The 288,358-nt window shown below is 42.4% G+C and overlaps 6 protein-coding genes across 12 annotated transcripts in view; 4 read left to right on the forward strand and 2 right to left on the reverse strand.

Annotated features, from left to right (window-relative positions):
* Positions 1–37,017: 37,017 nt before the first annotated feature.
* On the forward strand, positions 37,018–41,721 carry SFR1 (SWI5 dependent homologous recombination repair protein 1). Of its 3 annotated transcripts, none has more exons than XM_037159526.2 (4): positions 37,018–37,038; positions 38,303–38,424; positions 39,010–39,414; positions 40,425–41,721. In XM_037159526.2, exons 2-4 carry the CDS (start codon positions 38,329–38,331, stop codon positions 40,614–40,616), a joined length of 693 nt encoding a protein of 230 aa, XP_037015421.2. In that variant the 5' UTR covers positions 37,018–37,038; positions 38,303–38,328; the 3' UTR covers positions 40,617–41,721. The 3 variants fall into 3 exon arrangements, with proteins under 3 accessions (XP_037015421.2, XP_037015420.2, XP_053524588.1); XM_037159525.2 differs by lacking the exon at positions 37,018–37,038 and adding an exon at positions 37,465–37,524; XM_053668613.1 differs by lacking the exon at positions 37,018–37,038 and adding an exon at positions 37,531–38,025.
* A 3,389-nt stretch (positions 41,722–45,110) lies between these two features.
* CFAP43 (cilia and flagella associated protein 43) lies at positions 45,111–127,199 on the reverse strand. The gene is made up of 38 exons (XM_037159523.2): positions 127,027–127,199; positions 125,448–125,701; positions 120,781–120,877; positions 114,858–115,025; positions 112,600–112,750; positions 106,894–107,053; positions 103,910–103,977; positions 102,074–102,205; positions 99,465–99,581; positions 97,422–97,502; positions 94,052–94,200; positions 92,426–92,529; positions 88,694–88,834; positions 87,724–87,896; positions 86,470–86,619; positions 83,552–83,682; positions 81,634–81,775; positions 79,122–79,214; positions 78,299–78,376; positions 71,398–71,523; positions 69,293–69,397; positions 68,024–68,140; positions 66,883–67,107; positions 65,264–65,470; positions 63,529–63,618; positions 63,139–63,219; positions 62,428–62,553; positions 59,306–59,425; positions 56,169–56,276; positions 54,562–54,648; positions 53,792–53,880; positions 51,385–51,598; positions 50,145–50,257; positions 49,031–49,190; positions 48,348–48,512; positions 46,378–46,458; positions 45,578–45,731; positions 45,111–45,382 (listed from the first exon to the last, which is right to left on the reverse strand). The coding sequence occupies exons 1-38, from the start codon at positions 127,095–127,097 to the stop codon at positions 45,216–45,218; spliced, it is 4,995 nt and encodes a 1,664-aa protein (XP_037015418.2). The 5' UTR covers positions 127,098–127,199; the 3' UTR covers positions 45,111–45,215.
* A 4,869-nt stretch (positions 127,200–132,068) lies between these two features.
* On the forward strand, positions 132,069–144,383 carry GSTO1 (glutathione S-transferase omega 1). The gene is made up of 6 exons (XM_037159519.2): positions 132,069–132,178; positions 132,451–132,559; positions 136,467–136,689; positions 139,118–139,216; positions 141,000–141,106; positions 143,997–144,383. Exons 1-6 carry the CDS (start codon positions 132,145–132,147, stop codon positions 144,148–144,150), a joined length of 726 nt encoding a protein of 241 aa, XP_037015414.2. The 5' UTR covers positions 132,069–132,144; the 3' UTR covers positions 144,151–144,383.
* A 1,251-nt stretch (positions 144,384–145,634) lies between these two features.
* On the forward strand, positions 145,635–168,404 carry LOC119059627 (glutathione S-transferase omega-2). The gene is made up of 7 exons (XM_037159351.2): positions 145,635–145,701; positions 152,196–152,361; positions 152,582–152,690; positions 155,868–156,090; positions 157,022–157,123; positions 166,580–166,686; positions 168,132–168,404. The coding sequence occupies exons 2-7, from the start codon at positions 152,328–152,330 to the stop codon at positions 168,289–168,291; spliced, it is 735 nt and encodes a 244-aa protein (XP_037015246.2). The 5' UTR covers positions 145,635–145,701; positions 152,196–152,327; the 3' UTR covers positions 168,292–168,404.
* Positions 168,405–178,063: 9,659 nt separating this feature from the next.
* Positions 178,064–202,255, reverse strand: ITPRIP (inositol 1,4,5-trisphosphate receptor interacting protein). 5 transcript variants are annotated; one of them, XM_037159403.2, is made up of 3 exons: positions 198,156–198,726; positions 196,501–196,687; positions 178,064–180,233 (listed from the first exon to the last, which is right to left on the reverse strand). In XM_037159403.2, the coding sequence occupies exon 3, from the start codon at positions 180,218–180,220 to the stop codon at positions 178,568–178,570; it is 1,653 nt and encodes a 550-aa protein (XP_037015298.2). In that variant the 5' UTR covers positions 180,221–180,233; positions 196,501–196,687; positions 198,156–198,726; the 3' UTR covers positions 178,064–178,567. The 5 variants fall into 5 exon arrangements, with proteins under 5 accessions (XP_037015298.2, XP_037015297.2, XP_037015295.2 ...); XM_037159402.2 differs by lacking the exons at positions 196,501–196,687; positions 198,156–198,726 and adding an exon at positions 201,658–202,255; XM_037159400.2 differs by lacking the exons at positions 196,501–196,687; positions 198,156–198,726 and adding an exon at positions 196,132–196,349.
* A 3,468-nt stretch (positions 202,256–205,723) lies between these two features.
* The window catches only part of CFAP58 (cilia and flagella associated protein 58), a 109,332-nt gene continuing 26,697 nt past the window's right edge, over positions 205,724–288,358 (forward strand). Inside the window, exons 1-16 of the mRNA XM_053668660.1 lie at positions 205,724–205,748; positions 216,660–216,802; positions 222,665–222,946; positions 225,020–225,168; positions 227,706–227,862; positions 228,734–228,928; positions 231,409–231,546; positions 233,475–233,634; positions 237,136–237,218; positions 240,560–240,751; positions 256,285–256,446; positions 257,376–257,522; positions 262,105–262,245; positions 263,449–263,672; positions 266,216–266,327; positions 269,117–269,221. Of these exons, the coding sequence (XP_053524635.1) occupies positions 205,724–205,748; positions 216,660–216,802; positions 222,665–222,946; positions 225,020–225,168; positions 227,706–227,862; positions 228,734–228,928; positions 231,409–231,546; positions 233,475–233,634; positions 237,136–237,218; positions 240,560–240,751; positions 256,285–256,446; positions 257,376–257,522; positions 262,105–262,245; positions 263,449–263,672; positions 266,216–266,327; positions 269,117–269,221 (2,415 nt within the window). The remainder of the gene's footprint in view (positions 205,749–216,659; positions 216,803–222,664; positions 222,947–225,019; positions 225,169–227,705; positions 227,863–228,733; positions 228,929–231,408; positions 231,547–233,474; positions 233,635–237,135; positions 237,219–240,559; positions 240,752–256,284; positions 256,447–257,375; positions 257,523–262,104; positions 262,246–263,448; positions 263,673–266,215; positions 266,328–269,116; positions 269,222–288,358) is intronic.

The raw sequence follows: 288,358 nt of genomic DNA on the forward strand, positions 1-288,358 counted from the left end.
CAAGTGGTCTGAACTCTGGAAAAGTCGTGATTTTGCCCTCTTTCTCCCATTCTGACCCAAGCCAGGTCAAATCCACCTGGGGGGAACAGTGGGTGAACTAACTTCAGGGCAAGATCTTAATGACTGAAAATGTAGAGTAATTGTTGGGATAGGAAGTCGTTTTTTAAATGAGGTAACCAGGTATATTAATGCTGACTCCCAAAAGTGACATGTTAGTGACAGGATTTGAAGTCACCTAAAAAATGGAGCGAGACATTATTGGGGAGGGTTAAGAATCTTCCCGTCAGATCAGCAACCACAGGGTCTCTGCACACGTGTGTGGATTCCCAGGGGCCCTGTTACTCCAGGTGAGTCCATGGGACCATTGGATTTCCCTAGAAGGTCAATTTGCACCAATCTGGATAATTTTTATGAATACTTGGGAAACAACGGGCTTTCCAGGACCCCTAAAGACTAGCTGTGGGCTTCCAGTCAAGATAGCAATGTAGGCAGACATGGCCCGCCTCTTCACACAATCACATCAAAATTACAACGAAAATATGGAACAATCATCACTCAGGAACATCAGAGATCGAGTTGAATGGAAGTCTGACAGCTATAGAATTGAAGAAACTACATCCATCCAGATGGGTAGGAAGGGTGCAGATGCAGAACCAGCTGGCCCCAAATCCATGTGGATAAAAATTTGGGAAGGATATCTAGGAAGTGAGTTACAGATTCATACAGGGCCCCCCAGCCCAGTATTCCAGTGCCAAGAAATAAGTCCTGACAATTTCTGGCTGTGAAAAACCAGCAGGGATTGAGTCAGTGGAGGAGGCTGCTGGAGCCCTAAGCAGTCCCTTTTGGGGAACTCACCTACTCAGACTCACTCTCTTTGAGCTCCAGCACTGGGGAAGCAGCTTGAAAGGCACCAGTGGTATATAGGAAGAGGCTGAAGTGACTGGCATCAGGGCAAGCAGGGGTCATTGTCCCTTTGCTGAGACCTCCCTCCCATAGAGCTGGTAGGCTGGTGCCACATGAGACTGCATCAACCTGCCTAACAATGTGTGACCCACCTTGGAGATCCATGGAGGCTCTGCCCCACCCAATTTATGGGCCCACCCAAGCTGCTTTCCCATATAAATGGCTTGTCTTGGCTCCTAAATCCTATCAAACAAGCAACAGCTGGCTTCAGTGAGTCTTAGCAGTGGCCATATTAGAGTAATAACTTGGCTTCAGCTGGCAATCTCCAAACCCAGAATAAGTAGCAGCCATCTCAGGTTGCTTTATAGCTCAGACAGGGTGCCCCAGGCAAAACACAGATGAGGGCTGACCTTGGCCTACGCCCCCCGCCAGGAAACCCCAGGGCCAATACACTCAGGTAATAGCTATAGACCGCATCGGAGCACCACCCCCCTGCCCTACGCATGGAGGCTGATCCTCCACAAAGGGTGGAGGTTGGTGGTCAGTGATCAGAGCCTGTCCTTGCGCCTGACTGGCCTGGGTAATCCCTCCTATTGATCTGCCAACAACAACCAAGGATCAACTATAAGAGGAGGGTGTACTCAGCCTCCACAAAGGGCACACCTGGACTACCCAGCTTGGGTGATAGGGGATGTTTGTGCCATTGGACCCTACAGGGCACCTACTACACTAGGCCACACTACCAAGACACAGAGTCAAGGCAGCTCTACCTAATTCATATAAACAAACATAGGAAGGTTGCCAAAACAGGGAGACAGAGAAACATGGCTCAAATGAAAGAACAGATCAAAACTCCAGAAAAAGAGCTAAATGAAATGGAGATAAGCAATCTCTCAGAGGCAGAGTTCAAAACACTGGTTATAAGGATGCTCAAGGAATTTAGTGAGGACCTCAGCAGCATGAAAAAGACCCAGTCAGAAATGAAAGATGCACTAATTGAAATAAAGAACAATTTACAGGGAAACAACAGTAGAATGGATGAAGCCAACAATCAAACCAATGATTTGGATCATAAGGAAACAAAAAAACAACCATGCAGAACAAGAAGAAAAAAGAACCCAAAAAATAAAGATAGCATTAACAGCCTCTGGGACAACTTTAAGAAGTCCAACATTTGCCTCATAGAGGTGCCAGAAAGAGAACAGAAAGGGCAAGAAACTGGAATCTATTTGAAAAAACAGTGAAAAAAAACTTTCCTAATTTGGTGAAGGAAACAGACATGCAAATCCAGGAAATACAGAGAGTCCCAATTATGATGGATGCAAAGAGGCCCACTCTAAGACACATCTTTATTAAAAGGCCAAAGGTTAAAGATAGAGACTCTTAAAAGCAAGAGAAGTTAGTTACTGCAAGGTTGCCAGATAGGAGGGGAGAGGGGAAGAATGGGTGAAGAGGGAAGGGGATTAAGAAGTACAAATATGGACTTCCGCCAAGATGGAGGTATAGGTGGATGTGCCGTGCCTTCTCACACAACCAAGTTTAGGGACAACTAAATATTAGCATCAGAAAACATAACCAGAACACGGAAAATTGAACTTTTCGGAAGTCCGTTAACAACAAATTCTTCAGCCCGACCGGTAAGGGGCGAAACCGGCGTCTCGTGAGGGGTTGCACAGGAGGACTCCGGTCGGACAGACCCAGGCGCGGAATCCAGACGCGCGAATCCAGACGCACCGGGTTCCAAACGCAGGATTGGACCTAGTGAGCGACCGAGCAACCCACCGGGTGAGCGACTGCTGAGGAGACAGTGGGGAGGCGGTGCTGCGTGTTGACTGCGGTTGCCTATCTGCAGGCGAGCGGACAGGCGAGGGAGTGGGCGGTTGGACCGGGCCAGTGGTCCCCGTGGCATGCGGCAGTAGAGGGTGCCGCCATTTCCCCGCTCTGACCACGCCCCCACATACAGCGTCACAACCCAGCGACCTGGGAGTCCAAGGCGCCGCTTCTCACATTTAAAGGGCCAGAACAGACCAAAAATGTCGCAGGAAGACCTCAAAGCCCCAGAGATAAATCTAAGCGACGAAGAAATAGCAAAACTCTCAGACGCACAGTTTAAAACACTGGTCATCAGGATCCTCACAGATCTGGTTGATTATAGCCACAAATTAGAGAAACATATGAAGGCTAAACTAAGGGAAATGAATGGAATTCCACAGGAAACCCATAGAGATGAAAAGGAAACTGGGACTCAAATCAATGGAGTGGACCAGAAGAAAGCAAATAATGGCCAAACAGAAAAGAGTCAAGGAGCAAGAATTCAAAGAAATGAGGAGAGACTTAGGAAACTCCAGGACATCTTTAAACGCTCCAATATCCGAATTATAGGGGTACCAGAAGGGGGAAAGACACAACCACCAGTGGAAAAACTATTTGAACAAATAATAAAAGAAAATTTCCCCAATCTGGCAAAGGAAATAGACTTCCAAGAAATCCAAGAAGCCCAGAGAGTACCAAAAAAGTTGGACTCAAGAAGAAACACACCAAGGCATATCATAATTACATTAGCCAAAATTAAAATGAAGGAGAGAATCCTAGAAGCAGCAAGAGCTAAGGGGACAATCACCTACAAAGGAGTCCCCATCAGACTGTCAGCAGATTTCTCAAAAGAGACCTTACAGGCAAGAAGGGGCTGGAAAGAAATATTCCAAGTCATGAAATCTAAAGACCTACAACCAAGATTGCTCTATCCAGCAAAACTTTCATTTAGAATGGAAGGACAGATAAGGTGCTTCTCAGATAAGACCAAATTCAAGGAGTTCATCATCACCAAGCCCTTATTATATGAAATGTTAAAGGGACTTATCTAAGGAAAAGAAGTTAAAGAAACATGAACAGTGAAAGAACAACAAGCTCACAGTTATTAACAACCACACCTAAAACGAAAGCAAACTAAAAGAACAGCTAGATCAGGAGTGGAAACATAGAAATGAAGATCTCAAGGAGGGTTAGCAACAGGGGAGTGGGAGGAGGAGATGGGGGGAGAAGGTACGTAAAATAAGTAGCATAGACAGTAGATAGAAAATAGATGGGGGGGCAAGAATAGCATGGGAAATATAGAACCTAAAGGACTTGAGACACATGGACATAAACTAAAGGGGGGTAATGGTGGGGATGGGGGGGCAGGGTGGAGGGGAATGAAGGGGGGAATAGAACAACTGTAACAGCATAATCAATTTAAAAAAAAAAAAGAAGTACAAATATGTACTTACAGAATAGCCATGGGGATGTAAACTATAGTATAGGAAATGGAGTAGCCAAAGAACTTACACACAAGACCCATGGACAAGAATAATGGTGGGAAGATTGCCCTGAGGAGTAGGGGGCACTGGGTGGAGGGGGGCAAAGAGGCAAAGATCAGGACAACTGTAGTAGCATAATCAATAAAATATAATTAAAAAAAAACTAGCTTCAGACTCTTGGTGTAGGTATTGTGGGAAGTCTGAACTTAGAATTCACTCAGGTGGTTCTTTGGAGCCATTCTCAGCTTTGGATTCCCAGTGCCGAGGCATTATTCCAACACCCCGGAGGGAGCCATGGAGTTCCTCTAGGACAGCACCAATGTCTGCAAGTTGCTCTTGTGGGTACTCAAGTTGCATGGAAGGGTTTGAGCTGCAGCTATGGGGTTCTCATGCCAAAGCTCCTCATATTCTGCTTTGGGGTCACACTTTTCAGACCCTTTTACTGTCCTAGAATGTGATGTTGTTGGATTCTTGTTTTCTGGGATTCCTGCCTTCCCCAAATAAAAACTTATCAACATGTCTGCTGTCAGTCTCCTAGGAGAAGAGCATTGAAAAACCTGGAAGACAGATAGCATGAAATTGACACAAATGTGCATCATTCATTCACTCATTCAGTAATTCATAAATGAAACAAAGATATAGTAGCTCTTGCTTGGAGCCAGACATTGAACTATATGCTGAGAGTTTAGTGGTGAAATATAGACACATTCTCTGTCTCCTTAGGGAGTTCTTCTCAGTCTAGTGGAGTAAGATAGGCCCTGAACAATGTAATACTCTGCTAGGACCGCCATAACAAAGTTCTGGTGGCTTAAACAACAGAAGTTACTTTTCTCACAGTTCTGGAGGTTGGAAGTCCATGGTCAAGCTGTCAACAGGTTTCATTTCTCTCCAGGTCTCTCTCTTCGGCTTACAGATGGCTATTTCCTTACTGAATCCTCACATGGCTTCCCTTTCTTTCTTTCTTTCTTTCTTTCTTTCTTTCTTTCTTTCTTTCTTTCTTTCTTTCTTTCTTTCTTTCTTTCTTTCTTTCTCTCTTTCTGTATATTATTTATTTATTTACTTATTTTTAGAGAGAGGGGAAGGAAAGGAGAAAGAGGGGGACAGAAACATCAACGTTCTGGAACATCGATTGGTTGCCTCTCTCATGACCCCCTCTGGGGACCTGATCTGCAACCCAGGCATGTGCCTGACCAGGAATTGAACCAGTGACCTTCTGCTTTACAGAACAACAACACCCAACCAATTGAGCCATACCAGCCAGGGCCTCACCTGGCCTTTTCTGGTGTCTGTGTGCACCCCTGGTGTCTCTCTCTCTCTGCAAATCCTAATCTCCTCTTTTTATAAGGACACCAGTCAGATTGGATTAGGGCCCATTTTAGCAGCCTCACAGTAACTTAATTACTTCTTTAAGGGCCATATCTCCAAATACTGTCACATTCTAACATACTGGGGGTTGGGCTTCAACATTTGAATTTTAGAGGGGACACAATTTATAACAAATTATTTACACAATGAATAATTATGTATCAATATGCAATTAAGAATGTGATAGTATGAAGAATAAATTCTGGATACTATGAGAGAGCAGAAGAGGAGATAAATCTTGAGGAGGTATGTAAGGGAAAGTTCTGCTAAGAAAGTGACATTTAAAAAGGTGGATGAAGGTTGAATAGAGAGTACAAAGGTGAAAGGAGGGGTGGAGGGTATTCTAGAGTCTAGACAGGGAAGAGAATATTTGAGGAGGTTCTGAAGTGGAAGAAGCATGGTGAGTTTGAAGGACAGTGATGCCCATGCATTGAAGTGCACCAGAGAAGGGGGAGGTGTTGGAAGAAAAGCTGGTGATAGGCAGGGGCTGGACCACACAAGGTCTCATAGGCCATGGTAGGGAGGTGGTTTCTGGCACTTGGCAAATGTTCATAAATTAACATTTAGGAACAACTCTATATAGGCATTGCAGGAATGTTTGTATTATTAAAAAAAAAAGAAGAGAGACCGGAACTAAGGTTTTCTAAAATCTACAATGTGTCAGATATTTTACATAATACAATATCATATTTAATCCCCACAGAAGCTCTACGAGGTGTGCATTAACTTTATTTTATAACTGAGAAAAGTGGAATTCAGAGAAACTGAGTAACCAGGCCAAGATCTGACATCTAATAGGTGGCTCCAGAGAGGGGAGAGGGACTGGAAAGGGGTTAAATGATTGGTTATTCCTACACAACGAAGTCTCCATAAAAATCCCAACAGTATGTGATTCAGAGAGTTCCCAGGTTGGTAAACACACCCGCACACGGAGAGGGTGACACCCCCCCCACTCCACGAGGATGGAAGCTCTGCACTCCGGACCTCTATATCTTTCCTCTGGCTGTTCATCTGTATCCTTTATCATATATCCTTTAATAAATTGCTAAATGTAAGTAAGTGTTTTCCTGAGTTCTGTGAGCTGTTCCAGTAAATAGTTGAATCCAAGGGATAGAGGGTCATGGGCAGCTCTAATTTAGGGTCAAATTGGACAGAAGTTGTGGGTAACCTAGGGACCTACGGCTGTGATTGACCCCTGAAGTAGGGCAGAGGGCAGTCTCATGGGACTGAGCCCTAAATCTTTTGGATCTGACAAAATCTCTGGGTAGAGAGTGTCGGAATTAAGCTAAATTAAAGGACGCCTAGCTAGTGTCACAGAAAATTGCTTGGTGTCACACTGTGGAACCCCTCTCCCCCATATCTGGTGTCAGAATTGTTGTGAGTGTGGCAGTAGTGTGAAAGTAAAAAAAAGGACACGAGAGGAGGACCGGGGATGTTTTTCTATACAGTGCAGAGCCTACCTATATTCCACTTGACTCTTGAACCCTCGTTTGCCACTGCCTGTGTGTTGTTAAGATTTAAGTATGTCCATAGCTTTGAACTGAAATAGGCAATATTGAAATAGAACAGGATGAGGGCAAAGATAACTTAAATAAGAACAAAAACCATCTGAACAGTGGAGATATTTTCAGTCAACGGCATTATGGTATTGGTATAATTTATTGATGATTTTAAATAAAAATCCATATTAGGAGTTGGCAACCATATTATTCAATTTATACATCTACTACATAAAGCCAGGCATGCTAACCAACCATTGGACTCAGCATGGCTGGTCTTTTCCTCCTGTTAGGGTCCTGTAATAACAAGTATTCTCCAGAGACAATGGAAAACTCAGGCCCAAAGTAGATAAACCCTAAAGTGATTCATCCAGGATCCTCTAAGACAACTCAATAGCTAATAAGTCAGAGTGTGTGCACACTCCCACGTATTTCTATGTGTGCGTGAGTACTGTTTAAGTGTACTGTATTATTAGGCCTTTTGGGATGAATAAAATTAAAAGACTAAGAGTTTATATTCTAGTTACTCAAGGTGCATAGTTTATTGCCCTTGGCAAAATTATTTATAATAATGTGACTTGTCTTGGTACATGGAGTGAAAGAAACCTTGTGTTCATTCAACATTCATATGTTCATTTCTTACTATATCCTGGTACTAAGGGAATTGTCTTTTAAATGTTTCAAATCAGCCAGAAAGCAACAGAATTCTTGCTAAAATTAAGGAACAGTGTCAGATTTAGGAGATAGCAGTGACTAAGACACCGGAAAGGTGTTTTTTTGTTCCCTGCTCCATTTGGAGCTATGTTCAATGTTCAGTGAGTCACATTTAACCAATTTTTGATGAACCAGAAAGAAAATTTCCTTAAGTGGCAACCAGAGAAATACTCATCCTCTCAAAATCATCTACTGACTTTTAACCACTTTGGGGAGAAAAGGTGTCTCTTTATGTGTGGCCCAGACTGGCACCTGGTGACCAGACTCTCACTGCTTGCTGAGCAATGTGAACGAGTACAGGTGTACCCCGCTTTCTGTGGCTAATTTACATGTTACTCTGCAAAGTGATGTGTAAATCCAGTTTTGGGTGACTGGGGTGGATGTTGTAAACAAAGATTTTTCTGTATTTGCTTGGTTTAAAGGAATGTATCCTGAAGATGGATTTCTACCTATTCTGTGACCCTCCTACCACAGAGTAGAACATGATAGTGATATGTTTTTATCATATTTTCAACCAGGGATCCTAAAGCTTTGAGATACATTTGCTTTGCATTCTTAAGAGATGATAAGAAGTGAAGTTCACTAAAGGAGAAAAATAATGTTATATTTAGTGAGATAATTCCACCATTTGTAATCATTGACTCAGCTTCTTCATTGAACAGTAAATCCACTGATTTTTTTTTAGAAATTGAATTTGTATATATTAAAATAAAGACAATATGATTATTTGTTGTGGGTTGCTGCTACGTTTCTAAGACTAGAAGACCGTATTTTTGACTAGCTTTCTCTTTGGGTAGCATGTACTCCTGGATAATGAGATTTTCCTGCAAACAATTATGACAAAAGCAAATATCCCGGTTTATGGAGCATTTGTCCTTTGGAAGGCTGCAGTTGAGAAACAGTACCAAATCCTAAACTTCATACACAGGCTTCAGGTCTTCATCTACTTTTCTTGTCTGTAATGGTTCTTGAATTGTTCCTGCTGCCTTTATTATAATAACAAAGCACTCTGGTTTCCTTTCTTCCATTTCTACTTTCAAATCTATTCATTTATCCATTCAAAACTCATACATATTGGTTGAATGAGTAAACAAATACCTACTGAGGGCCTACCATGAACAAGGCACTGGATACACAGATACAAGTAAGGATGAGAAGTAAAAGTATGCCTTTAAGGAGTTAGCAGTGTAAAAAAAATGATACACGGGTTTATTCACCACATAAACAAATAATTATAATGTAAAGAAACATGTAAATCATTAGAGATTTAGGAACCATGGAGATCTACTTCCAGCCATGGGCATCGGCCAATGCTTCATGAAAGGAGTGTCATCTGAGCTGTACTTTGAAAGATGGGTGGTAGTAAGAAGCCAGGGGTGGAGCTGGACTTTGAAGCAGGGAGTCCAGCATGAGAGGCACAGATACAGGAAAAAGTAAGGCTCGGGTGGAGAAAGGAGAAGCACAGTGAGCATGAAGTAGATCAGGGGAGGCTGGAAGTGTCGAGTGTGCCAGTTGGACCATGGGAGTCGGAAATGCCAGCCTGACAAGTGTCTATGTCGCTCTGTGGGTGAGCGGAATTCATGGGAAGATGAAAAAAAGTGAAACGATGAGAGCTGGGCCAGACAAAGGTTAATTGGGTGACAATGGAAATGGCGGACCAGAAGACAAGAAATGAGAGAGTGAGACTGATCAGGATCCAATGACAATAGTTCTGGTACAAGATAATACAGGCCCAAGGTTCAGCAAGGCAAGAATGAAAAAGGAAAGGAATTGAGGGGGCAATATCAGTGAGGCTGGGCAGAGTCAAGGCATTCATTCTGTGGTTACTGTTCGGATGAGAGAGAGTGCAGGGCCGAGGATCACAGTGAGATTTTTCTGAGCCAGCCCCTGACTACAACTTCCTGCCTCTTTTCTGCCAAGTTAACTTCCTCAATGGTACACCTGTTAGAGCTTACATTTCTTTTTTTTTTAATTTTTATTTTATTGATTATGCCATTTAAAATATTTTTAAAAAATATTCTTTAGGAAAGTTTTGTAGTCTAAAAATAACTATAATTTTAGGTTATTTTAGGTATCTTATAGTTTGTTTTGCTTTTGTGAAAGGAATATTTTTCTATTACATTTTCTAATTGGTTACTACTGGTATATATGAATATCACTTATTTTATGTATGATCACCTTGCTGAATTCTCTTTTTAGTTCTACTATTTTATCAGTTGATTTTCTTGGATTGTCTAGGTACATTATTGTACCTTCTGAAAAATCACATTTCTCTTCCTTATCAATCTTTTTTTAAAATTTTTATTTTATTGATTATGCCATTACAGTTGTTCTGTTCCCCCCTTCATTCCCCTCCACCCTGCACCTCCCCACCCCTACCATTCCCCCTCTTTAGTTTATGACCATGTGTCTCAAGTTCTTTGGATTCTATATTTCCCATACTATTCTTGCCCTCCCCCTATCTATTTTCTACCTACTGTCTATGCTACTTATTTTCTGTACCTTCTCCCCCCTCCTCCTCCCATTCCCCTGTTGCTAACCCTCCATGAGATCTTCATTTCTATGGCTCTGCTCCTAATCTAGCTGTCCTTTTAGCTTGCTTTTGTTTTAGATGTGGTTGTTAATAACTGTGCATTTGCTGTCCTTTCACTGTTCATATTTTTTATCTCCTTTTTCTTAGATAAGTCCCTTTAACATTTCATATAGTAAGGGCTTGGTGATGATGAACTCCTTGAATTTGATCTTATCTGAGAAGCACTTTATCTGCCCTTCCATTCTAAATGAAAGCTTCGCTGGATAGAGCAATCTTGGTTGTAGGTCTTTGGATTTCATGACTTGGAATACCTCTTTCCAGCCCCTTCTTGCCTGTAAGGTCTCTTTTGAGAAATCAGCTGACAGTCCGATGGGAACTCCTTTGTATGTGACTGTCCCCTTGTCTCTTGCTGCTTCTAGGATTCTCTCTTTCATTTTAATCTTGGCTAATGTAATGATGATGTGCCTTGGTGTGTTCCTTCTTGGGTCCACCTTCTTTGGGACTCTCTGAGCTTCCTGGATTTCCTGGAAGCCTATTGCCTTTGCCAGATTGGGGAAATTCTCCTTTATTATTTGTTCAAATAAGTTTTCCACTTGTGGCTGTGCCTTTCCCCCTTCTGGTACCCCTATAATTCAGATGTTGGAGCGTTTAAAGATGTCCTGGAGGTTCCTAAGTCTCTCCTCATTTTTTTTGAATTCTTGTTTCTTCATTCTTTTCTCGTTGGTCATTTTTATTCTCCTTCTGGCCCACTTTTTTTATTTGAGTCCCAGTTTCCTTTCCATTACTATTGGTTTCCTGTGTATTTCCATTCATTTCAATTAGTTTAGCCTTCATATGTTCCTCTAATTTGTGACTAAAATCAACCAGTTCTGTGAGCATCCTGATCACCAATGTTTTGAACTGTGCATCTGAAAGTTTTGCTATTTCTTCGTCACTTAGATTTATGGGCGCTGGGGCTTTGAGATCTTCTTGAGCCATTTTTGGTCTGTTTGTGCCCATTAAGTATGAGGAGCGGAGCCTTAGAGGTGGGGCGGGGTCTCCAGGGCGGAGTTGCTGGTTTGTGAGCTGTATGTCGGGGCGGGGTCAGAGCTGGGAAATGGCGGCTGTCTCTGTTGCCTCCCGTCGCTGGGACTCTCTAGGTCCTGCCTCACTGCCCACTCCCTCACTGGTTTATCTGCGCAGGAATGCACCAGCACAGTCAACCCTCTGCCCTGCACCCTCACTGGGTACACCAGTCGCTCACTGGGTCACTCACTGGTCCACCTGTTGCAACCCCACGCCTGAGATCCGAGTGCCTGAGTCTGTCTGACCGAGTTTTCCTGTGCAACCCCGCTCCGCCAGCTGCTGGCTTCGCCCCTCTTACCGGTCAGGCTGAAGAATTCATTGTTATCGGACTTCTGAAAAGTTCAATTTTCTGTGTTCTGGCTGTGTTTTCTGTTGCTAATATTTTGTTGTCTCTAAACTTGGTTGTGTGAGAAAGCACGGCATCTCCACCTATGCCTCCATCTTGGCGGAAGTCTCTAGAGCTTACATTTCTGTGGAGGTTTAAATCCCCTTAGTTTGAACTCATCCCTGTGGTGGACAGACAAGCATGAGCAGAGCAGGACAATAGGTCAGGTATGTTGTATTATCAGGGAAGAAAGTCCAGGGCACCTAGCAACAGGCAGAACTGGGAGAGCAAGTATTGGAAATAAGTGTTGTAAGTTAGGACCTTGCCCCCCAGTTACGCCTTCCTCCTCTAGCTTGTCTCTGGTCATACAGGTCAGACCTTTCCTCGACTTTTCCTCCCCTGGTATGTAGCTAGTCAAGTGGTAGGCCCCTGACTGGAGAAGAAACAAGGGGCTGGAGAAAAGTCCCATATGATTTCCATACAAGGACAAGAGATGGCAGGACGGGTCCTGATAGATCATCTTGGAGAAGGGAGTAGTTAACAGAATCCAAGGGTTCAAAGTTACCCTTGCCAACACCTCCAGTAGCTCTCTGGGCTGCCTGCCTGAAATCTTCTTTTGCATGTACTTTCACTTTGTTAGCTGAATAAACTTTCTCTCTTCATTTGAATCTTGCCTCTGAATTTTTTCTTAGCTAGAACTCAAGTACCAAGGTTGCTGAACCAAGGTCTGGCCTGACTCCACCGGTCTAACACCTGGGACCATCTCACCACCAACATTCCCTACTCCCTTTTGTCCTGTTCTTTACCTAACATGCTACAAATGTGAGGTTTAAAGAATAGCTTATTTGATGTCTTGGAAAATTTAGACATGAAGACAATAGGACAATATTAGGATATATCATCTGTAGGTGATACATTTATTAGTTTAAAACCACTGTTTCCTAACTTGTGCCCTACTAAATGATCTGTAACTTATTTCTAACCATTTAACATTTATAGATTAGTTTTATGAAAAAACAGCAGTGAGCCACAGAATGATATGTGAAGTGTTTGTCTTACCAGTTTCTACGTTTTTATAATCAGAGAACAAATTTCCCTTGCATTCCAAAAGATTCTCCATTCATGGAAGACATACAAATTCTCCTGTCTGAGAAGGAGGTCACTTCTAGCCTCCTGTCTGGCAGTGTTTACCTGCCCACCCTGGCAGTGTCAGGCCTAAGAACTGGGGCGAGCCGAGTTATTTGCCCTTTATCTGCTCAGAAATGACAGGGGAAGGATGTCACAAGCATCAGAGATGAAAAGTTAAATACTGCTCATAGAAAAAAGATGTGCTCTCAAAAATGAATTATTTAATAGAAATAGACCAGTTGTTTAAAATGTGTTTAAAGCTTGGTCCTTACTGGGGAGCAAGGAAACAATTCAACCAAACAGTATGAAGCTGTATGACAGATGGTTTTCTTACGGGGTTTTAATGGTACTTAGCCCAAAGGTCTGAAAAGTCTGTGTCAGGTGATGAGCATTCTCCTGTACTGTAGGCCATGATTCAGAAGACAGGCTTGGTTCTCACAAAACATGTCCACACAAGGACTATCTTCGTTATGACGAAGACCGCACCCTATTACATGGCTTGTGGTTAGCACTGTTTTCCTCACAAGTACATCTCCAGTGCCCAGACTCATGCTGAAAATCAGGTCTTGTTGCCTGACATCCTCACTGACTCAACATTCCACCGAGGATATCTCACCTAAGAATCTCTCAATTTCTTTCTCATTGCTATGCCCGGACAGCCATTTGCCAGAATCACATGTAAATCAGATAGTATACAATCTGTAAAATTTGCTTTTTTAAGTGTGAGTTTTGACAAAGGCATATAATCAAGTCACCACCACCGCTCTCAAGATCTAGAACAATTCCGTCATATCCCCACATTCCCTCGGGCTCTACTATATCCCACCCCAAGTCCAGACCCTGGCAGCTACTCATGTTTTCAGTCCCTTTAGTTTTGCCTTCTCCTGAATGTCATATAATAGAATTTCACAGTAGATAGTCATTTGAATTTGGCTTCTCTGACTTAACATTTGAGGTTCTGCCATGTCACTATGTATATTATTGATTTGTCCCTTTTTATTACAAAGTAATGTTCCATTGTTTGGATATACAATTGTATGCATTAAGATGCTGATGAACATTTGGATTGTGCCCAGTTTTTGTCAATTTAGAATAAAGGTGCTATAAATATCATGTATATGATGTTGATTTTGTATGAACCTAAGTTTTTGTTTCTCTTGGGTGAATAGCTAGGAGTGGAATGCTGGCCTAGGTAAACATACATTTAACTAAATAAAATACTGGAAGACTATTTTTTAAATGTTCATACCATTTTGCATTCCCACCAACAATGTGTGAGAGTGCATTGTTCTGCATCTTCATCAGCTATTGGCATTGTCTGTTTGTCTGATTTTAGCCATTCTAGTAAGTGTGGAGTGGTATTACATTATGGCTTTAATTTGCATTTGTCTGTTGACTAATGAAGGAGATTATCTTTTCATGTATTTGACATTCACATATCTTCTTTGGTAAAGTGTCTGTTTAAATCTTTGCTCATTTACAAGTTGGATTGATTCTTACTATTGAATTTTCATTTTTTTTAATATCTCATATATTTTTTCTAAATATTTTATTATTTTTCAGCTTTACATTTATAACCATAAAAAGTTTTGAGTTAATTTTTATATGAGGTGAAAGGTATGAATTAAGTTTCCTTTTTTAACATAAAGATGCTCAGTTGTTCCAACACCATTTGTTGAAAAGATCATCCTTTCTTCATTGAATTAGCTTTGTAAGTATGTCAAAAATCAACTACTCATAAAAGTGTGGCTACATTTCTAAGCTCTGTTATGTTCCGTTGGTCTATGAGTTTGCATTTACTTATATGATCATGTGATTTTTCTGTTTTTTTTAGCCTAGTGATGTGATGGATTACATTAATGACTTTCAGTGTTGTGCCAGCCTTGCATACCCCCTGGGATAAATCCCACTTGGTCATCACGTTCAATTCTTTTTAGTGAACATTGTTGAATTTGATTTGCTAGTATTTGTTAAGGATTTTTGCATCTATGTTCATGAGAGATGTTGATCTGCTTTCCAAGTTTTGAGGAGTATATTGACATATCCTCTAGTTCAGACATTTTTTTTCTTCATCTGGGTCCATCAAAGGCATTCTTCATTTATGTTCCATTTGCCTTCTCTTTAGAATTTCTTTTTGGTTCTTTCTTAGGATTTTCATCTCTCTGCCTATATTGCCCACCTGTTCTTATATATTGTTTACTTTATCCATTAGAGTTGTTTTAAATTCTGTTCTTATATACTATACTTAGATACTTGTTTTAAATTCCCAGTTGAGAATACCAGTATCTCTGGTTCTGATGCTTGTCTGATTATTCAAACTGTGTTTTTGGCCTTTCAGTATGCACTGTAATTTCTTCTTGATAGTTGGACATGATTTCTTGGCGAAAAGGAACATCTGTCAGTAGGCCTTTAGTAATGTGGCAGTGAGATGTGGGTGGAGGGAAGCCTTCTCTAGTGCTGTGCTTACCTCTGGGTCTTCTAGTAAGCCTGTGCCTCTGCACTCGGAGTGTTAAAAATGCTTCTCCATTTTCTCTCCCCTCCGTAGCTGGGAAAGGATAGCTAGAATCGGGTATTTTCCTTCCCACAGGTTAGTTAGGCTCATAATAATGCTCCAGCTGGTTAGATTCTAGTCAACAAATTTTCCCTAAGTGCAGACCTTGTGAAGAGCAAAGTGCTCTATTGTATTTCAACAGACTCCTTTTCTCCTCCTCCTGCCAGAAGCAAGAGAGGATTTTTTCCCCAGTATTTTCTGTGGGAATGTGGTTAAACTCTTGGAGGTAAATCTCACAGTATTGTGGGGAGCCCTATGACTGGGTCAGCTGAAATTTTTAAGCCTCAGAATTGTCCCCCATGAGCCACCAGCAATTTGTCAGGTGCGGTTCAAGTTTTCATTCCCAGCACTAGCTCCTGTGCAGTTTCTGTTGGTGAGTCTGCTCCGTTAAGTCTTGGTTCCCCGTATTGGCATTGGCCTCTAGTCTTGGGGACAGTGGTTTGCCCTTTGTTCTCCACCGTCTGAGGGACCCCAGGAGAGCGATTGCCTTTTCATTCTGTTTATGTTTTTACTTGTTATGTTGGAGTGACAACTTCCACGCTTCTCACTTGTGGAACCAGAAGCCACTGTTGTTTTCATGTTTTCAATTTCCACGATTTCTGTTTTTTAACTTTATTATGTCCCCCTTCTGCTTGTTTCTAACTTAGCTTATTATTTCTTAAGATGGAAGCTTAGAAAATTGACTTTAAATCTTTCTCCCTTTCTAACATTTACTGCTGTAAATTTCTTCCTAAGCATCGCTTTAGCTGCATCCCATAAATTTTGATACGTTGTGTTTTAACTTTCATTTGATTTAAGATATCTTCTAATTTCCCTTGTGACTTCCTTCTTTGACACATAAAGTCAATAAGCAGCCCTTCCCTTTTCCCAAAATTAACAAGAAGCAGCTTTATTTTCAATATAAGTATTTCATAATAATTCTGTGTAACTTACAAGAGTATCAAAAGTAAGTTTCACGAAACGATTAGTTAATAACATATCATCATGATTTAAATAACATTTCAATAGGTAATTTTGGAAGGAAGTCAACAATCTGAATGGAAAACCTGGAAAAACAGACCCAGACATCACTGAGAAGAGATTCCCAAGTCGATGGCAGCCACACTGATTTACCATATATAGGCCCCCCCACCAGTGCCTGTTTCCTTAGCGGTGACTTGTGGCTAGACAGCAATGTTCTTGGCACAGGAAAAGCACAAAAAGAGACTTTTCCTTTAAAGAGATAAAAATATAGCAGGTATGTGACCTTAGGGTTTCCACTTTTGGTTTGTCTGGGTTAACTCAGGCATCTGAGAAAAGACTGGGAGAATTAAGTTGCTTATGTAAACCTTAACTTATTTAATCAGCCTACAAAGATTCTTTAGGTTAGGAGAGATAGACACGATGAGTGACTAATGAAAGAGTAGAGGGTTTTTCCTGTTGGTCACGCAAATGGGGTTGGGGGTAGGGTAGTGTGGGATGGGAGGGAATTTCCATTAGTTCTAAGATCTGTGAAGTAGATCACCAAAGGGATTTTATCACAAAAGCTGGGAAGGTTTCAGAAATAGTAAGCTAATTTCATCAGATCTCATAGACAGAGAAGTTCCAGGAAGTTCTTGCAGCCCATCAGACGGCAGGTTTATTAGTTGGTGCACTCATCCCGGAATACCCTGGGGCTTGTTCAAGGGCACAGGAAATACATTGGAAGAAATGTGAGAGATCACTTGCTGTTTTGAGATTCACCATAGTGTTAAGCCTAACAATAAAGCTGAAAAGTTCAGGCTTCTTGTAACAATTTGGGAAGAATCCTTTCCAGGTACCATAGATTTCCCTTCCTGTGGAGAGATGGAGACTGTTCTGGTGCTGGGAGATACGTATCAACTTAGAAACATCCCAGAGGTGAGAGTGGCTGGAACAATTCGGTATCAATAGAGCTTCAAGAGTCAACCCCAAATTTGATGCTTATGGAGACCACCCTGGCTGACCTGCTCAATGAAACTGAGGGCCTGACCACCCCATGACCCTATGTGGGATACATCTGAGCACTTGTTCTTTGCATCTCCTCAGCACCTGCCAGTTCTGTTACCTCTGTGCCTCTAACCCTTGAATACAATTTTTTGTGTTCTTAAAGTCCTTGGAGAAATGGGCTGGATTTTATCTTTTCACCATATGCCCAACACCAAACACAGTGCCTCTAGTAAAAGATGTATTCAGTAAAATGTCCTCTCTCCCGAGATCTTGACTGGTATTTCCATCTATTACATTTACTCCCTTAGACACCCTGCTGGCACTTCAAACTCAACATAGTAAAAACCAGGCTCGTTCCTCTCCTCCCCTTTCCCTGCTCCTCATCCATGTTCCTGGTGTTGTAACCATCTGCATGTCTGCAGGGCCTGGTCTATATCAGGCTCATAGCAAGTATTCAGAAAATATTCACTCAAAGTGGAATGAGAAGTGAGGAAAAGAGAACAGAAAAGAGGTAAAATATGAGAAAAATAGTAAAATAAAGAAGGGACTTATTAGGCAAGAAAGAGAAAAGAAGGAAGAGGAGAGGAGGAGAGTGGATAGGAGGGTGAGAAAGATGTTTAAGTTGTTTTTTCTCAACTCAGGGGACATAGAGTGCAGATAGAGCCCTTGAAAGAAGAGCTAGAACACTTTCCCATGTTCTTCCCTTCCCTTCCAAGTGTTTTCTTAACGGCTTCCAGTTTGGGCTGGACTCTCAATGTTTATGAGTGTGATGAAAGAAGGGACTTGAGGGCATGTCTCCACCTCTGCCGCCATTCCTGCATACGCAGGCATCAGAAGCCGGGCTACTTTCCACTATGGAGCATGTTTATATGTAACAGTTGGCAAACATTAACAGTGTGATTAGACTCCTCACTTTTAAACCCCATAGTTCTCAGGATGAACTACGTGAAATGAAGATGTGGGGTTGAGGTTCATTTGTTTTCCTCATGGGGAATGATTCCCTATTTTGCCTTAAGTAGATAAAGGGACAAGATCTTGCTTGCTCTCCTGGTCCTGGAGGTTTTACAGTCTTGTAACTTATTGTCTATTTTCTTTTTGGGTTCTGTTGCCAGATTATTTTAAGTCAGGTGCACTAATCTCTTTAAGTGATGGCATGTCATAACTGTAACCCCAAGACATTTTCAGGTAAAGGCAAGATACGGACACACCTTGATTTTATTTGTGGGAGGTACATTATAGCCCACAGGGAAATGTGTAAGATACATTCCGTCATTTTAAGGAAATTGATAAAATCATGCTGACATCTGGAAGTTTTCAAGGGTGCTTAGATCTATGAAAAGAGCATTTTCTAGATATATTGCTTTTTCAACACTTATTCCAAAAAAGAAGCTTAAAGGACTCTTGTGCTTTTTTTTTTAAACAGGTAAAAAGCACCTCCTATTCCAAAGGCATCTGTCCTCACATACTGAGTATAAATCTATGCACCCCAGATTCCTGTCATCCTTGAGAAAGGGTTTCCTATTGGAATGGAGAATTGTCCTGAAATTTAAATGGACAGGAGTGTGTGAACTAACTGCTTCAGTCAGCATATGAGGCGGGATGTGAAAACCAAAAACAGGAGGTCTCTTCCTGCTGAAGTCCCTGACCTAGAGATTTGAAGCATATTCTTTTTTTGGCCAACTTTTAAATAAAACAGTACCAATACTCATAGATATAAATTATTTACATGGTACAAACTCCATGAAGAGTTTTTTGTAGGTTTGTAATGTAAATGAATGTTGAAAACACAAGTCAGCCTGTTGTCTTCAGGCATGGTGCTCACCAGGAAATTGGGCAACAGTATAGATTAGGGCTCAGAACAACCCCCATACAACTCAAATGGTTGTCCTAAACAGTTGGAGTTAGTGGGCAAGAATAATTTTCATGTAAGAATAACAGCACATTCATTCTTGGTAAGGCAAATGACACCCACCACACAGCAAATGAAATGAGCGCAGCTCATTTTCGATGGGTCCCAATATTCCACAGGGAAATGTGTAAGATACATTCCGTCATTTTAAGGAAATTGATAAAATCATGCTGACATCTGGAAGTTTTCAAGGGTGTTAAATATTAACACCCTGTTTCAAGGGTTTCAATATTAAAACTTCCCTGGAAGTTTTAATATTTACCAAGGTTACTGAACCTTGGATGAACTCTGCATTCTGCCACCACTATTCATATTTGTGCAGGTATGTTTACCTAGACACATCTGAGAACCTTGTGCTCTCAGGAAGCAGCTAATGGCATTTGTCAGAGGACAGACTTGGCCTCACAATGAGGACGCCTATTAGTATCTCAGAGAGCTTTCTAGGTGCACCAGTACCACAGGTCACGATGTTTCTTTGGGTAAGAATGTTATCAGAAAAAAAGTCTATATATTTGTTATTTGTAAACAAGATTTATGAAAATTGAATTAACAACAAAGATGGGTGGTAAAGAAAATATAATTCAGGCTAGTTTGGGAATTTTCATAGTCCTCATGCAAAGGAGTATGATATAGGAGAAATCCTGAATGAATGAATGTAATGAGTTCACGTCTCACTTTGTAGTAACTCAAAGTCAGGTCACACACTGCTTTGTTGTAACTGTTGAAAGCACTGTTTCATTGACTAGGTAAATATTGTCATGATTGGAGGTACACAAATAGATATTAAAGTTTTAACAACTTAGAGTTCTAAATAATTGCCCCAAATATTATTAATATTTTTCATGAAGAATAAGTTCATTAAGCCTAGGGTCATTTGATGTCAATCTAATCCTTCTCAATGTTTTGATTTAGTAAAATTAGTATTATTATTATTATTTTTTGATTTAGTAAAATTAGTATTATAATGAGACTTTATTAGTGGTAATATTGATATTATCTGACTTAACATGTTGGTAAACCCATCCTGACTCATGAAAACTTTAAGCTGCCTTTGATGTGATTCTTAACTTTGGAGTCATTAGTTCTCTTTATGGGTTGTGTTTATAAAACAATTTTGGGGGTTGTTTTTGAACACATTTGAGTATATCTGCTTTATCTTCATATGCATATATGTGAATATATATATGGATGTATATGAATTAATATACATATATTCATTCAACACTCCCAGAATGTTGTTCTTTCCAATGACTAAAAAGTGGATTTATCTTTAATCCAGTGCTCAAAATTACAAATCTAACAGAATTAGAGACTAAGACTCAAATGCAGTTAGATTTTTCCTGTCAGTCCTGAGTCCTTATAGGTGCCTCCACTACCTGCTTGCTCTTCGTAAACTAAGGCAGGTGAGCACAGTTACCTTCCCATCCTGTCATGAGGTTAGTCATTTCTGAGATGCTGGCTGAGGAATGCCAAGGGAGGCACTGAAAAGAAATCTGTTGTCCAGACTCTCCTCCGGGCTGAGTGTGGTCCACATTCACGTTTTAAGGTATATTGAGTCTTTTGCCATGACTGCACCAGGAGTAAGAGCTCCCGCATCCTGTCCTGAGTCTTGTGTTGATTCAGAGCGTGACTCAGCAAATCGTCAGTGTTGCTGCTGAGGGTAGAATGGCCCATGGCAAGTCCTTCCTGAAACACTATAATAGAATCTTTTACCAGAATGTTGACACATCTTCTAACCACCAAATGTAGGCTAACCCTGACATTTTAGGCCTGGAGAGCCAATTCTTTTACCCTGACACTTGGCACATTGACCCTAAATCCTTAACTTGATAGTATTTAACTTAAACCATTGACTAATGGCACAAAAATAAATTTACATCCTCTCTGGGAAACACCTATAGTTATAAAGAAGACAAAATCAATCAGCAATAGGAAATAGTAATTTTTATGGAAACTGTATGAAGCTAAGAGATCAAATATGTACCAACTCTAATGTAAACTGTGGACTTTAGTTAATGATAATGTATCAATATCGGCTCACCAATTGGGACACACTAATGGAGGAAACTGGTTGGTGGAGGGAGGAAGTGAGAGGGTATATGGGAACTCTTTGTACTTTCTGTTCAATTTTTATGTAAACTACGAACGCTATAAAAGTTCTGTTAATAAAAAGATTTTAAAAATTCAGTAATGTAGCTAATATGTAGAAATGCTTGATGCTGCCTCAAAACTCCTGAACTCAAAAATGGAGCAAAACTTGAAACATGTAGAAAAAGTTCTTGATTCATGGGATGCTTGTCTTTTATTTTTATTGCTTTTTGAAAAAAATACACACACAGAAAGTACACCAATCATAAATATACAGCTTAATAAATAACCACAAAGTGAACATGCCCACATAACCAACGTCTAGGGCAGGAAATAGAACATCACCAGCACCTCAGAAACTCCACTTTTCAGGAGCTCTTAGTACCATAAATTAATTTTGTTTGCTTTTGAAACTAATAAAATGGAATTATAAATTATGTGATCTTTTGTGCCTGGCTTCTTTTGTTCAACATTATGCTTATTAAATTTATACTTATTGTGTGTAATTCATTTTTATTACTATACAGTTTTCCATTGTATGAATATATTACATGTTATTTATGTGTGTTTGTTGGCATTTCAATATTTTCAGACTTTGCCTATTATAAAAAATGCTGTTACAAACATTCTTGCATATGTCTGTTGTTGAACATGTGCACAAAATTCCTGCTGGATTTGTACCTAGGAGTGTACTTTCTGGATAACAGGTATGTACACATTTAGCTTTAGTAACTAATGCCAGATATTCTATAGGAGTTATACAAATTTACATTTTCATTAGCAGTTTATAAGCCCTATATCCACACTAACATTTGGGATGGTCAGTCTTTTTCACTTTTACCAGTTTGGTGGGTCTGTATTGGTATCTCATGGTGGCTTTAATTTGTATCTTCCTTATCTAATGAGGTTTTCTACCTTTTTAATATTAATGGCCATTTGGATATACCCTTTGGGAAATATTTGTTCAAGTTTCATGATCACTTTAAAATTAGGATTGTGATTGAAGGTGGGAGGTGGGGGTGGGTGGGGTGGGTGGAAGTGGTGGTGGGAAAATGGAGGAAAAAAAGTAGAAAAAAATAAAATAAATTAGGATTGTTTTTCTTTTCTTTATTCATTTCCCTTGTTAGTTGTATATGTTGTAAATACCTTCTCTCAGTCTGTGGCACCCTTTTCAACTCTCTTAAATGTGTTTTATAAACAAAACATTTACTCTTTTCCTTAATAGTCAGTGTGTTTTATGTCTTATCTGGGAAACCTTTCCATTTCCCAAGGTCATGAAGACATTCTCTCCTATAAGTCTCCTAAATTGTCATTTTTTAAACTTTCACATTTGGCTCTTCATCTTCAAACTGATTTTTGTGGGTGGTTTGAGTTAGGGGTTGTTTCATTTTTTCCCCATTTGGCTACCCAACTGATCAAGTACCACTTAGTAAAAAGATAATTCTTTCTACCATTTCTCTGTAGTGACATTTTTGTCATAAGTCAAGCCTTCATCTTTGCATGGGTATTTGTTGGGCTCTGTTCCACTGGTATTTATCTATCCTTTTCCCAATTCTGCACTACCTAGATATCAAGATATTTAATGAAGAAAGTTGTTCTTTTTTGGTTCTTCTTTTCCCAAAACATCTTGGTGGTTCTTGGAGCTTTACATTTCCTGGAAAACTGCAGAATCAGCCTGTCAAACACAACACACACACACACAAACCCAGAATTTTTTAAAAATTGAAATTGAAACAAAATCCACATACCAATTTGAGGGAAATCAACACCTTTAAAATGTAGTTTTCCAATTCATGAGCCCTGTCTATGCCTCCATGTATTTAGGTCTGTAATTTCTTGGAATGTTTTATAGTTGCATGTATTTTATAGTTTATATGCTTTATAAACATACTGCTGTTATGCTTTAATGTTTATACTTTATATGCTTTTATGTTTAACAAACACATGGTTTATGTGTCCCATATTTTTATAGTTTATATATTTCTTAGTTTTCTGTGTAGAGGTTTTATGTCTCTCCTAGGTTTTTTATTCCATTGGAAGTGTCTTCTAAAATTTCATTTTCTAATGGGAGTTTAATAAATTATTTCTATATATTGACCTTATGGGTATTTATCTTGCTATATTCACATGCCATTTTGAATAATTTATTTGTATATTCTTTTGGATTTTCTGCACACACAATCATATCATCTGCACATAATGTTTTATTTTTTCTTTCCAATCCTTATACATTTTCTCTTTTTTGCCTTATTACACTTTATAACAAGAATTACATCATCATTAAGTACAAAAATGATTTGAAGTGATAATAGCAGGCAGCCATTTTAAAGAAAAAGTTTTCAACATTTCACCTTGTATTTATTACAGTTTTAAAAATTAAATCCTCTATTAGGTAAAGCAGTTTCTTTTTAACTAGTGATTTACTTTTTTAGTATTAATCCATGTTGAACTTTATCAAATGCTTCTAGCAGTGTAGAAAAGAGTTTATGGAGGTAAGGATTCGTTTATGGTATATTTAGCAATATCATGGATCACATAGCTATAAAAAGAAAGAGTTTCCCAGGAAACTGTTCCAAGAGTGTTTTGAATTTCCCTTCTTTAAAACTAAAGCTAACCATCAACATTTCCTTATAAATGCAACTATGGTATGGATTTATAAAGTCTTAGTATGAGAGATTGTTATTCCTAATTTTTGTTAACCGGTTAGATTCACTTCAGAGCAATAAAGCCAACACTCGAGACAAGCAATTAACAAAAATACATATAATTAAATGTATGATTATGGTAGGTCTTTGAATGTGAAGCATTGGTTGCAAAAATCAAACTTGGCTCAAACAGAAATGTTCATCCAGCCCTCAGTAGTCTGGTACCACCTGGAAAAGCTGGACTTGAGTCTCCAAAATCAAGCCATGTTCTTTGAGTCAGTTTTTTTGTGTCTGGGTAAGGTGGTTTCCGAATCCTTTTCTACCATGCCACCAAATAAACATAGAAGGCCGACTAGAATAAACATGGACTAAGTAATACTGAGCCACACTGTGAGCCTAAAGCTATTCAGCAGGTTGGCTTCTTGCAGTCCTCAGGGATCAGTTGTGCCAGTCCACATCTAGAAATTTGCTAGACTCATCTACTTATCAAGAACAAGCAATGACTGGTGTTGAGCATGGGCTAAGCAGGACATATTTGCCATGTCTTCTAACTCCCACTCTTTGGGATATCCTCATATACAGTAACTCCAGGGGGTACGGATGTACTAATTTATTCAAAGTATGTACCATAAAGAACAAGTATGTAGCAATCAAGATTTTGGCTTTAAAAAAATTCTGTATTTGTAAGGCAGTCCTCTTCTGATGTAAAAGTGGATTAGGAACCCTGGCTGGTGTAGCTCAGTGGATTGAGCACCGGCCTACCAACCAGAGGATTGTGGTTCAATTCCCAGTCAGGGCACATGCCTTAGTTGCAGGCCAGTTCCCAGAGGGGGACGCATGAGAGGCAACCATACATTGATTTCTCTCCCTCTCTCCTTCCCTTCCCCTCTTAAAATCTTTAAAAAAATTTTTAAGTGGATTAGGAGATGAATGGTTGGAGACTTATGAATATTTCAGTGAAGTCTTAAAGGGGCCCTTATAACTAGAACTCTGAAGCTTCAGACAGTAGGATGCTGGCAGTAACAGACTATGTGCTTCTGCATGTGGTTGAGCATGGGTAGTGACCTGGTGCTTTTTGTAGAACAGCATGAAATCAAGCCATATTTAATTTTATCATATGAACTAGGAACAATAATACTAGCAAAGAAGTGACCAACTACATGTTTGCAAGTCTTTACCAAAAATATCCCTTTTAATAAAAGCAAATTATTGTTAAATATTGAATAAACATTTAAATTCATCAGTTTGCTGATGTTTTCTCATAATATTCATTTGCTACCTATTCATTCCACCTGTCATCCATTAAGATACTTTTAAGAAGAGTAAGTATATAGGAAAAAATTATAATTGAAAACATTCTACCTATTTTATTTTTTTCTATGAATTTGGAAAAGAGTACCCTAATTTTAATTTTCCCTGTGAAACACCTTAGACCAGCTCACAGAACACCATTGTTCTACTGGAGCAAAATTTGAGAAAATATGGCTCAATGAAGAAAATATTTGAGGAAATATGGCAAAATGAAAGATACGAGTAAAGTCCCCTCATCAAGCAGTTTTGTTATTCTGTCCCTGCCACCTGCTTCCATCCTTGGCTTTAAGTCATCAGCACCAGCATCACCCTCTTCACTCCCACTCTGCCAAGTGTGACTATCTGCCAAATTCCACAGCAAACACTTGATTCGTGTTGTCACATTCAAGGGCAATGTTCCATTCATGGGACATTGTATTATTGTCCCATTTTACATATGTGAAAACTTAGTACAATTGTCATTAATGTAGCTTAGAAGGGCAGAGTTGGGATTTAAATCCTGGTATATCTGACTCCACTGTCCATTCTCCTAGCTGTTGCCTTATACTTCCTTCTTCTTTATGACTCAATGCACAGCAACAAGACTGGAAAATAACAACTCATGTTTTGGAAGTCTGTCAAGGAGCCCCTTTAATCAGGTGTTTAAAAACTTCTCAATCATAAATTTATCACTAAATTACTCATAGACTACCTGTCTCCTGTAGTCAGAATATTTTTTTATGAAATTAGCTGTTGATTGAAAAGCAAGAAAGAAGATTCTATCAAGATTGTTGGAAAGACAATAAAATATGGCTCAAACACCACTGCTTTTCTCCCATAAAATTTTCCTCGTCTTAACCTTCTCAGAACTTCCTTAGTACTTTCCTTAGCTTGTTACCTCTGACTGAACCCTCTGAAAATCTGCTAAGCCTTTTGTGTGGTTGCTGGGAATACAAAGATCAAAGACCCAGTCCTTGCTCTCAAATAGCTCCAGGTGGTACGTACAGGGTGCTTTGGAAAAGGAGAGGCATCTAACTCTAGCTATATAAGACCTAGGGGGAAAGGAGTATGGGGACCAGTGGGGTGAGGGAGTGGGGATTTTGACCCTCAATCCTAGCCTGAGGCTTGGAGCAGGATTTACGCAGATGGAGAAGGTGTGTATGTGTGTTAATGTGTGTGCACAAGCACCGGCGCATTTTTGTAGGCAAAAGCCACGAGCAAGATGATAAGGAGAGGAGCCTGGCCTGTCATGGGAACTGAAAGTACATAATGTGAAAAGGCTTGTATGTGGGGTGTGGGCTGAGAAATGGCACAAGATGAAGCTGGGAAGGTATTATGAGTGATTTGGTGAAGAGTTTGGATTTTATCCTGACAAGGATCGGGTGTCACTGAAAGATCTTAAAATCTTTAGAAAGATCATTCTGGCAGCCATGTGGAGAGCGGAAGGGTGTGGGAAATGAGACAGCACAGGGAAAGTGATGTGCAAGTCCAGAAGCCAAGAGACCAGTCAGGAAGCTCCTGCAGGCAGGCAGCTAGGCCAGACCTGAGCTCAGGCAGCAGCAGTGCTGTTGAAGAGGAGTGAGAGACAAGACACATGTAGGCAAATAAAATGAATGAATGGGGCAAAATAAAACATTGATCTTGGCTTTTCAGATAAATGCAACTTATTTACCTTTTTATATTATTCCTGAAAAGATTCTCATTTCTCTATCTTTTCCTGAGTTTGTACTACTGATTTATAGCACAGTTAGCAGTATTAATTGAATTAGCATTATTTGCATGAAGCCCAATGTATATTTACTTCTCGATGCACCGTCTTCTTTGTTTTCCTCAAACTGAAGTCATGGTTGATTTTCATGAACTGGCCTTGCTTTTACTCCCTTCCCTGGCTACACAGACTGCAAATCATGCTGCCTCTTACAAGAGGACTGGGTAAGGGGCAGAAAAGATAAACCTGTTAAAACTCATACCATTGTGAACAAAGCGACTTAAAAGGCACCACTTCTAGGAGAGCTGATCGCATCATCCAGAAAGGAAGCATATCTTTCATGAATATTCCTATGATTCCTTGGTCCAGTCACAGAAGCAACCATAAGGTAAGACATACAGCTGAAAGGTTTAGATTAGATTTGAGGAACAGTTTTCCCCTTAGAGAAGCTGCTCAGTATTCATATCAGTTATGCCAAACTGAGATTTTTTTTGAGATGTTGTTGGTAGTATCTCAACCATTTTAAGTATACATTTCTGGAGCACTAAGTAATCAGTCTGGCACCATCCAACTCCAGAATGTTTTTATCACCCCAAGCCAAAAATCTGCCCATTAAGCAAAAACTCTCTAGTCTCCTCTTTCCCTGGCACCTGGTAACCACTATTCTATTTTGTTTCTATTAATTTAACTACTCTAAGTACCTCATATAAGTGGAGTCAGACAATATTTATATCCTATTGTGCCTAGTTCACTTATTTCACTAACTGTAATGTTTTCAAGATTCATTCATATTGTAAAATATATCAGAATTTACACCTTTTAAGGATGAATAACATTCCATTATATATATGTTACAACATTTTGTTTCTCTATTAATCTGTAGATGGATATTTGGGTTGTTTCCACCTTTTGGTTATGTAAATAATGTTGCTATGAGCTTTTGAGTCCCTGATTTCAGTTATTTTGGGTGTATACTAAAAAGTGGAATTGCTGGGTCATGTGTATTAGGAAAAGAAACACTTTTTCCTCCTGTGTGTCTCTCCTTTACTTTCACACTACTTCTGACACTTTTGGTCACCAAATGTATGCATTTTTCCCCACACCAGGCAATTCTCTGTGACATCAGCTGGCTGTCCTACATTTTAACTCAATTCTGACATCGTCTACCTAGGTAGCATCAGATCTGACAGGTTAAGGCCCACTCCCATGAGACTGGCCTCTGCTTCAGATGCCAATCACAAGCAGTAGGCCCCTAGGTTACCCACAACTTCTGTCCAATTTGGCTGCAAATTGGAGGTCCCCATGACCCTCTTCCCCTTGGATTTATTTGCTAGAGCAGCTCACAGAACTCCGAGAAACATGTTTACCAGTTTATCAAAGGATATGAAAGACACAGATGATCAGCCAGTTGAAGGGATACAGAGGGTGAGGTCTGGGAGGGTCCTGAGCCCAAGAGCTTCTGTCCCCACGGGGATGAAACAAATCACCCTCCCAGTCCGTGCACGTGGTCACCGTCCTGGAAGCTATCCAGTTACCATACTGTTAGGGTTTTTATGGAGGTTTCCTCAGGTAGGCATTTTCAATTATTTACTGTATTTTCAGCCCTTCTCCAGAGAAGCAGGGGTGGTAAGAGTGTGGCTGAAAATTCCAAGCTTGGTTTTTCTGCTGAGCAGTCCCCATCCAGGAGGCACCTCATTAGAAGGAAAGACACTCTTATCACCCAGAAAATTCCAAGGGATTTATTTAGGAGCCTTGTGTCAAACACTAGGATCAAAGATGGAAATTTAAACTGAGAATGGTCCTAGTGCTCTTATCAGCTAGGAACTTACAAAGGATTTCAGGAGCACTGTTCCAGGAACTGGACGGGTGGGAGAAGGCAGAGACAAATGTACTCGTGTGTGTGTATACATATATACACACACATACATATATACACATATACATGTATATATGTGTATAGTTTATTGTCTCACAATATGGTAATTTTGTTTAGTTTTTTTGGGAGAAGCATCATACTGTTTTCTTGTACTATTTTAGAGGCTATAGTATTTTATACTCCCAACAGCAACGCAAGAGATTTTTAAAAACAGGATTTTGCCTGGAGGGAGTGGGGGTTAGAACTGCTCTCCCAAAATTCACTCTTTATTCACCATGCCATTAAATTCACTAGACTATTTGCTTGTATTGACTACATTTAGTTTATGTTTATTATTTATTTTTTATTTAAAGATGGATAAAGTGGGTGATTTATCAGTAATTTGAAGGGCACAATGAAACGTCTAGCTGCCATTAATATTCCCCCTGTTTCTTCCTCTATTAGACTGCTACACTCTCCCTCTCTCTTCTCACCTCTTTGGAATTCTCACCTTTTGAGTTAGTGATTAAGTAACTAATTCGTTCATTCTTACATTTATGCATTCAAAACACATTCATTGAGCCCTGTGGTAAGCATCAGATGTTAAAACGAACAAAGGCATGGGTTCCAGAAGGTGACAGTAAAAGTGACCATAGCCGGAATAACCAGGAGCATTTCCTGTAATGGCAAGTGCTGGGTGATGGGACTTAGCCTCAAGCCCTGGGCTTGGGACACTGGGCTCAGATGTTGTGGGAGGGCCCCTAAAGAGGAAGAAAAAAAATCATCTATAAGCCCTGGCTGGCGTAGCTCAGTGGATTGAGTGTGGGCCTGTGAACCAGAGTATCGTGGTTCGATTCCCAGTCAGGGCACATGCCTGGGTTGCAGGCCAGTTCCCAGCAGGGAATGCACGAGAGGCAACCACACATTGATGTTTCTCTCCTACTCTTTCTACTTCCCTTCCCCTCTCTCTAAAAATAAATAAATAAAATATTTTTAAAAAATCGTCTATATAATGAATTATTCCCCCAGGGCTGGTGCTGATTGAATCTATGTGATAAAAAAATACCCTTTCCATCTTCAGCACCTAAAGCATCTTCCATAATGTACTTCCATAACCATCATAACGGTTGTTTCTATAGGGAGTTTTATCTGTAACTTTATGTCTCTGTGAACTAGGTAATAGTGGAAACTGGTAATTTCAGGTTTTCCAAAATACACCGAAACTAAAATCTCATAAACCCAGAGCTGGGAAAGATCAGCTTTCTTTCTACAACTCATAGGTGAGAAAACTGAGGCCACAGAACTTCACTGAATCTGCCAAAGTCACATAGCTAGTTAGCTGTTAGCGGCAGGGTCGGTAAAGAACGCAGCTGTTCCGATTTGGTCCTAACCCCTGCTGCGGCCACATTTCCATCAGAGTGAATGAATCAGAGAAAAAGCGTTGTAAACATTAGTTGCGTCAGTTGTATTCACCAAAACTTGTATTCAAACCCAAATCCCAAGTGGCTTCCCAGTTTTCCCCAATTTAAACGGAAAACCCATGATTATGTCATATTTAGTACAATTTTAAGGAACCTCACCTTCCCAGTTTGTGACCACAGCCCATTTCATCCCCAATTCACTGCACCCAGCAACAAAAATCAACAAAGAGAATTTTTAGAATGCAAAAGAAGACGCGAGTAAGTAAGGTCTGTGGCTTACAGCCTTACTCATTTAAAATTTCACCTACTGCAAAATGTGGTTTATGTAATTTACAATAATCTGGTTTAACCTGACTATTATAATATGCCATCAGTACTATGAAAGCACGTGTATATCTATAATACATGTTTACATATTTATTAATTATAAAACCTTGCACTTCCATAATTTTTTTATTCAATTTTATCAAAAGTCCTTGAACTGAGAAAGCAAACAAAAAGTATGCTTTCTTAGTTCACAGAATTTGGCCCCAGTTAAATATGCCCAGGTTTTGAGGTGTTTGATCTACTATTTGGACCTTAAAACCTAGGTTAGATCTACAGAATAATTTATAGTATGAAGTAAACAAGCCTAGTAATCAGTAGTCTTTTATAACAAATAGTGTTTTAAACAAAAGTTTTGATCTGGTTAAGGACAAGAAATAATGTAGTAAAGACGTCTCCCTCCCCTTCCCTCCCTTTTCCTCCCTCTTTTGTACCCTCCCTCCCTTTTCCCTTCCTTTACTCTCCTCCTACAAAATTCTTCGCATTGAATTCTGAACTCTTGAGGACAACTTCCATTATGAATGCAGTGGTCCAGGAAAGCTTCTCATAGTCTTAGCTTAAGTAGTTATCGATTGGAAGGCGATGGGTTTGTAAAGCTAGCCTTGAGAGCTACTAACTAGTATTCAAATGTTCAATTTCAGCGTCCTAAATACTCTTATTAGTCCACTTATCTGTTATCTTTCAAACTTGTGATAACATGTTATTTTCACTCCTTAAAGTCAAGTCATTTCAGGCACTGACTCACTGCATCTACTATTTGATATCCGTGAATTTATTTTTCTGAATAAATTTCCTTCCTAGAGTTTTACTCCCATTCTGAGCACAAAAGAGTTCTATCTAGGTTGAAGGGAGCAGTAAGTCTGGTTCTTTCAGACTATAAAAATGGAAAGCTTTCGTAGCAGACGGGGTGTATTGGTGGCGAAAAGTAGTTGATTGAGTCATCCTGGTAACTAGCGACTGAAAATAAATCACTGTCTCTCTGGACAATTATTGGAATGAAAGTAAGCTTTAAATACCTTCCAAACTTGAGGAAAACAGCTCTGAGGGAAAATAATATGCACTGACAAAACTGCTTTTTTAAAAAGAGGAACATCTTGCCAAAGACTCAAACTCATTCGTCTCAGAGCAGCTCGATTGCACAAGCTTTATGCTAATTATTGTTATACTAAAGATTTGGGAGCTTCACAAAAATCTTAAACTTGTATGTACAGGTTCAAAATACCTTATTTCAGTGGCTCAGAGTTAGGCTAGGAGAGCATTTCAGGCAAGATAATTACCTGTAGTAATGCTTGTTATTTCTTCTTCTTCTTTTTTTTAAAACCTACGGGCAGCTTATAATCTATAGTTCAAAAGAATTTGCTCAGTAAATTTAGTCCTGATTAGTTACCTGCCCTCCAAAACCCAAACCTTTGTACTTTGGTATCACGGGATGGTATCTGCCAAATGACAGGCTTTAAAAACTCTGAGACCATCTTTGCTGGTGGGTGTTATTCCTGCATTTGATATGAATTTCACTCACGGCAGATCTTTGAATTTTCAATATCCAACATTCATGAAAGGCATAGATTCACAAGTTATAACAGGGTGTAAGGAAGAGAATAAACAATTCATTGGAGGCATCATTCCCATGTACTATGGAGTATTGGAAAGGCATCATTTCCATGTACTATGGAGTATTGGAAAACAATTAAGTAACTTCACAATTAAAAAAATGAGAAAAGTAAGAAAAGGATAATATGACTCAGGGCCACTTATATCAAGTAATAGCTGCTATGATAATAACCTGAGTGGCACACGAGGGAGATTTGTGGAGGTGGGAGGGTTGGGAAGAGTTTGACTTGAAGGTATGCACTGTTGAAGGAAAAGTATTATCTGTCTTAATCTTGCGTTAATATTAAGACAGGCTAAATAGCTGGGTAAACTCTTGGAGGACCATGTCAGGGTGAATGTAGCTGAATTCTATGTTTCTTTTCCAAGATCTTATCTGTGAAAAGGATATATTTTCACTATAAAAATAGTAATATTGTTTGTCAATTGAGGGTCACCAGCATTATTATTAAACTTCACAGATTTTTTTTGTAGCTATAAAGGTAGATCTCTGGGTATGTTGACGTCACTGATGAACTGTTTGGTTTAAACATGACATGGGGGACACAGGCACTAGGCACAACCTTGAAGGTGGAAGGGAGAGGATCAAGGAAGAGATGCCTTTGCTCATGCCATCTCCCCCATCTTCGTTGCCTCTCCCAGAATACTCTCTGGTGCTTCAGACCTGCTGGTCAGGGCCTCTGCATTCAGTGTGTTTGGTACTGTTCATAAAGGTCCATGATGAAAATCAAAGACATTTTATGTTACCTTTGGGAGTGGTGGAAAGGGATCAAGTTTCAGTCTAACTCCCGGTCTAACTCTGATCCAATTTTCTGAATTGGATCCGAAAATTCCTGGCTCTGGCTAATTCACAGATTTTCTCTACTACTATACTTATCATCAAAGTTTGCTAAGGGGAGGAAAAGCAGAAGCAAAAATATCAAAAGGGTCATAAAATATGGTAGAATCGTCTCCTAATTCCTTCTTTTCCTGCTACCATTGATCCTCTTGCTCCCCATCTAAAAAACATTACTGCGAAGAAACCTTTTATTCGCAAGACTGGAACAAAAATGAGAGGCCAGGGTAGAAAACTGAGTTGACTTCTTTGCTGGCACTTCAAATAGATTTCAATACTGTGAAATTATCTTGAGAGTTACCCCTCAAACTCCAGGTAGTTAGAAATGATTAAAAGACATGCTCTGTTGCTTAAGCATTAACTGACATCTCATTCCATTTTTTTCTTCAAACAAATGCAATAGTAACATTTCTGAGTTAATAAAGGATATGAGAAAGACACAGCCCCAAGCAATACTGTTATTAACATTACTTTTCCACATTCTAACTCCTCTGCCACGACCCTCCCACCCACATACAGCCTACCCCCTTCCTCACTGTTATTAATCTACCTTGAATCACTCTATTCTTCTCCAAGAGAACACACCCCAGTAATAGCAGTGAATCATAGGCACTGCTTCTCTGGTCTTTAAAGGACTTGGCAAAATGCCATACCTGAGAGAATAAAAGGAAAGGAACTTCAGGTGAAAGGAGCTCTTTAGGTTCTTGTTCAGTGTTACCCTCAATATTATTTACCAGGTGAATTTTCTAGTTGCCTGGTGGTGGACAGCTTTTGATTTAAAAAAAATAATAATACAGTTGACCATCCCTATATTTCCATGCTCTCAGTAGACATTCGACTCAGTGAAGCAACATCTCAGGCATGCCTATAGCTAAGTCAAAGCCTCTTTCATCTTTTCGTTCTTAACTTGGCCAAAGAATATTAAATATTTTTGCCCACAAGACTTTGATAACAAAATCCTCAACGGTTTCTACAAGTGAATCATTATACATTATAAAAGTTCATATGAGGTCTTTAGGTAACAGAAAAGAAATAGAAATAGTTTGTCAAATATTCTCAAAGGGAAATTTATGACATGATAGTGTGCTAAATAAAACACTCTTCTTTGCCATGGATAGGTCTAATAAGATGATACTCAAATTCATGGCAAGAGAAATCTAGAGGAGAGTTTTTTAGGGCAATTTTCAAGTTATATACAAACAAACATTGTCATAATAAATATTGAAATCCAATTGAGAGAATTTAGTATATTTTCTTGTGTTATAAAATCTGTATTACATTTAGTTTGTTTAATGGGCATTATAAATCAGCTCTATCATGTGTATTCTGCATAATTCTTCAACTGAGTGTATTTAAATCTGGTTTTAAAAATGTATATTTATGTTTTTAATTGTTTAAAAAATACCTATGAATGCTGGCTATGTCTACATGACATATTTTTTTTTGTCAACAGAGAAAAGTCAATGGAATGAAATTTAACTCATCCTGAGATTACTATTAGGATTTTAAAAATAATGCTAAAGCAAAACACTTTTTAAATTTACATACTGAAATGAAACTTTAAATTGTGGCTTAAAAAGTGTGTGTGTGTGTTTGCATAGAGAAAAAGAAAGAGTAGGGGGAGAGGGAGACACTATTCACTATTCTCTTCTTGCTATTAAAACAGAATAGAAAACCTCATAAAGATGTTTTAGGTCTATGTCATCATCCCACCAACAATAATCACAGAGAAGAACAGAAGACACTTTTTACCACTCCTTGATGAATAACAAAGTGACTTACAGTAGCCTTGGGTATTGAGGAAATGTAAATAAGAAAGGCTGCCTTAGGTTGGTATTAATTACTATAATCATCAAATTTCACTGCTCAAAATGTTTTCTGTGGTAGAATAAGGAGTCTTTGCCTTCTGGCTCCCTGGGGTAGTATTTTCCCCTGCCTGAAAATTTAATAGGAAAAGTCAAACTTCTTAAAGGTCAATAGATTTCAGGGTCCCACAGACATGAAAATGTTTGCTAGACTTTATCTATAAAGGTACAGTAAAACTATAGGGGCTATATCTCAGATCCCTTACACTAAATTGACAGTGCATTGTATGTTTCCATTTTGGTATGAGATGGGAGTAAGTACAATAAAATACAAACATATATGGGGAGATCATTCAATTCTAACAACACACGTAAGTCAGAGATGTAGGTCAACAAATGCGCATTTCTGAAAAACAGGTTTTTCTGAGTACTTATTCTGGAGTTCCTTAAAAGTCTGGCCCAAAACAATTCCATTTCAATATACCAGTTCACATAATAAGCAAGTCAGAACATTTGCAAGGCAAGATGTTTTCCTTCATGCAGCCAGTAAAAACAGCTCTAAGCTTAGGTTGTAATGATAAAAGGATTTTGAGCAGCCGATTTTAGGGATCATAAAAACAACCCAACCTTATGCCCCAAAGTGTAAAGAATATGCTGAGTCTGCATTGTACGTCTAGTTTCAGAACAAATCATTCTGCTTTTTTTTTCTGTGTAGGTAACTGATGCCAATGGGTGAGTAAAGGGAGAAATAAAAGTACAGACTTAGACCTGTGGCTTAGGTGGATAACACCCATACCACAAAATCATGAGTTCACTCTTTCATTTTGTAAATTCCTTGAGGTTAATTTATATAATTTTTGAAAAACTTACAGAGAGTGGAATACATTTTAATAATTGGGGGGCTCCGAGTTTTCTGCTATTTATGGCTTAAATTGTGAGAGATCTCACAGATCACAGCCTCGTTTAAAAACAAACAAACAAACAAACAAACAAACCCTGTGGCCTTTTTTTGGAACGGTAAGTGAAAGGATGAAAGAATTACGACACATTTCTTTAAATCAATTGGAATGGTGAATATAGTTGGCATATAAAATAACAACTATTGAGTGCTTTCTAGATATTGCCTGTAATGAATTCTCATTTAGTCTTCCAATTCCTAGGAGGTCGATATTATAATCCCATTTTACCCACCATGAAACCCAGGCACAGAGACAGTACATTACAAAGCACATAAAGTAATGGTGCCAGGATTCGAACCTATACCATTTGACTCCCACATTTAAGTCTTTCGTCACTGTGATAGGTTGTCTTCAGGTTCTGCTTTATTTTATTTTTATCCTCACCCAAGGAAATTTTTTTTCATGAGAGAGAGAGACAGACAGACAGACACACGGATCGTTGGCGTTCCATACACGCGGTGACCAGAATCACATCCGCGACCCTTTGGTGCACGAGACAACCAAGATCCCACCGACCGAGCTGCACGGGCCAGGGCTTCAACTTCTGGATTTACATTTATATCGGACTGCTCTGGGCAGAGTTAAACCCTCCTGAGTCTCGGCTACTTCTAAGCCAAGGTCATAAAGATTTTAGTAAAGAGAGTCAACGTTTAAAATGGCCATTCACTAGCACTGAAAACACTGGACCCTTCACATTCCCACCTTCCTCGTGACTCAGAAATTGTTCATACTGTCTTGCCCTAAACGCAGCGCTCCACCCAATTTAGCTAACTTCGTTGCTGCACGGCAACAGGACATCGCCGCACAGGAAACCAAGGGGGCATTTTAGACTAAGGATGTCGCTGCCCGGTATTCTGCAAGGGCCACGCCTGCTTCGAACGTCTGCATTCGGGAACATAATCTTCTTCGGGGATTGTTCTGCTTCCCGTATAGCCCCACAGCCAATTTCCCGGGTCTACGTTTCCTCTCAGACTTGAAGCCACGCTGAGGAAATCTCAACTTGGCGGTAAATACGGTAGAACACCTGCGCCCGGGCCGCCGCCGTCGCGGCAGCCAAGGCTGGAAATTAGCTCAATTGCATTCGCCGGGACTCTTCGGGAGATCGCTACCAAGCTGGATCCTCAACAGGCCATTTAACTCAGCGCGGCTCTTTTGTGGCCGCTGCCTCTGGAGAGTTTACAAGCTGTAACTTTATCACACAGACACTGCACACAGCGACTCCTGCCGCTATCAGTTCTGAGGAAAGTCCTTAGCTGTGAGGAGAGGTGAGCAGACGCCTGCCACGAGAATGGGAGGGGCATTCTCAGACACACTTCGTCAACACAAAAACAAAGAAGCAGGGAGAAAGGTTTCGCAAGGAAAGAGGAGGGAGGGGAAGCCGTAAAGAAGAGCGCGCTCCCCTGGAATCAAGCTCTGGGAAGATCAGCCAGACCGCACGGGCGTCTGCGGAGGTTCGAGGCCGCGCACGCTAAGCTCTTGAGCGCCCGGCGCCCCAGACACGCGCGCGTCACTCAATCTGGCCAATCACACGTCTCTATCGTCTCCTACGTTGCCCCGCCCCGCCCGCGGTCGCTCCCGGAGGCACGAGGCCGCGCGCGCGCACTCCCGCCGCTTTGGGGCGCGGGGTGAAGCTAGCTCCCCGCGTCAGTCAATTCAGCCAATCGCGAGCTTCTTCCGTCTCTCCAGGAGCTCAGCCCCTGGAAAGGGAGCGGCGGGGCGGGGTTTCTGCGCTCTGGGGATGGCGGAGGGAGGTAGTGTACGGGCTGGCGACTGGATGTGGGAGAGCTGAAGTGCCTCGGGGTCTGCGGTGCAGTTGAATAGCGCCCCCTTTCCGTGGTCAGGGGGCCTCTCAACTGCCCCGCAGGCCTGGGGTCTCCAGGGCGAGTGCGGTTTTCTGCAGTGGTGGGAGGGGAGGGAGGGCTTCTCCCCCCACCCGGGAAAGTTGATGCCTTTGTTTCAGGAAACAAACTTGAGTGGACTCTGCTTTTCAGGGTGTTTTAGCTACTTAAAAGAAAACGATACGGACAGACTAACATTTACCGCAGTTGTGTTCCTTATCCCTCAGGCCTGGAGGGTCATTGGTTCTAATCACCCAGCCTTGACGTTTAGGGTAGTGGGGAAAAGGTCTGATCATATCCTACGCGTTAAGATTTCAGTTATAGTTCCTCTCATTATGAAGCTGGCGAAACGAAAGCATTCTTAACTATCCAACGTTTTTCTTCTCCTCGACCCCCCTACGGCAGGTTTTGAAGGTATTTTGATGAAAACAAATGGAGGGTCTTTGAGAGAGGCCAGCTGATCTGCCATGGAAAAACTAGTAGTTACCACGTGGACCAATACAACCTTATTTAGGAGGGTAAATGGGAAACGACAGCAAAAAGCAAGAATGAATCACAGCTAAATGAAAGAGGAAGATGCTGGCTTACTTGTTGACGTTACCTGCAATAAAACTCCTTGATAAAAACTGAGGGATATATAGGGGTGTGGGTTAATTCGACTTCCATGTTGTGATTATATTTTGTTTTTTAGAGGTAAACCAAGACTTCATATTCAAGATGGAAAGTCGTGCAGACTCAGCTGTGATTTTACCTGGCACTCCACAAGGCTGTGCCCACGTGCCATCTCCCCACACAAGCAGTAGTTCAAGAAAAGTATGGAAATCTTAGTTCTTTCAATGGGTCAATTTTGTATTTCTGGCTATTGTAGCAGTGGTGGTTTTAAATCTATTGAAGATTGTTAATGAACATAATGTGTAGTAGTAATAAATATATTGAATAATTTTAGGTCTTTCTCCTATGATGATATATCTGACTTTTCCCCACCCCCCAAATTTCATTGTGTATCAATTTATTTAGTTTCACATCAGGGATTTATAACATTGCAAATGGAAGAAGTTTGAATCTGCAGTGTTGTGAAGGTCTTTGGTGGCAGGGTCTAGGTTTTTTCCAAAATTTGTAACAAGCACCTAGAGCTGCGTCAGGCACGTGCTAAGTTGCTGAACAAATGTTTGTGATTACTGGGGTGAGTGTCTCAGCACTGCTGTAGAGAGTGCTGATGTTGCTAAAATAAAAGGAAACTAATGGAGCTTCTAGGAATTGAAGACATTTTGCAATGGCTACTTAAGATATATGGAGACAGAAAGCCATCTAGTGGTGTGTATCTTTATTTCCAGTAGGTTTATTTGCATCAAGAACGTTTTTCTTGATTAACATTATTAATGTTTATGCCTTTTACAGCCTATGAGTGCAACACTTAGAGAACGGTTAAGGAAAACTAGATCTTCATTTAGTTCCTGCTACAGTGTGGTAAAACGTCTTAAAGTAGAGACTGAGGAAAACGAGCAGACCTTTTCAGAGAAACCATCTTCAACAGAAGAAAGCTGTTTGGAATTTCAAGATAATTTTAAACACATAGACAGTGAATTTGAAGAAAGTTCATATTTGAAAAATACCTTCAAGAATATCAATGCATGTGAATCTAAGTCACTTGATACTGGATCTTGCAGTGATCTGCAAAATGATTTTGATGAGAATCTTCCCCAAAAAGGATTAAATGAAGAAAAGGCAAAATTGGTGAGGCAGATTCGGGAGAAAGAAGACCTTCTTCGGAGGCTAAAACTAGTTAAAATGTATAGATCAAAGGTGAGAATAATTCCAGAATTACTGCATCATTTTTTAAATTGTTTATTTTTAATTTTTAGATAACTGATAGGAAAATCATTGAAAAAGAGAAAATTATTTTTAGCAAAATAAGCAATAAACCCAGTATCCAGAAACCTGGTCCAACAACTTTTTAACTCAAATATGTCAGATTGAGAGTGGAGTAGAATAAGCCTCAAATATCAGATTCAACTTTTTAAGAAAGTCCCAGCTCTTGTTTAATGTGTCTTTGAAGCTGCATGTTAGCAGTATTAGAAGTATGAAATGTTAGATGCAGGTACAATGAAAACAGAAGTGACAGCTGACTGGATGATTAAAAAAGTTAAACATGGCCACAGAGTATAATAAAAAGTATTTTCAGTAGTGATCTAAAAATCCAAATTATTAAAATGTCCAGGCATTTTATTTGAAAAAAACAACAAATATATATTAGGTTTTATATTTCAACCCAGATAGATGGAATTAAAAAGAACGCGGGCACACTGAAGAAGATAACCTTTATTTCCCTGGATCATTCGCATATATGCCATTGCTCCTTCCCTAACAATGTGGAATAAATGATGGAATAGCATATCTTGCTCTCTTGAATTTTTAGGATTTTTAAAAAATATATGTTTTATAAGATAGTGAATGATGAAAAATATTTCAAATTTGAATATTCTTATTTTTAAAAGTATAGCTGTAATAGAAAAAGTAGATTTTTATAAACCTATATTGTTGCTTCTCTACATTACCCTATTTAATAATTTTATTTTTTTCCTGAGGGTAAGGAAGACCCAGCGCTCATACCAAACAAAATAGTCATAAAATTCAATTTCGGTGTCATTGTAGAAACCACCTATCCTTTTTCTTGGGTGGAAGGTTCATTCGTGCCCAGTTATGTTGGTACCCTTTAAGCCTCCCCTTGACTGACTGAACAACTTTCATTAAGTAAGTTAAAATAGGATGCCTATCTAGTTATTAACATACACTTATGTTTTTTTCTGTTGCAGAATGACCTGGCTCAGTTACAGCTGTTAATAAAGAAGTGGAGAAGTTGTAGCCAACTGTTGCTTTATGAGTTGCAGTCAGCTATGTCTGAGGAGAACAAGAAACTCAGCCTTACTCAGTTGATAGAACACTATGGGTTGGATGATAAATTGCTACACTATAACAGAAATGAAGAAGAATTTATACATGTTTAATTCATAATTTCTTCTCCAGAATATCTTTGACACTTACATCTTAAAAAATACACATTTTAAAGAGAAGATATGAACCATTAGGGCTTAAAGAAAGGTATTTGGTGAACATTAATTTAGGGCACTCTGTTAGATAAAATATAAGTTTTAAAATGAAGATTTAGTATTGGATAAATTTGCCAAAGAAAATTTGACATTTAAAGAAATGTGAAAAAATTTTACTCATATTTTAAAACATAATTTGGGTAGTTCTGGAAGTCAGTTAGTTGTAATATATTATTATGTTTATTATGGTAAAAGAAGTTTTTTTATTAAATGTTAAAAAAAAGTGAATCAGGTGAATGTCTAAACCTAAAATGGTCTAAAAATGCCTGCCTTTCTCCTAAGTTTATGAACTTTGTTTCCACCCATTTACCACGTATTTCTATCTGGATGGTCTTTTGGGTAATTAAACTCATAGGTCCAAACTTACATTCTTCCTGTCTCTTTACATTTGTTTCTTGTATTCCTCATCTCATTTGGTGAAATGACTGTCTTTCTCTTAGAAAACTGCATATTCTCTTTTCCTACTCCAAGACATCGTGGCCTACAAGGTCTTTCATATCCATCTACCGTTCTAGCTTCATCTGTGAAATAATTAGGCGTAGAGTGTTGACTTAGTTCAGTGTTACTTCTCAGCCAGAAACCGACCTTCATTCAATTGTGTTTCTGGCTGCCCTGTTGTACAATGTTACCTGTCCTGGCCACATACAGAAGTGTGACCAAAGCTGGCCCAGTCTTTGAGAATTTGGAATTGTGTTCAGGGAGAGGAAAGCCCATCTCTTTTTGTGGCTGAAACTGTTGTATGTAAACTTGGAAGCAGAAGAGCTGGTGTACTTCCAGAAATCCTTCCTGAGGGCTTTCTGGATTTCTGCTTTTAGATTCTTTTAAGGGGGAAAACAGCTTTACTTAGTTTTTCTTTTAAAAAAGCAAACAAAAAAGTACCTTTCTACTCATAGGCCCTCTCCTCCAAGTGTATCCCGCTTTCAGCCCACTTCCCTCCCCATGATCTAACAAACTAAATATTTGGTATAGCAGCCCTGGCTGGTGTGGCTTTGTGGGATGAGTGCAGGCCAGCAAACTGAAAGGTTGCTGGGTTGATTCCCAGTGAAAGCACATGCCTGGATTGTGGGCCAGGTCCTTTGTTGGGGACGTGGGAGAGGCAACTGATCGATGTTTCTCTCTCACACCAATGTTTCTTTCCCTCTCTCCCCTTCTCTCTTAAAAAGATCAATAAGTAAAAATATTTGGCATAGCAAGAAACCCAAAGACTCAACTCTTGGCATCCATTGTAATTATTAGTGACATCCATTCTAATTGTTAGTGGTCATGACAGTAAACTGTCACCTACCTACCCCACCACCCACAGTCGCTGCCACACGCAAATTCCTGCCTTTTAGACATTGCCATTGTGATTGGCTTCTGTGAACCCAAGAGGACTGGCCTCACATGGGCCTCCCCTGGGCATGGGATTCCTACGTGGGGTCCCCTGTGAGACTGCTATTTTGTGCCTACCAGCCTTCATCAACTACCGCTCAGCCAGAGGGTCTAAATACAGCAAGGGAAGTGGTTTAGATGCTGAGGGTGCAGGTTGGCTGCAGCTGCCCAATGCTGACTTAATATCCCCTGGAGTCACCCTTACATTATTTCTTGGGGGGAACTATAGTATCAGTGGGAGTCTGGTTCTGGGCCAGCTGATGAGAGCAGAGGGGGTCACAGGAATGTCTGGGTGCTGAGAGCTCCAATAGCATAGTGGGTACTCCAGCAACAGGAGGTAAGGTCATGGAATGTGGATCAAGCTTATGGGAGAGTGGGGCATAGGAATGCCCATGAGGTGGTCCCCTAAAAAAATTTCTGTTGAGTTGTACCTCCATTTAATAGGATAGATTTACAGGTATACCTCAGAGGTATTGCAAAGAGTTCAGTTCCAGAACACTGCGATAGGGGAGTCACATGAACTTTTTGGTTTCCCAGTGCAACTTAGCTAATTTTAGTCCAAGAGGCCTAGTTTTGGGCCCATCTCAGTTTTTGATGTGCCTTTCTTGCTAAACTCAATCATTTCTAGCTTTTGACTTAAAGTGAGAGTTTTGTGACTTCACTTAACACCACTTAGAGGCCACTGTAGGGTTATAAGTTGGTTTGCTTTAAATTCCCCATTTTAAATTCCCCGAGACACAGCCTTAAATGCTGTGTCTCAGGGAATAGGGAGGCCCAAGGAGAGGAACGGCGAAGGGTGGAGCACTTAGAACACACACAACATTTACTCATTAAGTTCATCATCTTGTATAGGCATGGTTTGTGGCACCCCCAGATAATTACAATAGTATCATGAAAGATCACTGATCACATATAACAAGTATATTATAATGAAAAAGTTTGAAATATGAGAATTACCAAAATGCGATACAGAGACGTGAACTGAGCAAATGCTGTTGGACACATGGCGCCTATAGACTTGCTAGAAGCAGTGTTGCCACAAACCTTTACTCTGTGAAAAACAGTGTCTGAAGCACAATAAAGCAAAGTGCAATAAAATAAGGTGTGTTGCATCAAAAACCGTAGAATAAAGTTTTTATTCTTAAAAATGAAAGCTACCACTTAGCACTTGCTTTGTGCTTCAAAAGTATGTTAACTCATTTGAGTATTACAATTATCAACATCACAATTTTCAAGATGAGAAAACTTGAGATAAAGTAGTTATGTAAAAACTAGACTTCCAGTCAAGATGGAACCAGGCACCCCAGCTTCAGAGCCCTACTCTTAAGCCCAATGCTTGAAGATATGCTATGTTTGACTCAGTTAATTATATTACTTTTAAGTAATACAGATAATATTTTAAAGGGGTATGTAATACGAATGTACTTGCTGTTAGTTCAGCAGAAGGTGAGAGCAATCGGTACCATGGACAGTATCAAAAGTAGGGTGCATGATCCATGTGTCCTTCCACAGCCAACCCTCAAACCAGAGGATACCTCCTGTTGAGAAGTGCAATTAGAATATGGTCTAGGGACAAGGGGGTCCTGCTAACCTCCACTCTATACATGTCTCGAAGCTGTGACGTTCAAGCAAGAAGCATTGCCAGTCACCCAGGGTGGCTAATAAGAGGTAAAAATCACACAGGCTGTTTGATTTGTTGAGACTTGGAAATCCACAGAGCATGGCCAGTGAAATTTATGGCACTGACTACTAGCAGAAGGAGCCTCCATGCAGCTAATTTAGGTGACATGGAATTTGTATCACCAGAGGGGAAAGCCCCATATTCATGGTTGACTCCATCTGACAGGACAGAGAAATTCTGACGATCTCATCTAACATATAAAGTATTTGTACTCTTCACATGTTGTCTACCTTTGGGTCCATCCTCCCAGCCCACCACAATCCCCTTGTGAGATAATTTTGAAGGACCTTAGATGTAGGAACTGTTACCGTTGGGCACTTCCCTGCTGAATCAGAAAAACTGAGTACTTCAGGAGTCATTCTAGCACTAAGGAGGGAAAGCTTCAAAAGTGTTGGTCCTATTATTTCTCTTACTATTCCCATTCATACACTGGTATGGGTGACCAGTAATGGTATTATCCCAGCAATTTCTAAATAGATTTGAAATCTGAAGATTTTTTCTCAATAGGTTTTATAATAGCTCTCTTGCTTTACCTACATCCGTGTACATTGAACATGATGTTGCAGATTAAACTTGACAATTAATTCATAAATTGCAGAACAATGAGACAATGACATCACTTGAAGACTGTAGTCAGTGATCCCAGTGGTGTCACCTTGAAATGCAGTGCTCTGTCCACCGGCTATTGAAGGGCAAAGCAGTTTTCTGACCAGTTAACTTCATGATTTAATCCTCACCTGCATGAATACAGCAATAAACTTTCCATGGAAGTCAGAAAACACTTTTCTCTCCTGTTTGCTAAACCTTCCTGGTTAGGACACAAAATTGAGTTCTGTTACAATGACTATGACATGTAGAGGATTATGTTATGTTTGTGTTGAAGAAAAAACGTCATAATTTATAAATGATTTGGGGCTTAGCAAGAGTAAAGAGTTCACCATATTCTCATTGCTAGAACAAGGAATATTCTTAAATGTTCTGGTAATTTTTTTCCTGATTATACAATAGAATAAATGTTTATTGAAGAAAACTTAGGAAATAAAGAAAAGTATAAAAATCATCCATTGTCTCATAACTTCAAGTAATTTATAAAATTGGAAATGGCACTTGAGGTGAAAAATAATTTCTCTTTGTCTTTAACTTTCTATACTATTACTGTGGAAATACTTTTTGATCAAATTGAGATGAAATAAAATAGATTTTCAATACTTTCTGAGTTAAAGTCTTGTTCATTCTTGAAAACAACAATTCATGATATTTTATACACTTATTTATACAGGATAAACATTGTTATAATTACAAAGCTAAAATGAAATAATTTGTTATTAAAATATGCAACTGAGAAGTAGTTCTACTTAAATTTCCTTATATGAAAAACCAAAAAATCATTTTAATCAAATTGTTTTTTAAAAGATCGATTGGCTTTGGGTTTCCCACCAGTGTTTTTACAAGGGAACAAGAGCAGGAAATGTTTTCATCTTTAATCTCTCAACTTCGGCCTCCAGGACTGAAATCTGTTTGGCTTGTTCCTTTGAAGTATTTCTTAACTTTTGCTGTTGCATCATGTTCTCATATCGTTCTTTCGCAATTTTTTCACAAGTCAATATAGACCCTATCCCAAAAATGAAGAATTAAAGGAATTACTTGGGTTATTTTCTACACGTTTCAATGTAGAAATAGCATTCAGAACAAATGAAACATGGGCATGGCATGCTGGTAGCTTTATAACAACTGCGCAGATTTCAGGAATACTGAAATTTAAAGAATTTAAAGAACCTACAGTTGAGTAAAGGGAAAAAAAGCTTACCCATGGCATTACAGATGTCTTTTCTCTCTGAGACAGCCACCAACTCTTCTCGTAAATTGCAGCTTAGAGTATAATTTGCCACATCTTTTTGATTGCTGACCTTTTCCAGTTTTTTAAGTAGTTTTTTGCAGTTTTCCACATTCTTTTTGTGGGTCTGAAATGTTTGTTCCCATGACAACCCACAAAAATAATTTAAAAAATATATTTTATAAAGATATTATTCTTAAAATGTAAATTTATTATCATCATTAAGAAATCATGTAATCACCATATCCCTAGTGCCTAGCATAATGCCTGCACATAGTAGGTACCTAAATTATTTATTAAAAGATGGAATAGTATGATAATACCACATTTCAGAAAAACATCTTGTATATTCTTAAACATGGGAGAATAATAAAACACATAGCCTTGAGATTACTTTGTTTTCACTTTACATATACTACACAATCAGATCTGAGCATTTGTTAAGCAGTTATAAAAAATAAAAAACCTTTACAAGTCAAGGAAAGACTATCAATATTTTGAATGTACAAATTACAACCTAATGTGAAACAGGAAATTCACATACACTCAGATGTCTCCCAAGGGGTTAATCTTAATAGTCAAAGAAGTGCTCCAGGTTACCAGACTTGTTATGGTGGCAAACACTATTCAGGGACCTCTAATTACATCCTGAAGATCAATAAAGGATCTCAACTTTGTTAGGTTCTGGTCGAGTTCGTGATTTGGAACACCATTACTTTGTATAAATGATCACAACTGTTGGCATTATAATGGTCAATATCTATGAGGCCTACCTTATCTAAAACAGCGATGGTTTGCTCCATTATTCCAATCTGAATAGCAATCAGAGTCTCATAGTTTGGTTCATTTAGAAACTTTGAGAGAAGAAAAAAAGATTCAATATATATAAGAACATCTTCTCTATTACTTTCGATAGAAAACTTTATAAAGATTATCTTAGTTTTGAAAGATCCTATTTTCATAAAAACTATACATCTAGGTTAAGATTCCTCTGACTTTTGTGCTATATTGTATTTAGCCACTAAAATGCTCACCTATATGCTAATAATTACAAGTTCCTAGAGATTATTTTCCCATTCACTCAAATCACCAAATATTTCCCGTCCCATGCGAGTCCCATGTTAACAGTGTGCCAGTTACAGACACTGAAGAAGACACAAAGATAAGTCACATGATCCGCTGTCAAAAAAAAGAGAACATGTAGAATTGATTAGTTGCCAGAAAATATGTAAAATGACATGCAGCTTCAAAGGTTGAGATGGGATGTGGTTTCTCTGGATTGGGGGAAATCAAAAAGTTTATGTAGGAGATGGCATTTTAGCTAGATTTTGAAAAATAGATTTGGGATGTGAAAAAAAATGAGGAAAGATATTTTAGGAAGAAGAACTCTTGGTGAGCAAAGGCACAGAGAGAGAATCCGAGATAATAGTAGTCAGCTGGGTTTGAGAATACTTATGTGGGGGCAGAGGAACAGAGGGACAGTGGGAATGAACTTGAAAAATAAGCTTGAGGAACACTGAACACCCACTTAAGGATTTCATAATTCATTTGCCAGGTAAGAAGCGGAAGTTTAAAATGTCTGAGCAGAGTAGTAATGCTATTAAAGCTGAATGTGAATATTAATTTGACAATAGTATATGGTATAGCTAGATAAGAGAAAGAGCCAAAGTCAAGAGACCAGTTAGGAGATTATTATAAAATAGTCTAAATCATTGGAAAGGAAGTCCTGAGTGAGAGTAAAGGCAGTGGGAATAGAGAACCAGGGAATGCAGAGATAAACGAGGCAAGACATGGAAGGCAAGACAGAGAGGGTACTCACAGACAACCACACCTTTAAGACTGGGTGTGTGGCTGAAAATATCAGAAATAAGCAAATTAAGAAGATTTGCTATTGGCATGTGGAGAATATAGAAATAGGGCTCTGGAGGTCAGGGCCAGAGAGCTTGGAATGGAATTAAAATTCAATTGGAATCCAGAGAGCTTGGATTAGTCTTTTAAAAGAGATCATTGGAGTTAGAAAAATAGAGATGATAAAAGGAGAGGGCATGGAAAGAAACACAAGCAGAGTTAAGGGCAGAGTCTCAAAAAATAGGTATATTTAAGAATTAGAAGCAAAAGAGAAATCAGTAATAGAGGCAGAGTGGTATGACATGTTGGAAAAAAATAAGGAGAAAACAGGGATGTAAAAGCTAAAGCCACACCGGCCCTGGCTGGTGTGGCTCAGTGGATTGGGTGCTGGCCTGTGAACCAAAGGGTCACTGGTTCAATTCCCAGTCAGGGCACAGGCCTGGGTTACAGGCCTGGGTTGCAGGCCAGGTCCCCAGGTAGGGGCTTCCAAGAAGCAACCACACATTGATGTTTCCCTCTTTGTCCATTTCCCCTTCTTTCTAAAAATAAATAAATAAAATCTTTTTAAAAAAAGCTAAAGGATTGGGCAGTTAAGATGGTCAAATGCCACACAGAGTTGAAGGATGGTGATGACCGAGAAAGTGACTACTGGATCTGACAATTAGGAAATCCTTAGTGAACTGCAAAACAGAACTATAGAACTGAATGGGTCACAAAGAATCCAAGGCAGCAAATGTAAACTACTAGAAGAAAAAGAGTTCATAGACACACTATGAAATACTACTGGCTTAGAATATGCTTGATATCACAGAGGCTTCTTATTAAATACTGGTGAAATAAATAAATGCACTAATGAATAAAATTAAAATTATATAGTAGGGCAGGGAGAACTTACTTTCTGACGTTCTCTTGAAAAAAACAGCATCTGAATATCCCAAGCCTTTTGATTTAGATCTTCCATTTCCATCTCCATTTTCTTATGTTCCCATTCAATCTGAAATATTCCTTTGTGGATATCTTTAGTTTCCATCATGCTAGCAACTTTCTTTTGTCCTTGAGCCTTAAAAAATAAGGTACATTCTGATATTTCTATAATATGATTCTGAACAAAGAACAGAGAATATCTGAAGCTGTATCCTGTAATTAGAAAACACTTAGATCACAGAGATAAGTTTTTTTGTGTAAGAATATAGCAAATATTTTAAAATTACTTCTTGGGCAAAATCTGATCACTATAAAGCACAATAGTTGCTGAACAGAAGGAATTATAAGACAAAGGTGAATGGCATAGCCAGTGGACCTGCCAATGATTAGGCAGACCAATCCCCCATCTTCCAATCTGTGTGCATTTGCAGCCTGCTTCCCGGTGCTCTAGAGAAACTTTAACCAAAACCTCAAAGGCAGACACATTACATTAAAGGGAATAAAGGTTTTTAAGAAAATGCAGTGGCCATCATATCAGAAACTCTGTAAGCCAGAAGAAAATGGACAACTTTGTCATGAAAATGAAAGAGTAAAAAATATTTGATACAGCAAGTAATACGTGGTTGTTTTTTCTCTTTAAAAAGTGATAATTACCCGAATCACAGAATTCAGGTCTTCAATGATGTTCCTGTTGATGAGAATTGCATCAGAATAATCCAGCAATAACTGGAAATTTTCCACTTCTACTTGTCCTTGTTTAAGGAGAACTTGGATTGTCAAATTCAGTTGGAATTTCACTTTCTCTTCCTGCAACCTAAATTGAAAAAGACCTCCAAGTCAGTAGTGGCAATATACTTATATTTTAAATTTCACCTGTTATCTGAGAATATAAATCCAAACTTAAATTTCTTTTAGTAGAAGGAAAAGTTGCTGGAAATTAGTGTGGAAAATATTTTCCCAATGATGAGCTTTCCCAGAGATCTCCATGATGCCTCTTCTTATTGGGCTGCTCAAAGAATGAAAGGGACAGAAATACATTTGCAAACTTTCTCTCTATGATTTAAAAATATTAATAATATAACTGTGATCATTAAGTAGAAGAAAATAAAGATGCTACCAAAAAACAAATTTATCGAAGTCCTGTGTATTGACTTTTGACATTATATTAACAATATTTGATATGCTACTTATCAAATCTATTTCTGGGTAATTCATATATCTCTGAATAGCCTAGATCTGAAAATGATGTATAATGTTGAGTTTGGAAACATCAGGAAAATATTTTTCAATGTGGCGACAAATATAGCCCAAAGTAAAGCAAGGACAAAACAGGATCCCCATCAGCCAGCAAAATACAACAAGCCCCCCTAAAGAAAAAGATATTGGCTGGTTATGTATCTAAATGGAAATTTCTTGGATACTTGCTTAATTTTTCACACAGTTGTTCATATGGCTTGAGCACAAAAGTACTCAGTAGCAGAAACAAATTCTCTATATAGAATAGTTTTATGTGGAAGAAGCAGATGAAAAAATACTAAGATTTTTCCAAAAGTTACCTATTTCCTATAATAGCAATGGAACATGTAGGCACGTTCCATTTGGAAATAAGGTATTCTGTAACAAGGGGCACTTGGAAGTCCGAAGAGATAGATAGGTCTCTGGTAGCTGTAGGTTGGTGTGTAGGCATTCCTCCCCCATGGTAATATAAGCTAACCTAGCCTTTGCTTAGACTTTGAATAAATGAATGTGAATGAAAGGTTTGATTTACAGAATAAGTTCACGGGACACTCTTTCAATTTCCTGTTGCACCTTCTCATCCTCGTCACCTCTCCTCCGGTGAAAAGCCACCACTTCCATTAAGCCAGCTGCTTTCTGCTTTACCTGAGGAGACCAAACCACAGACATCTCAGAGCATATGGAGCTATAGAAATAAAAGCAAACTCATTTTAAAAAAACTTTAGAAAACACACTTTTCTTAACTTTGCTAGAAAACCCTAACAACCTCATCTTTCTAAGAGATTAATACAAATTTAAATCCCTGCCATTATGTAATAAACAAGATATCTAAAACTTATATGTTATCTCCCATAATTTGAAAAGTATCAAATTTTCTTCTTGCTGAAAATCAAATATGCAAACAACTAGAATTTTTCTTATATCGTATTTTAAAATTTGTTCTCTTCACATTAAATTATAAAATCATTTATACCTTATCAAAAATATGCAAACCTAATGTCTGTGGCACTGAATTTTGGGAATTTGGGGGAGAGGAGGTAGGGGTGGTCAAGAAGCAATAAGAGGAAGGATTCTCTTTCTAATTAAACACACTCTCAACTTGTTATCCTTTGCTACATTTAAAAAATATTATAGCAAAACTATAAAGATGTTTCTGGTGAAACATAATTCTAATCTATGCAAAAGGAGATGAAGACTACTCAAGGCCAAGGCAGAGAGGAAAGGGAAGTTATGTGTACAACCAAGAGAAATGTAATGTGAGCCATAAATGGAAGCCACGTATGTGACTTGAAATTTTGTAGTAGCCACATTATAAAAAGTGCAATTAAACAGGTGAATTAATTTTACTAATGTATTTTATTTAACACAATGCATCTAAAACACTACCATTCCAACTTGTAATAAATATAAAAATATTGAGACATTTTCTATTATTTTTTTATTATTTCTGAAGTCTTCTCAATCTTGTGTATTTTCCCTTACAGCATGTCTCCATTAGGACTAGCCATACTTCTTTCAGGTGAGCAATAATTCATGTAGTGAGTGACCACCCTTTTGGACACTGTGGGTCTACACAAGCAGAGACCTACACTTAGACCTCAGTAGCACTAATGTTAATATTTTATTTCATCACTATTCTTAATATTACTAAATCTTACTCTAGCAGGAAACTGTATATATTTAGATTTTCTGTAAGTATTGACCACCATAAACCATATATTTTATATTAGTACATTAGATGAAATTAAATGAAATAAAATGTTATGACATACTTTTTGTTCGTTTTCCACTTTCACTCGTCTGGTCGTACAGAAATGATTCCAGACCAAGGGGTTCAAGCCTTCTGGCATGTTGTTAATGTTGTCCAGGTCATCCATGGCTTTCATTAACTGGGCAAAGGCATCGGCATTCAATTTCCCAGACCCTGGCCGCTCTCCAAAAGGCACGATACTAGTCATATCTGAGTGCGGTTTCTGTTTGTGGATCCTGGTATTATCAATAACAGCCTATCAACATTTCGTATTCTCATACACACACAAAAATCAATGTTAAATAATATCACCCTTACCATAGGTATGACATTGTGTAACACTTTCCTTGGGCACTTGAGGGCACTTGAGGGCACTTGAGAGAAGAGCAGCTACTCTGACCTGTTTCTACAGCCTCTGGACCCCCAGATGTGACCTTGGCTGGACTAGAAGATGTCCCTAACTATTGTCAGCACTGACAGATCTACCTGGATTAGAAAATGTCTCCCTTCTTAAAGGAGAAATAAAGAGTTTCCCGGATGAGCAAAACAAAAACAAAAACAAAACCAAACCACAGGAGTTCATCACCATTAAACCAGCTTTACAAGAAATGTTAAAAAATCTTCTTTAAGCAGTAAAGGAAAGGCCATGACCAGAAATAAGGAAATATAAGAATTAAAAAATGCACCCTTCTGTGTATTTTAAGGTAGCAAGTACATGACGAAGACAAGAGTGATGCTTCCTTGTTCTGTCCCACATCCTTGCTGGTACCCTTTTAGCAGGTGAGTGGCTTTGACTATATTCTGATACATACATAACCTGAGGAAGTGCCTCTTTTATCTGCATTAATACATCAGGTTTGTTTCCCTAGGTTACAGCTGGGAAGAGAATTCACTGTCAAATGCTTTACAATACACTGTGAAGGGACTTTGTTATCCTCTTTCTGTAGGTGAGGAAAGTGAGGCTCTGAGAGAAGCTATTATTGGTCCAGGTCACAGATCTGATGGTGAAGTTAGGATTTAGGGCTAACTATGTTTGACAGTAAAACTTACCCCTTTTCCACTGCTGCCTCCCAATATATGAGAGGTCTTGGTACTTTCTTAACAAGGCTTATTATAACTCATTACATTAAAAATAGGGAAATCAAGATATGAGGTATGTTCTAAGTTGAGTTTTCAGGTTGCATGTAACCTCTCAAAGGTGAGAGAATGAATTTGTATCTCAGACACAAATGAGCCTATACCTTTGTGACATTTCTAGATTACATTTAAAAATTATGGAAATATGAATTTATAAAAATTTGGGAATATGCAGGAATGTGATTCTAATACTACTCTCAGTATAAAAATCAGATATTTTAGAACATTTTTAAAATCCTCACCTGAGTACATCTTTTCATTGCTTTTAGAGAGAAAGCAAGGGAGACAGAGAGACAGGGAGGGAAAGAGAGAGAGAGGGGGATGTCAGTGTGAGACAGAAACACTGATCATTGCCTCCTGCATGCTCTCTGACTGGGGACTGAAACTGCAACCTAGGTGTGCCCTGACCAGGGATCGAACATGTAACCTTCTGGTGTACAGGACCAGCAGGGAGAGAACTCTTCTGATAACAGTTATTTTCAAGCATTTATACTGGCATTTTTCAGACTCTGTCTTGAACACAGTCACATGAGATGCTCTGAGAAAAAGTGATTTGTGGTCAAACAAGTTTGGAAAATGCCGTGCACTCTATTTCTTGCACTTGGAGACCCAAAGACTAGAAATAAGTTCTGAGAAGTTCTTGTAAAGGAAACTGCTTAACTTTTTTTTTTAACCTGGTGTTTCCCCAAACTTATTTTGTCTTGGAAGCCTTACATAATCCCAATTCACACCACAAAGGACTAAATTTTCCTGGGACGCCTCTTAGGAAAGCCTATTTATAAATCTGTATACCATCTGTGACTTAAGAGGAACTATTTTCTCATATAAAATGGAACCTACAATTTTACTATGCTTACCTACTTAACAATTTTTTAAGATTTTATTTATTTATCTTTAGAGGGTAAGTGAAGGAGAGAGGGAGAGAAATATCAATGTATGGTTGTCTCTCGTGTGTCCCCTGCTGGGAACTGGCCTGCAACCCAGGCATATGCCCTGAATGGGAATTGAACTGTGATCCTTTGGTTTGCAGGCACACGCTCAATCCACTGAGCTACACCAGCCAGACCAACAATTCTTAAATAATTAAAAGAAATGATTATTCTTCATTGCCTACCTTAAGATATAAGAATAATATCAAAAAACAGAGTTCTAATGAAGACATGAACATTTTCACATAAACCATATTAGACTGAATATTTCCATCTAATTAGGAGAAGAACCTGGAATCTAGTAACATTCCTGTCCATTTACAAACTACTCCTCAGAAACGTGATAGCGAAGTAGAAACAAACCTTGGTCGGCGTTTAAAAAGTCTGTACAGTATATCCACCTGATGACTGGGAATTTCAGAAAACTCCTTTTTAAAGCTGCGATCCAGAACCTAAGCACAAACAGATCATTGCCAGAATTGCAATTTTTCGGAAATGTTTTATTTGTTGACAATACCCTTTAAAATATAGGGTTCTGTGACTTTGATTTTTAAAATCCATGCAAACCTGGATTATAAAGTAGGCTTGGTAGGGAGTGACTACTCACTGAGCAAGGATTTCTTAAATATTTACTTTGAATAGGAAGCACATCAGTGAATTAAAAATATTATTTCACATAAGAGGTTTTAGAAATCATTCAGAACTGAAATTTCACAAAATGATATTTACCCATAAAACATTCAAGGTACTCTAATCTATTCTTATTCTATTCTATTCCATTCCATTCTTCTATATACACTTTTATTTTTCATTATAAAACTGCTGATCATAGTCTACCAAAGTGACAGCATGACTGCCTCATGGTGCCCATGACCTGAAGTTTGAAAAGCCCTAAAGTGCAGATGATCCTTCTCATTTTTGACAAGCTTAAACCAGAGATATTTACAAAAATTTATTTTACACAGTGATTCTTAGAAATCTACAATGGCATAGAATGAAGTTCACCCATAACTGAGAATTATAGTAGGAGAAAAATCTATGAGGAAATTAAATTATATTCCTTCTAATCTCCCCTTAACTCCTGGCAGCCGCGCTTTACGGCACTGGCGAGTGGGTAAGACAGTGGCTCTCACCTTGTCTTCCGCCAGTAAGTTGTCATAGTGTTCCTTGTACATGTCGAGGTCTTCTTTAGATTTCCGGACAGCCTCTGAAGTCTGGCTCTGTAATAACATTGGGAATGGCCAGTTGTAACTGTGTATTTTTTCAGGAGAAACAAAAATATTGGAAGGTACTAAAAAGAACAAGGAATTTCCTACTACAAGATAAATGTGTCAGTGAAATATTCATTGCAAGCAACATTTATAGAGGAAAATAAACCAGCTGAGACTTTGAAAGAATGAACATTCAATCACCTGTGTCTGAGTAGAGCTAGCTCTGTGTGTGAGTGTGGAAGTCACTGCAGAACTAGCTATGCTTGGCAGGGCATATGGATGATAAAATCTCACAGGCTTGGGGGTCGCCTGGACCTGGTTCTGAGAGACAGAATAGGTAAAAGGACAATGGCCAGACCGCATGTGAAAATAGAACTCTGACTCACAACCTGTGCAGCAATTGGCCCCAAACTGCCAAGACTCAGAAAATAACATTCAGATTTCTTAATTTTTGCCACAATTTCCAATTTGGAATGAACTAGAGAAAGTCAATATACTCCCCAAACTAATTACACAGGTTGCCAGATTCCTAATTAACTTGCCCCCAGATTCCTCCTCATGCCAAATACTTCAGATCAGAGGGCACCTGAAGGCCTCTCTTTTACTCATTATAAGGCTTTCCCATCCCTCTGCCTGTCTTTGAGTGTCTGCCAAAAACAAATGATGGTGGCTGATTCCGTCTATCCCAAGCTCTGTATATAGAGTTCACACATTCTCACTGGGGTGGTCTTCGTTTGTTTCCACAGTTCCAGCTCCCGCTATATTGCGTACTACTGGGTGACTTAGGCATGTTGCCAGTCTCTCCGAGACGGGCTCCAAAACCCCCGGGTGTGGTGAGTAGGGCTGTATTTAGAAGGGGCCTTGCATATGCTGCTTGACAGACTCTGAGCAGAAAGTAAGTACATATACCACATATGACAATTTATTCATTCATAAATGTCTTTTATTAACATTATCAGTAAAAGCTGACATTTTGAAAATTATGGGACAAGCATTTTTCTTTCATTGTCTCTTTAAAGAAACATATCTATTTGTGTTTCTATTAACTCGATAGAGGTTTTCAGACTATGACATCTTTTTATTCTGTAAGATAATCCATTGCTTACATGATTAGTAAAACTTAGGATGTCAAATGGTGCAGGCAGAACAATATTCCCTAGTGAAGAGCTTGCAAATAGCTTAAAAGGCTAAAAGTCTTGCCCAAGGCCCCATAGCCAGCCAGTGGTTAAAAGCAGCTCTTTTCAACCATGAAGATACATGACCTCATTTAGAAACAGTATGTCATATAAAAAAGTACATGCTTCCTTTGACTAAATGATGGCAAATGCAGAATCACATAACTTTACTAACAAGTCGGAACGCACGCTTTTACCAACCCTGGAGCAAAGTCCCAGACGAGGAGCCGGGGAACGCACACAGTGGAATTAGGAACATAGAAGGAAGGAAGGGTCTGGGTGTGTGTGTGCTCTTGTTAGCAGGGACCATGTCTATCAAAAATGCTGCACTTGGATACCCTATCCCATACTTACTCTCTCTTCCTGCTTTCTTCTAAGATAGTTGTTCAGGAACATTTCTCTGGAGCTTATTTCTTCATCCAACAGCAGAGAAAAAACAAGGTTATTTATTTTCAATTCTTCCTGTAGAAATATTTAAAAGGGGAGTGATGGTCAATACTTCTACCCAAGAAAGGATTTTCTACTGAGTGTCAGAGACTTGGCACTTATCCAGCAAGTTCATGACATACAAGTAAGAGAAATGCCTTTTAAAAAAATGGGAATATAAACTGCTACAATACCGACTCATTTGCTTTGCACTTTTCATCATTTCTCTGTAAGATAAAACATATATACAGAAGAACACATAAAACAAATGTGGAGTTTGACAAGTTATTAGAAAGGCAGAAGCTCCTGTAGTCACCACCCAGGCCCAGAAACAGAACTTCGCCACTGCCCAGAGCCCCTTCTGTGTGTCCCCTGCATAATCTCAATCCCAGTGACCACTGTCCCAATTTAGAGTAATCCCTTTCCTGTGTGTCCTTTTAGTTCTTTATTGCTCAAGTATGTATTTCCAAGTACTAGAGTAAAACTTGTTCATTTGCAAAATTGTCACTTTTTTTTAATTGTCACCTTTTTAAAGTCTCTTATACCCTACAGGTTCCCTTCCATGCCTTTCTTTTCCTTACATTTAGTGGTAGTTATCTGCAGTTTCACCTAGTCTGGGTTCAACAACTGCATATTTATGTGAACTTATCAGGGTCCTTCATCCCATGTATTTCCTGAAACTCGGCAGCTGGATCAGAGGCCTGCTGAGACCCACGTCTGGTCCCATTGGCAAGACAGCAGAGGACACTGTGTCTGACCAGGAGAGATACCTGCAGTATCGGGTTGTCTTTCTTTTCACAAGGTTAGTGGCTATGAGTGCTCAATGCCCAGGCCCATTCAGAGTTGCAAAGTGGTACTAGTCTACTTCTGTTATTCCTTTTTTACTTACTAGTTGAAGTTATTTTATAAAGAGATGTTCCTCCTTATCTACTTTTTCCATTACTTAATGGTATAGTTCACATAGAAAGGCAGAACAAATACTTGATACTTTCTCTTTACCAATTTTTATATAATGAATTAGCTGTTATCCTCTGAAAGTGAACAATTAGCATTTTTAAAAAATATCACAAACTCATAACTTTAAACAAATTTGATGGGTTTTGGTTAATTGCAATTATTATTATTGTTGAGTCATAAATTTTTCCATTTATGGGAAATTTTATCTTATATTAATTTTTATTTACTGATTCTAAAGAAAGATAGAGAAAGGGATCAATTTATTGTTCCACTTACCTATCCATTCATCAGCTGTTTCTTGTATGTGCCCTGACTAGGGATCAAACTTGCAACCTTGGTGTATTGGGATGGTGTTCTAACCAACTGAGCTACTTGGCCAGATCCATTTAGGGGGGATTTTAAAGTTGGCTCCTGAGTCCTCTTGATATTGCCTAGTAGTCTTTGATAGTTTCTTCATTATCATCTATGAAAGATGTTCTAAATATATCTTTTACAAAATTACAGCTTTTAAAAGATATGCTTCCCAATCCATACAATTCACTTATTTAAAGTGTATAATCCCATAGTATTTTGTATATTCATGGAGTTGTACAACCATCACCACAATCATTTTTGAATATTTCATCACTCTGAAAAGAAATCCTTTAGCAGTCATTTCCCTTTTCTTTCCACTGCTCATCCCCGAGAGGCCTCCCTGCCCAGCCCCAAGGGAACCATAGTTAACTTTCTGTCTCTACGGATTTGCCTATTCTGGACATTTCCTATCAGTTGAATTATTCGATATGTGGCCTTGGGTGTCTAACTTCTTTCACTTGGCTGGTTTTCAAGGTTCATCCATGTTGTAGCATGTACTATTTTTATTGCTGAATAGTATTCTATTACATGGCTAAGGCATATTTTATTTACCCAGTCATAATTGCTGGGCATTCAGATTATTTTTACTTTTTTGGTCATTATGACTAATGCTACTCTATGACTAATGCTGCAGTATTCACTTCTGGTCTTCCCCCACCTAACCACCATATACATGCACTCCCTTCCTGCTGGGAAGTCACTGTGCTCTGTCTACGGCTATGACTGCTAAGGAGCGGCCCTCTCCCAGGCCTACAGGTCTTGCTGGGTCCTGGTCATAGCTGCCTTCCCTTGCCTCTCTAGCTCTAGAGATGATAATGGTTTCCAGTTTTTCTAGTCTCTGTGTGTTTCACCATCCCTTGCTGTTCCCCTTAACCCTGTCTAAACCTCAGTAAAGAATCCCTGAATTAAACTCTCTTAAAGGAAGTCCTTTCAGTATCCCATTTTGTTGGGATGCTGAGGCTACAGACATCCTCCTGAAGGTTCCTTTAACTACCCTCATCTTTTTTGGTTGGTCCCTTTGCTTTGGTGAGACACATCTTTCAATTTCTCCCTCAGAATAGATGCATATAAATTTTTGAGACCTTGTACTTCTTAAAATCTTCTTCTTTTCTTGCACATGAATCCAATGTCAGGAATAATTTTCCCTCAAAACTTGAAGGTTTCACTCATTCATCTTCTTGCTTCTAGTTACACACTTCACTGATATTGTTACTACTGAATTGAATTTAGCCAGATTCTCCACCTGATCTTTTGGGCATGTGGAATATTTATTCATTTAGCATATAGATGAGCCTAGCCCTTTGCTAGTTGATGGAGATACAGGGATGGGCAAAAAAGACTCAGACACTACCCTCATGGAGATGACAGTCTTGGGAACATTAAAAAGTAATCTCACATAAATTGAAACTCAGTTGTATAACAAGTGATAGAATGTAAAAGAACAAAGTATATAACAGAATAGCTTACATAGTTTGAGGAACTGGCCTTTATGCTGGGATCTGACAGATGAATAGATGTAGGCCAGGATGCAAAACAGCTGGCAGAGCTGGGGGGAAGGACACGGTGGTGTGTTCACGACACCGGAGGAGAGAGTGTGAGGGAGTGTGAGGGATGCCAGTGAGGGGGAGGATGGCACAGGTGAGGCCAGAGCCTGCTAGACACTGGTCCCAGAAAGGGCGTTGGTCTTTATCCCAAGAACACTGAGAGGACCTGGCAGCTCCTTAAAAAAGAAAGTTATATAAGGAAACTTTTACCTGGTTGACAACCATCTCTGCTTTCACTCTCCTTTCAAAGAGTCTTTTCAAAAGCTCATCAAAATTCTGTGTGCTTTCTTGAATTGAGTTCTGAAGTTTCTTCAATTCTGCTTCTAGGGACTGAAAGGAAGTCAACAGCAGGTTAACGTTCAGGAACATCAAATGCTCCTACAAGCGGTGTTCACATTTTGCCACAGGGAAGGGCAGGTGGTGGGCAGGTCCTGTGAAGTGTTGTGGCCCTCAGGCCCCCTTCGGTCAGAGCTGTTCCACCTGGATTTACTCAATTATTGTGAGTCTGATATTTTTGCTTAAAAAAGATTACACTGAAAAAAAAAGGTGAAATTACTGATTGTTACTAATGAAGCAGGTGGCAGTAGGCCTAGTGAAACAAACCGCAGCAAATCTTTCCAGAAAATTCCGACTATATGGGACAGAAATTGCCAGGCATACAATTAGGCTTGGAAAAAAATCTTGACTTTTCAAAAAGCTGTAAATACTTCTTCATGTAATCTTTTAGATTTTAAAGAAATAAGTATGTGTGTGTGTGTGTGTGTGTGTGTGTGTGTGTGTGTGTATGCACATTCTTTCTTGGCTTTGTTTTGTTTTGTATGCTAGCCTTATCAGGAGAAAAAATTTCCACCTGTTTTTTTGTAAAAAATTCCACCAGGATAGAGAGCTAAGCACACAGTAGGTAAGTGAATAGCTATAAATTTACATTTGCAAAGAAAACAACTTCTGCAGATCAATTCTAGACATATTTACAAATAATTTTTATCTTTAAAATTTTTGTAGCTTTTAAGTTTTGATATGACTTCAAATTTACAGAAGAGTTACAAGAATAATACAAGCAATTCTCATAAACTTTTAATCAATTTAATCATATAACACTCTGCCTCATTTACTTTATCACTTGCTCAATATCTATTCCCCTCTCCTCCTCCCTCCCCCTCTTTTTAAAGATTGAGGAGAGAGAGATTGGACTGAACACAGATTGCTTCTGGAGTTTTTTCAGGAGACACTGCTTAGTGGATCGAGAAGAAAGTGGGATTAAGGGAATTTTTTTCAACTCTTTATTTTGAAATTAATTTCAGACTAATATAAAAGTAACAAGAATAGTAGAGAGAACTCCAGAATCCCCTTCAAGGGAATCCTGTTTTTCTTTTATATAAGATGAGAGATGTATACAAGGTAAAAGATTGCACCACATGTGTGTTTGTGGGAAAAATCCAGTAGAGAGGGAAAAACTGATGCTGCAGGAAAATGGGGGCAAATTGCCATAGTAACGATGCTGAGTGGGTGAGACGGGATGGTATTAGTGCTCAAGTGGAGGACCGGGCTCCAGCGGATGCAAGGACATTCCATTCATAAGAAACAGCAAGGCGGGGAGATTCTATGGATTCAGTGTAGGGCTCCGGACATAGTGGTGATAGAAGAGTAAGAAATTTTTTTAGTTGCTTCTCTTCTCCAAGAGAAACAGAAAATAAGGTGATGGGGGTTTGGCGTTGGAAGCTTGAGGACAGAGAACGTGAAGTGGTCCTCTAGGACCTGGTTACTCCAAGTGGAGTCGGCGCACTAGCATCAGCTGCACCACCTGGTCGCTTGTTAGAAATCTGAGGATGCTTCCATCTCCTCAGAATGATGGAATCCAAATCCGAATGTTTAGCAAGATCCCCAAGGTGCTGAAGACTAAGCTAGCTGCGAAATTGAATAGTATCTCTGAGCAGCTCTCAGGACCTAATAAAGATTAAAGGGAGGTGGAGAAGGTACGGGGTGGGGGGGAAGAGGGGTAAGTGGTGATGGAAGGAGACTTGGTGGGGAACACACAATCCAGTGTGCAGACAATGTGTTGTGGAATTGCGCACCTGAAACCTGCATAATTTTGTTAACCAGCATAACCCCAATATATTCAATAAAAATAACTAATGAAAACATAGAAAAAAAAAGATTAAGGCCGTGAGAGTAAAGCCAGTCAGTGTTTTTCTTCTTTACCCACTGCAGGTGCGTGGGCAGAGAAGGCCAGGTACTGACTGGGCTTACACAAGGCGGGGTTTACCAGGCAAGTGCGGCCCAGGAGCAGAGCGGCGAGGACGCGGGTTCCGCACTACCTCAGAGGGCAAGGCCACGGAGCAAACGCCGCCCCTTATGTAAGTCCCCCAACTCCCTGAAATCTTTACTGCATATGAAACTCTTCATTTTGGCTTTCAGGTAAGTACTGTCTTAGGATGAAACGCACGGACACTGTTGGAGGGAGGCAGTGGATGAAACAGGCCAGGTTAACCAGAGGTTCCCGCACCTGTTCGAGAGATGCGGCTGCTATAAAGCTGACCCACTGTCCTGCTGCAAGTGATGTTATGACTTTACTTTCATCACTGAGGAATAAACATTATTTATTTGGTTGTATACTATCCGTTTTTATATCTCCATCATAGTTGTATAATGTGGCAATGTTTCTTTTTCTTAAAAAGATTTTATTTTTAGAGAGAAGGAAGGTTGGGAGAAAGAGGGGGAGAGAAACATCAATATGTGGCTGCCTCTCATGTGCGCCCCACTGGGGATCTGGCCCGCAACACAGGCATGTGTGCCCTGACTGGGAATCGAACCGGTGACCCCTTAGTTTGCAGCCCACGCTCAATCCACTGAGCTACACCAGCCAGGGAGGTGGGAATGTTTCTTTGTGATGAAAGAAGATGACGGTAGGAGAAGTGCTTTGCAAACACTCAGATTAGAACCGCAGTGCCTGTGCCACACTGCCTGTGTTCTCTCAAGCCCCTTCCTTGTGACGGAGAACACATCGCACAAAGCACTGCCGAACTCGAGTGGGCGCAGACGACGCAGAGCAGCGCCGTGCGCACCCAGGACCGCTGCTCACCAGACCTCGCGGCGACGTGGGAAGCGCTGAGATCTGTAAGAACTCTAAGAGATGTCAAATACATTCTTTAAATATTATTCTAGCTTTTTAACTTTATCTCCACTCACTTTCCCAAATTCTGTTGAACATTTCATTTGAAACACTATCCTTAAACTACTAAAGACAATGAGAAAATCGAGAACACTTAATTTGAAAATATATTGAAACAAAACCTTGGATATGGTAGGGTATATTAATTCCTTGCTCTTCTGACCTTTCTGTACTTATCTCTTTCTTCATTTAACTCCTTGACTTTTTTCTCGTAGTCTCTGAATTGTTTCTTCTCCTCTTCAGTCCACACGGCGTCAGGTTTTGCCACGAAAGCAGGCGGAGGGATCACCTGAGGATATAAAGCAAAGCGTATACGTACACTGCAGCTCAAACCTACATGTAGCCGAACGATAAAAGCTCAGCGCTCCCATTACAGTTAAAAACAAGAGCCCTTTAACCCGAGTCCTTCACATGGGCAAGACTGGCCTGACACTTTGACCAACATACAAGAAAAAAATGTAACAGCCGCTCTTCTGTAACTTCAGTGGCATTGGGCAGTCTGGGATGTACCCAAACTTGAGTGACAGGTTTGGAGTTTTGTGCTGATATCTTCACAGCTAGAGCTACACATGGCTCTGGGGACACCTGTGTCAGGTATTGAAGGGAATGTTTCTCGGGAGAATAACGGGTGCAGCGGTATCAGTGCTTTCGGTAGAGACCAAAACCACTGTTGTTGCTTGTTTTTGTTTGGAAGGCATGTCTGGGGTTTCCAAGTACTTATTTGCCTTATGTGGTATGTTTATAAGGTACTGGAGGTTGTGTTTTTGTTGCTGTAGAGTTTCTGAAACTCAAATTCACAAAGTCAAAAAAGGTCAGATTTAAGTAGTTCTTTTCACCCCATTCCACCTTCCATAAGGATGTCCGGAAATCTCACCATCCTCAAAATGTCTTCCTTCTTGACCTCCAGCACTCCTCCCATCATGTCCATCAGGGCGCGGTGTCTGGTTTCAGAGGCCTGGGAAAGAGTGGGGGTCAGTGAGGGCAGCTGACTCAGACACAGGGTGCTCTGGTGGCACGGGGTGGGGGGGCGGGGGCAGCCTCCCACTCAGTGTAAGAAGGACTGCACTTAGGACTGGGGAGGGTGAACAGTGGCCTGCTCCGGGGGAGGGGGGAGAGAGACCACCGAGATTCCAGTGACCTCTGACCATGACTAATGTGCTGATGTGTTTCCGTGGTGGAGTCCAAGTACAAGACTGTTAAGCCACGTTAGGAACAGGTATCCCTAAAGGAAAGAGAGCCTTAGGTACTGCGCAAAACTGCATACCTGTAATTGAAGCCATTGCTCCCTTTTCTGGGTCGTAATCAATTCTGTTTTGGCTTTTTGCCATGGTTTAATATGTTTCTGAGCTGTAATCTGAAAGAAAATACATAGTTTCCTGCTGTTATTCTTACAAAATTCAACCAACCTTCCCTTTCACATGCCAAGAAAAGGTTAGAAGGTATCAGGGGGATAAAGGGTACGGCCAGATTTTAGTTTCCTATTTTTCAAATGAGAAGGTTGGAAAAAATAGATTATTTCTCTATTAGCTCTCTAAATCCATCTGTCCCTAAAGAAATTGTAACAGAGGACCCACTTTATATTGGAAGGGAAAGGGCCCAAAGGGGTGTCACCTAAGCCAAGTCCTGCAGGATGGAGGCCTGAGAGGTCGAAGTTTGTGACATTCAAGGAATTGTGAGAACGTCAGCGTGGCCACAACAGAGCAAGGCTGGGACAGTAGCCGGGATGAAGGGGGCCCGGGGCAGGGAGTCAGAAAGGGACTTTGGGTATTACCCAGAGTGAAATGAGCAGTCACTGCAGGGGTTAAGCAGGAGAAGGACAAAATGTTTGGTTTCTAAGATCACTCCCTGAAATGGATTAGCAGATGAGAGGCAGTGAGTGGATGGAGTTAATTACACACGCAAACTGACTCTATGCCCACAGAGGGGGGGCCTGGGTAAGAGCAGCGGAGTGGGGTCCTTGAGTCTTAAGTCCTATGGCAAGAGTCTGGTTCTGGAAGAAACAACTTCCTTAAACAAAGACGGCAGAGTGTGGAGGTTAAGAGGAAGTACTCTGAAGTATAATGACTGCATTCAGACCCAACTCTGTTACTTACTAGCTTGGAAACTGTGGTCAAGCTACTTAACCTCTCTGTGCCTTAGTTTCCTCTTCTGTAAAATGGAGGTAACATTGGTACCTATGTTATAAGGTCTTACAATGACAGATTAGTCTCAATCTGTCTAGGACACTTAGAAAGGTGCCTGGCTTTCAACCAGGACTGTGTTTGTTAGTACTTTTAAGCAGCACTGTTACCTCCCCGCTCCAGGCCCCCTGCCACCCCCTCAGTAATCCAGCTGGTTTCCTGTGAGCAAGGGGTTTTCTTTCAGTATTCTGTAGCAGTTTTTACTTTTTAGGAATGAAATATGGTTATATTTTTATTGTTTTCTTTAAGCATTCATTTTCTTGTAACCGCCTCTGTGCTAAACACCTTGTAAGAAGGCCGCCCACCAAGCCCCCTTTCTCTGCGACCCACGCTGCCCTCACGACCTAGATAATCACTGGGGCTCTGTCAGCCTCCCTCCCACGGCGTGACCCAGCCTCCCTGTGTGCAGGCACTGGAGTGGCGCTACGCTAAGGAGCCCCTTCCCTTGGGGAATTGGGACAAAGATTCTAGTTCAGACCAACTGTTCTCTTGAGTATAGGAGATACAAAGTCGAAAGTGCTGGAGGAAGCTGAAATGTGGAGACAAGTGAGCTAAGAGGTGAAGGACAACTTCTAGGCTCCCCACAAGGCTCCAGTCTGACGATCTGCTTCTTTCTAGGCTTGGTATCCAAACCTTCCCTGAACTCCTTGGGATTCATAAAAGAAAGTCTTGTTATTGTTGAGGGTATGTCAACGGTTTTTGATACTTGTAACTGAGAATGCTACCAAATACGGTCACTTCCAGCAGTACAAACAAGATGAGTGAAAAAGAGGTTGGGAAAATGCCATGAGAAACGAGGGTGATGTTGCTCGCCCGTACCTCACTGTCTTCCACCACAAGGGTTTTCTCTGGCTTCTCACAGTCCTCAAATTCTGGTTGCCAGACTGATTCTTCCAATTCCAGATCTAAAATAATTTCTTGAATTCTTACATTTCTTTCCTTCACACGTGCAATTTCAAATTCTTTTTGTTTATAGGCAGCATCAAACTCATTATTGAAAACAATTTTTACCTTGTAAATGATATCCTGAAATATTAATATGTTATGGAATACACAACACATATCTTTGCTGGCAACATGATCCCACAGTTTTACTTTCCCTCCAAAACCATTTTACAAGATTCAGTAAATTAATCTAAAATACTGTTTATATGAAGCCACTTCTTGGGTCTGTAACCTCCAGCGCCATCCCGCCACATGTAGGAATAAGGCAACAACTGTTACATCGTGACCTACTTCCCCAAATGAAAGTTACAACTCAGCAAGCAGTTACGTTGGTAAATGCTGAAGTGGGTGATGAACAGTGGCTTTTAGAGATTGTTTGGAGAATCTACCAGAAGCTACAACCACACACAATATTGTTCCTATATCCAGTCGTTACTCCCAGGTAGGAAGAGGGTGCAAGCTGGCTGATTACTAAGGTGGCAGTGGGTCGGAATGGATTGTCCCCATCTCTGCTGGGGACGGTGGGTCAATTCTAAGTGGCCTTTACTTTACCACCAGAGTTCAGTCGATTTATCTGTCCTACTGAAGATGAAACCATTAAAGCAGGGCAGGATAATGCCCTTAACTACAGGCACCAGAATTTCTTGGGCTGAAATTACCTTTTTGCAGGAAGATGGGTTAATAAAGCAGCAGGCAAGTGAGACCTTGAAGGCATAGTTCAGCAGAAGCTGAGCAACAAAGGAGGTAACTGAACAGTTCTTAGTGTACATGCACAGGAGTTTCAGGGGTTGGAGGAGAATAAGAGAAAAAGAGAGGAAGAGAGAGCAGAGCAATGTGGCAGGAGGTTAGCTCTCCAGGTGCAGACATGGCCGGAGGACGCTCAGGACCAGGGATGACCAACAGGAAACTCGGACCGTTCACACCGGTGTAGTCTGTGTCACTGCGCTTTCAAAGACCTTCAGCAGGCACAGGCACGCACAGATGTGTTCTGAGAGAGGCTTGTGTGGTGGAAAATGAGTACGAGCTTAGAGCCTGGGGGTGCTGCCCTGTACCCCTGAGCCTCAGAAGTTACACAGATCTTAGAGAGGAAAGTGTATTTCCCTGGGTTAAGGGCATGGACAAGCAATCACGCCTTCATTGTGCACAGAGGTCCTAACTGACATTTTGAGTTTCCTGAGAGATGGCATCCGACAGTTTCTTTTATTGTTGAGCTCACTGAAGATCCAAGCAGAAGAACGGTTTGTTTGGGGCGTCAGCAGTGCAGGGTGTTTAGAAAGCCTGTGATGACAGAGCCGATCCAAACGGACGAAGGCAACCCTTGTCAACCCCTGTACACAGCTCTACTTAAACAACAGGGATGCTAGCCATCTGAGTATTTTTCTGTGTACTACAAAGGCATTGTTTCATCGGCATGAGATTCAATTTGAGCCTTTGTAACACACCTCATGAGGATTTTTAGAGATTTTCAGGGGTAAAGAAAAAAATTCACCTACTTTCAGTAATATTATTTGGTTGATTTTCTCCTCTCTGGAATGAAGTTCCAATTGGCTTGACAACAAGGAGGTGGGTACCCCAAAATCAGTACTCAGACTGCCAAGCAGGTAATTGGGCAACTTGGTGTCTCTTACTGCCACATCTTCCTCCTCTTCCTCTTCCTCTTCATGGTGCTTTTTAACCAAGGTAATAGCAGACTGAACCTCTATAATTTCTTTCCGTAGCTAAATACAGAAAAAGATGACATGGAAGTTATGCGATAATAAGAATTCTCTAAAGGGTGATTTTGTGACAACTTAATTATTTCAAAAATCACTTTAAAGTGATAAACTGTCTTGTCAACAACAGAATTCAAAGGGATGAATAAATCTTGAAACTGCTGCAGAAGAGATTAAAACCTCGGAAACCGATAAAATGTGGGTAAGTCAGAAGGGTAAACATCGCCCTGGTTAGTACTTTGCTGTCAGGATGACAGCTGTTGGTAAATATGTTGGGTCTTTGTTGCAACCTAAGCATTAAAAAAACACACCTTGTCTCCATATTTTACAAAGAAACTTGTTCATATCGGACCGGTGGGTGTAGGTTAAAAAGGATAAAGTGTGCCTGCATGGCATGTTTCAGAAAAAGAATGGATGCAGGGTTCTGGCCACAGCAAAACCACACCCGTGGGGCAATGTTTTTTTCAGCGGTTTGAGAGAGATTGCTGCTTTTAAAAAAGCTGGAATTTCTTTAGGAAATTCCATCAAAGAGTAATTGCATCAAAACAGATACTACTTTATCTTTGGTCAATTATCTTAAAAATACAATCTCTCAGGAGTTAAGAGAGGATAAAAAGAGTATCAGTGGATGAAGACAACTTCTGAGTAGGACAAGAACAAAACTCCAGAACTCATTTTTTAAAGCACATCCTCGTAGTTAAAGGCTAGTGACTGCTGTGCAGGGCATGGGCTCCTTGACTGTGCGGGTATGGTTTCCATGTTCGTTAGGGTATGTCCTGAAGATTAACAAGCAATGAAAATGTAGATACAAACAATATCTAAAGTTGTCCTTAATTGTATCTCAACTCAAATCTGTGTCAAGGAGACCCTGAAATAAAGCACATCACTTTATATAAACTCTGTTTCAAATTTAAAATTGTACCTTCAAACATTCTGTTTCGATCTTCTTTTGCTGCAAAACTCTATTCACTTCTTTCAGCTCTTCATCCGTGCGTTCTTTCAGTGGGAAGTTCTCAACCACATAGGGGATGTGAAAGCCCTTGTTGGAAAAAACACAAAATAGGTGCATTTTTAGTACAAGTGTGTGTATCTGGAATGAGGTGGGGGATATTTTTCCTGATTACAATGAATTCATAGGTTATCATGAATGAGTCAAATTGACCATGGAATCTTTCTTTAAAATAAAAGAGTGTATTCCGTTAGCACTGGTGTAAACTTTGCACAAAAATGCTGTGCTTTTGTGAAGGATTTACTTCTAGAGCAGTGGGTCTCAACTAGGAGTGATGTTGCTTGCCCTCCCCCTTGCCCCCACCCCAGGTCCTCAGGGACATTTGGCAATGCCTGGATATATTTTTTATTTTACTAATGGGGATATTGGATGCAACTGGTGTCTAGTAGATAGAGGCCAGGGATATTGCAGAACATCCTACACTCTATGGGGCAGCCCCCACAACAAAGAATTATCCACCCCCAAACATGCCACCCTTAAAAATCTCTGATTTTAAGCAATACGCAATCCCATAAATGCACTTTATTAACCAAATGGGGTAGGGGGCATATTTATAAGTGAAGAGGGTGCTCTTAGTAGTTACTCTAGAAGCACAGGTATAAACTGGGACTTCTGGTCACCCTACACAAAGAGGGAAATGGTGTTGGGAGGAATCTCAATGAAAAAGCATGAAAAACAGTCCTTTAGAAGATGTGAAGGCAGGCACAGGGTAGAAATGTGAAGAATATTATGTTTAGTTTTCAATCTGTGTGGATGGTGAGCGGCCTTGTGAAATAGATATTAAGACCTGAATGCAGGCGGTATCATAGGGGAAAGAGGCGTTAAGACAAATCTTAAGAGATGCTAGATTAGGAGGACACAGGGACTGAAAAGAGAGGGAAGGATGAGACAAGAAAAAGTGATACATCCAGGCAGAATTCAGCATAGGAAGGGGCAAGGCATGCTTTGAAGGCCTTTTTGTATATATATATATTTTTTTTTAAATATTTTATTTATTTAGTTTTAGAGAGAGGGGAAGGGAAGGAGAAAGTAAAACTTAATCCTCTTCCCCAGCTCACTCACCGCAGGGCTATATTTTTTCTTTAAAATATTAAAACAAAATTTTTGCCATGAGACTTAAAATGAAAAGTGGAAAGTTGAAGTTCAGGTGTGGTGCCTTACATCAGGAGTTGTATCTGTTACCTTAAGAGATCGTCCTTTCACAACCATTGAATTCCAGCATTCTTCTTTAATAACTGCAGTCAAATAAGCCTTGGCTAGGTTATGCATCTCCACGTCTTTCCTTATCTTAAAGAACATAGATGAAGGGAAAAATGAAAATGAAAATGTGCCCTCTTAAAAAGATCTCATTTCTAAACTCCCTAACCAGTCTGCATGTTTAGCGGTACGAGTCGGATCTTCCCCAACACACAGTGCTGCTCTGCACTGAGATGCACTTTGGTGGGGATAGTTCCCCGTCTTGGAGAATCTCTCCTGAAATTCAGCCTGGAGGAGGCCTAGGACTCCCTTCCTTGAGGACAAAGGTGTTGACGCAACACCTCGGAAGGGAAGCAGGCCCTACATGAGCCCAGATGGGTGTGCGGACAGTCGTACAGCTGTGGTGGGTTGAATAGCTCACATGGATGTTGTCACAGAATCTGGCCAGTTGGTGCAGGGTGGGGAAGCAAACGCACTGTGTAAAGTCTCCCTGATTTATTAGAAAAGTGTGAGCCCTGGCTGGTATGGCTCAGTGGGTTGAGTGTTGGCCTGTGAACCAAAAGGTTGCTGGTTCAATTCCCAGTCAGGGCACACACCTGAGTTGCAGGCCAGGTCTCCAGTGCAGGGTGCATGAGAGGTAACCACACATTGGTGTTTTGCTCCCTCTCTTTCTCCCTCCCTTCACTTCTGTCTAAGAATAAAGAATCTTTAAAAAAAGTATGAAATTTGTAATGTTATGAAACTACCAGATTCCTAAATGTTGGTTAAATTTTTGTCAATGCATATTTAAAGTGCTAGTTTGTGACCTCTGTCTCAGGGGTCTTTACTGCATTTAATTCTTCTACCATTTAACTCTCCTATTCTTGGGGATTATGTAATTTACCTTTCCTGTTTAAAAACATATGTGTTACCTCAATTAGTTTTATCTGCTTTAAGTAATCCTATTAGTTAATATTTAAGTGATTACTCTAATTTTAATAGAATTCCCCAAAAGAGCTGGACAGTCTTCAGTCCTTAGTATTCTCTTCAGAGCCTCTTGTGTATTTCACCTTGTTGGCAGAATTATTAGCAAACTAGCTAAAATTAATACTTCTCTCCCACTGCCAGATTAGAAAATGTCTTATTTATTCATTCACTTATTCATTTATTTATGTTCAACTTATTCACTGTCTGAACAAATACTTCACTTAATTTTCATTTTACTTTTTAATTTTTATCCATCGATAATAGCTCATACTGTTTTAGATTATTTTAAGTGATAAGTTTCCAATAAACAGCTGTTTTTGCATATCCACCGTCAAAACCTGCCTGATTCCCAGCCGTCCCCTCTCCACTGCCGAGGCTCCTGGACCTACCCCTCCAGACTCTGTCCCCAATACTGTGTTAGGTTGTCCACTGCCTGGGCTTTGGTACTTCCCATGTTGTTGAGATCATGGCCTAGGAAGGCTAGTAGTCTGGTCCCTTTAGGACTGGGATCCCAGACTCGTAGGTGCCACTAACTCTTCCTGTAGACCAGTATTCTGCTCCGAAATGTGCTAACAGCCAGCTGGGTTTATGGTGCCATCTGCTAGCACTGTTCTGTGCTGAGCCATCTGGTTCTGTTCTCACATCCATTTTGGGGTTGATAATCTCTTCAAAAACCCATCGCTCAGGAGAAAGAAACAACATGAGGGGAACGAGCATGTGGAGAGCCTGGCTGCACCACAGCCTGCCCTAGAGGATCAGGAGGCTTCATGAGAGATGTGCAGGACTTTGATAGTCAGCAAGGGTGTATTAAACCAGAGTGTCCCCAGTTGACATGAGGTGGCGAGGGGATTTCTAAAAGTGTTTAAACGCGTGGTGGGAGATGTTTGGTACGAACGTCGTGCAGGAAAGATGAACATCAGAGGTCTGGCTGGCCTGGATGCTCTTCTTTCCTTGAACCCCTGACTCAGCCATTCTCTGACTCATTCCACTCATACACACTGGCTTTGCTTGGTTCACATTGTGCTGGAAAAGTTTTGGTTTTATTTGCACAATTCTGGAAAAGTTTCCCTTCCTATTTCCTCTTCACTTCTTCATTATGGTGCTTAAATCAGACTTTTCCACACCTTTGTCACTTCCTCCTGACTTTCACTTTGAAGCCTCTCCAGTTCCTCAAGGTCCAGGCCGAACTCCCGCTGCTCTAGTTTTGCGATGTTATCTACTGTTTCGTTTTCTGCCATCATATTCAGAACCTGAATTTTTAAATAGGAAAGGATGCTCACATATGAAGACTTAAACTTTAAAGACATAGTTTTCCAACTCTTGGATAGAAATCAATAAAAAAAGAATGTGTTTATTTAAATATACACAATAAAGAATTAGGTTATGTGCTTATAGTGATTACTTAAGTTTTAAGGCTTACTCCTTAAAAGTTCATTCATCTATAAACAATAACAAAATGCATAAATTCATCACTTCATGGAATGATATAGAGTAATTATTGATATTTAGGTGTATAAGATATTCTTTACAAACACACATGGAAGTCACCAAAATTGATTAGACTCAAGACAACATCAACAAGCTTATGAGAAAAGCAATAATGAGAAAACTGCATATCAGAATCAATGCAATGTAGTCAAAGTGGTACCCAGAGGAATATTTATGGCCTGCCATGTCTAATAAAAAACAATAGGAAATAAACCAAGTTTTCAATAAAAAATAACAAAATGAGGACAAATAAACCTGAACAATGTAGGAAAAAAATGAATAAAATTCCAAATTGGTAAAATCCAATTTGGATTAATTAAATGTACTAAATTAATTAAATGTATAAGTATAAATTATACATAATGTTCTTATACTATTAGAGTCAAATAAATAAAAAACATACAATATTAATAAAATAGAAATGCTATTAAAAAGTATGATCGAGAAAAACATAAAAGGCATACATATACAACATTGGGAAAAGAGAAAGCTATAACAAAAATTAGGAGACTTGAAATTAGATTATATAATTTTATGTCATATTTAGAAATCTAGATAAGGTGGATACTTTTCTAAGAAAATATAATTGATAAAATCTATACTTGAAAAAAAAACAAATAGAAAACCTAGTAAGACTAATGACCACAGAAGAACTTAAAACTGTAGAAAAGAATCAACTCCTGTATAGATATTAGGCCCAGATGGTTTTATATGTGTGTAGGGGGTATGGGTTGTTTATTTTTTAACCAAATATAAAAGAAAGCAGAATGCTTGTTTTACACACACTGTACCAGAGAATGGGGAAAAATGTAGAAAACTACTCAAATCACTAGATAAGGCTATTATAATCCTGATACCATAATTAGACAAAGAAAGTATAAGGAAATTAGACCAATATTACTTATAAATAGAGATACAAAAATCCTAAATAAAATATTAGCAAATGGTATCTGGTGTACTGCTTAAAATGACAAATGTCTATCTAAGGAATACAAGGCATCTGACCAATTTCAAAATAAAATTCACAATAAAAACTCTTAAGTCACAAGGGACAGATGCTGCAGCAAACATCACACTTAACAGTTAGTAGCATTTCTGTGAAAATTAGAAAAAGACAAACATGGCCACTGCCACAACCACTATTATTTTAGAAGCCCTTGCCATATGACAAGAAAAAGAAATGAAGTATAAAGATTGATAAAGAAGAGAGGACTTTCGCCAAGATGGAAGCATAGGTGGAGATACCTTACTTTCTCACACAACCAAGTTTAGAGACAATAAAATATTAGCAACAGAAAACATAGCCAGAACACAGAAAATTGAACTTTTCAGAAGTTCGATAACAACGAATTCTTCAGCCTAACCAGTAAGAGGGGTGAAACCAGCAGCTGGTGGAGCGACGTTGATCAAGAAAACTCGATCAGACAGACTCAGGTGCGCGGATCGCAGGCGTGGGGTTGCAAAGGGCTGACCCAGTGAGCGACCAGCAGATCCGGCGAGGGTAAAGGGCAGTGGGTTGACCGTGCTGGCGCATTCCTGCACAGATAGACCCGCGAGGGAGTGGGCAGTGAGACAGGACCCAACGGGTCCCAGCGACGGGAGGCAGCAGAAACAGCCGCCATTTCCCAGCTCTGACCCCGCCCCCACATACAGCGTCACAACACAGCGACCCCACCCCACCCCTAAGACTCCACTCCTCATACTTAATGGGCGTGAACAGACAAAAAATGGCTCAAGAAGATCTCAAAGCCCCAGAGCCCATAAATCTAAGTGATGAAGAAATAGCAAAACTTTCAGATGCACAGTTCAAAACACTGGTGATTAGGATGCTCACAGAACTGGTTGATTTTAGTCACAAATTAGAGGAACATATGAAGGCTAAACTAATTGAAATGAATGGCAATGCACAGGAAACCAATAGTAATGGAAAGGAAACTAGGACACAAATCAAAGAAGTGGACCATAAGGAGGATAAAAATAACCAACCAGAAAAGAATGAAGAAACAAGAATTCAACAAAGTGAGGAGAGGCTTAGGAACCTCCAGGACATCTTTAAATGCTCCAACATCAGAATTATAGGGGTACCAGAAGGGGGAAAGGAACTGCCATGAGTGGAAACCTTATTTGAACAAATAATAAGGGAGAATTTCCCCAATCTGGCAAAGGAAATAGACTTCCAGGAAATCCAGGAAGCTCAGGGAGTCCCAAAGAAGTTGGACCCAAGAAGAAATACACCAAGGCACACCATAATTACATTAGCCAAGATTAAAATGAAAGAGAGAATCCTAGAAGCAGCAAGAGCCAAGGGGACAATCACCTACAAAGGAGTTCCCAATCAGACAGACAGCTGATTTCTCAAAAGAGACCTTACAGGCAAGAAGGGGCTGGAAAGAGGTATTCCAAGTCATGAAATCCAAAGACCTACAACCAAGATTGCTCTATCCAGCAAAGCTTTCATTTAGAATGGAAGGGCAGATAAAGTGCTTCTCAGATAAGACCAAATTCAAGGAGTTCATCATCACCAAGCCCTTATTATATGAAATGTTAAAGGGACTTATCTAAGAAAAAGGAGATAAAAAATATGAACAGTGAAAGGACAGCAAATGCACAGTTATTAACAACCACATCTAAAACAAAAGCAAGCTAAAAGGACAGCTAGATCAGGAGCAGAACCATAGAAATGAAGATCACATGGAAGGTTAGCATCAGGGGAGTGGGAGGAGAAGGGGGGAGAAGGTACAGAAAATAAGTAGCATAGACAGTAGGTAGAAAATAGATAGGGGGAGGGCAAGAATAGTATGGGAAATATAGAATCCAAAGAACTTGAGACACATGGTCATAAACTAAAGGGGGGGAATGGTAGGGGTGGGGGGGTGCAGGGTGGAGGGGAATGAAGGGGGGAATAGAACAACTGTAATGGCATAATCAATAAAGTAAAAATTTAAAAAAAAGATTGATAAGGAAGAGAAATGTGATTTTTCAGAAGGTACAATAGTGTACCTAGACAATCCAAGAAAATCAACTGATAAAATAGTAGAACTAAAAAGAGAATTCAGCAAGGTGATCATATATAAAATAAGTGATATTAATATATACCAGTAGTAACCAATTAGAAAATGTAATAGAAAAATATTCCTTTCACAAAAGCAAAACAAACTATAAGATAACTAAACTAACCTAAAATTATAGTTACTTTTAGACTACAAAACTTTCCTAAAGAATATTTTTTAAAAAATAAAGATATATGTTTACATAGTTATATAATGCTGTTGTATAAAATTTATATTATAAATGTATATATTAAGTGTATAAATATACATTATATAAATTCATCCCCAAATCATTTATAAACAATATATTCTCAATTAGACTCAAATCAGAGTTTTTCATGGAGCATGACAAGCCGATGTTAAAATTCAAATGAAAAATCCATGCATAAAAATCCAACTTTTTTTGAAAAAGAAGAGAGAAGAGAGAACTAGTTTCAAGATACAAAAATCTTTTATAAAGCTACAACAATCAAAATAGTTTGGAATTAGCTCAGGAGAAGATCAATACTCAATTTCACAGCAGAAAGTACAGAAACAATCTGTATACGTGGGATTCCAGGGGCTGACAGAGGAGGAGCTGCAAATCAGTGGACAAAGGATGATGTATTCAATAGAAAGTACTGACAAAATGGGCCATTTATTTGAAAAAAATGACATTAGATCCACACCTCATACCATTCATGAAAATAAATTACAGGTAAAATAAAGGAGTATTAGAAAAATATGCAAGACTTTGGGAGCTCTTTTAAAATCAGACACAAAAACAAAAGCTATAAATAAAATGATCAATACACTTGGGTCGTAAGTGTTAAAGTCTGCATTTAAAAAGGCACATTATGAAAGCTGTGAGAAGACAGAAAATATTTCTAGTATATTAGGCTGAACCATATAAAACAGCAATTTCATGTGATTCAATCAAGTGATAAGGGCCACCTCTAGGTTTGTCTGAAGCACCCCTCCCTGCTCTTCTCCTCTTCCAGTTGCCTGGGACGAGATAAGCAACAGGACCTCAGCAGCCACGTGGGAAGTTAGCACAGTTGCCAGCAGCCGAGGTCTCTGACTGACCGCATGGAACGGTGCAGCTGCTGACTTGAACATCCACCCAGGACTGTTTATTGAGAAAAAAAATAAATTTCTCATCTCTACACCATTATGTTTTTTGGAGTTTAGTTATTATCGCAGCTTAGCTAACCCTAATTATCAAAAGTCAATATGTTAATAATGAAAATAAAGAACTCCTACAATAAAAAATAAAAGGACTAACAACACAACAGGAAAAATAGGCAGAGGATATGAACAGGGACTTCACAGAAAAGGAAATATAAATAGCCTTTAGAGTTATAAAAAGATGTTCAACTTCATTAATGAGCAGAAAAATAAAACAAAGGGGAGGAAATTAACAAAGAAAAATTTATGAACAACCAGAACTGAAAGACAGATTTCTTAATGAAAGTGCTCACCAATGCCCAACCCATAAAAGAGGAAAAAAACCCAAACATACAAACAAAGGTCCTTGGCCTGGCTGGGTAGCTTGGTTGCCTAGAGTGTTGCCCTGATATACCAAGTTGCAGGTTCAATCCCCATTCAGGACACATACAAGAAGCAACCTATAAAGCATAAATAACTAAAACAACAAATTGATATTTCTCTGTATCTCAAAATAAACAATTTTTTAAGAATTAGGGTCCTGGTAGGAAACAGACAGCATACTCAAACGGGGTAACTGGGGAGAGAGATTTCAAAGAAGATTTGGCAGGGTAAGGGAACTGCAAGGCCTGGTGAAGCATCTCAGGCTTGCAAGCGCAGGAAACTGACACCACTCCCAGGTCTGAAGGGCAAGGGTGGGGAGCGGCCACCGAAACCTGAAGAGGTCTGTAGCTATAGGAGAGGGCTGGCAGCCACTGCAAACTCACAACACCACAGAGAGAACTTGAAGGAATAAAAACCCTGTCGCTACTCGGCTCCTGCCTTCCGATCACCTCTGATATCACTCAGTGGCTAAATCCAAACAGAAGCCAGAGGCAAGAGAGGACAACGATGCCACCCACAAAGGCCGGGCTCAGAACTGGGGGAAAAGGGTGGAGAGCATGTCTGTACCAGCAAACCAAGAATATCCATCAGACATGTAAAGGTGCATGACTGTGAAATTCTGGAACAGTAGGAATTAAGAAAGGATCCTGTAAGTTTCCAGAGAGAAAAATCTGGTTATCTACAAGGAACTGGGAACCAGAAAGTACTACATTCTTTAAAGCAAATACTGAAAGCTAGAAAGCATTGGAGTAAACTCTCAAATGAGTGTGTGAGTGGGGCAAAGACATTTTAAGAAAAACCAAGTCTCAAAAACTGCAGCTCCTGTGTACTCTTTCTCAAGAACCAAAGCAATGTACAACTCTAGGGGGCAGGTGCCATTCACATTGTATTACCTTTAAATGGTAGGCCGGAAGCACGGCCAAGTGATAAATGATGTTCCCAAACATGGGACAGCACAACAGTCCTTCTTAGGGAGCTACTGGAAATACACACCAAGAAAACAGAGGAAAATCCATGAGACCCCCAAAACAGGAGTTCCAGCTCAGGAGGCAGGTGAGAAGATTTCCTGGAAGGATGGACAAGAGGAGTCCCTAGGACAGCAACGGTGTGCCTGGGCTAGAGAGTGGGTGCTTAGACTGGAGCTGGAAGGTGGAAAATTTTTAAAGGGAGGTCACAAAATAAAATTTTTTAAAAAGTTCTGACAGTCTGATTTCCTCAGATATTTGTATTGAGAAGGTTTTTGTTTTTTTTTTTTTAAGTATTTTCAGAGTTTGGGCAATCCAAAACAAAGGTAATCATTAATTCCAGGAAAAATAAAATGGTAAAAATGGAAATGGAGTGATAATATACCATGTGACTCATCTTTGAAGAATATTTCGATAACTACAGTAAGTGCGTATTAAGTATGAATTTACGTGTGTGCTGTAGTGATGGGGTGGGCGTGTCAAAGAACCTAAATACGCATCTTCAGTAGTTGGAAGCCCATCGTTAGTGTCAAAAGAGAAATATCAAGAGATAGCAGTATCAAGAAAACTATTTAGAAAGGTGGAAGTAAGTGGCCAGACAGAAAAACTAAAAGAATTGAAAACAGTTACCTTCAGAGTACGGGAATCATAATGAAAAAAAAGTAGGGGAGGTGCTGCTTTAAAACATTATTTTTAATTATGTAACTCATTATTTAATTTGTAAAACTGTAAACATATAACTTTAATTAAAATAATTATTAAAAAAATAAGACAGTATTTGGAGAAGACACAGAGAAGAAAAATGGCTGGTTTATACAGAGTGTGATGTGGTAACAATTCTACCTCGTTGAAGAAACCCAGAAAACCGGGCTGACATACTGGCAGGCGAAAAATGGGTATAGCTCCTCATGCTATATTGAACAAAGTAAAGTTCAAAAAGTAATTTTAAATGTAGGGTCAAGTGTATTAGTATATGAAATCATAACACTTACGGTTTTAGCAAGTGCTTTGATTTCTCTTTTTATCTCTTTCCTTTTGTTGGAAAACAGTTTAACCTCCTTTTTGATGGCCTGAAATGGGACAAATGTTTCATTTAAACAGGCTAGAGAAATGATAGAGAGGCCTATGACAGACACACACATACCTATATTCATACATGCACATAGACACATAGACAGATCCATAATATAAAGTGCTTCTCTAGAAACAAAGTTTTCTAACACCACTGCAATACCTCACTTAATTGCTATTAGGTTGACTGAAGCAACATAGTAGTTTTAGTCTAGTATAAGGCCAGTGGAATGAAAATAACTAAGTAGTAAAAAATTAAATAGAGATAGTTGACAAGGGAAAATCAGTCTGCTGTTTTACTGGGGACTTGAGTGAGACCGCATGAGCAGGCTAAATCCAGACACGAGCTACTACAATACTACCTTTGTCACCTTTCTACACACCAGAAGCCAGGATGTCCCTTCTCCTGGCCCACCTTTTCTTCCATCAACTGCAGCCCCTCCCAAACTCCCTCCAACACGAGGTATCACAATTCATTCTTTGCTTTAGTTTATGTGAACAGCTTTGTTGGGTTTCATATTAGCTTAAGTATAGTTCTTGAAGCTCATATAACTTAATCTAAAAGATGGGGCTATATTTAGGGTGTTTGTTTGCTTTCAGGAAAATTACACTTGTACAATGGAATGCTCTGCCAAGTAGTATCTCGTTCTACTTTCTAACTTTCCAGCAGGTTTCACAGGAAACTAATCTATTTGGCACACCTCCAAAGCCTTATTTCAAACCTCTCCCATGTTTTATAAATACCTCTTGGCTTTTTTGTTGTATCCAGGGAATTTCCTTCATATTATTAGCTTGGACTAGTTCCTCTTGCGATGAGTCAATGCTTAACCTCATATTCTCATTTATCTTAGAAAAAGACAGATATTTCTTAAGTTTAAAATTCATCAGGTTTCTCTCCCATGCTACTTTACATAATTGTTTTGAATCCCTTTGAACTTCTTTTTTTTTAAAAATACCAAATATTTTGCCTGTCCAAGATGTAGTATTTTATTAACTTAATTTCTACCAGTCTGTCCTTACATTAACTACACTTTTCACTAAGAAAAAAATGATCAGATGGGTCGTGTGTTCACCACATCACTCTCTGCCTTCTTCCTGTTCCTATAGATCAAAAACTCCTGCCTATCAAGGCCTGTACTTAGGATCTTAATTTTTTCGACCTTCTCACGGCCTTTACACTTAAAAAAAAATCCCATTGCCTTTCTGCATCATCCATTTCTCCCTTCTACCCAATCTTTCCCAAATGTGTGCTGGTACCTGCTGTCCTAGGAAAGCGGCTCTCCACTGACTACTGCATCTCCTTACCTACTACCCCTTTTCTGTTCCCTCTTTGCAGCAAGATGTCTTGAGAATTTGGGATGTCACATTCTCCTGGCCCCCCCATAGCCTCATGGACCATCCCTTCTCAGTCTCCTCTGCCTCCCCAAATTCTTCTCCTGGATCTCTAGAAGATGCTCTGTCCTGGTCTCCTCTCTTTCTTGCCGCTCACTTTTCCATGATGACTTCACCTGGTTTTATGGCCATAAACTCCATTCACATGCTCTGACTCTCAAATCAGCATTTCCAGTCCTGGCCTCTCCCAGAAATCAAGGCTCATCTATCCAGTGGCCTACCTGGTTCCTTCTCTTGGCTTCTCAAGGTTGGCATGAGTAACCAATTTCAGGTTCTCTTCTTTCTCCCCACAGTGGCTCCCCAGCCCAGTCTTCCCCATCTTCACGAATACTATCATCTCCTGCACAGTCGTTCAAGTAAAAACTCTAGAAGTCCCTCTCTGTAATCCACCAGTGAGTTCTGCTAACTCTAACTGGAAAACCTACCTGGGGTCTACCACCTCCTCTCTGCAACACTCCTCCACCTCCACCCTTGCTGCCTGGACCTCTGCCATAGCCTCGTGACTAATCTCCCTGCTTCTGCTCTTATCCCCTACAGAAGCATTCTCCTTGCACCAGGAATAATCGTTTCAAACATGTAAATAAGATCTTGTAAATTCCCTCTTCACAACACTTTAATAGGTTCTCATTAAATGTAAAATCAAGTCTAAACTCTTCCCAGATTACAAAGCTTTCTCCCACCTTGAGGACCTCATCTCCTCCTACTACTCTCTCTCGTTTCTTTTCACTGCACAAGCCTTTTTTAGGTCCTGAGCCATGTGAAGCTCTTTTCTCCCTCTGCCCTGAGTACCTCTGCCCCATGATGCATGTTGGCACCCTCTTTTAATTCAGGTCTCAGCTTAAACATCATCTCCTTGGAGAGGCTACTCCAGACATACACTATCAAACCACGCATTTTTATTCACTAAATAGATCTTGTTACTCTCTATTTTTCTTATTTATTTGCTTATTTAGCTCTCTCTCTGCTCACTGCCAGCCCTCAATTAGAATGCAAGTCTCATGAAAGCAGAAACTTTTTCTATCTTGTTCATTTCTATACTCCCCACAGCCTAGCATTTTGTAGGTGCTTGATGAATGTTTGTTAAATGATTGAATGAATGAATGCTGCTCTCTGGCTAGGCACTTCCTAAATAGTGTATGTGACATAAAAGTATAGAAGAGAGACTACTTTGACCAAGCACCACAATTGGTAGTAAGATTTTTTTCCATGCAAGCCTGAATCTTGTATTATGGTTCATGTAAGATCTGAGGTATAATATGTGCCATTGCTCAGAGTAAGGCTGAATATCTTCTCTCAGATGTAGCTCATGCTCTTTTTGGAGAAATAAAGAGAAAAATTATTGAATATCCACTTAAAGAAAACTGCAAACTGATAGCTGATTCAAAAATAAAAAAAGGAAGTGGGATAAAAACAGGGATTCTGTGGACAGTAACCTCACAGGGTGACGTGATCATACATTCCTAAACGGGCAGGTTATGTGGGCAGTCATGCCCCAGGCATGCAACTTTCTCAGTAAAAAAAATTATCTTTGTCTTAAGCAAGCCCTGTTCATAGTTTTTGTGAGTCTGGGTCAACACACTTTTGGAATACGAGTAACCACCCTCAACAGAGCACACAGTCTGGTCAGCTATCCTATAATCCACTCCCTGCCTTGCTCTCTCTTACTATCATGCAGCCTCCCTTAGTTCCCTCCCTCACTCACAACACATGCAATTAACTGTGAAAGTGTCATCGGTGGAGTGTTTGAGATCAAGCTTCCTGGCAATTGTCAGTTTGGCTCAAATGAATTCTAATAAAAATTCTTTACAGATTTGGATATTTCTTATGTCGACATAAGGAGAAGAAAACTATATTGGAACTCAACTGTGTGTTCAGGTTCTGATCCTGAGAACCTGCTTTGTCTCATTCTTAAAGAATCATTCTCCTCCTCCATGGTGTTGCTCAGAGAAGTTAGAAGTTGCTGGCTATATTCAAGAATGTCACTGGCTAAGCTTCCTCCAAACTTCCTGTATTAAAAAAGAAAACACACAGGCTATAGAACCACAATTTTAAGACGTCACATTTAGTGGTATTATTTCCAGATATGCAACCGCTTCTACAGAAAGAAATGTGTGGACCATTCTCTGCACTGCCCTGTAGTTACGAGGGCCCTGCTTCTTAGAGGAGAGCCGTTCATGGGATCCAGGGCACCACAAGCCCCTTCACCTATTTGGGTGACCCTGTCCCCATGCTGCCCCCATACCCTCACCCTACACATGCTCCACACCTGCCTTGGCCACGGCACAGGAGAGCCACTACTCTGGTTGAGCCCTTCAAGTGTCCTAGGTGTGCACTGCTTCACATACATATCCCGCTCGTACATTATCCCATTCAACCCTCGTAGTCCCCATCTGCACTCAATACACCGGGACATCTCAGGACTCTGGGAACGTCTGATGAACCTCACCCACAGGGACTCTGATTCAGAAAGTCGGGTGGGGCCCAAGAACACGCCTGCCTCACGAACTCACAGGTGCTGCAGGCCGCACCTTGAACAATCTGTTATAGAGGATTTGGGAGGGTTGTCATGGGCCGGAGGGTGCAAGCTGGTAAGTCCTGGACTCAGGTTATAAGTCAACTTTGTTTGGAGTCACAAGTCCACGTGATTAACTGTTATGGGTGAAAAAGTCTTTACTTCCCAAAACAGGGCTTCACCACTTGTTTGTTGTTACTTAGGATGCTGTTTGTTCACTATGAAGAACATGTGAAGACATATATGAAGTACAAGTTAAGAGTTCATGTATAAAATGGGCACGATGGTGCAGTCTTCAAAGAGTCTTTGAACTAAATGGCTACCAAAATTGTTACGATATAAAATCTCTGCAATATTTAACATATTCAAATGTTGCTGAGAAAGGCCATGTTTTATGATGCTTTTGACTCCGACACCGAACATTGTGAGATACTGTTTTTGTGGTAATGAACTGCACATTAAACCAGTGATGTCCACTGGCAGATCAGAGAAAGGACATTTAAAGTCCCGATTGTCACCTTCATGCTCTCTTCCCCCGGTCATCATCTGTATGTTCAGTAGTATTTGTCTATCTAGAATTTTACTTTTGGTATAAGCAAAGTCTAAATAAATTAATATCATCTAAGCAAAGTCTAATTAGGCGAGTCAGTCTGTATGCATACACACATACATACATTTCTGCGTAAGGATTTTTAGGGACAAACAGGAGTTTTTAAAGATATCTGTTACTCAGAATTGTCCTCATTTCTTGTACTTCTCCTACAGGAGTTATGAACAAGAGGACTGACCATCTCATATGTATTAAATATGTCTTTTCTGTTTTCGTATTTTTGATGCTTTGACATGTGCGGTCATGCTCACGCTGGAGGGACTCCTCTCCCAGGGCTAGCCAATCCCTAGAAACAGTAAACGATGCACTTTGGAGATCACCTTTTAAATGCGCACCAACTAATCCAGAACCTGTGCCCCCATTTCCTCCACTGGGCTTAAACCAGCCAGTTCTAAACCTGCCTGCTCCTTTGCATGGAAACCAAAATGAAGGCTCCTGCCCATGGTCTTCCTGCCCCCTCTGCCTCTTTACCCGCCCTGCCTCTTCCCCATGTGGCCCCCAGAGGCAGGGCATGCGCCCTTCTCTTGGGATCCGTGAGTATAACAACCTTCTCAATGACAGTTGTCTCCTGTTATGTTGGCCTTACTGTGCCTGAAATAACAAAATCTTTATTTTAAAACACCATACCGTGTGAGGCTGCTTACTTTTCACTATACACACCTCCACTTTAGGCAGACGAGGGTGCCATCATCCTTCCCATTCACCAGGATGTCTTGTCCATCCACCGAAATGCTCACCGACTGGATTCCGTGCCCCTGATGAGAATGACTCCGACACCGAACAAACGTTTCCTCAATAGTTTTAGGAACAAAGTGCAAAAATTACAAACACAATTCTGTCACATGGTTTTTCTAAGGGGGATACATACACTTCACTTGTTGATGTCTTTTTCTATTTGCCAACAGCATTTTAGTTGGTATGGAAGTAGCCTCTGGGTAATACGGAGCACCGAAAATCCTTAGCTCAAACCACTGCACCCACACTGATTCGTTCCCCCGTCTGCGGCAGTGTGGAGGGAGCGGGGTTATCATCATCAGTCTGTAACAGGAATACCAGACAGAGAGAGGCGAAGGAACTTGCTGAAGGCTCCGAGGTTAGGTGAGGGGCCTTGGACAAGCAGAGGGGGCAAGTTCAGATGACCTCAAGAGGCAGGCAGGTTCCACCTATGGGCGATGAGGCTGAGGGTGATGAGAGGGTGACAGGCGTTGTGAAGAAAGAAGAATGTGCCCCACATGGAGAATGTTACTTAAAGCCATTTAATTGGAACCCAAATAAAACCACTAATTTGGTACACAGGGTGATTTGGTGCACAGGGTGATAGTTTCTGCCCCTTAACTAAACACTGGGATTTCTGTGGTACACCGGTTCTCCACCTTGATACCTTAAATTTTTAAAAACCTGGAATAGGTAATACATTTAAATGGTTCAAAATTTAAAAAACTATAGAAATGAATGCAGTGAGATCTCCTTATTACCATTCCCCAACCACCTCCCAATATCCTTCAATGTCCTTTCAGACATTTTTATGCATATAAATAAACATTCACCCAAATTTCAACATACATTGTAGTATAGTAATAATACTGGTATTATGCACCTTGCTTTTCCTCCATAACAATGTCTTGGGGTTCTCTCCATATTGCTGCATGAAGGTTTCCTCATTCTGCATTGCAGCTGCACAACATTCGGTATTTTACTTATATATATTTTATGTACCGTTATTTATTTATCCAGCCCTCTGTTGATGGACAACAGCTTGCTTTACAAACAGTGCTGCCATGGACAACTACATTAGGTGTTTTGCATAGAATAACTCCGCCCCCCAAACTTTGACGTCTTGCCATACCACACTGCTATCAGTTGTAGAGTACACTAAAATCATTTAAATAAGAGGCAGTGTAACAGAGTTTACAAATTGTTCACTCACAAAAAAAATCTCTCAGGGATTTAGGGTTTTTTTTTGTATAATAATAATAATACCACTTTTGCCCAACTGTGTTCCAAATATGCTTTCTTACAGATGTGGGCAAGGAGAGCTGGATGGGCAGAAACAGGGCCCAGCTGACGCAGACCTGCAGGCACGTGTCATGTGGGTCATTGTGAAGATTCAGATGTGGGGGATCTGAACGCTGGGTAAGAATCACTGACCGCATGAAATTATACTGATGACCAGTACGACTTGGGTCCAGCATCACATGAAGAGTCAGGTGGGGGCAGCAGCAACCAGCCCAGAGGCCCCTCAGGCCAGGCAGATGGCAACAGTAATCCCTAGGCTTGCACAGCGGTTCACTATTTCCAAAGCAGTTTTGCATCTACCCTCTTGTTGGCTCTTGCCAGAATCCTACAGGATGAGAGCAAGCAGGGTTTCCCAAATATTCCAGGGGAGCATCTGAAGCCCAGTGCGTTTCCGAGGCACACACGTAAGTGGTGGAAGAGCTGGGCTGCAGCTCACCAATGGCAGCTCTGCCCAGGCTTTTTCTCTGCAGATCTCTGTCCCTGTTTCCTCCCTCAGGGACTCAAATCTCTGAGGCACATAAATACACCTAATGCTAAAGTCAATGACACCATCAGTGGTAAATAAGTTACGACTCAATTTACCTAACAGAGAATTCCAATTCCTTTCCTAAATGCTTTTGCTCCTTAAATGAAATCAAGATATACACTGTTGTAGACCACTCTGCCTGATTTTAGGAATTGTATCTCGACTGCATTAAATTATACTGATGACCAGTACAACCCTTGGGGCTAAGGGCAAGAGACAACTTTTGGAATGCCAGCCGCAGGAGACAAAGCTTGTCTCTGGTAGCAAATGCTGCCTCAGTTCCTCTCCCTGCCCCCAGAGCTTGGTCGGAAGTTAATGACAAGTCAATGACAGGTAAGACCCCTCACAGCGGGGGGCAACCTAAGCCAGACTTGATCACTTGGGAGGCCTTCATGGAAGGGCTCAGAGGGCTGCGACAAAGAGCAATGGACTCCCCCCCCACACACACCTCCCTGGGCTTTGACAAAGCCTGAGTCCCCATGTCTTCTGGGAGAAGTGCTTCCTGGCTCTAATCCCCTTAAGCCTGAATACCTGATGGGGAGAGGTGCAGCTCCTTGCCTGGCCAGAGCGTGTCCAGGGGAAAAATCTGGCATCACAAAGATTTGCTGATAAACACATGAAATCTGCTCTGCTAAGAGTGCTTTCATTCATATGATAAGGGTCCGAGAGGAAATGAGTATGTCTCCCAAAGTTTCTGCAACTCTCTTCCTGACAGACACTGACTCAGACTGAAACCCTCAGACCTCTTTGAAATGTTATCTACTGTTTGATCCTTGCCACCCTGTATTCCTGTGTATTACAACCCAATAAAAGGCTATGGAAAAAGGCGCTCAAGGCCTTTTTCTCCTTGGAGAAACTGGCCGCTGCTGACCTTTGTCTCCCCAGAGAAACTGGCCACAGCCCACGCCTCCTCCCCAAGCAGATCCAGCATCTCTCGGCCATATTTACTCATTCACGCATGTCCGTGGCACTGCGGGGGACTCGCGGAGAAGTCTCCCCCACAATACACCCCATAATTTTTTTAAAAATAGTTTACCAAAGTGTGAACATCTCGTATACACACAGTTCCACATTTAGCTTTTGTGATGAGCCACAGTCCATGCGGAGACAGGGAGAGCACTCCAGGTCCATACTGTTTGCTCTGCACTTTGTGGTAGGGCTGAAGAACGCAAACACCGTCATGTTCCTGCCAACCAAAGAAAATGACTGCATCACAGAGAAGATCGGGGAGCAGCATCTTAGGGTTTGCTGTCGTGCATACACAGTCAGACTCCAGTCTGCAAACTGTCACTGGAAATAAACCAATACATGATAAAGTGGGCACCTACATTGGTGTCACATTGTTTCATCTTTGTTTGAAAATAAAAGTCTTTTTGGCTAACTAAAGAAAAGTCTTTATATGCTCGTTATCATTAAAGGCCCCAGACTATACTGACAATCTTCCTCGCTAATCATTTTCATACATCCCCATGCTCAAGTCCAAGTAAATCACTCAACATGTCCCTGTGTGCTTCATGCACTTCTACCTCCAAGTTCCTGCACATGCTATGACTTTTGTCTGGAATGCCCTCCCCCTCCTCATCCCCACCAGTCCGGCTTCCTCCCTACCTCAGCAACCCCACCCCCACCAAGATCGTCTACAAAATTTCTCCATGTCTTAATCTAACCTATTCTTCAAAGTTCAGTTCAAATGTTACTTTCTCCATGAAGATTTTCGGAATCCTCCTTATCACTCGCCATTTCTTCCTTCTCTGAATTTCTTGGTCTCATACTTCGCTGACATTGGCTACTGGGGGAGAGAAGGGCTTTGACTGAAAGGTTTAGGGAGGGAGGGTGGTACACAATCTGGGTCAGAGTGTGTGTCTGGAGGTGATACAACATGGGAGAAATTTGAAGAGTATAATGAAAGGATGCCAGAAACATAGTTTAACTACTTTGTGCAATTTTGCTTAGGGTTTAGGTGCAAATTTCCACTGAAAATCATCAGCCCTGTAGCTATTCACACCTATGGGATAGATTTCTAGTGTTAAATTGTTTTTTCAGAGCACTAAGCTAATATTGTGTCATCTGCATGTTCATCTGACAATCGTGATAGATGTAGCACCAGTGTGAGGTTCCTCAAACACAGTATGATGGATTAACATATATCTAATTCAAGGAAATCATGTTACAACAGTAAAACCATCTGTTAATTGGGCTGCAATGTTAAAGAATGGATCACGTCTAATTAATACAATGTGTCAATCTTCATTGCTAAGATAAATGACAGCAAGCTTAAGCTTTGGCCTACATTTGCGGGAAGAAGATAGCTGCAGATGTACGGCATCTCGTTACAGAAGCCGTATATTCGGTCACTCTGGAAGCTCAGCACCGCAGAGGATAGGCTGTGCTCCACCTCGTACAGGAACTTATGGATGAATTCGTTTCTCAGCCTCCCTCTTTCATCGGCAAAGGTTGCAGAAACTGTGAGATTTCGGGGAGAAGAGAAATCACTTGCACCATACATTGATTATATTTTTTAATTGCTATGAACAACTATGAAAAGTGAAATAAAAATTTTAAATGCTCTATTAATAATGCAGAGGCTAGTATGTGATAAAAATGACTTAAAAACAACTGGGCTCCATTGGAATTACTTTAATATTAAATAATTGACACCAAATAAAATCTTTTATAAGGCCTTGGTTAATTACATCAATTAAATAGAGACATAGTAAAATAAACTCACGATGGCCTTTAATTAAAACATGGTTAATAAAATATAAAAGTACTTTGAGGCTTTGGCTATCTTATACTCTACAATGATATACTTGCAAAATAGCTACCCAGATATTAGTTACCTAAAACAGAGTGTGTATTTTATCAGACCTCTAGCCAGAAAGCTTTCTTCAGAATTTTACCAGTGAAAGTAACTACATAGTAATCTATATGAGTTTGACTATGTATATCTAAAAGTACAAAAACAGGCATCACAGAATGACAAATCAATTTGACAAGAGTGCTAGTCGATCCTGTTTCTTCCCTCTGGTAGGTGGACAGATTCTCATGAATGACAAGGCCTATAAGAAAGTTCACTAGGTTCACATTATTTAGCAGCCTCATTAAGTTTCAGTTTGTAACACATACAAAAGATGGCCATTTTACCTCTTCATGTGTTAAGAGAAAGAAACATGCTATCACCAGGGGAAAAAAAAAGTTATAGCAACTAATTGTCTGAGCCCAGGACAGAATTGTTTGCTTGTCTTTTTTTTTTTTTTTACCTTGAGGTAGTATTATAGGCAGAGTGAATATTTCCAGACTGCTTCTTCCTGTTTCTGGAAGTGAGGAAAGCACCATCACTTCCACTATGTCTGTTTCCAAAAGAGACACCGTGGATATCTGTAAAATGCCTTTGTGCACCTCTGAAAGAAAACATAAATCAACACCACATCATTAGTGGTCATGGATAAGTTTAAAGAATCTTTTATCTCCCTAAGCAAGATACCACATTATAGAATGGCCTTCACTAAATCTTTAGATCCAAATTTATTGACTAGATAATTAAAGGGACCTTTCAACATAAGTGACAGGGACATTTTTGATACACAGATAAAGGAGTCTCCTGGTAAGATGCCTGTTGGTCTTTTCAATGCAGCTTGGAGGGACCCGGGTCTCTTTCCCACGTGGGGAGGCCTCCGTGCCCCTCCCTCTCAGCATCGCCGGCCTGCTCTGGCCCCTTGAATATCCACTCAAGCTGGTTTGCCCATTCCTAATATTGGGCAAACTCAGCCCTTAGTGTTTTTTGCACCCGTAGTCGAGGTATTGGGGGTGTGGTGAAATATGCAGGAGTTGAGTTTGTCTTCCAAGAAGCTAAGAAATCTGACCCCTGCGAGATTACGCCTGGGACCCACCATGGGTTCTCTCCAGATTCACTGCTCTTAGTGTCCACAGGGGCTGTTTGGCATGTGCCCACTTTCTCAGGCCCCCAACATCTGCCCCTCCCCTCAGGTGTTCAGGGGATGACCTTTCCTCTTAGTGAGGAAGACTGAGAACATTTGATACAAACTTGACCTCAACTTTCTTACCAAATTTTACATTGTTCCCATCTTCCTGACATTTTTGTAGGAACAAAATGTGAACCCCTTCCATCTGTGATCTTGAGCTCATGCCTCCAATGTCCTGTTAGACCGTGTGCTATCAGTTACTTCTTTTTGTTTTCTTGTGTCTTTTAGGATTTCTTCTACTCAGCCCTCGAGAAGCCCCTATTTTCAAAGCAGGGCCTTCCTTCAACCCTGTTTCCCCACCACAGTTACCATCCAATTCTCTTTTCTCTATTGCAAACTTCTTTAAAAATTTTTTAAAGATTTTTTTCATTAACTTATCTTTAGAGAGAGAGAGGAAGGGAGGGAGAAAGACAGGGAGATGTGTGAGAGATACACTGATTGGTTGCTTCTCAAACACCGCCCCCCAGGGGGACCTAGCCAGAAACCCAGACATGTGCCCTGACTGGGAATCAAACTGGTGACCTTTCAGTTTGCAGGCTGGTACTCAATCCACTGAACCAAACCAGCCAGGGCCAAACTTCTTAAAATAAGAGTTGCCACTTACTGACTTCATTTTCCAACCTCTCATCCCTCCCTGACCACTTTGCCTCTCCACCGCCCCAAAATAACTCTCCCAGGGGTCTCTCCTGATTGGAAAATATATGAGGGCCTCCTCCCAGGACTCACCCCACTCATGCTTCTGCCGCAGTATAACCCCTCATCCAGCCCTGTCTCCTCCAAGCTCTTTCTAGGGCAGGCAACTCCCAGTTTTCTTCTTACTCTGGTCTGTCCTCAGGTTTCTTCACTGCCTTGTCTTCTCTGTTCATACTTCAATGGAAATAGTTTCTCCCATCCCATACTCTGACTGACCAGATAGGTTAAAAAATGGAATATTTAGACAGAACCTGCATCCACTCTGAGGTTAGCCATAGGTCCTATCACATTCTATGTAATCTAATTTACATATTAAGGTTACCTGTTTGGTCTTAGGAAACGATTGGGTTTGCATCCACTCTGTCTTCTCAAGCCTTCTCAATAGCTCCCATGATTTCAAGATCAGAATTCTATCCTTAAGACAGATCTGTGTCTCCAAAGTTATACTGAAGAGCTTATTGGCTTCAAATTCACCAAGCTCCTCAGCTTACCCTATTCCTCAACCTTCATAACTTCCTTTTTTCTTGAGTTTTTACTTCAATTGGTGAGCTCAAAAACTTCCACCACCCAGGCTAGAAATGTTAGTCATTCCTGCTTTCCTATACCGAATCCTACCAATTCTGTCACTCACGACTGTTCCCTCCCTTTTCCCTCCGTGACTGCTGCAGGAGCCTGAGCCAGGCGTGCTGAGCCCGAGCCCCACCCTGGCCTGTAGCTGCACGACTCAGCAGGACTTAGCCTCACTCTGCCTGCACTGCCTCATCTGTGAGTGTAACAGCAGTCCCCACCTCATAAGAGTTGTCAGTAGGAATTAAATAAATTGCCCAGACTGGTGTGGCTCAGATGGTTGGGTGTTGTCCTGCAAAGTGAAAGGTCCCTGGTTAGGGCACATGCCTGGATTATGGGTTTGGTCCCCAGTTATGGTGCCTGGGAAAAGCAAATTGATGCTTCTCTCTCATATTAATGTTTTTTCCCTCTCTTTCTTGCCCCCCTTCCCCTTTTCTAAAAATAAATAAATAAAATCTTGAAAATTAACACAGGCCAGTGCTTAAGAACATCGAAATCCCTCAATAAATGTTAGCTTTTGTCATGATTAATATCGCCTTATGCCTGGACTACTAGAATAGTTCCCTCACTCATCTCTTTTATTCCATTCTCTTGCCTCTCTTCCCATCCTTCACACTTGTGCCAGAGTCATCCTCAGAAAAACCAAGTGCAATCACACTAGTCTGATCTGAAAACCTGAGGATTTGCTTTAACCACAGAACCAAGTCTGGGCTCCTTGGAATGATACTCCAGACCCTTTATCTTCCTCCAGACTTCATCACCATAATCGTCATCTAGTGAACCCTCTGTTTACCTGTTGCACCAGACTTCTTACCATTCCAAGGGCTTTTGCTCCGACTTTTATCTCAAGATGAAATACTAACATGGCCCATCCTCCATTGCTTTAAATCCTCAGAAAACTCTTCTCTATCCTCTGCACCCCTCCATGAATGCCCCTTTTACCTCCACTCCCTTCCTCACACCTGGCAGGATTAATTGCTTCTTCCTTTGGGCCTACACAGCACTCTGCTGATTCCTCCTGCACTCAACTGTGTCCTTGACCTCTCCATGCCCCACAGGGCCTAGACTTAGCATTTTACACCTAGGAGGTACTCAGTAACTTTTAGAAATCAATAATGGATTTTAAAATATATATATTTGGGGTAAATAGACACACACATTTAGTACTTACAGTCAGAGAAATGTGTTAGTTCTTACTATTTACCATAAAAGTGCCATCTCACCCACCAAATCTACAGTTTACCTGGGCATTTAAGTAAACAGTACTGAAAAGCTAGATATCATTTTGTTGAAAGAGGAAAGATTCAGATCACAAAACTTTCTTTAGATAAGTTTAAATAGAGATCAAATATTACTTTTAAAAATATCTCAGGGATAAACAGCCCAACTTCTCTTTGTGATAATATTAGGTCTATTTAGCCACTTGTTGATTCATTCATGACTGACTTGAGAAAATGTATTAGTATCAGCTATGCACCAAGCAGATGCACCAAAAACTTCTAAATATGATATGGGAATCCTCTTTTTTTTAAAAAAAAATATTTTATTGATAAGGCTATTTTACCTTCTTCGCCTAGCTCTCCCCAGTATGGGAATTCTCCAAAGCAACTGTTGAGTTATTTACATGTTTCTCTTTTAGAAAATATGCCACAAAAGTGATCGAACTTATTATTTCCCCACTTTTATCACCTTAAACTCTTTGGAATAAAGTGACCAATATTTGAAATTAATAAGCATTTTGTGTAGTACCTACGAATCCAAGAACCTCAAATGAGCTTGAGGGTTTGGCGTTGATAACAAAGACGTATCCTTCAGGGGTTCCAGCTAACAGATAGATCCCTCGCTGGTCGTAACTGGAAAAGAAGTCTGGATTTACTCGTTGCACTGATAGAATGGGAAACATTTATTCAATAACAGCACTGAGGTCCATTCAAAACCAGTCATTCTTACAGTCTGTGATTTTCAATATTATCTGACCTTATAAAAGCCAAGTGATTACATATAAATGTACTCATTATATTCTATGCTAATGTTATTTGCAAATTGCAAAACAGTCAAGATTTACTAAAGATGGGCAACTATTTCATCATAAGTGAATGAAAGATGACAACAGAGCTTTCTAGATATTCCCAGGGGAAATAAGCAATTCTCAAATGAGCACTGAGTACATTTCAGTCCCCTTCAGGATCAGTACCTGGCTGGAGGAGGAGGAATGTGGTGAAATGTTTCTACACCTCTCATTAAATTAGAAAAAGTGGGAAACGCAAATCGGGATAAGTGAGAAGGATCTGAGAAAGAAGCCACGCACCACCCAAAGTTATGGTACAGAGGAGCTGGGTGTGACTGGAGAGAGGTTACGGGTCCTTCCCCACTGAGCCGGGGGCAACGGAGATTGCCGGAACAGCGCGGGCAGGAACCAGCTCGCGGGCAGGAGCCAGCTCGTTCAGGCGCTGGTCGGGTCATCACCCCACAATCACTGCTCTTAACCTCTCTGAACCTAAATTCCCTCATCTGTGGAGTGAGTACGAGCGTAACACCTTCCTGACTGGTGGGGCGAGGACCACATTCAATGAGCCACAGTGTGTGACAGGACACAAGTGACAGTTCTTATTAATACCTATGATTATGATACATTAATAAAAGAAAGGACAGTAACACATGAGTCCAAACTCAATGTCTCTATGCTGCCTTCCAAAAAGTCTGGCTTCAAAACATTTAAAATCATCTAAATGCCCACTAATATACTGTCTGTAAAAAAAATACTCCATACCAGTAAAAAAGAACGAGGAAGATCATTATGTGTGAATAGAAAACATCCTTCCAGATACATTATTAAGTGAAAAAAATGAGATGCGGAAACGTATATGGTTAGCTCCCTTCAGAGCAAAGGCACTGACTCCAGAGCCCAACTGCCTGGCTTCAAATCCTGCCATTCCCCATTGACACCCGTGTGATATTAAGCAAGTTATTTAAACTCTTTGTGCCTCATCTTACCCATCTGTCAAGTAGAGACAACACAAATCTCCATCTCATAAAGTTAATACAATTGAAGTGCCTGGCACACTCTAAGTGCTTGATAATTATTTGTGTAAATAACAGGAAATACTTATCCTTTTGTTTATGGATAAATACCTCTGAAAAGTGACATGAGAAGTTGGTAACAGGCTGCCTCCTGGGAGAGGAACTGGGTGTTCAGGGACAAGGGTAGAACACCTGTCACTATAGGACCTTTTGTACCTTTTGAACATTGAACCAAGTCACTATATTAATTTCCAAAACAAATGTAAAACTTAAAATGTAAAGGCATTATGGCTTCACTGGCATTCCCAACAGACAGGCCCGACGGAGTCACTGCCAGAAGCAGACGGTACGTACACGAGAAGCTGGACGGAGGATTCTGAGAGAAAGGCCTTGTGAACCTCCCGAGGGGACTTGGCGTCCTGGATGTCAAAGAAGTGGACAGAGCCAGCCACAGTCCCCACCGCCACAGACAGGGAGGAGGGAGAACAAGCCAGAACTGTCGTCTGTTAAAAAAAAAAACCCAGATGCTTAACTTCACTGTGCCCAAAACAAACAAACAAACAAACAAACAAACAAACAAACACATAAAGCTGACTCTCCTACACACCAGATTTCTACAGTTTATTCGAAAAGCCTGCGGAATTCAAGAAGAGTGGCCAGCATTGTGTGGTACGACAAGCTACACATCTTGTAGCTGACATGCCTGAGCTAATTGATTACATAATAAGTTATGGGAATGTGTACATTTTTTTATCCTAACATTAAGGTGATAAAAGTTAAAGACATTTACTGAACTTTAAGCCATGGCTCTACTGTTACCCCTAAATGATGATAAAATTACACCAATAATTGTGAAAAATAAAATAAGAAATTTAAAATAAATTCCAAGCACCTTTTGGACATCTTTATAGAATGTTAGAGATTTCTTAAAATCATCATTCATCTGGTGGGTAATGGCAGATCCCTGGGTGCTGGGATGACTGAAGATGACTCCAGAAAGTGACCGTTATCACTGTGTGTTGTGTTCAGTCACCGAAGAACACAGCCCAGATCCCTGCTTTCCTCACAGTAATTTACAGAATGTCCAAGAGAAGAAAATCTGCTTTTGTGACCCTCAAGAGATCAGATCCATTTCTCTCTAAATTAAACTTTGTAGGTTGTTTTGAATACAATGATAGAATATTAGAAGTAGAAAAGATCTTAGGAGATAATAATTTTTGCAGAACAGAAAATAGAGGCCAAGGAAAGGGCAGCAATTTGCCCCAGAGTCTCATAGCTGGTGACAAAGCTCAGATGAGAATTCAGGTGCCTTGACCCATTAAAATGCAGTTTCTCAAATACACAGGTTTTAATTCTAGTTTTAAAAGTGAAATTTGCAGTTGATTCTAGTTGAGTCTTCAGTGGTATCTAAGCGTGAAACCAGAAACAAAATAGGTTTCTTCTTCATTTTTTCAACTGAAAGACTTTTTGGGAGGTCTTTGTGTGTGTATGTGTGTGTGTGTGTGTGTGTGGGTGGTGTGAGTTCTCAGCATAATCAGTTGAAATTATTCTCCATTCTAGGGCAATAGTGGGCTAGGCTAAAAAGGTACAGCAATATCTGGAGGGGTCTTATGCACCCTTGCAGGTGACACCAAGGGAAGCTACTGGTAGTGCCCTGTAGCCTGCTAGCATGGTGCTGGCCTGGGTTTTCTGAGGATCACTGCCTAAAACAGTCGTGGGAACACAGTCGTGGGCATAGGCAGGGAGATCTGGCCCCAACCCATCAATTCCCCACCGGGCAGCAGTACCTTCCACCAGCGAAAAACTGCCAATTCTCCCCAGTGAGGGTTGAACCACATGTGTGTACTATGCCTGGTTTGAAGCTCAGTGAAGATTTGATGAATTCACTGTGAAAGTTGTCCAAATCTCTCCCCTCTAGTCAGGTGAAGGTGAAGGTGAAGGGAAGCTGTCTAAAGCGGAAAGCAGGCCACCTGATGCTGCCTATATCCCTCCTCAGTCAAGAAGAAGGCAAGTCCTGATTATGCAGCCCCTTGGCCAGGATGTCAAATCTGTACGTCTCTCTTCTGTAAAAGGAGATGTGATCAGATGAACTTGAAGATCTTTTCTAGTTCTAGTAATTCTAATAGAAACAAATACACACAAGCCTTTGTCACAGATTATGTAGTCTACTCATATTTGCATCTTTTAGGTAAGAATTTTTATGTTTACCTTTTGGGGTGAGTTTTATTTATCCCATTGAATTATGTGTCTTTTTATTTTATAATCTTCTTGTGTGCAGTATAATGCTTCATCTTGTTTTATAATTGAGATTTTAATTTTACAATGGGAAGCACTGTAATTTTCCTACCTACTGCCAAGATCCATATCTCATCTAAAATGATGTAATACAGCAAATGATGATAATTTAAGAAGAGACAATGATCATTTCTCCTTGGTTCTTTTATGTTTTTAAAATTCTATTATGTAAAATGCACAGTGAACTGTGAACACAGAAAAAATGGTATCACCTTATGTGTTCCTAAGGTGTTATGAGGAATATGGTTTGCCAATCATGATTCATATGGCCTCCCTCCTTCTAAAATTTTTAAAATTTTATTTTTCAATTACAGTCTATAGTCAACATTATTTTGTATTAGTTTCAGGTGTAAAGCATAGTGGTTAGAAATTCATATATCTTACAGTGTGTTCCCTCAATACTTCAAGTATCCACCTGGCACCATACACAGTTATTACGATAGTTTAAAATATGTTCCCTATACTGTACTTTACCTATACTTCCCTATACTTCACATAACTACTACGGTAGTTTTGAATATCCATTGAGAATCTCTCTCTCTCTTATTTTCAGGGTTTAGTGAAACAAACCTGACTCCCATTTCCAGGGCTGAATTTGAGCCAATTAGCATTTCTCATCCCCTTGTCCACAGTTCAGAGGTGTTATTAAGACATTAGGAGATATTTAATAAGACTTCTAAACAGGAGAAACTTCTTCTCCCTTCCTCCTCCCACTGTAGTAGGTACTCTTTCCTGATGGCCTGATGTGAGCGCGGCACCTGTGGCACCTGTGTACCACTAAATGAAACTAGAGATGAAACTAAGCACAGTACACAGGTGGACTGAGCTTCACCTGAGGCCAGACAAGTTCTATACATTATAGTTGATTGACCCAATAACTCTACTTTTTTTAATTTTTGGCTCAAGCTGCTTACAATGGCAATTCTCTTTCATTGCTAACTAATCCCATTGAGGTTAGATGGGGCTATTTAACTAGTTATTACCAAGGGAATATTTTATTTCTGAGTAAGAGCACTTAATTGCTACTTCAAGACCCTTTAGCACTCTCTTTCCACAATCCTGGTGCTACAGAGTCCTTAGCTGGTGGAGCCTCCAGCAGCCCGTCTCCCTGAGAGACTTGGTGGAGCAGAGACGCTGCCAGTCCACAGCGAAGGTGCAGCATGAATGAGAGATAAGCCTCTAGAATTTCAGAAATAACTGCAAGCACAGAAAAACCTGTCCTTTCCTCTATACAGTGTAGTACCTTAAGTTCTATCCTCTGGGCCGTGGAAGGTACTTTATGCACAAGAATTACTCTAAATACACAAGGCAAAAAAGCAATAAAGCATCTGTAACAAGTATTGCCTCAGACTATTGACAGGTGAATATGCAAAAGTAGAATAGATTAAAATTTGATATTTTTTGAAATCCATTTATAAGGCATACTTACGGGCATGTTCAGATTAATTCTGCTGACAAAAGCGCCATCCTCTAAACACCAGACACAAGCTTCCCCTGAATATGTGAGCGTCTGTGAAAGCGAGAGGCACAAAACTCTGAATGGGAACAGGACTCTGCTTGGAAGGATGTTCTAAGTCCCTTCCTAGTACATCTATCACTCTGATTATTTAGTATAAAAGTTTATTCCTTTTATGTGCATTATAATTATTTCCCAATCTCAGCATCAATACTTTTGATTTTAATACATATTAACTACTCTTTTTAATGTGACTTAAGTAACAAAAACTAATTAGGCTTACAAATGTGAAACAAAGATTATTTTCTTAGTAACATAATTGAAATAAAAATTACTTGAAAATTCAGTACATTATTTCCTAGAGAATAAACCTAGAAGTAGGAAATTATACATTGTTGTTTATTTGATTAATAGACTTTGTTTTTAAGAGTAATTTTAGGATGAAAGAGAATGTGAACAGAAAGCACACTGACCTACCTCCTCTCCCATACATACAATTTCCCTGTTATTGACATCTTGTATTAATGTGGTACATTTGCCAACCTGCAAATCCTCTCCTCCACCTCGTCCTTCCCTCCCTCTCTCCCCACTGGATCTCTGGAAACCACTGATCTTTTTTACACTCTCCATAGTTTTGTCTGTTCCAGAATGTCATATGGAGGAAATCATACAGCCTTACCAAAGTGGCTTCTTTCTCTTAATGATATGCATTTAAGTTTCCTCTATGTCTTTTCACAGCTTAATAGCGCATTTCTTCTTAGTGATGAATACGATTCCATTGTACGAAGACACCCCTAATTTGTTTATTCACTCTCCTGTTGAAGGACATCTGGGTTGCTTCCTCTGGTGCTCCTGTTTTTGTTTCCTCCTGCTCTCTGAATTTTCATGAGATTTCCTAACTAAGACCTGAGATGTGCATATTTTTCAGTTGCAATCCTCCTGCTCCCAGGTACTGGCTCCAGTGGTTTCTGCTTCTGGGCATCTGTTCCCTAAACTGTGGACCTGCCTGTCTGTCTATAATCCGGGGGACACTGGTCTTCCCTGTGACCTCAATTCTCTGATGGATCTAAGAAGAACTTGCTGATTTTAAATCCATTCAGCTTTTTTCTCATTGTAAGTCTCTTTATGTGCTGGACTGGAAAACTGCAGTTCGTATTGTTCATTCTAACAAATAATTTTTACTCTTTCACAGGATCAAGACTGAAAGCAGCTTAAAGTAACTACAATGAGGTGCAATTTAAGTTCTGTTTTTTGCCTACTAGGGAGTGGGCAACATGAAAATGTGGATCAAGTATCTAAATCCTAAATGTGAAAATCTTGCATGGAATTTTTAACTGAGTTGAAACAACCCTAAGAATATACATAATGCGTATCAGAGGATATCTGGGTGAAAAAATCACAAAATCAGAATTTCAAGATTAGAAGAAAACCCAAGTGTAACTATTCCACAATCTATGTATTTTTTTATTTGCTAGAACTCCCAAATTCCTAATGGATTTGCTGATAAATTACCAGTAAAGTGAAATATGTTTCTTGAGATAAACAATAGATAAATAGCTAAACACCTGGAAAAAAGATTCTCTTCTAAATGTAAAGGGTAGATACTTTTATTTCTAACTGGACTGAATTCATATTTCGTGCGTGGCGAGTTCTTCATTTTCATCCTCTCATGGCACTACATCACTCTGAAAGGTGGTGAGTGCCAACAGTTTCACGAGTGTTGATGACTCATTAGCAATGAGCGTGTTCAAAGGTCTGGCTTGGGAAATCTGTATGGTGAACATAAACAAAATGTCTCCTAAAATTTCAACTGCCTTGGCCATTGACAGAGAATTACTATTATGGAGTTTCAGTATGATAATGTCATTCTAATTAGGGAGTACATTTGATGATGAAAGTGGTTGGCATTTCTACCTCATCTTCAAGAACCTCTATCTCCTATTTGTATCAGGTTGCATGTGAACTTCCAAAATCTCATCTTTAAACCCTACTGTGACACAATAAAACATTCCTTACTATGCAGTATTCGTTTTCAGGTGTGATCAAGTCAATTGCCTGAAACTGCCCATCACAAGCCTCTACGACTTTATCCAAGGTTGGCTCCTCACCAAAAGTGTAAATATACACAGATCCCTTTAGAGATACCAAAAGAAAAAAAGAAGAAAAATTAATGCAATTGTTATGTGAACAATTCAACAAACATTCATTAAATGCCTTCTGTTAGCAAGGCACTAATGAGACTAGGGGATGGGATATTAGAAATCAACTCCTTAAGGCTCTGACCTTGAGGAACTTAAATCTAAATGCTTAATGTTTGTTTATTAATTCATTCACCTTTTGTAATAAGATGAATGAATTAATAAATGGGATATTCTTTTCTTCAACTCCAGGCATTCATTTTTTAAGTTAAAAATGTAATGAAATTTTTCTAACTATTGATGCAGAAAATTTGAAATATATGGAAAACCAGAAAAGTTGTTAACATGAATTAAGTCTTATCACGTACTAGATCATGGAGGATGCTAATGAAAATTTTTAATAGGTCTCTGTGGAAATTGTGAAGATGGGGCCAAAGCTGTCACTTTATGACTTCATCATTCTCAGCTCCAAAATTCACTTCTCAAAAAAAAAAAAAACCCAACCCAAAACATATCCTTTAAATTATGCATCTCTGACAAGTAACTGTAATATGGTATGGTCACTTAACTACCAGTAAGAAGTCTCCTGTCTACTAATCACAAGTTCTTCAAGTTCAGTTAAACATGAATATTTTTGTTCTTATTTATATAAAAATACTTCTTTGTAGACTCTAAAATCTGGTATTTACTGATTTTACCTTTCATTCATTATTTCAAGAAATACAGGGTCCAGTACAAATAATGCCCCCTTTATATTATAAAAATCTTTTATTACAAAATTATAAGCATGTAATTCTGCAACAACAATAACACACTCAAGCACAACATATGACATTTTAGGTGAAATGTTCAAATTAAAACTGTACATTATTACCTTACCAACCACACTCGAGCAGGCGTTACTTCTGTCAAACCCTGTATTATGAAGGTACCCTGTGCCAGACACTGGTCTGGGTGCTGGGGCTACATCAGAGGACAGAATGGACAAAAAGCCCCTGTCCTACTAGACATTCTACTGGACTATTCATAGTTTGCTGACCCCAGCACTACATGGAATATACTCACTATTTCTTACTTAGAATATTACCACATAGAAGCCAGCTGTTTGTCTAATTGAAATTCCTTTGAAATAATCTGTTTCTCTGACTTCTTTTAAGATTTTTCTCTGTCTTTATTTTTCAACGATTTCACTATGTTAAATCTCAGTGTGGGTATCTTTCTATGTCTCCTGCTTGGGATTCACTGGGTCTCTCAAATCTGTAAATTCATGTCTTTAATCGGTTCTGAAAAATATCTCTCTAAGTATTGCCTCTGTCCCATTCTTTCCTCTCTCTGGGATTTCAATCAAACATATATTAGATCTTTTCATGGTATCACTCATGTATCACACCCTCCCTTCTGCATTTCCTACCTCTTGTGGCTCTGGGCTACATCCTGGATAACTTCTTCTAATCTATTTTCCAGTTCATTAAATCTCTCTTTGGCTGTATCCAATTTCTGTTAGACATATTAATTTAATTTTTACTTTTTTTAGTGTATTTTTATTTTTTAGAAGTTCTATTTGGGTCTTTCTACCTTCTGTTATACTAGCTTTGTATTATTATTTCCTGTTCTAAATATTTTTAAGTTTGTTGTTTACTTGTCATTTATTAAAACATAGAACAGTTGTTTTAACTTCTGATAATTATCAGAAACTGCAGTCTTTCCATATTTATATTTAAATTCCTTTTAAGCAGAAAATCATTGAACTCTGTTTGTAATTCATCTAAAATTGTTGCTGAACAATATAAGCTGCTGCTAATCCTGGGCTCTGAAGGTCATTCCATTAATTAGGAGTCTTTATAATAGTATAATTGAGGTGGACATTTGATGTTACCCTGTAATTATTCCTTTCCCTTCTTTTCTTACAGAACCCATATTTTCCTTAGAGAACCCCTCATGACCTCCTTCTCAGTTTATGTTTGGGTGGGTTGACTCTACCCAGGGTCCAAGGGCAGGCCTGACCAATCAGAGTTTAAAATCCATCTGGACATAGTAATTGACACATGGTGGTAGAGGTGACCCAAATTAGTACAATTAGTCTAGATTCAAGGACATTGTTTTCTATTTGGTACCTTTCCACCATGGTCAACAAAAAAGATAGAAATATGAACTAGAGTTAGAGGAGGCTCTTTCGACTTCCCAGTGGTGAGCCTGCATGGAAAGGGCGACAGCAGGGAGAAAACAGAACCAAGAGATGGCAGGAAAGCAAGGCCAGTGGCTTTGGGGGAGCTCTTAGATTCAGATGAATTCCTTTCAGTTACACGCACAAAAACAAACAAAACTCCCTTTGTCAGTAAAGCCTTTAAAAATTTTTTTCATTTGCAACTTAAAAGAGTCCTGACTTAGAGAGTATCATTATGCAACCCACCCTGCCCTTCATTCCTGTGATGCAATGATGATAACAATATCTGAAAATTGCATACCAAGAAATCACCATTAGCATACCTTGTCTGTTTGAATCAGCAACATTTTGTAACTGGGAGAAAACATCAAACATTCCACAGGGTCTTCAACCTGAAGAAAATCCTCTATTCTGTAAGTTGAATCTTTAATAATAAAAGAATACACAAAGCCATCCTAGAGACCAAAAAACAACAAGATAAATGCAGAAAATCAGTCTGATCAATGCATAATATACTTTCCTTATCAGACAAGCTAAGAGTTATTGATTATCCCCTACTGTTTATTTTTTGGAATTTTTATCTGTATTTATATTATTAAGAATGCCCTGTCTCTTTATTTAGAAAACTTTTAACCATATTTCCTGGTCAAGCTTCAATTTTATCTCATTTGTGACACATTTTTCAATTACCTAAAACTTTACTGAATTCTCCTGTCTTTGAACTTTTCTAGCATCTATCTTCTTATTACCTTCTTTATTATAAGGAGGTGGGGAAAATGAGGCAGAGTTGATTGTGTGGTTTTTAAATACAGCGGTCTCCTTACTTCAAAGGATACCAGTCTTAACGTATGCTGTTTAATCATTGTTATGTAGAATTTCTCGTCTTCCTAAATGACTCAAATGTAGGGAGTGTGCTGTTTATTTTCTTTATATTCTCCCAGTGTAAGTATCCAACAAAATGAGCTAATTGGTTAGTTGGTTGATTGTGAACAGATTTATTTTAGTTTCCTCTCAAAGAGGAATTTGAGTTACTTCTACAATAATAAAGAGGCTTTGGTCAAATTCACCCATAATTTCTAGAGCAGACCCCATTATAACTAAGAGTAAGCATTTGTGAGAATGCTAGGCTCAGGCACTGAGGGGAACATGCAGGGTGATTTCATCATCCTTGTCATCATTCTCTATCGCTCACCGGAGCAAAGATGCTCCAATCCGTTCTCTAAATTAGTTTTAAGAAAACACCAAGGCCACAAATGCAGACTACATGTAGGAGGTAGGGGCAGTCCACTGCAAATCCAGATTGTTTCTCATTGGTGGAGCTACATCCTTTCCCCTGGCAACACTGACTAGTTCCCTGAGGGTCCTGGAGATGTGAGCTGTGGCAACAGAAGACAGAAAGCCAACAGCAGTCTCAGGACAGCGACCGATAGACCTGAGATCTTAGTGGACGTCAGCTCCAAACCTTATCAGCACTGATCACCACAGTGTGGAAAAGTAACACAGTCTGACCCCTTCGCAGACCTGCTGAGGCTGAGGGAACTCAGAAAGACTTGGTTCCTTCATCAATAGTTTCTACTCAATAGGGTCATTGTAAAGGTGGAGGGCAGCTAAATGGTAATAAAAATACAATAAAAAAGGAAAATTAAAAAAAAAAGAAATAATAAGATAATACAAGGAAAACAGAATGGTGCCTGGCACAAAATAAGCACCAAGTAAATGATGGCTATTAATATGAATTCTATCAAGAATAACAATAGGACACAGGTAAACTGAATGGGCACACAGAAAAGGCTAAGCTAAAGCTTGGATGAAAGGTCCCATTTGTGTCTAAAAACTCAATACATTAACTGTACGAAAAAGAATGAAATTGGGTGACAGACATGAGGTGTTTGGAGGAGGCATGGATTTTTAAATTTTTATTTTTGCCTATTTGCCATAAGATAGATAGATGATAGTTCATGATACTGTGATCACTATTTTTGTATATATTTGAAATTCTCATAAAAAGTTTTCTAATAGCATCCAAGAAGAAAACAATTTTAATTAATAATCTGACATAAATTGACATCACGAATTATGGCTCATAACAATAAACGACAGCAAATGGAAATTGTATATTTTCTTGAAAGCAATTAATTTTGAAGAAAAAAATACATTACTATTCCAGAAGCAAGCACACCTCCCTTCTGATACGCCATGGTGATCGGACTGATGAGAGGTCGTCCCTCTTTGGGAAAAGAAAAAGAATGTGAAATCGATGACACAGAAGTGCACTACGAAGTACTTCGTCTCATTTGATTCCTGAGCACTGTTCACTTCTTCGTAATCCTTTTTTTCTAAAAACCAACTTTCTATTAGAATATGTGCCATGGTGCCTCCCCAGCAATGACTAATAAAAGCTGCTTAGCAATGATCACTGATGAAAATCACACAAGGTTTTTTAAGGTCAGTATCATCAGATCTATGTAACTAACATTGTAGTAATAGTTAGCAAATATATACATACAAATATATATTTATATATGTATTTTATATACACATATATTTATATATTAAATATTATATCTAATATATAATATATAGCAAATATAACATGTAAATGTACAAAATATAAATTAAATATGATATACATTTAATAATATATTATCAAACAATATATTGTTTTATATGATAATATATTGTGTATTATTATTCATAACATATTTCATATATTCAATATATAATATATTAAATATAATACATAAACATGTTTAACAATACATTTATATATAACAATATATTATATAAAATATATTTTTATATTTATATTTGTATAAATATTTATATATAAACATATTTATATAAATATATGTTTATATATTTACATATAGTTTTACATATAAAGTATATTTATATATTTTATATGTAAAATTATGTATAAATAATTTTTAGAAAAACATTGTGAGAGATTTTAAGATGCCAAGGGAAAAAACTATATTATTATCATCAAGCTGTATACTTAAGATCTGAACATTTTATGGTGTGTAAATTTATGCCTCAGTAAATAAAGCACAGTGGATAACAGGAAGAAAAAGTTCTATAAGAGCATTTTTCATGTTGTTTAATGACAGTGGTCCCAATATTCCCCCGTTGCTCTCCCCTGCCCTGCCCTCCATTCCCCCTCCCTTGGTCAGTCCCCTCCCTGTTATCCATAAACATGGGTCCTTTATACACGTTCTTTGACTAGATTCTTCCCCCCTTTCCCCTGTTTCCCCTCTCTCATCACTTATTAATAAAATATTGGCCTTGGATGTTGTATACTTGAAACTAATATAATAATATATGCTAATTATATGTCAATAAAAAATATTGTCCTTGAAGGAAAACAACAAAAGCATATTACTTGTTATGTAGAAAAACCATGAGAACTTCAAGATCAAAAGCTCAGATGGCATCCATCAAATTATTTGTTTACTGCATATTAGGTGCTTGGCATTTTTCCAGATGCTAAAAAGGATACTGTCCTTTCCTTTAAGGACTGTTCGCCTCCCAGCACTCTCTTCTTTCCCAGTCCAGCTGCTAGAAGAGTCCAGCTTTTTATAACTCCTCCCCTAGTCTAGGGGTCTGTTGCTTAAAGTCACCTGCTTCTAGGATCTTCTTTTCTTGAAAAAAGGCTACATTAACCTCCCCAAGCACAAATCCAGATGTGGTACATCCCCATTCAGGAATGTTTGATGCCTGTCCACTGTCAGTTGAATGAACTATAAACATGTTAGCTTACATTTAAGGGCAAATGCAGTCTACGTGACTTTTTGTTCCCCACTACCCCTGCGTAAAACCTGATGCTCCAGACAAATTGTACCCCTTCTCGTATCTCCACCTACCCCATGCTTTTTCTCTAACAGATACCATTGCCAAAAAGTCTACCTACTCTTATCTCTGTCTGTGAACTCACCCTTCAAGGGTCATTTCAAATACCACTTTCAAAGTAACTTAACTTGGTCCGTTTCCCTCCTCCGCATTCCCAGAGAACTTGGTGAAGTCCTCCCTTAGTGAAATCATCCTATTCTACCTGATTGTAATTAAGTGACTGGTTGTCATATTCTCTTTAATAAAACAGAAATCACTCGAAAGCTAGAAGGCTTGTCTGTGGAATGATGGGAAGAACCGATGTCTAGACGGGACTTGTACTGGGGAGTAGCAGGAACTAATACTAAATGGAACAGGTAAGACCAGAATAGAGAGGGCTTGAAAGCAAGGTGGAGTGATCCTTGAGTTACATGTTAAAAACAGTTTTCAAGAAGGGCAGTTTGGCAGGAATGAGCTGCCTGGTTTGAGCCAGCTGTTGATTAAGGTCAATGAAGTCAATCCTAAGGTTGCTGCAAAAGTCAAGGTGTGAAGTAATAAGAGCTACTGGAATGGAGAGTGCAATGAACAGGTTTGGGGTTCGCCGTGGCAAAGTTCCCTTTCAAAGGGTCTATTCCTAGCCCCTCCTGTGTCAAAGGCCCAACTCTTGCCAGAGCTGATGGGACTAGGAATGGACATCAGATCTAAAGAGAACATTGATCATGTTCTCTTCGAAATTCTAACCACTTAACATAAAGGGAATTTTCAAGATGGCAGTTGGACTTAGAAGACCATCACAGAAAAGGGGTTGAGACGATAGAGGGCAGGAAAGAACACATTAGCTTATAAACAGAACTGGCTTATGTGTGGGAAAGGATACAGCATAGTAGCTAAGAATTTGGACTCTGCAGTTTTATAGCCTGGCTCAGGTTTCAGCTCCACAGTTGAATTCAGGCACGTTTGTTAACTTCTCGATACCTCCATTTCCTCCTCTACGTCATGGAGATAAAAATGTATCTCCTTGTAAAGCTGTTTTGAGGATTATAGGAATTATAGACTAGGATTTATATAATCTATTAGGAATCCTATAGGTTATAGGATTGCTGCATTATAGAGTATTAGCAGAATGTCTGGAGCGTGTAATATTTAAGAAACATTAGGTAGCTAGAAGGTCTAGGACTACGGGATAAAGAAGAAGAAAGAATCAAAGATGTCTCTAAGAAAGAGAAACATAGAAAATAAAACATTCATCTCCAAGCGCAAAACCATCACCAATGGTTGTCCACTTCCGGGAATATAAAGCACAGTAGTTTCTCACCCATTGACGGTGTGTCTTCTGTCTTATCAAGCACAGTCACCTTCAAGGTTTCTCCACTAATCACTAGAAGATGACCCTCTTCACAGCCAACATATAGGTCACTTGTTGGAGTCCAGCAGTGCATAGTTGGGTGCAGCAAAGGATAGAGATCATCTTTGGGCTTCAGGGAAAGATTAGAAACCTTGTATTATGATAACAACTATGGCCTAAAAACCAGAGAAATACCTATCAAAACAATTTCCAAGAGGAAATAAATATGTACATAAGTATATTCATTGGCCCCACCAATTGCTAAGATCTAACTGAACTCCTTTCTTCCTCATTTCTCTACATTTTAATTCACTAGAAAAAAATAAGCCATTCTTGCCAAAGCATTCAGGGTTCTAGTGTCACAGATTTCCATGAGTTTTGATTAGTAACTTCTATACTGTTTCCTGGTGGACATTTTTTGTATCTCGAATCTAAAAAAGTCATCGCCTGGCTACAACCTCTTTTTGAGGAAGATTTTTATAACGTTTCTCCATCCTGCTTCCGCAGGGGGCATGGATGTGATTTTCCTGGGGCAGCGACCAAGAAGTCTGCCTCGATGGATCGATCCCCTTGAGAGGGTCCCCTGCTTAGTTAGCTTTCGAGGCAAATGAGAAGACTCCTTGTATGATTCTGGTGGCCTGTCCAATCTGGTTTGTGAAACACCCTACATGACTGATTTTATGGAAAACTCAAAGTAAAATGCACACAATCTATGGGATGTACCTAAAAAAAAAAGCTGGCTTTGGAGACTGAAAAATAATATGGGCCAAGGATGTAAGGTAAAATTTTGCCTATAAAGGAATGTTTTAGGCTTTGTGGACCACATTGCTCTCTATATCACCACATACACACCCCACCCTCCTTTTTAAAACAACTCTTAAAAAAGTATGAAAAACGTTCGTAGCTCTGGCCATACAAAAGCACATCATAGTCTGTGGATGGCTGCCGTACACAGTAATACCTCAGTATTATGCCTCCTGCAGCCTTAAAGGCTTGTGACCAGCAGAGCAGAAGGTGCACCCCACGCTTTTTGTATGGACAGAGCAGGTCTCCTTGTAAGCCTAGGACCACTTGCTCTCTTTCCTGGAGGTCAAGGTAGTTGTAACAGCAGTTTTGGGCACATCCCCCCGCCTCCCCCGTCCCAGGACTGACTGAGATTGTGAACTCAGGATATCATAACATGGCATTCCTTCCTTTCTATTTAAACAAATCAAACATATGGAGCTTAAACTTGTTTGTTTTCATTTGTACGGAAAACAGAAGCTTTAGTATTTATCTGACCTTTTTGTTTTGCTATAATATTATTTAGAATTGCATTAGCTACAACATATCTTTGTTTTCTTTAAATGTCCTTACACCCACAGGAATAGAAAACATTTTTAATGAGCCATTAGCCAAATTACCAGGATGCTAAATTCCTTGAGAGTTCCATGTTTATTTCATTCGTATATTCATTCATCTAACAAATATTTATTGGATACTCATAGCACCCCAAGCACAGGAATGTGGCAATGCACAAAACACAGAAAAATCCCTGGTGAGGGGAATAGAGTGAAATAAATAAGTTCAATACACGGACTGCTATGTGTTGTACAGGGCTATGGCTGAGTTGGAATTGGCTCCACAGGTGGGGAATACTTCACACCCACACAGACAGTGATTTTTCTACTCAGAACTTCCCAGTGCATTGCAAGTCACCTTTCTAATAAATACTCAATTAATGGAATAAAATATCATATGTTGCTCTTTTAATTTAAGATAGGCTTGTCATTTTAAGGTAAAGCAGGTGACACTGTCAAAGTAACTATTTCTCCTAAATTCTCAACTTATATAAATTTGCTGTACAACTGATACTCAACAGACATCTATTGGGTTTTGGTTACATACCAGGCATTGCACCAAGATATAAGGAATCCCTCCGCTCAAGAGGAGAGCTGCCTATTGAGGGAGGAACCGGTATTAACAAATACGAGACTCAGAAAATATGGCGGGTTATGGGAGAGGAGTGCAACTACAGGGTGGGCAAAAGTAGGGTTAGGTTGTGAATACATGAAACAGTTTATGTTATTTTTAATTAATTCTTATATTGTTTTCCATACAAACAACTGTAAACCTACTTCTGCCCACCCCTGTATTGCACGGGCATCCATAAGAAAGCAATTGGTTCTTCTTGGTGGGGTGAAGGAAGTGTAGAGAAAGAGAATTCTCATTCGGAATGGACTTTGAAACATGAGCAAGGCAGAAATCGTATATAGAAACAATTATGATAATTTTTAAAAGAATAGACGGACTTTGATTGTATAATTGGTCTATCTCATGCCCTCATGCCCTTAGAATGTTAGAAAATAAAACTTGAAAAACAATCTGGTCATCCAGTAGGACAAACAAAGGGACAAAACCAAATGGATTAAACTGCTACTAATGAATGATATTTTTGTGGTACCTGAGGTTTGACTCATAGAAAAGAATTGCTCACTGACCACCACTATATAAAAGTCTTTTGCATTGTCTTGATGACATATAACCTTAGACTATAAATCACGAAAAGACAGATTCTACCTGGAATCACAATGGGCTTAAAATCTTAAGAATACACGTCTGTCCTCACAGCACCAGCGAATCTGGTGCTGCAAAGGGCTATGCAACAGAAGGTAGGGGTTAAAACTTGCAATTTTCTGGGTGGGTATGTTAAACTAGTATTATGTGTGGCTTTTCTTACTTTAAGATAAATCCTGGCTTGTTTTCCTGTTACTTTCTTTCATTAATAAATGTTTTCTGTGCCAAACATATTTTTTGTTGATTGATTTCAGAGAGAGGGGAGGAGGGAGAGAGAGAAACATCGGTGTGAGAGAGGAACATTGATGGGTTTCCCCCATATGCGCCATGACCAGGGATTGAACCCACAACTTAAGTATTGAATAAATTGAACCCGTGACCTTTGTGTGTGGACGATGCTCCAACCAGCTGAGCCACACCTGCCAGAGCTGTTCTGTGCCATTGAAAAAGTAAATGTGATATTATATGTATTATGTGAGTAGAAACAATAATTTTTAATTCTGAAAATTTTAGACTTGTAAAAGAAAAGGTATGGATAGTATTTAAAAATATTTGTTGATAATACCACCTCCTTGTTTAATCCTCTGGAATCATGATTCAAACATTTTAGTCACTTGAAGACCAAACATGAAAAACTTGAGTCCAACTTAATCTTGCTTTAGAAAATGTAAGCACCTGAGTAGGTTTCAGAATACTTGAGTTTATAAAAGAGATTCTTATTTAGCAACTTCTTTTTTTTTTTAAAGAATTTATTTATTTATTTTAGAGAGGAAGGGAAGGAGAAGGAGAGAAACATAAATGTGTGGTTGCCTCTCGTGAGTCCCCTGCTGGGAACTGGCCTGCAACCAGGCACGTGCCCTGACTGGGAATCAAACCATGATTGTGTGATTTACAGGTCCATGCTCAATCCACTGAGCTACACCAGCCAGGGCAGCAACTTATTTTTTTAAGGTAGATGGAAAAAGGGAACTGGACACTTGAGATTAATTATTTGGGATCCAATTTCTGACCAGATAGCATCTGCCTTTGATTGCCCCATGCTACTACTAGATACGTTTCTAATGCCCTAAATAGGTTGTGAAATGTGATGCAGGCTATTTAAGGGCCTATAATGGGCCCTTCTATTATTAGCTACAAGAGAGCATTCAATGTTTGTAATTTTGTAAAAATACACAGCTTGTCAATTTCTAAGACTCTTACATAGATTGAGTCATTACTGATTTCTTTGCCACTGGTACCCAGCTTACAAAAAAAATTACATTCAAAGAATGAATAGAATCAAGACATTTGAGCTCTATTTTATGCTTTCACTCATTGTATAGACATTAATTAATGTTTTAGCCATTTTTATCACCTTTTTTATCTATAAAATAAAGAAATAAATCCTGGGAATGTTATCTTCCTATTTAAATGCAAAGTACATGACTTTATTACTATTCCTTGTATGATTGAGAGATGTCAAACTTTAACATTAAATTTCTGTTTTCAGGAAAAAGTCAAAATGTGCTGAGTACAAAAGTCCTAGGAAATAAAGGTGTCTGCGTAACTATGAGCATTTTTAAAATCGTAGCTCCACATTTAAATATTGAAGGAAGGCATTCCTACAGCATTTTTAAATGACAAGGACAATTGCCTGAAATGTAAATGTTTTAGGTAAGATCTGTCATGTCGGTGGAGAACGTGAACGATGGGAGCTCCTCCAGGAAACAAAGATTTGAGATAGTTGACGGTTTGGAGTCCTGGAATCAAATACTAAACACAGAACCTATTTTGAAAGCTGTAAATCCTGATGGCTGATCTGTTTGTGTTTACTTGCTGCCCCACCATGGTGAGTCTTGCCTTCCCAAGGCTCAGATCTGTGCTATTAAAAGGAATCAGTCATCTTCTATAATGTAAAAGTGAGTCATTGTGATTCTTTAGAAGAAACAAAAAGAGCATACAATCTTTCCTCTTGCTTGCTACAGCTTATTTTTAATAACCTACCACACCGAATTATTTTTAGCATTAGCGTGATGCAGGCTGGTGAGACTTGGAATCAAGCTCCTTACCTTCATCTCGCAGGTACGGCCCGAGCTGCTGCTCTGCCTGTCTCCTCCCTCTCGAACTCACCTGCTTTTCCACGCCCCCCTCATTCACTGCACTCCAGCTATATGGGCTTTTTCTCAGCTCCTCAAACACACGGAATTATTTCCTTCCCCCAGGATCTCTGTACGTGCAGTTCCCCCTCTTCCTAAACACTCTATACCCTGCTTGTAGCATGGCCTCCTGGGCCTTAAAGTCTCACCTTAAGTGTCATCTCCCCAAAGGCCAGACCAGCACATGTTAATCTTGTCCTTATCTCCACTTAGCCTGTTTAAATAATTATCGTATTTTGCAATGACATAACACCTTTCCTGACTTTGAGTGTTGTTGCTCTGTCTTCCTGATAGAGTGTAGCTCCAACGGGCAGGGATTATGATGCCCTTTTGGTCACCATGTGACCCCATTGCTTAAAACAGTGCCAGCTACATGGGAGGAGCCTGACATTTGCTGAGTGAATACATGAATGAATGAATGAATGAATGAGAGTGCAACTGCTGACAAACCCCCTTTTGGAACTTTCTCCCGTTGTTTTCCACCGTCTGGCTCTTCCCTGGACTTGCTCCTATTCTGTGACTGTTCCTTCTCACGCTCATCTTCCCCCACTGCACGCCGCCACCATTGGCAGTCGGTGTCCCCTTGGGTGGTCTTCCCTGACACCCCTTCTCTCCTTTTCATCACACCCCTCCCCTCAGGGCTTCCACTGCCCCGTCTGTGGGAACGACTCTGACATTCTGTGTCTGCAGCTCGGACTTTTCCCTAATAGTGAGTCACTTTGCCAGCTTGTACCCCACATCTCCACCTGGAGGCCTTCCCAGCACCCCAAATTCAGTATATTCCAAAACTGAAATCACATCTGCACTCCCTGTTTTAGTTAGCAGTGCCATTGTCTTCCCAGTCACCCAAAACTCAGAACTCCAGCATCTCCATCTCTCATGGTCTCCAGGCTAACTGGTATCAAACCCAGGATGGTTCTCTCTGCCCCGCACGCCTCACGGGACGACTGTGTGAGGGAAACAGGAGAACATGCCAGGCAATTACCCGGAAAGTTTCGGCCTCTTCGCCCACTAGCCCAGCAACGGCTGACAGTGGGAGGACAGGTCCATAGATGAGATCCTTGGGCAACGAGTTAGGAAAAACTAAGTCTTTTTCATCAAAAAATGACCCATCTTCCATAGGTAGTTTTGCTGTCCTGTAGAAGAAAGAAACATCAGAATAATCATATTAACAGAAACTAGTCATTGGTGTAATTGCTGCTTATTGGTGGGGAGCTGTTATAAAAAACTAATAAAATAGATAAGGGCCAAATATTAGAATTTAAAATATACATCATGAAAAGATAAGTAATGTTCAGCTACAAATGAAATAATAGGGATTTTCAAAAATTTTCAAAGTTAACATCTAACATAAATCTGAATGTTGATGGGGTCAGGCAGCTTATATGTGGCAAGGTGGCAACCGTGGCAAATGGGCAATTGTTTGCCCTCCTACAGGTGGCAGTTCCAGCCAACAGGGCTTGGTGACATGTGAGAATCCTGGTCCCAAAATTTCGAGAGAATGTACATAAACTGGATACTCATGAGAAATCTCCCAAATTTTAGGTGCTGGCAACCAATTCAAATAAAAAACACTGTGGGTCAAAACAAACATATGCGTAGGTTGTATTAAGCTACTTCTGTGACCTGTGGTATCAAGAATTCATTTCAGATTTACCATATATCTACTTTTAACTCATAATATAGCTATCAAGATGAATTTGGAGAATTCATGGCTTTATGCATTACATAAAAAATTCCTTGGTTATGTTTTATGAATGATGGATAATTTTTTTTAAATGGTCATGCAAAATTAGTACCTACTACTCAAAGGTAAAGCTTAAGCATTTTAAAATCCTACTTGCTTTCTGAACTGGAAAATGCACTCACTTCGCCTCCCACTTTGTTTATAGAAAAATCACAACTCAGTATTTAAAAGAGAATACTCAAGGGAAGCAGAAAGAGAGAAGGGTATAATAAATTTCCTGCCTACCCTGGCAAGGACCTGCTGGAGACATCACCCATTTTATGAGAAGTTAGTGTCGCCAACCCTGCCTGGGGACAGAGCTGGCTACCCGGTGGGTCCCTGTGAAAACGAAACTGTGACATGAACGTGCTGAGCAGAGAGAAGTGTTTCTCTTAGGGCTCTCCACTTAGAAAACTTTATTTACCAGGTTTACATTTCTCTGAAGAAGGCAGTTTTCAAAAAATGCAATTTCAAGGATGGCCAACATCTCCTTAGTCTTTGACTTGGGAGAGCATGGTCAGCACAGGGGCGTCTGAGTCTTCAGCCCTTTTCACCCAAGACGCCATTCTCATCCGCTACCGCCAGGGCACTGGTCACAGAATTTCTCTTTGACCCAGTTCTACTTGTTAATAAACGGTAACTCCAATGATCTACTATATGCAACTACCCTTTTATTTATAGATAATGTGGCTGAAGGTATAATCTATATAAAATTTCCATACTTAAAAGTTTCTTATTTTGGGGATTTCAGTTGGGTGTCAAAGTAATAGGAACAAAAAACTGTGTTTGGAAATAGTAAGAGCAAATCAAGTTTTGGAAAATTAAATGATGTTGGATAAAGGAGGACTTGATATTCAAAACAACTTCATTAGAAAATCAAGTCACAGAGAATATTTTTAAAGTGCAAACAACCACTCCAAGATCATTATATATGTAGAAAGATGTTATAACTTAAGATATACACATAAAGTTTAACTCATCAGCCTTCTCTGGTGTGGCTCAGGGAATTGAATGCTGGCCTGCAAATCAAAGTGTCGCCAGTTCAATTCCCAATCTGGGGCACATGCCTGAATTGCAGTCCCAGTCCCCAGAACGGGGTGTGCAAGAGCCAACAAGACATTGATATTTCTCTCCCTCTTTCTCCTTTTTCCCCGCTTAAAAAGAAATAAATAACAACTTAAAAAAAAATAAGTGGGAGAAGGAGAAGGGGGGAGAAGGTACAGAGAATAAGTAGCATAGACAGTAGATAGAAAATACATAGGGGGAGGGTAAGAATAGTAGGGGAAATACAGAATCTAAAGAACTTGAGACATGTGTTCATGAACTAAAGGGGGGGAATGGTGGGAGAGGGGTGTGCAGGGTGGAGGGGAAAGGAGGGGGGAATAGAACAAATGTAATGGCATAATCAATAAAAAATGTTAAAAAAAATAAAGTGTAATTCATCAAATTGATCTGATCACATTATATGAATGCAAACACAGACCACCACTACACTGTATTGTAATGAAGTCTCTCACTTTGCTTTGAGGTAATGCTGCTGGTTACTTCTTTCAATGGTCCACACGGTCAATGAACTTGGACTTGACAAGCACAGCTGGCGCCAGTTCATGGGGTTAAAAGTCATTTGGCTCACATCAACACCAGGTTGTGACTTCTTACACAAAATGACACCCGATTCCCAGTCCCTTAGAGAAAAATTGCATTTGGTAAAAAATAATTAGTTTGAATGTCATATCTTGAGAACATTTATCTAATTATTTGAATATAATTTATATAATTTGAGATAACTTATTATATAATTTATATAATCTATGACAATATCAATTTTTTTACTAACTATGATTACCATTATACTATATTTGTTAAAGAAAGCAAAATAAGCCCTGGCTGGTGTAGCTCAGTGGATTGAGAGCAGGCCTGCGAACCATAGGGTGGCGAACCCCAGTCAGGACACATGCCTGGGCTACGGGCCTGGTCCCCAGTGAGGGCCATGTGAGAGGCAACCACGTATTGATGTTTCTCTCCCTCTCTCCTTCCCTTCCCCTCTCTATAAATATAAAAATAAATAATTTTTTAAAAAAAGAAAGCAAAATAACTATTTTTAAAACATTATTCACATGCTACCAAGACTGTTTTATCTTCTTCATTAAATTTGAATTTAACTCATCCAAATCTAGAAAATGGAATATATCATCACATTTGCCCAAAAATAAGTGTTGGTGTCTAAAACTCTATATTATATATGAGTACTCTCGGGTTCTTGGTATACTCTATATAATGATGCTGATTGATCATTTACTGAGGGTTTTTTTGAAGACTATTTATTTACTTTTAGAGAGAGGGGAAGGGAGAGAGAAAGAGAAGGAGAGAAACATTGATCGGTCGCCTCTCATATGTGCCCCAGCCGGGGACTGAATCTGCAGCCCAGGCTTGTGCCCTGACCAGGAATCGATGGGTGACCTTTCATTTTGTAGGACGACATCTAACCAACTGAGCCACTCCAGTCTGGGCAATCATCCCCTGAGTTTTTAAAATCATAGTACTAGTTCTTCAAAATTGACTAATTCATTTATTCACTTATTTACTCAAGAGAATTACTTGAATGCCTACCATGAGCAAGGTCCCTTGCTAGAGGAAACAAAGGGAAGAATATTAATGCGAGCTATCCCCTCCTACTAGGAGCCAGCTCCATTCAGAGCTGTGACTGGGAAAGGGGAACTAATACGCAGCAAGCTCACTGGTCGTTTGGGTTCCTCCCGCTCTCCCCTCCTTTCATCCTTGTCACAAACATCCTGTCCATCGTGTCAACCATTCTATCGCTGGTTCTTTGGATCTTTTGACCTTCTGCCTCAGGTACCCGGCAAAAACTGCCATGCCTGGATGCATACAACTGAGAGCCCGGGCTGCTGGAGACGTGGGAACAAAGACCGAAGGACTATGTGTGTCAGTGACATTATAAATTCCTGGTTACCGCCCCCCATGGAGCCTCCGTGTAACCTCAGACCCTACTGTTTCCCTGGAGGTGCTCCTCCCCTATTCTCTGAAGTGGTCATTCTTAATACCCTGTTTTCCTGAAGCCTCTCACCTCTCCACCTTACTCTTGGTAAATGGCCCCGTTTTCAATGAAGAAAATAGAGGCCACGAGCTGAGAATTTTGCCAAATTCCTGCTATGAGCCTAACAAGCCATCAGGATCTGTGTCATTCTTCCCTTCTTTCCTGTTACAATGGAGAGCATGTCCCTCCTGCCGAAGGCCAGTTTCACAGCCTGTGCTCTGGATCCTACGAGTCTTGCACTCTTGGGAACATTAGTCTCTCCTCATTCCTCCTCTTCTTCATCTTCAGACTACCCTCTCCTAACTCCTTCCCGTCAACAGTTACATTAACTATTCATCTGTACCATCTTCTTTCTTTTTTTAAGCCCTCCCTCAATCTCATCCATGCATGTCTCTCTCCTGTCCCCTTCAAGCCAAACTTCTTGAGTAAGTTGTTCTTAATTTACTGACTCCTCTTCCTCACTCCTGCTCGTTCCTCATCGCAAGACATCAGCATCCCATCACCAGTGCTTCAGTGACACAGCTGTCTCCCAGACCCACCGATACCCATCTTCCTCCGAAATCCGACAGGCACTTCTCAGGCCATCTAACTCTCCTTCTGCAGGATGTGACTCTGCCTGTCACGACGACCTTCTAGAGTGACCCTTCGACTCTCTGTCACATACCTATTATGGATACCCCATACCGCTCAGGCTCCCTCTGTTTCTAAGGCCTAGGTCACAGGCCTAGGCCACCTGTTCTTACCAGGCTTACTTGGTGGCTGTCCAACTCTGTACACATAACTTCCCGTGGGTACATCCACCTGTGCCTCACCTCATGTCTGCTCCACAGGCCTAGGGGCTTCCCTAAGCCCCCGGGCATGACATGCAGGAGGTCACGATCAACCAAAAAGTGTGGTGAAGTTAATACCTTGTGCAGTGGACCTCTGACTGATGGGATAATAGGAGCTGGTGAGCAAACAACATCTCATCTCTTCCTCTCCCCTTCCCAGCCCACTGCTCATACAGCCTCTCAACAGACTACCTGGGAGACAGAGCATTGTACTTGGTACCCAGCGGTGGCCAGCAAAGCAATGCACACTTACAAGGGCCCTCCGCCTTCCCTGCCTTCCTCCCTTTTTCCTGCAGGCCTCTTTCCTGAGATTACACTCCCTGCTGAAGTGGCTGGTGAGTTTCTGACATGGCTCTGATTTCTGCGGAACCATCCTTCCTCCTGGGTCTGCTCCCTCTGGGTCTCCAATGAGGTTCCTCTTTCTCTTTAAGTCCTTTTTTTATTGGTGTTGCTCTAAGTTCTGTTCAAAGCTCCTCTTTAGGTATTCTTACTCATTTAGCACTTTGACTACTATTCTGATTTAACAACTCCCAAACATTTATTTCCAGCCCTCTACCCTGAGCTCCTGTCCCAGGTATCTGGCAGTGGCATGTTGTGTCCCTCAATATCTAGTCTCCGCATCTCCCTCCGAGTAACAGAACCCCTGGTTTTTAGCCAGCCACACAGTCACCCACCATGAGGACATTCCCCAGCCTCCCTTGCAGCTCAACATTGCTCGTGACTAAGCTGGCCAATGGGATCAAAGTGTCAGTGATGTGTGCAACTTCTAGGCTATGCATTCCAACAAACGTTTGTGCTTTTCCCTAAACTTTCACCTTTTCACTGGCTCTCAAAAATACACAGGTGGTGCCCCCACTTCAGACTAGAGATGAGGGCAACACCCTAGGAATGGAAGAGCAAGATAGTGCCAGGCTGGCCCCGTACTCTGGGGAGCCACCATAACAGCCTTGAGCTCTCGCACCCAGACTACTGCAGGTGAGAGGCAGTCACTTGTGTCTTAATTAAGCCACTTTTCAAGGGTAACCTGGGCTTCTGTGACAGCACCTGAACTTAAATCCTAACTGATATATCAAGTGCCAACTAAACATGTCCATTTATCTCAGGCACCCTGAACTCAGCTTCTCTCAACTCATCTCCCCTCCTCCTATGTATGACCTTGACATCTTTCTGAGTAACACTGTAAGATCCCCGAGTTGACCAGGTCACAACTCTGGGTAGAACTCTGTCTGGACTGTCACACTCTCTCAGCAACATGTCCGATATTCAGCCAGCCACCAAGTCCCATGGAATTGCCTTCTAAACCCCTCCCACATATCTCCACTTCCCTCCGTCCCTGCTCCCCCCACCCTGGTCCACACTGCAATCATCTCACTCAGATCGCCACAGCTGATTGACGCTTGTCTTATTTCCCTCCAATATACCTTCCATGTTACGGCTGGAAGGAGTCTTCCTACGTGCAGATCTGATCATGTTACATCTCTGCTTAAAACTCTTTCATAAAATCCTCCCACTGATTTTAGGGTAAAAGATGTGTCTGCCCACTAGCGTGGCTTATGTAACACAGAGGGTTAGTAACCTTCCCAGGATGCCTGGGACAAACCCGGTTTAGGCCTGTTGTTCTATATTAATTATTAATAACATCCCCTTTCACTCTTGCAAGTGTCCTGATTTAGATCATAAACTCTATGGTCACTTATTTACAAGGCTACTCATGAGCTGCCCTCAGAAGACTGTCCCTCCAGGCTTGTCTCCTATGGCTAATATCTTTTCCTCATCATTATGTTCTCTTAATAACTTAATTATATCCTTACACCTGCCGTATTTTGCTCTGGCCTCATGATCTTTGCACGTGCCATTCCTCTGCTTGGAATGTCCTTTCTCTCCTCACAAGGCTGTCCCCCACTCATCCTTTAAATATTGCTCTGGGTTGAACTGTGTCCCCCAAAATTCATGTGTTGGTATCCTAACCCTCAGGTTCTTGGGATATGACCTTATTTGGCAATAGGATCTTTACTACAGTTAAATGGGGTCATTTAGTGTGGGCCTACTCCAATGAGTAGAATTCTCGTAAAAAGGGGAAACTTGGAGACAGATACATGTACAAGGAGAATACTTGAACGTGAAGAAAGTTATGCACAAGCCAAGGGGAGAAGCCTGGAACAGATTCTCTCTCATAGCCCTCAGGAGGAACCGATGCTGCTGACCCCCTGATCCCAGACTTCTAGCCTCCAGAACTACTACGAGACAATGAATTTCTGCTATTTAAGCCTCTCAGTTTGTGGTACTTGGTTAATGGCAGTCCTGGCAAATAAACACATCCATCAACAAGTGAGTGGATAAACAAACTGGGATATACCCACACCATAGAATAGAAAGGAATGAACTACTGATACACATAGCGTAAGAGAGTTGCAAAATGAGATAATCTAAAATAATCATGTTGCATGAAAGATGCCACACCAAAAAGGGAGCGCATATAATGTATGACTTCCTGTTTATGAAATTCTAGAAAACACTAATTAAGAGTAACAGAAAGCACGTCAGTGGTGAACTGGGGGGTAGAGGACAGGACAGCAACGGGGTGAGGGCACATGTGGCAGCGGCCAATAAGTCAGGGTCCGAATGGCACATGGACACTCCTGGGGGTGACGGACACATTTATTATCTTGATTGTGGTGATGGTTTCATGGGTTTATTCATAAGTTAAAACATCAAATTGTATGTAGGTGTATGCAGTGTATTTTATGCCAACTATACTTTAATAGAACTTTTTTTTTTAATTAAAAAAAGAAACTGCATAAACTAAATGTGGCTCACTGAACCTATATATTACATTTTTATACAAGAGATACTAGTGTGTAAAAAGCATCCTTGGTCATTTCTGGAACATTCTGCACTTCCCCTTACTAACACTCCCCTGAAGGAGTTTATATCAAGGATGGAAGAGTAAGCACAGCTCTGAGGCTGGCCATGGCCGACCCAGCAAGGACCACAGATAGGTCTCATCCAAAGCTATTCACTGTGCTACCGGCAAACATGTCATAATGCTCCCTCTCTGAGCATGTGACTGACTGTTCTACTGTCTCTAAAAACTATTACTTCAAACTGAACTCTAATGTAGAGACCATCTTAATTTCAACATTAGTGGGGAATATGCAAACAACTCAAAGGTACTATTTACTTTTGTGTTAAAATTTGTAAATTAATTTTGTTAATTTTTGTGTAAAAATTAACAAGATGAAAGTTTATGCATTTATAAATGTATCCTTTACCTGACAAAGGAACTATTATAACACACAAATGAAAGAGGAATATGGTAATTAATTTAGCTCTCATAGAGCTTTTCCCCTACCAAATTTTATGCCTAAAAGTAGTAATTAATATTATATGTTATGATTTGGACTTTTACTACTTCCATTTTTCCTTGTTTCAGATTTTTTCATGTATCTGTCTTGCAACAAAATTCAGAAGGACAAATAACCTAACTTTCAGGGAATTTCGTAAATTCCTCTAACAAGTTAAATGAAAGGAATTCTGTAGGATGCTGGAACTTACCAGAGAGCCAATTCAAATTCTGGGAGAGAAGAGTAGCTAGCCAGGTAGTTGCCACAATAACTGAACGCTAGTAAAGTATAGTCCAGAAGAACATTGCCTAAAATATAAAATTCATTGTAAGGGTTTCATTATCATATTCTGGGATTAACTATAATCTATAATTTATTTTCCTTTTCTAGTAAATTTCATATAATTAAAAAACATTTAACTCTTGGAGTAAGGGTCTCCTGGCTGATTTCTAACCCAATAAACAGAAAGCTAACAGTAAAGATCCATTTTTTAAAGATATTAGAGTGAATTAAGACCGTTGGCTCACTGCCCCTAGACTTCAGTGCCCAACTGAGCAATGCCCACACTGCAGCAAGCACATCCCAGTGTGATTTGAAGTGACCCAAGAATCATAAAATATTCCATAAATATATGAAATACTGTAACTAAAAACATTATTCAAACAACTTTATATACCTTGGGGAGGTGAAATAGTTCTAGCTTACTTCTGTAAGCTCAGGACTACCCAGGTGACAACTCTGGGTAGAACTCTGTCTGGACTGTCACACTCTCTCAGCGCCATGTCCAATATTCAGCCAGCCACCAAGTCCCATGGAATTGCCTTCTAAACCCCTCCCACGTATCTCTACTTCCCTCCGTCCCTGCTCCCCCCACCCTGCAGTCATCTCACTCAGATTGCCACAGCTGATTGACATTTGTCTTATTTCCCTCCAATATACCAGCTTGCTTCTGTGTCTCCATACCTTAGGTCATATCTGGCCCTTAGCTTAATATCATCTAGTTCTTCAAACTACTATAGAAATTTATATTCTCACTTGCATCTATAGTTGAAGAGATGAAAATTGACTTTAAAAGTCTTAGCAACGATGTGTTAAGAATGTACACCCTCAGGATGCTAAAACAAGCGTCTGCTTCTGCCTTTGTATACAAGGCTCTGGTCTTCCTCCTCTATCGGCTGTGCTTCAGCGCGGCTCCGTCCGTGAAAGCTTTACCTTTTCCTGTGCCTGCCTTTTTTCATTTGGTACATTCATGTCTCGATGGCTACTTCTGTGTATTTTTAATGGTTCTGCTGTTTTTCACCTGTCTCACTTCAATTGACCATAACATAATGCTAAACTCTGTCATTTATTGAATTTATTTAGCCTGCTCTAATTAACAAAGAAAACAGCTTATATATTTTTTAACATTCAATATATAAAAATAAAAAAGCTTATATTAAAAAAATTCAAACATACAAAAATAAAAGTAAATTTTCTGTGGGAAAGAGGCCTTACTAGACTTTCTATCCTTGCTATATAGACATTTCCTAAACTGAAGCTTATTAATTTTATATTTCCTTTACACTTATTGGAAATTTTAAAAAATGCATTTAAAAAATTAAATACTTTTGAGTTTTATTGTTGTTCAAGTACAGTTTTCTGCCTCCCCCCACCCCTCTCCATGATTTTTGAAAAAAATGCCTAAAAGGAAAAATATATCCTTAGTAATTCTATTACCAAATTTGGTATGTTCCTTTCTGGTATTTCCTTCTGTGTTTACTTATAAAAATAGACATTTTTTTCTTTAAATGTAACTTTGCTTTTTATAGCTGCAATAAACATGGTTTAAGTGTTATACATAATACTTTATTTTTATAAGGAAACTTAAATTATACATAATGTTACTCTGGTTGGTTTGTTGTTTACCTTATACTGAGCATTTTATAATTAATAACGTGAACTTTAATGTACACATAATATCTCTTTATGGAATATTTTAACTTATTTCACTACATTCATGTCATCTGAGATGTAAGTTATCTCCAGTCCTTTGCTATGAGTGCTTTGCACCATATTTGACAAACCTTTGACCACATTTCTGATTATTTTCTTAAAAGTGAATTCTAGTTCCTGAAGTGGGTTTAACTGAGTCAGATTAATATTTACCTCCCAAACAGATTGTTATCAATTTATATTCCCAACTTCAGCAAAAGAGTGCTACTAATTTCACTGCACTCTGCCTAACAGTTATCAGGTTTAAAAAAAAATGTGCCCTGGTTGGAGTGGCTCAGTGGATTGAGTGCCAGCCTGTGAACCAAAGTATTGAGTGCCAATCCCTTTAGTTTAGCCTGTAAACTAAAGGGTTGCTGGTTCAATTCCCAGTCAGGGCACATGCCTGACTTGTGGGCCATGTCCCCATTAGGGGGCACAAGAGAGGCAATCACACATATAGATGTTTCCCCTCTTTCTCCCTCCCTTCCCCTCTCTAAAAATAAGTAAATAAAATCTTTAAGAAAATAAATTGTGACCTTGATAAGCAAAAAAATCTCATCTTAATTTAAATGACATTTTAAAAAATGAATGAGATGAAACATTTCTTGATGTTTTTGATCCTTTGTAGTTCATGGTAAGGGCAAGTTCCTTTTCCATTTGTTCTAATGGGATATTTATCTTTTTTTCTTATTGTTTCCTAATGCCCTGAAAATATTTGATCATATTTGTTCCAAATATTTTCCTCAGTTTATTATTCATCTTTTGATTTTCCATGGTAATTTTGGTATTCCTAAACTTAAAATTTGTATATAATCAAGTATGTCAATCTTTCTGTTTTTAATTTTTCCTTTGTGAAAAGTTTTTCCTCATCTTGAAATCATTTTAATTTTCTACCATATTTTCCTCTACTTTTTAATGGGTTTGTTGTTTATATTGAACTCTCTTAATTTCATCTGATACTTATTTTAATGTACAGTATAACATAAGTACCTAACTTGACACTTCTGTTCAAATAGTTCCTTAACACCATTGTTGGACAGCCCATATTATTGTGTGTGTGGGGGGGGAGTGTCTTCCACCATATACTTAGCTTTATATATTCTATAATCTGTCCCCAGATTTCAACCATTTCATTCATCTGGTGTTCTCTGCACCAATACCACACCCTTAATTACTGGAGCACCATGATAAAGGAGCCCTCTGCTTTGCCATCATTCTCTTTCAATTTCCATTCTCTCTGATGTACTTTGGAATCATTTCATTGAAGTACTCCTGCCTTTCTAAAAGAGATGATAAACCTATGAATTACTTTCTATGAAAAATATAAAAAATATATTTATCATAACCAGACTTTCCATCTAGGATTGTCTCTGTATCTTTTAATATATTAAATCAGTGACTTTTGTAGTTTTTTTCACTGAGGTCAATCACATTTTTTCTTTGGATTTTTCCTAAGCATCCAAATCTTCTAATTGCATGGGTATTTATTTTGAAATCAGCATCTTACTGAGCCCTCTTTTACTGGTCCTAGTAGACTACTGCATTACCTACTATCTCCTTTCCCATAGCTATAATTTTTCTGTTTCCTATTTTGTTGCATTGACTAGAACTTCTAGGTGATATTAACTAATAACAGCAACAACTGGTATCTTTGATGACTTACTCCTAATTTTATTGTGAATACCTTTGGAGTTTTCTTAATTCATATGAATGATGGCTATTGGTTTGAATTAATTTTTAATTTCGTAGACAGGCTAGAACCAAATCACCATGCTGGGGAAAACTGAAGATGAAAGGTAGTTACAGTTCACATAACAGTTCCCAGTGTATGAGTGGGTTATGTTTTAAAAGTTGTTTTAATCTGTGAGAACACAAATTTCCCCTCAAATAAAATGTCAAATTACAGTGAAGTTCCCTGGCTTGACCCAAACATGGACTTGACCCAAAAGGCTATTGAACTAAGACCAGGCTTCATCTCTCCTGAGATTTCTGTCCATGGAGTGTTAAACGAGGGACTCATTACATGGGCTCCAAAAGATGTGCAGCAGCCTGGTGCGGGTCAGCTGGGTCTAAGAATCTGAGTCAGTAATCATTTAAATGGTAGACAACATTGATTGACATACATGCGAAATATGTCCTATATAATGACACATCATTTATAACATATAATCTCACTTATCACCACAGCCTTAACAGGATATATTACCATTATCTCCATTTCACAGAAAAGGAAATTGAGGCTCAGAGACTTATCTTTAGAAGTTATACTACATCAATTCACCTGGATTTTCAATAAGCTATCAGGAAAGGAAAAGAAGCCCTAGCTGGTGTAGCTCAGTGGATTGAGTGCTGGCCTGTGAACTAAAGGATTGCTGGTTCAATTCCTAGTCAGGGCACATGCCTGGTTTGCAGGTCAGGTCCCCAGTAGGGAGAGCGTGATAGGCAACAATACACTGATGTTTCTTTCCCTCTCTCCCTCCCTTCCCTTCTGTCTAAAAATAAATTAAATCTTTTTAAAAATTGTTCTGAAAAAGGTTTTTTTCAAACTGGATTTAGTGCTGTAAGTGAGTCTTCTAGCTCATGTGCACATGAATCACCTGGGGAATACTGTTAAACTGCAGATTCTAATTAAGTTAAGTGCGGGTTGGGAGCAGAGTTTCTGTATTTATGACAATACCTTAGGTAATGACCATGTTGAAGGTAAGCAGACCAAACTAGGAGTAGCAAGGCTCTAGCCCAATTAATTAAAAGTCCTCTGTGATCAACCTGATTCCTTCTTTTAAAATGTGTATTATAAAAAAAAGGAAAGAAAACCTTCCAAAAATGCTTCATTTATAAGAACTAGATTTAGTTACACCTTATAACAAAATCCTTCAATTATGGCAGAGGAAGGGTCTTGCAGGATACCTTTTAATTTGGTCCTCTTGGTCAATCCTGGAAAGTTGTATATGTAGATGAGAGGTTTTAGTTTCCGGTCAGAAAAAGCCACAACTTCATAAGGAACGTTAGTTGCCACGACGCCCACAATTCCATTCATACACTGGAGTACAGTTTTTTTCTTGGTTGCAATATTAATAAATATTATGAAATTGCCACTAGGGTAACAAATGGTGCTGTCGTTGACAAAATGAACATCCTGCTTAGGGAATCCTTGCACCCATCTTTAGGGAAAAGATAGATCACCATCAATACAATACATTCCAAATACTTTCTTCTATTTGAAAAAGCAAACAAAAGGCCATCAAAATCCTTGATACACTTCTATTCTATTTTCACCCACTTTCTGCCCCAAACAGAGACAAAAAGAACACTTGTGCCGGCTGAGAGGCCAGGTTAAATGTAAAGAGGTCTACATTTTAGGTCTACAGAAAATTAAATGTAGACCTAAAATTCCACAAGTCTCAAGAGCCTTCTTTAGAAAACTTTTTCAGTGAAGCAAATCCTCTGACTAAGCCTGAGAAAGTCTCAGAAGGATTTTTGGAGTCTTGTATACTTGAAAAAAGAAACAGTGAAAACAACAGAGAGAAAAAAGCTTGATCCTAATAGAAAACAGGGTGTATCTTGGGCCATTGTTTTATGATTACCTTTGATTTAAAAAACAAACTTTATAAAGAAAAAACAACTTTGAATAGGACATCCTGCTTTGTGGTTGTAAGCAAAGTAGGAAATGTTCTTCTTTAGAAATGTGTAGCCATATTTAGATCTAAAAATAAAGATAAATGTAGAAAATAAAAGAAATTAAGCCAACATGAGTGAAAGGTTACAACAGAAAAGAAACATTTTTAAGTACGAAGGGCTGGTGAGTATATCCTAGAAGTAAGGGGAGTCTGAGATGAGGGGAAATTCTAGTTTTATTTAAATATTAAGGATATGGTTAAAGATAGATGGTGAAGGTAAGAGAAGGACACTGGGTTGGTCAGAAATTTCAAGAGATTGGAGAGAAGAGGCAGGACCAGGGGAGTATGCTGTGTGGAACAGACTCCAGGTAACAGACATTCTGCAGTGTGGAAGGAAAGAAATACCACTTTCATCTGTGCAGCAGTTTATGCTTTTCAAAGGCCACTATAAATACAAATAAATCCAAAATTAGTGATTAGGAATTAGAAGGAAGAGAAGGATGGCCCTAAGTTTGGAGGAACATCACCAAAGACTACAGGTATGGAAGGGGGGCTCTCATTGGAAAGGAGGGGGTGGGGTTACTTATGAAAAGTCGGGTTAAGCATCATTGAAGGTAACACTGGGCTAGGAAAAGGAGGCAGAAATGGAAAGTCCAGGAGAGGGATGCTGGGCAAAAGAGCAAGGGGAGGGGAAAATGAAAGGGGGCGGGGCAGGGAAAGAGATGGAGATGGGTCATTAAATAATCGTTTGACGAGGTCGAAGTTTCGGGGTCCACAGAGTGGGAGGCAGAATAGCGTAGGAAAGCGATCAAAATCAGAGGAAGAGTTTCCAGGAGACCGAAGTCAGTCGCCGGGTGGCGATGCCGCACCTCACGGACAAGGACGCAGTGTTGGCGACGAGGGCGTAGGTGCTGTCGTCTACTTCCCGGCCTTGAGCCATGGCCCGTGTATCTCAAAACCGACCCCGGGCAGCAATCGCTAGACCCGGGTTCCCTTTCGCAGCGGTTACTCCGAACCCCCAGGTGCCCGTCCGGTGCAGCTCTCCACTGTTTGCGTGGTAGTCCGGAGACTGTAATCCCTGCGCCCATAGGCTCTGATCCTCTAGCCTCCTGCCTCTAGAGGCGAGCGGATTGGTGGAAGCCCTGAAGCGTATCAGCCAATGGGTGAGCGACTAGGGAAGCGAAGGGCGGGTCCCTCGGAATAGGTGCTGGAATGGCCCTACTCTGCACGTGGCAAATAATTACAATATTAATAAATGTCAATAGCTGAAACTAATATTGAGTGCTGGCCGAGCCAGACGGTGCTACAAGCTCCATACAGGCATTGTTTTATTTAATCTTCAAACTCCCCATCGACCCCATTTTACAGATAAGGAAAGTAGGGATAAGAAAAGTAACTTGCCTAAGACTACACAATTTAGTAGGATTTGAAGCAAATTCTAATCTAAATCTACAGTTCCAAGACTTTCATTGTTATATTACACTTTCACACATACCCTCTGCTACTTAAAGGAGGCAGATAGCTTCTGAAAATAGCCTGATCGAAGGGTCAGCAGCTTGTCCTTGCTTCCTCCCTTCCCCTTCAGACCCTTCCTAGCCCTCTCTTAAATGCTTTGCCTTCCCTTCCCTCCAGTCCTCCGCTTTTCCATGCCCTCTCCTTCCCTTATTTAAGTCCCTCCTTCCTGTCTTGCCACCCTCTCTCCTTCATTTCATTCACAAATATTTACAGAGTATCTCCCTTGCATAGTGGCACTCATTTGGAACAAAATACTCAGCAAAACAGGTAAAATTCCTTCATTCTTGGAACTTAGAGACTGGTGGGTGTGCGGGGTGGGTGGTGTATACAGCCACTTCATCACACAAATGTAAAATTATAGTTTGAATTAAGAATTAAAGGAACATGATACAGGAGAGCTTACGTTGGGGTCCTCACCTAGTTGGATGGGGGATGTCAGAGATGGTTTCTGGGTGAGCCCGTGCTGTTTTCACTGAGAGTCAAAGGATGAGGAGTGATTGCTGGGAGGTGTGTGTGGGGGGGCATAGTGCAGTTTTTGGAAAGGTATTAAAGCAGGACAACAGATTGGATGAACTGGGAAGGGTAGTGTGATTGGAACAGAGGGAGATGAGTAGAAAATACTGAAGGAATGGCTGGAGAAGAAGCCAAGGGCTAGGTAAAGATCAAGTTGAGAATTCTGGTCTTTATCCTAAGAGCCATGGAAAGGCATTACATGGTTTTGATCAAGAAAATTATGATCAAATTTGTTTATAAAAGAGTATTCTGGCTACAGAAGCATTATCAATTAGGACATTAGGAAGAATAGAAATAAGATCTAATAGGAGTCAGTTTCATGGTCCTAACAAGGTGACCCAGAGCACTACTGGCATTTTGGGCTACACAGAGGTGTAACACACAAACCTCACGTTCTTCAGACACTAGGCAGTCTTTCATTTCAGGGATGTGGGGCAAAAGTGGAAAAGCGTTTCTCTTAGGCGGGAAAGGGGATTAGTCGCAGCCATAGGTCTTTAGGGTTGCAGCGGTGCTGGGGGGAATGTTGAGCTCCATACCCATGTGACAGAGGGGCAGGCATGAGGTGTGAGGCGCATAGAAAGGGCACAAACTGCCGTGTCTGTAGGTGGCACTGTGTCACATGTCTGACAAATTATGCACTAGTGAAAGAATAAATAATGTAGAAGGAAAACTTTGTAGGCACTGTTGAAAAGGGGAAACAGTGGAGTTAATAAACAGTTTGATAAAATTACTTTACTATGTATAGGGTAAGTGGAGGCAGTCTGGCTTCCTCATCCAGGTGTCTGGGTAGCTAAGGGAAGCAGTGTTCCCACAGCCTAGGAGGCCCCTGATAACCAGTGTTCTCATAACCTTGAGACTGGGTCTGATAAACTGTTCCCATAACATGAAGTGAGCTCACATGTGCAGAATTATGTTATGCTATATAATTTCTGGCATCTTGCTGGCTTTGTTCCCCTCTCATACTTAAACAGGTAGGAACTCCCTGCTGGGGGTGGTGATGATGAGAGACACACAAGGGGACAGGTGCCACAACATGAAACATGCAAATAGACACGCAGCTCGCAGCATTCGTGGCTCACCCACCCGTGAGTAAAGGCATGCCAGACATCCCAACGGCTCCATGAATATTGTTGCATCTGCATGAATACCATGAACCTGCCTGGCCTTAAACGGTGGCAACACACCCACTCTGCCTACTCCTTGATATTTCTTGCTTCCAGAACTGTGACAATAGATTTCTGTTGTTTAAGCCACTCAGTTTGTGGTACTTAGTTGCCCCGGCAAATTCATAAATACACGGATAGGGTAAGACTCAAACCCAGGCAGGAAGGCTCTGAGACAGGTGTGCTTATCATGTACTTTTTGTCTCTCCTATAATAGAGCTAATCAAAAGAAAAACAGACCAGCCCCTCTTTCCGTCTTGCAAATAAATGACACAACAGCCATCACGAGCTCTCAAATCTAGGCAGACTAGAAAAACATTGACTACCCTTTCCCCACAGCTGTACCTTGTGCCCTGGAATCCCTTTTTCCTAACCCCTAATTTAAAGTGGGGCTGGTTGAGCAGTGCTCAACCCAGATATTTTTGACAGACATATGGTATTACAGAACAGGGGGGCCAAGGTTCATTACGTCTGCTGCCCTATTGGAAAGATGTCTGTCAATGCCAGAGATTTGTGAAAAGGAAAGGAAATGTTTATTTAATGTTATACAGACTTAAAGTAGTGACCTAACATCTTCATTTAAAATATCAAATTCCTTTAAGATACCCATAGACACACACAGTACTTCCTTATCCCCCTGCCCTAATTTGAGGTACCTAACTCAGGAAAAGAAGCAAACATCTGTGTTTCAAGCCGCTGGCACTATCAGCTGTGTTGCCATCCAGGCAGGATCTCTAACTAATTTAAAGCCATGTGGCACCTTCTCATGCTCTACTGACAAGAGTTCTTTGTATTCATTTTCTTCCAGGCAAAGTCTCTCCTGCTTCCCAGGCCACACGGCCAAAGGGAGCACCCCAAAGCCACGTGGTCCTCTTCTACCAAAGCTGCGGGGGTCTGTACTCTGGCCCAAACCATGTGGATCTCTCTGCAAAGCTGTGGAGAGGGTCAGGTCACCACACTGACAAAGCCAAGTGGTACTCACTCCAATGGCTGCCATGTCTGGGGTTTAAATCCCCGTGCCGATCTTCCTCTGTTCCTCCATTTCTGACTCATCCTACAATCAGTTACACCTGCCACTATTTCTGTATATTACAATTTTACTGGGCTGCCATCATGAGTCTCGGCAGATATGGCCCCGTGTCATGGAACCAATCTTCTCCAAGCTCCCACACAGGTGCTGTACTTGGGGGACCTGCCCCCAGGTACATCTTGGGGGGAAGTGACTTCATTCCCCTGGCTCCAAGCCTGGCCACAGCCACTTAACATATCCAAGTGACCCGCCAAAGGCTATAGATATGTTAAATGACCATGCCATGATTTAGCTGCAAGGCTGTGGCTGTACAAAACAGCCCTGCATGTTCCTGCTCCATGTGTCCCTTCCCCCAACTCACACCTGTGAGGAAACGGGTGAGGACATCTTATATGTCTCTCCAATATTTCCTAGACTCCTCGAGTTCTGGACCCCATTCCAAATCCCTTTTAGGGGCCCCCCTCTTGGCTGCACCCTCTAACAATGGGACTAAATTTACTCTGCCTGCCTGCATGACTCTGAGACTTATTAGAGCTTCAAAATCCACATGTTTAATAAGTTGTTGAAAGCAGCACCATCTGAGGTTAGTAATACCCAGATTTGGGCCATTTTCTTTGGATTAAAATTAAAATGATGTGTCCTATGGGAACAGTAGGAACAGTGGCCCTCCCAGTAGTCATATTAAGCTAGTGATATGGGCATCTTTGAAAAAACCTCTGTTTAACCTTTATTTGCCCAGGCCCCAGGCGTCCTAGACAGAATGATGGGGCCGTCTGGGAGGGCGGGTGGCCAGTTAGTGAGGACAGGAACTGGCACCCCCGCTGATAGAACAATTATCACATTCTGTTTCTGTATCCCACATTTGTCACATAGACAGAAAGACCCCCTAATCTATATATTCCCCAAAAATCCTTTGTTCGGGGCTCAGAATTTGGAAATGACTCTTCTGGGCCCGTGCACGTTAAACAATAAACCTCGTACTCCAGAATCCCTCCGTGTCTGGTTGCTTCGTTTTCTTATAACACTAGTACTGACAGGAGGAAAAGGCTGTCCACGTGACTGGGCGACCTGTCACTACCATGGACAGGAACCTTTGGAGAGCATGTTCTGGAACCGTGAGCGAAACCTGGGCCCAGGCCACAGGTCTTGAAGTTGCGGAAACCTTGGAGCAGAGGGGGAACTATGAGCTGGTTCCTGCCACGTGAGGGAGGCCGGAGTGGGTTTCCCAGCAGGGTCAGGGAATATGGGAGGTCAGGGTCAGCGTGGACCTGCGTAGAGGGCAGACCAGAAACCATCATCATCAGGGGTTAGGAAATGGCTCCGGTTTTATTTTGTTTGTGTGTGTGCGCGCGCATCTGGACGTGGATGCATCTCATGGCCCGCAGGATACCTGTTGGTGCAACTGCCAGCTTCAGGGTTTTATGCACTGTCCCCACAAAACCAGGAAGACCAGCCTTGGGTCTGGGCGCAACGGAGGGAAGTGGGGGCGACGATTTCCCCCGAAGCGCTAGGGCTACCATGGGGGCGCATTCCTTCTTGCAGAGGGTGGGAAATAAAGCCTGGCTTGGCGTTCGGGGTCCCTCCAGGGTCGCGCTGGGCGCGAGCTCGCTCTAAGTGGTCAAAGCCGCACAGGGTCCTGGAAACACAGCGCAGGCGGGGCTGGCAACCGCTCCCAGTTCGCCCTTCTGAGAGGAGAGAGGGAGGGGCCACTACTTCCTGAAAACCTTGAAAACCCAGTGTGCGAGCTAGGCCGACGCAGCGCCGAGATGTCTGGAGGGTCAGTGAAGAGCCTGGGGAAGGGTAAGGCCAGCCCTCCGCGAGAGGTGGGGGTGATCTCGGCGACCCCTAGCCGCAGGTCGAGTTGGGGCTGCTTTGGAGCTGAGCCTCTGTGCAGGGGCTTCCTCCGGTGGGGAACCGGGAACGGGCTGGGGGGGCAGTGCCCCAGGCCTCTCCGCGTCCGGTCCCCGGGGCCGCGGAGAGTCCTCTCCAGTCCCCCTCCGGTCCCTGCGGTCCGGAGGCTGGGGATCCTGGCCTCTCTCGGGACTGTAACCGCCTCCGCTTCTCCTCCGCAGGAAGCGCTCCCCCAGGGCCTGTCCCGGAGGGCCTGATTCGCGTCTACAGCATGAGGTTCTGCCCGTTCGCCCAGAGGACGCGCCTAGTCCTAGAAGCCAAGGGAATCAAGTAAGAACCCAGGCCCGGGGCAGCTCCCCGCGCCAGCCGGGAATGAGCTGCCTCGGGCGGCGAAGGGTGGGAATCTCGAATAGGGCCCCAGGAGCTTCCTTTGCTGCAAAACAAATGACTATTCTCAGCCTTTTGGGGAAGACGTAGCCTCTCCCTGAGGAGGGAGGCGAAGGGAAACGCCATAGACCCCAGAAGTCTAGGACACTCCATTTAGATTAACCTAACCATTTTATGGATTAGAAGAATGGGCTCCAATTAAGGTAATGACTGGCAGCAGCCCTTTGAGCTCTTGTGGACCTCTAATTCCTGGTCCACTGCCCTTTCCGATTCACCTGACTCCCGTCCGGTTTATCTGACATACTGTTTGCTGTTATTCTGAGTATATCATTTCTTATCAAAGTCAATAATTAACCCAGTACAGAATGTATACTTTGACTCTCCTGGCAATGTGTGCTGTTAACTATACTGTACACACCCTACAGGTTGGGTTGTTGGTTGAGTCAAAGGGTCTATGCTTAAAAATTCAGTCCTCTGTGGAGCCTCATCGAGAGTTGCATGGTTATTAACATGGGTTAGCCATAGGAATCATGCAGTAGTCGCTTGGTTTTTCTCTGCAGACGTCAAATAACCATTGGAACTGCCCCCTTTCCAATGACTTTTGGAATAGGTGAAACAGACATTAGATACCTGTGGGGTGGAAGTTTAAAATGTAGCCCCCATTCTAAGAAATTTTTCATCTATGTGCTTAGGGTTTATAAATGTATTTTAGTCTTCTAGGGAGAGAATTAGGCAGGCAATTCCTGCCTAAAAGTCATATAAGATGTATTCTAAAGGAAAAAAATTATTTACGGATTAGCCCTCACCTCATCACTAAGATTGGCATCTTATTTGGATGAATTGATCTGAATATATAGCAAAATACTCAACATTTAGTAACATTTTCCCAAAACACTATGTTATCCAAATACTATAATATTTGCTATATTAGTCAGAATTCTTTTATTGCAAGTAAGAGAACTGTAATTCAAACTGAAAAAAGATATGTCTTGTGCTCATGTAATTGACAAGTACATGAACAAGATGCAGCTGAATTCAGGGCACAAAGACTGGATTATGTGCCCCTCTGCAACTCTGGTTTGAAAACGACTCTCCCTTACTTACCGGGAGTTTTCCAAAGAAGAGTTAAAATGATTCTTTACCTTATTACTGTGTGTGTTGGGGGTGAAGAGTGGTGACAGTTGCCAGGTAATGAAACAGCAGGGGTGTATTAAAAGTCATGGATCTGTTGCCAGGAGACTTTCATCAGGTTTTTTTTTTTTGCCACACCCTGTACCACTACATGTTGGGAACCGCCCTGCCTGGTTTCAGGAGCTGTAACCCCCCCATGGCTAAGGCTGAGTGAGCGACCTTTGGACCATAAGCCACTAAGGAGACAAAGCTCATCTCCCGGGCAGGAGCATTGCTTCTGCTCCTTTTTTCATAACTGGCCTTCAGTGCTTGGTCGGTTAGCCAATGATGGGTGAAATTCCTCATGGGAGGACTGACCTAAGACAGGCATGATCAGGTAGAGGTCCCAGGGAAGGACTTGAGGGGCTATGGAGAAGGGGGGTGATGGACCCTTGCCCCTTGGCTTTGACGAAGCCTGAGTCAGTCTGTCTTCGAGAAGTCTCTGAGAAGTCCTTGGCTATCTGCCTCCCCTGCCTGACTTAAGCCTGAAACAAGGACAGAGGGTGGTGCAGCCCTGTGCTGGAAAGGGCGGGCTCCCTGGGTGATCAGGCCTAATAAAGGATATGTAAAATCCTGTGAAGTCTGCTTTGCTAAAAATGCTCTTAGTTAAATGATAAAGGCCCAAACAGGAAATGAGTTTGTTTTCCAAAGTTTTGTAGCCTTTTAGCTGGTAGACCCTGACTCAGAAGAAGCCCTAATAGTTCTTTGTATGCTATCTACTATTTGGTCCTTACTGCCTGACAATGATTAATAAGTTGTACCTGAACTCCTGAGCAAAAAAACCCGATAAAAGCCTGTCTAGGCAAGGGTCGAGGCACTCTCCCCTTGAGAGGGTGGCCAGACTGTTCTGAGGCGCTTCCCCCTTGAGGAAGTAGCCGTGCCATCCCTTTTCCTCCAGAGGACTTGGTAGTCCGTGTGAATTTGTCTCATGTCTCATCCATGACCCTGTGGGCACCGAGAGCTGGTGCCCAAGTCAGCTAGATGTTTACCATGTGCTATAACCTAACAAAGCACGGTTTTCTTTAAAAGGTACGTGTTCCAACTTGTGGCAGGTATGTTGACTTGTTGACTCACAATGTCAGGTTACCGCCAAATGCTTTTGTTCTGAGAACCTTCTTTATCACAAATGACCTACCTTTTGTTTTTTAAATATATTTTATTCATTATACTATTAGTTGTCCCATTTCTCTCCCTTTATTTCTCTTCGCCCCCTTCCCGTCTGCATTCCCCACCCCCTGCCCCAGTTCATGTCCACGGCCTGTACATATACGTTCTTTGGCTTCTAAATTTCCTATATTAATCTTAACCTCCCCCTATTTTGTACCATTTATGCTACTTATTCCCTGTACCTTGTCCCCCATGTTCCCCCCTCCCCCTCCTTGCTGATAACCCTCCATATGATCTCTATTTCTGTGATTCTGTTCCTGTTCTAGTTGTTTGCTCAGTTTGTTTTGGGGTTTTTTGTGTGTGTTTTGTTTTTTATGTTCAGTTGTTACTTGTGTTTGTTGTTCTTTCACTGTTCATATTTTTGGTCTTCTTTTTCTTAGATAAGTCCCTTTAACATTTCATATAATAAGGAATTGGTGATGATGAACTCCTTTAACTTGACCTTATCTGGGAAGCACTTTATCTCCCCTTCCAATCTAAATGATAGCTTTGCTGCACATAGTAATCTAGGCTGTATGTCCTTGCTTTTCATCACTTTGAATAGTTCTTTGTTGTATGTTCATTGTAGTATGTCTAGTGCCTAGAACACTGCTTTATTCACTCATCAAATATTTACTGAGTGCCTGTCTGAAACTATTTATATTTTCTTCATAGCATTCAAACCTGTTTTAAATTTGCTTTTATGTGTTTATTAAAATGAACAAGGCACATAAGATCCCTGATGTCATGGAGCTTACTTTCTAGGGAGTTGACATAATAAACAGATTGGTAGTGATCAAAGTAATTTCAGATACATATCAGTTCAATGAAAACAGTAAAACAAGATGGTCACATAATGGAGGCCCTCAGCAGCCTCAGAATGGGTGGTCAGGGAAGGCCTCTCCGTGCATCTGGTGTTTGACCTGGGAAGATGGGCAGAGAAGGCAGAGGACTAATAAGTGTAAATGTTCCAGGTGGGAACGTGTATGGCAAATTCAATGAATATAAGAAAAGCCAGTGTGGCCAGATCATAATGACCAAAAGGAAAGCTGTAGGAAACACGTGTGACAAATCAAATGTGCCTCGTGTATCCTGGAATGTGACTTAGAGTTTATCCTTTTCCCCTTGAGCAACAATTGGAGGGTTGTAAGCAGGAGAGTGGCCTAATCTAATTTACTTTTGTCAAAGCTCCGCTTGGCCGTGCATACAGAATGGACTGTAGGGAGGCCATGGAGGGAGCTGAGGGGCTGGTGGGGACTATTATAGGGATCCAGGTAGTGGATGATGTTTTGGATGAGGTAGTAATGATAAAGCTGAGAAATGAATAAGGTCACTATGATTTGGAGGGCTAGCTTACCGGTCTTGCTGTTCCATTTGACTTGAGGAAGAGGGTGTAGGGGGCAGGAATCGAGGCTGAGTCGACTCCTAAACGGTGGGGTCTGATCAGCTACGTGGATGGTAGGACCAGTGAGGATTCATTCAGAAGTTACAAAAAATGTTTCATTCTCTTCATTGTCTTCTATTTGCCTTTCAGGTATGAAGTTGTCAACATCAACCTGAAAAATAAGCCTGAGTGGTTCTTTAAGAAGAATCCCTTTGGTCTGGTGCCAGTTCTGGAGAACAGTCAGGGTCAACTGATCTATGAGTCTCCCATCACCTGTGAGTACCTGGATGAAGTGTATCCAGGGAAGAAGCTGTTGCCAGAGAACCCTTATGAGAAAGCACGCCAAAAGATGGTCTTTGAATTGTTTTCTAAGGTGTGTGTATAAGAAATGTCAGTTCCTATTTGAAAAACTTTTTTTAAAGCTATATCAGTGGTCATTTATGGTTCATTAATCTGGGAAAGGAAAACAAAACAGGATTATACTCATCTGCCTTGACGTGTCCCACAAGCCCTTCCTCGATCGGTTCCTGTTTACCTCTCCAAAGTTACCCCTGTTCACTCTTGACATGTTATGTTCCAGCCACACCAAATGTTTTCAGTTTTCCCACACTCACCACCTTATCAACTCTTGCTGGCAGACTCTTCCCCCTTCTCACTTCTCCTGGTTCTCTCCAAACCCTCTTTCCTGTACCTACTCACACACTGCTGCCTTCTAGGAGCTTGTTCAGAGTGGGTGAGTGCCCAGCTCTGTGATCCCACGGGCACGAACACTTCCCTTTGGGGATCGCCTGCCTTCTTGCGTGTGTTGCATCAGGGTGTTACTGTTGACACACTGCCTAGGTTTGTGACCAGCCCTGCCACTTTCAAGTGGTTTGCTAACTTACTTACTGCTTTATCTCTGTGTTTCAGGTCATAATTCCTTCCTCATAGATAAAAATCAGTTCACATGAAACACCCAGATTCAAGACATGGTAAATCTCAGTGTTAGTTCTTGCTGTTCCAGCCAGTGTCCAGCAGTGAGCTTCTTTGCTCCATGTGGACAGTAGCATGGGGCTGACTGAGTAAATGGCATTCTTGTAGAAGAACTGTTTGTATCTGAATTAGCATCAATGTGTAAATTAGTTCAAGCAGTTAGTATTAACAAGGACATGACCAATAGTAGACAAGAATAGCAACATGAGGTTATGTGTCTGTAATCCTGTTATCCTGTTAGCATAAGTCGCCATACACAGTAATACATGGTCTCTAGACAAAGAAATGGTTAAAGAAATACGGTGAAGATAGGACTTATAGGGAAGACCTCTTGTTTAAGGAGACAGTGCAACGGGAAGCCAATGGAAAAGGAAGAAGGAATTGTCTGGCTTAGCAGGATGAGAGAATAGTAGAGATGGCTGCTATTAAAGTTGATGAACAGAGAATAGGGCAAATTTACAAGAAAGGTGGTGGAGAATTTTTTTTAAAGTAACAAGAGATTCATTGTACTGTTTAGAAAGAAAATGAGCCTAAAAGCTGGAGATGCCCACTATTACTTTTATACTCACATTCGGGAAAGAGGTGGTCTTAGATGGCATGTGACCCCACCCTCCTGGCCACGGCTCAGCGAACTAGAAATGCCCCCATGTGCATCCCCAGCCCAATCATCTTCTTGCCTAGAAACTTGGACCTGAGACAGACTAAGACAGTAAAAGTGGGGAAGTTTTGAATGAAAAAATATGTATATATGTGTATAAAATTAGAGACTTGACCAACCCAAGCCACATAGGGAAGTGGACATTAACACTGCAAAGGGACCTATATGTGGAAAATAATACAGAACAGACATGTAAAGAGAAGCAAAGATGAATGAGCAGGCAGGAAATGGGGATGGAAGGGCAGCCTGCAAACCTTCAGTTCCAATGAGCGAAGCTGTTCTGACATCCATGGGATTTCAGGGGATTCGCCTGTATTTTCAGAGCAAATGCCTGTTTACTTAAACTGGGATGAGTGGACTTCTGTCTCATGCAGTGCGATGATGCCAAACACACAAACACCTCCGCTACAAGCAGTAAAGCGTGTGACACTACACCTGTCAGGTCTCCAGGCAGTCACTCCCCTTTGAACAGTCTTCTCATGTCCTCCGCAAGGCAGAGATCAGGAAAAATTCTCTTCCCCAGCTCCCTCTGCAGCTGGGGCCCAGGCCTGCAACCCAGGCTCTCCCTGTCAGATACACGCATGGTAGAGTTCAATTCAGAAACAATCAATGTGAGGAAATAGGCTTGGTGTGGGGCACTGGTTCTGTTGGTGAGAGTGGCTGATGGTATGGCTTCAGGCTTTCAGGAGCCCTGGTGGTTGCCAAATTAAACTTCAGAGTAGCAAGGGCTTCGGTGATAGGGGCATTAGTTACCTCTGAGTCATTCCTGATAGTGGCACAAACCTGTAGTTTCAGCTCACTGGTCACAGTGATGCTTTCCAGCAGGTCAGTTTGAGCACGATTTTGTAGTGTTCCAGCTGAGTTCCAAGCCTGTTTGTTCAGCCCCCCGCAACAATTCTGAGACACTCAGTGTCCTTTAAAGATATTTTTGGCTCACACTTGCCAGAGTGGGCTCTGTTATTTGCAACTTATAAAATCCTGTTTAATAAAGCACCTTAGGCCACAAAACCATTTCGAGGATGAGCATATAACCTCTGTGAACACAGGAATGGGTGTGCCCTTTAAGTTTCTAGACCACTGACACTGGGACTAGAAGGGTTCTTTCGTGTTTTTACGTGAGGCTGGTATACTGAGCCCCCACTGATAAACTAAGAAATTATTCTCTGTCTAGGTACCATCTTTGATAGGAAGCTTTATTAGAAGTGAAAATAAGAAGGACTGCTCTGGCCTGAAAGAAGAACTTCGTAAAGAATTCAGCAAGCTTGAGGAGGTAATCAGTCGTGTCTCTCAGCTTTTATCCGAGTGAATGATACACCGCATCAGCTCTCTTCCTTCTGCTCTTCTGTTCATATTCCCGTTTCCCAAATTGTTTTACAGCAGTTAGTGATAATACCAAATAAGAAAATTTAGATTATAACAGATTGCTATAAGCGGTGTGTTTAATGTATAATCCAAAAACACCAAAAAGTATTTTGTCATGAACTTGCTCTTAAAACATTTTGTTGCACTGATGTTAAAATAACACGGGAAAGAAGAAATTCACCAACATTTCTGTGACCTGTTGTTTTTCCATGCTGTTTCCAGTCCTTGTCCATATATTTCTAAAAAATGATTAATATAACTAATCAGAGCATAGATTCCATTTTGTGTTCTTTTTTATACTTAGTATTAGATAATAAGCATTTCTCGCCACAAAGAATTTGCCATGAATCATACAGACACTTGGCAAAGCCCAGATGTGTTTTGCTTCCTTTGAGGGATGGCTGCCATTTTGTGTCTTTAGATCAAGTCTCCTCTTGGTCTTGAGACATTCCAAATACTCAGGTAGATTTAAACAATCAGTGTACAATGCAGCATGTTATATGGGCCCTGAAAAAGACTAGAAGTTTTATACAGGTAAGTTGGTTTGGTGTTGATGAATCAAATAATATTCTCAGTCCCCCTCCCCTTGACAAAACCATAATACCAATTCATCTTAAACTTTAGAAATGTACTATTTGTGCTTTGTTTTCAAATAATTTTATTTAATAGTTATTCTAGTTATTTCCAGTATATTTTAGGTAAATTGTTTTTATTTGAAGGATTATCTGCAAAGGACCCAAAGAATAAGAGTATATATAGCTTGATGAATTTTTAGAGTGACCATAGCCATAGAACCAGTACCCATATCAAAAATAAGAGTATTACTTTTGGCTACTTTCTGTACTCTACAAATGGAATAACATAATACGCACTTTCGGGTCTGGCTTCTTTCATACAGTGTTAGGTTGTGAAGTAGTTCACACAACATCAGTGTTGTGTGTAGTTCATTCCTATTCTTTGTATAGCGTTCCAGTGTATGTCTGTGTCACAGTTTTTTCTCCCTTTTAGTCCTGGTGGACAGTAGACATTTCCACTTTGGGGCTATTAGAAACAGTACTACAGCGAGCATTCTTGCATGTATCTTTTGGTGAATATGCATTCACGTTTGCAAGTACAATTACTGGGTTATAAAGTATGCATGCTCTCAGCTGGAAAACATCGCAGTACTGACTTTCATTCGTGTCCGCAGTGGTCCCATGCCCTAGCTAACTTTGTCTGGTTCATTTTAGCCATTATGGATGTGTACTGTCCTACGTTTTGGTTCTAATTTGCATTTCCTTGACACCTAATGTAATCGAGTGCCTTTTCAAAGGGTTATCGTCCATTTCGACATCCTTTTTTGTGAAGTGCAAGTCTTGCCCAATTTTCCAATGGGTTGTTTGCCTTTTTTCTTGATTCCCAAGAGTTCTTTCTATATTCTGAATACCAGACCTTTGTTGTATTACAAAGATCTTGTACTGTGTTGCTTATTTTATTTTTCATCACTTTTTAGTTTATCTTGCTGATTGTTTTGCTTCATCTGAAAACAATAGATTCTAAAGCTTAAACTGATCAAATAGACAAAAATTGAACTTGGACATGTCAAGCAAACAGGGCTACGCTCACCATTCTGTTGAACTCACCTGCATCTCTGATGATGAGTCTTCCGAGATGCACAAATAAGAAGTACTCTTATGCTGTTTGATGTTCAGGTTCTGACCAACAAGAAGACAACCTTCTTTGGTGGCAATTCACTTTCTATGATCGATTACCTCCTCTGGCCCTGGTTTGAACGGCTGGAAGCACTGGAGTTAAATGAGTAAGAGTTTTGAATATTATGTGAATAATTTAGGAGAATGATCATTGGAATAGCATATGTTGACCTTATTTCTGAACAAAAGTGAAGATATTTTATACAACTGTTATGAATGGAAAAAAGCGGGCAGGAGGGAAAGGCTTGGGCATGTCGTACATCCACCCTCGGTGCTGCTTCCCACCCCGGGGGACAGGTGGCAGTTCTGTGACATTTCGTAAAAAGTTTTAACAGCAATTTACTCCTTCCCTCCCGGGTAAAAATTCCTAAGGAAGGTTTGGGTGGGTGAAACAGGTGAGGGATTAACAAGTACAATTGGCAGTCACAAAATAGTCACAGGGTTGAGAGTACAGCATCGGGGAGATAATAAAATCACAATGACTGGGTGGTGGTGGATGGGTGCCGACTTATTGGGGGATCACTTTGTATGTTATATAATGTCTAAGCACTGTGCTCTACACCTTAAATGAATGTAATGTTGAATGCCAAGTGTAACTGAAAAAAATCTTAAATCTGTAAGGATAAGCCTCTCCCTTCTGCCCCCTTTTTATAAGGCTGCCATGCAGGATTGTTATGACCAACGCTGCCTCTTATTTACCAGTAAGATTCCCATACTGGTTTCCAAGCTCCACACTTTGAAGCTTGGCAGCCACCTTGGCTCACTCCCTCTTAAAGCTTAGAGCTACTCAGGGTTACTTTTAAAAAAATATTCTTTCAAAACAATTCTTTAAATTTTAAAAGATTTATTAAGACATTAAAAAAAATTAGGTACAGCCCTGGCTGGTGTGGCTAAGTGGATTGAGTGCAGGCCTGCAAACCACAGGGTTGCTGGCTCGATTCTCAGACAGGGCACGTGTGTGGGTTTTGGGCCAGGTTCCCAGTAGGGGGTGCATGAGAGGCAACCACACACTGATTTTTACCTCTGGTTCTCCCTTCCTTCCTCTCTCTCTAAAAATAAGTAAATAAAATTTAAAAAATAAATAAAATAAAATTTAAGTATAGTTGGTATTTGTGGACAAAAAAGGGCCATATACTTAACCTGACAAACTCAGGGAGGGCCTTAAAAACTCATAGAGACCAACAATAACCAATTAGGATGGTCTGAAATGAAAGGTTTTAAACAAAAAGCAGTTTATGGTAGGTAGTCATGTCTGTCCTAGGCTAGAATGTTCCCTGACAAAGGTCATCTTCACCTTAACTAAGCCTGTCCATTGTCCTTTTGCATCAAGGATAACATACCTGATAAACACACCTTTGCAAAAACAAAGTAATTTCCCTTTTACCAGGCCCCTCAGAGCACGGGCACCACACCCAGAGACCACAGTCCTCTCACTGTCATTGTGGTCATGTGAACTGCTGTTAACTACCCTGTACCCACCTGTGTAAAAGAAGTATGTGTCTACCATTTTAATCTTTATCCAGTCCCAGAAGTTTCCCCACTTTGCTTCCTCCCACCTTCATTATCTTTCACCCGTGGATTTCATGTAGACCACGTACATCTTCTCTTTTGATTGTAACATATAAAGCAGGGTGCAACACTGCCATTTTCTGGAGCGTTTTCTCAACTTGCTGAAGTTTTGCTTCCTGGCCGTTGTCATCAGTTTGGCTCAAATGAACTCATAAAAATTCTCTACAGATTTGAACATATTATTATGCTCACAGTATGCAGTATTAGGTTTCAGGTATACAGGATGATTCGACATTAATATACCTTACAATGTGATTAACACAATAAGTGTGCTGATCATGTGTCACCGTGCAAATGCAGGTACAACATTATGGACTATAGTCCCCGTCACCCATCCTCACCACTTCCCCTCTGGCGTCCATCGGTTTGTTCTTTTTCTTTTTTAAAAAATGTGTCAATTACAGTTGACATACAATATTATATTAGTTTCAGGTGTACAACATAGTGATTATACATTTATATAAGTTATGAAGTGAATATCCCAGTAAGTTTGGCAGTATCCATCTGATCCCACACATAGTTACTACATTACTAACTTTATTCCCTGTGCTGTACTTCACATCCCTGTGACTGTTTTTGTAGTTGGCAAGATGTACTTTTAATCACTTTTTAGTCATAATCTGAACATAGATGGGTTGTTTTTCATGTTCTCATTTTAAAAAGTTGCCACTCAGATTGGAATAGTCTCACACCAAATGAGCAAGTCATTTCCTTTTGGAAGATTCCTGTTCTGTAAAACAAAGACTTCTACAGTATGTTCCAAAACTAATAGTCATACCTCAGAGAGATTGCAGGTTCCATTTCAGACCCCTATAATAAAGCAAATACCACGATAAAGCGAGTCACATGTATATTTTGCTTTCCCAGTGTATATAAAAATTATGTTCACACTATACTTTAGTCTGTTAAGTGTTCAATAGCATTATGTCTAAAAAAGAACAATGTAAATACCTTAATTTAAGAACGCTTTTTTGCATAAAGAAACACTCACCATTATCTGAGCCTTCAGTAATCTTTTTGCTGGCCAAAGGTTTGCCCTAGTAACATCAAAGGTCAGTGATCATAGATCTCCATAACAAATATAAAAATAATGGCCAGGGTTTGAAATATTCTAAGAATTATCAAAATGTGGCACCAAGTCACAAAGTCAAGCAAATGCTCTTGGGAAAAGGCGTGGTTAGACTTGCTCAGTGCAGGGTTACCACAGACCTCCCTTCAGTTTGTAAAAAATGCAGTATCCGAGAAGCACAACCAAAGGAGGCCTGTCTTATTCTATAATTACATGCATTTTAAAGAAATATGTTTAACGAACTACTTTAAAAGGCTAGAGGAGTACAAAATGACACTGATGACGATGACATGTAGAAGACTTGGCAGTGCCTTCCTGTGTAGTCCAGCTAACACCTTCATGCTTTCCATCTCCCGCAGGTGTGTGGACCACACTCCAAAACTTAAGCTTTGGATGGCAGCCATGAGGAAAGATCCCACTGTATCGGCCCTCCTCACCGATGTGAAGACCTTCCAAGGTTTCTTAAATGTCTACTTGCAGAACAGCCTGGAGGCCTGTGACTATGGTCTTTGATGGGGGCACGAGTCAGTGAAGATGTGGCCCTGGCTGGCGTGGCTCAGTGGATTGAATGCCAGCCTGCAAACCAAAGGGTCACCAGTTCGATTCCCAGTCAGGGGACATTCCTGGGTCGAGGGCCAGGTCTCCAGCAGGGGGAACGTGAGAGGCAGCCATATATTGATGTTTCTCTCCCTTTCTTTGTCCTTCCCTCTCTCTCTAAAAATGAATAAATAAGAAATTAAAAAAAAAACCAATGAAGATATGTCTAATGTTTTCCTTCACTAATATGAAAAATAACATGCTTTTATTTTGCCAAGTGCCATCATGTCTCTTTGGATCCCCTTCCCTGAGTTGACATCGTGGCACAACTGGTATTTCCTCAAGGCCCTCCTGCAGAAACGTAAACACACTTCCTGTTCGGGATGCTCAAATCCTCCCTAGTGAGATTAGACTGCAGTCTAGATTTCAAACTGCCCATAAGACATTTCCACTTGGATACCCTGTTGTCATTTCAGGTGATGCCCTTTCAAGTTTGTCTTTGAGGTTCTGAATTGAGAATTTATAATTCCTCATTCTTTCCATCATCAACTGAATTCACGCCCTCTTTTATTCTTGTTCTGACCAATGAAGACCAGACCTATATCACCTCAAAGCCAAGTAGGTGACTAGGTGACCTGTTACTTAGTCTCCAATATCCCATCTCCCCTTCAAATGCTTGTTACCAAATCCCATGCTGGGCACACACACCATTAAGTACAGTGAAGACCACATCCCTCAGTGCAGCATATAAGGCTGAATGAATAATAGGTAATATTCCCATTCAAAAATATCAATGCCATCTTCCACACACTTCCATAGCCCATTGAGCTTCTAATTTTTATCATCACATCAGCTCCATGAAAATGTGGGTTGTAGAGTATCATTTCATTCCACAGAGGATTCAACTAAGGTCCCAAGGTTAATACCTGGAGAACACCTAGTACCCTGTTATTACTATCAAAATTATGGGGTGCACCTTCAACCCGCTGGCCTAAATACAGCCTGGTTTCCTGTACTCATTTTTAAACGTAAAAGCACCTAATAATCACCGAAGGCTCACCGCTCCATTTGTGATTCAGTAAGTAGTAAGGTCCCGGGTGGGCCAGGTGGTCCACATTTGAAATGAGCCCCCTCCACCCGGCCCCCACCCGCGTGGTGATGCAGGCGATCTGGGGGCCACACCCTGAGACACTGGTGACAACTGGTGACTTCACAAATGACCTCTGGCCGGCCACTCTTGGCCACCAATGCCCAAGCTCAGGACACACCCATTTCTGCTGTCGTCAGCCCGCCCCACCCTTCTAGGTTCAGGTCGGCTGCGGGACGGCTTCAGTCGGATGTAGACCCGGGCGCTGAGGTGCCACGGACGCCGCTACCTGCCCAAGGCACTCGTGGGGAATCACTACTTGGGTACTGCGGCGCCTGTAAGGCGGCTGCCCTTTGGCTCCGCTCGGCACTGATTGGCCGGAGAGCCTCCAAAGGCTCTTAGGATTGGCTGGAGCTCTGGGCATCGCGGCCAGTTGGCGGGTAGGATCTCATTCTAGGGGGCGGGTTCCACCGTCGTTCTACGTCCTGTTCGTTTGCGGCAAGTTGGGAGGTTCCTGGGGCCGTCTCTCCTGCCACCTCCACCGGCTTGGTTCGGGCAGTTTTGGCCTTTGAAGGGGAGAGGGGTGTAAGGTCAATTCTGAATTTTAGGGTTTTCCACGAATTTCAGATCCCAGATTAGGATTGCCAGTGTTTTATGTTGCCTAATACTGTTAAAAGAAAGGGCAACTACTTTATGTTCACAAAAGTTTCATCCAAGAATTTAACATCAAAAAAAGTACAAGGGCTATATAATCCAAGATTGAAGAACAGGTCTTTAAAGTGAACACCTTTAACTCAAGGGGCAGGGGGGAACCCCTCACTAAATTGTTTATTTTTCTGATTTGTCTGGAGGCAGGTAAGGACAGCCCAAAATCATGAATTCTAGTCCCTGCACTTGGGCACCACTAGTTCAGCTGCGTTAGAGGGCACCGCAGCAGGGGATTTCGGTCTCAGGGGATGTCTTTGTGACCCTGCTGTATTTCAGTAATCATAAAGATAATAGCTAATGTTGAATGCCCACTAGGTAAGAGATGAAGGCTAAGTATTAAGCATTTTTCGTCCAGCACCTGAATGAATCTTTCCCAAAACACTAGTTGATGTGTTGGTACCATTAACTACCAGTTAATGAGAACCCTAGGGCATAGAAAGTTGCTGTGATTTGCCCAAGGTCATCCAGCTAGTAAATGCTGAAAAGATTCATTCAGCCTGAACTCTTAGTCATTTATACCACTCTCGAGATAAGAGCTTGGGTATACTTCTGCCCCAGTCTCTTAATCAGCTGCTAGCCTTTAGAGAGACTGGGCCAGGAGAGGATAGCAAGCGCCATTTTGACACACCACTATTATACCTGAGATTTAACAGGAAGTGTTGCTGTTCTTTTCCTAACTCGGTCTGTTCTGTTTGATTTTACAAATGTTTGGCTGACTTCAGGATCTTGCAAATCTCCTTTTTTTTCATTCAAATGTAACTATATCAAAATATTTTTTTTCCTTTAAAAAAATTTTTTTATTGATTATGCTGTTACAGTTGTTCTATTCCCCCTTTCATTCCCCTCCACCCTACCCCCCATCCCCACCATTACCCCCCCCTTTAGTTTATGACCATGTGTCTCAAGTCCTTTAGATTCTATATTTCCCATGCTATTCTTGCCCCCCCCAATCTATTTTCTATCTACTGTCTATGCTACTTATTTTCTGTACCTTCTCCCCTCTTCTCCTCCTCCCACTCCCCTGTTGCTAACCCTCCTTGAGATCTTCATTTCTATGTTTCCACTCCTGATCTAGCTGTCCTTTTAGTTTGCTTTCATTTTAGGTGTGGTTGTTAATAACTGTGAGTTTGTTGTCCTTTCACTGTTCATGTTTCTTTAACTTCTTTTTCTTCGATAAGTCCCTTTAACATTTCATATAATAAGGGCTTGGTGATGATGAACTCCTTGAATTTGATCTTATCTGAGAAGCACTTTATCTGTCCTTCCATTCTAAATGAAAGTTTTGCTGGATAGAGCAATCTTGGTTGTAGGTCTTTAGTTTTCATGACTTGGAATACCTCTTTCCAGCCCCTTCTTGCCTGTAAGGTCTCTTTTGAGAAATCCGCTGACAGTCTGATGGGGACTCCTTTGTAGGTGACTGTCCCCTTAGCTCTTGCTGCTTCTAGGATTCTCTCCATTTTAATTTTGGCTAATGTAATTATGATGTGCCTTGGTGTGTTCCTTCTTGGGTCCAACTTCTTTGGTACTCTCTGGGCTTCCTGGATTTCCTGGAAGTCTATTCCCTTTGCCAGATTGGGGAAATTCCCTTTATTATTTGTTCAGATAAGTTTTCCACTGGTGGCTGTTCCTTTCCCCCTTCTGGTACCCCTATAATTCGGATGTTGGAGCGTTTAAAGATGTCCTGGAGGTTCCTAAGACTCTCCTCATTTCTTTGAATTCTTGCTTCTTGACTCTTTTCTGGTTGGCCATTATTTGCTTTCTTCTGGTCCACTCCATTGATTTGAGTCCCAGTTTCCTTTTCATTGCTATTGGTGTCCTGTGCAATTCCATTCATTTCAATTAGTTTCGCCTTCATATATTTGTCTAATTTGTCGGTATAATCAACCAGTTCTGTGAGGATCCTGATGACCAGTGTTTTAAACTGTGCGTCTGAGAGTTTTGCTATTTCTTCATCGCTTAGATCTATGGTCTCTGGGGCTTTGAGATCTTGCGACATTTTTGGTCTGTTCTGGCCCTTTAAGTGTGAGAAGCGGTGCCTTGGACTCCCAGGTCGCTGGGTTGTGACGCTGTATGTGGGGGCGTGGTCAGAGCGGGGAAATGGCGGCTCCCTCTGCTGTTTCTCACCGCTGGGTGAGAAGCAGCCCCTTAGGTGGTTCACCAGGGCCGGGCCACTCAGAGTCGCTGGGTTATGACGCTGTATGTGGAGGTGGGGTCAGAGCAGGGAAATGGCGGCGCCCTCCACTGCCGCTTGCTGCGGGGACCTGCCAGGCCCCGGTCCAACTGCCCACTCCCTCGCCCGTCCACCCGCGCACAAATGCGCGACCACAGTCAACACGCAGCCCCGCTCCCCCACTGTCTCCCCCGCGGTTGCTCGCCTGGTCGCTGGCTCGGTTGCTCACTAGGTCCAACCCTGTGCCTGGATTCCGCGCGCCTGAGTCCGTCTGACCAAGTCCTCGTGTGCAACCCCGCTCCGCCAGCCGCTGGTTTCGCCCCTTACCGGTCAGGCTGAAGAATTTGTTGTTAACGGACTTCCGTTAACACAGGTATGAGAGAAAAATTTTGAAACTCTGAAAAACACAAACTCCACTTCTATTCTCAAAATAGAGACTCATTTAAATAGAGCGAAGAAGTTATTTCTGTGGTGGCATTCTTTTCCTAGAAAGCTTAAGCTATTATTACCCATGACTGAAGGTCCCCACCTTTTCAAATAGATCCGATTATATTTCAGGTAACTGAAAAATAGTTTGGAGTGGGTTTAATATGGCTTTGTTACCATTTGTTTCTTGCTTGAGTGAGTCAGTATAATAGAGGTGTAAACATAATAACGTGGAAGGAAAATTTGCAAAGAGGATTTCAGAGAGGTACCTATTGTATCTGCAGAGGTACCTATTTCAGAGGTACCTTAGAAAGGAAGTAGGGATAAGCTCAAAGGTCATAATGAAAATCTTTCCAGGGAAAACGTTAGTGTTCAGTGGTAAGATTAAAAACCACATTACTGAAATGTAGCATGCAGCATTCAACCCCTAGTCAGCTGGCATTTAACTGGTAACTGGTAGAAACAAATATTCCGAGGTGAATTCTAGTTCCGATATGTTTTGCAGACCTGAATTGCATGCATTTCATTTTTATGAATACAAAATTGGAATGCATTGTGCTATTTAAAATGTGTTCTTATTTACTAGTATTAGTTATTAATTTTGAGTACTTACTGTACCGAGGATGGCCTGCCTGATTTCATTCATTATTTAAAACCCATCAGGAAGGTACTATTTGTATTCTCATTTTACAGGTGAAGAAGATGAGGGTCAACAAGGTGAGAGACAGCTGTCTAAGTGCCAAAGCCAGGGTTTGACTATAATGCCAAGTGAGGACCTTGACATTGTATTGCTTCCCTTCAAAGGAAGAACTGTTTGCTATTCTCTAACAACACCAAATAGACTTGCATTCCAGAGTGGGGCTTCCCCTACACAGATGTGATAAACAGCATTTCCCAACTCTCAGAGTTGATTTCCCTTAAAAGGTGGGAATGAGGGAAAAAAAACAACAACTTGGAAATGTGTTCTCTTTGGCATAGTGAAAGATGGGACTTTTACTTTACAAATGGGGTTCCCAGTGTGGCCATTAATAATTCATTCTCAGGGCACTCCAGCAATGAGGAAACTCAGGCCGGAGAACCGAATCCAGGCCTCTTGCTGGTTTTTGTAGGGTGTAAGAGCTAACGATAATTTTTATATTTTTAAATGGTTGAACAAATCAAGAGAAGAATCATGATTTGTGATACATGAAAATTATATGAAATTCACCAAGAGTAAACCTTAATTTAAACTATGGACTTTGATGATGAAGTGTCAACATAGGCTCATCAATTGTAAGAATGTAACTCTGATGCAGGATGTAGTTGATGAAGGAGACTGTGTATTTGTGGTGGTAAAAAAATCTATCTTGTGCTTGGTTTTCCTGTGAACATAAAATGCTCAAAAAATAAAGTCTGTTAAAATTCAGGGGTTGGAAAAAGTAGATTTATAGTTGTGGGTACACAAAACAGAATTATTCTTGTATTATTATATATTATTTATTGTATTATTCATTTGAATTACAATTGTGAGTATATATATATATATATAATTCAAATTTAGACTCCATAAATAATGTTTTCTTGGAACACAGCCAAACCCATTCATCTATATATTATTTATTGCTGTTTTCATCCTGTAAGGGTTGAGTGGTTGAGACAAGATGACTCAGAAAGCCTACGATATTTACTAGTTTGACTTTTTCACAAAGAGCTTGCCTATGTCTGGTATAGACTAAGATCCTGTTTGGAGTGCTCACCCAGGAGTCAAAGGTCATAATCCTTCCTCTTAGTAGTTGTGAGGCTTTTGACAAGTCACCTAACCTTACTAGTTACTCTCAGTTTACTCATTTTTTAAAATAAAATAATGATAGAACCTTCATGGGACAACTTTACATATTGAATGAATGAATACACATAAAGTATGAAATACATGTTAGTAAGAACTGATTGTGTGATTTTGAGGATTTCATATTCTTTTAGAATCTGGGTACATTTTCTCCCAGTTATTGGACGTCTGCCTTCTTTCATGAGGGATATGTTTCATGCCCATGAGTCATCTCCTTGTCTACGAGAAGCTCTCACACATCATGCTTATGTTTGTTCCTTCTATTCCCTTTCAGTTTGTCCTTCTTGCTTAAAGTTAGTTTCCGAACAGTGGTTTTCCTCTTTATCTTGCAACATATAAAATTGCTGACATACATGCATTTTCTTTTAAAAGGAAATTGATTAAAACATTTTTGCCACTCCCAATTCTTATCAATCAATAGCAACTTGTCACGTCTCACATGAAATCACTCTGAATGACTTAGCAAAAAATGTAGTTGAGTCACTATTCTGAAGAATTTCAAAGATTCCTACTGAGTAGGAAAAAAATGTTAACATTATGAACCAAGAATTTCTGGATAGATTGGAATTCCAAAGGACAAACCTAAAGTTAGCAGGGGCAAACTACCTCTCTCCTTCCCTTCCCCTCTAAAGATAAATAAATAAAATTTTAAAAAAAAAGTGACTGTTCATAAGCTATATAATTAGGTTCTGTCTTTTAGTAAAACATATTGAGACTCATCTAACATTTGTTGAGCCGCCATTATGCACTATATTTTTTTCCAGGATTTATATCCTTTCCCTTCCACACGGTTACCAACTTTCGAGGCCCAGACAATGAGTCAGGCTTTGGACTTTTAAGGTTCAACCCGCCTAGCTGGTCACATTGGGCAAATAATCTCATTTTTCTAAGGATATTTTCTATGTTGTGAAACAGGGAGAATAATAGTTACCTACCCGAGTAGTTGTGGGAATCAAGTAAGGTGATCAATCCATAGAAATCATTTAGTCAGTGTGAGGCATATGATACTTTTCTTTCCTTCTCTACCCGTGAGCCCTATAAAACACATATCTAAGTAATTCCTATTTCAGCTCATCCTGTAAAGTCAAAGGAATTAGCTTTCTACCTGCTAAATTTCAGGATCTCAGCTTTGTAGGGCAGAGCAAAGCCTAGCTGCCTCCTTAGTCAGAGCTATCCAAGTGGCCCTTGTGTTGCCCGGCTGTTGACAAAGTCTTTGTCACGGTTATGAAGGGTCTGCTCCGGAATTCACTCTGGGGTCGGGGAGAGCTCACCAACTTTTCTTTGCTTCTAGTGCCTAATTCATTATCAGTCTTTCATAGCTTAGGTACAATGTCACAGATAGGTCTGGGGCTAGGGTGAGGCCAGTGAGGTGTCTAGGGCACACAGTTTAAGGGGACACTCTCAGGGGCGTGCAACATCTCAACACTAACAAGTTTTTCTTCCTCTCTGCGATAGCATGAAAAAGTTTGGCTTTATTTTTTTAAGTACTCATTATACAGGCAATGGTCTTAGAGATGCAGGAGGGGAGACTTAGAATGGGAAGGAAAACTTTGGTGGTTACTCTGGTCAGTTTTTATCGAACTCCCTTGAAATACATGCTGGAGTTTAATGTCCATTCTTCACAGGTTCTTGGTGTGGAGAAGAGACCCACTGAATGGTGTATCCACGTGTTAAAAGCAAGGGTACTTCCCGGGTGTTTTGTTTGTTTTGCCCACTCCTACCTCCAAGTCTGGGGCGATGTCTCTATAGATTAAGGTATCCTACCTAGCTCGCGCCCCAGATCACTTCCCTCTCTGCCCTACCAGAGCCCTGGCACTCAAAAGCTGAATTTGGACAGGAGCTGCGCGGGAGCATCGCTGCGGTTGGAGCCTGCTGAGGTGGCGAGGCCCAGAGCCGCGGTCTGAGAGCACTGGGTGCTGCGCAGACACCTGGAAACCATGGCTGAAGATGCGAGCAGGGCCTTGGGGAAAGGTGAGTCTTCTCAACAGGTGTCCACGGGCTGGAGACGCCGGGCCTTGGCCTCCAGACCAGTGCGGTGGGTGGGTGGGACTTGAAGGGTTTCTCTGCCTGAAAGCCACGTGCAAAACCAGAGGCGGAGCGTGTGCAGCCCTCTTGGGGTCTCAGGGTTGGTGAGTGAGCCCATCATTCCACTGGGCTAATCCGCCTCTTGGTACCCGCTCCTCCTCTGCAGGAAGTCACCCCCCAGGGCCGGTCCCAGAGGGCCTGATCCGAATCTACAGCATGAGGTTCTGTCCTTATGCACACAGGACGCGGTTGGTCCTCCAGGCCAAAGGCATCAGGTGAGAAATGGAAGGTCAGCACCTTACAGGCACCCGGAGGGGGGATGTGTTTAAAACCTGGGGCGCCCTATCCTTTCCTTCTGAGGCAAAGTCAATACATGGTTAGTGAAGGCCCGCAGGCGGCCCTGGAATGTAGAGTCGGGTCTGCGCAGGAACCGTAGGACAACTCGGAGTAAACGGAATGACCGCCCCAGTGAGCTGGTTCCCTCCAGTAACGCGGGTGAAGGAAGGGCACAGCGCCCGCCTGCACTGACTGCAGCCCCCCCCCCCCCCCCCCTTCAAATCAACTGTTCTCTGTCTTCATTATGCTCACAGGGCATCCAGCATCTTTTTATCCCTCTTTCCTTCACCCTTTCCCCCAAAACGTATGTTGTGGAGGGGTAGGTTCTTTGTCTTTTTCACTACTGGGTTAGAGAGAACCTGGCACATGGTAGGTGCTTAAAATATTTTTTTGTATGAACGAACAAATAGTTCCAAACAATGAAATAGAAGGAACTGCTATCAGGAGATGTCTCGAAGGTTCCGACATACCTGAGGAAACGGCACAGACCTCCCCAGGAGGAGCTCCGCAAGACTCCACGCTGCAGGTCTGGGTTTGGAAGGCAGAGCACCTCCGCTGCAGTGGGGACCGCGGGATGCGACCGGCCTCTCAGCCGTGATGATATGTTGAGCATGTGTTACTCCCCGAGTTTTGACTCTTGTCTTGGAGAATCCATCATTAGGGGTGACTTCGGAGTTTCAGATTTATGTCGGAGAAATGCAGAGACTAATGCAGAGACATTTCCATAAAATTATGTAATTCTGCTTTGTTCAGGAGGATAGATGGCATTTATTTCCAGATTCTTCCCTCTTTCTCAGTTCTAATCGGCCCTATTGCTAGTTTATCCATTTGAAACAACTGTAGCCCGATGGTTTGCCCTCGGTGACAAACTGGCAGTTTATGAATGAATGTTTAGCAGTGTCCCTGGCCTCTGCCCATTAGATGGCTGTCATCTCTCCCCCAGTGTGACAACCAAAAAAGTCCCCAAGACATTACCATGTGCCCCTGGGGAATGGGGCAAGGTTACTTGCCGCGGTCCGGCCACAGCGGGTCAAGGGGTCCCACAGGTGAGGGTAGGCGTCGGCGCTGGGTAACAGACGACAACACGCCTCAAAGGACAGTGAAGCTCTGTTCTGTTTATTGCAAGTACAAGCAGGTTTTTATATTTTCATTTTAGGTAGTGATTAACATTTGCAGTATAACATCATTTAAGCAGAAAAAATTAATACAAAGGTAATCAGGAAAAGTATGAAAGTTCCCATAGATTCAGTTATAATAAACAAAGATTATTTTGACCAGGAGAGCTATTAATCAGACAATTAGAAGTATCTTATTGTATATTAAAGTTTCTCAGAATTTGTCATGGGGCAAAAGGATATGCTAGATTGAGTAGAGATAATAAGAAATTTATTATAAGGCCTTTGTGATGTCTAACTTAGCTATCTATCCTTTTCTGTCTAAAATGTTTCTCTGTGTACTATAAACTCTGACTCTTTAGTAACTGTTTCTACATGTTTAGTTTGTAATAACTAGCCAGCTTTTGTTATTTCTTTGCCTGTCTAGTTGATATATATTCTTATTCAAGGTAAAGGAGGGGCTATTACTCTAACAACTATTAGACATACAGGGACTTTATTCTCTGGTCAAGAAACTATTTTGTACAACTTCATTGGAATTATGTGAATCAATGAACCTGAAATACAAGTGTCTAACAATCCCACCACCTTTCGATCACCCAAACAAACATGTAAGGAGAGATAGACAGGAAATCCAGCCACAGTTGCCTCTGCCTTGCAGATCATCTCAACCGTCCCGACTGTATCCCTGGGCTGTGGGTAGGGGTCTATATAGTTTTCACTTGTCTTCTTGGAAGACCCTTTGTATCTGTGGGTGAGGAACAGTCGTGGGAAAGTCTTTCTAATCTGTTCTTCCATCCTCTCAACTGTTGGCAGCACAACCTGTGTTTGCAACAACAACCTGGTTCTTTATTAACTGGCCTTAACTGTTGATTTAAGAGCTCTAACTTGTTTTTCTTATTTCTGGTATGTTATGGCGGTCCTGATCGCTTTAACTTGCTCAAACCAGGGTAATTTATACAACTGGACATGTTTTCCCTTATGGTTAACAATTATATTACCCTGGCTGTCGTACACCCCTGTATAAGGGAGAAGGGAATCTGTAGGGATTTTTCCATCCTTTCAGGCAGTTTCGTGGGGAATAGTAATGTTTTCCCCTAAACTGTTCCCTCCTCTTTGGTGATTTTCACAGGAATAAGTAAGTACAGTACAATGTCCATACTCAGTAGCAAGAGTAAAATAATTAAAATAAAACAGCCAATTGTTAACCCATTTTGGATGCCACGTTCTCTTCTGGGGAGACGAATTCTTTGAACTCGAATCCTCCATGCCCGGACTTTGTCAGACAACGTGGCTTGGAAGAGGACGTGGCAGTTACTCCTAGCTGAGAACCACTGCTTTAGGGTTTAAGACAATCTGCTCGACTGAGCAGAGAATAATCTCATTTGTCTCCTGTTATACATATTTATTTATTTGATCCTCACAATGATGCCAGGGCATGAGCATATGAATCACCCCCATGTTACATCGAAGGACACTAAGCACAGAGAGGTTAAGGAATTCAGTCAAGGTCACAAGCTAGACTGTCCAGACCCCACAGTCTGATGCAGAATTTGTGTTTGTAACTGCTAACATTTACCATATTCTGTTGTGACCTGTTTGTAGCAGATTCGTATTTTCAAGCTCCAAAATATATGAGACTCTGGAGTGTGACGATTAAGTGTGGTGAGCTCTGAGTCAGACTCCTGGGCTCCAGTCTTGGTGCTGGTCCTTCCGAGTGGTGATGTTGGGCAGGAGATTTAATCCCCTGGAGTTGGGAATCGCAAAGAGCAAATGAGAAAAGGCATAGAAAACATTTAACACATCTTACTGTAGGAATGAAGACAATATATTTTATATTTTTATAATATTATATATTTTTCTTTGTAAAAGACCTAAACTTTAAAAAATGTTTTGCAAATTTAAATCTTATGAATTGATTACTTCTGCCTTAAAGATGAGTCCACTTGTGCAAATCTCTCGTTTTTGTTGTCTTGTGTTTATTTCCCTGTGCTTTTTAAGCCATGAAGTTATCAACATTAATCTGAGAAACAAACCTGACTGGTACTATACAAAGCACCCTTTTGGCCAAATTCCAGTCCTGGAAAACAGCAAGTGTCAGCTGATCTACGAATCTGTGATCGCTTGTGAGTACCTGGATGATGCTTATCCCGGAAAGAAGCTATATCCATTCGACCCTTATGAGCGAGCTCGCCAGAAGATGTTATTGGAGCTCTTCTATAAGGTATGCTCAATTTTTTAAAAAGCTACTTACACTCTTTTTTACTTTGTATTTCTTTCCCAAACTTCAATTTTAAAGCCAAGTCATTGGAGAACTTGTTTTGTTTGATACTACATGTGCATTAGGGGAATAACTGGTATGCAATTATAGTAGAGCCATCACCTCTGATATTAAAAATTAAAGTCTTCACTGATAGGTGCTTTGCCATTTGAACTAGCAGTCTCAAGGGGTATGATTATGGCATAGTTAAGACTGTGTGGCTTAAGATAGGAACATTGAAAGAGCCGAAAACTGGTGATGCTTTAAAGAGAATATTTCTAAGGTTTTAGGTACAAAAATATTGGGGTACAAAAAAGGCATTAATGCATGAAAACGGATTGCTCTTTATGCAGAGCAAGAGCACCACCAGTCCAGGAAATGTGGGGAAGAGAGAAAAAGGGGCACCTGGAGATAACAGGAAAAAAATGATGGAGAAACTTTGAGATAGTCGTCTTTGAATTGAGAAAAAAATAAACAACATATACTAAGGACTTATGACATGCCAAGCACTGTCCTAACTACCCTATACAGGTTAAGTTATGTAGCCCTTACAACTGCCCTTTAAGGTGGGTACTATTACTGTATCCATTTTTCGGATGAGAATACTGAGGCTTAGAGAGGTTAAGTGCCTGCCTGAGATTGTACAGTATGGAGGTTGCTGATCAAGTAAGAAGCACTCAAGAATCCTTTTCAAAAGCACCTTGTTTTACCAGGCTGCTATGACACCTGGATTCCCAGAACCACAGAGACACCTTTCAGAGGGAGCTGGGGAGCCGAGGTGTGGTTGTCAGCCTGTTAAACTGCAGCCACAAAGGTTCTGCTGTATTTTTAGGCAGAGCCGGGACGTGGAGTTCCCTCAGACTTCTCCACTAAGAAACCTGTGTCCTCTGATTAGATCCCGCATCTGACCAAGGAGTGTCTGGTAGCACTGAGGTGCGGGAAGGAATGCAGCAATTTGAAGCTAGCCCTCCGAGAAGAATTCTGCAACCTTGAAGAGGTACGAAAAGGGGCCCCTCTCCTCTTTAGAACCAAAAAATATGAACAGTAAAATGACAACAAACTCACAGTGATTAACAACCACATCTAAAAAAACAAAAACAAACTAAGCAAACAACTAGAATAGGAACAGAATCACAGAAATGAAGATCACATGGAGAATTACCAGTAGGTAGAAAATAGATGGTGGGGCAGGGAGGGGGGAGTGGGTGAAAATAGTATAAAAAATGTAGAAGGAAAAGAACTTATATGTATGACCCATGGACATGAACTAAAGGAGGGGGAATGAGGGTGGGAGGGGGTGTGCAGGGTGGAGGAGAATAAAGGGGGGGGAATGACACAACTGTAAAAGTATAATAAATAAAATATTTTTTTAAGTAAAAAATATACATGTAATAGAAAAATATACTCTCATTATTTTTAAAAAAATTGAAACACAGAAAACAGTATAAAAAAGCCAGTGAGATTTAAGTAGTCATTGGGTAGGACTTCTGGGAAAGCCCTTTAAAGGAGCATGGCCTTCTGCCATTTTTTTCCCCTTTCTGTTCTTTCTATAACCTGGAATTTGAATGTGATGGCTGCAGTTCCAGCAGCTGTCTTGTCATTTTGAGGATGAAAATCTTGCACTAAAGATGACAGAGAAGAAAGAGTGAAGGAGTCTCAGTCCCTGGTAATTTCATGAAGAAGCCATCAAGACAGATTTGAACTGCCCCTTCCTCTGGCTTTTGTGAAACAACAAACATATATTATAAGATAAATTAATAGCAGTTAAGTCCCTTTAACTGTTGGGAACTGCCCTGCCTGGTTTCAGGAGCTGTAAACCCCCCATGGCTAAGGCTGAGTGAGTGACCTTCGGACCCTAAGCCACTGAGGAGACAAAGCTTATCTCCCTGGCAGAAGCACTGCTTCTGCTCCTTTTTTTCATACTGGCCTCCAGTGCTTGATCAGTTAGCCAGTGATGGGTAAGATTCCCCAGGGGGGGAACAGCCTAAGACAGGCATGATCATGTGGAGGCCCCAGGGAAGGACTTGGGGGGCTATGGAGAAAGGGGGTGATGGACCCTTGCCCCTCAGCTTTGATGAAGCCTGAGTCCTCATTTCTCCTAATTCCTTGGCTATCTGCCTCTTCTGCCAGACTTAAGCCTGAAACAATGACTGAGGGCGGTGCAGCCCTGTGCTGGAAAGGGCGGTCTCCCCAGGAGATCAGGCCTGAGAAAGGATATGTAAAATCCGTGAAGCCCACTTTGCTAAGAATGATCTTAGTTAAATGATAAAGGCTCGGGCAGAAAATGTGTTTGTTTTCCCGAAGTTTTGTGCCTGACAATGATTAATGAGTTGTACCTGTATTCCTGCGCAAATTAAACCCAATAAAAACCTGTCTAGGCAAGGGTCAGGGCGCTCCCACCTTGAAGGAGTAACCATGCCATCCCTTTTCCTCCATAGGACTCAGTAGTCCGTGTGAATTTGTCTCATGTCTCATCCATGATGCCGTGGACACTGTGGGCCAGTGACCGAGTTACCTTGGTTTGTCCCTCCTTAGTCCAACTTCTTTGGGACTCTCTGAGCTTCCTGGACTTCCTGGAAGTCTATTTCCTTTGCCAGATTGGGGATGTTCTCCTTCATTATGTTTTCAAATAAGTTTTCAGTTTTTTGCTCTTCCTCTTCTCCTTCTGGAAGCCCTATGATTCGGATATTGGAACATTTAAAGATGTCCCAGAGGTTCCTAAGCCTCTCCTCATGTTTTTGAATTCTTGTTTCTTCATTCTGTTCTGGTTGAATATTTATTTCTTTCTTCTGCTCCAAACTATTCATTTGAGTCTCAGTTTCCTTGCTTTCCTGTTGGTTGGTTCCCTATACATTTTCCTTTATTTCACTTAGCATAGCCTTCATTTTTTTCCTCTAGTTGTGACCATATTCATCCAATTCTGTGAGCATCCTGATTATAAGTGTTTTGAACTGTGCATCTGATAAGTTGGCTATCTCTTCGTTTCTTTAGTTGTATTTTTTCTAGAGCTTTGATCTGTTCTTCCATTTTGGCCTTTTTTTTTTTTTTAGGTCTCTGCATGCCTGTTACTTAGTAAGGGGTGGAGCCTTAGGTATTCGCCTAAGGGTGGGGTAACCACATGGCTTCATTGTGACGTCTGTGAGGGAGGGGTCTGAGAAGAACAGTGCAGCTTTTGGCTGGCTTTCAGTCACTTCCCCTGCTACCCACAAGCAAAGTGGGCCCTTCTGGTGCTGATTCCCAGGTGGGGTGGCTTGTATGCATTCTAGGACCCTGTGGGTCTCTCCAGCAATATCTCCTGTGAGGCTGGGAGTTTCTCCCACTGTCTCATCCTTCATAGGAGTTTTCAGTCAGAGGCTTTGAGGTTTTATTTACCCTCACTGGAACCCTGGGTTGCGCGGTCTATCTCACTCTCCAGTTGGTGGTCCATCCGGTCCTTCAGCTGCTGCCTTGCCAGGAGTCCCCTCTGCTGGTCTCCACCCCTCCTACTGGTCTGGGTGAATGCTTCTTTAACTCCTTGGTTGTCAGACTTCCATACAGTTCGATTTTCTGTCAGTTCTGGTTGTTTTTTGTTTTTAAATTCGATGTTATCCTTCTTTTGGTTGTGTGAGGAGGCACAGTATGTCTACCTATGCCTCCATCTTGGCCAGAAGTCCCCTAAAGTTTTTATTTTACTTTTATTAGCATTTATTTTATGCAGAATTTACTCCCAGGCCATAAGTCTTTGTTTCTTCAGTTTCTTCTGGGGTAACTTTTTCTTCCGTGCAACCTCCTCTTCTGGTTTAGGGACAATCTGCTCTTTTTCCGTGAGGATCATCTCAGTGTGGCAGCAAGAGCTCATGGGTGAGTTAATCCGCCCACAAGCTCTGCCACGTCTTGGGAGCTTTACCCTCCTGGGTGTGCTCAATGACCAGGGAACGTACATCCCTTCAGTTCAGCATCATTACTCTTCGAGTTTGAAAGCACTTGCAGCAAAATCAGAGCACTCTTTTTGAGCCACTGACCCTTTGTCCAGCCCCACTGTTTAGCCTGGGCACGCCTACCAACTCCATCCACCATTGTAAGGATGGACACACTGCTTCTCTCAAGTGACATCCTTCAGATACTGGGCAGCTTCTCAGATATGCCTGGGCAGTTTCACTAGTGGTCTTAAAATGGACACGACGATTTGAGCCTTTAGATTTGCATTATTTTGTGGGGTTTTCTGGGTCAAGTGCATAGGTGAACTATTTTTAGAGGTCACTTCAAGCCACTTACAGGAAGGACATGTGTAAGTTTTTAGTGGAAAAACCCACAACTTTTCATTTTGTATAATTTGTCATGTGTATACACGGTAAAGTTGTTTATCCAGCACTTTTCACCATTATGAATGATGCTGCAGGGAACGGCAGGCAGCTGCTTTGCATAAAGTGGGTTCCCTGTTGCAGACAATGTGTTTAGGTGGGAGTTCCAGGAATGGAATTTCCAGATCAAAGGGCACAGCCGCTTCAGAGGCTGGAGCTGTGCATCCTTCCCAGAGACTCGTGCTGCTCCCCCCACCCCCCACCAGCAGTACATAAAAATGCCCTTTGCTCTATGCCCTTTTCACGATCAGCGAATTTCATTTAAGAGATAGTGGCCTGTTTTGGAGAGAAAGAATAGTTTGTCATTGTTGATATAATGTGTACTCATTGGGTTGCTAGTGAAGTGGGCTGTTTACCCCAAAGTATGCTGTCTCGTAGTGTTCTTTTTGGGAAAATGATCTGTTAGTCATCTGTCAAGGTCTTACTGATTTTCCTTGCCGATTGAAAAAGTTCCTTTTAAAGAGTTTTGTATATATCAAGGATATTTGCATGTTTTTAACTTTTGTTGTCTTTTGTTATAACTTTTTACCTGGTTTATTATTTTTGTACATATAGAAATACAACATTAAAACTACTGTGCCGGCCCTGGCTGGTGTAGCTCAGTGGATTGAGCACAGGCCTGCGAACCAGACAATCGAGGTTCGATTCCCAGTCAGGGCACATGCCTGGGTTGCAGACCAGTTCCCTGCAGGCCAGTTCCCAGCAGGGGACGCACGAAAGGCAACCATACATTGATGTTTCTCTCCCTCTCTCCTTCCCTTCCCCTCTAAAGATAAATAAGTAAAATATTTAAAACTACTGTGCCATAAGTCTTTCCTGTTTTTCAGTGATTTCTTTCACTGTTTTTATACAAAGGAAGTACTTTCCCCTTTCAGAGATTAGGTAAATATTCATTTATCTTTTCATCCACCATCTATCACTTTAAAGATGTTTGACTTGTCAAGCATTGCTCTACTACCTCGCCCCCCCCCCCATTCTACAAACTTGTAAAAGACAAAAGAATTAAGCCCATTAAAAGGATCCCAGGGTAGAAATTTCAGGTAGTCCTGTAATCCCCAAACGTCAGCAGGATACGTTCTGCGTCTTCCTAGGGGACTGCAGGCCCTAAGTGCTGTACAGCAGGAGGCACATATTCCACCAGACACTGCTTCCAATGCTTCTTTCTCGAGGACAATGATTTTTTTCTGTGCTCCATTTATTTCATACCCTTGGTTTGTTTTCCAGGGAACTGGTCCACTGTCATTAGCTCAGCCTTAGCTGTATACCAGTGTAGCTGGGACCTGGAATTCGAAATCTTGAGAATACCCCTTTATCTTTTATGAACTCAAAAGACTTCTCTGTTCTGGAGTATTCTACTGTCGCTTTTGGAGAAGGGCCTGAATTGCTGATTTTTTGGCAGGTGGAGTTTCAGCTTCTTAAGAACTCTTTCCATCAAGGAAAACCGCTTTCTTCCTCCTCCAGCCCGGGCAGCAGCGCCCGCTGTGAGTCGTCCTGCTGTCTGTCCTTGTTAGAGGCGGGGGATTTCTTGGCAATAGTGTAAAAGACCGTGGTGCGGGGCAGGGGATTATTGAAGCTGAGAGTCCAGGACTGTAGACTGAAGCTTTTTAGAACTCCTGGTTTGAGGAAGTCTGGGATTCCCTTCTCTTATGATCTTGTCTGGAATTCTCTTCTCTTTATGATCTTTTTGCGGAGATCTGTACGATCTCTGCAAATACATAGATTTCTTCCTCCCTGATGAATCTCCTGGGGGTGCCACAGTCCGTGCGCCTCACCACAGATGGCCACAAGGGGGAGCCCAGCGCGCTTTTTTTCCTTCCACTTGCGCCCGAGAGAAAACCTCTTTTCTGTCCCCCTGGGGGAGCCCGAGAGGCCTTTGCAGACGATGAGGGAACCTTCCTGCTAGGTTTTCACCTTTCAGGGGGTATGGGAAGTGTACCCTGGTCAAACCAGACAGTCCCATCTTCTTCATTTGCTTGCTCACTCTTTATCCCTTATCATGGCCTAAAGTAAGGGACCCCTCTGTAGTCATTTTCCAGTTAACTGTTAACAGAAACTTAAAAAATATATATACTTTCTATTATTCCAGAACATCAAATGGTTATCCCCTAAATTAAAGATGTGCTAATACTTTAGGGAAGCCAGAGAGCTAGAAGCCAGAGCCTCAGCTGCCTCCCCAGGGATGGCCGGCCTAGTGCGGTTCGTCTGGGGCTGGGAAGAGCAGTCTTCTCTAAGCAGGCTCTCCTGCCTTGTTTGTTGACACCGAGGACAACAGCTCTGGAAGTGAGGGCTTCCATTGTGAGAGAAGCTATTCAACAGTAACAACGGCCAACATCATTAGATGTGGCAGGTGGGGGACAGAAAGAACCCAAAATAGAATTTTTAAAAAATGGCCTTAGTGCCCTGGCCAGGTAGCTTAGTTGGTTAGAGTGTCATCTAGGTACACCAAGGCTGTGGGTTTGATCCTGGGTCGGGGCACATGCAAGAAGCAACCAGTAGGTTCATAAACAAGTGAAACAAACTGATCTCTCTCTCTCTCTATCCCTCTCCCCTTCTTCTCTGTCTAAAATCAATCAATCAATCAATCAATCAATCAATAAAAATAAAAATGACATTGGATATTAACATACATCCAGGTATAGCAGCAGCAGCTTCCCAATTCACTTTCTGATGACAAAACATGTAGGAAAGGTAAGACATTAGAAATTAAGACTGCCAGTTTATTTTACTTCTATCTTAAAAATGGTCAGGGATGCTAACTGGCTGTAGGGAAGGGACTAGTTTAAACTGAGAACACAGAAAAGAACTACTTGAATAACGTTGCCTGAAGGCCTTCTCACCAATGGAATAAACAGGAAGGAGAGAATTTTGGCAAGCTCTCCCACCAGGAGGCTGTTGGCAAGTCTCACCTCCCGGTCAGTGAGGTGCTCTTGATGGAGAGAGGGTGAGAAAGGGCAGCAGTGAGGAGCAACTCCGCACTGGGTGGCTGTGCCGGGCCAGTCCTCGGCTGGAGAGCAGGAGAGGCTTTCAGAATCTGCTGATTCAAAGCTTTCTTCTATCACTTAAATTTAAAGAACAGCGAAGAATTCACAAGAAACTTGAGGAAGCTTCCGTGATTAGTCTTCATCCATCCATGTCTGTGAAGCTGAATGACACCAGGATTGCCCCTTGTCTAAAAATGAGAATGGTGTTTTTGTCTTAGCTCTGGCAGGGGGTCCCTTTACCTCCCGGGGACTGAGTTTCCTCCCTTGAAAGTGAGAGTCTCTTGTGCTTCCATGTGAGAGACAAGCGTCAGCTCTCCAGTGTTTTTCCCCTCCCCTTGGGCAGCCAGGAAACTCAAGTCAAATTCAAAGCTGCAGGAACCCTGCAGGATTCCTGGCTTGATATCTCGATACCGTTTTCCTTCCTTGGCAATAGTGTAAATGACAGTCCAAGGCAAGGTTTTGACCTTCTGTTCTAACTTTTGTTTTCCCAGATCTTAGCATCTTATTATTTTCCACATTTAACATTTTATTGTATACTTCTTTTACACTGTCCCTCTGATCTTCGGTGTGATGAGCATGGTATTAAAAGATGGTAAAGTGGATGGCTGGGGGTGGGTCACACCAGACGAGTTCCAGGGGCCCTTCCGGTGCGATGTGCTGTGATTCTAAGGGGAAAGGTCATTTCACATGTTGGGAAGCTGCCAGGTTTGCCTTGAATGGAGCTCTCCTGCTGAGGTTCCCAGGACTTCAGTGAGCCTCTGAGGAGGCCTGGCCAGTGTGTTCTCCTGCATTGCTGGGCTGTGTCAGCAAAGGAGCTGGCACCCTGGGCTCGTTTACAGGGAGATAATGTTCTGTTGGGAGACTTGCCTTGTGAGAAATTGGTGGAGAAGTGCCTGTTTGAGGCAGGGTGCGAGGATTTGCAGCTGAATCCAGAACCCCAAGGATTTTGATGTGAGTGGTCCCGAGTCACACTTGGATTTAAGAAAAGTGCCAGGGAATGTGTATGTGTATTTGGGAGGTGGGGTAGATGCTGGCAGAAGATAATCGATGCCTCTTTCATTTCATCCATGTGCTTATTTTGATTTTCTATTGTACAAAGTACCTTGATAGGGCTTAAATTACTTTATGAGTGCTTATATACAAATTGATCATATCTATAAGATCATACATATTTTAAAGGCATACTCCTACTTCGAGTAGACGAAAAGCTTTGAAAACATATATTAAATACACATCAATTACTAAGCAGTTATTCATTTTCAAAATGGCTTATTATTTTACCAAGGGGTCCATCATGGGTCCCATTAAATATCTATGTGTGACTTGTTTTGACAAGGATTTTCCTTGTCAAAAGGTGAAAGCACATCACCTCTGCTCTGGAAAGCGGAAGAGTTATACAGAAACTCCAGAGTCGATCCCTGTAGATTTGGTTGTTCTGATTTGTGCCATGAAAGTCAGTAATAAGCTAGAGGTGTACATTTCAGACAGTGATAAAAGTTTGAGTAGTTACTACTTTTATTCCTGAACATAAAGAAGGCTTGAGCCTTTCTGGAATTGTTTGTTCCTTTACTCTGTAAGCCAGATCTTGTTTATACATGGCTGAAAATAGCCTCTGTTTGGAGTTTTTATTGGCCAGATTCTGGTGTTTTGGGACCATCCTGTTAGTTTCTTTGAACAAAGTGATGCTACTCCACATGTTTTTTTAGACTTTCAGGACGCCAGTCAGGGGAACTTGTCTGTGCTATACTGGGAGATAATGAAGACTTCGACTTTAGGCACAAGATCTGCTTTTCCTCTGAGAAGGACAGTGGGATCCCATTGATCCTTTGTATCAGGGGTGGATTTACTTTCTGTAGATGTCAACTTCTGAGGTTCCTGTGCTTTGTTATCACAAGAGTTCACGTTTATTCATGCATGGTGTTCATTCACGGAAGTTACCACCATTCTGCAGATGAGAAAACTGAGACATGGAGGAAGAGGTACCTAAGTTGGCTTGGGTTCCATGTTGAATTGGAGGTAGAGCCCAGGTCTCTGATTAACTGAAGTAGGTAATTGACACCATACCTTTCTCTTTGGGAAGAACTGGCCCAACAATAATGGCTGCTAAGCACTTTTGCTTTTTAAGTTTTCAAGTGCTTTTTTTTTTTTGTCTTTGGTTATCTATCTGTTAAGAGTTTGTTTTCTGTCTGGATAGATTTGTCCCAGGTGAGAATGAGAAATTTTATTTTAATGATAATGTTGAGCCCTGGCTGGGTGGCTTAGTTGGTTGAAGCATCATCCCATACACCAAAAGGCTGTGAGTTTAATTCCAGGTCAGGGCACACATATAGGTTGTGGATTCGATCCCTGGTTGGGGTGTGTGCAGGCAGCAACTGATCGGTGCTTCTCTCACTTCAGTGCTTCTCTCTCTCTCTCTCTCAAATCAGTCATAAAAATATATATCCTTGGGTGAGGATCAAAAAAAGGTGGATAATGTTGAGTAGCCAACAAATGTGAAGGTGAAAGAGCTCAAATAAAAAAGAAAATGTGATAGAAAGACAATGTTGGGATTAGAGGGAGTCCATTAAATAGCTCTGCTCTTTCCTGCCTTTGTTTTTAATGGTTGAGGCAGAAGAGGGAGACACATGGAAACTACCGCGTCCCCTTCATTACAGATCAGGCGGGTCCTGGGGAATGGGGGCTGCAGCTGTAACGAGTAGAGGTCCCACTGCGTGTGGCCCTCCTCTGCCCCAGTAATGGGCAGCACTGGCCTGAGACGGGTCCCCCCTCTCCAGGGGCAGACCTGCTCCACGGAGAGCTCAGCACCCCGAGGAGTCTGCCCCCGGCTGAGAGGGAGGGGCTGGGCTCCCTCTGCCTGGGGCGTCCTTCCACATTCTCCACTCAGGTGACCCATACCTCCCCTCCCTGTTCAAAGGAGGGACGGGACTGAGTGTGGCCAGGAGTATTACCCTAAAGGGAGTGGAGGAGACCCCAGGAAAGGGAGGAAAACACCCAACAAACCGGAAGGACAGTCAAAGCCTGAGTTCTCCCTTTGAGGGAACTATGGGAGATATTTGATATTTGTGTTTAGGGTCTGTAACTGTGCCAGCAGGCCAGTAAATTAACTTGCTTTTGTTCTGTTTCAACTTTTAGATTCTTAGCTATCAGAACACTGTCTTCTTTGGTGGATCCTGTATTTCCATGATCGATTACCTCTTTTGGCCCTGGTTTGAGCGACTGGATGTATATGGAATAGCTGAGTAAGACATTCGACCTTGTGGGCACGGATTCCTGGGGGCGGACTGGGTGACCGTGGTTGAAACTGAAACGGTCTGTGTGCCATTCATATCTTGCGGGCATGTTTCATGACGCCTGTGAAATGAAGTCAGGTTTTAAACTGTTTCCTTGTTCAAACTCACCTGTGCTCTTCTGCCACTGTGTGTGGACCCAAACGTCCCCCATATTTCTGCTAGTAAGACACTGTCCAAAAGCCTCCCGTAGAGCCCCGGAGTCGCTGTCCTCAGAAGCCCGTCCAAACTCAGGCCAGTGGTGAAAGCAATTGGTAAGTCCCAGTCACAGGGTTTTGGTGATTTGTCTCAGCTCCCTTGGTGGCCATGCACCTGGACCTCCTGAGTCCCCCAGGGGACACCATACATGTTACTCACATCTTAGTTCTGAGGAATCTTCCCCGGATAAGAATATTTCTTTTAATAGATTATTTTAAAAGCAATAGATGCTTGATGTTAAAACTAACAAATGAAGTGGCTGCCATGGAAGTGCAGGGATATTTCAAGTAGAAGAAATTGCCTGGGAGACTCAGAGGGGCTATGTCAGAGCCCTGGGCAGGACACATGCTTTGTTGTCACAACGCTGAGAGGACAAATGCTGGCACCTGCTCTAATCCCAGCCAGCCACCTGGTGGGTGCTGCACAGTTCTGGCATCTGGGAACTCGGTCCTGCCCAGCCGCAGCTGCACCTGTACCCTTATAATGCATGGGCTTGACTCGGCCCAGGTGTCCTCTGCACTCCCCGCTGTGACTGTCTTGGAGGGGAGATCCGATTTAACATATTTAGATATTTTAACTCTGTCTCAATATAAGCATCATGAAGAGCCGCCTCCTGTGGGGACAGAGCACTGAGCCACAGGCCGGGAGCCCTCACCTCTGCTCCCGGACCCCCACTAACCGGCTGCGTAGCTTGAACAAGTCACGTGACATATTCTAGACCTAGATTTCCTGATCTATCTTTGAAATAATAAAGCACAATCATCTCCATTATTTCAAAGTTTGATGATTGTTTTACTCATTTAAAAAAGTTTGGAAATGACTAGTTTTTATTTTTTAAACTCCCTAAAGCAAAATCCAAGAGTGACAGAAGAATATCTCTCTCAGAGGGCAGTCATTTAGTTGGTAAACAGCGAGGGATAGGCACCTTATTCCCCCAGAACAAGCAGCCCGAAAGTATTTTAACCGTATTGTCAAACTCAACAGTGACTCATACAATTCAAAAGCACACACAGGTATTCCAAAAATAAGATTTTTCCTTTAGTAATGATCATACTCAGTTGATAAGAAGGTAACTAGGATGACTTTATTGTCCTAGGAAACTCATTGTTTGTATCTTATAAATCTGAAAAGTGGGCCCATGCCATTTTTCCCACCGCCTTCCTCCTCAGCGGAGCTAATGCTTCTTTCCTGCCCTGCAGCTGCGTGAACCACACCCCGGCGCTTCGGCTCTGGATAGCGGCTATGAAGCGGGACCCCGCAGTGTGCGCCCTTCTCATAGACAAGAGTATTTTCCTGGGCTTCTTGAATCTCTATTTTCAGAACCACCCCGAAGCCTTTGACTATGGGCTCAGTTGCTGAGCCTGACCACCCAGAACTCTCAGCCATGCCGTGATTCTGTATCAGGAAGTGTTTGGGCGGATCAATTAGTTTTTTTTTTTTCATTTTCCTTGAAGTTCGCAATAAACAAGGAGACAGAAAAGGTGTTCTTTCTGATAATCACTTGTATGACTCCTCTGGCCCACAGGTTCTAAGGATTGTTTAGAAATCTAGTGCCCAATGCGAACATCCAAGTGCACAGTATGGGAGCTTGCGTGGGGCCTGACCCCTTGGCCTTTGGCCCAGTTTGACCTCAAGATTATTGACGCTGATGTTGAGGTTAAAGGCCTACCCATCACTGACATTGGCCACTATAGACTGGCATCCTCTACAACTTCCCTGGTAGGAGGGAAACTAGAGAGGAAAAGGAAGAAGAAAACACTCCAAGTTCAAATTCTCTCTGATTGGCAGACTAAAGCTTCAGTCCGCGTGAGTGTGCATGAGTGTCATTCTCACTCAGACTTTGGCTGTGGGCCTGGCCGACACCAACGGTCTCATGACTGAAAGAATTCCAAAGCAGGAAACGAAACGCCCGTTATCACCCTGGACAATGACGTCAGAGTTTTACTGGTGCTGTCGGAACTCAGGATGGCTCACAAAATGTTCTATAGTTGACATCCTGCCTTAAAAAATACCCGTGTCCCAAACCCAGTCACGGGCAAAGGCCACTCTGTTGAATGTGCGTCACACACTTTTTCAGTTTATCACAGCAAGTGCCTCTGGTTGCCTGTTGTTTACCAAGCCATGGGCCATCCATGTGACAGAGGTGATAAAGATGACCAAGACACAGGAGCAGGCCCTGATCTCTCCACTCATTTTGGTCGCAGTGTTAGACCTAGTGTTTTGGAGTTGCTTGTCTTGCTGTGAGAGAGCTTGTTTCAGCTGCATATGGCCCCTCTGCTGGCTCCGACCTGGGAAGGTGTCAAAGGCCCCGAAGAATGGCCTGGTGTGCTGGCAGGTGCCCCAGGAGAGGGACGGGCTTCTCCAATGCCATTTTGTCTCAGAGTCTAGGGATAAGCCTGTGTCCCTTCTAGCTCTGTTCTGCCTGATCTCTTCCCAGCCTCTAGCCAGGCTGAGAGACCAGGCAGCAACAGGGGTGATGTTTTTAATTGTCGGTGTCCACGGAGGCGCTGTCTGCTGCTCCTGCCTCTGACTCAGCCCAAACCAGCCCTGTTTCTCCCCGTGTCTCAGCCTGGCCCAGCCATCTGCTGCCTCTGCGTGGGTTTTGACTCATGTAAATAGTTCCCAGTGTGACTCTGTGCCGGTTGGACAGAAGCAAGCCTGCTTGGTCAGGTGGCCTGGTCTGCTGTAGCAGGCACCGCATGACAAGGGCCATGACAAGGCCCGAGTCTGCTGTGCCATCTGCTCAGGATGGGGCATCCTGTTGCCATGGCACCCAAGCCAATGCAGAGAGATCTGCGCATCACACTTCCCTGGGATCTCTGCTTGGCTGCTGAGGCCTCTCCTAGGACGAGGGGGCTGATCAGTCTCTGCAGGTATAAATCCTGTGTGCTGGCAAGTGTTCAGTGTGGGGCCAAAATCGCTATCAGCACAACAGTTAATGGCATGTCTCTGATGGCCAAAACCAAAGACGTTTTCTTCTGGGGCCCCACACCGTGACTGAGAAAGCTTGAAGAACCAGGAAATAAAGCATGGGGGACAGTGCTTGTGGGCCAGGTTGCAGGCCTGCCGCCCACAGCCCAGTTCGGGATTTGAGTGCCTTCCCGCCAGCTGTGCTCGGCATTTTGCCAGGATCACCTGCACCGCCTTCCACCCTCCACTTTCTCTTTGTCATTTTTTTTAATGCCACCCACAGAAGAACCTGGGCTGTCAGTGTCCTGGTGAATCTAGGATTTAGCCTGGAGAAGAGAGGAAATCAGATAATGCCCCATGAGGAGCTTTTGAAAACACTACTTCTTTTATAGGGGGGGGTGGAGGTAGGGGTGGCAGCAATAACTTATCAGGGTAATAAAAACACAATGAGAAAGAATAGGAGGCATTTCATCAGCTCATGTCTCAGAGAGAACCACTTTAATAATTGATGTATATCGTATAAAAGTATGTTAAATTTAAGGAATTAAGGTTCAACCGAGGACAGCACTGGAAGGCGCCTCGTTGTCATAGGCAATACGAGCACCTGAGTCCGTGAGCACAGGAAGCTGTGGAAGCTCCCTTAGAAGTTCTGCAGTGGAGCCACCTGGACTAAGTCTCGTTATATCCTGACATGGTGGGGGGGGCTGTGAAGGTGGCCTGGACAGGTGGCAGGGGTGTGGTGGTTGGTGGCGGGGAGGAGGAGATGGTACTAAATGTTACTTGAAATTCCTTTTAGCTCTGAATTTCTCTGATCTCAGGCAACAGAGTGGCTGTGAGTGTCAGAGTGGGTTAACTCTGAATCATCAGGTGTAAGCTAGAGCGGTCCCTTCAGGGCTGCAGGGTCTGCCTGCCTGTCCGCCACGGCCACGTTGCTCCTTGAAAGCTGTGGTGGTGGCTGGGGCGGGGGAAGGCTTCTCCCTTGCATCTCTCCCTTCATGTCCGGCCTGATCCACATTTCCTTTGTCAAAGGCAATGGCCTTGATGGAGGCTGACTGTGCTACTCGGCTCGAGAACCAAGCTTGACTGCTCTGTGGTTAATGTCCCATGGGTTATCTAAAGTCTTTACAAATCACCAAATATCCAGCCCATGGGGGATCTCAGTGATTCGTCTCCAGCCCCTCGCCCCCTTTTCTTGCCACGCTGAGCACTGCCCGCCCAGGAGCCCCATTGCCCATTGATTCCCATTTGTGAATCCCTGGAAGGCTGGACATTTGGTCTTTTCAAACCTTTTTCTCCCATCTGGCTTGCCAGAGCTCTTGAAGCTTTGCAAATGCTGTTTCCTCCACTCTCCAATCGTCCCCATCAGAGCAGCCTTTTGGATTTTTTTTTCAACCAGTTTTTTCTCTTGCCAAGTTCAGATCAAAATTCTCTGAGCAGAGGTGGTGTACCTAGTAGACAAGAGCAGGGCTGTGCACTCTGACATACCAGGTTCAAATTCTAGCTGTGCACTCAATTCTGTAAGTTGATTAATTAATCTAAGCCTCAGTTTTCTTAATCTATAAAATAGGACCACTGAGTGACTGTTTTAGAGGGTTGTTGAGAAATGATGGGATTATCCAGGTAGGGGTTTAGTGTCTGCCAGGGAAATGCTCAGTTCTCATCATAGGGCAACTCTATGACCGTGACAAGGCTTCCGAAAATGATCAGATTTGAACTTTGCTCATTCTCCCATCACTTGGGAACAAAATGTACTACATTATACTTAGGTTGATTCATGGTTTGGAGTTGTTTTCTGGTTGTTTCATGTGTTGAGATTTAATCTCAAATGACCCCTGGGGAGCCTCTTCCAGCAGCACAGGACTGGGGTGGGGGACGGGGAAGAGAGGGGGATGGGTGTCTCTTAGCAGGAGCAGCCTTTGCGAAACCTGGAATATTTGGGTCATGCTCAGGGGTTTAGAAAAACACTCAAAAGGTGTGTGTGTGTGTGTGTGTGTGTGTGTGTGTGTGTTTCCGTGCATTTCTGCCATTTGGAGAAGGTAGCGGGAGGCATCACGGGGAACTCTGTAAATAGTAAGAGCAGGAGGTATTTTTAAAATTCCATCCTGAACTAAGTGGTACTTGGCAGTTCATGACTAGGGGCTCCCTCAAGGCAGGAATAGCGTCTCCCTTGAACTTTGTTTTCCTAGCGCCTGGCACAGTGCCTAGCACATAGCAGCCACTCAGTAAGCGTTTTGAGAATAAGCAAATATAGGACTGGATGAGTGACAGAATGGATTACAGATGACCCAGAGGCCTGGACCCCTTCCAGGCAGCCATTGCGAGGCAGCTGTCACAGCTCTTTACCCACTTTGCTGCCTGGAAGGCACCCACGTCCCCTGAGAAGTGACGTCCTTCCTACCTGGTACCCTTGCTCTGGCTGTACACTTTCTGGACTCTCAGTCTCACCGGTCTCTGCACAGCTTTGTCATGGGAGAGGCTAGTGGGCAGAAACTCCCCTGTGGACCTCCATTTTGAGTGGGCACGTGGAGACAGGGCAGAGACCTGCTCTTGTCCCTCCCTCTGCATCGTTCAGCACCCACACTGGGCAAGACTGCTGCTTGAAGTCTTGTCTTGCTCTAGGTCAGCGGAGCTACAGTAGCTGCTCTGGGTCAGCGGAGCTGCAGTAGCTGCCCTGCTTAGCAGGACTGTAAAAGGCTGCAGGGAGGAAACGTGTGCAGAGAGTTTCTTAAGAGCAGGTCCAGACAAGGCTGCGTGTATCGGGGGGAATGAACACCACCAACCTCCATGGCCCTGGATCTGGTTCTGCTTCAGCTTCTGCTATCGACACTCTGGGGTAGGGGGGGATGTACGGACCGACTCATGTCCTTTGCTGGGAGGTATCAGGGCTGGCCTGCCCGTTTAATTCCTGGGGGCCTGATTCAGCACTAACCATGCTTTCTGGCCGAGAACCAGGGCTGCTGTCAGCCTTTTGGGGTCCAACCACTGTCTCAAGAGACCCTGGGTCTGGCATAGCAAGTTCACTCTGCAGGAATAGTGAGTGCACAACGAGCCTGCGGGGGCTGGGCGAGTCATCTCTGGCCAGCTGGGAGGACAGGCCCAAGGTGGCTTGTGAGAAGCGGCAGGAAGTGGGTCTTTAATTTCTATTTCTATGTTACGTAGTTGCCCTCAGAGAACCTAAAATATCACTGATTGGTGGGTTTTAAAGAAGCCGATGGGATCCTATCTACCCCTGCCCAGCAAATCTCCCCTTGCACTTTTAAGACCTGTTTTCCTGTCAAGAAAAGTAGAAAAACATACCTTTGAACATTTTTGAGGTTTATGCGGTTGCACCTTCTTGGGAGATAATTTGTTGACAGTTTTATTTTCTGGTTTCTCTGTGGGGCTTGGAGGAACATCGACAATGGAAAAGTGTGTTTCACCTAATGAAGCAAGGACCCCACATTGCGCAGGAGGCAGGCAACTGTCCTGGGCTCCAAGGAACGGGACACGCGTCCGGGGACAGAACGCGAACTCTGATGAGCGGATTTCTTCGGGGAGGTTCTTCCCCTTTTCCCACATATAAGGGAGCCGATGTTAAAACTGAAACCCACAGCTGACGTGGCTTCCACTCCCCTCACCTGGGGTCCAGAGCTGCACCGTTTCACCTTCGGTCACCGCTGCCCTTCATTGTTCTCGGACTTATGTTGTGGCCACTGGTCTGCTTTTCCTAAAAGACCCAGATGCCTGGGGACGCAGCCCTTGTTGCGTCCTCCTGTTCCTCACCCAGTGCCCAACCCGGGGTGGGACATGAGCCGCATTTGGTTCAACACAGGCTTTTCCTCACTCTGGTGTCATGAGGGTTGACTAAATCCCAGGCAAGTTTACTTTACGGTCAGGTGCTTGGCCGTGAATCAGTAGGTGGTCTGCTGTCGATACAGTGTGTACCAGTCATCAGAGGAGGAAAGGTCATTCTGAACAGGCTTCGAAGCACGGTGTGCACTGCAGTGTTGATTACAATAGCAAAAAAAAGTGGGAGTGGGTGGGGCATTTAAGTGTTTCTCAGCAGACGAGGCTGGGTGAATTACGGGACATCCATCCGTACATACAGAGGGATAGTAAGCAGCTATTTGAAAGAATATGGTACAATCAAGCATTCAAAAAAAATCCAAGGAAAGTTAGATGCTGTGATGCAATTTATGGAAACAAGAATAAAAGCAATGTATCCACACACATGATACATCACAGAAAAATTTAGGACACATAGACAAGAAACTTCACACTGGTGATTGCTGGGAAATGGACTGAGAAGTCAGGAGCAGGAGCTCTTACCTGTTACTTATTTTTCTGCCAGTGGTCAAAAAGTTTTAATCATCACTGTATTGTTTTTATTTTAAAAAAACTAGTTAGGAAAACAAGCTATCTTTGATGGCAATGAGAAAAATTCTAAAAGATGCCCCTCCCAGGAGGTAGAGCCAGTCAAGGCAGAGGAGGGTGAAGAGGGCGGGGACGAGGAAAGTTCAAGGAGTTGAAGGCACACTCCCGTTACTGTGTGGTTCTTGGCTGTCTCTGCTGGAGGTCCGCTGGCCAAACCAAACAGCCTTCCAGCTCAATCCCATGAGGTGGAGACAGGACGGGGCATGAGAATGTTCTCAATCACAGCCTGCAGAGTGACATCAGTTAGGACTTCTGGGACACTCACTGGCTGCTGCCACAGCTGCCACCGACCCCCTCTGGAAGCCAGCCACAGACCCCCATGGCACATAACAGGGCCGATCACACAGTTCAGGGCTTCCTAGTTTTGGGTGAATCGAGTTGCTCTCTCACTCAAAGATCACCAATAGCTAGTTCGCCACTGTATTAAGTCTGCATTTTATTATGAAATAACTTAATGTATCAAGTTCAAATTTACCTTGGTGTTCAAGGCTATGGGCAGCCCCACTCAACACTTTTCAAATGAATATGCTGTGATTTCTCAGTACACAGCAGCACACACTTCAGCATCGCCTGGGTTTGAGGCCTGGCTTTGTTACCACCGCATGACTCTGGAGAAGTCACTTCACCCTTCGGTGCCTCAGTTTCCTCATCTGGAAAATAACAGCCCTCACATCACAGGGTCGACATAAGAATTAAGCGACTTTTGGAAAAGGCATGTAGAAGTGTGCCTGGCACACAGCAGATGCTACTTCAATGCTGCCTACATGTTAGGCTTCCCCATGCTTGCTCCACGGTTCGGGCTGGAATGCTTTTCTCGGCCAGTGCTGCCCATCTTTCCAAAGCTGTATCAGGCAGCGCCCGACCTTGAGGGCTGCCCCAATCCCTCCAGGTTATCAGTGGTTCTTGAACTTTCAGAAGCACCAGGGGAACTCGGCAAGGTGCAGATTCTTGAGCCTGACTCCTACCTGCCAGCAAAGTCTGCGGCACGGCTCCAGGTGATAACCCGCACCAGGTGGTAACCAGTGGTTAGTCGAGGCCACAAGTGGAGAAGCAGCCCCGATTGGGCCTCCCCTCCGACCCACCAGCAGCACACCTCCGTCTCTCCTGCAGCACTTCCCACAGGTGAGCACGTGGGAGGCCGCTTTATTGTATTGTCCTTGCCAGGGCACAGGCTTGTTCCTACTTACTTTCCTATCTTCCACAATGCCTCACGCACATTAGGCTCCCAATGAGCACTACCAGACTATTCATGACCTGCTAGAAAGAAGTGCCCACCAGCTTTCCCCTCCCCCATCCCCTCTGCTCCTCTTATCAGTGGCGTGAGTGTGGGGATACTTGTGGGAAGTTGTGCTGTAGTGATGCCACTGGGGCGGTGGATCCCCAGTGGGCTCACTGGCTTCTCCCAGATCTGTCTTCCAATAGCTCTGCGGGGAGGCAGACCTTGAGTTTTCTTTCACGTTCTATCTGGAAAGGACATAAAAAGCCATCCTCAACTAGGGGTGTCGTCAGTTACTAGCGGGAGCTCAGGAAATAAAGCCTTACCTGGGCACCATGCGGGTTCAAGGTGGGGTGTGAGCATTTGACCAAACTCTCCAGGTGTTTCTGATGACAACTTAATTATGAACCGAAGTTCTCAACCTGGGCTGTGCTTTAGCAGGGCGCAGGAGGGGCTGGGGCTTTGGAGGGTGTGCGGCCCACCCCAGCCCAAGGAACCTCTGGGCCTCGGGCCAACCTTACTCATTTTAGGCTCGTGAGGAGGCTCAGCAAAATGCATCCTGGGAGCATCCGGCACAGTAGGTGAGCAGATGCTGGGTAAAGACCAGAATCCTGGAGAAGGGGGAAGAAGAACGGGGGGACTGTCCTTAGTGGACAGGCCTACGTGTCCCAAAGGGCCAGAACTCTTGCACCTAAGAAAACCTCTCTCTTTGAAAACCGAAAGCTTCCCGATACTTCCGGCTCCCGCGTTTCTTTGCACACGTCCAGCTCTGTCAGTAAGGTCTTGGGCTGGGCTCTACCCTGCAGTGCCCTTCCGAGGCCCTTTCTGGAACTCTGCAGGCTTCCTCAAAGATGGGCTAGAAATGTTCTATTTTGCTAACTTAAAAAAAAAAAAGTTTCCTGAAAGCATAAGATAAAAAGGGGTGAAAGCGTCTGCTGGTCAATAGGAAATCCACCCCCTTCCCAGCTCGGCCCTGGGAACCTCGGCAATTAAAAACAAACAGCGACCAGTTTCTCCTCTTTGCAGGAATTTAATTCTTCCTTTAATATAAATAAGGCAGCATGAACACCAAGAGCCTTGCTGCTTTCTGCTTCAGAAGCCGCTTCGGTGCATAAAAGATCCCCATTTCCCTGCTGAGTTCTGTCCTCTCTGTCTAAACAAGGTATTTTTTCAGTGGACTTTCTCCTGGAAGCATAGGGGAAGCTGAGGATCAGGCTTGGTCTCAACCTCTGGAGGCTGGTTCTTGGTTGCTGGGGTCTCTTCCAAGCACAAGATAAAGAGGAAGAAGGGAAAAGAAAGGCATAGGGGATAATAAATAAGGAAATTCATCCCGGCTCTGGAAATGAAGCCCAGCAGAATGAGGGGCTCCAGGCTATTGTTGGAAACCACGTAGGCAGGATTGGTCCCTGGAAGGCCAGCCACTGTGGGCCTGGGGAGCAGCAGACCCACGCACTGCTCCGTCTAACTCCAGCTCACATGGAAGGCTTCCTACAAGCTTCAGTGCCCCACTGTGGCTGAGCTGCACACCCTGAATTAACCCTGTTGGGCAAACTGTCCATCTTGAGCGCTTTGAGTCCAGGTGAGAGCACTCCTGGGGTAGGGACAATATCCTTTCTTCAGTTGGCAGGGAGTCCAACGGCCTGTGGAACAGAGTGTGCCGTCTGGAAGGTACCACCCGCTTTCACGCTGGAGGGAGGACCCAGGTGCTGCAGAAGGCACACTGGTTCTTGCCTCCTCCTTGGCCCTCTGCACGGGTTACTGAGGCAATGCTGAGAGAGGAAATCCCGAAGGACCAGTGAAGCCACAGCGGAGGAGGAACGCTTCCCAACCCTTCTGAACCAGGTCTGGAGACAGGGACCGGCTCCAACCGCAGGCCCTGGTGCCTGCCAAGTGACCGCAGCCCCAGCAGTAGCAAGGTGGCCTCTCTGAGGCCTGGGAGCTGTGCCCACAATGCTGTCCCTGTGTGTTCCTAGTTAGCTGAGCTGTTGGGTTCTTAGGGTTTCAGTCATCTGTGTGGCCAGCAAAGCCCACCCAGAACAGGCATTCTGTGTGGTGAGGGAATTCTGCTGGAGTGAATAGCTGGGGGGTCTTGGGCTTGTAGACAGGAGCTGGGTTCCCACAGTTGCTCTTACTTCCAAGGATGCCCTGCTCTAGAACCGGGGCCCTGAGGAGTACTCCGAGCAACAGCACTCCTCACCTCTCAGCTTTGCAACTTCCTCTGAACCCCAGGTGCTAGGCTGCCCTTCACCCCAGTCACCCTGTGCCTCTCCTTTTCTATCAGCTTTCACCTTCAGCCTCTGCCCTCCCCCACCAGCTGTGAAGAGAAAAAGGAGGGGTGAGGGACAACTGAATTTGTACCCAGCATGGTATGTGGAGCCCATGGTGGTAGGGACACAGCACCAAGCTGGGGAGAGGGGCAGGGTGAAGGGGGTGCACTCTGAATGAGGCGTGTAGCTGAAAAAGTGGTCACCTTAAACTTCTGCCACCAAGTACCCACTTCTGTGCAACAGAGACACTAGCCACTTGGGGCCTTGAATCTCTATTAGGTCTTGTCTCCAAATAGTACAAAAACATGCCAGCCACAGCCTGTGAAGGCTGTGAATGGACGGTTGCGAATTCCCACATCTGTCCCTATTAGCGCTTTGGTAGCAGATGCCTGGGGATGAGGGTTCCTGGAAATAGGGGTGTGCAGTCTTATCGTGGATCCCTGTCAGCATCCCTTCAATTCTCTGCTGATATTCAAGTAAAGACTGGACCCGCGACATAAAAAAAATTACTCCTAAGTGATGTTGCATTATTTCAAACTCAGTGTTCACAGAGTGTTCCGTCATCGTCTTGGCCGTTCGTGATGATCCAAAGGTAAAGGCCGCAAAGGCTCTGGCCCCAAACCCAGATAATAGCCTCACTGGCCAGCCCAGACACGTGAAAGCAAACTACCTTCCAGCTTGGAATTCTGTTTCTTCCACTTTATAGGGCCCAGCTTCCAGCAGGCTAGCCATGGCTCCCAGCAAAGCCTGCTGTTTTCTCAGGACAGGGCCTGAGATGTTCTTGTGGGGGTGGGATGCCCTGCATCTTGGCCCCGAGATTCCAGCTGCTCTACAAGATGGCAGGTTTTGGGGGCAGGCTGGCATCTGAGGGGATATGCAGAGAGTACTCGCTAACGAGTGCCGGGGCGTTCTTGAGCATCTCATAGAAGGAGTCCACTGTCCTCAGGTAGAGGCTTCGCTGTAGGACAAAGGGCCGGAAGAGGTTGAGAGGCTCAGCCCTGCGCACAGCTTCGGGGAGTCCCATGGTCTCCGGCACCTTGCGGTTCCCGATGAAGAAGTGATGGAGCTTCTTTTCCAACAGGCTCTTCTCCAGGAAGCACAGCAGCTCATGCAGACGAGCTTCTAGCTGCCCGGCCTTCCAGTCGGTGGCCCCCCGGGAGAGCAGGAGGTGCAGCAGCGCTGTCTTCAGGTGGTAGTCGCCCAACCCGCTGGGGCCTGTCAGGCGGCTCTGCTTGGAGAGCAGGAAGGAGGCAATCTGCAAGCAGCTGAGGTGGCAGGCGCCCTCGGGCAGCGCCTTCGATGTCATCCTGAGGAAGTGTCGCTCATAGACAGCAAAGGACAGGATCCAGTCAGTGCTGGATGCCGGGGTCTCCCCGGAGGGCTCCCTGGGGAGGTGGGAGACAAAGTACAGGTCTGAGTCATCACACTGGATCGCAGGAATCAGGTTGAAGGGCATGGACTTCCCTGAGCGGAACTTGATCTTGAGGGACCCAGGGGTGTACAGCTGGCCAAAGGCCAGGTCGAACTCGTACTTGTGGGCAATGCGGTGCCAGGCTCTGGTGAGGGCCACCTGGAACCACTTCATGACCTGCATCGTGTCCAGGTGTGGGGAACCTCTGGCACACAGTAGGTCTTCCACCTCGCTGCCGGGACGCACCAAGTGGTTCTTGCCATGAAGGAGACACAGCATGTCTTCCCCAAGCTTGGTCTTGCCACAGATACAGCCCAGTGTATCCATGTCAGCCCGGGCCACCGTGATCTGGCCGTACCCCCGGCGATTTAAGGGCACCGAGCGGCTGGAGCACCAGAGCTCTGGGCGGAAGTGATAGGGCTCAGGGGGGGTGAAGGGCACAAAGAGTTGGCACAGCAGCGGCTTGTCCACCTGCCAGTTCTCGTACATGCTGTCCACGCCAATGAAGTCCTCCACCTCCATGTCCCTGTCCCGGCTGCACAGGCTCCTCAGGGCTTCCAGCAAGTCATCCACAAAGCCTTCCACGAACTCCCGGGTGCGGGCCGCGTCAGCTGTGGCCCCCCGGATGCAGCGCTCATAAAAGTGGTCCAGTGTGGCCTTGTTGGGCAGGGTGAGGCCTCGGAGTGGGGCGCCCTCCAGGCCGGGCAGCTCATCCTCATCCCCGCCCAGGCACTCGGGCGATAGCCCATCCTGATGGTCCTGCCGCCACAGCTCAATCACTAGGAAGAGGATCATGCAGAGAGTGCTCCACAGGTCCCAGGCTGTGTGGCTCTCCATCTGCTGCTGGCCCTCCTCCGCCACCTGCTCCAGGGCCTCCGGCTCCGCTGCCAGCCGCACTTCCTCCTCCAGGCGCAGCTGCTCCAGCTGCAGCTTCTGCTCGTGCGCCTGCATCTTGAGGATGATCTCCTCTTCATTCTCGGGGACCGTGGCGTTCTCCCGTGGGAACAGCAGCGGGTGGTTGATGATAGCTGTCACCACCACGAGACACACACGGAAGAGCCCCAGTGCCATGGTTGGAGCTGACCTGGCAACAAAAAGAGACTGACAGTCACACCAAGCTTCCCTCAACACCACTACTTCCCTGGACCCTCCCACCAACCCCTGCCCTGTTGAGCTGGGGGGTGTCTTACAGTTTCTGATAGCAACACCCCACTTTCCCTGGGAACCAACCCTTTACTACTCCCAGTCCTTAAGCCTTGGGTGGAGATGAACCCACCCCCAGCTTTAGGGGAGCATAGAACCCAGGCTCAAGACTAGTCCCCCCAAACCCAGTCCTCAACAGGCAACAGTGATTAGTTCAGGATTGAACACGACTCCATTTGGTCCAATGGGAGACAGAGGTAGGATTTGTTGGGACCAGTGGGAACAGGACTACATGTGCTGTTGATTCTCTAACTACCTCAAAGCAGGGTCTAAGATGCTAACATAGAGGAAAGTGGATTCAGCTATGCCCGAATCAATAAATTCTGCTTCATGATGAAATCAGTTTGAGTTGTTTTTCCATCACTTGAAACCCAAAAACTCTCCAATAAGACATCCGCTTCTCCCCGAGTCAATTATGTGTAGCAAATGCATCTCTTCTCAATGCAGTGGAGCCTAGTGGTGAAGAATAAGAGGGCTGGGCTCCAAAACCAGCCCCGTCATTGATGTGCTGTGATGTTGGGCTTGCTAGCTCCCATCTCTGAGCCTGCTTCCTCACTGCACACCAGGGGCCTTTGTATTGATGGATGCGATGACCTGGGCAGACTGCAGACACAGCGGTGAGCGGTGCACAGCATGTTTTCATTGAACAGTGATGTTTCTGAGGCTGTTTTCAGCCCGTAGCTTCCTTTACTGTAAACCTTTCCTTCTGATCTGGAAGACCCACCCCAGATTCAGACATTCATCTCCTGGGTCTTTCCCAGGACAATCTTGGAAACAAACCAAACGTTGGTTTTCCTACCACAAGTCATTTGACCTTGCAATGCTTCTGACTTGTGAGAGGAGATACTCTATTCCTCCAGGATAAATGAATTTTTAGGTCTCAAGGGACTTTGGGGACGTGCTAACCCTTTACAATCATTGCCATTCACACTTTGCAGTTGCAATATATTCTGGGAGTTTCTTACAAATGCAGAATCTCAGCTCCACCCCAGACCTATTGAACCACGATCTGCATTTCAATACCATCCACATCAAAGTCTGAGAAGCATTGTCACAGTGTAAGCCTTACATCGTGCCTCATTTTCTCCCCTGTAGGAACTTTGGGAAGTAACAATGGGTCTTTTCCACACTTGCCCTGTCTCCTTCCTGCCTGAGACCCCAGCTAGGAGAGCAAATAACCAAATGAGATTGTTGTTGAACAACAAAGGGAATACAGAGGGCTCCTCCCACCCCCCCCCCACCCCGGCACAGGCCAGCAGTACTGATTGGAATGTCTTGTTTAGCCTGAGCCCATTCCCTGATCTTGAATTTGCATCCTGAAAACCACCTGTTTTGGGTCACGCCCTAGGGGTGCCAAGCAGCAGGTATTTGTCACCAGGTAAAGATACCTCTGCAGTTTCTACCTGGCAGTGCCAGGATGTAAGTGAGCCGAGCTGCTGCCCAGACGTGACTCCGCCCTGCACACAGGTGGCTGTGTCAGCAGGGACCAAACGGGCTGGTGGGGAGGGAGGGCCATCGGGAGCAGAATTCAGTGTGAAGACATGGTCAGGTCACAGACAGGTGAATTCGAAAGCGTGTATTTCTACTTGAGGAGGGGAGAAAGTAAAGGGGGTCAGACTGGAAGTGGGGTGGGGATGATGAAAAAGTGGAGGGCAGCTAGCCAGCTTTTCTTACCCAAGACAAGGAGCAGCTTGGTAGATAACTGCAGAGACAGGTCAGCCCTGGTTGTGACGTCAGAGAGCCGTCAGTGGGAGGTTTTGCCACAGTGGTCCAAGGACAAGCCATGGGACTGGCTGATTAACGTGGATCGGAGTTGTGTTGTTTTAAAAAATATTTTATTTATTTATTTTCAGAGAGAGGGGAAAGGTAGGCGAGAGGGAGAGAAACATCAATGCCCCCTACTGGGGACCTGGCCTGCAATCCGGGCATGTGCCCTGGACTGGGAATTGAACTGGCGACCCTTTGGTTCAGAGGCCCACACTCAGTTCCCTGAGTCACACTAGCCAGGGCTGGATCAGAGTTTTAAGATAAAGGAGTATTAATATTAGAATACCAGGCAGCAGCCAGTTAGGAGATAATTTGAGGGTTTGAGTCCCTTCAGGGCCTTTGTACTATGGGCAGCCAGGCCCCTCCGGGCACAGCAGGCCCTGGCAAGTCACACTAATAGCTTTTGGCAGCTCCCAACCCAGCGGGCCAGTCTCCATGCCAACTCAAGGTAGGACGCCCCAACTGGGGAGTGGCGCCACTGCCAAGCCCTGCAACTACAAAGTCCTCTCTACCTGGCGGCTCCCACAGGGCTCCCTGGGCCTGCAGGAGGGTGGAGGGCTGTAAGGGCCACCTTGTCCCGGGGCAGCAAGGTTCAAAACTCCAAACCAACCAGACAACTGACTCCGTGTACAAGGGGGTAACAGGATGGACTGTGGGGGAGACAGACTGTGTTGGCACCCAGCACGTGCACCTACTAGGTATGTGACCCTGGACAAATTACTGAACTCAGAACCTGGGTCTCTTCATTTATATCCCTCCCTTGTAAAGTTTGATTGAAAGTATTCATATAAAGTACTTAGCAAAATGCTTGCCCCTGAGCAAGTTTTCTCGTAAAAGTAGCTATGAAGGGATGCGAACAGCAGAGGAACCTTCCTGCGGCGGTTTCGATGGACCAATGGGGTGGGCCGTACAGGTGCCCCTACAAGGCGCTCTGGCAGGACGCGGGCAGCCCGCAATAACCGTGGTCACAACGAGCAGTGTTACAAACGAGACCTGGACAGGGGTGCGAGGGAAAGACAGTGGAAGGAGTCCGGGCTGTAGGAGCTGACTGGCCTGCTCCTCACTGAGTGGTCTTGGGGAGTCACATGGCTTCTCTGGGGCTCCGATGCTTTACTTGTGAGATGGAGCTAATGACAGCGGCTCCTTCAGAGGATGTAACGGGGTGTAGGGTGAGGGGTGTGCCCAGAGAAAACCCTTGTAGTCCTTGGTTGGAGGATGGGGGCAGCTGACTATACTGGCTTAAGATACTTTTCATAACAGCCTAGTTTAATAGCTGTGCTACTGCCCAGGGCAAGGTGGGTGTGCCTTTAAGGGCATATCCTGACTTGTGAAGTAGCCAGGGGAGGCCGGCTCCCCTGGATCACTGAGCCCCTGTTGCCCTGATTGGGAATGGCCGCTGAATAAACGTATACGATACAGGTGAACTGGCAACTGTAGCTTATTGCGGGAGGAGTTGGAGATGAGGTCACACAGGAGGTTCCAGGTCAGGATTTAAAGTAAGTGCAGGCAGCCGTGAAGAGAGGAGCCGCGCTGCCAGGAGGAAGAGCCGTGGCACAGCTGGTAGGGAAGGGAGATTCGGCTGTGCAGCCTGGAAGGGAGTAGAAGAGCCACGAGGGAGCAGTGACGGAGCAGCCACATGATGAGAGTGAGAAGTGAGCGAGCGACTGTGTAGTTGGTGGCCAGGATCCAGCCCCCCAGCCTGGCGTGGCGAGGGAGGACTTCTGTTGCTGCTCTGATCCTGCCGCTCCAGCTGACTCCGAAGACTCTCTCGCAAGACGCTGACCTGCAGCCTTGCAAACCTGGACTCTGTCTGGACTCCTGGGACTTACCGCATTTTGCTGTGTATAATGAGTACTTTTTTGCCCAAATTTTTGAGGGAAAAGTAAGGATGTGCATTATACATGGGTATAATGATTACATACTGTGGGCATAATAATTCCAAGTATAATGTGCACCAAAATGTGGGTGCGCATTATACAAGAGAGCAGATTATACAGAGCCAAATACGGTATGTCTTTCCTAAACTTCCCCATGATCCTGTGTACCACGGCAGGCGCTTTCCTAGACTATCACGTGGACCCAGATCCTGAAGGAGAGACAGAGCTGCTGCGACACTGCTTGCGCAGCTGGCTTAAATTCAGATGAGGAGATGGGGAACTTTTGGGGCTTTTGGCTGATAGCCTTTTGGGGAGCAAGGGCAGTGCTGGGTCTCATGGGAGAAGAGGACTCCAAGCTGAAGTGCTCTGAGCCCTTCCAAGGTTGGAATGTTATAAATAAAGACCTGATCCTTCCAGCATTAATTGTTGGGTCATTCACCAAGGAGCGATGTGAATGGGCCGCAGTCTGCTCGGGTACAGGGAGATTGGGTTAGTAAGTGAGATAATCTGTCTCAAGTGCTTAGCACAGTGCCTGGCAAAGAGTAGGGAACTCACAACACCAGCGCCTTCCCACCTCAGCCTCATTGGCCTATTTTTTCATCTGTTAAGCACACCCAGCCCTGCCCGAGTCTCAGAGGTGTGGAGAAACACACGCTCAAAAGTGCTTTGAAAGCACAAATGCTCCCTCAGTATTGCTGTCCCTTGGCACACCATTCCACCCACCCTGCCCCACAGCAAAGGGGAGAAACCTTTTGAGCCTTGGATTCTCCTGGAGGCAGAGTTCCCACTGACTCACTACTTCAAATGTCAACGTCCTCCCAAGGACAGCATGGGGTCCCAGTGGTCGTTTTGTTCCTTGTTAACCTCTGCACGGCGGCCCTGCCTCCAGCTCCCTGAGGGATAGGGAATGGGCTGGGCTGTGGCTGCTCAGTGAACTCTAGACGGGGCTGAGTTCGAAGCCTCCACTACCCTCCCCCACCCGCCCACAAACCAAGTCACAGGGAACACTGCCCTGGGGACCTCGGGGTCAAAAATATGAGGGGAGGGAATCTGGGCTGTTAGAGTTTGGAGACCGTGGAGACAGGACAGGTAGCTGGAGCCTCTCACAAACTCTCTCTCTCGTCCCCCGCCTTCCTAGAGGGCCCCTTTCCCCCAATTCAAGGATGTTCACCTCCGCCTTGGTGCCGAGCTCTCACCTCTGAGGCTGCCCCACACATGTGACCTGAGATATCTAGTTGGTGGACTTGGCTTTGAAAATAAACCTGGGTCACTCCCAGGGCTGTCTATCAGCTTGCCGGGAAGCTGGCAGGAAGCGTGCTGAGTTCCCCTCCACCCCAGCCCCTGCCCACGGAGCCCGGCAGCCCGTGTAGGTCACGGCTAAACTTAGCTTGGCGAAGGGCCAGGGTCACAAGGGCAGAGGCCTGCAGGTGGTTGGCCAGAACCAGTGCTTTACTCAGACCGTTACTCTGAGCCTGGCCAGAGTGGAGGGGTGAAATCCCAAGTGGCAACCCCACTCCCTGGGGTCCCTCACTCGTGCATCCCCCAGAACCCTACGGCCCCTCCACCACAGCTTAATCCAGTGCATGCCACTACGAGTTCCATTTATCAAGTCCTAACTGGGATGTGCTGGGCACTGCACACAGGGACCCCTGTGACTTTCTAAGCAGTGGGTTACCCTCCATAATGGATGAGTTAACCAAAGTCCAACAGAGAAGGTACTTTTCCAGCCACACGACTAGAAAAGGCACAGCCTGGCTAAGATCCAGCCTGTTCTGCCTGCATCCACCTGTAAAGCCCAGTCCTTTCCATGGTGCTTTGTTTATGGAGCACCAAGTATACACAAGGAACACCCTGGATGCTCCACAAAGGTCCTCGGCAGGAAAAGCACTACAGCCCACATCCGGAAGCAGAGAGCCACCAGCTAATCACGGGACAGAGGAGCTGTGGGCATAAATGGTGTGTCAGCAACAGGCCACGAAAAGGCAGCAGAAGAGTTTCATTCCTGTTCATCGAGGACCCTTCCCTGTGCCCGCCTTCGGGGGAGATGAGGGTGTGAACCCCCTCAGCTCCATACCCACCTCCCTGCCTCCTCCCAGACAGAATCCCTACAACGAACCCGGAGCAGTGGGAGCCTGGGTCCACCCCACTGTGTTCATCAGCGTGCCTTCCACCCTGTGGCCGCCTAGCCGTGCCCGGGGCTGACCGACTGCAGCCTCAGCAGCAGGGGTGACCAGGACCCCATTCTTGGCAGCCCAGCAATCCCCTTGGGCCAGTGGCTCTCAAAATGTAGTTCCCAGCACAGCAGCCCCAGCATCACCTGGGAACTTGTCAGAAATGCAACTTTCCAGGTGCAACTGCAGACCTGCTGATCAGAAGCTGCAGGGCTGGGGCCCAGCACGTGGGTGTTCACGGGCCCTCCAGGTGGTTCTAATGCCCACTGGGGTCTGAGTTCGCCCGTGCCCAAGCGGGGAAGGCCTCCAGGGAGGAGTGGGTGGGGCTCCTGAGCGTCACTGAGGCCCAGACTTTGGAGCTCTCCAAGGCTTTGCCCCCAACCCAGCCCGTGGGGTGCAATTAGCTCTGCTAATTACCACAGCAGATGCAGCCCTGGTCCTGGCGTCACCCTCTGAGCCCAAGCAGCCACACACGTGCTTCCTTGTGAAATGGAATCCAGGGGGTGGGTTGATGTAAGGGGTGGGCTCTTTCTGCCCCAAAGGGTGTCTTGGGTCATTTTCTCACTGCTTAGGTTCTGGGCCCTCTGAGAAAGAAGGGGCCGGGGCGGACCAAACTGTTGGTAAGTCTGGGCTGAACCCCTACTGTGCACCTGGCCTCGTGCTGGAGTTTTACAGTCCCAGTTTGTTTGGGAGCAATAAAAACACACATTTAGTGTCAAGATTTAGTTATGCTAATCTAAGCCCACTTTACAGATGAGGCAACAGAGGCCTAGAGAGGAAATGCATTTGACTGGGAGGGCAGGGTGGGCAGGAGGCAGAGGTGAGGGCAGGCTGGGTACCACCCTGTGGCCCTCACAGGGGTTCCCACAGACGGTAGTCGTGCAAGTGACGATGTTTTCAACAACAGCCCGCATGTAGGAGGCTACGTACTTTGTATGTATTTTGTCCTTCAATTTTCAGAATATCAGCCAGTGGCAACATCCCTATCTTATGAAAAGACTGATGGTCAGGGAGATTCGCCGGGTGGCTTCTAAGAGTCCCTGTCTCCCTCCATCCCCCTAGGGGACGAGAGAGCCCTGCTACCTCCCTCTGCCCGATGGCACCTTCCTGGTACCGTTGCCTGTGGCGACCACCCATATCATCCAGGCTGGCTGTCCCCCAAGCTTCCCAGGACTTGGAGAAACAGGACTGAGAAAGGACAGGCTAAATGCGGAGCAAGAGTTCGACCCTGAGTCGGCCTTGGAGTCAGGGCCCCAGGAGCCGTCTGAAGCCCCAGTATTGCTCTCCTGTGGTCTGGCCTGAGTCTGTGCTTCTGTTAGTGGCGCCCACGCCCCTGAGCTTCCCCACTGAATCCAAGGGCGCCAGTGTTTGGGGAGCCTGCCCCTCGGTGCCTGTCTGCTGTGCGCTTGTCTGAGCTGCAGCAGGTTGGGTCACCTTCCTGCTCTCTGCTTGTATCAGTTCACCCACCAGTTGGTCCCTGCCTTCCCACCTACAGGTCCAGGAAGGCCCAGAAGCTGATGTGCCCTTGCCTTCCACTGGGCGCCAGGCTCAGGGCTGGGCACACTGCAGGCGCCCAGTATGTCAGTGGTTGTTGGCTGGTCATGAGTTTGGGAGGGCATGATTGGCTGTGGGAGCGACATGTCTCCACACGCTGCTTCCTCTTCGCCTAACTCAAGGCCAGGGGACAGACAGACTCGCCCGCACAGGTGGTTTGGTAAGAGGAGCTCTGCTCTGAACATGACTGGTTCCCACCCTTTCAGAACGGCGGTCCCTGCAGAGCTGGCCCACGCACCAGCAAAGGCAAGGTCACACAGCCACCGCCAGGGCATCGCTGGCTGCTTTCTTTCCACTTGCTCCCCAAATAGGGATGGAAGAGGGGATTTCGGGGTGCAGAGAGGGGCTGAGCAGCACTGGGGTTGGGGACTGGGTCCTGAGTCCTGGGGCCTCAAGCCCTGGTAGGAGAGGGAGGGGCAGGCAAAAAAGGAAGTGGAGAAATAGGAAGGAAGCAGACTAATTGAGAAAGTGGGTAGAAAGGCTGCAGTTTTGGGCCCCCACCACTGCCCCTTCTCGGCATCTTTGCAACCCTTCTCCCATCCCTCGGTCTCCTTCCTCTTCTGCTCCTGGGCAGGGCCTCTGTCCTAGCCTCCAGCCAGGCTCAGCTTCCTCGGACCTGCCGCCCTCCTGGCCACTGGGCTCCTCCCGGTGCTTCCAAGTCAGCCCTACCAGCCACCCTCAGAATAACCATAACCAGCATTTATGAGGGCTGACTGCGTGCCAGGCCTATGTTTGGGGCTTACACGATTGCCTTCCCCTGTCCTTCCCAGGGACTAGAAGGAAAGAGAGACCTTGCACTAGGGAGCTTTGGTATTATAGACTAAAGTCTTGGTTCCCACAACCTGAGAACAAGAGTCCCACCACTCCCCCACTAAACCCAGGGAGGCCCCAGACAGACGGAGCAGAGACCCAAGCTCGGGAGAAACCAGGGATCAAGACCGGGCTCTGGTGAGCATGGGGGAGCAGGAGAGAAGGAGTGAGCAGAGAGGAGAGGCTGCCGCCCCGTGCCCAGCTGAGGTGGACCTACTGACAAGGGCTTGGGAAATGCACTGTGAGGGGAGCGGCCTTCTCACCAAGGTGAGATCAGCTGTCGCCACACATGGCCATACTGGCCAGATCCGCAGAGGGGGCCCCATCTTACCTGTCCAAGACGCACTCTATGAAGAGAAAGTCCCCAGGATGCCAATCCCATCCTCTGGGCTGGGGTCACGTGGCTGCCCCGTCCAGGCACAGGAAGGACAGCAACCTGGACTTCCCTGCCGTGGGTGGGAGAGCCCACATCCTTCCTGTCCCAGAGGATGTAGAAGGCAGGAGGCCATCAATCTCCCAGGAAGGACATGGTGTCCTCCCGCCCAGCCACGCTGACTCCGCACAGCAGAGGTCCTGACCCACAGGGCGTCACGGAAAATCACGACATCTCGGGGCAGACAAATTGACTGACTGAATGACTGACAGACTCATGAGGCTGGGCTGTAGAAGGGAAGAGGCTACGAGATGACAAAGAGGCCTGCAGGTCACAGAGGCATTGAAGGGGCTCCCAGGCCGGCCTGGAGTCCAGGCCCGCACCTCAGTTCCCCCTCAGGTCCCCTCCAATCCAGCAGTTACCGGAGCAGGTTGAATAGTGGTCCTCAAAAAGAGAAGTCTATGGGACTTTATTTGAAGGAACAGTCTTTACAGATAAAGTTAAATTGAGGATCTTGAGCTGAGATAATTCTGGAGTGCCCAGGTGGGCCCTAAGTTCAACATGTCCTTATACAGAGACAGAGGATGAGAAAAAAGACCAAGAGGAGGAAGAGACGGCAGATGGAAGCAGGGGTCGCGCTGGCGCTGCCACAGCCCAGGGAGGCCCGGGGCCACCAGGGGTACCTGGACGGAGTGTGGCCCTGCAGGTGCCCTGATCTCACACCTGGCCTCCAGGACTGACAGAGAACACATTTCTGTTGTTCTAAGACACCCAGTCTGCAGTATTTTGTTCCTGCAGCCCCAGGAGACTAACTGGGTCTCGGCTCAGCGCACCCTGCAGTCCCCACCTCAGCCCCTCCACGAGCGCTCACATCTCTGCTGGGCACCTCCGGGGCCCCAGCCCTGTCTGTCACAGCCTCTGCTCTGCACCACAGCCTGGGGATTCCACACTAACTGGCCCAGCGGGCGTGCACCTTTGGAATCCCGACCTGTGCCTAATCCCAGCCACCCTGGGTAGCCTCCCTGGCTCTGGAGGTCTTCCTTCCCACTCCAGAGGGCTCCTGTTTCCACCCCACACAGGACCAAGCTTTAAGCCTGATGTTCAAGGCCTGGCCCTAGGCAGCTCCAGGGGACCTCTCGGCTCCCTTGCAGCCTGACCCGGCCACTTCAGGTTACCCACTTTCCTTGGATACCCCCTGCCCACCATTCCCTCCGCCACGTGCACACCTCATGTCTCTGCAGCGTAACCCCACCCAAAGGCGCTCCCAGCAAGCCTGCCTCAGACCCTGTTTCCAGGAGCCTTCCCGATCTCCCTCCTGCTCCCCCGCCCTCACTCCCGACACAGATCTTTCTTGAAGGGACAGAAGAACAAATGGAGGGAGACGGAACATTTGGGAAGCCCCTCTGAGTGTAGGCAGTGCCTCCCCCACCCCGTGCAGGTTGTGTCTCATTCCCGCCCGCCCGTGCTGCAGTCCCAGTTCCCAGGCAGGAGCCCAGGGCTCTGAGAGGTTGAGCAATGGCTCAAGGCGACGCAAGCAGAAGAGAACAGAGAGCTGAGGGCCAAGCCAGGCCTGGACTAAGGCTCCAGGTGCCGCCATTGCATCAGCGTGAGCTGTTGAGCTCTGCGTCGCCCACCGCTGCCTCCCTCGGTCAGGGCTTGTTGGTCCTGCCATTCCCCAGGGTGTCTGGCAGAGGGCTAATGCAGGGCTGCCGACTCGTGACACTAAGGACACGTGAGATCTGGGAACACACCAGTATGCTCACCCGGCGTGCTGGACACACCCCCTTTCAAAAGAAGGCTTCACTGCTCCATCGTAGGAATGAGTGTTTCTTAAGAAGGGTCTCCCTTGACCCCCCCATTCCCGTCTCAAATTTCTAGACCCAAAGTCACAAGGGTGTGCTAACAATAGAACACGGTGCTAACCATTTCCCGTGGTGACGCAGCTCCCATATGCTGTCAGACGTTGGTCTGGTTTCAGCTTATAGTTCTCACAATTTCCCTCTGTCTGTGGGAGCCATCGCACCCACAAGAGAGCCTGCAGGTTGCAGGAGGGAACATTAACACCCATCTCAGGGCAGGCATTGGGGCACTCCAAACTTGTCCCATCTCTCCCTGCACCCTGTGTTCTCTGCACACCCCACCCCCAGCCTCAAGCAGAACAGTAAAGCTCAGAACCAGCCACACTCTTTCTGTGGGGCTGGGAGGGCGGGCTGCAGTGGCAGAAAGCAGGGTCCAGACAACAGCAAACGCACTGGCTTGATGGGGAGGAGACCAGAGCAGGAGGCAAGGGAACCGGAGAGAAATACGAAGGACAACAAAGGGGACACAAAGCCCTCCCCCGGACACCCACTGCCCCTCTCTCACAGAAGAGCAGGGGATGGATGAGATGAAATAGACTGCTGGTACCCAGTGAGCCCCGTTCCTTGTGATCCCTAGATGAGAACAAAGAAACTGGCTCAGAAAGACAACCTGCCCTCTCAACATGGGGTGATGGGCCCCCAAGGGTTTTTCCGTGGCCACAGAAAAGCCAGTTTCCCCACCCACTCCCTCCACCCTATCACCTCTTACTCACGTCCTGGCTTAGAGGGATTCTGGCCCCCACCCTGCGAAATCCTGGGCTGCTCTCCCACCCTGGTGTCCTGTGGCTTGGGTGGTACCTGATACAATGCCTGGGCCCCAGCTGGGCTGCGGAGAGGGGGAAAGGGGTGGAGAGGAAGGGAAGTGATGCGTGCCTCCTGTGCACACTTGCACACGGGCGTGCATGCACACGCACACAAACACACACACTCAGGCTTTGTGTCTGCAAAGATCTAAAACCCCTTTCATCTTAATAAAGGAGAACAGCAGGAGGCACAAAGGCAAGGGGGAGGCCAAGCCAGTTGTAAAAAAACTTAAGAGCTTGTGGTCGGCCTCCTAGCTGTGTTCTCTGCTGCAGGGACCTGGGGCTGAACGACAGAGCCGGCATCTGCCTGCCCTCCCACAGCAGGGCCTCACCAGTCACAGCAGCCCAGTCCTTGCCCTCCCAGGAAAGCACAGGCCTCAGCCGGGAGGCCAGGTACAGTCAGCAAATTCATGCCCAGGGCCATCTCTGACCACAGAGAGTCACGCTCCCTGAGAATTACATAGAACAACACTGACCTACAACCATCTCGTTCTCCCACCACGGGGATGAAGTGATGATAAGTGATGCCCATGCTTGGCCCTAGCTTCTGCCAGAGGTGGCATGTGGCCCATAGAAGGTACCCTTGAACCAATGACATGTACACAGTGGGTGGGCAGCAAGCAGCCACCACACCGTCAAGTTCACCAGGTCACATACTCCTGCCCCAAGGCCACCAGAAGCACTTCAGCTCAGAAGAGCTTACCACTTTGCAGAGGCTTCCCTGCAGTAACCAGGGGGCCAAGCTCCGGGATCTGAAGGCCCGTGTTTGACTCCTGGCTCTCCCACTTATATGAGAAGAACACCGACTCATGGCATGGCAGTCACATGGTTGTGCCCCGTAAAGGGCGTTGCTGTTGGCTGTGAACCTGGTGATAAGGCCAAGTCTCCTTTTAATTTGTTAAACCCTGCTTCTGTGCAAAGAGAGGGGTTAACAACATCCTGTAGCAACTCCAGCAGTCTGGGGATATGGTTAAATTGTGCCCCCCACCTCCCTGTTTTGTTTTAAAGGCCCCAGGGACTGCCACAGAGGGAGAGCAGGAGCTTGGCACCAGGGAAGTTCGCAGCTGCCCTCCGAGTCTGGCAGCGTCCACTGACAGCTTCCCCTCTCCTCCTGTGCTCCTAGCAGGGCAACCAGTGCCGGTTTCTGACGCCTGGCATTAAAGGTACAGGCGCTCCGCGAATGCTTGATGAATGAATAAGTGAATGAACAAAGGCAGGGCTGGGGAAGAACTTTACTGTCTTTTCTCCCAGGAGTGAGAATCTGAAATGGGAGTAGAGTGGGAAGTTCTGAATGGAGTAACTTCTAAGGCTTTTTTTCCTAGGAGGCACCCTGTGGTCAGAAAAGCAAAGTGCCAACAGTGGTAAGTGTCTGGGGAAATGTGAGTGAAAAACCTTCCGGATGCCGCCCCAGAGACAGACCACAGCCTGGACGGCCTTTATCTGACTGCAGACTGACTTACCACCAACATTTACCAAGAAAATGACCCAGGAGTGAACCCCAGTGTCAGTTTTTCTGACCCCGCCCTCCCGCTGCCTCTCCCCGACACCTACCTCCTTGAAATGGAAGGTAAATGGAGGATTATAGGGTTTGATACAATTTAGGCAAGAAAAGGAGCAGAGAGGCAACCATAGACACAGTGCTGAGCAATTCTCCCTTTCTGGAGAAAACCCGACACACCGCATGGCCCTGTCACCCACGGGAGGGTTTAGTATAAAGCAACCAACGTGCCATATTTATTGAGATTTAAGCATTGTGCATGATTCTTTATGTTACAGTAAAGCTCTGTGGGGGACAATGTCCCCGTTTTATAGACAAGGAAACTGAGGCACAGAGAGTGAAGCCACTCACTGGACATCCCTGTGCCAGAATTCTAACCCAGACTCTGATTTTCAGGTCTTCAGTCTTCCCATGATGCTGCCCAGGGACCTGGTTCCCGTGCAACATCAGACATGCACACACGGGCTTTCCTCCCCTGTACTGTTCAGGGAAAGGCAGGTGACGATTTAGGTAAAACTCAGGCATCGTGCAGGGAGTTAGACTTAACGAAGAGATACTGGGAGTGGGAGCGGGCATTTGAAATGGATGTCAGCCAAAAGGATGGGGAAGCCCTCTCCTCAGTGGATTAGGAGAAAGGAGTGAGGCTCCTCTGACACCAAGCAGTACGTTTTGGGGTGGGCCATCAGGGAAGTGGCGTGTCAGGGCCACGTCAGGGAAGCTGGGGCCATTCTGCAGCAGTGCACAGGCGTGTCAGGCGTCCCCAACTCTCTGACGAGGCCCACCAACCCCGGCGCGCTGTGGTCCTGTCTCCTCAGCGACTCTGGAACAAAGTCTCAGCAAACAAAGGACCCTTTCATGAACTTCAGGCGGGTCCCCTGTCTGCTACTATTGAAACGGGTTCCCAGGAGAACAGTTTGTTATGAGCACATGGTTTTGCACCAACAAGTAGGGCCAGAATCGTGACAACGCCCTCCCTTTGGTTTGATCCAGGCTGACAGGAGACTCTCCCGCATCCACTACAGGGAGGCCCAGGGGAGGAAGGAGCAGCCCAGGGTGGCTTCAAAGGGAGCCCTCCTCCCAGGCAGCGGGTGCCCACTGTATTATCCACCTGGAAGTGAGTCATCTGAAGATCGTGGGCTTTATCTCTTTTCTATGAACTGCCATCTGAGGATTTCGAAGTGCTCGGAATATTATCTGATGCTGGCTGCCACTGTCTTCCTTAAACAGATGGGGAAATTGCACTCTGTCGGCTAATGTCACGGAGCAGGTCACAGCAAGAGGGAACCCGGAGTGGGGGTCTGCCCATTGTCCTCTCAGCTCGGACACTTAGGTTTTGTGGGATTCTGTGCACTGCCTCCCCGTTCTCCAGGTGAGCACGCCCAGCAGAGGCCTGAGGTGGCAGGAGGAATCCAAGGCCCTGGGAAGCAGACGTCTGGGTTTGAATCCCGCCTCTGCTGTTTTCAACCCTGTGACTCTGGGCAAGTAGCTCGCCTGCCCAGTAACAGCCTCTCTGAGCCTGTGTCTTCACCTATAAAACTGGAATAAATATACACGAGGCCCTAAGACGGGGCTTTGCTCAGACACAGCAGGCGCTCAGTGGGTGAAGCCATTGTTTTTTTGAAAAAGGCGATTCTAGTTTTGTGAACAAAAGGTTGCGACAAGTGATCTGAGGACCAGATTCCTAAGCACAATTTCCAAATAATTTACTCTGCTAATGATGCTCTAATTTTCATCCATAACGCTGAAAAGGCTACATTCATACAAAAAATTAGGGTAATGTCTTTAGACACTGATATGCTGGAAGTCGGGGCAGCTGTGTCAGAGCGCCTGACGTTGTGGCCAGTTGTACAAGGCAAAAACTTTAATCAAACACCTTCAAGTTGAAAGACAAGGAGATCCCTGTTCTGAAACCTCTTTAGAGAACTAGCACGTCGCCTAGTTTTTTACCTTTCTTTAAGGCACAGGTGGCGAACACAAGGCCCTCGGGCAGAATCCAGCCTCCACCTTGTTTTATCCAGCCTGGCACCTCGTTTCTACCCAGTGGCAGAGCAGAGCTCTCGCTTAACTGTTAAGGAGCAGTTACATGTATACAGTCCCAAAGTTACATTCGGCCCTCTGAAGGAAACCGCGAGGCTGATGTGGCCCCCAGTGAAAGTGAGTTTGACACCCCTGCTTTAAGGCAAGAAGCTCTTCCTTTTCTGCTATTTTCACTTGTTGTGCTGACATCTAACAGTCCTTAGGAATTTCTATCTTAAGGAGAACAGGAGACATCACCTTATGAGAGGAGGCTGAAGCCACAAGCCACCAAGTGAAGAGCATCAGAATCGTCAACTGGGTTCGGCTTTACCAACACTACTGTCTGTGCCCAGGGCGTCCCTTTGGTTAGGATGGGAGGGGTAGGACACAGTGGCAGCGGAACCACAACCCGGAAAAGACAGCTGATGTCAAACCAGGGAGCCTAAAGGGCGGGCTTTATCCACATAGCAACCTGAGCCCCAGGAAAGCCACCAATGATATAATGCTGCTTTGTTCGATGGGGACCAATCCCCAGCTCCCACGAAGAGAGCCAACCAAATAAAACCCCACCATATTCCCTGCTTGGGTGCGACTTTCTTGGCCCTACTCTGTGGGCCAGGGGACCTCGCCTGGGTGGGCATACCCCAATAAAGCTCTATACTGCCTAACTTTGTGACTGATTGGCATTTCTTCCTCAGTGGAGCCTAAGAAAACCTTTCACCTTTGTCAGGACTTGGAAGCCACCTACGGCTGTCCCCTTTACCACCACTCCCAATGTCCCGGGTGGTATCTCAGACACCTCCACATTCCTGCATGAACCGCAGCGGGGGAGGGGGGGGGAAGGATTCCATAGGTTTAACTGAACCTTGGGAATTCCATGGGGCACGCTAGAGCTGGGTGAGCGGTGAGCTCCTGCTTCTGTTTCTAACTTCAGGAGCAGTGCATCCCGGCCCTTCCTCCTCTCCGTGTGCATTTGATCACAATGCTCCCCGTGGCCACCGAGTCCCTAGCACAGCTCCTTGCCTATCGTAGGTTCACAAAACATACTCACACAATCAGTGAATGAAGGTTTTCTCTCAGGCCTACCCCCATAGTAGAGATGTGGGCATCCTTGTTTCTTGCTTTTTTCTTTCGGGAGTGAGGATGAAGAAGAGGGAAGCCACAGTTCTCATGTCCTGAGATTCAGGCCAGAGAAGGGAGGCCCAGAGCCCGGGGAGCTGCAAGAAGCCCCACATAAGGAACCACGCTCTTTGCTCCCCGCCATGGCTCAGAGAACAAGACAAGACCACAGCTGTCAGCACTGCGCTCTACATTCCCTGGGGCCAAACCCGAAGCGAGAAGACCAGGGTCCCACAGGGTCACGGCCCAGACCTGGGCCTGCAGCCCCTCCCTCCTCCTGCCCATCCTCTGAGAAACGCACCTGTGGACGTTCTGCCTTCTGTGCTCCTTCCCTTCAACTTGTGTCTTACAGTTGAGGAGGTTCTTGCTCCACTCTGTCTACCTTAAGGTGGAGGTGTTGCCTCGGGCAACAGTGATGTCACCTGCAAGGTGCTTCCATTCCATTGATGTCATGGGGTGGGCCACCTGAGTGGAGGGGGATGTGCTTTCTATGGAAAAAAAGTACAGGTCCCAAAACTCTGGGGAGGATCCTGTAGACCTCTTGGACACTCCCAAATGACGTTTTTTCTCTCCCAGAACCCTTTCTCACCCTTCCCTCCCCTCTGGGTGCCTGTGAAAGGCCCAGCCTCTAACCTGACCTTCCCTCTCTGAGTTGGCTGAAATGTCAGGACAAGCAGCTTTGCCCTCACTTAGAACATACTCCACATAAGGGCACTGTTGACCTCCTTCTCCCTATGGGACAGTCTGGGGCCCTGCAACCTTGCCTTTTGCAGAGAATTTGGTAGAGAATGTAGGTTCTCAATCGACCTCTACCATCTTTAACAGCTCATACCAGCCTGACTGCTGGTCTGTGCCAGGCACTGTGCTTAGCTCTTTCTACGCCTGCCCTGTGACAAGTTCTTCCCATTTTACTGATGATGAAACCAAGGCTTCGAAAAGTCAAGGCACTCACCGCAATACAGAGAATACCCAGCTACTGGGCAGTGGAGCCAGGATGCAACCCAAGTTTGCCCTCCTCCAGAGCCTACCACGTGGGACAGAGATAACGGAGAGCCCTTTAAATTCAAAGAGGCCAGCCAGGATGGCCATGTGGCTGAGGGAGTCAAAGCAATCACTGGCCTCAGAGAGTGCCTGACACCCCCCCACCCCCCCACTCACAGGGTCTGCAGCAGGTGGCCAGTCCTGGCCCTTCCACTTCCCCAGGCAGCCATGCAGATTAGGGACCAGGTTCCTTTTTTCTGAGCTTGGCTTCCTATTGACCCATTCGGGCCACCTGTCTAGTAGTTAAACTTATGCAAATATAGCTCAATGTGTCTGGGAAATCTGCTGGGCACCAGCCAGCCCTTTCCAGGAGACATTAAGGCATTGAGAATTCCTCACTGGCAGAGAAGCCTGGTTTGTCTTAAACGCTGTTTATTTGTCTATATGTAGGTACGTAGTAAAAAATGCCCTGCTCCAGCTAATTAAGTGCTGAAAATAATAGCATGGGAAACAAGAGATCATGAAGAGGGAGCTCTGGAGAGGGAGCTTGGGACGGGTGTTTGCAGGTGAACAGGCCCTGGACACGGATGGGGAGTGGGGGGGGGTGTCAGAATAGCATGTTCAGACACTCCCCACTTTGTTCCACTCCTGGGGGAGTTCTCTGCCTAGGTGAGGGGCACACCCAGGTGGCACTTACTCATCACCCTCATGCCAGGCCCCAAAACTGGATTTGCCACCTTACACCGCCCAGCTATTGAGAAGGAACCTCAGCTGATGCTTGGGCCAGGTCTCCCATCAGCTATCAAGGCCAGGCCTGCCTCTCTTTCTGTACCTTTCTCTGCCAGATGAGTTTTCCATCTTTTCCTCCATCTGAGCAGAGTGAGAGAGGGTATTTCTTCCCTTGACAAAGAAAGAAAAAGGCAACTGCTCTTTTTTCTTTCCCATGAGGGACCCCAAGCAAACTACCTTTTTAACCTTAATTTGCTTCTTGGGCTGGGAATTCTCAGGACTTGGGATTCAGCTTCCAGGCTCCTGAAAACTTTGCTGTGCCTTAGTTTTCTCATCTGTAAAATGGGGATAACAATACCTATGTCATAGAGCTGTGAAAATTAAATGAGTTAATACAGGGAAGGTGGTTTTGGGGGAATGTTAAGTCCTCGATCACTATTGGCTATCAAGGCTATTGTGTATGGTTGTCCAGATGCTGGACCGGTCAAGAGCATGGGCTCGGGTAGCGGTGAGAATGGATCCAGGTCACATGCCGTCTGCCCAGCTATGTGCCTTGGTGGTGTCTATCCAGGTGAAACTCCTTTTCCTAAATGGCACCAAGGTGCTAGCTTCCTGCTAGAAGAAGCAGCATATTCAAAATCACACAAAGGATGGCACAGGCTAGCAGCAGCCCTGGGGCTGTTATTGTTAGCAGCTCTCAGCAGTTGCATGGCTATGTCCTCCTTCTCAGCAAGACGGGATTAGAGGGGAGTCCAAGACAGACTGGTCTCAGCCACATCTGAGAGGTCCTCCTCCTCAGTATGCCTGAGGCACTTGCCCCCCACCTAGGACACTTCTGAACCTTCCCCCAAAGCCCCACAGGCTGCCCTACTGAGAGAGGAAGTAAGAAACTAGGAAAATTCCTTGGCAACTGGAATAACGAAACTGAGACAGAATGGCCAGTTACAAAAGGTCACCTCCTAGAGACAACATCTAGGCTGCAGCTGAGTTTCAGCTCCAGGCCAAGAAGAGAAGCAAAACCAGGCGGATGGCACCAGGGCCAACTAAATGACTAAATGACCCCTGCCCTGGCACTGACCAATCAGTGGAGACCGTGACCCTGCCAGGGCACACCCGGAGAACTGATGACTACTTTACTGGAACCCTCCCCTGAGACCACCCCTAAGATTCCCAACTGCAAGAAAGAGAAAAAAAAGGCCTCATAACAAAGGACCCAGCGCTGTCTCCCTCTGGGGAGCAGCCCCTCACCATCCCCTTTCCCCGTCTTCTTCCTCCACTTCTTTCTCCACAGGCACATGGCTCCTAAACTCTAAGGCAGCTCATCCCAGGCTGATCCCCAGAACCTGTCTCCAAGGTCCCCTTTTCTCTGACACCCCAGTGAGCTAAGGCAGCCTGGCCTGGCCTCTCCTGTTGCTTCTTCTATGCTAGGCCCTTCCTTGTTTCACTGTCCCCAGCTTTAATACACGTACCCTCACAGTCACCTGGATTCATGCTGTGACATTTTTCTCACACAAAGTCAAGAACCCACACACCACCGCTGGCCCCAGGCAGACCCACTGAGGGCCAGGCCCCTATCTGGTAACACTACTACCTCATCCTCAGTGAGGAGACTCTCAGCCCCAGACATGGAGTCGTCAGAGCCTCAGCCTCTGATCTGAAAGGACCCTCTCCTTGGTGAGTGTCGATGGCCATCTGTCTCTGCAGAGTGATGGGCAGAGCATCACCCACCGAGGAGCTCTGGCTGTTGGCAGGTTCCTTCTGACTTCTGAGTAAGAGCCATTTCCCTGCTTCTCCCAACCAGTGAGTCTCTGGAGGCCAGGCGGAACAAGTCTTCTTTACTCAAGTGACAATGCTGGAGATTCCTAAAGGCCACAGCCCCAAGCCGCTAGGCCTCACATCCTGATGGGAAATAGCTCAGGTTCATTCCCTTCTGCCTCACAAGTATACTTTCCAAAACCTCCATACCACTTTACCCCTTCCCCTCCGGACACATCCTCATTCGGCAGTGGTATCCCTGAAAAGAAGAGCCATTAAGAAGGGAGTTCCGCACTCCAGCCGTCCAGCCCTACTCTTCCTGGGCTCTGTGCCCAGGATGCTTGTCGCGTGGCCTCCCACCAAGAAGATGGGCACCCTCTGCCCGAGACAACCCCTCCCCCTTCTTTCTTTTTATTGACCCCAGGGAACTCAAGAGGGAAAAATACAATACCAGGTTCCTCTCAGACAGTACCTTCTCAGGCAATTTTGCCAGAAACCTCCACCCAGAAATTTCTCCCTGAACTTGCCTTCAGATAAAAAGGTCACCCACACCCCCCCTTCTTTGTTTTCCTCATGGGTGCTCCAGAAGCTGAGAGTGTGTTTCTGGTAAGGTGACAAGTTCTAAGATGATGGCAGCAGGTTAAATTTCAGATCCTTCCCCCCCCCAAAACAGAGCTTGAACTGCTGCATCTTTGACAATCCCGGAGCTGGAGGATGGCACTTGAACAGAAACCTTTCCATCCAACCAGGGAGAGGAGAGTCAGTCTAACCACTTCACGGTTACCCACAAGTGGAAAATATGAGGGCAGAATGGCCTGGAGCAGCAACAGACACATGGAATTAGCAAACAATGAAAGCCACTTAGGCACGTAGGCTGGAAAGAAGACTCACAAACTCAGCCTATTATGTTATCAGTAAGGAGGTGAGTGGAAGCAATCCTACCTGTGTGTGCCATGCCGTTTTGTGGGTAACCTGGACCTGTGACTGCACCCATGAGCGCTTAGTGTTACCTGGCAGCCTCTCCAAGGTAGAAGTGGTTTTAAAAGGAACAAGAAAATTGAACACAGCTCCGAAACCGATTCCCATCCAGAAGACCAGGCTCTGTCAGTACCTGGTGCCCTTCTAGTGTTGAAGGGGTGGGGGTGGCGGGTACTTCTCACAACAGGCCGGGGGGCAAAAGGCAAAATGCCACCACCGAGAGGCTCTGTAAAATATTTTCCCTTCCTGGGCAGCAGCTTTTTTTTTTTTTTTTTTTTTTTTTTTAAGAAAAGGAGCATTTAAAATGGGAAGCCCGACCCTGAAGCTTCTGAGTCCCTTTAGCAGGCAGTGAGAGAGATGGAGACACTGAGAAATGGTTGGGGATGGAGTTATGGGTCAGGGGCAGAGATTATTTACAGTCCCAAGAGAAAGTTTTGCACAGTTTCGGGTCCCTTCCACTAACAGTTCCAAAAGAGGAAGCGGCAGGGGTTTTATTCGCCCCCAGCAACCTCATAGCTTCACTACCTTAAACTAAGAATAAGTAAGCTTCACTACTTCTCCCTCCTTCCAGGAGAGGAAGGAAGGCGGAAAGGGAGCAGGCTGAAGAGGTGGGCCCCCCACCTACTACCCCCTACTGTCTCTGAGTCCGAGTACTCTGCTAAGACAGTGAAAAGTAACGGATCGTCGGGGCAGTAGGAACAAAGACGTGGTCCCAATTCGGACGCCTGGAAGAGGAGCTACCCGCGGCCGGTGCTAGAGCTGAGCGAGGAGCGCAGGCGTGAACCCCAGATGACAATGCGTCCCATCTTGGCCCCGGCGCTGAGGAGGGGTCTCCAGAGTGAGCCCCAACCTGGGGGCCCGAGGAGGCCCCTTCGTCTCCCTTGCAGCCCCTGCGCGCCCACTCCACGCCGCCATCTCCGACGCGGCTCCGCCTCGCCCCCCTGTGTATTGGCTCCTTTTACCTTCCCACCCACGAGGAGGACGCAGAGCCTCGCTGCTGCTGGCCCACACTTACGTTTCGCCTTCGTCCCCACTCGCCGTCGCGGGGAGGACCGCGCGGGCCCAGGCTGCGCTCGATAGGGCCCGGACGCCGCGGTTTGGCCGCGTTTGCGGTGCACCCTCCGGCTGGATAATTAGAGGGTCGGGGGCGGAGATACCCCGACCGGCTCCCGCCTTCTAGCCTCCAGCAGCCGGCTCGGGGAGCTTCGGAGTTACTCATTTCCTGGATGTCACAAACTTTTCCTCCTTATTAGAACAAAACACCCGCCTCTACTCTCCGCCGCAGAGCTCCTTAAGGAGGACCGTGCAAGTTAGGGAAGCGGGGCCCAAGGTCCGCCACGGAGGCCTGAGCATTGACCCCCTAGGAACTCCAGAGGGGGCAGCAGAACTGGAGAATGACGGGGAGAGATGGGATCTGGCCACTAGAGTAAACTGGGACGAGTGGACAGGGAGGCAACGAGGACGCCCTTAAAAGTCGGTCCAGTCCGGCTGACTGTAAGGGGTTAAGTCTCTGCTCGTCGACGGTTTGTTTTCCAAAGCGCGTTTTACAGGCGGCGGATTCCTGGGGCCACCTCTTTTGTCCCCTGGAGGGAAATATAAATCGAGACTAGACGCCGGCCCTCTTCTTTATTCGGCTTGAAAGGATTAAAATAACTCACCAAATTTAATGATTTGCATCCTAGCCTTTCTCCCTGAGTAACCAGGCACAAAAGGAAAACGGCGACTTAGACGCTTTTATCTGCAGAGGGCGCTTTAGTTTCCAGAGCCTGTTTACAGTTGTGAAATTAGAACTCTATTTTAGGACTGCAGGGAACTGAGACCTGGAGGGCAGCAGCAGTAGCAGCAGTAGCAGCAACCCCCTCCCCCCCCACCCCCCGCCCCGGTGGTACTTAACGGGTTATGAAATCCATAACCTGTTCTCTCTGTGATCTGCCCAGATTCCACAGCCAGTAGAAGGGACGGGGAAGAGCTGGAACTGATCCTACATGAAGTTGCTTTGGGGGAGTCAAATACCAGGGAGGGCACGTTGAGGAAATTAGAACACACTGCCCAAGTCATTATCACCGTTGCTACTGCTGTTGGGTCTTAGAGCACCTTCTTTTCCTTCAAAAGTCAGTCACAGAACTGTAACACTGGCCTGGGAGACATTAAGCTGAGTGGAAAGATAAACAGGGGAGGAATAGAAACCCCTGGCCCTTGACCCAGGTTACTGTCCTTGGAAGAGTACTCTTGTCCTTCTGCTGCCGACTACAGCTCCTTCCTTACATCAGGCACAGTAATGGCTGAGTTTGGAAGCTGGGAGGGAGGGAGGGATGGAAACAAGGTGATCTGGGGAAATATTCTTGAAAGAGCTGTGTATTTACAAAATAGCTGCAAGTTGGACAAGTGGGGTGCTCATCCCCAAAGCAGGCTGGGTGGGGGGAATTCCTGGGAGATGAGGACCCTGAACTGAGCACCCCAGCGCTGCCTTGTAACCCTGGGGGTAAGAGTTCAGGGTTACGTGTGCTAGAATGCCAAGGTTAGTGTTTGAATGCCCCCTGGGATTGTGTATATTTATTTATATAAGGAACGGTTATTCAATTTGTTTTTCTTTTAAACCTGATGATTTCACTCTTTGTGACCTGATGGTCAGCCTCCTTGGCTTCCCTCTGCTCTCAGCCTGAGGTCCACTGGCCTAACCTGGCACATGGGCCATTCATGAAAGGCCCCTACTTACCTCACCAACCTCATCTCAGTTCACCTTCCACACCAAAGTCCTTGCAGTTCTTGGAAACTGTGCTTCTCAGAATGTGACACTTGGTTTGTCCCCACCCACCTGGGTATTCGCATGTGCTCTGTCTCCTGCCAGCAACCTTCACCCCACCTCTTCCTCCAACCTGTCACCCTCAATGCACGCACACTTTTTCTCCTGTCTGATTTGTGCTCAGTCTCCAGGTCTCAGATTAAGCGATTTGTCTTCCGGAAGTCTTCCTCGAACACCCATGCCTGAGTTAGACATCCCTCCCCTGACCCCCTGCCCCGTAGTTTCCATAGCACCTTGTGGTTAGTCTAGAAGGGGTTTTTAAAAGACAGGAAAGTACAAAGGATTCAGCTTTGGGGAACATCAGAGTCCAAGAAGTCAGGTAACCTCTGCTTCACAGAAATGCTAAAAAAAAGAAAAGAAAAAAAAAGAACAGTTGAAAGAAAGAAGGGAATCTCTAGGTATGCGATGGGAAGAGGGAACTCTCAGGCACCTAGGGGTATTTAACAGAATTATAAGCCCTGATGGCTAAGGACTGGATGGTGAGTACCCACTCTGGCCTCGTGTTCTAGAAAGGGAGAGATCTGGACTTGAGACCTCTACTTAAAGCTGGGACACTGGAAATGCTCTTAGTGACTGGAGGATAGAAAGACACCCCCCCCCCCCCCCCCCCCCCGAAATCCTTCCACTGGTCCAAGGCTACAGTGAGGAAGTTTGTGGTTTGTCTGGGACTCTGGATGAATTTTAAAAAAATGTTTGCTATCGAAAGTGAAACCACTGGCTCGCCCATGCCATTCACTGGTCTGAGGTCCCAGTTTACACTCCCCAAGTGCTGAGGGAATTCAGAACTCAACACAATAGAAAAGCTGGTTCCAAAGTGATGAATCCCTTTGGTCCTGTCAGAGGCAAATACAAAAACCACTTGTTTATTCTGATCTCTCACAGCATGAATAACTCCCATTGATGATGAGTTTATAATAAGAAATTATAAACCAAAGTAGGAATGGAACTGCATGAGGGGTGAATTGAATCAGTAAACTGGGGAATTAGCCCCTTAAGAATTTGAGACAATAGAACAATTTGGAGGAGATGATAAAATAGTTATGTTAAAAACCACAGAGTCAAAACCATAGAATATAACACTATGAAAAAAGAGCAACAAATTTGTAAGACCTCAAATACAATATATAGAAATAAAAATTTAGTCACTTCGATTTAAAAACCTCAGTGAATGTAATTCTTTTTTTTTCATCAGGGCAGTAATATCAGTCAAAAACTCAATAAAAATAACTTATTAGAAAGGGGAAAATAAAGAAAAGTAACATAATAATCGCATTTATAAGTACCACTTTAGAAAACCTAAGTAAAATGTTAACAAGGAATCCCAGCAACACATCAAAGGAATATTACTACATCATGAAATGAAAATGGAAAGATCATCACCATAGATGCTGAAAAGCCATGAGATAAAATTTATTGTCTATATATAAATAAATTGTTTTGGGTAGCTTGATAAAAAGGTGAAGTTCAGTCCTAAAGAAGTTCAATACTATGCTTAATGGGGAAATAATAGAAACTTTCATTTAAAAATTTTTTATTTATTCATTTTTAGAGAGAGGGGAAGGGAGGGAGAAAGAGGGGGAGAGAAACATCAATGTGTGGTTGCCTCTCACGCACTCCCTGCTGTGCAACCCCTGATGGGGACCCAGCCTGCAACCTAGGCATGTGCCCTGGCTGGGAATCAAACAGGCAACCCTTTGGTTCGAAGGCCGGCATCCAAGCCACTGAGCCACACCAGCCAGGGTGAAAATTTCATGTTAAGGTCGATGCAAGATAACCATGTTCTCTTTTAGCAACCCCCTTACAAAAAACAAAAAACAAAACAAAAACCCTGTTAATTAGAAATGTGTTTGTTTGCAAGTAATAGAATACCTGATTATAATTTTATATGTGTCTGAGACTACAGGAGGCTTAAACAAACAGGACTTTTTTTTTTTTAAGTCTGTAGGTGGGTGGCTGCTTTGACTCAATGCGTTGTTAGTTTGGGGCTGGTCAAAGGTTACATGCTCCAATTTAGACTTACCCATCAAATGTGAGAATGCCTACATCTTTCTCAGCAGTGGCCATTTCCTAACTTTGTTTAGTTTGCTTCTTTTATAGGTGGAGGAAAAAAAGATATCTCAATGCCTCGATTTGCATTTCTTTAATCGTAAGTGAGGCTGAACAGAACATTATCACTGGCCATTTTTATTTTTCTATTTGTGAATATTCAGCCATAAGTTCGTGTATTTTCTGTTGACTTGTTCTTCATATGTGTTTTTCACGATCTTAGGTCTTAGATATGGCTTCAGAATTCACAGCGGGAGGTAAGTTGTGCCAAACACTGGGCCGACTGTGGGCAGCTTCACATTGTACTCCACAGTCAGGAACACTGGCAACGAAAACCAAAAGACAAACATGGGGACAGATTTCCTGTTTGCCCCCAGCTGTGGTTATCCCAGTACATGGAATAAAATACGTGACAATGGGAGAGACAGGAAGCCAGTGCTAGTTACGAAGGGTCTGACGGATGGAAAAAAGGAGCATTTTCCTTGATTTGGTCAATCCCTCACTATCCAGAATTCACCTTTGAGAGAGATAACAACAAGGTGGCTTACGGGACGTCTCACTGGAACAGATTGCTTGGCGGACACCTCCAAGGCGCCAGCTGAACAGGATGGATGATTTGCATTTGGCTGTTTTTTCCCTCCAAGTCTGTCCTGGGAATCCTCCAGCTCTTCTAGGAATGTGGGAGCCTGTGGGGCCTTTAGAAATTAGTTAACAAAAATGAAGCCCAGAGAAGTTAGGTCGCATTCTAAAGGTCACATTTTTGCTTAGAAACAGAACAGAATATTATAGCTAAAGCTTACCCTAGGTGCTAGGTATCACTCTAAGCACTTTACAAGTAACAACTCATTATTTCTCATAATATCCCTGTAGAGTAGGTAGCATTAGTATTCCCATTTCACAGATGAAAAAACGAGGCCTAGTGAGGCTAAGTAACTTCCCCAATGTCACACAGCTAATAAGTGGCAGAGTCAGGCATTGAACCAGAAACTTGACTCCAGAATCTTGTCCTTAACTATAACTCTATGTCATGCTCATTGTAAAGCCCCTTCAAATGTACAACTCCACTGAATTTCCCCCCAAGTGAGATGACAATAGTTAGAATATTTTTAAACTATTTGAAAATATGTATTACCTCAGAATCCAATATACTCACACACAAGTGTGTTATAATTTAAAATTTCTTTAAAAGCAATGTTTATGCTTACTAATTGTGATATACCCTGGTATAGTCCCTCTTCTTTTTTTAAATTTCAATCATTGCCCTTTTATGAAAAAAAAATGCTGGTCACAATTTACTAATTAGTCATGATCCACAGTTTGAAAAAATGCTCCTTTAAATCACCCTGCTGGCTCACATGTCTGTTATGAAAGCTGTTGGTGGTTTATACTTGTTCAATTTCCATCCACACATCACTCGGAGGGGGAAAGACTGTCAGATAATTTGTACCAAGCTTATCTCTCCCTACAGTTAATTCTAAAGATGATACACAGGGGCTTTAAAACAAATCACCGTGCTGTAACTTAGAAAAACCTTTATTCACCCACCCATCCATCCATCTATTGGTTCAATAAATATTTAATCACCTCCTATATGGCAGGCTTTGTGCTAAATTAGGAATCAGCAAACTATGGCCAACAGGCCAACTCCAGAGCAACACCTGCTTCTGTAAATAAAGTTTTATTGGCTCATAACTATGACCATTCATTTAAGCATTGTCTGTGGCTGCTTTTGTGCTATGATGGAAGAGTCAAGTAGCTGCTGCAGAGACCACGTGCGCCCGTGAAGCCCAAAATAGCTCTTAATCTGGTCCTTTGCAGAAAAAGTTTGCAGAGTCTGGTGTTAGATCCTAAAACATACTGGCATTTTAGACTGGTCTCTGCCATCCTGGAGACTTGAATTATTCTGCTTAGCTTAAATTGGGTTTCAAGCTCCTTTGGTTGGGGGTGGGGGTTGGGGTTGGTCCAGGCTTTTTGCTTCCCTCCAATTGCCTCAGAGAACACCTGTTCACAGTAGATGCTCAGCAGGTATCTTCTGCTGCTGAAATTATTCAGTAGATCTGGTGGCAGATATTGGAAAGAAAGCAACCTACATAAAGGGCAGGAAAGAGAGGCTAGTCCTTTCATGTAGCAAAGGGTTTCATTTTCTAGATGTCTGTCTTTGCTGCCACGAGAAGCAGGGCCTCCACTTTTTTGAGTACCTACTGTGCATTTGGCCCTGGGGTGGGGAGAGGAAGATAAAGACTTGGTTCTTTGCCACTTGTATCAGATGGGAAGAGAAATGAGATAAATGCATTTAATTGTTATTCTTTTTTGAAAATATATTTTATTGATTATGCCATTACAGTTGTCCTATTCCCCCCTTCATTCCCCTCCACCCTGCACACCCCTCCCCCAGTATTCTCCCCCTTTCATTTATGTCCACGTGTCACAAGTTCTTTAGATTCTATATTTCCCATACTATTCTTGCCCTCCCCCCTATTTTCTACCTACCGTCTACGCTACTTATTCTCTGTACCTTCTCCCCACTTCTCCTCCCCCAACTCCCCTGTTGCTAACCCTCCATGTGATCTCCATTTCTATGGTTCCACTCCTGATGTAGCTGTCCTTTTAGTTTGCTTTTGTTAGGTGTGGTTGTTAATAACTGTGAGTTTGCTGTCCTTTCACTGTTCATATTGTTTATCTTCTTTTTCTTAGATAACATTTCATATAATAAGGGCTTAGTGATTATCTGAGAAGCACTTTATCTGCCCTTTCATTCTAAATGAAAGCTTTGCTGGATAGAGCAATCTTGGATGTAGGTCTTTGGATTTCATGACTTGGAATACCTCTTTCCAGCCCCTTCTTGCCTGTAAGGTCTCTTTTGAGAAATCAGCTGACAGTCTGATGGGAATTCCTTTGTAGGTGACTGTTTTCTTATCTCTTGCTGCTTCTAGGATTCTCTCCCTCATTTTAATTTTAGCTAATGTAATTATGATGTCCCTTGGTGTGTTCCTTCTTGGGTCCAACTTCTTTGGGACTCTCTGAGCTTCCTGGATTTCCTGGAAGGCTATTTCCTTTGCCAGATTGGGGAAATTCTCCTTTATTATTTTTTCAAATAAGTTTTCCACTCATGGCTGTTCCTTTCCCCCTTCTGGTACCCCTATAATTCTGATGTTGGAACATTTAAAGATCTCCTGGAGGTTCCTAAGGCTCTCCTTATTTTTTTGAATTCTTGTTTCTTCATATTTTCCTGTTTGATCATTTTCTTCTTCCTTCTGGTTCCCTCCCTTGATTTGAGTCCCAGTTTCTTTTCCATTACTATTGGTTTCCTGTGCATTTCCCTTCATTTCCATTAGTTTAGCCTTCATATGTTCCTCTAATTTGTGACTAAAATCAACCAGTTCTGTGAGCATCCTGATCACCAGTGTTTTGAACTGTGCATCCAATAGGTTGGCTATCTCTTGGTCGCTTAAAAGTATTGGTTTTGGGGCTTTGATTTGTTCTTCTGTTTGAGCCATAACGTTTTGGTCTTGTGGGGCCTGTTACGTATGAGGGGTGGAGCCTTAGTGTTCACCAGGGCGGGGCCACCCAGGTCGCTGAGTTGTGACGCCGTATGTGGGGGTGGGGTCAGAGAGGGGTAATGGCGTTTGTTCCGCTCTGTCTCAGATTTCTGTGCCCTCTGCTGCTTCTTACAAGCAAATTGAGCCCTTCTGGTGCTGGTTCCCAGGGGTGTGGGCTTGTGTATCCTCCAGAACCCTGTGGGTCTCTCCTGGTACCTCGACCCAAAAAGTCTTTCCAATTGGTGTTGTCAGGCTCTAATTCCCGTTGCTGGGGCCCTGGCCTGAGCAGTCTGTCCCACTGTTCGTTCCTTCGCTTGGTTTATCTGTGCTCAGATGCGTGACTCGGTCAGCCAGCCGCCCTGTGCCCTCACTGGGTCCGTCCATTGCCATCCCGAGCCTGGGATCTGCCAACCACCACTTGCGCTCCTGGCTTTCCTGCCCAACCCTGCTCTGACGCTGACTCTGCCCATCTTACCGATCTGGCTGAATGGTTTGTTGTTGTCGGACTTCCGTACAGTTCAATTTTCCGTGTTTTGGCTGTGTTTTTGTTACTAAAATTTTGTTATCTTTAAACTTGGTTGTGTGAGGAGGCACAGTGTTTCCACCTACGCCTCTTTCTTGGCCGGAAATCTAATCATTATTCTTACTACTTCTGTTTGGGGACCTGGTGTGTCCTTGGTGGTGATTTTGTTCACTTTCCTTAGAATCTTAAATGTTTGTGTTCCCATAGCTTTTAACTTTCCTTAATCACTAATGACTTGCAGAAGTAATTGCTGTGCATCTTAGTGTACAGGCCAACTGTATTCCGTCTTCTTTCTTCTTTAGTTCCTTCCTTTCCTTCTTTTCTTTTTTCATCACACCTTCTATTTTGGATATCTCTTATGTATCAGCACCACCGATATATAAAAGACTGGTTCTTCTGGTTGTATGGGAAGGACATAGCAATAAATATACAATTAAAATACAGTGTATTGACAGAGGGACACTCGTGTTTTCTAGCAACACAGAAGAGGGGTGCCTAACCAGGGAAGACTTCCTGGAGGAGGTGACACTGAGCTGAATCTTAAAAAAGATCACTGGACAAAGAGGGAGACAGGGCATTTCAGACAAGGGACCTGCATATGTAGAGTCTAGAGGTACTTGCAAATATGGTGTTTTCAGGGGATAGTAGAGATAAAAATATTGACCCCTCATCAATTTGATTAAACTATTTTATTTATTCATTTATTTGCTTATTCACTCACTTATTCAATTTGTTTCTTTATATGAGTGGAAACAGGTTGTGTGAAGCCAGTCCTTTCAACTAATCTGGGTAGTTGGCAGGTCTGTGTAGGTCACCATGGCTTTGGCCTCTTGGGTGAGAAGCACGGACTAAATGAACAAGCCTAACTTGTCATACCCAACAGTAATCTGATGGGAAGACTGCTGTTAAGCCATTAAAGTTTCAGCCGGGTAAGATGACTGGGTGGCTGTGACACTGTCATCTCCTTCTCCCGGTAAGAATGATCTCCTGTGGTGGCAGGTTGCCTGCCGCTTCCTCCACGTGCCTGACCTTTCAGTCTTCCCAATAAATCTGTCCGAGCTTCCTTGCCTCCTTTGGTATCAAGAGAGGACTTTGTATGAAGACCCTTTGGGAATTGATGTCAAATGCTCCACAAATGTTCTGTTAAGTTACCTCTGCAGCAGGCTGGAAATGGAGCAGATTAAAGAAATAAAATATGGTCTGAACGGTTTTGGAAAGTACTAGCCAGCTGGGACTCTGCTCTGTCATCTAAGGTGAGTATAGGGGCAGCTGATAAATGATAACAATTTTCTGCCACACGTGGGCTTTTAATCTTCCCAGCAGCCTGGAGGAGAAATGTTAGATACGATGACCTGAGCAGTGTTTGCCCTGTTTTGGAGAGACTACAGGTGTGGGTTTTAGATTTCACCGGTACTAAACACAGAGATTTCACAAGAATGACTGTACGAAGAAGACCCGTGTTGGTCAGGGCTTTGGGGCTGTTTTTGGAGTGGAGGCAGGTGTAAGCCATGGAAACTCACTTCCTGTAGATGAAACAAATGAGGTGACTTTGTTAGGAAGAATGAAAGTATCTAGCAAGAGAGCAGGTGTGGGTGGGCCTCCTCAGGGACGGTAGCCAGAATCTGAAGGGGCACCGACAACCAAGGAAGTTCCCTCTCCCCCAACTGTCCTTTCCTCTCGGTCCGTGGGTTCCCCCTCCTTGCTCATTTGCTTTATTCTTCCCTCCACGCAGCTCACCTTTCTCTGCCTCCCCTGGGTTTCACTTAGGGCCAGGCCTCAGAACGAAGTGACTTGCAAGGCTGGGTCCTGACTTCAAATTCCCAGGAGAAAGAATGGAATTGGCCTTATGTGGATTAGGTCTCCACTCCTGACCCTTCCAGCTGACCCTGGGGAGCAGGGAGAGCTGTCTAGGACACTTTGGCTTCAGGGAGAAGTGTATTTCTGGGTGGGAGTCACCAGTCTCACTCCTAACATTATCTTTACTGGTCTCACTAGAGGATTGTGGGCTGTGTAGAAGCCCCCCAAATTGCTCCTAGGAGCTCTGCAATCCATTAGAGAAGTAGCCTCTTGTGAGGGAACAGTGGCTTTGCATTGCAGGCTGGGGATTTCTGTGCAGGGCTGCACATTAGAGTTTCTGTCTGCTTTCTGGGAGTTTCGCTTTATCTCCTCCCCCGGTGCTGTTGAAGGGGTGAGCACTGTGTGCAGAACGCTGTTTCTATTACCGAGTCACAGCACACAGCTTAGGTGTCCTAGGAGGCACTTACATCCAGGTTTAAACAACGAGCTGTGCAGAGGTACTCTACTTCATGACCACACATTCAGGTGATCTGGCAGAGTGAATGGGTCTGTCTGTGGCTGTCTCTGGTCTTTGAGTTGGCAGCTGCTTGTTTACTATTTTCCCAAAGCTCCCATCGTCCACCTACACCCTCAACATCAGTGTCCACCAGCGCCTGATGGGGGCCCCACCCGCTCTGCTGCAGGAGTTTTGCATTCTTGTCTTTGTATCTGCCCAAGGCTATTTTCATACTTGGAATTCCTTCTATTTTCTTCCATGTCTATAATTCCTATGTTATCATTTCAGATCAAGTCCAAGAGCTATGTCTACCATGTACCTTTCCCTAATAATGCCATCCTTCACTGGTTTTCCCTGTTTTAGAATTCATTCAATAGTTGTTCACTTAATAGTTACATCCTGAGAGGAGTGATGGTCATTTATATTAGTTTGCTGGCGCTGCCATAATAAAGTCCCACCAGCTGGGTGGCTTAAGCAACAGAAGCGTATTTGCTCGCAGTTCTGTGGGCTAGAAATGGAATCAAAGTGTTTGGTTTCTCCTGTGGCCTGTGTCTGCCTTGCCGATGGCTCCTTTTTCATCCGTGTCTTTCCTCCGCGTGTGTTTCCCTGGTGTCTCTTTGTGTGTCCAACTTTCCTCTTACAAGGACATCAGTCAGATTGGATCAGGACCCACCCAAAGGGCCTCATTTTCACTGAATTATCCTTTTAAGGGCCCCATCTCCAAATATAGTCACCTTCTGATGTACTTGGGGGCCAGCGCTTCAACATATGAATTTTAGGGGGATACAATTCAGCCATAACACCAGTGGAAACAGGGCTGGACAAGACATATGTGGTCCTTGTCCTCTTGTCGTTTGACAGCCTGGTGGAGAAGAGAGATATTGTCGGTTTGGTCCAAGAAGTGGAACACGTGGTGCTTGAAAAGGTGTCTGGGGTTGGGGGTTGGTCAGAAAAGGTCCCCCTGAGGAAGAGAGACTTGTAGGAAGGTCAGGTGGGCGTTGGCCAGGTGAAGAGGGAGAACTGAGTATTCTAGACAGAGGTCAGTGTGTGTGAATTCCAAGCAGTGGGAAAGAACAGGACGTGTGAGGAACTGAAGAATCCAGTGTGACAAGGTGTGGTAGGAAGGCACCAGAAGGTCAAAAGGTTCGGATTACACTGGATAGTAAGTCTCGACATCCTCATTACATCCTGCCTCTGCCTGTTTGAAAAATTTTTGTGTGGGGGAGGGATGGCATGCATATTTTGCTTCGTATGCTCTTTGGGGGAAGAGATCCTTTTAACTCCTTCATATCCTCTACAGTCTAGGGCTGGGAATATAGTACGTGCTCAGTTAATAAATTAAGTGGGTGTAATGTGACACAGGAGATTGATAGAAGCTCTTCGTCTAAATTAGGGGCTGGCTGAATCCAGGTGGGCCTGTATTCTGGGAGGACTTTTGGTGGTATAATGCCACCTAGTGCCCCTTTGAATTACAACAACAAAGGGGAGCAGGTTGGTGTTTGTCAGTCATCTGAAAAATCAGGAGCAAAGCATTTTCTTTCGTCAGCCTAAATTAATTTGTCCAACCACCCATGCTCGTATCCATTCATTCATTCATTCATGTTTATGTCCACCCGCATCTCTTTCCTGTGAGTCTAACATGTCCTGTTCCTTTCAGTGTCCTGTGGTTCCCTGATCTCCCATGTTCGGGTCTTTCTTTCCCCACCTCTTAAGTAATGCTTTCAAGTATCAGTGTCTAGATTCCCTGAGCACCCATTTTCTAAGGGATCTCACCATACTGTGTTAGAATTGTACATTTTTCTTTCGCTCTTTTGCCCTTTCCCCCAATGCAAATGGCAGTGACTCTGCCTTCGTCACGTCTGGGGTTTTTGTGCCAGCCTGCGCCTGCTACGTAGCAGATATTTAGAAAGAGTGTCTTCTGGGTTGAATTACTGTCACCTTGGCAGGTCACCTGCTTGTGCAAGGGTCCTTTAGGAGTTTCCTGTGGAACGAGAAGGCACAGACCTCACAATAGCACCAGACAGGAATGGCTAGGTCATTCTCCGATGTCATGTACCTTCAGGAATGTTACTGAGTCTCTCTAGATCATGGTGGTCCCACAGCTGGTGGCCCCAATGTGGAGTCAGGTTTCCTGTAAAGATACTAGGCAGCCTGAGTTGTGAGGCCCGTCTGCACCCCATTTCTATTAGCTTCGTCAGCTTCATCTGCCACCCACCCCCACTGTGCCTCAGCCAGGGTTTGTCCTGTTGTCCACCAGAAATACAGGTCTCAGTTCACGAATGAGATATCATTGCACAAATGGTAATTTCCACAAGTGAATTCATAAATTCAATGAAGTTCCAATGAAAATTTCTCGTGAGGAACTTGAAAAACACCCTGAAGTTATATGGGATGATAAAGTTTCATGAATAGCCAATGTAGCCTTGACAGAAGTAGGGGTGGGGGTCCTGCCCTTTAACCATGATGCCTGGTCCCAAAACCGCAGTGATAAAACCCACGGCACTGACGCAGGATCAGACCAGATATCTCAGAACACACTCATGTACACTGAGGAACCGAGGTGTTGACACGGTGGCTCACTCCATTGAGAAAAAGAAAATCAAATCCTCATCTCCAACACAAATGAAAGGATGAACTCCAGATGGATTGTAGAACTGAGTGTGGAAAAGTCAAACTATGAAGCTAATAGAAAACAATGACGGAGAATACCTTTATGACCTTGGGATTGAAAAGGACTTCTTAAATCGCACTGAAAAAGGCATATAAAAATTAAAAAATATATAAAGGGGTACAAAATTAAGGATTATTGTTCTACAAAGGATGTCACAGGAGAAGTTTCCAATCTTTGAAAGCAGATGATTTTCCAGACTTTGCAAAGACCTCTTGCAAATCAAAAAGGAAAAGACCAATAGCATAATAGGGAAGTGCTAGAAATAGACAATTCACAAAAGGAGACCCCAGGTGGCTTATGAATATATAAATAAATGCTCAACTTCACTAGTAGTCAGAGAAATGCTGATTTAAAAAAAGTGTTGATGCTTTTCAATAGACAGAAACATTTTTAAAGATTTTATTTATTTATCTTTAGAGGGAAGGGAAAGAGAGGGGGAGAGAAATATCAATGTACGGTTGCCTCTTGCGTGTCCCCTGCTGGGAACTGGCCTGCAACCCAGGCATGTGTCCTGACGGGGAATCGAGCCTCGATCCTCTGGTTCTCAGGCCTGCACTCAATCCACTGAGCTATACCAGCCAGGGCAATAGACAGAAATGTTTAAAAAATTGACTCATTAAATGAGTATTTATACGGCACTTAGAATAGTATCATGCACTTAGTAAACATCATGTGAATTTATAAATATATAAACTACTGCATAGTGGCAAGGGTGGGAATGGGGGACAGAGACCCTCACACTGTGTATGGAGTATAGTATAGGGCAGCAATTCTGGTGTGCGGTCTGGCAGTACTTGGTGAAGTTAAATACTCAGGCTTTTATCAGGCTACTGGACACCTTTGTGCCGCTGGAAAATGGAGTTCACCACTGGGCAGATACATTTGGAAAGAGGCACAACCCCTGGGTAGTCCAGCCTTCTTAGGCTCATGACTTGACTGGGGAACAGAACTTTTCTCTTTCTCCTAGGGCACAAGATATGGGGGAGGGAGTGGGGCTTGCTTCTCAGCCTCCACTGGCCTCCTGGCTGGGTGTCTTTGTGCACAATCAAATCCTGTGGCCCTGTGTACTCCCCATGACTTGAGCAATCTCACTCCTAGGCACATATGTTTCAGAGGGAGTTGCACACAGGTCTCTAAAGGACCACAGACAAGGATGATCATTGCTGTATTGTTTGTGGTATTGGAGATGTGGAGGCAGCCTTGGTATCCATCATTTGGGGGATGGAGGTGAAATGTGTGGATGTCCAATGGATACTATGCAGCAACCAGAAGCAATGAACTGGGATTACAATACCAACTACAACCATGGATAGACACTGAAAAAGAATGCTGAGTGAAACAAGGAGAAAATAAGATGATACCTGAAAGTCTGATACCACTAAAAATGCTATACATTTTTCAAAAATACATATCCAAGCTCAGTAGCATGAATGCCAATGGGGCTGAGGATGAGGAGTGGGAGTAGGAATAGGGATAAAGGGGAAAAAATAAAAAGAGAGGTATCTTGCATGATTCATGAACCAAGAAGTTTAATTTCATCCATTCTCTGTACCTGAAGCCTAAGGGGTGTGGAGGCGAAAGGGAAGGAGGTGGGGGTAGGGGGAGAAAGGGTCTTGAGAGAGGAGCCCCAGGTGCTAGACAGGTTTTCCCCACTTGGCTCCAATACCCAGGTACGTTTTCCCAGGGCGTCTTGAGCTCTGCATCCCATTTTTTCTCACCACCAGTGACCAAACCTTTTGAAGGCAAGCTCTGTTTTCTACTTTCGTTTTTCCTGCCTGTGTCTTGCACACAGTAATCACTTCCTAAGGGTTGGAATTCACTCGAATTGAGATGACTTCTTGTTCCCATGACAGAATCTCTCTGTCAGAGGGCAGAGGGTGGCTGCCGGTCCTTTTCTCTTGCAGAACCGTCTGATCCACATTTCTTTGTAAGCGTTAGTCTTTCGGTTCTCCTTTGCCAGCTCCCCAGTCTCCTCCACAGTCCTCTTTCTTAGTTGCTTCTTGCCATCCTTCCTCTCCTTTCTCTTTGGTGTTTCTAACTTCTGCGCATACCCTGAGACTACAACTAGCTTAGCAGAGCTAGTAGTAGCTCTGAGAAATAAGAGGCACTGACCCCTTACTTCCTTGGTCCCACCCCATTCAGAATACTTGTGTATTTCTCGGAGGAACACCGCCCAGAGGCGGGCCTCAGAGGCTCCTCCCGATTCGAACGTCCAATTACTCTCCTTAGAGGGCGTGGCCGTTGCCAGGCGACGGGAGGACGCACCGCCGAGCGCCTACTTGCTGGCAATAGAAATAACGCGGTAACGTGTAACGTGGTAACGTGGTGCGGTTTCAAACGCTGGGGGCAGTACACAGCCCCTTCCTCAGACTCCTGCCCAGTTTCTGCGACGTCCACAGCAGACTCTGAGGGCACCGCCAGACAGCGTCAGGATGGCTGAGGTCAGGAGTCAGCGCCCTTCTCTGTGTCGCCTCTGCTTCCACCCCTCCCCATTGTCCCTCTCCTACTGTCCTCTGCCATACCCACTGATTCCAATACTTTGCGCATCAACATCCTAGTCCTATCCACAGCCTTACCTCAGTCCGTCCCAGTCGGCTCTGGCCCCATTCCCTCCTTTCCGTCCTTTAATTGTGTGGATATTCCCCACCCCTACTATTAAATTGGCTCTGTGCTAAGCGTAGTAGGAAATTTGCGACAGGCACTCACCCACTCCTACATTTTGATCCACAAGAGAGGTACACATAGACATGTTGATGTCTCACTGACATGGGACCTACAAGAAGTCTTCATAGATATCTACTGTCACCCCTATTCACTGACTCTTAAACTTGGGTCACACCATGATTTAACTGATTACCTGCTGTGACACAACTTCGTTAAGCTCTTCAGTCCATCACCAGTGCTCTGCGTTATCACTGACCATCTTGCTATGATCCTGTAGCCTTTATTCACTCCCCCACACTGTAGTAGGCCCATCTTCCCCCTCGCTCATTCATATCTTCTCTCCCCATCTCCTCCTCCCATTCCTAATTTTCTCTTCCCCTGTTATTTGCTTTTATTTTCTTCCTCCCCACTAGTCAGCTTGGTTTATTTCATTCTTCATTTTCTGCATATTAGCCCCACATACCAATACTATGAAATAATTATTCCCGGTCTCCCTTTCCTTTCATTATCTCCCCTTATTTCTTCCTCCTGTTTTTCTTCTCACTTAATCTCAGCCAACTTTTTCTCGTCTCTGCTTTCATAAGTCTTCATTTCCTCTCATTTTTTCCTCTCACTCATTTTTCATTGCTGCTCTCTCTCCCTTTTTCCTTTTCCCCACTAATTGATATTCCCAGCACCTAAAACAGGGCCTGGCAGGTAGTAAACACTTTAGATAGGTATTGAATGAGGGAATATCACAGTTCCTCTCTGATTAATTCATGCCGAAACCATGTTTCCAACATAAATATCTTTATGTGCCATAGCAGTGTTAATACCCATTGGTTGTTGGTCACAGCTAAGAGATAATTCTTGCTTTGCTTTTAATAGTAATAGCAATATAAACAAATCTCTCTCATTCATAAAAGTTTCTTTGAAACTTTCCTTCCTTTGATATTTTTCCATGCTTGTGCTGAGTGCCAGGTGTACAGGGAACCCAGGTCTGCGGACAAATCATGAGGCTGATGATCAAGTGTTGACATGAATACCACGTACAGGGATGGAACCGAGAACATTGCTGTGATATATTTTTGAGTGTGTTCATGTTTAGCATCAACAAGGGGAAAGCACGGAGCAGCAGCAGCAGCTCCGTATTTCCTTAATGTGATTTTTCCTCCTTTGTGAAATTGCTGTATTGCTATCTTTGCAATAATCTGCTTGTAGTCAGGAAGACGACTTCTATTGAGTTTAACATTAGCACTAACATGGTTACATGACATGATAGATATGCTTGGGAGTTGACATCTATTTTAAGTTGTGGGCCCTGTTCTGCTCGCATGCTGTCCTTAGAAATTTAATCAATAGTACTAATGTGTTTGAAAACCAAAAATATGCAGACTTTCTTCATGTTGCCCAAGACAGGCTTGTCAAAGCAGAAGGAAAATGAGACTAGTTGCCCAGAATATTTAGAGTGAATTAAAAAAAAATTATTTATTTATTTATTTTTAGAGAGAGGGGAAGGGAAGGTAAAAGAGAGGGAGAGAATCATCAATGTGTGGTTGCCTCTCATATACTCCCCCATTGGGAACATGGCCTGCAACCCAGACATGTGCTCTCACTGGAAATTGAACCAATGACCCTGTGATTTGGAGGCCAGTGCTCAATCCACTGAGCCACACCAGCCAGGGCAGGGTGAATTTGAATTTTACTTTATTATTGGGATCAAAGATTGTCTAGTTGTTTTCTTTGATTAGCAATAGAGCTTTGATGCCAAAGCCTTTCTCCCTTCTTATACTTTAGCCAACTAGAACTTCTTATTCAGTCTCAAATTTTAGATACTTCCTTGGCTCCGAACCTTTGCTCATGCTTTGTCATCTGCCAGGAATTCCCTCTGTCTCCATATTCACCTGCGAACATTCCATTTTCTCAGGTTTTCCTTTTCCCCACTAATTGATATTCCCAGCACCTAAAACAGGGCCTGGCAGGTAGTGAACACTTTAGATAGGTATTGAATGAGGGAATATCACAGTTCCTCTCTGATTAATTCATGCTGAAACCATGTTTCCAACATAAATATCTTTATGTGCCATAGCAGTGTTAATACCCATTGGTTGTTGATACCCATTGGGCCTGATCAAATTGGGCCTGAAATTTGCTTTACTTCTTGCTGCTGGGAATAACTCTGTCCTCATAGAGTTTTGAATCTATTTTATGGCAGGTATCAAATTCTATACTTTCATTATGGGAAAACATACCCCATCAAGTATGAAGGTATAAATTTCCTGTGGGAGGGTTGTTTACTCTTTACCTTGGTCTCTCCTACAGGCTCCATCATTCCAACCTACATATAGCAGTTGTTTGATAAATATTTACTGAATAAATGAATAAATGCATTGACTATTCTTTTCGTTTATTGTGCTGTACCTAACAAGAAGTGGGTGCATTAGTTTGCTAGGGCAGCCATAACATAGTACTGCAAAACTGGGTGGTTTGAAATAGCAGAAATTTATTGTTTCTCAGTTCTGGAGACTAGAAATCTGAGATCAAGGTGGTGGTAGGACCATGTTCCTTCGAGACTCAGTAAAATCCTTTTTTGCTTCCTCGTAGCTTCTGCTGGTAGCCAGCGATCCTTAGCTGTCCTTGGCTTGAAGCTGCCTCAGTCTAATCGGTGCATCCATCTCCATGTGGCATTTCCCTGTGTCTGTCTGTGTCCAAATTCACCCCCATTGCTTTGTATTGAGGTTTAATCCACATGTAACATTGTTTTAGTTTTAGGTACAACACAGTGGTGGGCAAAAGTAGGTTTACAGTTGTTCCTATGGAAAATAGTACAGTAATAAATAAATAATAATACAAGAATAAACTGTGTTTTGTGGACTCACAAATGTAAACCTGCGTTTGCCCACTCTGTGTAATGATTTGCTATATGTATATACTGCAAAATGATTACCACAACAAATTTGGTTAAAGTCCATCACAATACAGTTATAATCCCACTTAAAGTTATAATCCCGCCTCCTTTTATGAGGACACCAGTAATGTTGGATTAGGACACACCCTACTCCTTTATGACCTCAGCTAAACTAATTATATATGCAAGGACTCTACTTCCAAATAAGGTCACATTCACAAGTATTGGGGGTTAGAGCTTCAACATAACTTTTTGAGGGACACAATTCAACACATACACTAGGGAGAAAAGAATTCTTCTTTTTGATTATGCTATTACAGTTGTTCATTTTCTCTTGTTTATTTCCCTCTGGCCCACACACTACCTCCCACCTGCATTCTCCTGCTTTAGTTTATGTTCATGGGTCATATATATAAGTTTTTTGGCTTCTCCATTTCCTATACTATTCTTAACCTTCCCCTGTCTATGCTACTTACTCCCTGTACTTTTTCCCCCTTACTCCCCCTCCCTGCTGATAACCCTCCAAGTGATCTCCATTTCTGTGACTCTGTTTCTGTTCTAGTTGTTTGCTTAGTTTGTTTTTGTTCTTTTTACGTTCAGTTGTTAATAGTTGTGAGTTTGTTGTCATTTTACTGTTCATATTTTTTATCTTCTTTTTCTTTTTTAAAAAATATTTACTTATCTTTAGAGGGGAAGGGAAGGAGAGAGGGAGAGAAATATCAGTGTATGGTTGCCTGTCATGCATCCCCTGCTGGGAATTGGCCTGCAACCCAGGCATGTGCCCTGACTGGGAATCGAGCCTCAATCCTCTGGTTTGCAGGCCCACATTCAATCCACTGAGCTATCTTCTTTTTCTTAAATACGTCTCTTTAACATTTCATATAATAAGGGATGAGTGATGATGAACTCCTTTAATTTGACCTTATCTGATATAAGCACTTTATCTGCCCTTCCATTCTAAATGATAGCTTTGCTGGATAGAGTAATCTTGGATGTAGGTCCTTGCCTTTCATGACTTGGAATATTTATTTCAAGCCCCTTCTTGCCTGTAAGATTTCTTTTGAGAAATCAGCTGATAGTCTTATAGCAACTCCTTTGTAGTTATCTGTCTCCTTTTCTCTTGCTGTTTTTAAGATTCCTTATCTTTAATCTTGGCTAATGAAATTATGACGTGCCTTGGTATGTGCTTCCTTGGGTCCACTTCTTTGGGACTGTCTTTGAGCTTCCTGGACTTCCTGGAAGTCTATTTCCTTTGCCAGATTGGGGGAAGTTCTCTTTTATTATTTGTTCAAATAAGTTTTCAATTTCTTGCTCTTCCTTTTCTCCTTCTGGCACCCCTATGACTCTGATGTTGGAACATTAAAAATTATCCCAGAGGTTCCTGAGCCTCTCCTCATTTTTTCGAATTCTTGTTTCTTCACTCTGCTCTGGTTGAATGTTTATTTCTTTCCTCTGGTCCAAATCATTAATTTGAATCCTGGTTTCCTTCCCTTCACTGTTGGTTCCCTGTACATTTTCTTTTATTTCACTTTTCATAGCCTTCATTTTTTTTCTGTATTTTGTGACCATACTCAACCAATTCTTGAGCACCTCGATTACCAGTATTTTGAACTGTGCATCTGATAGTTTGGCTATCTCTTCATTACTTAGTTGTATTTTTTTCTGGAGCTTTGATCAATTCCTTCATTTTGGTCTTTTTTTTTTTTTTTTTTTTTGGTCTCAGAGCACCTGTTATGTAGGAAGGGGTTGGAAAAAAGAATTCTTATGTAACTAACTCCTGGGTTCTCATCTCAGTCAGAGCCAGATGTGCTTGAATTACATGGGCATGTCTGGGCTTATAGTTTTAATAACTTGTTGTTCAGTGGATCATGGAAAGCAGATGTGGAAAAGACACATGAGCATTGCACAGGGGACATTTAAATATACTTGTGGAGAAGACCTAGCCTAATGTTCTTAAGGAATAAAAATGATGGAATGTCTTTTAGGAGATTATCCCATATTTTCTATAGGTTTCACTGTATGTGCGATTTCATGGTATTTATATCAAGATCTCCCTGTGTCTGACCTCAATGTGCTATGGATTTCCTCTGTAATTCTGGAGGCAGTAAGAAGTAGGATCAAATGAAAATAGATGAGGGCTTGGAATAATCATCACAGCTATCAATATTATATTGAGTACCTACTATTTGCCAGACACTTGGCTAAATTGAACATTTTGAATATGAATTATCCCATTTAATCTAACGCATAACAATATCATGTGGTAGAAAATATTATATACAGAATGGGCAAAGGTAGGTTTACAGTTGTAATACAAAGAAATAATAAATAATAAATAATAATACAAGAATAAGCTCTGTTTTGTGTACTCACAAATATAAACCTACTTTTGCGTACCCCTGTATATTTGTATATGTAGCATCCGGGAATGAACATTATATAGTTGTTCCCAACACATAGTCTGAAATGTTCTGCTTGGCAGTGCTTTTACTTTGCTTGTCTGAAGGTCTTTAATTCATGGATGTTAACAATAATTCCTGAATAGTCATGGTGCAAATGTTGGAATGCTCATTCTCATCCCTGCTCTTCTGCACAGGAGAAGGGTGACAAACCAGTGCTGGAAGAAACTGCATATGAAGAAATTGAAAAGGATTTTCAGGAGGTTCTCAATGAACTCTCAGGAGACAAAGGTCTGGAGCGATTTAAGACTGAATATGAGAAGCTTCATGCCATCATGAAAAAGTCTTATGACAACGAAAAACGTCTGATGGCCAAGTGCAGGGAGCTCAATGCAGAGATTGTGGTTAATTCTGCGAAGGTCGCTACTGCCCTGAAGCTCTCCCAGGATGATCAGACCACCATCGCCTCCTTGAAAAAGGTCAGTGATCTTCTGGAAACGGAATCAAGGGAGAGCCGCCATCAGTGCCTCCTGCATTTAAAACGTCATCCTTTCATCATATTGACAGCTCTGGGCTGGTCGTAAATGAGTTATTCAGTTAAAATGTACATGATTCATACATTCATTAAGCCTAGGGAATAATGTTCTTTTGCAAAGAAAATAATTAGACGGGGTGAATTTCACTATTTAGAAAATAATGTAAAACCTTACTAGCTTGGTTTCTAAGAAATAATGGGTTAGCAAAGAGACTTAGGGATCATTGTAATATTAGGAGTGTCATTATATCTTGTTTGATACAAGATGAATAGTAATTAAATATGTCATGATGATAGCTCGTTAAAGATATTTTCATATTTCTACCTTTTTCCCCCCACTGTTTTAGGAGACATTACCTTGGGAATACCCAGATAGTAATTTTCATTATTTTTTTCTTAGCATCTCTTTGCTTCTGCCCTGATCCTTCCAGTTCCTTGTCAGGGGAGAACAGGGGTTCACCTGGCTTTGTCTCATACTTTATTTTTTCAGCCTTAAGTGTGTTGCATTATTTTGAAGGTAAACATAAATATTCCATGTTAATTTCAGGGTGATAAGGGTTTAATTTATAATTAAAACCCTAAGTGGTGAGAAAAAATTGCAAACTTTTAAGATAATTCCCCTGACATCTTGCAACTAAACATCTGCCAATTCAAATAAATTCAAAGACTAGGGCAAATAAGACACATTTTCTTAGAAATGTCTTTTCTTAAAGTGTTATTTTCTTCCTGTAGTCAGTTTCTTCTCTTTGCTGAAAAATTGACATAAAGAAAGCTTCAATTCACTTTACAATGAGAACACCCCCCCTTTTTGTTGTGAATGTAAAAACCAAAAATGAAAGTCATGAGTTGATTAAAATCTAGTTGCTAAAGTTGATTTGGACAGATCTCCATATAATCACATTTTCATTTAAATACCTTTCATTAGTTTTGTGGACACAGAGTGTATATGGTTGCCACAGAAGAACGTGTCCCATGAACTGACATTTTGTTTTGAATTGCTGACTTGCATGTGTAGTTTACCAGAATCATCTCTCTCTATTGTAATAACATGAATTTATTAATTAAATTAAATACTCTACCTCCCCATTTTATTCCTTGTCAACATGAAAGTGGGATATTTTCACTGTAAGTGAATAGATTCCTACTTGTATAAAGGATTTACATTGCACTGGATGAAATTTTGCAAGAGATTAATTAGTGGGGTAAAACTTAAGGCTGTTGCAATATTTACTGTGCTTTGTTCATTTATTTGATGGCTGTAATTCACTTTTAACTATGTTTATGTTAGTATTCAACATTGCATCTCATAATAGTAAGGAAGCCCAAACTACAGAAGTCATTGTTCCCATTCCCTGCTACAGGTATTTTTTTCCCCTGTAGGCATTTGATGAGAAGGCCTGAGCTTGAGTTTCTGGAAGTGGGAATGACTGAGGCTGCTGTGTACAATTAGGAAATAGCAAAGACCAACTTGCTATGTATTGTTCTGAAGCTCACATAGCCATCAGGAATTCACTTGGGACCTAAGGGCAAAATATGTTTTTTTATTTAGACTCTTATTGAGAGCTTCACAAGGCTTGGATCCATGATCATTCTTTATGTGACAAAGCTTATTTTTTTAAGCTTATTTTTAAAAAATAAAATATCTGGACTGGGAAATCTCATAAGCTTTTACTTTTAATTTTGTAAACCTATCTTAACATTTTTATTAGAAATATCCTCCTACTTATAACAGCCCTTGCAGTCTGTGAGCTTTGTGGCTACACACACACACACACACACACACACACACACACAAATACCCTTTTCCAATACTCCCCTAAAGACTGGTATTGACTAGCTTGTGTTGAACAGTTCAGTAAGTCAATATAAATTTAATGCACACTGTATAGTATATAATCTTCTTTCTCCATAAATGACTACTACATTGTAGTTGTTTTATTATTCTGTTTATTGAGTTTGTCTTGCATCCTGAAACCTAGCCTGTTTTTTTTCCACTGATGTCCTGTGGCCCATCTAGGAAATTGAAAAGGCCTGGAAGATGGTGGACTCAGCCTATGATAAAGAGCAGAAGGCGAAGGAGACAATTCTTACCCTGAAAGAGGAAATAGTGAAACTAACCAAACTAGTCGAACAAGGGTCTGGACTGTCGATGGACCAGGACAGCAAGTAGGTCACGCAGCCTTCTTGGTGTATGTCTGACTTGCTTTTGCAGAGAACTCCTTCAACAGGCAGCCTGGAGTTTGCCAGTGTCACTGTGAATGGGACACAAGATACTCTTTCTTTGTTAGTTTCCTGGTGATTGTTTTCTGTCTATTGCTACTTTTTTTTTTCTTTTTAATATACCCTTTCTCTACACCCCAAAACTCCTAGTTTACGGTTATAGTAAACTTCTGGGTGTGTAAGAGTCAGTACTACAGTTTCAAAATGAGTAAAGATTTTAGGTTTATTTCTCTCAACTCTGTGTGGAATGGAACTGGCTGCTTTTTTGTCCAGATTTCCAGCTCCTCCCCCTACCCTCCCCACAATTACCATCCTTCCAGCTTCTCAGGTTCTTGGCCAGAAAAAGGAGTTTCTCTACTTCCTTCCCTCTCCTTCTCCCTTAAAACTTTGTCTTGTTGATTCAGCCTTTACTTCTGCATTTCTCTCCTCCCTATTGCCAGCGCTAGTGCCTTGGTTGGGACTTCCCATCCTCTGCTGGATTTGACTGTAGACTCCTAAGTGATCTCCCTGCCCTCACAGAGACACCTCCCCTCTTTACGATATACCACATACCAGACTTCTGATTATGAAACACGTACCTGCATGCTTTCATCTCCAGCATAAACACCTTTGACAGCTCCCATTCCCAAAGGATGAAGCCCAAAGTCTTGAACATGTCTTTCAGAGCCTTCTTAGACCTGCCCCAGTCAGCCTTGCTAGATTCATATCCAGCAACACTGCTTATTCATGACTCCATACCTTTGAACACATTGTTTTCTACGCCAGGAATGTTTTTTCTTCCTTTCTCCATATTGTAAACAACTATGCATCCTTCAAGAGTCATGTCAAACAGTATCTTAACTTCATTGCCACCAGCATCTCTGTTTCAACTTCCTCCCCACCTCCAGACCCTATGACCAAGCAGAGAGTCACTGCGTTCTCTGTTTCTGCAAGACCCATCCCCTACCTCAAGTATGACATCAGTCACATTGTATTGAAGTTATTTGTTGATGTGCTTCTGCACCCATTAGTCTGTGAACTCCCTGAATAAAGACACCTTTACTTTCCCTTCAGGAGCATAGCACTGTGTAGGCCGTGCAAAAGCTTGCATTTTTCAGGAATGCACATACGCTTCCTTAGGCATCTTTAACCAAATCTAACTGCTGTCTAGGTAGCTAATGCTCTCTAGATGCGCTTATCCAATGTTGAGACATAGCTCTGAGTGTAGGTGTGAGGGGAGGGAGTAGAAAGACAAATAGATATGGTGCTCATCATGATGGACTCTATTTTCCTATCAAAGAAGTCAAGCATAATCAGAGCAACTCCTGAAGAGCAACATGAGGGTCTGGTCCAGTTAGGAGACGTTTTAATGAGAATTGGCACATGGTTGAGGAAGAAAACTGAAGAAACTCTCCATCCAGAATTCTATCTTCAACAGTATATTCAGGTGTAGCTTCTCTTTTCATGGTAACCTTAGAATTTGAGGTTTTGTTTCTGGAGAAGAGTTTTAATGTGGATTTGAAGGCCCCTTTATGTTATATCAAGTTGTTCATAAATAAAAATTATTAAATTATTGTGTTTTGAGCAGTCAAAGGATGGTGCCTGTCAGCTGCATGGGCCTCTGCTTCCTCAGCTCTAAAGTACTGCCTTGCTCTAGACAATTCTGCTGCACACGTCGTAGCAGACAGTTTTCCTACTTTCAAAATGCCAATTCTGCAGAAAATCATGACAAATTATATGTAATGGTTTTTGAAATGCAGAAGTAACTGGTATACAATTCAAATCAACAAATATCGTCACACACTCTCTACAAACTGGCATCATGAACGATTCCCAGACTTTACTGTTGTAAGCGCTCGATGTGGATTGCCTTTCCTTGGGAGAAACTGTGCTCTGTGGTCAATGGATAGACAAGTGGCACTGTGCCCTAGCTGCCTGTGTTTATGCTTCGCTTTCGACTTTGTAGCCACGATCATAGCTCTCCAGTGGATGCTGTAAATAAGTAGTTTCCTAAATTCACATCTCCTTAGGGTTAGTTATGAAAGTTGACAATAGTAATTATGGTCTTGTAACAAATTCAAAATAACACAGAGGGGTGAAAACTAAGAAGTAATCTCTTCCCCAACTCTTCCACCCTAAATTTCACTTTTCAGAGATGAGTTACCAGTGGGTGTCTAGTTTTCTGGACTTCCATAAATAATTCCTATAAACACACACACACACACACACACACACACACACACACACACACACACACACACACCCCGATGCTGTAATTTCTTAAGTATAAGAAAGGGAATTGTATTCAGCATATTGTTATTGGCAGTTCTTTTTTTTGGTTAATAACTCACAAACAGCTCCCATGAACGTCTTTCCCTTTCACACCTGAAGGGCATTGATCCTTGATCTGGAGGCTTCCCGGTGACCATGTGCTCAGAGGATGATAAAAAGTCCCCCTGAACAGATGGCTATTTAGTCTGACTCCGGTGTTCTGCTTTTTTAAGTATCCGAGATTTACTGAAATTCAAAGAAGAGGTGACGAAGGAGCGAGACCAGCTCTTGTCAGAAGTTGTGAAATTGCGAGAGTCCTTAGCTCAGACGGCTGCGCAGCAGCAGGACATGGAGCGAAGCAGAGAAGAGGTGGAGCACACCATCAGCCAGGTCAGCCCTGCCATGGAGGGCTCCGTGAAGGGGAGTTACTGTCCAGGAGGACATTCAGTCCTTCCCCAGGCTCCCTCTCTCTTGTTTACTCCTGCTGCCTGAAGGAAGCATCCACTGTTCTGCTTGTTTCTCTGGCTGGTTCCCACAAGGGCAGTTTGACTGGAGTCACTCTTCTCAACTTTCTCTGTCTCGGAAGTCACTGAGGCAGGCAGGGCACTGCTTACAGTTCTGGCCCAAGAAGGCATCCCCTTGAAGGCCAGGGTGCCTGGCATCCGGGGATGGTGGAAGCAGTTCCCTTGACCTTTTCCACTGTAAGCAAGCCATCCAGATGCACACTTCCAAACACTTATTTAAAGTCAGAAGTCAAATAGAGAATATACAATGTAAGTCCCATCTCTAGGAGAAAAACGAGACTTTTTTGAGCGTGAGGTAAGAGAAAGGCCCTTTATAGAATTTGGATACCATGATAAAACTATAGTGCTTTCTTTAGCAATATGCAGTACTCATGTAAAAAACAATTTCATATTTAGGCTAGTTGGCTATTTTATTTTGTGCCCAAGGCTGGAGCATTGGATGAGTTCCCTCCATGTTTAACTTCTCTAGATTCTGGGCTTCACTGGATTTTATACCTTCTTTGTGGATTCGTTTCCACCATCAGGGTGGACGTTTGGTGACAAGACTCTGAAAAACAAAACAGAACATTTTTGACAAGTTTTTATACTGAGGCTCAAAGGGGACTGTCCTTGAGGGGAAATGCTACTGCAAAGTGACTGCCCTGAAAATGAAGGATCCGAGGGGGAGGCTCAGCTGGTTGAGACCCGTCCTGGGGAGGGGTTCATCTCTTTCCCCCTTGTCCTTTCTGTGCCCATAGTTCCAACAAGAAATCCAGCAACTTCAGAATGAAGTTATGAGGGAGACTCGAAAGAAGGAGAAGCTAGAGAAAGAGCTCAAGCAGATTCAGACGGACATGGACAGTAGGCAGATGGAGATTAAGGCCCTGCAGCAGTACATGCAGAAGAGCAAGGAGGAGCTTCAGAGGCTGGAGCCGCAGCTGAAGGAGCAGAAGGTGTGTGGGGTGCCGGCTGCCCTGGGGGTTCCCGCAGAAATAGGAACCGTGCCTTTGTTTGTGGTCTGTTGGCACGTGTTGTATTTTCGTTGGAAAGCAGCAAACTCCCTTCGTTCTAGATGTTGGTAACAAAGATACTTAGCACTTCGAGTGGCTCTTATAGGTAGATATGTGCCCTCCTTTTTATTTTCGGCTCCAACAGGTTAATTTTATTAACACGATATAATAGACATAGAAAAGTGTGTAAGTCACCAGTGTATAGCTCGATGAATTTTCTCCACTTGGTTACCTGCATCCAGCCCAGGATACAATACCCCAGTCACCTGCTTGTGCCCCTCCTCCAGAGGTCATCTCTATGCTGAATGCAGAGTAGAGATGAGTTTTGCCCATTTTTGTACCTTATAAAAGTGAAACCACACAGGTGTACTCTTCTGTGTTGATTTTCCTTTGCTCCACATTCTGTCCATGAGATTCATTCATGTTGTTGCCCTGTAGTTACAGAACTGCACGGCCCAGCATGGTAGTCACTAGCTGCATGTGCCTAATTTGGTTATTTAAAGTGAAAGAAAATAAAACGTTCAGTTCTTGGGGTTGCATCAGTACCATTTCAAGGTGCTCAATAGCCAGATGAGACTGCAGATAACATATTGGGCAGAGCTCAGTACAGCATTCACTCTCCTAGCTGTATAGTATTCCATTGTGTGACTATAACATGATTTACTTTTTTACAGGCTTATTTATTTTGTATTTTATCTTATTTTCAATTAGCAATAATCCTGCCTTGGATAAACCTCACTGGCTGTGATGCAGCCATGATGAGGAGCTTAACAGGTTTCTTTTTAACTTTCAAGTTCAGGGAGCCGCACTCAATCTTTATGCACTTTAAATAAGGTCCTTTTTTTTTTTTTTTTAACATTTCCCCTGTAACAGTGGTTTAAGGTAACTTAGTAATAAGTCTAGTCTGTCATTTCTCATTTCTTAAAGAAGCAATTCATGTAATTGAAAAAAAGTCATTTCTTGAAAATATTTTCTCTGAGGAAGTTTCCAAGGAATTGCCAAGCCATATAGCATTTTTCTATTTAAAAAATAGATATTAGGACACATTTCTTTGTCAGTTGGTTTATTTATTTTATATAGAGCCAGAAATAAAATAGATAACATACGGTGCATAGTATCCTTGAGAAAAATATGAGACTTCTTTAAGCATGAAAGCTGAGAGAATTTTGGACATCATGATAAAACTATAGCACTTTGTTTAGCAATATCCAGGACTCATGTCAAACAATTTCATTTTCAGCATAGCCAGCTGTATTTTATTTAGTCCCAATTGGTGGGAAATTGGATGGGTTCTTTTCATGTTTAACTCTCGCTTATGTGAAAGTTATACTGACCCTTGAACTGCACAGATTTGAACTGCACGGGTCCACTTAGATGCAGATGTTTTTTAATACATATACAGTTGGCCCTCCTTATCTGCTGGTTTCATATACGCCAGTTCAACAAACCATGGATCAAAAATAGTGTTTTTGGTCCGTAGTTAGGTATCTGCAGTTGGGCGTCCACACTCACAAATGGCTGATTATATGTATTGTTTGGTGCCATTTTATACCAGGGACTCAAGCATCCATGGATGTTGGTATCCTAGGGGGGTCCTGAAACCAATTCCTCCCTGGATACTGAGGGATGACTATAGTTAAGTTTTGGGGGAGTCAAAAGTTATACACGGATTTTTGACTGTGTGGGATGGGCGCCCCTAACCCTTGTGTTGTCCAAAGGTCAGCTTTATGTATCTATCTTCTCTCTCCTTTTCCCTTCAGCCCATCTGAGATCCTTCCATCTCCCCAATTTTCTCCCAATAGAAATGGTCCCCTAAAATCTAATTCTCTGTTTTTATAATGTTTATAGTCAAGGTGTGGAAGAAGAAAAGCAGGCTGATACTCAGGCAGCTGGAAATCATCCCACTGTTGTTGCCTGGTTTTGACTTAAGTCGGATTTAAGGGGAGTTGTCTCTGTATAGGTGTTAGTGAATGGTTCTGTTCCGGAGAATGCAGTAGGCACACTAATGCAGGATTTGCTTCTGAAGATGTAGCTTCTAAGACCCACAGCAGATAAACCTCGTTTGAATCTCTAACTCATTTGCAATGATTATAGCAATCGTTGTGTATGCAAAGCCTGCCAAATGGCAAACAGGTATTAAAATATTTATCCACCACCTGTGAACATGACTTCCCAAGGCTCTCAGAAAGACAATGATTCTCTCTGTGTTACTCATTATAAGGCATCATTTGCCTCAGCCATTTAACATTTATCATATTTGAGTGGGTTAGTGCTTTCACTGGGGATAAGGAACCGTTTCTACAAAGACGAAAACAGCGTGGCTGCTGTGATTGTCCCAGGAGGTTTGTGAGGCTTCCTGTGTAGATACGCAGATTTTGTAATCAGATTAAAAAGCATTAACCAGCTCTTTCTGCCTCTTCCAGATATTGAATGAGAGAGCTGCAAAGGAACTGGAGCAGTTTCAGATGAGAAATTCTAAACTTCAGCAGGAGAACGAACAGCACAGTTTGGCTTGTGAGCAGCTATGCCAGGAAAACCAGCAGAAGGCACTGGAGCTCAAAGTAACCATCCAGTGATAGATCTCTCTCTCTCAATCCCTTTTAATACAGGCTTGCCATGTGGTTGAGCCCTTGGTTCTATAACCTGCATTAGCCTTGATACATCAGAGAGGCGCAAGCCTACTGTGATTGCTTTATGCCTGGAAGCAGACAGTGCGTAGCTTCCATTCTTACTTACAAAACTGCAAACCTGATTATTGATCATATGATTATGCAAATGCTTTCCAAAACTAGCTCAGATGTTCATCTCTGTGACTTACTTAGCCTTGCAAGTCATTGGTTGCCCAGAGCTAGAAGCCATTTACACGAGTGAATAGCAAAGAAGTCAGATTACATTCTGTGACTTGTATGGAGAAGGTGGAATGGGTGGGGTGGGGGATGGACTGGTTCTGTTGAGTACTTATTTCCAGGATTGTAGAAGCATGATTTTTGCTCCATCCAATGTAAATTCCTATTCTTCTCCCTCTTCTCCTTGAAGCGTGCTTGCAAATTAAGTTCGGACAGCAGTTTTACGCTTGGGTACATGGTTTATGCCTACATGCTTAACAGAGCAATTTTATGTTTATCACTAATTCTAAAAAAATCTGTAAACCCTACTCTGATTATGTGACAATATTGGGTATAAAGTGAGTGGCCAATCAAGAATAATACTTAGATTCAAGTAGTGACTCAGACAGTTTTTGCATCATAGGTGCTTTTGAGAATATATCAAAAGTGTGTACACATGTGCACACACAGGTACGCATGCTGATTGTATACCTTGTGTCTTGTTTTGCATCCCATCTCAGAGTCTCCAGAATTTTTCTGAAGTCTAAGCATGGCCTCTGGGTTAATAATTATTTAGCTAGAACATATTATTGTAACCGAAAGGGACTTTAGGTCAATTAATATGGACGCTGTAGGACCTGAGACTGAGGAACATGTAAAGTAGTCCAGAATGATTTGGCTAGAAACCATTTTTTATGAGAATGCTGTAAGTGGAAGCAGAAATGAAATGTCTACTCAAGGCAAAATAATATATTAGCCCCTAAGGTGAAATTAAAGTACAAGTACTTATGCCATTAATTCTCCCCTTTGATAATGTGAATGGGGCACCTTGAAAAATGATAGATTTTTGTTACCAGGTCCTGAATGGATGGGATTCTGCTTCTACCTACAATCGGAGGATAAGATGCTCAACTAAGTTCCGTCTCTTCAATGTCAAGAGCTGGGGATCATTGCTAACCTTTATATGCAGAAGTGTCATTGGTTGCTTTCCCAGTAATTTCTAAGAATGGCAACACTTTGAAATATGCATTTAATTTGAATTTTTAAAAATTCATAACACTTGAAGTCCATAGACAAAAATATGGGGCTTTCTTTTGCTAGAATTGATGTTTTGTTACCTTTGGGTAGTATGTGGATTTCCACATTGACATTGTCCCGTCTACCTGTCTGTATGCACACCTACAGGGTAACATGCTCTGAGGGGAAGAGTCCCTCCTTTTGTGTGTGTATTGAACTACAGCGGCCATGTGGGTACAAAAGTGTATTTGAATACTTTATGGCATGTTAATAGCTTTCTGAGAGAGATCACTTTGTGAGTCTGAAAACTGCTAATTGAATATAGTGTCTATACACAAAATTTACACATTTATGATGTCCACAACTCAGTATTCTTATATTGTTTGATTCAATATTTAGGGGTGCCTTGAGACATCAGGTTTAATCAGTCTTTATTCCTAGCCTATTTAGTCACATATTTTATTCAGAGAATAGTGTTTTTCAATTTCCCTAAAAATGAAAGAATAGGTGTTTTGATTTAACCTGACAGAACAACTTCACAGTGACACAGGTAGAATTTTCTTTTATTGGCTTTGAGTTTGCCGTCATCCAGTCACAGACCCTTTATTCACTGAGTGTCCCTGGTTAATTCTCTCTCATAATTACAGGCCAAAGAGGAAGAAATTAGTCAGATGCGTGTTGACATTGGGAAGCTCAACAAAATCAGAGAGCAAATCCATAAGAAACTGCACCAGATTGAGGACCAGAAGGCAGAAGTGGAACAGCACAAGGACACTCTGAAAAATCAGATCTTGGGATTAGAGAGAGGTAAACCGAGAATCATTTTCTACTTTTTAAAAAAGCTTTTTTTATTGTACTTTTCCCATCACCATTTAGCCCCCTTATGTTCCTCTCCCCTCCCCGATCACCACTCAGTTGTCCATGTCCATCATTTACAAAAATTGTTTATAAACATTTCATTGGTGACTGAGTCATTCAGCAACCCAGGGCTCTGTGAGTACAAACCCAAAGCAGGCCAGACTTATCATACTGAGTTGCTGTCTTATCAATAAGACAACATTCAAACTTGCGGGTGGGCAGCAGGGAGGAAACGTTGTTTTGAATACCTTAAAAAATTCTTCCCCAGACTTTACTGGCACACGGTAAATCCAGGCCAGAGCATTGCTCAGTGTTCGTCAGTGGGGTCACTAACATCTATGCTGTTAGGTCTGGGTTCTACATGACCTTTAGCAGTAGTAGTCCCTTTTCCTGCAGAGGATGGAGGATAAATTAAAGTGAACGTCTCCCATTAGCAGTATTTGAGGCAATGTGGTTCCAGGACCAGTGGAACAAAAATAAATAGCTTCTAGTTTCTATTTCCTGGTGCTTTACCATAGGGCAAATGCTTGTTCTACTAGCTCTCTCCTTGGCCTGCTGAGGAAAAATTTAAGTGCTGCAGGAGGCTGTATAGCACAGAAAAACCATTATGGATACAAACTCTGGAATCATGTCTGCCTAGCTTCATATCCCAGCTCCATCATATTTACCTGTTGAGGGATAAAATAAACTAATACACATGAAACACATGGGGACAAGTGCCTGGCACATAGTAAGCGCTTAGTAAAGGTCATCTATTGTTATCCTGGTATATTACTATTATATAAGTAATAAGACAGACTACCATCGCATTGTGAAAAGAATGTAATTGAAAAAAGGGTATACTAGTTAAATTGGGCATGTCAGAAAAAGTTCTGGACTTGGAGACAGAGGATGGCGGCTGAATTCTGACTAGACCAGACCACATGAGCCAGGAACACTGCAACCACCCGCTGAGGGCTGCCGTGAGTTGTAATCACTGACAAAATGCGCGAAAGCATAAAAACATACATGTAGGCAAAATTTAAATCTCCAGATAAGATTATTAGAAACTTCTGTCATGTAAACTTGGAGAAGTGCAGCTGTTGTTTTCTTCTAGGACATCTGGGAAAAATCTTTTATCTTGACAGTTTCTCCATCCACTTATTCTCTTCATTCAATAAATTGAGTGCCTATTATGTGCAGGCACTGTGGGTGCATTGGGTGCCTGGAGGGTGCTGCCTTCAGCATGCTCACAATCCAGCATCAGTTTACAATCTTATGTCTACAGTGACAGCTAAGAAGAGCAATGGAACACCTAGACCTCGTTTCGTAATGGACGTAGTGACTTTCAAAACACTCCCATGTTTAAACTTCTGTATTTTTGCTTGCAGTAGTTCTAAGCTTTGAAAAAGAAATTACATATTTAGTGTCGAACCCAATTCTTCATCCTGAAATCATATTTACAGAAGTCAGCACACTCTCTCTTCTTGTGATTTTGTAGACATCACTAACCATTATTTCTTCTCAGAGACCTCTTCCTTTTCATCTGCCTGATCAAAGATTGGCATTGCATATGCCGTGCAGAACAGTGGGTCCTCCATATGCTTTTATACCACAAATCCCAAGAAATGAGCTGAAAAACTGCCAGAGCTAACAAGAGTTGAATATGATGGCAGGTTATAAAGTAAATATATCGATATCAATTGCTTTCTTTTGTACAAAGAATCAGTTAGAATATATGATGGGAAAACTCCCTTTTGCAATAGCAACTAATGTAATAAAATATCTATGAATAAAGTTACCAAGGTGTCTGCAAGACCTATATATTAAAAGTGCTACAGAATTCTATTGAGGAATGTAAAGGAAGACTTGAAAAATGGTGAGATATACCAAGTTCCTGGATGAGAAAGCTTAATGTAGTAATGATATAAATCTGTCTAAATTAATCTATATATTTAATATTGCCCATAAACTTTCACTGAGTTATATTGCTGGGACTCGAAAACTGATTCTAGAGTTTTTCAGAAGAAAAATCATTTTACAATAGCCATAGAATTCTGAAAGCGATGAGGGGCATTTGCCTTGCCAGGTGTTTGAGTGTATTATAAAGCTTTAGTAATTAAATAGTAGAGTGAAGATGCCTAAATAAGTAGATCAGTGGGAAAGATTGGGAAGGCCACAGAAAGACCCAAGATTATCATTTAAGATGAAGGTGTTGTTTCATACAAGTGTGCAGTATGGGTTGGTTAGTAAAAAATGGTAGCATGACAATAAATTACTTTTTTTGGGAAAAAATAACACCAAACATGAAAACTATAAGGCCAAGACTGAGAGATTTAGTGAAATAAAAGCTATTTTTTAATGTACCAAAGGCTATATATAAAGGCAAATTAACCAAAATATTGTCAAAGAATTAGTAAGGTTATTATTATATGTAAAGAGTTCTTAAAAATCTACAAAAAGGATAAACAATTCATGAGAAAAATGGGCAAAGGAGAAGTATGGGCAATTTGAAAAACAGAAATGCAAATAAATGGTTACTAAACATGAAAAGTAGTCAACTGCTAGTCAAAGAAAAGTAAATTAAATACAGGCATGCTGGTTTTAATAATCTATCAGATTGTCAAAGATCAAAGAGAATGATAATGCCTGATGATAGTTTGGGTGTAGAATTAAATTGCTCTTAATTCTCTGAAGAGAAATTTGGCAGTAGGAGAGAAATGTCCCTTTTTAAAATCCCCCTTGCTTCAGGAAGACCACTTCTAGAGTAACAAATGAACAAGAACTTGTACAGGATTGTTGCTTATAGTTACAGATAAATAAATAAAATGGAAGCAACTTAAATGTTAAGAATGGGGATTGGCTAAATAAATTACACATTTTCATATAGTGAAATGCACAGTAATTAAAAATTTGGATGTAGATGCACATTTATAATATGGGGAGGCATTCATTATATGTTTGTTAATGGTAAAATCAAGTTATAAAACAATATGTGTAATATGATTTACTTTGGCATATATATGAATGTATATATTTATAATTATAGACATATAATTTGCATAAGAAAAACTCTGTAAAGATATATGTCGAAATCTAAATAGATCGAAGTTGATATGAAATTTTCTTTTTGCTTATTTTTATTTCTAATTTCTGTGTCTCTAACTACTTGTATAATAAGAAAGATTCAAAAAGATCAGAACTTTGTGGAGTCGGAGAATCTGTGCTCCCAGTCTCAGCTCTGTCACCCCCTGGCTGCAGACCCTGGGCACGTGAGAGTCACGCCACGCCTCAGCTTATGTCTGCTTGCTGCGACATGGGAGACCTAACTCAGTTATAATGAAGCTTGTGTAACAGTTAATAAACTGCACTTGTATAGCTATAAAGCAGCAGTTGTATCACTTTGGCTTTGGCAGATTCTCTTGTAGGTTGACTTCCTATTTATTGTTATTTTTCTCTGTGGTGATTTAGAGGTGGAAGCCTCCAAGAAGCAAGCAGAACTTAATAAGAAAGCAATGGATGAGCTTATGAGAGAAAGGGACATGTTAAACAAGGTGAGTTTATTATGGTGACATTGGTAAATGTCTTTCTTTAGTGCTATAATATCTGCCTACAGCAGGTTGTACGGGGAAAGGAAACTCTGAGGTAAACAAAATAGATTAGAATAAATAATGCTGCTCAATTTTCCTCTTCGCAGCTGTCTGCAGTACCGCATTCACTGGCTGGGGTTTGAAACTGCACTATCAACTAATGAGCACAAAGGAACTTTGGAGAATTAGCATGTAAACTAGCAGGTTATTTCAGAGTGTTTTATGGATTCTGTTTTTATTGCTGGTGTGCTTTTAACATCCTAAATTGCCAAAGTTGATTAAAATTTCTGAATTTAATATCTATAATCTGCCACTTTTGCTAATCTGGAAAATACAACTGATGGCTAGTAAAATTTTAACTTCGAGGTGTTAGGTATCAGGATGGCTGGTTGCTGATATGAAGTCTCTGACTTTGCCTCCATCTTTTCAGGATTGTTGTAGGGTTTGGGTTTTGTTTCAGTTCTCACTTCACCTAGTCTTTGAGCTCCATGGAGTCCAAACCTGAAAGAGGGGTTGGAGGAGCTTGAGGCCTGGAGATCCTTCCTTTAAAGCAAGACCCCCACCCACTTTTTTCTTCCTCTAGTCCCTAGAAGATTCCTTTCATTGAGAGTCACTCGTTAATTGGAGATTAACTACTTTCAAAGGTGTAGGATAAACTTTCCTGTTCAAGGGTTTCCTTCAGGGAGGAGAGAGCGATTGGCCAGCCAGGTGGAGAGTGGGAGCCTGCTTCGGAACCAACTCCTGATGGTTTCCGGCCAAGAGGCCTTCCTCTCAGCAACGTGGATGCAGCCTGTGAAAAGCTCGCTCTGACTCTTCATTGTTTCTTTCAGTTGAACAAATGGTATCAGAACAGGTTACCCTTTAGCTTAAAGTACACTATTTACCGAATCTCAGGAAATTATAGATTAAATGTCTTTAGGTGCAGAGCACTCCTTAGCAAAATCATTGATTTTTTTTTTGGCATAATCCTGGAAACTGTTTATTCTTTTTTTCTATAAATTTGGGCATGTGAACAATATCATTAGATTTAGATTTTTAAATTTATTTTTAACATGCACTATATTTAGTCCACTTATATTTTATATATGGTGGTAAAGAACCCATAGATTTTCTGCCACAACAGAACACATAGCTCAACATCACTTTTACATTTATTTGTTCGATTTGACTAATGACAGTTCCTCCTCTAGGACAAGGCATCCTTTCTTTCCTTTCCTGGCCATTGCATTCTTAGTGCCTACCTAGCACAGCGCTCCATCTCCTGTAGGTATGTGATCGACTTTTGTTGACAATACGTTCTTTCCCCACTGACTTGAAATGCCACCTCCACTGACTGGATGGCTGACATAGTTTTGACAGGCAGCGATGTTAATATATTTTGGTTCTTCCAGTGTCCTATTGAAGTGGCTTTGTCTTTTACAGAGCAAATGTTTAGTTCAATATTTGAAAATCAAGTTAACCTTTTCTGTTTTCTACGCCATCACATAAGCAAGGTTTAATGTGCATTTTACCTGCTTCCGTTTCATTGCTTTTCAGACCTGGCTGCAGGTCTGATTGGTTAGATTGGCAAAGGACTACGAGGTGTCTCATGGAACCCAGGAACTGATGGGAGCCTGGCCTGGCATTCTTGAGATACACAGAAAGCCCTCTCTCTTCACTAGAGTCCGGCTGAGTTTTTGCTTTATTCCACTCTTTCAGTACAGATGGTCTTGCTCTGTTTCCCAGTCCATATGGCAGGAAAATAGCTATTGTCAATAGTTCCCAAGTTTACATCTTCTACTGAGTTGCAAACATTGAAGAGCACTATTTCAAAAGTTGTGAAGAAGGGTCATTTGGTCCACTCAACTATGGATAGAGAAGCAGACGCTCTTACTTGAGCACGGCTGCCAAACTTGAGTGCTGTTGACTCCATGTTTCAGAAAACAACCTGGCTTCTTGCACAGCCAAGCCCAAGTCTTTCCATGTCAGCATCAGAAATCACCAGGGCAGTTTTTTTGTTTTTTAAATATAAGTGCCTGTGTTCCATTCCAAACCTATTCACAATCTCTTTGCTTTTAGTTATAGGCATATACATTTAAAAAAACTGGGCTAATTATTTTTTATTGTGTTAAAATACAAATCAGACTAATTTACTATTAGTGACATTTAGTACATTCACTGCTATCTAGTCCCAGAATATTCTCATTATCCCAAAGGGAACCCTAGTTGTGCAGTTACTCCCCACTCCTTCCTCCTCCCATAGCCTGGAAACTACTAATTTGCTTTCTTTTTTTTTTTTTCTTTCTTCTAATTTGCTTTCTGTCTCTATGGATTTGACTCTTCTGGGTACTTACATAACTGGAGTCATATTCTATGTGGCCTTTAACTCAGCACACTCTTTCCAGTCTTCAATCATGCTATGTTCCTTTTTATAACTGAGTAATATTCCACTATATGGATATACCACATTTCCATGGTCTCTTCATCAGTGGATGGACATTTGGGTTTTTTCCACCTTTGGGCTTTTGTGGATAGTGCTACTATGAAGACTCATGTGCAGTTTTTTGGTCTGAATACCTGTTTTTTATTCTCTGGGTATGTAAGCAGGAATAAAATTGTTGGATTATATGTTAATTCTAGGTATCTTCATTTTTTTAAAAAGATTTTATTTATTTATTTATCTTCAGAGGGGAAGGGAAGGAGAGAGGGAGAGAAACATCAATGTATGGTTGCCTTTCGTGCGTCCCCTGCTGGGAACTGGCCTGCAGGGAACCTGCCTGCAACCCTGGCATGTGCCCTGACTGGGAATCGAACTGTGATTGTCTGGTTCGCAGGCCCGCGCTCAATCCACTGAGCTACACCAGCCAGGGCCTAGGTATCTTCATTTTTAAGAAGGTGGTTTTAGTTTACTTTGTGGTCAAAGCCTGTTACATGATTAATTTAGTTGTTGTAAGCTCACAAGAAAAAGACTAGAGCTGGAATGGGGTCGACTTTGGGGTCAGCCAGCCCTTGGTTCAGACCCTGGCTCCTCCATTCCTCTGTTATATGAACTTCTCAAGTAGTGTAACTTCTCAGTCTGTTTCCTGGGAGCAGTATAGTGCTATTTCCTAGGGATATTGTGGTCGCTTAGTGCCTTTATAGGAGTGTTTAAAGTATCTTGTGCAAAATTAACACAGCAACTCTTAATAAGCTATAGAGAATACGATTGTCTTTACCCATCTCAAAAATAATGAATCTGATTGTTTTAGGGTTGGGGCAGGGTAAGCTTAACCCCAAATCCCCAAACATTTTAAGTAATGAGGTTGCTCTGCCATTGTTATTTTTAGAATATTCTCAAGGCCATCAATTCGACCCAGAAACAGACAGAACTGGTAAAGCTCCATGAGCAGGCCAAGAGGAACCTGGAGGAAGAGATCCAGAACTACAGAAATGAGGCTCAGAAGCAGAGAAAGATCATCTTTCAACTGGAAAAGGAGAGAGATCGGTACATCACTGAAGCCAGTGATCTCACCCGAAAGGTAAGGCACTCCTCGGTGACATGGGCGGAGGGAGCACCTGCACATTGCTTCTGATGGTCACATTTCTGATCGTCCCACTGTCACAAAGACGATTTATTCAGATTTCAGCCTGTGGTTCATGTGAATATGTAAGAGGAATGGAGCTGACTGCATAAAAGCTGCCCTGGTGGTGATGCTGGGCCAAACAGAGAAATGGGCAAGGCTTGTGTTTGGGGACCTCAGTTTCCCCTTTTGAGCCCCTTCTCTAATTCCTGGGTTCTCCCTCCTCCCTGTTGCCCTACTGAGAAAATCATCTTTTTAGAGGACCTCAAATTAAGAGGTGAGTGAATACTGGCATCAGCGACCTGTGTCACACATTCAAGGAGCATTTTTATTTTAAAAATAGTGCAAACTTAAAACTTCACCAGCGATGGAAATCCTTCCACTGTGTAGCCAAGTTTCAGGCTCCACTTCTCATAAACTGCTTACGAGGGAGAAGGCCCAGGCAGCCTCTTTAAGAATGACCTCAGGGAGTTGTCTGAGCACATTGCCTGCATGAAGCTTGAGTGGTTAGACTGGCATTGTTTTTGGTGCGTTTACAGATGGCAATGAGCAGTGGTTTCAGGGCAGGGGTGGGGGCTGGGGAATGAAGAAAAGTTTTAGCTATGAGGCTGAGAAGAGAGTTTGTGAGAAAAGACTTATGTAATGAGATTTCTCGCCCCTAGCAAAGTGCTGTCTGCCATGATTGCAGAGTTGTGTCTTCCATCTCCTCAGTGAAATCCGCAGTAAATCCCACAGTGTTTCCTGATGGTCTTGCATGCTTTTGTTTTGTTATTTGGAGTGGAATCTCAAAGATGATGAGGGGCACAACAGATATTTGAGTTATAAACATAAAGAAAGTGGGAAACAAGTTTTATGTCTTCTTCCCATTTGGGCTAAATAAATTCTGAGCACACATTTGCAGAATATAAGTTTAGAGAAGTACAAGGCATATGATCTGTCCAACCCTAGATGAATCTCATACCTCCAATTGGGAGCCATCGAAAATCAGCATTTCTCTTCCGACTTAATCATCTGAGGAGCTCCCATGATTGATTTATGGACTCTAAGAGGGCTAGTTGTCAGTTCAGGCATTCATATTCTCTGGCTCATGCTAATCCATTAGCCTCTGTATTAGTCAGCTAAGCTTGTAACAAATAACCCTCAAATCTCAGGGGTTTATAGCAACAAAGTCCTGTTTTTGCTCACATTAATGGCCCTTGAGGGTCAGCTTCAGCCCTGCTTCATGTCCTCTTCACTCCAACGGACTCTTCTGGGATGTGCTGGCCTCTTCAGAGGGAAAGCAGTGTAAAGTGGACCTTCGTGATGCTCTCAGAGATTCTCCCAGCAAGGGGAGAGCACAGGGCTTGTTCAGTCATATTCCATTGGCCAAAGCAAGTCACATGGTGAAGTCTGATCATATGCCCTGGGTAGGAGAATGATCCTCTTAAAGGAGGGACCTATATGGTGAGGCACTGAATATACCTGAACACATGATCTGTTGCAGCCTCTCACTTTTTCTTACTGATAATCAGTCTCCCTCCATTCCTGGCTGCTATTACACTGTCAGAGCTAACTGTTAAACATTCTAATGTGCTCTTAAAATTATTCTAGCCTTACCAACCTTTGTTACCTGTCTGCCACCTGGGGCAGTGCTTCCTAACATTTTTTGCATCACAGCACATGTAGACAATAACACGTCTGCAGCACGTGGGGATGTGGGTGAGACTGTTCAGGGCTGGAGGGGACCAACCTAAGGATGCTAGCTGCCTGGGTCCCACCTCACCTGGCCATCTAGTGAATAGAGTGAATTAGTATATTTGTGTATACCTGTCACCCATGAAGATACAACAGTTGGTATGCACTGACTTACGAGACTGAATCCAAGCTCTTTATTCTCCCTGGAAGGTCTTTTTTCCCCTTCTCTGCATGGAAAACTCCTGTTCGTCCTTCACTACCCAGCTCATGTTCATCTCTAAGATTAAGCCTGCTCTGACTCCCCAGGCAGAGCAAGTCACATCTTAATTTAGATCTTTGTTTATATCTTTGAAATGGCACTTATTATCTTCTAGTATGATTATTTTTGCATTTGCTTTTCCTCATTTACAGTAAGCTCTTGGGAGCAAGGCCTTTCTCTTACTTATTTTCTCATTCCTAGCATGCTGCTAAATATTAGGCACCAAAAAAATGCTTGTTAAACAAATAAACAGATGATGAATGAGAGAGTGCTGGCACTGATTTTAATGTGGGACTGTATATTTTTCTCTGTTTCCTTGTGAAGGAGAGATACTAGTACCAAGTTTTGCTGGCAACTCTATTTTCACAAGTTTTCTGATGTTTAACTGCACAAGATTATATAATATCACACCTAAATAATTTAAACAAAAGCCCTTAGAATATATTTATCAATTATCATTTTTCTCTCTCTCAACCCTGACAGCATATATCAGTTGCTATAGCAACTCATGTCATCTCTGGGCTTCCTATGAAGGCTCTAAATGTCTTTTTGCTTCTCTTCATATTTTTCTCTGTCTTTCCTTACCACCCCTTCTCTGTCACAAACACACACAACTATCCCTTATTTCCACAAACAGAAAGTTATCTTTCGTACATTCTGTTTATAGGGTTTTGAGGAATAATATCAAGGGCTGGGGAGGATGTCATGAAGCTGATATTTCCATTTACTTCTAGAGTTTACTTTGTTCCAAGTTTATCCTTTTGGTCCAGCAATTTCTTTTAAAACTGAATCTATGGAAAAATAAGAAAGGCAATAATTTTTACAAAAGAGCAGTCTTTAAAATAAGTGGTGCTATATTTATTTGGTACAATATTATTTACCATTAAAATCACATGCTTGAAAAAGATTTCTAAAGATGGGCAACATGTTCACAATATGAATCTGATAAAAACAAAATGCAAAATTATAGAGGGTGGAGCAAAAGTAGGTTCACAGTTATTTGGATGGACAATAATACAGTAATTAATAAATATAAATAACAATACAAGAATAAACTGTTTTGTATACTCACAACTGTAAACCTACTTTTGTCTTACTATGTAGGGTTTTCCTCCAGTTTTATCTGTGTGTATAGGAAATAGATTGGAGTGGCTGTGAGAATTAAATGAGGTAGTATTTATTTTTATGATTTAGAATAATCCTTTGGCACATAGTAAATGTTGGTAAACGTTTCATAAATGCAGAAGCAAATAAATAAATAAATAAATAAATAAATTTGTTGATAAATAGCCCAGCAGTATTTTTAAGGTGGCATTTGAATATAGCTCTTCTCAGCTTATTGTTAAGTGCCAGTAAGGTGCAGACATAGGCAAAAGCTTTTAACAGCATCGAACGTTAAGGCTGACATGAAGCTGGATGCTGAAGTAGAAGAGAGAATGGATGAGAATCTTAAAGCCCACAAAGGTGGGCTGAGATCTACCTGGACCTCAACCCATAGTTCCTTGAATTTACTTCAGAAAAGAGACCACCTGTGAAGAGCTAGAAAGATGCTTTAGAACTCTCCCACCCTCTCTCCGCTGACTCAGAGTCTCTACTGACCAGGTCACTCCACCTTCCTGCTAGTCAACTGTTTGTGCCTAGCTTTGGGGGCAATTATGGTGAACCCAAAGAACAAGCGGGAAGGCAGTGTGGAACTGCTGCTTGCCCAGTGCATTCTGAAGATGGTGGCTTAGGGATGTGGTAGGGCAGAGAGCATCACCCCTGAAAGTGGGGCATGCTAGGAGTTATGGTTTTCCATCGGCTACATCAGAGGGTAAGGAATGGGCATTGAGGCCTGGGGGTCCTCCAGTGTCATTAAATCAAAGAATACTAGAGGTTGGGTAGCAGACAGAGCTCTCCACACCACTGTGTTTCCACCTGTAGTTTTGAAAGTGCATTCATCACCATCCTGTGATACCTTAATAGAGCTGCTCCTAGGGTGTAATAAATCCTGCCTTGCTCAAAGATGAATAAAGAAAAAAGCAGCTTAATGGGGCCTATGGAAAAAATACGCCTTTGAAGCAGAGAAGGAAATGGCCTCGAGAAGCCCCAGGGCAAAAGCCTGGCTTTGAAAATTCCTCTGTGGGAAAATACTTAGGTTGAACCCTCTGAAATGGCCATTTTTGTAAGTGAAAAGCAGTTGATGCTCAGTGATTTCCTAAGGCTCAACCTAGTGGAAGAAAATGCTGAGAAAATGTTCGGCTTCTTCCAAAGAGTATAAATATACAAAAAATTAGTGTCAGGTTTCGTCTAATGTAAAGAAGAGTGTTTGTTTACTAAAATACCTTGATCTTTGCACTGGTCTGTAAGGTGAGGTCCAATGAACCAGAGTGAATCAAAGGAAAGTTAGAAAAGTAAAAGAAATTGGGGAGAGGAGGGAGGAGGGAAATGTGGAGGAGATATGAGAGAGGAGAGCAGAAAACACTAACACCAAAGCAGTAGGTTGGGTTCTCCTGGAAGAGGGGGCCGGCAGGGAGTATCCAGGGGTATGCCTCACACTGTTAGGTTTTAATTTTATGCACTGTGCTCTGTGCCTCAAATCTTCTGATGCATCAACCCCGTGTCTGGATTGCCCTGTGCAATGGGGAAGGAATAGGGTGCTGGTGGAAGTGAGGGCACACATCATAGAAAGGGGTCAGTATGTGCAAGAGACAAGGGGCTGAAGGGCAATCTAGAATTCTATGAAAACAGAAAATTAAAACCATAATAAATATGAGAAATATAATTCTGCCCCCAATTCCTGCTTTATAGATTGGATATTCTTGACTTTTTGTTGTTGTTGTTAAGGGCGGGGTGATCCCGGAAGGACATGTGATTATCTTTGAGTTGTAAGCCCAAGATGACGTGACCTCGAGGGTAAAGCAAAGATAAAATAAAATGAAGGAGATGGATAAGATAAGGAGCAGTTCTAAAGAGACTGAAAAACAAACGAACAAAAACCCAGACAAAATGAAAACAATGGCGGATTTAAAATCCACATTGAAGTTAGTGAAGAACAGAGCTGATGTTGTAGAAATGAAATCAGTGGAGGGCAAACCTGAGTGGTTCTCCTGGAATGCAAAGGGGTAAAAAATGAAAGAGGAAAATCATCAAAGAGATGATAGGAGATAGGAAGTCAGGAAATAGAAACCAACATATTGACAGCTGGTCCCCGATGGTGAAACTGAGCCCCAAATCAGAGATGTGTTGGGAATATATTTTCTGGAGATGAAGAGACAGCTGTGCAGTCAGTGACAGGGGAGTCTCATAGAGACTTGCCCTGGAAGAAAGCTGTGTGAGTGTGTGCGTGTGCGTGCGTGCGTGTGTGTGTGTGTGTGTGTTGGCTGTTTACCTACAGTGATAAAGAACAGCGCCCTCTGAGAATTAGGCAGGGAGACAAAGCAGACGTCCAGGTGCCTTTGTGTTTTCATAGGAAAAGGAGTAGAAGGACATGTACCAACGTATGAATTGTGGTTATATCTGGGTGGTATGTGTAGATACAGATTGTTTTAGTTTCTTTGTTTTGTGCTTTCCATATTTTTAAAATTTTCTAAAATGATTATGCATCACTTTAGTATCCTATTCCCCCAAGGGGAAAAAACCATGAATAAAACCTTGCCCTTCATTCAAGGAACAAATCAAATCCCACTCTTCCCAAGGAGCTCCACTAAAAGTCACCCCTGTCACCTCTCTGTGCTTGGTTCCCCTGCCTGGTAGGTGAGGAAATCCTGGTAACGTACTGTTACGTGCCTTTGCCTCGCTTTACAGTACAAGCTCCCTGAGGACAAGGCTTATTCAATTCTGAGCTCTAACTGTTACTTGTTCACTAAATAGGAATGCATGCAAATATTTTTTTGAAAGAATGAATGGAAGCCTAATTAGATGTCTGAATTAACAAGTCAAAGACTTACTTTTAGGTGTCTATAGTAAATTCTTCAGTAATAATTGTATCGCTATGGTCTGCCCTCCCTTTAAATTCATTTGAAACATGTCACAATGGACAATGTTATCTGGATTATCCTTGGCAATTTTAGGTGTGTGTGGCTTCTGGAGAGGTCGCTTTTTTTCTCTGGGCTGCAAAAATAGCATCAAAATTTGCCTTCTGTTTTTTTCTTTGTAGAGATAAATGGTGAAATTTAAGAGGTCGAAAGCCCTACATTACATATTATTAATCAAACTTGGCACTTGCAAATGAGAAAGAAGATCCCCTTTTGAGCCAGAATTGGATGGCTCAGAATCCCAAACTTTTTCTTAATGTGTTTGTCTCAGTAGACGTTTGCTATAACATTGCTGCTTGATAAACAACCATCAGATCTCACTGGCAGGCAAGCATAAGCACTTATTTCTCACTGACACACCTGCAGTTGGCTGGTGGTCAGGATCTAGGCTGGGCTTGTCTGGGCTTGACCCAGGGCAGGTGGTTGGGTCCAGTTTTGCTCTACATGTTTCTCATCCTCCGGGATGCATGGTATTCTCTTGGAGAAAGGAAGAAACACAGAGGACAAATCTAACCGCACAAGGACATTTTATGGCACTCTATCTGCCTAACGTTCTCTGACATCCCATTGGCTCTGAAAAGTCACATGTCCAGGCCCAACCTCAACAGCAAGGGCAAATAGACTCCTTCCTTGAAGGGGACGGAGCAAGGAGAGGGAGTGAATATTTGTGGAACCATAAACTAATCTATTAGAGTGTTTCAGCACATTTTTTTATCCTCATGGTTTTTCCTCTGCTGCACTCTAACTTTTACCATTCAAATAAGTTGGGAGGCACTGGGTATGGCGTTACAAGTTGTGGTCCACCAAATTTACTTTTTTTCTGAACTGTTAACAAATTCTAGGTAAAACCATTTGTAGTGAATTATTAAGTCTGAGGAGCATTTTGCACATCATGCACTCAGCTCTCATTAGGGCCCCTCTGTATTCATGCTAAATATGAAACTTCTGGCCTTTGCCCCCCAGACATTATCCATGCCCAAAAGCAGTCTTTCACAATGCATCCCTGCTTACAGGTTTCTTCACTCTCTGCTTATTTGCCTAAAGAGTGTCAAGCAAAGCTCTTCTAGACTGAGGTTCCAAGAAATGAATAATAATGTGCTTTCAAGGGCTTGGAAGTAAGTGGAAAGCAAAAGATCAAAGAAATATTGTTCACTGAATAGACAGTTCATAATGAAATGAAGCTCCTGTTTCTTTGATATTTATTTGAAGTTTTACACAGAGCATCTTTAATAGGCTAGAACCCTGGAGAGGAACTTCAAGGGGACATATGCCAACTATAAGGTTTTTGTATTATAATAAAAGAAGTGTGTTATGGATCACTATTTTCCCACAGAACAGAATATGATCCATTGAAAAATCAAACTGATTTATTTAATTCCTGATAAAACAATATGACATAATGCTAACCTATCATGATAATCTATTAGCATTTATAAAATGATTAAATTTTGTTATGCTAGGTACCTGTATACTGGTACAAATATGCATTTTTTCACTCAGATCCTCATAATGGCCCTCTTGAGGTGGCTATTGCATGATTATATCCATCATTATATAATATAATGTAATATATTATTAAAAGACAGAAACATGGATACGCTGCTATACATTTAACATAGAGGCTAAAACAAGAAAGCAAGAAAATTAAGGCTTAAAATCTCACATGTCTGGGCACATAGGTCCTTTTCTTCAGAGAGTAAGTTTTTCAGTTTCATTATGAAGGTAAAGGCATTATCAGCATTCAGACACTGACACTGAGTCAGAAAAACTTATTTGAGGAGATTATTGCCCTGATATTTCATCAAATGCCAGTTAAAGGGTTCCAAATTCAGTGACCTACTTTCTTACCCTGCCTTTGTCTATATAATGTTTTGACTACGTTGCAGCTTTCCATAATGCGTTATTGATTTTTATCTCAGTCTTATTTCTATTGGCAGGTTGCTTTAACAGAAAAAGAAAAGGTAGAAGGAGTAGGTTATAAACTGGGACTGCACCCTGATTGTGCACCATAAGCATTTTCCGGGTTCCTCGGAAACAGGCCTACAAATACTGGGAGCTCCAACTCCCTGGCTGTTATACAACTTTCTATATTTGGGTGTGATTTATCTCATGTGTTGGTTTGAGGTATCTAAAATGTAATCAATTAATTAATCTCCAGCCCCACTGCTGGCATCCCACATTCTCCGATAAACCGTTTTTAACGTGGGACATTTTGCTGACTAAAAGTTTTGCTCCTCAGTAGTTTAGTAACACCCCACACATTTTATGAGTTTTCAGGACTGGAACTCCTGTGTGGCATTGCTTTGAGTGATTTCCATCAGAACAAATTGGTTCCCAACACATAGAACTAAAGGACTTTGTAAATTGTCTTTTTCTTTAGTATCAGTACTTTCTCCCCCACCTATTGTCATTTAACTTAAATGCCTTTGATCTTCTTGGCATCGTGTTGGGTTCCTACTACTTCCAGCTTTAAGAAGGAAGACGCAAGATTGTGATTTTTGTGCACTGTGCTGCAGAGAGATGGATCCTGTTAGCTGGATGCCCAGAAAAGAAATGCTCTTGACTGCATCCTTTCTCTGGAGCATCACTCTGTCTGTGCAAAGGATTACGCTTGTTACTACGTCTCTCAGAATGATTGAAGAAGGGAATTTTTCTCTTCTCGGAAGTGCTGCTTGATATTCTGAATGCCGATCATGTGTTCAAAGTGTCTTCAATCTATTCACTTCAATGACCCCCCAAAAAGGCCATCATATTCATAAAAAGATTATATTGTAGGCCAAGAGAGCATCTTTCTTAAAAAAAAATAATAAACCACATAACTGATCCAGTCACGTGTGCCTTATTCAGGTTTCACAATTATTCCATTTTAGTCACTGGTGGTGGTAATGTTGAAAGGCCACCTGCTACTAATTTAAACAACATTTTTATTGTTCAATTATAGTTGTCCTCATTTCCCCCCACTGCCCTCTCCTGCCCTCCTCATACCCCATCCCACATTCAATCCTTTGCACCCCCTCTTGTCTTGTCCATGGGTCCTTTATATACTTGTTCCTTGAGTTGACCCTTCCCTTTTTTCTCCCCATTATTTCCTGCCTGCTCCTCTCTGGTTACTGCCAGTTCGTTCTTTATTTCCTTGTCTCTGGTTCTATTTTGCTTGCTTGTTTGCTTTGTTGATTAGGTTCCACTTATAGGTTAGATCATATGGTATTTGTCTTTTACCTCCTGGCTTATTTCACTTAGCATAATGCTCTTCAGTTTCATCCATGCTGTCACGAAGGGTAGGAGCTTCTTCTTTCTTTTTGCTACATATTATTCTACTGTGTAAATGGAGCATAGTTTTTTGATCCACTCATTTACTGATGGCCCACCTAGGCTGCTTCCAGCACTTGGCTGTTGTAAATTGTGCTGGTATGAACATTGGGGTGTACAGGTTCTTTTGAATTGGTGTTTCAGCATCCCTAGGGTATAATTCTAGCAGTGGAATCACTGGGTCAAAGGCAGTTCCATTTTTAGTTTTCTGAGGAAATTCCATACTGCTTTCCACAGTGGCTGCACCAGTCTGCATTCCTACCAACAGTGCACTAGGATTCTCTTTCCCCCACACCCTTGCCGGCACTTGTTGTTTGCTGATTTGTTTATGATGGCCATTCTGACTGGTGTGAAGTGGTATCTCATTGTGAATCTAAAGATATGGATCAAAGAAATAATGAAGAAGGGAAGGGATTTTTTTTTATTTCAGATCTATCCACATGCTTCTTCCCTAGACCTCCTTGTCTCAGATCTTCTAATTTTGTTCATTTCAGACCCTGGACCAACCTTCCATGCTGTTTACCACATCTCAGCGTTGAGAATACATCTATATCTGTGTATATTCTTACCTTGGGCCATTTTCTTTCCACACAAGGTGGAGATAGCAAATAATAATAAAATAGTAGAAACAGAAATATGTTGCACATAGATTTAAGAAATTGGTTGAAGTAGATAATTCTTATTCTCTCAAAAATATGTGTATCTATTAAGGTTGGGCTAAGAAAAAGTAGAAAATGTGGAAAGATCAATAACTGTGGGTGCCACTGAAAAAGTTGAGAGAAAATTAGCTCCAACAGTGCACTGAGGGCCTAATGGTTATAAAATTGAGCTTCTTCAAAATTTTAGGAATCAGATAATTCTCAGGCTTTAAAATATATTTTTGGTAAATTTAGAAAAAGTGCTATTTATGCACTTTGTATTCTTTGGGATAATACTGATTGGCATTTCTTTTTTTTTTGTTTGTTTGTGCTATCACAGTTGTCCTCATTTCCCCCCCTTTGCCCCCTCCACTCAGCTTGCCCCCACTTCCATAGTCATTCCCCACACTATTGTCTATGTCCCTGGATCCTTCATGTATGTTTTTTGACTAATTCCTTCACCTTCTTTAAAGCAGTCCCCGCCTTCTTCCTCCCCTCTTTTCTAAAAATATATTTTATTGATTATGCTATTACAGTTGTCCCATTTTCCCCCTTCACTCCCCTCCACCCTGCACACCCCCTCCCACCCACATTTCCCCCCTTTAGTTCATGTCCATGTGTCATAAGTTCTTTAGTTTCTACATTTCCCATACTATTCTTACCCTCCCCCTGTCTATTTTCTACCTACCATCTATGCTACTTATCCTGTGTACCTTTTCTTCCTCTCTCCTCTTCCTACTCCCCTGTTGCTAACCCTCCATTTGATCTCTATTTCTGTGGTTCTGTTCCTGTTCTAGTTGTTTGCTTAGTTTGCCTTTGTTTTTGTTTTTGTTTTAGGTGTGGTTGTTAATAGCTGTGAGTTTGCAATCATTTTACTGTACTTGTTTTTTATCCTCTTTTTCTTAGATAAGTCCCTTTAACATTTCATATAATAAAGGCTTGGTGATGATGAACTCCTTTAATTTCACCTTATCTGAGAAGCACTTTATTTGCCCTTCCATTCTAAATGAAAGCTTTGCTGGATAGAGCAATCTTGGTTGTAGGTCTTTGGTTTTCATGACTTGGAATACTTCTTTCCAGCCCCTTCTTGCCTGCAAGGTCTCTTTTGAGAAATCAACTGACAGTCTGATGGGAACTCCTTTGTAGGTAACTGCCTCCTTATCTCTTGCTGCTTCTGGGATTCTCTCCTTATCTTTAATCTTGGGTGATGTAATGATGGTGTGCCTTGGTGTATTCCTCCTTGGGTCCACCTTCTTTGGCACTCTCTGAGCTTCCTGGACTTCCTGAAAGTCTATTTCCTTTGGCAGATTTGGGAAGTTCTCCTTAATTATTTGTTCAAATAAGTTTTCAATTCCTTGCTGTTCCTCTTCCCCTTCTGGTGGCTAAAAAAGAAAAAGTGGCTATAATTTGGATGTTGGAACATTTAAAGATGTCCTGGAGGTTCCTAAGCCTGTCCTCATTTAAAAAAATTCTTGTTTCTTCATTCTTTTCTGATTGGATGATGTTTCTTTCTTCCTTCTGGTCCACTCCATTGATTTGAGTCCCAGTTTCCTTCCCATCACTATTGGTCCCCTGTACATTTTCTTTTATTTCATTTAGTGTAGCCTTCATTTTTTCATCTAATTTGTGACCAATTCAACTAATTCTGTGAACATCCTGATCACAGTGTTTTGAACTGTGCATCTGATAGGTTGGCTGTCTCTTTGTCGCTTAGTTGTATTTTTTCTGGAGCTTTGATCTGTTCTTTCATTTGGGCCATTTTTTCTTGTATTGATGCTCCTGTTATATGTAGTGAGGGGTGGAGCCTTAGGTGTTCACCAGGGCGGGTCAACACAGTTGCTGGGTTGTGATACTGTATGTGGGGGCAGAGTCCGAGAGGGAACAATGGCGCTTGCTCTGCTCTCTGCTGGATTTCAGCCCCTTCCGCTGCTTCCCCCAAGCAAACCTGGGCCCTTCTGGTGCTGATTCCTGGGTGGGTGGGTTTGTGTATGTTCTATGACCCTGTGGGTCTCTCCAGTGAACTCTCCTGCAAGGCCAGGAGTCTCTCCCAGAATCTCAACTCCCACAGGTGTTTTCAATTGGTGTTTTGAGGCTTTATTTCCCCGTGCTGGGATCCTGGGTTGCTCGGTCTGTCTCTCTCCCCAGTTTCACCTGGTTTATCTACAAGAGAATGTAGGACTGACCGATGCATGCCACACTCCTCCACAATCTGTCTCCTTGCCTGGGTCCGCCAGCCACCACCTTGTGTGCTCAGGTCTGCCAGTCACTGCTTTGCCATGACCCCTTTCCACCCAGCTGCCCAACTCCGCCCCTCCTACCGGTCTGGATAAATGTGTCTACTTTAACTCCTTGGTTGTTGGACTTCCATACAGTTCAGTTTTCTGTTGGTACTGGTTGTCTTTTGTTTGTAAATTGTTGTTGTCCTTATTTTGGTTGTGTGAGGAGGCACAGTGTGTTTACCTACACCTCCATCTTGGCTGAAAGTCCCCTCCTCCCCTCTTATAGCTAGCTGTCAGTCTGTTCCATGATTCTATGCCTCTGGTTCTATTTTGCTCATTAGTTTATTTTGTTCATTAGATTCCACTTTTAAGTGAGATCATGTGGTATTTGTCTTTTACCAACTGGCTTATTTCACTTAGCATAATAGTCTCTAGTTTCATCCATACTGTCACAAAAGGTAGGAATTCCTTCTTTTTTTCTGCTATGTAGTATTCTACTAATATGACCCATGCTTTCTGCAATGATAATGAATAGAGTGCAGGCCTAGGAGAGAACTTGGTGCCTGGGGTTGGAATGGTTGAGGAATCAGAAGGCAGAGGCAGTTCCCACAAATTATATACATGCCAAATATTAACTTCTTGGATAAGAGGGGTAGGGCCATCTTCAGATTCATTAACCTTCCAGTGTTTGAGTCTCTCATAACACTCTGTGCATATCTCAGTTTCTAGGATTTAGCCACTCCTCAGTTATCCATTTTATGCTTGAGTCAGTCACTAGAGGTGAACTTGAGGGTAGGAAAGGAGCCTTATTCTTCCTTACATCACTAGTGCTTTTATCGTGTCTGCCATAGGTAAGTACTCAGTACATGTTCATTGAGTGAGTGAATAGATGGTTGAGTGAATGAATAAGTAAGTGAACAGAAAGGGACTCTATTCATTTTCTGAAAGTAGCAGAAGTTGTGATTTTAAAGTAGAATAAAAAAGAAAGCAATAGACTTAGGTCATTTATGAATATGTATGCAGAATCCCAAGTGAAATTCTAGCAAACCAAATGCAACAGCACATTGAGAGAATCACCCAGTATTACCAAAGAGAGTTTATCCTGAAACCGCAAGGAGGGTTTTCTATTAAGAAAACTATTGCTGGCAATATGGAAATGTAAAGCGTTACAGCCATTTTGGAAAGCAATCTAGCAATATCTATTAAAGTTTAAAAAGATCTATATCTTTGAGCCAGATATGCCACTCCTGGGAATCCATCCCAACAGAAGTAAAAGCACAAGTGAAGGAAGTAAAAGGACATATGTGCAAAAATGTTTTTTGCAGCATGGTTCAGAGTGGCAAAAAGGTGGAAACCGAGTTAATGCCCATCAGAGGGGAAGAGCTGAGTATATGATGGTATACCCACACAGTGGAGTATTAGAGCTACTCCACGTGGTTTCCACAAAGTATTATTCAGTGATAAAAAGCAAGGTGCATACAACTATTAGTATGTATAAAAAGATCTCATTTTGCATAAAAAGAAATAAAAATAAAAACAAAACACCAAAAGCAAACCAAAGGAAAGCAAACAAATTCCTGTATCTGTATATGTACTAGTTGAATAGATGTGAGTGTTTTGTGAGTAACATCTAGTTGAATAGATGTTAGTTCTTTGACTTCAGTTTTGTTTGTAAAATTGGGGTGATGATGATGTCTATCTTACAGGGTTTTTGTGAAGATTAAATGAATTAATACATATGTGTAACATACCTGGTACATAGAAAGTACCTGAGAAATACTAGCTATTGTTATGATGATGATGTTACTAGGCCTGAATAAAACATGCCGAATTCAAAGAAAAATGTGGAAGAACACATACTAGATTGTTAACCTGGTTACTGTATGTATTGATGAGGGCTGATTGGAGATGGAGAAGGAAGGTCCAAATAAGGAAAAGAACATAAATGTATGTTTCACATGTATATACTTATTTTAAATGGTGGCACATGGAACTATGTACAAAGAGATATAATTCATTGTAAAAGGCATACAAGCATATCAAATCAATAGACCCAAAAAGAAAAAAATGCTACAAAATAATATATGCTGAAAAGTCACTTTCTAAAATTTAATCCCATCTCTTTTTAATTGTAAATCCAAGAAAACTTGGAAAGGTGTTTATTTAAAGATATGAAGGATAAACACGTTAAACACCAGCCATCACAGACTCTGAAGGAAAAACATGACCACAGGGTTTCTCCACGTGCACTTTCCGGAGCGCCAGTTTCACAAGTGAAATAAGAAAAGTAGGCACCGCAATGATTTGGGAACAGGTTGCTCATAGGCACCCTGCGCCTGAACCATGGAATGTCAGCATGGCAAAATCTAAGCAGTTTTTCAACCCTGAGGTTCTAGGTAAAATACCCCTTTTTCAGAAGAACCTTCCCTTGGCCATGTTCTTTCAAGTCCATCCCCTTCCTGTGGTTCTCTGTCACACTGCTCTGTTTATTCTCTCCCACTGTACCCAGTAGTTAAGAGAGCTTCATTGAAACACAGTGACATCTTAAGAATTTTCTCCTTATGTGTTCTAGTTCTGTGTGTTGTTTAGACCAGAGTTCCCTTTGATTGAATCAATCTTTCCTCACTAACCTTTTTCTACTTAAGAAGATTTTGAAGGAGTTTGTCCATAAAAAATCGGTTTCTGTGGACATTGCAGCCAAGAGTCATGATTTTGTAATTTCTACTGTGTGGTTGCTTGTTGAGAGGCCCTGGCTCCCTGTGGAAATTTGCGCCCTGATTTTCCACACTTACAAAAGGAGGCAGTTGTGCTTGAATCTCATCTTTCCTACAATGTTGTGCGCACAATGGAACACATTTTTTAAAGCCCTTCGAGTTTCCCCGATGGAGTGAGAGCGACATTGGCAAGAGTGCTATGATTGCTGGTCCATGTTCAAGGCCACTTTCCTTTTTTGTGTTTAACGTTATCAAGATGCATGTGTGGCCAAACAACTACGTTATCTCTTATCTTTCTAAGTGCTCTGTGTTAAGATCTGTTTAAACCTCTGCCTTCTTTCCCTTTCTTTTTTTGGTAGTTGGGGTGATCAGGGGAGGTTTTCAGAATTGAAAGAATGGCCTTATCCCCCACTCCCCTTGTGATTACAAAATAACTGTGCTAAGCTTTCGTGCTTGAGCCGAACTCTGGAGTGGAAAAAAATGTATGTTTGCCCCTAATCAGCTGGGTTGAATTTCTGTGTTGTAGCTCAGTGAGTATCCGCCAGATTGGCTGATTGCTGGCATTTCTACTAGCTACCACCCTACAATAAAAATCTCTGTGTGTCCTGAACCGATAATCACAGATGGGCTGTTTGACCATCTTCAAATACTTTCTCCACCAGGTTCTCATGAACATGGAGGACATAAAAGTCCGTGAAATGCAGATTTTTGACTACAAAAAGAAAATCGCTGAATCAGAGACTAAATTAAAACAGCAACAGAACCTGTATGAAGCTGTGAGATCAGACAGGAACCTGTATAGCAAAAATCTGGTTGAAGCTCAGGTAAAGAATATATTTATTTTTTTACATTTTGATCCCTTCCTATCCTGGCTTTAAAGCAATTTCTGTTATCCTAATGGCAGAATTTAGCATAGATCAAGAAAATAATCTCATGGAATTCATTCATTTATGCATAACTGTCATATTATTTGAAATGGAAATGATATAACTTGATAGGATGTGAAGATCGTGGTCCTGCTTTTAATTATTATGTAGAATTGCCATTCTCCTGTTTCTGATTTTTAAAACTGCTGGTAGCTGCTGTGAATCAGAGGGAGCAGCTTACTCTTGTCATTTAATTGCAGAGCTTTGCTTTGTAATCTTTTAGTTATAACGTTGTGTGGTTCCAATTCCTCTCTTATAAAACTAGAAATAAAGTGTGTGTGTGTCTGTGTGTGTCATATTCATTATGCATACTTTGCATATATCTCAGGAATATTTTGTGAGTTCATGCTGTATTTTGAGGTTAATGCCACAGTAGTCTGTATTTTGCTGTATATAATGCACATTTTTTTGCCCAAATTTTTGAGGCAAAATAAGGATGCACATTATATATGGGTAGTACTCATTCTTTATCCATATAAGTTTTTAATTCTTTTATTTATGCTTACATGTTAAAAGTATAACTTTAGAAAGCAATAACTCTATCTGTATGTAAAATAATACTCTGGAATTTGATAAATCAGTTTTATTTATAAAAAAATTGAATTAAAATATTAAAAGTTTTTTTTCCTTGACAGTTTGGGTTAAAAACATGGGTGTGCATTATACATGGCAAAATACTATACAAAGGAATAGCCCAGTTGTAACTATTCAAGAGCATTGTTTTGAGAGAGCCTCCCTTAGTAGTTCTTGAATGTGTATTGAACTTCCATAGAGATAGTGGTGTCTGTTTAATTTATTTTCAAACATTTCTTCTTTCATTTTGTTAGGATGAAGTCACAAAAATGAAGAGAAAATTACAAATTATGACCCATCAGGTAGATCAGCTGAAAGAAGAAATCTCTGCCAAAGAGTCAGCACTTGTGAAACTACATCTGGAACAGCAGCGGATAGAGAAGGAGAAGGACACACTGAAGGTACAGACCTTACACTCAAAGTGGTGGACCGACAGTTTATCTGTCCAAACCGCTGAGGCAGGCTCCGCACTCACTGAAGGCAACAAGGAGCAGGGAGGACAACCAAGGCAGCGGGAAGATGAGCTCTGCCACCTGTAGGTCAGGCTACCTTACAGGGGGTGCTTCCAGGTAAACAGGGGAGGAGGCCACGGAGAAGTGCGCAGTTCACCGATGCTGCCTTTCATCACATCCGTGGAAGAGAACCCAGCAGGTCAGCAGTGCCCAAGGGGTCCTGGAGCATGCAGGCCTTCTTCAGTCCCTGCCCATTCATAACCCATGTCCAGTTCTTGTACTCACACCCAACCCTCCCAAGTAATTTTCTATTCCAAAGATTAATTATTACCCCATAATGAGGTTTGAGGTGGAACTAACTGCCTTCTACAAATCCTACTTTAGAATAGCAATGGCCTATGCCAAAGAGCAATTCCTAATTCTTTAGAGCTTGACTTTGGTTAACATTTGTTTCATTCATGTATTCTATCACCAGGTATCTACAAATATAGGTCCAAAGAAGCACCATAATAAAATAAAATAAAATAAAAAATAAAATAAAAGGGCAGTCATGTTTATCTGTCCTGGTCCAGCAGAGCTGGTGTACGTGAAAGATGATTAAAAGCTCATGCTTCAGAGAATCTGCTCTGAATGGGGAATCCTGGATCCGGGTAGCTTTCAGTCATCAGTTATAGGAAGATGATTGCTTTGGACTTGCTATGAAACTATGATACCTTTTCCCTCAGTATTTCCCATTAAGGCAAAAATGAGTAAAAGAAAAAGGATGCCAGCTTGATTTATCATTTGGGGTTATCCAAGGGTGACTTGCAGCGGTGCTTGGACTGGATAGTTTTGGCCTGTCTTGGAGCCCATTTGACATTCCACAGGAAAATCTGACAGCTCAAATGTTGAGGTTTAGTCTCTTGATTTTGTTAGCCTCACATTTGAATCATGTTCCATACAGGGGTCTGGATTTTTTGCATCTGAAATTCACAAACCAAAACCCTGGAAGAAATGGCATGTTTTCTGGTAACTTTGCTCCAAGAGACATTGAGCTTATTATTGTGAGTTCTATGATGCGATGTGGGTACATAACCCTCTTGCCTGTTTGGTAGACCAGGAGATGCCTTTGACAGGATAACCCAATTTATTGCTTCTCCAGGCCAACAGACAAGCAATTGTCTATACTAGGTCATCCCCATTCTTATTTATCCCCCTCAAAAAAAAAACCTTGCTTCTTTCATGTTTCTTTTCCCTTTTCAGTTGCTACCAGGCTCTGCCAACTCCTCAGGATTCTAGCCATTGTCAGCACATTATCGTTATGACAAAGTGTCAATAGTTCTCTGTAGATGTGGCTGCACCTGCCTTCACCTGCCCATTCTGTCCCAGTCTTGTTTCATCAGCACTGAAGGAGCCATCTCATTGGAGAGTCTGCCTTCTAGTCCTAACAAGCCCCTCATTCTGTCTCTGTACCTCCCAATCATCCCTGTCAATCTGACAGCACTTTGATTCTTGATGAATAATTCAACGGTAAATTCTTCATGTCCTGAGCTCAGTATCCCATTAGCGACTAGCTTTAGGGCACCACATCCTTTTACTTAGTGGACTCTAAGAGTGACATAGATGAGGACTGTCACAAAGACAGAGAGAGAAAGCCTAATTATTCTCATGGCTAGATGGCTTCATGTGGTCCTCTTTGTTTTGGTAGATATTAAGAGATCACTTCTGTGAAACCCGGTGAATGTCGGGATCATGTATGAATGGGTGCAATTCCTGGGATCATGTATGAATGGGTGCAACTCCCACAGGTATGGTTCTGTAGATATGATTTGTGCTTGTAACCAAATTAGATGGTAACTATTCCATGAACACCAACCACAGGACAGTCTAATTATGGAGGCAGTGACTAAAAGTGTGTCCAGCCATTGTGTCACAACCTTGCACCACCAGAAACACTTTGAGAAATGCCGATACCTTGGGCTCCACGTAGAACATTGCTTGATGGGTGTTTGGGTGCAGTGCAGTTGTTACCATCTATTCTGGGCGAGACAGCTCAGATTTATAGCTTCTAAATGCATTAGACCCAAGGTATTTTGTTGATGTTAACATTTGCTGCCAACGTCTAATGCCACATTTTGTTTACAGCCCATAAATTTGTGACATAAGGAGACCATTCAGAATTTTGATATATTATGGGAAAAAAAACAAGCAATGCCAGATGCACGGATGGTTTTACATTCTAGACAGATAGTTTTACACACCGTTGATTGCATTTTAATATAACAGGGGTTTCATTTTGTTCTGCTGATGGATTCTGATCAGCTCTTGGCACTCAGGAACAGAGAAGTGAATGTTGCACATCTGGGAAAATAAAAGTTTTATTAAAGAAAGCATGAGCCAAGCAGGTATTTATTGCTGTCTTTGCTGTTACCTTAAATGATTGTAGGAAGAGAAAGGCTGCTTCTTCAATTGCTTTCCTAATAGGCAATCCCCAGAGTGGTAAACACTAGACCAGATCTTTTCTTAATAAGTATTTCCTTTTGCTTATCCTGGGACCAAAATCTATTTCATGAATGAACAAACAAAATGTCATAAGAGAAGCTCTTAGTTTTATAGTAGCTGACTGCATTTAGTTTATGATATCACACATTACCAGGTACACAGTATCTTGTACTGTTTGGATAAGTTTGAGGAATGGAGTTAATAAGTGTTGGTCTTCATGGATTAGAGGTAGACCTAAAAGAGAGTTGGGTTGGCTCACAGGTACTTGTAAATATGGGGATTTTTAGCATCCCCATGATGTTTTTAGGTGGGTGAGAGTGGGAGTGGTTCCCAATACTTCTTGGAAGGAAAAATTATTACTTTTTCACTGTCATTTGCTGATCTGCAAGCCACTGAAAGGCTGAAACCTTTGTAATATCTTGTCAACTCCCTCGCGATTCCTCACATGGGTGAAAGCAGACCTCTCCTCCAATTTGTTTCTTCTTGTACTCACCTGGTGTGTGATACCACCTGTCTTTTCAGTCTGGGGTTGGACCCTCTAAAGACATATTCTTCTTTCCTCTAATATGGATACATCTGTGGCTCCCTCTTGCCTACAGTCTATAGTATTTGGTCTCCCAGGCCCTTTCCAGGCTGGCTCAGCTGTTTATCAGCCTTATCTCCTGCTGTTGTCTACCTAACACTCTCATCCAGCCACAGGGAATGCTTTGCTGACTGGTGAACGAATCTGGTACTTTACAGTCTGCATGACTGTTCCCACGGGCCTGACTGTTGACTGCTCTCTCCATAAAACATACCTACCCACTTTCAGAATATTTGTCAACTGCCATGGCCCTGATTGGCTCTTCCATGTAAACACCAGGCAGAAATAGGAACTTGTTCCCGTGGACTCGTATGTCCTTTTTCACACTGTATATAGCATTTCCACACTGTAGTGTGGTTGGTTATGTCACCCATGGATGGGGAATCCCTCACCTCTTACTCATCTTCTGTATTTGACTTGGAGCTATTGTGTGATGATAGCTTCAAATCAAATGAACTAGGTTGGAATTTCAACTCTGTTACTTACCAGCTGTATAACTTTGGGTGAGTTAATTTGTTTTTCTTTGTCTCTGTAATTGCATTTGTAAAATGGGAGTAAGAGTAGATATGCAAAATACCTAATATTTTACCTAGAGTATGTAGGTCACAAATATACTTGTGGAAATGAAGTCAACATATTCTTTGATGAGAACAACTTGCCTTCTGAAACTTAACAGACCATAGTATCCTTTCTCCATCATTCTTATGTCTTTCATGTAACCTAAAGAGCTTCATGATCTGACCTCTCCCAGGATGTTTCCCTGACAACCCAAGTCCTTTGACCTCTTGTAACATCAACTCATTGTCTTTGTGACAATGAAGATATGGAAACATTATTGCCTAGACTTGTTAATATTTGCACAATTCTTGTATATCTTATTTTCTCATCTATATTGGAAGCACCTTAGCAGTAGGATCTATATATCTTTTAATACTGTGATATCTCTTCTGTTCCATCAAGATGTTTTTGGAAGCTAGACAATTGGCTGTTATCTTTACTAATTTAATTTTTGCTTGAAGTGGGCTTTATTTCTTGTGCCCATGGATGTGCTGATAGTATTAGGACCATTACAGGAGCTGGTACATACAAGGATCCCCTCCCCATGCTCACCCCCACATTTCCCTCTGCACTGTTCTTTGTGACTTCTCCTCATGTTTAGCTGGTAAGAGAAGTGCTGCTGAATACCAATGAAGCCCTGTTATACACATATAGAAAAATGATGGAAATCCCCCAAGGGCATGACTCATAGAATAAACATGATCACTGTAATGTGCATTGCTCTTCTTTACAGGCTGTGTGTATGTGCTTGTGTACAGCTTGTTTTGCTTGTGAGAGTGATCAAAACGTGTTAAACAAAACATCAGAGGAAAGTGTGAGAAGCACACTGTACATTTAATTCTGGGCCCTGCAGTCCTGGTTTGTGCTGTTACAGAGTGAAATTTGTCCATATCCTTCATTTTTTGTCAGGCTGAGCTGCAAAAGCTGAGACAACAAGCCCTGGAGACCAAACACTTCATTGAAAATCAGGAAGCTGAAGAGAGAAAACTCTTGCGAATTATTGCTGAGGCTGATGGGGAGAGGCTGAGACATAAGAAAGAATTAGACCAGGTAGGAACATTTTCTCACTAGGCCAGTAGCTCATCAGCCAACACAACTGTTTGATTCAACTCTTCACAAATCCTTGTTCTTCTCTAAGCTTTTCCATTCAGTTTATTGGAGGAAGCACAGTAGCAAAGGCTCATCTTCTGTTGATTAATTATGAAATATTTATTTATTCAAGTCATATCTATGAACACTTACTATGTGTTGGTCACTCCTGTAGGCACTGGGAATACATGGACCAATAAGAACGTAAGATTCTGCCCTCAGGGAGTTTATATTCTAGTATAATGTAACTGCTCACATATAATTGCAATGAGTAATTACATAATTTGAACTTCTATGCTTTTCAGAGATCTGGCAAGTTAAAAAAAGAAGTGGCCAGTGTAAGACAGTAAGGAGTGGTGGAACTTGGCAAGAACTAGCCCACTATAAGTCATTCACATTTAAGCATTTATGAACCAGTGAGCTGGGAAATAAACAACCAAACACCTATGGGCCAAGGGTTATTGGATTATTATTACTATGGATTATTTGTTGTACTATTTCTCTTTCTTTTTTAAACTGAAAAATAGAGACATTTATTGAAAAAGATATAAGATACAAAAAACACTGTACATAGGACAATGACACCTCAGTCCCATTTGAAGTAGGCACCTTGGGACGTTACGTAGTTCTCTCAGTTGCCATCAGCTGCCCCATCATATTTTCTTTTCAAAAAGATTTTATTTATTTATTTTAGACAGAGGGAAAGGGAGAGAGAAATAGAGGGAGAGAAACATTGATGTGTGGTTGCCTCTCATGCTCCTGCTACTGGGGACCTGAACTGGCCTGCAACCCAGGCAATGTGCCCTGACTGGGAATCAAACCAGTGACCCTTTGGTTCACAGGCCAACATTAATCCGCTGAGCCACACCAGCCAGGGTGTGGATGATTGTCATATTTTCCTGAATCTCATTGACAGTCTGCAATCTCTTCCCTTTCAAAGGTGATTTTAGTTTTGGGAAAAACTAAAATTTAACAAGACTGCAAACTCTCATGAAAGGAGTTCAGTATTGATTGTCTAGCCAGCTGTTTCCAGCACCCCACCCACTGGGTGCCTAGCACATGTGGGCAATGGCTATATATTCATCAACTGAATGAATGCAGATGCCATCATGAAAAGTGCGACCTTTTGTCCACCGGTGGCCATATCCTTCTCTACCTTTCTAGGTCATCAGTGAGAGAGATATCCTTGGGTCGCAGCTCATTCGGCGCAATGATGAGTTGGCTTTGCTCTACGAGAAGATCAAGATTCAACAGTCTATACTGAATAAAGGCGAGAGACAGTACAGTCAGAAGGTGGAAGACATGAGAATCCTCAAACTTGAGATCAAGAAGCTTCGCCGGGAAAAGGTCATTCTTGCCAAGAGTGTGGCTAATGTCAGCGAACTCAGGTAATGGGAGACACCTCTGAACTGAGCACAGCAGTCTATGGGGAGTCTCGGAAATGACCTTGTGTTCCTTTTGTTGATCATTGAGGTCCTTATCAAGTTGTATAAAATAATTTTTATATGTTAGAATTATTAGCAAATAATAACCACTTTTCCATATTTCAGAATCTACATTTTGCCCTTTCTATGTCACAAAAAAATGAAATACTTACCTTTCAGGGGAAAATAAGAGAGTGCAGAAAGATTAAAAAAAAACTTTACTCTGGATTAAAAAAAGAAATTTTAAGTCAAATCACAAATACAAACTCGTTATAATTCAGAAAAAAAGTTCCCATGAACTCTTTAGACTTTCTTTAATAAGACAGTATGCAAGGCATGGAGCATCAATATTTAAATTTAATTCTGGTAACATTTTTTCTTGGAATTATATACAGAATGAAAGGGGGGAAATTTAATTTTATCACTGTTTGAAAACTCTGTTTTCTTAGAAGGCAGCCAAATTTTATATCTCACTCTTGATTTATCTTCTTCAGCTTTCACTTCAGCTTAGTGTGCCTCCTTCTCGCTTTAAATCTTACATTATACAAGATGTACTTTCCCTTTGGGAAAACATCACCATGTTTTATATAGGCAATTGCAGGAACCAAATAAGAGGCTTGGTGTTTTCTTAGTAACTATCTTTATTCCCCACTGGCTTGTGGATGAAAAATATCCTTAACAACCTTGGGACAAGGACATAGTTTGGATTGCTTTCTTAAATTCATCAAATTAGAAATTAGTTTTGATATTTAGATGCAGCGAATATCCTCAGGAATATCAAAGGAAGTTGCCACTACCAAGGATGGATCAGTGCTTTTTTTTCTAAGAGTTGCTTGTATTTCAGATGATGAAAGTAATACAAATTCATTGTAGAAAATGTGGGAAGTGAGGAAAAAATACAAAGAAGGGATTAGAAAAATTGCTCATAAGTTTACTACCCAGAGATACATACCACCATTGGCATTTTGGAGACAAATAGATTCATTCTTAAGTAGCTATTGAATGATCTCCAAGACCATCACTAAACTTGCCAGCCATGAGTTATTTTTATTACCTATTACAGAGGACCAAATTCTGTCCATTCCTTGTCAATATTGCTGGTTTGTTGATAATAGATTTTATTTTTCGTTTCAATGGGAAAAAAACTTAATAAAGACATTGGAGGCAAGCTGGCATGAATTCCAACTTCAGCCTTACTTCCTACAAGCTGTGTGGCCTTGGGAAAATCACTTCACTTCTCTGAGCTTTAGCCTTGTGGTTAAAATTAAATATGAAAACAAACATAATGTGCCTCCCACAGGGTGTAGTACAAGATAAGCCATCAGTCACAGTAGCTAATACTCTTGCCCTCCTTTTCTGATGACACTCTAGAAAACAGAAGTGTTAAAAATATGTTTTTAATCCTAAGCAGCTTGTTTTGAGCTCCCTGAGGAGTGAACACCATGCAGTTAATTCTAATGGCTTGTCTTGCTAATGAGGGGAAGTTGTATGATTGGTTTAAATGAAGCAATTAAGCAGAAGAGATGGCTTCGTATTGGTAATCTGCACACTCACAGCAAATGAGGACAGAAAGGAATTCCTTATTGCCCTTGTCATTGCCAGGGCTTGCCTCCTCTCTACCCATAACAAAGCCTCTTGCTCCACAGGGTGGCAGCCAGATCATGAGGTACTGTGGATGGCTGTAGCACATTACCTACTAATTAGAGATTCCTGCAGATTTTAGAAGTATATTTGAGCCAGAGCTAGTCCTTCAGGACTTTTTTAGCCATCTGTGTAGTTGTGGGGTACCAGACAACATATCACTCCTAATTCGGTGTTTCTCAATGCTGGCTGCACATTAGAAGTTACCACTAGGACTTAAAAACCTACAAAATCCAAGCCACACGTAAGACTGATTACAGAAGAATCTCTCTGGGAGCAAGGGCCAGGCAAAAGCATGTTTTCAAAGCTTCCCCAGTGATTCCAATGGACAGTTAGGGCGGCTGAGACCCTGGCCTAATTGGTGTCAGGTGGTCGCCCAAGCCTCAGTATCCTGAAGTCAGTGCCATACTTAGTGGTGGAATGTTGCAGGTTCCTTTGCTGCTACTGTAGAGCCATTTAGAAACATTAAAAAATATATTGAAATTCTTGTAACTCACCTTCTCTGTTCTTTTCATATGCTTCTAAATTCCTGGGTATCCAGAATCATGATTCTGAAGTTCTGGTACTCTTCCATATTCCCTCCCTCCCTTCCTTCCTTCCCTCCTTCCCTTCTTCTCTCCCTCCCTCTGTTCATTTCCTCCTTCCCTCCTTCCCTGCTTCCAAAAGCTAAGGCTGAATTTTGAGCTCTGCAAGAATTGGTATCATCTGTGTCTGGCTTGGATTAGGCGGCTGGTCTCAGCGTTCACAGAAGTCTCCTTAATTCCGACTTTTTCTATAATATGTTAGTGTGTATGTAAAACCACATAAAGATATGATATTCAAATGGGTGGAGAATTCCTTTGCAAAAGGAAGTGTGTCTTATTCAGGCAGGAGCTTTTCCACATGCAAAGAGAATTTCTGAAGGAGAGGACGCGATGCCGAGCCCTGGAGGAGGAACTGGAGAACCCCATGAACGTGCACAGATGGAGGAAGCTCGAGGTAACGTGTGGCAGCGCCTTCCTCTCACCTCCAAATCTCGTCTACCCCACGTGACTCCATACCTAAAACACAATGAAAAGCATGGTTTTATTCAATGATATGCAAATTGTTCCCTGAAATGTAAGGCTGGATCAAATGTAAACTGAGTTCCCAGAACCAGATGGTTCACTTGGGGTTTGTTTAAAAAGTTTTGGACAGAATCCTTTCTGCCTAAAGAATCTGGTGGAAACTGTGAACTGGCTTCACCAATTGGGATTTTCCTCCTTTGGGTAGTTTTTGCTCAAACAGCTACCCTGGGCCTGCTGGTTAGTTTTGGATAGTTAATTGCCTCTCTTCTTCAACCAGCATCTTCAAACATCTTTCCAATGGTCTTTGCATCTTCTTATTTCATGCAGGAATAAAAAATATGGCTTTTATGAACTGGCCCTCTTTTTGGAGGACTAGCACTGTGTTAGCCAAACCCTTTCTCTTAGGAACCTGGAAACACAGCCGAAGTCCCATTGGTAGGTGATGGATAATAGAGGCATACCTCGTTTTACTGCGCTTCACAGGTGTTGCTTTTCCTTTTCTTTCTTTCTTTCCCTTTTTTTTTAAAAAAGAAAAACAAACTGAAGGCAAGACCCTCCACCAGCTAAAAGATTAAGACTTGCTTGCTTTATTTGCAATATATGTTTTGCTATGGTGGTCTGAAACAGAATCTGCATTATCTCTGAGATTTGCCTGTAAACCTCCTATTTTACTTGATGACTTCCTGATAGACATTATCACCAGTTAACAGTTAAAAACAACCTCTGCATATTCCAGAGAAACGTGGCCATCTCCTCCTCTAGTTGTACCCAGCAATATGGGCACCAGTAGGGGCTTTGAGTCGATGAACAGCTAGGATTTGGGAGAGTATGTTTTTTTTCCCTTTTAATGAAGAAGGCATTACAGATAATGCATTATACATTATTATATAAACATGAGGCCTGAATTTTAACAACATCCAGTCTTGCCAAGAGAATGTATGTGCCAAATCTAGGCCCAGTGTGTGGATATCACTTGGCACTGTTTGATATTTCTCGAGCAAAGTCAGAGTTAATAGAATACCTTTCTTCTCATTCTTTTGGACCCTCAGTTATTCCTTTTCAAATGCCAAGAGTGGCGCAGTTAGTTTATTAAACTAACAATAATACGGATGTCTGGGGAAGTGGAGCTGACAATTTTAAATCCATTTCCTGTCACATTAGTTTATTCCATGTGTTTTCAAGCAGATATTTAAAGGTTCCAATTGCATGTCAATTTTTATTTAAAAAACTAGAAAATAGAGATTCTGGGAAGCAGTTGAAAATATTTAGCTTCTAGATTAATTCAAAATGTCAATACAGTTGGAAGTGAAGCTTGGGCTCAAAGTCTGGAGGACAGAATATCAATTTCTAAGTGTAGATCTTGTTTGAATTGTACACAGCTAGCTGTTGAAGGTGCAGCGGAGCATTATGGATTAATGACACCCTTTGAGAGGCTGCGAGCTAAATACCACCGTCATGTTCTATTGTCAGAACATGTTATTAGCAGAAGTCCACGTCCTAGAAACTGTCCCCATCATAGGCTGTAATGAATTTTCTTGTTGAGATGATCAGAGGAGAATCCTGAGGCTGAATGAATTAGGGGACCCTGTCTCATTCCCATAGAAGGGGTGATGAGGGGAGGGGAGCCCCAGTGCATAGTAATTAGAGCCTGGCACATTTGGGCTTGAATCCAGCTCTGACCCTTCCCTGTGTGAGTAAATAACTTAATCCTCTGAGCCTCAGTTGTATTTTCTGTAAAAGGGGAAGGTGCATGCTGTCTTATAAGGCTGTTGTGTGGCTAAAATCGCTTAATATATGAAAAATTCTTGACATAATGTCTGGATGGTGGCCAAGAATCAGATATCATGCATAGCAGCTATCAACATTGTGTTGTTATCAGTAGTATTATTTCCCTTGGTGGAATAAACATATTCACTTTCCGTTTATTGGCTAACCACAGCCAATAGGTAAGACATTAGCCAAACATGAGTCTGTTTTGATGATCACCTCTATTATTCAACTGGCTTGGCCAAAAAGTCTGTATGACTTTTTCCATATAATAAAAAACACATTTTCATTTTCACCAATAACTTTATTGATTTGGATATTTTGAGTATGTCGGCTATCTCCCATGCGGTAGGACAGAATAAGGTTGATGGCTGTCAGTTAACGTCTCGATTTGATCACTGTCTACTTCAGCTGGTCTACCCAACCATTGCGGAGCACCAGCCAGTGGGAAATCTCCAGCAGGAAATTTCACAAACCACTTTTGACACATTCGGTCTGTGACAGCACCTTCTCCATATACTGCACAAATCTTTTTGTATGTGTGTGTGTTTCGGTTGCTTTTTCTAAACCTTCTTGAAATAATAAATTGTAATATGATGAAGATGTTGTGTATATTCTCCCATCTTCAATATTAAAATGAATACAGAAAAATTCACCAATTTTGATGAGTGTTTTTTTTTTAATGCAAGCTGACATGACAGCTGTCACAATACAATCTAACAAAATTATTTAGAATGAAGTTAAAGACAACTAAGTGCTACTAGAACCATCTTACAGAAAACAAACAAACACACTTTTTGGCTAACTCAGTATGTTTTGGTTTTAAATCTCTCTGTATTGGGTCTGCAGGTGTGTAGTAGATTTCAATAAAACAATAATTCTTTTGCATAGGGACCCTAGTGCTTTGAAACTGATGGTGTCTCTAAGCTGTTTTATTTTGTTCCCCTTACATAGGCCAGTGACCCCAGTACCTATGAGCTGATACAGAAAATTCATATCCTGCAGAAGCGTCTCATCAGCAAGACGGAAGAGGTGGTTGAGAAAGAGCTGCTCCTTCAGGTAGCGCTTTCATTTTCTGTACTGACTGAACAGGCGTATTTTCTTAGCTCCACCGTCTCCAGGACTGTGGGTTTTAGAATTAAGTCATTCGGCAGTGTTGCATGCCCCATTTTTAACTGTAGATGGCAACAGTGACACACACAGAGAACAAACAACCTGATTAAGTGGCCTTTTATGCTGCCATTACTGAGATTTCAAGAATTCCAGATACTAAGTTCAAGGCTAGAGTTACCGCATTGAGAAATGTGAGCTTCCCCGACCCCAGCTTCGCTACAGTTCCATTTGTCAGATTCTTTGAAATACTTTTCTTCATGGCTTCACATAATGTGAAATGGCTAATGATTTTGATTTTGAAAATTAGCTTTCCCATAAAGCACAACATGTCCTTTTGAGGATTTGTGAGAGTGGAACGGAAGGAAAGATTTCTTTTAGAGGGTTTTAGGCAGTTCTGGAGCAGTCAGGTGTAGTCCCATCCTTTTAGGCCTGTGTCTTTGCAAGTACCCATTGTCACCTCCACGAGCATCATCCTGCCAGATACTGTGCTGGTGGCTTCACCTGCCTTGTCTCAGTTCCTCTTCACAGTTCAGGACGGGCAGGTGTTGCCACCCCCAGTAAGTGGATGAGGAAGCTGGGTCCCAGGAGTTTAATGTGGGAAAGAATGTAAACTCTGGTGTTGGATGGCCTGGGCTGGAATCCTGCCTCAGCTAGTTCACAGCTGTGTGAGGTTAACGTCTCTGCCCTTGAGGTTCTTAGTCTGTATTGTGGGATGCTAGTAGGTGTGAAAAGGGATGTTGTGAAGATTGAAAGAGTGTAGGATTATGCTCAGCACATAGTAAGCATCTAAGAAATATTAGGAATTATCTTTATTATTTTGCTTTAAAATATTTATTTATTTAAAAAGAGGGGAAGGGAGGGGGCAAGAGAGGGAGAGAATCATTAATGCAAGAGAAAAACATTGATCAGTTGCCTTTTGTACGTGTCCTGACTGGGGACTGAACCTATAATCCAGGCATGTGTCCTGACTGAGAATTGACTGGTGACCTTTTTCTTTGTGGGACGATGCCCAGGCAACTCAGCCACATCGGTCAGGGGACCATTATCCTTATTAGTTCTGATTCCAAAGCATACCATCATAACCACTGGGTTACCATAAGTAAGATGAAGAAATTCTGTACAGGAGCAAGAGGCTTTTGCTCCTTCTCTTTACATTCTGCCTGAAGTTGGATATACAGTAAGTAGCTTTCCAGAGTGTCACTATGCCAAGTGGCCAGCCGACAGGGATGTTCCTGGGATAGATGAACATGGTAGTTAAGAGGACCAACTGGAAAGTCAGATCTGGTCTTGAATCAACTCCATTTCTTTATATTTCATCATTTGGGGAGAATTACCTAAATTATCCCGACTTCCTTTATTCCCTCTGTTGAATTGGTATAATAATACTCAGTTTCATTGTGGGAGGAAGGTACTCCTGCCAGAGTACATGACTTTGAATTCCCATCGTAAGAATAACGGATTAATGCATGGGCACTGAGGTCCAGCAGCCCAGGGCTGGAGCTGTGATTCCACCATTGCCAGCCATGTGCCATACCCCCAAGGCCATGGTAAGTGCCAGAGTGGGCACTCAAACGAGGCAGTCTACCCCAGAGCCCACACTTTCTACCACGTCATCATATCCTGCCTTTCCAGTTAGTATCATCTTGTTAGTTTCAGAAAGAACCACCTTTTGGCCCTGGCGGGTGTAGCTCAATGGATTGAGCACTGGCCTGCAAAACAAAGGGTTGCCGATTTGATTCCTATTCAGGGCACATGCCTGGGTTGCAGGCCGAATTCCCAGGTGCAAGGCATGCAAGAGGCAACCACACATTGATGTTTCTTTCCTTCTCTTTCTCCCTCCCTCCCCCTCTGTCTAAAAATAAATAAAATCTTAAAAAAAAAAACAACCCACATTTTATGTTCTGCCAAATCTCTATTGTAAGTTTGTTTCATATTTCCTTGACAGCTCTAACTTTATTATTTTCTTTCTTGTATGTACTTTGGGTTTATTCTGTTCTTTTTCTAGTTTCTTAAGGTTGATGCTCAGCTCACTAATGTTCCATCTACCTTTCTAATACAAGCATTTATAGCTATATAATGTCCTTTAAATAATTTCTTTAGTTCCTTCCCATATGTTTTGAAATGTGGTATTTTCATTCTGTTCTAAATATTTTTTTTCAGAATTGTTTCTTGTTTGAGTCAGTCTTAAAAAATATCCACTATTTCTCCTATGATACTTAAAACAACACAATTTGAAATTTCCACATATGTATATGTTACTTTTTATTATTTTCTTATTAAAAAGTTATTTTTTATTGTTGAGATCTCACTTTTTTTCATTGTGATCTGTACTTTATTGATTTGTGGAGTTTGTGGGGACTTGCTTTGTGACTGACTGAGTGGGCAGGTGTTATAAGTGATGCCCGTGTGCTTGCAAAGGATGTTACTCTGTGCTTGTTCAACATTCAGGCGTCTGTATGGTGTTCACCAGATCAGCCTTGCTAATCGTATTGTCTAAATCTGTATCTTTCCTACTTTCCTAATCTTTTTTTGTCTCCCTGTCACTGAAAAGTTGTTCGGAGGTTTGTTTGTTTCTCTTTGTAGTCCTGTCTTTTTTTTTTTTTCCCAAGTACATTTTAGATTATGTTTATAAGCTGAGTAAAAGGTATGTATGATTTTTATTTCTTCTTGGGGAATTGTTTCTCTAATATAATGTAAGAATCCTCCTTAATTCGTTATGCTTTTACTTATAAAATTGCCTGATAATAATATAGGCTAAGTTTTTTTAAACATAATTTTTCTATAATTAAAAAAAATCTTTTGGTGTCCTTATATTTTAGGTGAGTCTCTTATAATAAAAAAATCCAATGTAATATCTTTGTCTTCTGACTAGTGTATTTAATCTATTTATATTTATTCATAATTTTAGGTTTATTCCTATTTTCTCATTTTCAATGATTTATCCTGACATTTTTTGTAGTGTAGAAGTCTGTTGTTGCTTTTTGTTAGATTGCGTGTGTTTAAAAAACTTTTATTTCTCCCCTATCAGCTGTCATATCTTTCTTCTCACTACTCCCTGTTCCCTTTTTTCTGATTTATTTATTTATTTTGGAATAGTTACCATCACTCACTGTTATTCATTCATTCATTCATTCTCCCACCCTCTCATGGATTTCCTTAAACATTTAACATGCGTAGTTAACATCTAGTCTAAACAAACCTAAAGTTGATCAATATCTTTATCCTTCCTACAAACAACATGAAGATTCCTGATAACAAAGAAGAGCAAAGTGGACTTTATACATCATGCTCATTTAATAGCACCTAAGGTGGGAATCTCAGAGTCAGAGGCGAGAGGGAGTGGTGGGGACTGCAGCACATGGGGGCTGCAGGTCCCGTCTCTGAGAAGCAGCTCTCCCAGTTTTTGTCATCATCGTCATTATTTTACAGAGTCAATAAATGTTTATTCAGATTTGCCAAGACAACTTCCAGTTCTTTTTGTTTTCTGTTTTGTTCATACCTCTATTTTTTTTTTCACTTCTAGGTCCATCTCCTTTCTGAAGTACATCCTTTCATTGTTCTTTCAGTGATAAAGTTTTCAGTAGCTAACACTCTCCTTAGCTTGTCTAAGTTGAAATCCTATTTTGTAGTTGCACTTTGAAGATGTTGGTTCTTTTATTAGCTTCCACTGATGCTATTGAGGAGTCTGCTGTTAGCCTAATTATTATTGCTCCTTTAAAAAGTATCCTGCCTTTTCTCCTATTGAGTACTAGAACTTTGTCTTGGGTGTTTTGGAGTTTCAGCACAACACATTTAGTATGAACGTAGTTTTACATACTGTGCTTAGGACTCACTGTATTTCTGGAATCTGAAGATTGCTATGTCTTTGAATAGTCTCTCCTTTATTTTCTCTGTTCTCTCCTTCTGCAAATCTTTGATATTTTTTCTCTTTATCTCTTGTGTTGCATTTTTCTCAGCTTGAACATCTTATTCACTAAATCTTTCTTTAGGTGTATTTACCTGCTAACAGCCAATCCATCAAGATTTTATTTTCAATACTCTCATTTTTATTTTCTAATGCTTCTTTCCCACAAGTCTTTGTTGATAGTGTTTTCAGCTTATGCTGTATTTCTTCCTTTATGTCTTCAATTAATTTATTTAAATATTATAGTTTTCATCTGATAATTCTATTACTTGAAGGTCTTGGAGGTTTTTCCAATTTTTTATTGCAATTGATGATTTTTATTTAGGGTAGATATTCTTCCTATTATGTTATGATTTGGGGTTGTGAACTTATTTTCAGAAAGTCTATATTTATTTGACTTGACTGGTCTAGGTTCATGGTATATCTTTTCATTTATTTTTTTGTGAGGTGTCTAGGAGATATCTCTTGCTTAGGATAATTTTTTTTTAGATTAAATTCTCACTTTGGGGCTTCCACTACCTCTCAGTAAATGAATATTAGAACCCCAAACTCTAGTGATGAAAGATCCATAAATACAAATTCTTTGGGTAGCCAATTTTTTTCCCATCCAGAGCCCAGGAGAGATACTTAGATTTCCTGTGGTCTTGCTGTCCCAGTGGGTGGATTTCAGTCTACTGTCTCTTTTTCACTGAGGCTGTAACCCTTTTAAGTCCCCAACTTTATATGGAGGAGTCTCTCTGCCAACTGCCTACTCCATCCACACAGGTCCAGCACCTCGTCTGTTTTTCTCCTGTGGATATTAAAGTCCAAGTTTTTGTTCCGTGAGTCCATCGTCTTGCCCCAATTAGCCCCCAAGGGATGGCTGCAGTATCTGTTCATTGATCTAATGAGCAGTTCACTCTTTGATTTTGACATTTGAGGATCAGATTACTTGTGAACTCCATTTTGCCATTAAACAGATGTGTTGTTCTATTCAGCATGTCTAATGCTTTGTAGACTCTGGTTTTCAGGTTATTTAGTCTGCCATACTGCCCAAACCAGAAGTTTCTTGTTTGCTCTAATTGCTAGTTTTCTCATCCATAAAATGGGGAAAATATTGTACCTACCCACAGAGTTAAATATGTTAATTAAGTACACATCAAGGTCTGTCAGACTGTTTAGTTATCACTAACAGTACTGTGATGATTATTAATATTACTGTATTAGCCAGCAATCAGTTTGCACAGACTTCCGAAGTTTAGTATCCTGCCTCATTCCCTTTATTAAAGTCCTTTCTCTTGTTCGGTGGGGTGGCTTGTATAGCCCCAGAGAACAAAACTTGTCTTGGTGAAGCCCCTGATGCTCCACGGAATTTGACAGTTTCTCATTTTCATCTGTTTTACTAAATTATTAGAGAATTTCTCTGCACTCACAACAGAACGTTTTGCAATTAGAAAAAATTTTGGTTGAATTCTTCTGAGCATCAGGGCATTTTTTAACGATTATTTAATCTGTTTTATGGTGATGAAGAGATCCCATCATTTCCCAGCAGCAGATATGATGGAAGCCTCTTCACTCCCAATAGATTGTGAGGTCTTTGTGACAATTTCTCTCTTTAACCCCAGTGCCTGGTATGGTACCAAGCACACAGTAAGTGCTCAGTAAAGATGGACAGACTCTGTGCCCAGGCAACTTTGACTCACCCTTGAGGTCTTAGCTTAAATGCTTTTTCCTCGGGACAGGTGGTTGGGGGCCTTCTTCCTTGGTTAGGTCTCTTGGTAAATGTTCCCATACTTGACTTCTCTTTTCTATCACTGATCCCACTTGTAATTAGTGAAATAATTATAATTATGTGTTTAATTACTCTTTCCTGATAGACCATCCACAAAGGCAGTTCCTGTGTCTGTCTTAATGATCACTTCATTCCTAGTTCCTTGCACACAGGTAAATATTTGTTTAGTGGCTGGTTACATGTTGGGAGAGTGTTAATGTTGGTCCCCCTGTAAGTGATCTGTCCTACAGTCATTTACGTTCGGTCTTTGAGCTCTGAGAGGTTATGGAAATGATTCCTCCGGTTGCCTTTGCACTTTATTTTGTCATCAACTTCTAGCTCTGCAGGAGTCTGGAAATAACTATGGGTTGGTTTATAGATCTATAGACTTGATTCAAACTGTGTCCATTTTGCCTGCTGAGGCAGGCGGATTCACACGATGCTCCCAAAGTCCTCCCCTCACTCAGAGTTAACGTGAAATGGTTCTTGAGCTTGACTTTGCAGCTTCAGAAGTGAGACGAAGAAGTCTGTATTCTTGCCAGAATTAGAATCTAAGGCGTGGATGAGAAGAATTTCTTTTCTTTGGCCCACCAGTCTCCTCTCCCTTTGAAGTAAGCAAGGGCGATGCAAGCATATTTGAGATGAGCCTCCTGCTGGCCTCTCCTTTCTGTTTTTGCCCTATTTTATTCCTTATCTCTTCTGAATCCCTCAATATTAATGATTTCTTGGAAAAAAGAAAGCACCTGTAGAATCAGGCAGACATATGTGCCAAGAGTAACTGCTCTCCATTACCCAGGTGTCATTACATCATCATCATCACCAATCATCATTAAGATGGGGTGCCAAAAACAGCATAAGGCATGCATTAGAGTTGGAAGCTCTAACCTCTTGCCTGAGGCACTAAAAAACATAAGGAACAATCATAGCAGCTGGGATTTTTTCCCAAGCGTTTAAATATGGGGTAGCAAGCTCACATTCACTGTTCCTCAGGGCTAGGCAGCTAACAAGAAAGAGCAAAGTGAACTTTGTACATCACAATCATCAATGGCAACCGACATTGGTCTCATAGTCAGAGGCAAGAGGGAGTGGTGGGGTCTGCAGCACATAGGGGTTGCGAGTCCTGTCTCTGGGAAGCAGTGAATCAGACCCCAGCTAAGCGTGGGCTCGTGTTGCCAAATCTTTAATTTTTCAAGAATAGCTGTGAATGTGAAATTTTGTATATGTAACTTTAACAACATTGCATGGGTTTCCCAGAAACATATCTGCCAACCCCACCTTGTCCCACAGGAGGCTAGTTTGCAGCCTCTAGCTTCAAGGCCTGAGGGTCGGAGGTGGGGGGGCAGAGATTTAAAGGGCCAGCAGCAGCATAATCAGCTTTACTTGTTTGGATTCCTTTTCTTTGACCCAGTCCTTTGTTATTGGTGGAATATGGAGCACAAGAATAAAAAGGGAAAGAGGAAATGGAGAAGAGAAGGACGAGGCTGCAGGTGGTGTGCAGGGATGGAGAGTCAGAGGTGGAGAGTTTGAGGCTGGGTTCCAAAGAGGAGGCAAGAAAAGAACAAAGAGCAGAGAAGCCTGGGGTATGTTTTGTGGGGCAGTGGTGGATGAGCTTATTGGAAGATGGGCCTTCTTTAGATGTCTTTTCCCCTGCTGCTAATGAGTCTGTCTTAATTCATTTACACACTTTTCTAAAACAGAAAAGGACTTCCCTGAATTGTTGAAAAGACCAGTGGTTGACTCCTGACCCCCGATGCCCAGGCAGGAGATGTATTACTGGCATCTACTGAACTAACAGTTACTGAGTGCTTCCTACATGCCAGGACACCTGGGGGTTCCACAGTGAATGAGATGGATTAATCCTGGCCTTGGTGGACCTCCTAGTTCTGCAGCCTCAGAGTGGTGTGACAAGGGCTAGGATTCTGTACAGAAGGACTGTGAGCAATATCCTTTGGGGTGGTCAGGGGTCTCAGTTTGGTTCCCCAAATTGGAAACTGAGACAAGGGCTTGGGTCCCAGTAGTTTGGGAGGTAAACTCAGGAAGTTGGGGCAGGGAGCAAAAGAGTGAGGATGGGGAGGAAAGCCAGGAGGGAGAGAGAAACAAAGAAAAAGAGAGAGTCACAGCTGTGAGCACATGAATCCTAATGTCACTGGAGCTCCTCGGAGGAACCACATTGAACCTATTTCAGAACTGTGCTGTCAAAGGTAGGGAGGCTGGGACGCTTCATTGACTCCCGCTGACTCCTGGTTGTAAGTTGCACTGGGGCCATTGGACTGCTCCTTAAAACAGAGGGTGCTTTAACTTGTTTCCACTCTCACCTCTCAGGAGGCCTTGGCCTGCAGCAACAAAGCTGATTCTGCATGCCCTTGAGGTGGAAGCGGCCGGAGTGTTCCAGGAACTGATGGCCATCCCAGAGATGAACTGAGAGGATGAGGCTCGGGGCACAAAAGTGTCTGCTATAGGAGATGAGGTTTCAGTGGGTCCTGAAGACCTCCAACCTGTAGGCCCCCTTCTTCTTTTTTATGTAGCGTTTCACCTGAGTGGTACATTGCCAATCCAGCTTTAGAAAAGGCAGTGACCACTTTCTGGACCAAGTTCCTGTTTGGCCACGCCCACTGCACCCACCCACTGCCATTGCAGTTGCTCTCCAGGAACCAGATTCCTCCAGGAGTCAGGTCACACTATGGTTACTTAAAAGATGGCCCCCTGCTTTTGTTTTGACCACAGCCTTCTTTATTAAGTGCTTCTCGTGGGCCTGGCACTCTGCTTTGCCCACCCACAGACCTGAGGGAGTGGGCATGGCCCTCAGATAAATGAGTAACGAACGAATAAGATGGAAAGGGCTGCTTCTTTGTTGGCTTCTGGGTCCTGCCCTTTCAGGGTGAACTTTACCTCTAATTTAATTTTATGACCGACTGGATGCAAGTCTGGTTTACTTAACTGTAAAATGGCTTGAATGATAGGCAGATTCGAGTGGATCTGCACAAGCTATTAGCTGTGCAGGGGGAACAAACCTCATAGGGCACATTTTTAGATATTTTTTTGGTAAAAATCTTTAGTTTCCCTGATCTTCTGGTTATCTTTCATTTATTGATAATTTACAAGGTGTTAGACACTGCTCTAAATGCTATATGTATGCTATATATAACACATATATATGTAATCTTATTGAATCGTTGTCATAGCCCTATGAGATAAGAGTTATTATTTTTTTCAGTTATAGGCAGGAAATATAAGGCACAGATAGATTGAGAGACTTGCCCCCAAGGCCACACACGTGGCACCTGGTAGAGTCATGACTACAACTTCTGCAGTCTGTCTCCAAAGACTCTTTGCTGTGGGAAACCCATGGTCATTGATTCATTTTGTATAGACCACATTGGTCATGAATGGGGGAAATTCACATTTCTCACTTCATCTAGAGCCTTGCTACTCAAAGTGGTTCTAGAACCAGTGGCATTGGCACCACCTGAGAACTTTTTAGAAACGCAGAACCTCAGGACCCTCCTGAGGCCTAGTGACCCAGAACCTGAATTTTAACAGGATCCCTAGGGGTTCAGAATACAGGTTCAGTCAGAGGAGCACAGGGTCCCTAAAAGTAAGTAAGTAAGAGCCGTGGTCAGGAAGGAACCCCTTAACTTCTGGTTACCTGGCATGTGACCTTGCCTAGTTACCTAAACTTCCTGAATTTCGGTTTCCTTTTCTGAAAACTGGAGCTCATCATCTCATCAGCATCCTTCAGCTGTTGTGAAGATGAAGGGGAAGAGCTGCATAAGACACTTGGCAGAATGCCAGTGGTCATGAGAATTGGCCAGTGCTCAAAAATATTACTTCTGAAAAAAAAATCATTATTTCTGGTTGGCAGCATGATAACCTCACATCAGGGTCCTCAGCTCTTGACCTGCAGGAACTGAGATCCAGGAAAAGCGGGCAAATGAGAACATCCAGGGTTTGAGGCATGTTTTAGGGCTTACAAACTTTCTGAGGCTGCTGATTCTAGTATGAAAATTCTAGAATGTTTCTTGGTTGATAGAGACATGAAAATCCTTGGTCCTGTTCAATGGCAGCCCGGATGGATTTGGCAGAAGCTGCAGTGTTTGGACGAGAGGAGGAAAATGCAGTAACAGTTCACATCTGTTGTATGCTGAGTACCTGCCCAGCCACCCTGTGCTAAAGCGTTTGGCTTTTTCTCTACCCCCCAGGAAACTCCGATGAGGTCAATGCTATAATTCTGTCCATTATACAGACAAGGGACCTGAGGCTTCAAAATGAAGCTTGCCTAAGAGTTTATAGCTAAGAAACGCCAAAGTTGCTGTTATAAACCAAGGTTTGGTGCACTCTGGCCCGCGGTGCGCTGGCCATATCTGCCCTACTACCTGTTTGTACTTGGCCCACACCATGGATGGTATTTATACATGTAAGTGGTTAGGGAAAAATTTAAAAAGGAATACTATCTCTTGACATGTAAAAACGATATGAAATTCAAATTTTAGTGCCCACAAATCAAGTTTTTTGGGCGCACAGCCACACCCATCCATTTGTGGACTGTCCATGGCTCCATTCATGCTGCAACAACAGAGTCCAGTAGTTGTGACAGAGACTCTATGGCCCACAAAGTCTAGAGTCGTTACCGTCTGGCCCACTGCAGAGCAGATTTACTGACCCCTCTTATGAACTCTAGTCACTGGAATCCGGAACAGAGCCACTCACCACTATTCTTCGGTGCCTCCCAGTAAAACAAACATTTAATTTTCTTGACTACTCCTCTCCCCACCAAAAAAATCCCAAAGGAATTGTTCAATTATTAAAGAACTGCTTCAAGATATGGAAGACAGAATTCTTATATGTCCCAGTTGCTGGTGGTGTAGCCTACACTATAAAGTAATTCTTGGCCACTTTGTTAGCAGATAACTAAGTGATCACTCTCCCCAAAGTTCAGCTGACATTGTTGAAGATGTGCCCTCAATAGAGAGACCTATGGACTGAAGAGCACAGTGTAAGCTGAAGCTGTTGACTAGAAGCCCATCTGTAGGTTTTTTTTTCTGTTCTAAAATCCAGGGGAATAAGAATGAGGTGAGAGGGCGAAATACTTTCTGCAGAGTCTTGCTGTTCTTACCAAAGACTATCTGTGGTGTGGGGAGTGGTTGAAGAGGCTCCTTCCCCAGTGTGTTGCCCCTCACAGGCTGCTTCTCTGCTGCCACCTCTTCCTGGGACTTCCTGGGGGACGCCTGCTCTCCAGCGCCTGCTCGTCATGTGTCACGGAGGACAGAAGGAGCAGTTGGAGATGGGTTGTTTAAAACACAGAAATCCAATGCCGGCCATAAACCAAGCTGTGCACACATCTATGTGGCTGGCCTGTGAGGCACTGCGTATACCTCTGTCTACCTGGTTCAGCTAACACAGCCCCAGTGTGAGCACTGCCCCCCAGTGGGCTCTGGGGCAACTTGCTCGTCATCTTTAGCTTCACAGCATCCAGTAATTTTTTAGCTCCTCGGCAACCAGTATCTCAGTGGTCCCCAAAGGCTGATCTGGGGACTGGGAAAATCTATGTTCCGAAACATAAATATCTATTGGTTTGTAGTAAAATGAACATGACAGTGTTGCATAAAACCAGTTTTACTTTTCAGTTTTTGGGACTACTCTTTTTTCTGTTTGTTCTTTCTTTTGGAGATGTAAAATATTATTTATTTTTGGAAATGCTATTCTCTTAATTTTTTTATGTATTCCTTCTTTTAATGAAACATTTGGAAAGAACTCCAGACAATCTGCTATTTGTTGAGGGTACCTATCTTGCAGCAAGATTACTGGAGTTTGAATCTTGGCTCTGCCATTAACCCCAAAACCCTGGGTAGGTTACTTATCCTGTCCATGGTAACTCAGTTTCTCATTTGTTACGTGGGAGGAATCCTACCCATATTGTAGGATTGTCAGGGAAATTCTCACAACATATGGGAAACATTTAGAATAGTTCCTGCACAGAGCACTACCTTGGCCCTACCTTAATATTATCTGTTAGTCTTTTTCCTTTTTTATGTTCAAGCTTAGCAAAAGAAGAAATTAGCGTGACTATGCTGGTGCCTCCATGATTTTGGGGAGAATTATTGAGGTCCAAGAAATCCAAAATCAAGGAATTCCTTACTACTTTATCTCTTAATCTTTGCAACAACCCCATTTAACAGAGCAGCAAACAAAAGATTGGAGAGATTGATGGGCCCTCAGAAAATGCCTCTGCCATCACTGGCCACCCTAAGAAAAAGGGGGATTGTGCAGGGTTGTCTAGGACATGCTAGTTTTTCTCCCAGAAGCAGGCTTTTAATATGCAGATATTTTGGGTTTAAAATCATGTCCGACTTCACTGAAGGTGAATGAGTTTCCCAAACTGTGTCCCTTCACACTTGCCTGGGTATACTCAACATGCTCAATTATCTCATGCCTTCTCATATTCCCTTTCACTAGTTCTCTCTAAATGTGCCAAGAATAACTTCCTGTAGCAACAGGGTCCTACAAGCATTAAGGATTTCTTAAAAAGAGATTGGCCCTGCAGGCTCGATCAGGCAGATAGAGATTCAAAACCATTTATACCTTCAACCATACCTTACATACTTGCATTTCAGCCAACCCAGGGAGACACATAGCTAACTGGGGGGCTCAGTCTGGGGCTTGGTTTGACAGGGTTTCGTTCCTGTTCTGTGTCTTGAGTCCAATAGGTTTCCGAAAGGGCTGTTTTGACTGACTTCCTTCTCCTCACCCTTGTTTTCATCTCATGGAGAGTTAGGGTTGAGGCATTCTACACTATCAGAAATCCAGGAAATGGTATGTCTGATTCCAGAGGTTTTAATATTAAGTAGATATTGACTCTCTTCCCTTTCGTCATGTGAACACTTTCTATGCCCATGAAAAGAAAGGAACTTTTGTCCAACTTTCTACCTATTTTTTCCAGCCTCATCTGAGACTCCTTTATGCTCCCATCCCAGACTGAAAGGGAGGCATTGCTAATCTGATTAGCACATGATCACTAGAGACTTGGGCCACACATTGCTGGTGGGCCAGCCCATTATGTTCAATGGCCCCCTGCCCATACACTGAGGCTCTCTTGCTCTGGTCTCTGTGTTGGAGGTCAGCAGGCCAGGCAAGACCGACCAAATTCACTGTCCTTCCCATTGCCTCTATATCTTCAACTAGGTGGATAAGCGCCATTGAGTCTGCTCTGCCTGGCCATCTAGGGTTCAAGAAAGAGAGAACAGGTTTTTTGGTATGGACTTCCCCAGCCCAGTGGGCTAGAGAAGCCATTCATGGTGGGGTGGGAGGTGGTATCAGGTAGGAAAAAAGCATAGTGATTAAGAATTCTGACTCTTCAGCAAATCAAATTTGAGTTCAACCTCACTTATAACACTGTGTGGTCCTGAGCAAGTCACTTAACTTTCTGAAGCCTCAGTTCTTGATTTGTAAAATGCAGATAATTGTAATGCCTTTCATATGAGGTTTTGTGTACATTAAGTGAGATCATCTTTATCAAGCATGTAACCCAGTGTTCACATTTGTAAGTGTTAGCTGCTATCATTATGGTGTTACTCTTTGGATGCAGTGCAACAGCTCAGCATTTCATATGTGAACTCACTTTCAGGAATAATTGCTAGACCCATCCATCCTTGGGGCAGCCTCTCTCTTTCCCTCTATAGCAGGGGTGTGAAACTCATTTTCACCAGGGGCCACATTAGCCTTGTGGTTGCCTTTGAAGGGCTGAATGTAACTTCAACTCCTTAACAGTTAAGGAGTAGTAGTTACATTTATACAGTCCTAAAATTATTTTGGCCCTTTGAAGCCAACCGCAAGGCTGATATGGCCCCTGGTGGAAATGAGTTTGACATTCCCCTTCTGTGGTGACTGGTTCATTAATGGGTGTTCTCATGAAGTAGGTTCTATGATGACCTCATAGCTTTTGCCGTATAGCAAACCAGTCCAAAACTTGGCGGCTTAAAACTATAGTCATTAGATCATGGTTCTGTTAGTTGGCAATTTAGGCTGGGTTCAGATGGCCAGTTCTGTTGGGCTTGCCCTGACTCACTCATGTTTGTGCAGGCAGTTGGCAGGTTGCTAGGAGCTGGTTGATCTAGATAGCATCATTCTACACAGGTACAGTGGCTGGTGCTGGCAGTCAGCTGGGGCAAGGGGAGTAGCTGAACTACATGTCTCCACTAGTCTAGACCAGGTTTGTTCTCATGATGGTCTAAGGATTTCCAAAATCAGGAGGAAGACACAAGCACTAATGTGCAAGCACTTTAAAAATATATTTATTTATTTATTATTAGAGAGAGAGAGAGGAAGGAAGGGAAAAAGAGAGGGAGAAAGTCATCATTGGTTGCCTCATTGTATGTGCCCCAAATGGGACTGAACCAACAACCCAGGCACGTGCCCTGACTGGGAATCAAACCAACTGAGCTTTAGCTTTGCAGGACCCCTAACCAACTGAGCCACACTGGTCAGGGCCATGCAAGCACTTTTTTGAGCCTCTATTTGTGTTGTGTTTGCTAACATCCATTGGCCAAAGCAGATCACATGGCCAAGGCCAGAGTTAATCATGGATACATGTAGCATTATTGAAACAATCGACCGCAATCTCCTTTCTTTGCTGAGTTTGAGTGGAAATACTTTGTTTGCTTTTAAACATTCAAGTGGTATAAGATTTCTTTTTTTAATCCTTTGTAAGATATGGTATTTTAATATGCCTGGCATCTGGTTCTTATCCTTGGATTTTATTGCTGACATGTTTTTCTTTAATCTTTTATTCCCTTTATTTGGGAAATTATAGTTTGCTGCAGGACATAGTTCTTTTCATAGGAAAAACAGCTGTGATGTCATAATTGAGCATACTTTCTTAGGGATATGCATTTATCCTCATGCATTTGGGGACATGATCCATAATCCATTTGTTTATTTCTGGCTTTTGGTCTCTGGCTTCATATTGAATCAGAGCAAATATGTGAAACAAAATGCATTAGTTGATAATTAATCTTTAAAAATGCTGTTTACTATTTTGCTTTTGATTTCCATTGAGCTCTAGTAGGTGAAGGAATGTTAACAATAATTAATTTTCTTTCTTTTATAAGGGTCAGTTTGAGTTAAGTTTCACAAAACCAAGCGAGACTAAGAATACTATGAATTTCTGATGAGATCGGGCACATTCAGGGTGGTATGGCCATAGATGAAAATACTATAAGTTTCTGATATTACCAACTATCCCAGTTTTTTTTAAATAAGAGAATTACTTAAACATATTTTGAAAAGTAAAAACAAATTGAATTATATGACTAGTAACTGAGAATGGAAATAAATAGATTACTTAGAGTCCAAACAAAGCATTTTCAATAAAGTATTTCTCAGTGGAATATTTAGGTTCTTATTGAATCTGTACATAATTATATCTCACTCCCCAAACGAAATAGAGTTTCAGCGATAAATGTTTTTGGACAGCAGCAGGATTCAATTCAGTTCATTTTAAGATGCAGATTTATTTGTGGAATTAGGAGAAAATGGTTGCCAACGAGAACCTGAGGGCGTCCTGTCTGTCTTTAGCTGCCCTGTTGGTGTTTCACCCAGAAATATCTCAGAGGTGGAGGTGCTTCTTACAAGGATGAGAAAAATTGCAGCTGGAGCAGAAATTAATTTGTATTTATAGTCCAAACACCTACATGAATCCTTAATCTGCTTTTTTATGATTTTAGGGGAATTTATAGAATCGTTTAAATTGGAGGAAATCTCCAGTGGGTCATCAAGTTCCCTCTCCTTATAATGGCAGCACTGATTTTATTATCCTTAAAGCAGCGCTGATAGATGGGTGTCAAGTCTGGCTCATGTTTCATGCATTTAAAAATGCATATTCCCTACTCTGAGTGTATTTAATGTGTAGGAGGCAGACTGAGAGCTGCCCATATGCCCGGGAGACCTTTTCTGAGTTCCTGACATGCAGTCTCCTTGGGAACAGATGCCAAATATGTAGCCTATTAAGCATTATATTGACACCATCAAACCCCGTTTGCTTTTGGCTTCTGACAATTGGAAACATTTTTTTCCCAGTGTATGTAAGGGACCCAGTGTGCTCTCTGTTCTGAAATAATAGAAGATTGTTCCCTCTTAAATCCTTTTGTCCTGCATATCTCCAGGGACCTGCCTTCCCTCCAGTTAAGAAAGCCTGCTTAAAGGCCAGTTCTGAACTAAAAGGTATTGTAGGGTATTTCTAATGTCTGCAGAAGTTGGTGAGACACAAAGGAATATCAGATGTGGTCTTTATGTGCAAGGAATTCGTAGTCTCTTTGAGAAAGATTCCTGATATGTATCTGGGAAGAAATAAGACTGGTCTGTATGAGCAGTGCGTGGAAATCCAGACCATTACTTTATGGTTCTACTTAATGAACAATACCCAATTATGCATAATCACGTTATACTGGATACTGACTACAGTGAGTGCCCAATTATGCGGTAGAGATGCTGTCTAGGACAATTAATAACATGCTGTTTGTTGTTTAAAACAGCTGGAAGAGCCAAAATGGTAAGAGCAGGGCAGGTGAATAAGAACTTTGGCCTCTCAAGGACAAAGAAGGTGCAACTGGGCTGGACTTTGACGTATTAACATGGCTCCTCCAGCCATCGCCTAAAAACATGTTGAAGAAGGATGGGATAGCAGTAGAGAGCTCAGACCTAGTTTTGAACCCTTGGGCAACTTTGTGACCTTGGGCAAGAAACTCCCCTCTCAGAGCCCCAGTGACTTCAGTTGTAAAGTGGCAAGAGTAACAGTGCCTGGTTCATAGGGTTCCTATGAGGACCAAGAGAGATCATTCATTTTAACTGCCTTGGCAGAGCTAGGCAGGCAGCGTGGTCAGAGCTAAGTGCATCTGAAGGTGGTGGTATTGGCATAGGAGAGGCACTGTGGAGGCACGTGGATGGGGTAATGGGGTTTCCTTGAAGGCCGTGCATTTGGAAACAAGTGAAAAGTGTATTTCAGGGCTGAGGGAGGATGAAGACTCAAAGTTCTGAAGTGGCGTATGTACATATGGGATGTGGAGGTGGGGTTGAGTGGCTATTTTATGTTGAGGAGAACCTTTGCATATATTAGGTGGACACCAATTATACAGTCTTATAGACCAAGGATAGGCATTGAACTTGCTCCAGTAGATGACTATGGACTCTAATTGTGATAAAGATGACAACTCGCATGGCAGCTGTCACGGCCTTCCTATACCTATTGTGTTATCGTGTTCCCAGTCCTGTGATGGTGCCTTATTTTATGTACTATTCTTAGTCCTCACAGTAATTTTTATTATTTATGCATTAAGCCAATTTTACAAATGAATAAACCAAAGCTCAGAGTAGTTGAGCAACACGGTCAAGTTCACAGAGCTAACTAGTGGCAGATTTAGAGCTCAAACCCATGCAGTCTGTGGTGAGGGGTGAACCACATATGCCAGCCCAGATTGGTTGGCCTATACATCTGCATTCTGCAGAATACTAACCCGTTTGAAAGAGTATCTAGGTATATAATTATACCTTCTCAAAGAAATGATGGTTTTGTGCTTCATTTAAAAAATCATTCAAGGCACTGAGGATATTGGTAAGGGACAGGTACAGTGGATGAGGAGAAAGGAATAAATCTATGAGATCTTTAAAAAGTACAACTTCTAGGATTTGGCAATTGAATATCTGTGAAGGTCAAGGGGTGGGAGTCAAAAATGGCTTTCAGCATTTCATTGAGTCAGCGATAACTCCCAGGTTGATGCAGCTGACCCACTGCCTCTGGGCCATTGACCACACCACACTCCTCCTCTTGCTCCTCTTCAGCCCATTGCTCCCTCTCCCTCCATCCCCACAGCTGTCCAGGCTGAAACTTGACCATGAGAAGGCAAAAAGAAAATAAAACAGGAAAGAAAACCCATGCTGCACAAAGGCTGCATGCAAACAGTTACTATCACAGAAAAACTAGAGATTCCAGCAATCTTTTTCTTCCACTCTCTCTCTTCCCAATTATGCCTCTGGTGGGGATTGGCAGTGAGGGGCAAAGACATTTTTTCCCCACTGTGTGTCTCAGTTGGTTACTGCTTAATTATTGGAAAGTTGTTAATTTTTACATATTCATTGTGTCCAACCCATCACATTAAATAGCTTCTCAGTTGATTTTCTGGGGATTCTAGGTGTATCATCTACCTTCTCAAAGAAGTGATGATTTTCTTCTTCCTTTCCAATAATTATTCATCTTTTAAAATTTCTTGACTTATCACTTTGTTTATAAAATGAGTTACTTCAAAAGTTAGTTGGAAGAATGAAAATGATGTTGGTGTTTTCATCAGCTGGAGGAAGGTTGGATGGGAATTTAGAGAGGCTGAAGACAGAGTGAAAGGCCAGGAAGCTACTGCAGTAGAATTGTGATGTTATGAGGCTGAGGGAAATTGAAATAGCCACAGGAGAAAATGGCTTGGCCTACCTACTCTGGGACCGGCACAAAAGATGACTTTCAGACCTTGAATCTAAAGTCTGGTAGTCTAGTCGATAGCTACCAGCAACTTGCCTCTGCTGTTAATTGATTTTGAAGCTTATTGCAATCCATTCATCTGAAGAGAAGTGAGAAGATAGAATTAATTAGAATTCTTAGTTTATAAACAGTTCCAGGAATGTGGATTTAAAAGAAATTAGCAGGTATCTTAATTTTCTTCAGAATTTCCATGGTCTGACTCTTAATCTCCCTCGAAGCAAAATATCACATAATAATTGCAATTTATAAATGTTCTTTCCAGGTGACAAAGCAATTTTACGTATATTGTCTAAATTGGTCTTCAACAACTCTGTGAGATAGTTGACAGTGGAAGTATCTAATGTTTGTCTAACAAGTTATATTTTGTAAAGCACTCAAACCTATACTATCTCACTTAATGCCCACACTCATTGATTTTAACACACTCTCAAAAGGTTTATTTAATTGTGGTTCTCTAAACACAGATTTCCTTTTCTGTTTTTTAAAATGAAATTCCCCACTTAAAATGTTCATCCTCGCCTAGTCCAGGCACTGAACCTCTCTTCATTTTTCAAAATCCTTTGTATTTAGGACATTAGTTTTGCCCCTTCCTCACAAGAGGGAGGTAATAGACAGAGGTTTAGAGGAGAGAAGCTGAGTAAACTAGCTTAAGAAGGCAGGACCCAGCTCTGTGGCCCTTGGTGGGGGCTGGGTGTATGTAGAGGATGGTTGACCAGAAGTCTTCTTGGCAACACCGAGGGTTATGGAAACTTCAGTGTGGCCTTATCATCTTTGGCTTTTTTCCAAAGTGGAGACAGTGGCGAAGGAAGGTGGTTGGGCAAGGGTGTGTCAAGGATGACACTGATGTACAAACAGACGCTCTGTATCCTGCAGCTCTTCTTACTTGTCTTGATTTTAGGAGAAGAAAAAGGA

This window comes from Artibeus jamaicensis, unplaced genomic scaffold, assembly GCF_021234435.1.
Source record: "Artibeus jamaicensis isolate MK-2021 breed Jamaican fruit bat unplaced genomic scaffold, CSHL_Jam_final contig_490, whole genome shotgun sequence".
In the NCBI taxonomy this organism is placed as follows: Eukaryota; Metazoa; Chordata; class Mammalia; order Chiroptera; family Phyllostomidae; genus Artibeus; species Artibeus jamaicensis.

What these genes read in the sequence shown, in the direction of transcription:
- SFR1 (XM_037159525.2), top strand. An exon ending in CAAGCAGTAGTTCAAGAAAA is followed by an intron (nt 38,425 to 39,009) that starts GTATGGAAATCT and finishes TGCCTTTTACAG; the next exon opens with CCTATGAGTGCAACACTTAG. An exon ending in TTAAAATGTATAGATCAAAG is followed by an intron (nt 39,415 to 40,424) that starts GTGAGAATAATT and finishes TTTCTGTTGCAG; the next exon opens with AATGACCTGGCTCAGTTACA.
- CFAP43 (XM_037159523.2), bottom strand. Translation starts at nt 127,097, where the DNA reads ATGGCTCAAGGCCGGGAAGTAGACGACAGCACCTACGCCCTCGTCGCC. An exon ending in GTGTGCTTGCTTCTGGAATA is followed by an intron (nt 102,206 to 103,909) that starts GTAATGTATTTT and finishes TTTGGTCTCTAG; the next exon opens with GATGGCTTTGTGTATTCTTT. An exon ending in CTGAAAACGAATACTGCATA is followed by an intron (nt 97,503 to 99,464) that starts GTAAGGAATGTT and finishes TCGCTTTCACAG; the next exon opens with ACGCTCACATATTCAGGGGA.
- GSTO1 (XM_037159519.2), top strand. Translation starts at nt 132,145, where the DNA reads ATGTCTGGAGGGTCAGTGAAGAGCCTGGGGAAGG. An exon ending in AGTGAAGAGCCTGGGGAAGG is followed by an intron (nt 132,179 to 132,450) that starts GTAAGGCCAGCC and finishes TCTCCTCCGCAG; the next exon opens with GAAGCGCTCCCCCAGGGCCT. An exon ending in GAAGCACTGGAGTTAAATGA is followed by an intron (nt 141,107 to 143,996) that starts GTAAGAGTTTTG and finishes CATCTCCCGCAG; the next exon opens with GTGTGTGGACCACACTCCAA.
- LOC119059627 (XM_037159351.2), top strand. Translation starts at nt 152,328, where the DNA reads ATGGCTGAAGATGCGAGCAGGGCCTTGGGGAAAG. An exon ending in CTCCAGGCCAAAGGCATCAG is followed by an intron (nt 152,691 to 155,867) that starts GTGAGAAATGGA and finishes GTGCTTTTTAAG; the next exon opens with CCATGAAGTTATCAACATTA. An exon ending in TATTGGAGCTCTTCTATAAG is followed by an intron (nt 156,091 to 157,021) that starts GTATGCTCAATT and finishes TCCTCTGATTAG; the next exon opens with ATCCCGCATCTGACCAAGGA.
- ITPRIP (XM_037159400.2), bottom strand. Translation starts at nt 196,172, where the DNA reads ATGGGGGTAGGCCTGAGAGAAAACCTTCATTCACTGATTGT. An exon ending in AACCTTCATTCACTGATTGT is followed by an intron (nt 180,234 to 196,131) that starts GTGAGTATGTTT and finishes TTTTGTTGCCAG; the next exon opens with GTCAGCTCCAACCATGGCAC.